At 49.9% G+C, this 243,793-nt stretch overlaps 5 protein-coding genes across 17 annotated transcripts in view; 4 read left to right on the forward strand and 1 right to left on the reverse strand.

Moving 5' to 3' along the window:
- Nucleotides 1-5,317, forward strand: part of LOC116951111 (uncharacterized) — a 20,710-nt gene extending 15,393 nt beyond the window's left edge. For 4 of the 5 annotated variants that reach the window (XM_076073546.1, XM_032969525.2, XM_076073544.1 and 1 more), the window contains 4 exons: nt 274-336; nt 963-1,037; nt 2,427-2,507; nt 3,099-5,317. In XM_076073546.1, the coding sequence (XP_075929661.1) occupies nt 274-336; nt 963-1,037; nt 2,427-2,507; nt 3,099-3,212 (333 nt within the window). In that variant the 3' untranslated portion in view covers nt 3,213-5,317. The remainder of the gene's footprint in view (nt 1-273; nt 337-962; nt 1,038-2,426; nt 2,508-3,098) is intronic. The other variant, XM_076073545.1, reaches the window with a different exon arrangement.
- Nucleotides 5,318-12,500: 7,183 nt separating this feature from the next.
- On the reverse strand, nt 12,501-37,453 carry XPOT (exportin for tRNA). 2 transcript variants are annotated; one of them, XM_032969757.2, is made up of 25 exons: nt 37,345-37,453; nt 36,751-36,865; nt 32,047-32,129; nt 31,682-31,738; nt 30,973-31,042; nt 29,677-29,895; nt 27,209-27,393; nt 25,550-25,718; nt 23,574-23,810; nt 23,122-23,160; nt 22,773-22,835; nt 21,386-21,510; nt 20,923-21,067; nt 20,281-20,400; nt 19,519-19,613; nt 18,883-18,952; nt 18,373-18,611; nt 17,866-18,151; nt 16,943-17,132; nt 16,261-16,377; nt 15,442-15,557; nt 15,149-15,196; nt 14,209-14,280; nt 13,536-13,592; nt 12,501-12,691 (listed from the first exon to the last, which is right to left on the reverse strand). In XM_032969757.2, exons 2-25 carry the CDS (start codon nt 36,823-36,825, stop codon nt 12,665-12,667), a joined length of 2,904 nt encoding a protein of 967 aa, XP_032825648.1. In that variant the 5' UTR covers nt 36,826-36,865; nt 37,345-37,453; the 3' UTR covers nt 12,501-12,664. The 2 variants fall into 2 exon arrangements, with proteins under 2 accessions (XP_032825648.1, XP_032825649.1); XM_032969758.2 differs by having other exon boundaries at nt 37,259-37,402.
- A 1,171-nt stretch (nt 37,454-38,624) lies between these two features.
- PRPF18 (pre-mRNA processing factor 18) lies at nt 38,625-55,318 on the forward strand. Of its 3 annotated transcripts, none has more exons than XM_032969833.2 (11): nt 38,625-38,781; nt 40,377-40,454; nt 41,309-41,332; nt 42,507-42,620; nt 45,640-45,753; nt 48,306-48,449; nt 49,696-49,764; nt 50,260-50,400; nt 51,608-51,679; nt 52,281-52,436; nt 54,415-55,318. In XM_032969833.2, the coding sequence occupies exons 1-11, from the start codon at nt 38,713-38,715 to the stop codon at nt 54,493-54,495; spliced, it is 1,062 nt and encodes a 353-aa protein (XP_032825724.1). In that variant the 5' UTR covers nt 38,625-38,712; the 3' UTR covers nt 54,496-55,318. The 3 variants fall into 3 exon arrangements, with proteins under 3 accessions (XP_032825724.1, XP_075929664.1, XP_032825725.1); XM_076073549.1 differs by lacking the exon at nt 54,415-55,318 and adding an exon at nt 54,206-54,229; XM_032969834.2 differs by lacking the exon at nt 41,309-41,332.
- A 12,735-nt stretch (nt 55,319-68,053) lies between these two features.
- Nucleotides 68,054-90,711, forward strand: FAM3C (FAM3 metabolism regulating signaling molecule C). Of its 3 annotated transcripts, none has more exons than XM_076073550.1 (11): nt 68,054-68,194; nt 71,920-72,020; nt 73,281-74,580; nt 78,814-78,930; nt 82,979-83,005; nt 84,096-84,219; nt 85,849-85,907; nt 86,511-86,561; nt 87,443-87,527; nt 88,741-88,867; nt 89,441-90,711. In XM_076073550.1, exons 3-11 carry the CDS (start codon nt 74,550-74,552, stop codon nt 89,624-89,626), a joined length of 807 nt encoding a protein of 268 aa, XP_075929665.1. In that variant the 5' UTR covers nt 68,054-68,194; nt 71,920-72,020; nt 73,281-74,549; the 3' UTR covers nt 89,627-90,711. The 3 variants fall into 3 exon arrangements, with proteins under 3 accessions (XP_075929665.1, XP_032825545.1, XP_032825544.2); XM_032969654.2 differs by having other exon boundaries at nt 74,520-74,580; XM_032969653.2 differs by lacking the exon at nt 73,281-74,580 and having other exon boundaries at nt 68,056-68,194.
- Nucleotides 90,712-104,871: 14,160 nt separating this feature from the next.
- LOC116951169 (inositol 1,4,5-trisphosphate-gated calcium channel ITPR1-like) lies at nt 104,872-240,281 on the forward strand. 4 transcript variants are annotated; one of them, XR_012946579.1, is made up of 59 exons: nt 104,872-105,884; nt 121,188-121,258; nt 132,777-132,886; nt 138,180-138,266; nt 139,451-139,609; nt 139,928-140,026; nt 141,833-141,916; nt 143,976-144,125; nt 145,094-145,189; nt 145,784-145,834; nt 147,236-147,396; nt 148,250-148,510; nt 149,262-149,403; nt 151,740-151,898; nt 152,691-152,863; nt 153,665-153,784; nt 154,231-154,383; nt 154,564-154,815; nt 155,392-155,536; nt 155,929-156,103; nt 156,356-156,555; nt 157,008-157,137; nt 158,009-158,060; nt 159,253-159,418; nt 159,648-159,833; nt 207,663-207,686; nt 208,274-208,357; nt 208,632-208,769; nt 208,882-209,007; nt 209,396-209,596; nt 209,968-210,219; nt 211,241-211,366; nt 211,735-211,863; nt 212,497-212,617; nt 213,577-213,767; nt 214,212-214,360; nt 214,604-214,724; nt 214,861-214,908; nt 215,169-215,232; nt 215,888-216,069; nt 217,063-217,300; nt 217,751-218,088; nt 218,783-218,983; nt 219,789-219,899; nt 220,931-221,026; nt 221,458-221,568; nt 222,177-222,287; nt 223,816-224,008; nt 225,160-225,279; nt 226,412-226,587; nt 227,324-227,488; nt 227,913-228,108; nt 228,961-229,071; nt 229,548-229,690; nt 232,716-232,881; nt 233,908-234,068; nt 235,842-236,003; nt 236,879-240,157; nt 240,195-240,281. XR_012946579.1 is itself a non-coding variant. In XM_076073551.1 (58 exons), the coding sequence occupies exons 1-58, from the start codon at nt 105,793-105,795 to the stop codon at nt 236,969-236,971; spliced, it is 8,322 nt and encodes a 2,773-aa protein (XP_075929666.1). In that variant the 5' UTR covers nt 104,872-105,792; the 3' UTR covers nt 236,972-240,281. The 4 variants fall into 4 exon arrangements, 1 of the variants encoding a protein (XP_075929666.1); XR_012946580.1 differs by having other exon boundaries at nt 236,879-239,584; nt 239,774-240,281; XR_012946581.1 differs by having other exon boundaries at nt 236,879-239,584.
- The last annotated feature ends 3,512 nt before the right edge of the window (nt 240,282-243,793 follow it).

Genomic DNA, 243,793 nt, shown 5'->3' on the forward strand with positions numbered 1-243,793 from the left:
CTATGAAGGCCCGAATGGCACACGAGGGGTGGGTGACCAGCACCGTGCCCGGCCAGCTTTGTCTCCCTAGCGGCGATGTTTTTACACATCCCACCAGGTACTCAATTGAGGCTGAGTCGAACTAGGGGGGGTCCAGGACCGGTTCAGATAAACGTTACTGTCGGCAAGAATTGAACTCGGGTCGCCGGGTTCGTAGCGCAGTGCGCCAACCGCTACACTACGCGCGTGTACACACACGTGTGTACTCACATGTATGTGTGTGGACGCACACAGCAGGAGCCGAAGTTGGACAAAACGGAAGATTGGATCACTGAGAAGATCCGACTGAAGCAAGAGGTTTGTTTTGTGTGTGTTTGTGTATTCGCAAAACGACTTGTACAGCATTTATTTTAAAAGTATACTCAAGTGTATTGTGTCTAACGTGCACGCCCTTATGTTACTGGGTGGAGTGGTGGCGCAGTGGTTAGCTCATTGCATTACAAACCCGGTGACTCGTGATATTCCTGGCGACTGCTAACAATCAGTGGTGCGTGATAAATGCTAGTACTGGGCCTCCTTTAGGTCGACTCGGCCTTCATTGGGTACCTGGTGTGGTGTGTAAACAGCACCGGGGAGACAAAGGTGGCCCCGCATGGTGCTGACTACACCCAACTCGCCTCTTGCATTGTGCCAGTCTTCATAGGTGCTCGCTCACAGTACTTGTGCGAGCTCTGACAGCCTGTGCACGGCTATGTACGGGGCAGTTTTTGTATTTTATGGGTGCATGTGGTGTGGTCACCCCTGACTCTCAGGAGAGGGTTACAATGTGGCCGTATCCACGCCACGTTGCGTCTCTTTCGCCTGCCGATAGTGGGGCACGTTTAAGGGCAGGGTTGGCTCCGGAGACGACACGGAACCCTTGGGCAAGCGCTCGTTGTCTCCGCGGTACCCTCCTCCGTCACCACCCCCGTCGTGTGCTGCAGCTGAACCGGATGACGCAGATGAAGCTTGAGAAAGAAGTGGAACTCGGAGAATGCAACAGACGTTACAAGAGACACGTGAGTGGGGTGGTGGGCGCATACAAGGCCGGTGTGTGGGGTAGCGCAGCGGTTGGCGCACTGCGCTACCAACCCAGCGACCCGAGTTGGACTCCCGCTCACGGGCAAACACGAGTGACAAATATGTGGGCCTCCTCAAGATTGGTTCGACCTCAAATGACTACCCGGTGCCGTGTGTAAACATCCGTCACTTGGGAGACAAAGGCATTCGGGTGTGGTGCTGGCTACCCACCCACTCGGGTGCTGTGCCGGCCTTCTTAGGTGCTCGCTAACAGAACTTACCCCAAAGAGTCTGTTAAGGCTATATATATATATGGGATCTTTAGTCTTTGTATGGCTATCGGACGTTGTCCTGTGAAGCCACACTCGGCTCTGTCATATTCAAAACCTCGGAGACGTCAATAGCGATGAGCACTGCCTCGCAAGTTCAGCACAAGAATGACAACATATAAAATGTATATAGCGTCGGACAGATGCTTTTTCAAAATGTAAAAATAAAACCTACTGGAAATTAGGATAGAAGGGGCAGAGAGCGGGAGTTAGGGCAGGTGGAGAGGGAGAGCGAAACACCGCAACACAGCCCACGATGTAGCCACCGGAGCCCAGCTCCTCCACCTGGCATCAGAAACCTCGCACAGAGCAAGCAAAACAACAGATCACGTCGCTCCTCAATCCAGACCTCCAATCCAACCCTCCGATGACCTCGGTTGGCTACGTACGATGCGAAAGAAGTTGTACATACGCACACACTCCTCGTCAAAGTGCCAACAAGCAAAAACGCACAACCTCGTGGTCGGACATAGCTTTCTCAATTGCAGCACCGCATCTTTGAACAACCTCCCCGGGGCAATCGGCTCCGTCGCTGCATACCAGTCGCTGCTCAAACACACGTCCCTGGACGCTTGCATACAACAACCAACTCGCAGCCGCGACTTGCTTTTTAATTATTATTTTAGCTGTATAGAATTGTTTATTTTATGTTTGTGTGTAATCATAATATTCTATTAATACTTAAACCTATACTTGAGGGTTCCGAGGAGCTATAAAGCTCTTTCTCACAGATGTCCAGCAATGATTTGATGATGGTGCTTTGGGGTTGGCAGATTTGTGCCAGGGAAAGGCGCCCCCCCACCCCCCGCCACGTTAACCAAAAATAAAAAATTGAGTGGACGGTCCATCGCCGCTCCCACCCCGGGTTGATAACCACGAGGTTACAACCTTGTGGGGTAAGCCAACAGTGGCGGTCCTACGGATGGACTCTCCTCCGCCATGAGGGTGTGGCGTTTCCGCCTCTGTTCTCGGGGGGGGGGGGGGGGGAGGGGCTTTGGGGATTCTCTTCCGACTTTCACTTGCCGTGGCGTGGGGCGCGATCCGTCCATCCCTGTGCAGCGCTACGTGCTGGAGGAGAATGAGAAGTTCGCCAACAGCGAGGTGGAGGAGCTGCAGTCCTTGATCGGCAGGGCAATGCAGGTGAGGCCCTGCCGTAACCACGGTGTGCACGGTGACCCCAAAGGGGGGAAGACGTGACCCACCCCCCCCCCCACCAGGGATAATAGGGTGGTGATAATTTTTTTTATCGCGTAATATACAAGAATCTTAACAACTTAAACCTGCTCCCGATGACGTACGTGTACATCATTTGAACGGAACCGGAAGAAAAACATAAAATAACGATCGGTAGCGAGGCTCCCACAAGGCCGCGTGGGAGGGCGTGGCACGGTTTGGCGCCAGCTATCGTAGAGTTGGGTCATGTCGCTACGGTTCTCTGCGCCGAGTACAACGTCTTTAAGAACGCCAGCGCTACGCCGATCTAAATAAAATTAGCGCCGCGCCTGTCGCGCAAACAAACATCGGCACCTTGGAGATGCAGGCGGGGCCGCCGTGCTTCTGCCCAGACCACCCCACGAGCACCAACGGTGCCCCATACCGTGGGTTCACGCTACCAGCACTTGTCTCACCCCCCAGTGGTCTAAGGGGCCTTGCAGATGTTTTTTTTCTTCTCTTTTTGTGTCCGTATGTGGGTGCGAATGCCCCGTGTGTAAACGCACGTGTTGGTCGCAGAAACTGCTGTCGGCTTCTGGTCATGCCCTGGGGTGCAAGGCCGTCGCGGACACCGTGGACCTCCTGAGCACAGCGCTGATAGAAAAAAGAAAGGACGAATGCGGCGACTTCTGAACACGTGTGGCTTTGTGGCGAGCGGCAGCGTAGCGGCTGGCGCACTGCGCCTCGAAACCGGTGACCCGAGGTTCGATTGCCGTTTCACGGCTTACATTGGTGACGAATATCTTAAACCGTCCTGGGCCTCCCCGAGCTCGACCCGTACTTAAATATAAGTACCCGGTGCGCTTTGTGTTTGTGTATACATCGGAGAGACGCAGGCAGCCGAGCGTAGTGCTGCCCTGCTGACATTCGCACGAGCTCGCTTAACAGAACTTGCTCCAAACGGCTGTTTTAAACGCTGGACGGTCATATTCGTGTTCCCTTGAAAGTGTAGAAAAAAACACAAGGTATTAGTGCAGCCCTGCAGTTACCAGCTCCTACCACTGCTTGTGGAAGGCCCTTAATTGCAGAGCGCTCCAGAAATTCCGCTCTTTCCAGAGGCTATTTTGGCCACATGGCAGCAGATCGATGAAGGGGCCCGTAAGACGTGGCTCACGGTGGCTGTATCGGTACCGTCAAAATCAAAAACTGGAATTTCGTTTTTCTCCTCCGTCGTAAATGACCTCGCCAGAGGCAATTTACATGCGGAGTGCCTCTCCATGACCTCGTGTCCAGGGAAAATCCACCGGTGTGCCACGGCAACGTTGTCAGCCCAGTCACCGTCAATAGCGCTCCAGAAAAAAAACATCACGTTGTCCAATGTTTGAGAGTTAAAAAATAAGAAATAAAAATGCCATTTCTATCTGGGGATTTTCAGGAGTGGGGGTCTTCATATTGGGGTGTTTGGCCAATGGACTTAAATTAGTCCGTGGACGAGGGCACTTGAGTTTCTTGTCCTTCCTCCGCACCTCCGATTAGCATGGTTGGCTACGTACGATACGAAATAAATTCAACATACACGCAAGTATCGATTGATATCTGAGCTGCGGGGTTTGCCAACTCCTTAAGACAGTAAGTTCTCATTTAACGCAGCAGATGCGTTCCTGAAAAAAGTGCCGCGTTCAGAGAACTATTTCCCCACATAATATAACGACAAATACGACGTACTACTACTACGCGCACGGTACAACAAGATGGCAGGACAAATAACTTGAGGGCGTACGCCGCCGCGCTACCGTATCGATTGCATCGCTCAGCCGCGCAGCTCAAGAAAGCAGTTCGTCATTGATCGCTCAAACCGTGCGATTTATAACGGAGCGCGCGCGTTCCGGGTTGAAACGGCGCACCGGCCGTGCGATAACGGCGTGAATTCCCGCGAAAAGTGTTCCCCAATGGTAGAGCTGCGTTGTTGTGGCAACGCGTTTCACACGCACGGTGGCATCCTTCCTCGCCTCGTGTACAGGTGTGCCAGCTTGCTGGTGTATATATTCATGTTTGCATCTTGCCTTTGTTCTAAAAGTGACTGTGGTTCATTCTATGACAGTCCATTATACACAAACCCAATATGTACAGCTGTAGTTGCAGTATTAAATGAACTATTTTTAGAGCTCTTGACTGCTGTGTGTGGCCCACCAACCAGTGGCTACGCTTCCGTGTCAACCAGTTGGATGTACATGAGATTAAGGGTCATGGTGTTGCCCGTTTCTAATCCACATTTGTCAATTTGTTGCGGCGACTGGCTTGGTTTTATCTACTTGTCGGGAGCGTCCTGCTTTCTTCCGCTAAGTATTTCAAACCAAAAGTGTCGACTTAATCCGGATGCAGTAAAAAAAATCATCTAATAAATGCGATTGCAAAACTTCTTGGATTCATGTTTTAAATCCGTTTCAAATAAATGTTGCTGAAATGTTAAATTGTTCTTCTGATGCTGGTAACATGCAAATTCATATTTTAACTCCGCCCACACAGCTTAATAGACGCGGTCCTTGCATGACAGCGTTCATTCAAGCTCTGTCTTCTGGACAGACCTGTCTCTTCACCTGAAGAAGGCCACTTGTGTTGTGGCCGAAACGTCGTGAGAATTTTATTGTCTTATGTTATTCCTATTCTACGCGACTTTACAGAAAAAACCAAGATGATGAATCCTTGCGTGCACGAAAGCTTTAAATCGAAATGTTAAATTGTTGTTTTTTGTCTAAATTACAGATTTTAACATCCAATAAATGCGACTGCAAAACTTATTGGATTAATGTTTTAAATCCGTTTCAAATGTTGCTGAATTGTTAAATTGTTTTTTTTGTCTAAATTACAGATTTGAACGTGGCAAAAAGAAAAATAATTGAAATATCACTGGTAAAATCTCTGGTATCACGGCCGATTGGGGCTCGTGTAGATTGTGACTGCCTCTGGAGTAGAGCGCCACTGTATTACCGGATTATCCTGACTATGAGATGCCTGTAAAGTAGGACGCACCCCAACCTTGTGCCCCAGTATCAATGAAGTAACGCAAATCTGGTCACACGCCTACCAGATAAGTATACGACTTTCCCCAAACTTTCACTTTTAATTGCAAGATAAATGTGTTATTATCCAGAGAATACGAAGGGATGCCACGGTGGCGAGACGTAGCTACCTCGTCTGGTGTACAGGAAGCCGTGGGTTCGATCCCGACCTTGAGCCTGTTTATTTGGAGTTTGCAGATTCTCTCTCCTTGTGGTCACTGCGTCCTCTAGGCTTTTCCCCTCCACCTTGAGAAACATGCATTTAGAGTACAGCATTTGGCTGCTCTACATTTCCACGTGATAAGCCACTTCGTTGAGCTATCATTTGTGGCCAGGTCGCTTCTAGTTTCATGTTAATGCATATCTACAACCGTCCCCCGACGAGACGAACAGAGGCTAACAAGTCCGGAACTGAAATGAAGACCAAATGACAACACTACTTTAATCCGTGCTGGCTTTGAATGTGTATTGAATGCTTGTGAGCGCCTAACCGATTATTACAACCGTGCATGTATATGAAAAATAATCGGATTTACCCCTGCTGGCAATAAAACAGGTGTTAAGATGTTCCAACAATGCATATTATATTATCAGTTTGTTTGCACGTGGTTACTGCAGACTTGATTCCTTACCAAAGGTATATATTTGGCGTTTGAACATCTTAACGCCCCCCCCTGTTTTATCGCCAGAAAGGGTAAACACCTTTACTTAGTTTCTATTCCTTGATACTTGCACAAAGAAATGGTCCGATGTGTGCACGTTTAGATTTGTCACTGGGATAGTTCTCCACATGTCACAGCAACTTGTGTGCGGGTGTAACTGTGTACGTGAACACGCATTGAGTGCTGGGTCCAACACTGGATGGCGAGCAGGCCGTTCCGGGCAATGACCCTTTCTTCACGGAGCACGCTGCTGCTGCTGGCAACCATGCACGGTGGCCTGCAATCCGGCCGCGGAGGCGAGGGTTGGTGGCTCACGGAAAACGTCGTGACGGTCCATTTGTGTGTGGGTGCCGAGGTTATCATACGCTGGCTTGCCACGTGGTACAGCAAAATGTGAACTACCACCCGTCCCTTCTCAACAGGATGGTGTTACCACCCCCTGACACGCGACGGGTTTCTCCACTTCTCCACGACATGTGGGCCGATAACACCAATATATAGAGGATTGCAGAGCCAAGGGGAGAATTCGGCACTGGAGCGACCGAATAGAACCGTGCGCAAGTTGACCTTACAAGTTGTATTCATTGCAGAGCGGTAGAGAGCAATGGGCGTTTTGTTTTACTCAGTCTCGCCCAGGGGTCTGCAACCCGTAAGCTACAACGACCGCTTCGTCACGTGACTGATCTAGGACTGAGTTATCAAGGACTACTGACTCGTATTCACCGCACGCATTGCGGCTCGTGAAAGTCTTTTTACATCTAATTTGGTCCCAAAAAATGCTGTTATGTTAGTTGCTGACCCCTGGTCTAGCTGTTATCGGGCACGTCTACAAAATAACGTATTCAGACGTTGGTTTGCAAGAGCCTGGATGGCGTGATGACGTCGGTTGGCAACATCGGTAGGCCACTTGGCATCAATGATGGTCAAGGTAGCGTGTGCTATTTTCCAGAAACGTTCTTTTTATTGGTTTCCATGATGCACAGTGAACATGGAATGCAAGCACGAGGTGTCCCCGTGGGTGGTGTCGTGTGGTTGTGCACGGGTCACCCGAATGCATCACGATCTTATCGGGGTCTACATGGGAGCAATATATCCAGATTCAAGGGGGGGATTTTTTTTTTTTAAACCACAAATTAAAAGGACCGTTTTCCTAGCTCGTCTAGCCTCAATATGCAGCTCGGTCTCATTCTGAGAAAAAGCAATGATCACTTAAAATACGGCGACTGTGAAGTGATGCACCAGGAGAGACCGCGCCGGTTTTAAGCATCCGTTCAAATTCCAGGGGGGTTGTGAACAAAAAAGCGTTGCATTGTGGATGCATTTTAGTTTTAATACCGACACGCGTACATTTAAAAACTAAATATATACCACTCGCTCAACCAAACACGCTCGCGTCTTTCTGTTAAGGCTTTTTTGCAGAGCGCATTTGGACAAATCCGCGAGTCGACCGCCAACTGTTTGCGGCAAGTCCGTCTACACGGGACGGACATCGGAGGCAGCGATACACAATCCACACGGTCGTGTCGCACAGCCTTGTTGCAGACGAGGGCCGCGACGCAATTCTCCCTCTGCCAGCTGATCTCTGGACTTGTACGCCCCGGTTTGTTTTACTCAACACCCGGGGAGTGGGGGAGACACCGGCTGGGAATTCCGAGTCGTTGGTTGTGCAGCGCACGGAACCAGGCCCGTGCTTAATTAAAACGCAATGCATCGCATTACTTGGACTTTGCTTTGCCTACAGGTGGCGGTAGCAAAAGGCGTGGGGCAACGCTTGAACTGTTGCCGATACTCCACTGTAGGCAGAGAGGGGCGTAAGGGCGGCTCGGACACCACTGACTGCCATGGACGAGAATGGAAGTCTTCGACAACAGCCCATCTCTTCCCCCCCTCCCCGGCACCCTCCCAACCAGTCCTTGCACGCCACTGCCATCTGAAATCGCTCGCTTTTGCCACGTTTTAAATTACATTAAGTGCCTTAATCATCAGGCGCTTATAAATAAGATAGCGGGGATGCGCTTGCTAACCTGTAGGTTTCCTGCGACCGTGCATAAACATTAAATTGACCGAGTCCCTTCTGCACAACAACCCAATCTGTACCACCGTGATTGCTGCAGTATTGCATTCACACTGCACACCACAACCCCACTGGGTGCTCGCATGTAAGTGGGGACTCGTCTGGGATATCACCACGAGGGGACAGCCCAACACATCTGCGGTGTCCCAGATCTCCACGTTAATGGGGAAACATTTGGGGTGGAAATATAGGAGACGTGCCGATCCTGTGTCGGCTAAGGTTAATAATTAGTGTCTTGCCTGGGGGAGGGGGTGAGTGGTTGGGTACGTGGGACAGCGCCACCCACAGACAGGAGTGGTAGTGCCATGCAAGCGGTTTCCAAGCTCTCCCCCCCCCCCTTCTCAACCTCCAAACATTTCGCGGCCCACCACACACTACGAGTTATTTGAAAATTGAATCATTTGGCGGGACCCCAGGGTCCCGCAAAAATCAGGTCAATAATTATTATTTTTCAGTCCGCCGGACTACGTGATCCCGACAGCAACGCGGCGCCCGCCCAGACTCGCACCAAGCGCCAGCGGGCGGCGATCAACACGATGGGCGCCACCCCACCGGCCAAACGCGAGCCCCGGGGGGAGTCCGCAGCAGACGCGCGCCGCGACAACGCCCTCCGGTCAGCCGTCGATCCTCAGCTTCTTTGCCAAGGCGAGCCCGCCACCGCAGTGAATTTAACGTGTTTATGTAGTTTTTCAACTTTCTACGAAACTTAGTGCCCCGAGTAGCTCTCGACGAGGCCAATCGATTGCCACTAGTTTTGTTGTCGGTAAGGCAAGACTCGTGTCGCTACGCGGGTTTTCCCACCCCGGGGCAGTGATGGGACCCCGGGGTCCCGCCAATTGCTTCAATTGTACATTTCCTTTGGCAAGGTTGTTATTATTTGTATTTCCTCGCAGATCCCCTGCAGACAGTAGTAGCCGCGTGGATCACCAAGGGTCTGCAGAGAACAGGCTGGGAACCCGCTGCTCTCCGCAATTTCGAGTTTAAACACCACGTTCCGCAACGGGCGCTCCTATGCATTTGTTGAATGCTCCCTTCTTCACGAAGCGTGTGCGATTGGTAGCAACGCTTGTGCCTTCAACCGCCTCCCCCCCCCCCCCTACACAGCCTCCGAGCTCCAACCTTGCTTCTTTCGAGCACATTTAAGAGCAGAGATGCTCATCGAGTCACGGCGAATCGCAGCGTCGCCCGTCATGGTGCTTGCTCGATAGTGTGGCGCGTACATTGTGCGCAGACCTCAGAAAGAACCATCACGAGGTTGGCTTTTGTTTGGACGTACAAGCCCAGCGTAAGGCGACCCTGGCGTTGTCACCGCGTGATGTTTGACCGAGTGAGTCCGAGGATTCTCCATCTGTGTGGTGACGCCGGGATGCAACTGCGAGCTGGGCAGACGCCGTCCATCGGCACAGGTGGGGCCAGAGCGGTGATAGCTAAAGCAGCAGAGACCGGTGACACTCGAACGTCCGCAAGAGGTTTTTTTGGGGTTAAATGGCATAAATGCAAGTCGTTAAACCCGCCACAGCCAATTAGAAAGGTTTGTCACGTAAACAAAATGTAACAATTGGTTACAAGTTCAGCACATCGGTGTGTTTGAAAACAGGAAACCCACAACATTTACAAACTCGAGTACGACGTTTCACCGTTAGATACAACCAGCTTCATCAGGCGATGGGCATAATTGATCGTGAAAGACAACGCGTTAAACTCCGACATCACTTGGATTGTCGCGACAAGGGATTTCTCGCATCGAGAGAGTCGATCTCGCAATGCCTGCAGGGTCTATGCCAGTAGTCGGCAACCAAAATGAGCGATTTTTTTATCCCCCCACCCCCCCCCCCGAATTCGGTTAAAAACGACAACTGAACCTTATGGCGGCACCCCGGGGTCCCATAAGCCCCCGGCTCTCGCATAAACTGCGTTGCAACGTAATTTTATATCTGTTGAAGGCAAACGATTCGGCAATCTATTCCTCTCGACGTGCTCTACACGATGCGCTAATCAAAGTGTTTTCTTCTGCCCATTCGTCCTCGCTGCACCTGGACGCCGTGACAACAGAGCGATCCGTGCCAGGTGGGTTGCGGCATTGATGTGCGCGGTGGGACGGAGTCGCCAAAAATAAATACATTATGATTTTGACTCCCGTTTATTCGGGACCCCGGGGTACCTCCGTAAGGTTCATATTTCAAGAGCCGCAATGCACGCCAAATACGGTTCGGTGGTCCTTAAAAGACGTCACGAAGCAGTCCCTTAAAAGAGCCACAGGTTGCTGACCCCTGGTCTATGCTCGACAACTTCACACCATTCACCTTCTAATTTAACCATCTCACTGGAGGACACATTTGCAGCCTCCTCTACGTCGAAACCCAGAACACCCGAGATAAATTGCCTTTGTCACGTGTATGTGGCACACACGACGTTGGGGTTTCTTTTCATTATTGAATTGCTGTGACCATCGAGTGTTAATCCGAGACACTGGTTGAAACTTTGACGTTATTGAAATACCTAGAGATTAGCAGTTTTTTGGGTGCTGGAGTGGTTGTTGTTACGAGCCCATGTATTATGCAACTCGATTTTGAGTTCGTGTCATGCTGGTGAGAACTATGAACTTTGCGACGAAATGTGGTCACTTTTAACACATCTTATGCCATACAGATGACATCACTTGCTACCGATGGGAATTGTAGCCTCGAATTGAACTTGGGTCACCTCACCAGGTTAACTTACTTGGTGGTTCCACCCCAGGTGGCTCATAAAGTGAATTGTGATAACCACTTGATGCAGGTGTTAAGATTATTCACTCGTTAGCCATGTGATTAAATCTGAACAAAAGGGTTTTGCTGCTACCTTAGGGGTGGTACCAATATGTGGCCCGACCAGTGGACCCACCCCTGCCCCACAATGGTTTTAGATTTTTATAAGGGGGGGGGGGGTGTATAAGGGTTATTCATTGCATGCCGCACCCCCTTCCAAATACATTTTTATATTTAGGGATAATTTGATGCAAGAGAAGTTTTTACATCGCGGTAAAAACGGTGACCACGAGTGGCTGCAATGATCACACGAGAACCCAATTTCCGAACGACCCGCAGATTTTAAATTCAATCTTGACTTAAAGCTTTCGTGACTGCAGGAATTCATATTCTTTGGGTCTTTTGGTAAAGTCACGTAGATAATTTATTGTTCTATCTACGTGATTTTACTGAAAGACCCAAAGAATATTTTAAATTAATTTATTTTAAAAAAAAATTTGTTGGGGACCTTGCCACCAAGAGTTTGTCAATAAACATTGCCAACAAAGCTTGCATCGGAAATCATAAGAATTCACGATGCCGTTTTTTTTTAATCGGTTCCGGGTGAGCCCTTGCAGCCACTGGAGGGCACGACCAATCACCCAGGCGGACAAAACCAAAAGAATGAATACACAAACGTACGCATGTAGAACGTCTTGCACACCGCACGTAGCCAACCGTGCTACTAAAAAAAAAAATCGGATAGCCAACCTGAAAAAAAAACTTGATAGAACCAAAATACATAAACTATATATTTGTATATATATTAAAGATAACCAAATGCTAACCTTATCGGAATGCATTTCAATACTATTGGTGCTAACTTCTGCACAACGGAGACCTTTCCTCCCGTGGGTTATCAAGTTTTCTGACTGCAACTGCTTGGCAACTCCTCACTGGACGCGCCACTCGTGTTGGTTGGTTGGGGGGGCCGGTGGCGGTGCCGGGGGAGGAATTTCGTCGGCAACCAACCGGGAGGAGTCTCTCGGCGAGCCTTCACAACCACCGGCTAATCGACACGAGTTCCCGTGAAGGCTTCGGCCTTTTGCCAAGTGAAGAGGAAACGCTAAATAAACCAGCAACGCAAGAGGGGGGGGGGGGGCAGGTTGACCTTCGAAATGAACGTCGCGGTTGAGAAAAGACCGCTTTGCCCGGCGCGAGCGCACAGAGCCATCCCCGATATTACAATCGATGCAGCCGCATCACCTTTTCCAGTACGACAGTTTGTACATTATTCAAACAATGAACACTAGGGTTTCGACCATTATAATCATTATTTACAAATATAGTCCGCAAGTAAAACGTTGCTATGCACTGACAAAAACTCTTCCTGCCAAGATCTTGAGATTTTGTTGTTTGTACTACCCCCTTGCACCCCCCCACCCGCCCCCCCCCCACCCGCCCCGCACCCGCCCCCCTTAATAACCCCAATCTCAATCTTTCAACCCTTCTGGCCGTCGTCAATATTCCAGGAAAAGTCCATCCGGTCGTTGACAATCGAGTTCAGCGAAGACTCCTCCGCTCAGCCCACGGCCACCCCCACCCCACCCTGAATCTTCAACTGTCATGACTTGGCACGTTGGAAGAAAGCCTGGAGAGAGCAGTGGGGTAACACGCACGCACACACACAGCACACACGCGCACACGCACAGCACACGCACAGCACACGCACAGCACACGCACAGCACACGCACAGCACATGCACAGCACACACACAGCACACACACAGCACACGCATACCACGGGTCGATCAGCTGTGACCGGAGATCATAAGATGCAGATTTGAGATTCACATTTTCCTTTGTGCGCTGGGTTAGGCCGCAGAATCGTCCCGACTGGAATTTATGTAGTTAGGAAACCCTTCACCACCACGCAAAAAGGTGAATTGTCGCCACGGTAAAAATGAGCAAATCGGAGAATAGTGGCTGCGAAAAGCCACGTGGGTAAGGATTTGAACGCCGCACAAAGGGTGCGTTTGCAAAAATGGAGGCGATTTTAGTGATCAGTCCTAAAAATACGTATTGGGGCGTCACTTTGAAATTATTCGTTAAATCGATCATCACCTGCCATCATCAATCCACTGCTGAAATCAAGGCCTCCCCCCAAGCAATGTCGGCCATGGGGGTTTGTCTGATGGCCATACTTCACCACGCCGGTCAGAGCAGGTTTTAAACCGAGGGGAAGGATCCCAGGGGACTGACCGGTTCAGATATCAACTGAGCCACCGATGTTATCCGTGGCTAGGAATCGAACTCGGGCCACCGGTGGTTCACGGCCGTGTGCACACAGAGTACCCAACTATGCCACCCGGCACCGACCAGCGTCGTGGAGCATGGTCAAACAACCCGCACGACTGACACGGGAATGGGGAGGGGGGCCTCCGTCCAGCAATGGATTAAACACAGGGGGTTTTAAAAAAACTATCACTTACTCACCTTGAGATAGTTTTTGAACACTTTAAGGTCTGCCTGCTCCAGTGCTTGGCAGAACTCCTGTGGGATGGGGGGGGGGGGAGAAGAGACAGCTGGTTAGAGAAGAAGCCTTCACAATTGCACTCCCCACGTGGGCTTTTCATACTCGGTCATCGTCTCAGCTGGAGAGGCCTCGTTGAGACAAGCTGCTCTTGGGACGACGACCGTCGGCAGTTACAGGACACTGCTATTACAGTTACATATATATCCAGAGTTACACAGATATCCATAGTTACATTATGATCCAGATTTACATAGGAGATCCATAGAATTGCATAGATGATCCAGTTACAGACTCATCGAGTTAAGAGATACATAGTTACATATACGTATATTTCCAGAGCTACAAAACCCTTCAATCTTCAAAAAATATTACTCTCATTAAAAGTGAAATTCTAAAATAATTCTGGTACATTAAATCAGAGAAGCAGGCAAGGTCTCCTCCACATATCCATCTCTCCACACAACCTATCGGCCCCACGGCCTTCTGGGAGTGCATTGTTTCAGCTACACTGATTCCGTGCGAGTAAAACTGAACCGGTTTCGACACACAGTGTCTCATCAGCAGTCATATACGAAATTAATTCCCCAGGAGACTCGGGGGGGGGGAAGGGAGGGCCCCGTCGGGTGCCGTTACCTCAGTGACCTCCGGAGCCATGGACAGGGTGGGGAGGTATTCGTGCTGCAGGAAGTGAGTCAACTCGGGGCCCTGCACAGAGGAGCAAAGACAACAGTCGCATGAGGAACTTCTTTCACGACCTACATAGCCAACCGTGATTAAATCGTAGATGGTTCGAATTCACTCTGCGGACGTGGGTCAACATTGTGTGCCACACGCGCTACTCGGCAAGGCAAGCCCGGCTCCCCGTGCGGTTTCACTTCGCGAGCCCCTTTTGAGCGCATCTACTCCTGCTGCCTGGAGCGAGAGAACCCGGTACCAGCGCGCACGTGCGGTGCGCGGATGGGTATGAGAATGGCGCACAGCAACTAAAAAATTTCGATTTAAAGCTTTCGTGACTGCAAGGATTCATCTTCTTTGGTTCTTTCGGTAAAGTCATGTAGAATGAGAATAAAATAATAAATTGATCAAATAACATAACACAAACGTCGTGAGAATATTATTGTGTTATTATAATTTATCAATTTATTATTTTATTCTCATTCTACATGACTTTACCGAAAGAACCAAAGAAGAGCAACTATAAACTAAACAATAAAGTTTTTATGTTACCAGGTAAGGACCACTGAGTTCTATAGCTCGTTTTCAGAAGCAACCTGGCCATAAATGATAGCTCACAGTGGCTTATCATATGGAGATTTATATCAGCAAAATACTCCATGCATATTGTTTCTAAATGTGGAGGGAAAAACCGGAGGACCCAGAGAAAAATCCACGCGACCACGGGGAGAACACGCAAGCTCCAAACATACGCGCGTCAAGGACGGGATCAAACCCACAACCTCCTGTGTACCAGGTGGGGTAGTTACATCTCGCCACCGTGGTGCCCATCAAGTGGCGAGACAGGCGATCCAGAACAAGCGCGCGTCAGTGTGGGAGATGCCTCGACTCCACTTACTCGTTTCTGAAGAATTATCTTCAGAGTGGAGGCGCACTCCGCAAGAGCCTGTGCACGGATAAAAACGGAAACAAATTCCAACGTTTAAACGCCAGCAACTGCACCCCGGATTTTACTCGCTATACGAGTTGGTTAGAGGCAAGGCGATTTTTCTTTTTGCCATAGGGCTAGGTGATTTGCTCTGTAGGGGGAGGTGATTTTGTCAATAGCAAGGCGATTTGGTAATAGCGTTAGGCGATCTGGAGGTTTGGTCATAAGCTCCGATGACGATGACCACCTCGGTGAAAGCGTACCAATATGGTCTGAGCGTCCATCAGATCGAAGGTGGGCTTGAGTGGTGCCATGAAGCACGCTGGGACGATGCTCTTGTACATGAAGTCCCCGAAGCCAGGCAAGCCGTCTTTGCCGCCTGCGTGACGTCAACGGGCAGACATCAACACGGAGACGCACCGGGAAGACGCACCGGGCAGACGCACCGGGCAGACGCACCGGGCAGACGCACCGGGCAGACGCACCGGGCAGACGCACCACGCAGACGCACCACGCAGACGCACCACGCAGACGCACCACGCAGACGCACCACGCAGACGCACCACGCAGACGCACCACGCCGCTGTTGCCATCTTCCACTCCACCGGACAAACAGGACGTGCGGGAATCTCGGCAGACAAACTGCCAGAAGTAACTTGTTCCGAAGCTCGCCACGTTTCCAATACCGCTTGCCACACAGCCCATTGCACAGCACAGCAGGCAGTTCACCACGCTACAACTAAACTTTTTTATTTTTACAGGTAAGGCCCACTGAGCTATATAGCTCTTTTTCAGAAGCTGCCTGGCCACAAATGATAGCTCTGCGAAGTGGCTCATCGTGTGGAAATTCACAGCAGCCAAATACTCTAAACGCACATCGATTCTAAATGAGGGGAAAACCGGAGGACCCGGAGACAAATCCACACGGGGAGAGAGAACACGCAAACTCCGAATATACAGCAGGCGTCAGGGTCGGGATCGAACCCACGCCCTCTTGTACAGCATGCGAGGTAGTTAACATCTCGCCACCGCAGCAGCACCACCGCACAAGCAGGCTGCTCACCGCACGCAAGGTAACTCACCCCACAGTTCAACGAGCTTGGAGAGGATGTTGAAGCAGATCTTTTGGGCGACGGGATCGGGAAATTCCACGGCGCCCTGGATCACCGTGACGAGCACCTGCTCCATCTGAGCTGATCCTGCGAGGGTGGACGGAGCGCAGAACGAAACCATGGCTCGCATCGCGGGGTCCAAGCGACGCGCTGCTCGACGGACGACGACGATGCCGAGATTGCGCAATGCGGGGTTCATTCTAAACGACTGCTACCGTCGACAACTGCAACCGATCCATTACCGCTTCAAAAGGGTTCAACCGTAGCATAGTCATCTGCCCATCGATGGCATAAACGATGACACCGAAGGTTGGGGTGGGATTGGCGACATTACCGTTGTTGTCCACGCTGGGCGAGTCAGAGCAGCGCTCCTCCCCACACCTCTAGCAAATTAATTATCACAGCTTGAAGATTCTGCGAAAAGCGATTGAAAAATCACCCACACCTGGAACTACCATGTTATCGGCAACCCGGCTAAAAGCGTCAACTCGCGACACCCGAGAACCCCGGTTTAATAACACCGCATTGAAAGCCAGCCTCTCGGCTCGGCGCCTCCGACCCCCCGGGCCACACGGCCAGCCCCGGTTGAACGGCTCGTGAGGCCTGCAGCAGCGGCAACCGCAGCGGCGTCAGCGCCGCGTGCTCGCCGCACCTTGGCTGGAGATGACGTCGGCGACGCCGCTGCTAACGATGCAGTAGATGAACTGGAAGTAGTTGCGGCGCAGCGCCTGCCGGTCGAGCGCCGCCGACTGGTCGTTCTCCTCGGCGGGCCGCGCCAGCACCTCGAACACCGTCGTCACAAGCGGCACAAACACCTGCTGCAGGAACGGAACTATCTGGGCCTGTGGGCGGAGAGGGGGTGGGGGCGGGGGGGGAGATATGTGGAGGTGCGTTTCAGTCCGTCTGTTGTAGGCTCGTTGGCCACACGTGGGGTTTAGCTGTACAGGGCAATGTTGTACTGTGCTATGCTCCCAACAGCTATGCTGCCCGCCTTCACCAACGCGTGATAACCAGCGTGACGCAGTACGGTCAAACAACTCGTTTCAAACACCGAGCAGTGAATTGGCCAAGGGCTGTGTGCAGGTTTTTTTGGGTTAGATCGCGTAAGTATAAATGTGTCGTTAAACCCGCCACCACCCGACACAGCCAATTAGTAAGGTTTGTCACGTAAACAGAACGCGCCAATTCGTCACTAGTACAGCACACCGGTGGTGTTGGAGAGCAAAGCCACAACATTTACAATCAGAGTACGGCGCGTCGCCAGTAATTACAACCAGCTTCATCAGGCGACAGCCAGATTTGTGTGCTTGTCCACTCCAGCACGGTGTGGAATAAGTCTATAAATTGCCTCGGCTAAGTCAACGGCCGCTGCTACCAATTCACCGCAAGCAGACTGAGCTTGCAGCGACGATCCGAATCGACGCAAGTCGAGCAGCGGGACGAGCTCCTCGACGTTGCATGCAACCCACTGCTGGATGAGGCAGCTGTATAACGTGGCCTTCACGAGAAAACTCTCCGCCGCCCTAGCCTGCCACAACACCCGCCCCACCGCCATCCGGCACAAACTCGCCGCACCTTGAACTTGCCGATGACCTGGTTGAGGAGCGGGATGAGCTCCTGGATGTCGCGCGGCTCGCAGTCGCGCAGCGAAGCCTGCAGGGCCTCGGGAAGGAAGGGCAGCACCTCCTCCTCCAGGCACACGACCATGCGGTGCAGGTAGGTGCGCACGGCGCCGCGCAGAGCCTCGCGCTGCACGGGGCAGCCGAGCGCCGGCAGGAAGAGCCGCAGGCACTGCAGGTAGACGTCGGCGCAGCCGCACTGGCGCACCGTCTGCTTGCTGCTGAACGCCTTGCTCGTGCGGCTGTGAGGACGAGGAAACGATGATGGGCGGGGGGTGGAGAAGGGCGGAGATCACGAGAGACAAGGGGGAGGTTCATTAAGGGAGATAAACAAATAAGTTTGGGGTTAAACAATCTCAAATAAATTACATAGCGCCTTCGCTCAAGGTACTTAACGTAAAAGTGACAATAGAATGATTTAATGGTAGGGGCGTGCAACGGTTGGTGGGGGGGGGGGCATCACCTGACAAAGCCGACCGCGTGGCTAAGGCAGTCGGCGATGGCGGCCTGGCGCTCCTGGTCGGGCTCGTGCAGCAGCTTGGCGAGCAGGCCCGGGAAGGCCTGGGTCAGCGGCAGCAGCAGGTTCCCCATGAGCAGCGCCTTGCGCTCGGCCGACGTCTCGCTGCTCACGATCAGAGCGCCCGCCATCTCGTAGATGAACAGCTGATCCTCGCTGCTCAGCAGCCCGTGCAGACCGTTCTCCTGGGTGGGCAGCGGGAGGGCGCGACAGACGGGCGGATACGGACACACGGGCCGGCAAGGGTGTCCCTTGAAAGAGACTTCCAGTATTGGTTGATAGTTCCAGGATGGCCTCCATAGGCCATGATGGAACTATGTATATTATTATTCCCTTGATCAAAGGAGGGATATGGATCGTTGTGAAGTTACCCCACCCCTAACTACTGACCCCACCCACCCGCTGCGGTGTCCCCGTTCTTAAAAAGGCGAAGCAGCAACGTGGAGGCGGACATACCCTTGGCGTGAGGGTGAGGAGGTCCTGCACACGAGTCAAGATCTCCTCCATGAATGGGAAGATCTGCTTGCTGCGAACACAAGGCATGGGGGACACAACCCAAATCGATAATCCTGCCAAAAACAACCATAAACGAGTAACGATAACCATGCGTACGCGTGGATTACGTAACGCTTTCCTCCCAAACGCGCCGCATTCGTCTTCCGGGTAGGGAATTCGTGATAAAGGCGTCGCGTTTAGAGCCGTACGACGGGATGACGTCGAGCGGCGCTTGGCGAGCGACGTTCGATTTCGTCACAAGTAACGGGCGACGGAGATAAACCGCTACAACGGTCCTCGCCTCGTTCATTTTACATTTAGGTACTGAGTAGTCAAAAACTAAAACTTTCTATTCGCGGCATTCCTACAGCACAAAAGGCAAAAAAATTGCCGTGGTTACAGCTTTAAAGAAACACTCCCGTCTCGGGTCGACGGAGCTCAGAACTCGCCGAGAGTCGAGAGACAAATCGCGGGGGCAGCAAGCGGCAACGAGGTCCACGCAGGCGGGGCCCGGACGCCGCAAACACGCGGGGGGGGGGAGGGCCGCAGCTTGGACGTCACTAACCAAGAATGCCGCGGTGGAACGCGTGGCCTCACCTGAGCACCTTAACGAAGCGGGAGAGCAGGTAGGAGCAGCGGCTGCGCACCTTCAGGCTGCCGTGCCGGAGACCCCGACCGTCAAGGAACGCCATCTGTGTGGGGGGTGGGGGAGGACGGCGGCGCCGTTTACGGACCGCGTGGAATCCCGAGCCGGCGACGTTGCGTCGTCGTCGTCGCTGTTTGTACGCATGTAGAACTTCTTTCGCACCGTACGTAGCCAATCGTGCTAAAAATCGGGAGGGTGCACTTTGCAGGGCAATGCGCACGCAACGTCGCGTTGACAAATCGCGCGCCCGCACTGTCGTCCTGACCGCGCTGCGTCGCGAGATCGCACTGCGGCACGGTATCGCGCAGCTCCCATCGGAGCATTTTGGCAGAGGACACGTCGCAAAGGCGAACCGAGCCTCGACAAATTCATGAAATAATTTCATTCATTTTCATTCAGTATTTTTCTTGAAAAATGGCATTCCGTCGGCGTCATATCCACGTCACGTCGTGCCACAGTCATTCAAAACTTTGGTGGCAGAGCAGTACCACGCCCGGCCGCCTTTGTCTCCTCAGCGGCAATCTTTACACACTGCACCAGGTACTCATTCGAGGCTGAATTGACCTAACGGAGGCCCAGGACCGGTTCAGAAAATCGTCACCGGCGTTGGCCGCGAGTGGGAATCAAACTCGTGTCACGGGGTCTGTAGCGCAACGCATTAACAAGTACGCTACCGCTCCCGCACGCACGCACACAACCGCACAGGTTCTCACCAGAACCTCGGGGATGTGCTGCGGCTCCAAGGAGAAGAACTTGTCGTAGCGGACCACCGTCTCGAAGAACTGCAGGGTGACGGCCGGGTGCGCATAGTGACTCACTCCCGACGTGACCATCTGCAAGGGGGGGGGGGGCACGCCGGCAAATCGTTTCCCGTCGGTCACCGGAACAGGACAACCCCCAAGACAGCAATCGATGCCTACCGGCTGTAGAGAACCGTTCTATCGTTGTCGCGTTGTTTTTATTTTGCCCGTTTGCCTCGGAAAGCCTCGCCGAGTCTCGAAACTCTTTTACACGAGGGGTCCCTGCCCAGGTTTTCGCAATAAGAGGTCGATGTTGTTGTTGCCGTGTGTAATCCCATTTCAGTAATTTGCAGGTATTTTTTTCTGTATTGGGATGTTAGGGCCAATATTCGCTACGGAAAAATTTTCGCTTTTTTTGGGGAGAACGTACAAACTCTAGGCAGAACGGTGCGCCCATGTCGGCAATCAAACCCAGGGCCCTTGTTGTAGAACACCGGTGCGACACACGTGTGTTTATACACGACCACTGCGCCAACCCTGCGGCCCTGCAGGGGGCTCTCGGGTTCGTTTTGGGATCGCGCGGTGGCCGCGAGCGCCAACGGTCAGGGGACGTACGATGCGCATCATCTCCTGCATGGCCGAGGCCTTGGCCGGGTCCCCCGAGAAGTGGACGCCCTGCGACACGGGGATCGCCTCGCCCAGCATGTAGAGCAGCCGCAGGGCCACTTCCACCTCCAGGAACTTGGCCTCCTTCCAGTTCCTGTCCACGCCAAAAAAACGAGACGAACGAGACATGAGGAGGGCACGAGCAAATCCCACCCCCACCACCCCCCCAACCCAGCGCAGCACACTCGACAGATACGCCATCCGGGGTACAGATGGCAGCCCATGGGTACAGAATCTGGTGGTTCAGACTGCGAGCAAGATCGCCGCTAGGAGACGGAACGACGAAAATCGGTTCACGAGCACAGGGGCCAAACGGATCGCCGCATCGCGAGACCGGCGGGAAGACACGGCTCGGGATGGCCTTTTTGTTCTTCCAGCAGCGGTTAAATCATGGCACGGCCGGTGCGCTTACTGCAGGGTGGCGGTGACCACGCGGTGAGCAGTGATCACCAGCAGCTCCGGTGCCACCTGCGCCAGCTTGTCCAGCAACAGCTTGAGCTGCTTGCGGTACTCCATGAACATGGCCTCCTCCTCTCCCTGCGCCACCACAGGTCACACACACACCATACTATACAGGAGGTCGTGGGTTCGCTCCCAACCCTGATGGCTGCTGTTTATTTGAAGTTTGCGTGTTCTCCCCGTGGTCGAGCGGATTTTTCTTACGGGGCCTCCGGTTTTTCCCCCCTCCACACTTAGAAACATGCGTTTAGAGTATTTGGTTGCTATAAATTTCCACGTGACAAACCACTTTGTTGCTATCATTTGTGGACAGGTTACTTCTGAAAAAAACCTATAGAGCTCAGCGGGCCTTACCTGATAAAATAAAAAGTTAGTTTAGTGAACCGTGCCAGCACCGAGGCCTCGAATTGACCACATTGTTTAATGGTGTTGCTGCTGCATTGGCAGTCGTGCACAACGCACAATTAACAAAGAAACCTGACATGTCAATAATACTGCCTTATTAAAGTGAAAAAATAAAATGTCTATATGCTTGCTTATGGCAATGTTCAGGAGTGAAATAAAAATGTCGAGGTCTGCTGGTCACAAGAGGCTTTCAAGAGAGTGTGCAGTTTTGCCGTTCCTACTCCTCCGTTGAAGGAGCGCTCAGACTACAGTGGGTTTTACTGTCTGGTCCATAGTTTGGGTTGCATGGCCACAAATCACACGAATGCGGCTTGCCTTTAATGTTCCATCTATGAAAAAGATGTGCGCATCAGCATGGTGATGCTCTGATGCCCCAGTGTCGTGGAATATCTACAAAGGGCCATTGCACGGAACGTCGCCTATTCTTCATTCTCATTTGAAGGCCACTGTGTTTTTTTACAAATGTGTTCCTCCAGGTGAGGGCCCACTGATACCACAGTTAGCAGGGAATGAAGAATGGAATGGAAGTTGCGCCCTAGTGCGTGGAGCAGTTCTTCATGGCAAAGCCCGCGGGCCACTGGCGGCCCCTGACGTGCGGCCCCCCACAAAACACAAAGAGTGAAAGCACCCCCCCCCCCCCATCATCGTGCTGCTGTCAAACCCCAATGGTTTCAAATGTGTGGCAGCCCTCGCACTGATGATATCTTATCGGCGAAAGTGTCCCCCCTCCTCCTCTGAAAATTAGTGAACACCGCTGTAGAGGCTCAATGCTCGTGCGGCATGGCCAACACAGACCCAGGCCCCGGTGCCGATTCCGAACCAGAACTGGGGCTGCCCCTGGGCCATGAATAACAAGCCATTAAGTCAACCTGGGTGTTCAACCGCTGCACTCTCTGGAGGTACCACAGATCAAACGCCCCCCCCCCCCCCCGTACCTCATTCTCAAAGTTGAACTCTTCGTCATATGCAAGCTTCTTTATGATGGCCATGAGGATTGCCTGCGGGAGGAAAAACAAAAGCTCAAAGCTTAGACACAGAACTGCCAGACCCAGGGTCAATTACATCTACAATTACAGCAAATTATTTGGCGAGGCTGCTGCTGTGTTGGCAGTTGGCGTACGACCACAGCTAACAAATAACTAGCACTCGCCAACAACACACTGTGGCCTTTTCATTCAATTCACACAACCGCAACTGTGATTGACCGAGGGTCCGAAATCCGATAACATGCAACAGTCCAGCCGACAATATGCAAAACCGTATTTAAAATGCACGCACACTTACCTCTACATTTGCCCTCTGCTGGTCTGACAATGACGGAAGCTGCAAATGCAAGTTACACGTAGAAGAAATTAGAAAGCACGCAGAATGTTGCACTATTTAACTTTAACATTCGTGGTGGCTGTAGGGTACCTACTCACTAACATGTTGGCAGAGGGGAAAGTACATGGTTTCAAGCGGCTTTAAAACAAGAGTTCCGCAGATACGCCAATCACCCCCCGCGATGCAGTCAATCCGCTGCTTGATAACACAAACGCCGTGCTGGTCATAGGATTTGTTTTACCGTACTTTACCACGCTACCCCAGTGTTGGCCGAATGCAGTGGGGGTGGCCGGATGGTCCGGTTACCGGGTGCAGAGTCTATCGCGTGTTAACCATTGCACAACTAGCTGCACGACTGCACCATTAACCACTGCACCCGTTCGTGCAACCAGTAGGTGGCAGTGTCGCTGCACCTGCTTGACAGCGTGCAGGTAGTCGTAGCAGAAGGTGGTGACGTTGAGAGAGATGTCGTCGTCTTCGTGCGCCAGCAGCTCCAGCACGACGGGCACCTTGCTCTCGGCGCCGCTCAGCGCCCGCTCAGAGTTGGCGACGTCGCCGCTCTTCGCCAGCTTGCCGGCGCTCTGCAGCAGGCTCTGCCCCATGCCATTGAGCAGCTTAGAGAAGCGCGCCAAGAAGTCCACGTCGTCGTCCTGCAAAGCCAAGCGGGGTGGCGGACAAGCGACCTGCTCGTGAGACGGACGGAAGAGATTATTTTTAAACTAGGTAAGGCCCACTGAGCTGTGTAGCTCTTTTTCAGAAGCGACCTGGCCACACATGATTGCTCAACAAAGTGGCTTATGATATGGACATTTAGAGCAGCAGCCAAATACTCTTAAACACACGTCAATTCTACATGCGAAAAGAAAAACTGGAGGAACCGGAAAAAAAATCTACGAGACCACGGAGAGAACATGCAAACTCCAAATATTCAGACGTTAGGGTTTTGGATCAAACCCACGACCTCCTGTATACCACGCAAGGCAGTTAAAATCTGGCCACCGCAGCCCCCAGATGAATGGGACTGCAGCGAGATGGACGGGACACTTCACGGGACTTGAAGAAACAGAGCATGAGATGAAGCAAATCGTTGTTCGAATGAAGAGCAGGCAAAGCCTGCACCAATACGGTCAATCTCAGAATTCCAAGTGCGCACTTTGTTTCCGGTCATGGTAAAGTTGATCACGTCGCTCCTCCTCCCTGCATGGTTGCTGGCAGACAGCTGCCTCAAACTGCCCAGTAGTCCTTCACAAGCCTCCTCCACAGAGGCCCATCTTGACACCACAAGAACTGGTCATTAGCAAGTTCAGATAACCAGGTCCTTCCCGCACCACATGAACCCATCTCCTCCTCTCCAACCCATGCCATGCTCATTTAGCGCCCTCTATACGGCCAAGCAGAACCTGCTTGTACACGCGGCGACTGGTCACAATACAGAGCCCTCCCGTCGTAGAGCCACAACAGACTTGGGGCCGGTGCTGTTAAACGAGCAGCACCGAGGAAGCCCAATGGGGCACACGAGGGGCTCGTGTGATCAACGCCACCCCCGGCCAAATTTGTCTCCCGAGTGGCTGACGTCACGACACACCGCACCAGGTACTTCTTTAAAAGGCCAAGCCGACACAGGGGATTGCCCAGAAGAAGTGAAAATAAGAAGTCAAACTCGCGACACCGGTTTCGTCACTCACAATGGCGCCACCTCACTCTGCGCAGGCACAAAGACAAGGGAACCCCCGTGTAGCCTTAACAGACTGTTGGAGAAAGCGCTATTAGCGACCGCCTATGAAGGCGAGCACGGCACACGAGGGGGTAGGTGGCCAACACCACGTCCGGCCGCCTTTGTCTCCCTAGTGATGTGTACGCATCGCACCAGGTACTCATTTGAGGCCGAGTCGACCTAGGGGAGGGCCCAGGACCGGTTCAGATAATAGTCACTGGTGTTGGCCATGAGCGGGAATCGAACTTGGTCCGCCGGGTTCATAGCGCAGTGCGCTAACCGCTACACTACTGCTCACCACAAAGATCCCCTGTATAGCCTGAACAGACTGCAGGGGCAAGTGCTGTTAACGAGCACCTATGAAGGCCGGAACGGTACACGAGGGGGTGGGTGGACAGCACCACGCCCGACCGCCTTAGTCTCCCCAGTGGCAATGTTTTTATCCACTGCACCAGGTACTCATTTGAGGCTGAGTCGACCTAGGGGAGGCCCAGGACCGGTTCAGATAATCGTCACTGGTGTTGGCCGTGAGCGGGAATCGAACCCGGGTCACCAGGTTCATAGCGCAGCGCGCTAACTGCTACACTACCGCTCCCCACTGCTCACCACACGCGCACACACACACACGTTGCCGACGCCGCCACTCAGGGTGCGGAGGGGTTGGGAGCCACGGACCTGCTTGAGGTTGAAGAAGCCGGCGGCCTGCAGCACCTGGCTGAGCAGCTCCACCAGCTTGGTCTTGTCCACGGGGTCCATGCCTTTGCCGACGATCTCGAAGAGGCAGTCGCACGCCGACTCGCGCAGCATGTCCACCGACAGGTGGCTCAGCAGCAGCCCCACGAACCTGCGACGGGCGGCCAACCCCGCGCAAGACAAAGATCCCCCCCGTGTAGCCTTAACAGACTGTTTGGGGTAAGTGCTGTTAGCGAGCAGCACCTATGAAGACCGACACGGCACACGAGGGGGTGGCTGGCCAGCACCACGGCCGGCCGCCTTTCTCTCCCGAGTGGCGATGTTTACACACCGCACCAGGTACTCATTTGAGGATGAGTCAACCTCGGGGATACCCAGGACCGGTTCAATTAATCGTCACTGGCATTGGCTTTGAGCGGGAATTGAACCCAGGTTGCCAGGTTCGTAGCGCAACACGCCAACTGGTACACTACGACGACGATTTGGTTTTATAAGTGAACTTTGTCAGATTTATTTGAATGTTTGCATGATTTGATTTGTTTTTTCTGTAAATATTGCTTTTGCACCGATTTCTATTTGCTCGTTTTTGCTGCGTTTTATTTAACTTCATTGTTCTACTGTGCTTTGACACTATTGGCTTCTGTCATTGTAGTGAACCAGGCCACTTGCAAATGAAACTCTCCCTTGTCGAGTTCTCACCTGGGTTTAAAAACAAAACAAAAGTAAAGTTTCGACCCACAAAATCCATTACAATTGTAAATGTGGAATGATGAATAAATAAAATACTGTAACTGGTATTAGCCAAATATGCCTATGGGGAAAATTACCTGCAAATTACTCAATTGGGATCACGCACAGCAGCAGCAACATCGTTACCCCAATGTGAAACCTAAGCAGGACCCTCCTAAAAATTAGCCTGGAGACTCGGAGGATCTTTTGGGTAAAAAAAAAGATTTTGCATTTATACACATGATTTGGGAATAATGCCTCGTTGGCAAGTGATGTACCAACAAAGAAAAGCAACGCGTCAATAACAGTGGCCTTAAAACGGAAAATATAAAGTATATTTATAGGATACAAATATAAATCACGGTGCTATTTAGAAGGGACATTGCCTAAAACATCACCGATTACATATTATCTCCATTTTAGGCGACACAATGTGTCTGACCATCGCATTGAGTTAATCTCAACCCCACAGACTTTCAACGACAATGCAATTAACGACGACAAAAACAATAAATGAACCACAATACCTTGCTGATCTCGTCAAGGAGCATAAACCATCACACGAATTCCGATCACCGCTCGCAGCAGCGGCTTTTCGGCTAACCATCGAACAAAAAGACAGTCACCGCATCGCGTGCTTTCAGATGTGCTTTCGCGGCCGTATGGAACGCTCTTCCTTCCGATATTAGAAAGCTGCTGGAGCTCTGCACTTTTTCAAATCTAAAATTAAAAACTAATTTCTTCAGAACTGCTTTTTGCGTTTAGTTTGTAGTCTTTCTCCCACACCTCCTCCGATTCGCACGTTCGGCCACGTACGGTGCGAAATAAGTTCCACATATAGATACAACGCAGAGGCCTAGCAGGTTAAGAGGCAGTACAGGCAGAGAGGCATGTGCGCACGTCCGAGCGCACCTGTCGTTGGCGATGAGGTTGATGTCGATCCACGAGACGTAGGCTCCGATGACGTCCAGGCACAGGCAGGTGAGCTCGGCGTTGCTGCACTGGTAGGTGTGCAGGATTTGGTACCACGACTCGACCAGGTCGGGCACGCAGTGCTCCCGCATGTGGTCCTTGATGAGGATGTTGCGTCGCGCCTCCTGCCGCCAACACGCGATTTAACACGACGCGTTACACGGCGAGGCACGCACACGCACGAAAAGCGAGGACCCACGTGTTTAATCACCAGCCAATTCCGCTAATTTCTGAATTGGAACCTCTGTAGAACTGCTTAGTGTTTCGTTTGTTCTCCTTCCCCCTCCCGCCCCCGCACCTCCGATAAGAACGGTTGGCTACGTAAGGTGCGAAAGAAGTTCAACATACACACAGAACACGCCCAGGTTTAATGGAATCATTAAAACCGTAAAGAAAAGTAACGACATAAAACAGTGACTTGTTAATTGGGCGATGTTTGGAGCAATGGCACTTCTTCATATCATTGCACATTGGTGCCACGACGACGGACTACGGGGAAAAGTCACTGGGCTTTGAGGGGATGATGGCCAATGGTCAAGAATAATAACGGGAGTGGTAGCCAAGGAACAACACGCGTCGGTGAGGTCGTCCACAGAAGGAGACGGAGCACTGGATCGAGTTGCCGTGTGTAGGTGCTGGGCGGATGGACGTATGTAGAACTTCTTTCGGACCGTGCGCAGCCAAACGTGAAAAATCGGAGGTGCAGGGGAAGGATAACAAACTAAACACAAAAATCTGGTTTAAAAGAAATACATTTTCAATCCAGATTTTTAAAGTCCATAGCTCCAGTGGCTTCCTAATAATGCTGACATTGCAGGACCGCGAGAAGTTGCAACACATTTGGAGTAGGCCTTTCATCCAACAGTGGATTGACCATGAGGGGGGATGATAACAGTTCAGGTTGCGGATTAACCGTGCTTCCAATAAACATGTTTCTAATAAACACATACGCATGCCATTATAAATTGCACATGTGGGCTGGTTTAATTGTTAGCAGCTTGTCACACTTAAAAGGTCAGGAACTCAAGGTCCTCATGATCACAAATACGCTGACAAGTGACCCGATTAAGAAGCAATAAGAACGTGTCACGAGCTTTCACGACCCATATTATGACTCTCAATTTGTTTATTTGGGGTTAGATCGTCGTGTAAGTAATAAGGTCCATGTGAGAGACACCCGATGACACTGGATATAACCTCCAGCGAATCACCGTGTAAAACGTTCAATGTTTTGTTGGCTCATGTCGACATTCCATCTGCGGTTTGCTGCAAGAAGCCAAACAAATCAATTGGCATATTATGGCATGCGACAACTTGATTTGATTGGCTGAGGCAGGTAGCGGAGAGTTATAGTTCAATAATTAAGTCAACCAACACTAATAGGTATGAATCGACAAATGATAAATATAAGTCTTCATCATAAATGTACATAGTATGCTTTGAGGCCAAATTTACATGTTTGCTTTAACATGGTTTTCTTTTCATTTCGGTCAGCCCCTCCCCACAGTCATTACCTAAAATAACTCAAAGGTGACTGTACAAACGAGTGAATTCTGAGAAACTTAATTCGTCTGTTGCGGAATAAGTCTGAGAGTCATACAATTTACTAGGAGCCCATCGAGTGCTCATTTTGACTGCAAGGAACCAGGTATTCTCTGATACTGGTTATGACCTATGACCTAGATTTTTTAAACGTCCCAGCCTGGTCATAACGGTCCATGGGAACAGTGGAGAGGTTTGTGGCAGTGCCGTTGTGAACCAGCTCCAGGTGAAAACTGCCATGGGCTGGAGGACTCATTGGCAAGGATGCTGCACGATGATTTCCGCACACGTCTTTAGCAAGAAAACCACGGGCAGGTCAGCTCGCTGGGTTAAGTGTGCAGTTTGGACCGAGCGAGGGTTATACATTCCATTTGGAACCTCTCCCAGCTAGCAATGCACCACCTTGTGCAACGGAATGGACCCGGCTGATGATCTCGCAGGACAACTCTCGAGCCACCTAAGTAACACCAAACACTTGTTTTCGCTCACTCTTATGGAGGAGTCCAATCCATCGCGAATGCACAGAAATCACAGATAGGGGACTCTTTGGAACTTCACCATTGCGCGTCCGTTGCAAAACTGGCTTAAACTCAAGGATGGATACTGGACATCTACCGCTGCCGGTGACCAGTCCTGGGCCTTCCCTAGGTCTGCTTGGCCTCAAACGATTACCTGGTGAGGCGTGTAAACATTGCCACTGGGGAGACAAAGGGCATGGTGCTGGCCACCCACCGTGCCGGCCTTCATGAGGTGCTCGCTAACAGCATGTGCTCCAAAAGTGTGTTAAGGCTACACGTTGTTGTTTTTTTGTTGGCGGTGATCGTGGTGCAGGCAGCAGGGACAATGATCACCCCCCACCCCCGCACCTCGGGCGTGTGCAGGATCTCGCGGTCCACCACCTCGACGTCGATGGCCACCAGGATTCGTAGGTAGAGGTCGACCCCGCCTGGTGCTGAGCCCACCACGGAGAGGACGTCAAAGAAGAACTTGGGCCAGGTGGTCGGATACTCGGAGATGAAGAGCAGCGAGAAGATCTGGGCCGCTTTGTTGCGGACAAACGGCTTCTCTGGCGTCTCGCGCACGGTCTGCGAGGAACAACAAATGCGCGGAGGCACCTTTAGGAGCACGTTGCTGGGACAAGGAATTTGATTAGAAAAAAAGGCCAGACAGCGAAATTGCTCGCTCACACAGCTGTTGGTGATAGGGCCTCCAGGACAGGGAACTCCTGGATAAATCACTCTTTCATTGCACTTAAGAATTCTGCCCAGATAGGAGCCTTGTTCAATTTAACGCGTAGGCTTTCACGACCAATATCATCCATAGAGGTTTTTGGGTTAGATCGCGTAAATATATAAATGTGTACAGCAGTTCTACTGCTGTATCTTTCTACCTGATGACGATTGCTTGTGTTGCGATCGAAACGTCGTGATTTATTATTTATTTTTCTACCTACGTGACTTTATCGAAAGAACCAAAAAGTATGGATTCCTGCAGTCACGATAACTTCAAATCAAGATTGTGTCATTAAAACCCACCACCACCCGACACAGCCAACTAGTAAGGGTTAACACGTGAACAGAACATGCCAATTCGTCACTAGTACAGCACATCGGTGTGTTGGAGAGTTGTGGCTTGGCTCTCCAACACACGATTGTGCTGTACTAGTGACGAATTGGCCACGTTCTGTTTACGTGGCAACCCTTGCACTAGTTGGCTGTGTTGGGTAGTGTCAAGTTTTAACGACAGCTTTGTTCAAGTTCGGCATATTTTGTGGTCGTTTCACGACAATAACCAACCAATATATATTTTTTAAATCGCTTTCTGTTCCTCCTTTAGAGGAGGAACAGAAAGTGGAACACATGTATTATAGAACATACAAAAGTGGACACAGGCAGAACATCAGAACTAGAAGGGATGAATGCCGGTGGTCAGGACTGACAGCGGAGCGGCAGCCAACGGTGGGATTACGCCTGCGAGCACGTGCACACCGCAGGGATTGAACGATGCAATGGGCTCGTGCGCAGGTGTTCGATGAACCGTTGCTATTGTATGAGAGACAGCGATAGCTTTGGGAGGCCTTGATCCAGCTGTGGATCAATCGTGGCAGAGGATGACGATGACGCGGATGTCTACAAATTGTGGTCACCCGCCAACGCACGCACCTGCGTCTGTAGCCAGGTCATCATGGTGTCCCGAATGAGCTGCCGCTGGGCGCAGAGCAGCACCGGATACCTGTGGTGGCAGACAAGACATCACGCACGGGAGGCTCTCGTTAAAAGGCTCTCCAAGATTACACTATGTAACACGATTTTTGTTCCTGGGTAGGAAGTGTTATTTTCGAATTGCTTATGCCTCAAAAGGATAGAAAATGGCTATTATTCTCCACAAACTTTCCATAACAGGTTTTTGGGTTAGATCGTGGAAATATAAATGTGTCCTTAAACCTGCCACCACCAGACAAAGCCAATAAGGTTTGTCACGTAAACAAGAACATGTAAATCCGTTACTAGGACAGCACAGTGTGTTGGAGAGTAAACCCACAACATTTACAATCAGAGTACGACGTTTCGCCAGTAATTACAACCAGCTTCATCAGGCGATAGCCAGCGTTGTGGCGAAATCCTCCTTTTTTGGTCTTATAGGGATAAATCTGATGTCACACAACGCATCACTACACCCCGTTATCGAAATAAGTCACATTACGAGGTTTATTTGGGATCATTTTCACCACCAATTTAAAACAAACTTTCAATATGCAACCAGCACACGAGCTGTAAAATGCAGGACACCTCATTTGAGAACTTGTAAAAGTGAAATGTCCGTTTGGTTGGGTGCTAATAAGTCTCGCAGACTTCGTGAGAAGTAATGCACCTGTGCTTGATGTGATGTTCCAATACTTGAAAACAGAAGAATTTGATGTGGTCATCACTGAGAGGAAACACACAAACACACACAGAGTTAGCCGAACCAAAATGTCCTTCATTGTGTCAAATCCTGAAGGAACATTCAAGGACGTGAGATTATTTTTGGTGGTACGCTTGCCTTGTTAACCGTGCCAGAAAATTGGCACCATAGAGATTCGGACAAACTGAGGCTTGTTGCTGTGTTAACAGATTTTGAACCACAGCCAAACTAGGCTGGGAGTGGGCATGAGCAGATGACATCATGGATGTGAACTCCACACAAGAGAACACTGCAGAGCTTTCCTCTCAGGATTACACGCCGCTTTTAATTACCTGTAGAAACCACGAATGAGGGCATCGGCGCACAGCTGCCAGCCATCTTCGGAGGCTTTCAGCTGTTCAAAGTATGCCAATGCCTACACAAACGCCACAGAAAAAGCCACCGTCATTAGACCCAGTGAGCGAATACAATTTAACAAAAATACATTTTACTTCTTCCTAGAATTATCCCCACCTCATGTGGAGTCTGCCTTCGTGCTACTCTCTCTCCACCCACTCCCGGCACGGGCCATCAATTGTCACCTCCACTCCACAGGGCCTACGTATCCTGGTTCACCATTTCGATTAACCTCTTTCTAGACCTGCCTCACGTTCTCCACCCTGGTGCTTCCATGCTCATCATCTTCGTTCCGGTGCAAGTACGTACGATATGCCACAAACCATCCAAGTTGACTTTTTTCTGTTACTGGTACCACCAACACCTGCCTACTTTCTCACCTGTCGTTTCTGGCCCGGCCTACTCTTGCAATCCCCGTGATCCATCTCACAATCCTCATGATGAGATAGAGCTTCATGAATCATCAGATTCCTCCAGAATATATATGTAAAACCTGATTTCTAAGGTGCACACCACGTGCTCCTCTGTAGTATTTATACTACCAACATTCAGACCCATATTTAAATATTTAAAAATGTTGTACGTAACAGTTTTAAATTAAATCAGCCTTTTTCATGGTTATTCAACGTCTCAAATTAATCTCACATAAGACAATATATTACAGGCATTGTGCAGGTGCCTTCAATTTATGCGAGCACTGTATCTCAATGACACAAAAAACAAAGATCCTCCTATTGCCTGAACAGACTGGTGGGGCGAGTGCTGTTAGCGAGCACCCATCAAGGTTGGCACGGTACACGAGGAGGTGGGTGGCCAACACCACGCCCGGCCGCCTTTGTCTTCCCAGTGGCTATGTTTACACACCTCACCAGGTACTAACTTGAGGCTGAGTCGACCTAGGGAAGGCACAGGACCGGATCAGATAATCGTCACTGGTGTTGGCCGTGAGCGGGAATCGAACTCGGGTGGCCCAGTTCGTAGCGCAGCGCGCTAACCGTTACACTACCGCTCTCAATGACACACCAAACACACACGCACACATCTGTAGGAACAAAACAAATTCCATCAGGCTGAAAACAGCTTTTACGCGGCTCAGTCTCTGCCTGTGCAAACAATAAATTGCACATGCAGCAATCGTACTCGTGGGGGGGGGGGCCCAAAACATATCAATGGGTCACTAACAATGTAAACTGCCAACAAGAGGTCTAAGCACAACGTAAGCATGGCTCCCAACGGATTTTCACGCAAACAAAAGGAGCCAAAAGCTTAATAAAAAAATATTCCGCGTGTGATATCGGCATGCCGCAAGATGAACAAACCATTCGGATCTCCCACAGCAGTGCAACCCTTAGTTTGAGAATGGCCCACGGACAGCACTATCACAGAGCGACCACTCAGAACTCAAGTGGACCTCTGGCCAACAAAGATGAGTACAGCACTATCACCCACTGTGCTACGAATAAAAGATGTTTTTATATTTTCAAGAGCTGGAATTTGTCCAAGCACAAAGAAATGTCATGCGATTGATGTGTTCCAGTCATTGGTGGAGTTGAGACCATCAACTTACGAGACTTGAAAACCCAAGTGTCAAAAACTAAATGGGTATTATACATTTTGTTGCGGCACACCATGAACATCTTGTTTGCAATACTGTACTTAGTAACTAACAAGTACTTATTTTCCTCAAACATGAAAAACACTTTGAAAACTCAAGACAAGCAAACAATGATATAGTTAAGTCATTACTTTACCTACATCCAGACGTTACAACCAACATAACATCTGTGAGTCATGGAATTCGTGCACAATCCATTACATTCCGAGTGTAATTTCAACATTCGATCATTCTTTCCAGGTTGTCAACATGGCACCAATTAAATAATAATAAAAATGCAAGTGCTCTTTTTAACAGTGTGTGGACTCTGACATACAACAAATCTAGGCTATTCAAACTATACCATGCCTATCTTGTATCTATCATAACGCAAACATATATTATAGCAGTCCGAGTAGTGACATTTAGGGTATACAGCAAGCATTTATTGACAAGCTAAACCTGTGAGCATGTGTTAAACAGTAAAATGAGCTAGGCATGTGAATATACAACCAGTTTACACGGAGCTTGTTCATGTTAAATCCATTTCCATTCACTTACTGTCCCCTAAATTTGCTATTTCTGCATTGTGTCCGCCACCTACCTTTGTTGAAAAACCAGTCCAATAAAGTGACCTTCCTAATACAAACACTGTTTCAATGGGGTCTTACCTGGTGTTAACCAAGGTTGTAACTAAAGTTCATACTTCATTACAATCATAATGATACTTTGTTTATCTATGAAGCTTCACCAAGTGTCAAGACTCTTATTTCAGAAAGAACCCACATTATTTGGATGTGTAGCCAATTACATTATTCATGAGATTGTGGCTTCATGTGGGCGGAAACCAGATTACCCGGAGCGGATAACCCCGCGAAGCTCCACACGAATGCATACGAAGCTGCTCAATGTACTACCGTTCATTGGCAACCTCGCAGCCAAGGGGTTTGGGAGTTTAACATATTTGTCTGATCCACAAAGCCTCACGTCAAAATAGCTAGATTAAAGTCAGCCATCATCAAAACAAGCATTAGTATAAAATATAGAAATGATCATTCGGTTATAGGAGGCCCCAGTAGTATATTGCATAGCCAGGAGGGAGTCCATGTCAAACGGCCAATGGGGGCCATGAAGCCTATTACCGTAAGGGCCCTCAGTATAGGCTTGCTCCTCTGTGCATGTTAGAGGGGTATCTCCCCCCCCCGCCACCATATCCATAACCAGCACGGTAGTTGCACAACATTTTTACACACTTTTGCTTGGATAAAAAAATATTCGGGGAATAAAAAACCACACCTCCCACTGCTTTGTCACGAAGCAAATATGTACATTCACATCCGTATTGGTAGTGCCCTGCAAGAGGGCCTCCCAACACTGTACAGGTTGTGGCAGGTATTTTGACCAAGCCAGCCTATTTTTTCTTACCAGGTAAGGTCCATCGAGCTATACAGCTCTTTTTCAGAAGCCACCTGGCTATCACAAACGCTAGCTCAACGAAGTGGCTTATCGCGTGGAAATTTATAGCAGCCAAATACTCCAAAACGCATGTGGATTCTAGATGTGGAGAAAAAAAACTGGAGGATCCGGAGAATATAATCCAAGCGACCACGGGGATAACATGCAAACTCCAAATGTACACACGTCAGGATTGAACCCACGACCTCCTGTACACCAGGCGAAGTAGTTAACACCTCGCCACCGTGGCACCCCAGTCAGTATGGGTTGGTGAAACCAGGCAGCACCAGCATGGGGAGGGAAAGAGCTACAGTATTGCCCACCACGTAGCCTCGCAAGCCCTATGACAACTGCATGGTGCTCACCCATACAAACACTATCCAGGCTTAACTCTGCTTAGCTTCCGCTATCTAACTAAATCAGGAGAAATATGGGTGGTTTGGTCATAGGCCAAGAATTGAACACCGTGTATTTATACAACAAGGGTGTTTTATAACGGCAAGAGCACATATGAGGTTGGCCACTTCTTGCAGCCATGTGCGAGTCTATTGCATCAGACGCAGGGTGGATGGGGGAATGCGTGATGAGCTCAGAGGCACGTTGCAACCAAATTGCAGTTCTTAGGGACGAACACACTCCAATTACAGTCACACGCAACGGCAACGCATCTCTTTCTGGTGTATGCTCTGCGCAAGCGTTGCATCATACTTGGCGTTACGTGCGAATCTGTTTTGACACGAGTTGCCAATGTTGCTGGGGAATTGTTGATGTTGCGATGCACGCGCTCACTGGGCCATCATACGAGACGGATCAGCCATCCGCACTTGATTAGAGGGCTCTGAAAAGATTTTCTTTACCTGCACAACAAACTATGGACCTCTCTAAAAAGGAGCGATGTCGTTTCACAAGGCATCCCCCGTGGAGATTTCGCGGCGAGAAAATCGACGTGTGCGTGTGTCGAAGACCGACGACGGATTGCTGCTGGATCGCGTGACCGGGAGACAGCACGGCTTGCGAGGTTTCCATACAAATCATGGCCGATTATCAATTTCTTACTTTAAAAAAAAATCATAAAAACGTGGTCTCATAACGAATTTAAAAAATATATAACGTTTTGTTTCTTTAACAGAACATGTGTACGTACATAACGGCGTGGGGGCGGCAAGTCGCGCAGCCACTGGCGCAATGCGCTCAAGAGGCCGGCAACCTTTCGAGTTACATTCCCGGTCACGAACAACATCAGTGGCGAGCTATAATATCGGAATCGAATCTGGGCCACCCTCCCCATCCGCTCCCCTGCCCACTTCACCAACTCTTGCCTGACCGACGCGAAGTATGGTCAGACGACCAACACGGCATAGGCCAGGCCGCCACCTAGATTGAAAACTAATTTCTTTACAACTACTTTCCCTTCAGTTTGGTTGTCCTTCCCGTAGCTACCGTACGTAGCACGGTTGACTACGTACGGTGCGCGCAAGAAGTTCTACATACATACATACACATCCAACAAAGGATCGATAAAAAGGTTGAAGTACATTATAAATTAGACGATAGAATTGTAAAAAAAAAGAGACGAGACGGCTTCGCTTACCCTGTGCTGCGCGCACGAATCTGCCACGGGCCCCAAACCCCGGAGCGCCAGCTCATCCATCGCAACACTGCCCATTTAACCGCGACGACGAGGTCGGTTGTCGTCTCCGCTGGTCCTGCGAAGCAAACAACACGCACCACAGCTGGGGAACTCACACAGCAGCGCAAATACACCGTGTGGGGTCGATTGTAAGTCTTGTTACTCAATTCGCTATTGTAATTTTAGCTACCAAAGCAGTCTCTCGAACTGTAATTAGCCCCAAGTAGTGATATTAAAAAAATATTTAAAAAGCAGTAACTGTGATCGCCCAGCTTTAAAGACGTTAAACCCTCAAAAAGCTGGACACCACCTCAAGCCGGTGACTTTCTCGGCCTCGCCTAGATTTCAAACCGCAGCCTGAGCGTAGGCCCCCCGCGTGACTGGGCAGACACCACCTAACCACGTTGCGTCGGGCGGCATTGACGCGTAAAAACTTCGCGCACGGTTTTTTTTTTAAATCACGGCTTACACGTCCACGCCAGCAGACGCCGCGCGCATTCTGTCCGCGGTGAACTTATCACGGGGAGACGAATGAGTCGGGGCGAGTTAACTCACTGCTCGCGTTAGCCACGCGTGGTGGCCGCCATGTTTTAACGCGTGGCCCCCCCCTCCTCCTCCCCCGGGCTCGTGCGCCACCGACGCTTTCCGAATCCGGCCACGCGATTGGTCGGGGTCGCGTATGCGCGCATCCCATTGGCGGGTTCCCCGGTCACGAGGCGCTTCTCCGTTGTGTGGGAATGTGACGTCCGCCATCAACTGGGCGGGGCTCTCGATGGGGGCGGGGGGGGGTCAGAGGTGGAATATTAATCGGTCGGTTAATGAGATGCGGTGATCCATAAAGAACGTTTTTTTGGGGTGGTTAGATCGCGTAAATATGAACGTGTCGTTAACCCAGTTGGTAAGGGTTGTCACGTCAATAGAACGTGCCAATTCGTTATTCGTTCAACGCACAGGTGTGTGTCTAAACGAGCGTTTAGAGGGCTTGGCTGCTGCTATTCATGTCCACGTGATGATGAGCCACTTTGTTGGGCTATCATTTGTCGCCCAGGTCGCTTCTGAAAAAGAGCTACATAGCTCAGTGGGCCTTACCTGGTAAACATTTTTTTTTAAATCGTTGAATAGTGTATTACGGATATTATCAGAGCATGTTTGTTTGTATGTTCACCACAGGTACGTGTGGTTAATGCAGACTTGATTCCTTGCAAAAGGGTTCTATTTGGCGTTTGAACATCTTAATGCCTATTTTATTTCCAGAAAGAGTTAACCCTAACCTATATTTTGTCATACTTTGATACTGGCAAAAAAGTCTCATTTTGTAGCTGTGTATTGTTGGGGGCCGCACTAAAGGCCACCGGGCGCCGCACTAAAGGCCACCGGGGTCCCCCACTAAAGGCCACTGGGGTCCCACACTAAAGGCCACCGGGCGCCGCACTAAAGGCCACTGGGGTCCCACACTAAAGGCCACCGGGGGCAGCACTAAAGGCCACTGGGGTCCCACACTAAAGGCCACTGGGGTCCCACACTAAAGGCCACCGGGGTCCCGCACTAAAGGCCACCGGGGGCCGCACTAAAGGCCACCGGGGGCCGCACTAAAGGCCACCGGGGGCCATACTAAAGGCCACCGGGGTCCCACACTAAAGGTCACCGGGGTCCCACACTAAAGGCCACTGGGGTCCCACACTAAAGGCCACCGTGGTCCCCCACTAAAGGCCACTGGGGTCCCCCACTAAAGGCCACCGGCAGCCGCCAGTGGCCCGAAGAACGCTGCAATGCCAGGCATGAGTTTTGCTCGACTGCCCTCTGCTGTTGGAGAGATTTGCAGCTCCCTCTGTGATTGGCTTGTGCCCCTCCTCCACCGACGTCCACGCAGACCCGGATGTGGCTGCCCCACGCACACGCACTGGCCGCTTCTGGAAGGCTCTCATGATGGACTTTCTGAAAGCGGAGATCGTGAGGAAAAGGAAACTTATAGAGGATAAAAATCTCGTGGAGGTAAACCGCCCCCCCTCCCCCCCCCGTGCGACTGTTAACAACAAACACCGAGTTCCACTTTAACACTGTTAAAGTGTTAATTAGTCGTACTATTAAAGACGGCCTACCGCAGGGGCCTAACGCCGCAGGCTTCTCTCATCGCGACAGCGAATTTTAAGTAGCGACCGATTATATTATTTTACCGCATTACGTAATTTAGCAACAACAAAATAACGCGCGCGTGTTATAAAGTTGTGTTCGTTTCAATCGAAACGAAAGCTACGTACGCGTTAACTGTATGCGTGTTGTACGGTACTGTACAGGATAGGAGTTATATTTATTAGTTAAGCCACTAAAATACTAAGCAGCAATCATTTGGCTCAACAACCTCGATGGGAAACGTGACTTTGATGTGTCTGATGTAAAATGTTTGAAGACGGAAGTTGAAAACGTGTTGCTTTAACCCTGTTATGCACGTCTCGCACGAATAACAACAACAGCGGTACTACATTTTGATTTAAAGCTTTCGTGACTGCAGAGATTCATATTCTTGGTGCTTTCGGTAAAGTCACGTTGAAGGGAAACAATAAAATAATATATAAAACAATAAAATTCTCACGACGTTTCGACTGTACCACAGTCATCATCAGATGTGAAAGCCAACGGCAAGAAAAATTTCAAACATTTCAAATGTTTCTTGCCGTTGGTTTTCACACCTGATAATGACTGTTACAGTCGAAACGTCGTGAGAATTTTATTGTTTTATATATTTTATTGTTTCCCTTCAACGTGACTTTACCGAAAGAACCAAGAATATGAAACAGCGGTACTGTTCAATATTCTTGTCGCCTGTTGAAAACAGAGCATGGTGCGATTACCATAGACATCACTGCGGTATAATATCTGTAGATTACACACACAAGCACTAATAATAGTCAATAATTGTCACAGACAACATAAGACAAATGGGCCGCCCCCTGGCCTCTTCTATGTGCTATGAAAGGAAAATTGCCCGATATGTTACCATCTGTCTCATAGTTTAGCGACGCAACGATCCATCTCGCTAGCTCGCACCAGCAACACCGGCAGATTTGATCCCTCAATCTCATCAGTGGACGATCTACGAGCCCATTGCGCAGCGTCTCCTTCACGAACGGGGAAATTAAAAGCCAGGCCCGCATTGCGACTGTGGCCATGCATCCAACACTATGGGCCACGTTTTAACCTGGGCTCCACTTCAATGGAAGGAAGAGTTAAAACCACACTAACTCCCTCGCCTGCAGCTACTCTCGTGGCTGGCAGGCCTAGACATTGGCATTGGGCTCCTGAACACGTGGCCAATGTGCAATAATAGAACAGGAGTGGACGTACTCTACACTGGCTTCCTCCTTTAGCTGCATTGCTGTTGCTTATCTCTACAAACTCTCATCCCATCTTGAGACCTGTCCAGCCCAAGCCCAATTCAAAACTGCTGTCCTCTAACTTGCATATTTTCCTTATTCTCTCAGTGTAAGTACAACTATTCACTGGTCCACGCTTCTTTGCGCACTTTTCAGATGTATATATTTGTTTACATTGTACGTAAACATCTCCTTGTGTGTTGTTTTGTTAACCAGGGTAACAAAAGGTACTTCAAGCGAGGTGACTTGGCAAAGAAAGAAGAGGAGGCATACTATGAGAGATGCGGCCTCAAGGTATGATGACCCTGAATATTCTTGATTCTTCAAATGCTTACAATTCTGCATCTTGTAAATTGGAGTACTGCGTGGGCTTATGTGAAAGAAAACAAGCTGACCGGACAGTCTATTAAGGGAGCCTCTATGTTGCTAGTGCATGGTTCTTCAACTAGTGGGGCTGTAAGCCTCATCTGGCCTGTGAATGCTCTTGGAGTGGCCCGCCAAGATATATGGTTCACTAAGACAGAGATACAGATTAGTGCAATGAGAGTTAGACTAAACAAAAAGATGAGAGGCCTGGAGACAAGGCGGTCACATGTATCTACGTTATGACATCATAACTCATATATTTCACACTATGATGTCAAGTGGCCCGCTAGCACATGCTAATTTTATCAATGTGGCCCACCAGAATATATAGTGAAATGACCCTATGTTAGAGGATTCCACTGTGCAAGGGAATGTGCCCACAGAAACCCACATTTAAATGTACACGTGTTTTCTAAACATCCCGATGTGCATTGAGAGTTATATTTGTTATTGAAATGCTGTATTGAAAGTATCTAATTGAGATTGTGGCCCAGAAACTATGCATATCCTGCTTATTGATATTGGTAAACTATGTGGCAAGCTTCATTTTTAATTTTGTTTGGGAAATGTACTTTAAGTGAAAATGTTTTTGAAGTGTCCTCAGATGGACGGACAGACCAGTGGACAATAATATTTCCACAACAGAAAAAATAAAGGCCACTGATCCCTTTCAGAATTTCAATATGTTATTATTGCATACTTTGCTTTTACTTGATACCTTTTGGTAGAGATGTGGAAGCAGCGACTTGTAACTGCCAAGTGTGTTGATGTTGTGCCAACAGAGGGCTTCTCACAAGGCGACCGAGGTATGGTAGCAGACCTCAGGCTGCTTATACAATTGGTTTTTATTTTATTCCTTTCCACTTGCTACAAATTCCTTTAACCAGTTACATGCCAATTTGTTCTGTAACCATAGCCTTTGGATGGTTTGATAGTGTTTTTTTGTAAAGGCATGAAACTGTTTGAAGTAATTTTGTAGTTGCTTGCAGGAAAACATTTGCGATATTTATGTGGCTGTTTTTGGTTTGCAAGCTGCGTTTCTCGTTTTTTATGTTTTATTTTCATGATATCACATCTATGCTTTACGTTTAAGGAATTAATCTTATTATTTCTAGATTTGGCTGGCAGTTTCTATTTTCTCTTGTTTTAAAAAGAGAGCAGGAACTTCCATTCAAATAACTTCTATCGCGCCATGTGAATCGCACGCATGGACCATACAATAAGATTCCGGTGCAGAGAAATAAGGAATGTTTAAGATGGGAATGTTGGTTGGCTTATTAAATATTTTTGAAATGTGAGTAAACTCCGTGTGCAAAGCTGCTCCACCAATTAATTGTAATATATAACTTATTTTCTGCTTGAAATCCATGTTTAGCATTAAACCATGTTCTTTCGCTACAATCGTTTATCTTGGGAACAATTTTAAATTACTCTCAAATAATTTGCTTTGCTCAAAGGCTCAAATGTTAATGGGCAGTTCCACAAAATGGGAAACCAACCTCAGTTATAATTTAACAATCATCTTATTTTTTAAGGTAATTATAGAAAATGTGGCTTAACTTAAGGAACAAAACAATTTCATACACATAATTGAATGCACCATCCAACCTCCTTTCTGTCTTGAGTGCATCTATCACCTTGATATTTTATGAGCATTTCTCCATTATCCAGAAAGGTGGATATTTCATTAAAAAAAATTGAATCGCAATCCTAAATTTTGGACATGGAATGCCACAGTAAAAGAGCCACTTTGTGATTATACTACTTAATACCCCTGTCTTGAAAGTGTCTGAAATGTCGGTCCAAAATTGTGGAACTGCCCTGCTGCCACCGCCAAATAAAACCACAAATCGTCATATCAGTAAGTTTCACAATCTAGTTGAGTCTTTCTCATGGCAAAATTTACCAAATAAAAGTTGAGGAGCTGATTACGAGAGAGTTTGTAAACTAAACTAATACCATGGGTGCAATGTGTAACAGAAACAACCCCAGATGATGGCCAATCAGCAGGAGGAGAAGGAGATTGCCACGAGCAGCATGATGGACATGGAGCTCATGGGGGAGAAGCTGCCTATGACGCTGAGCCGGCAGGAGGTGCGTATTGACAGCGTGATGGTAGATTTTTTGTCATCAGCCAGTAACATCCCGCTGCTGGCCAAAGGCTCTCCCCACTTCCATTCCTTCTTTGGTCACTCCTGTCCAGTAGTGGACTCTAAACTCTATGATGTCAACTCACCTTTTGTCTTACGCTGCCTTACTCTGCTTATTTTGCCATTCTGTCGGTCTCCATTCTGCAGTTACTCTTCTCCAGGTCGTGTCAGTTTTTTTCACGATGCGCGCTGCCCATTTCCATTTGCTTTATTTGCTTTGACAACAGCGTCGGTCACCTTTGTAAATTTTTTGTCATAATATACCTTTGTTTATAACCAGATAAAAAAAAAACATGGAAACCCAGCAGTCTCTCAACCATGATTCTCATAATCCCATCATGACAACAAATACAAATGTAAATAATCATTTCAAAATAATGTTTTAATCATAATGACTATGCATCTTAAACATGGCATGTATTCAATCTTGATTTGAAGCTTTCGTGACTGCAGGAATCCATACTCTCTGGTTCGTTCGGTAAAGTCACGTAGATAGAAAAGAAAAAACACGACGTTTCGGTCACAACACAAGCATCCATCTTCAGGTGAGAAAAAATGATCTGCTGTTGTGGCTTTATATAGGCACGGTAGTGGAGAGGAAAGGGGGGGGGGACGGAGTTTGGCTGTTGGAGTTCACAGAGGAGCGGGGGGAGGGTTTGTGGCGTGCAGGGACAGGAGGGGCCAGAGAAATTAGCAAATGGACTTGTAGTACAAGTAGTAATCGGACGACGACAACCGGGTGGGTGAGTGAGGACGACGACAACCGGGTGGGTGAGTGAAAATCATAGCAGTTAACTTGACGTGCTTTATCACATCCTTCCAACGATTGCTCAATCTGAATCCATCTTCTCGATTAAAGTTTTGTCTGTGTTTGTATATCTGGATGGCTTCATGAACAAATCTCTGAAGGTGGCCCGAGGGTTTGCAAAGCACCTTGGTCTCGGAGAAAACAATGTCATGTGTGCCCACAGCGTTGAAACAATGATCCGCCACCGCCGAGCAGTTGGTTCTGCCGTGTTTCAAATCCACTTTATGTTTGCGAACCCGGTCTAAGGCACGTCGCTTCGTTTTACCAATGTAACTGCTGCTGCAGACACAACTCGGCTTATAGACACCAGGACATTGCATGTCCGGAATCGCATCCTTCACCGATGGGATCAAATCACGTATTTTGTGTACTGTATTGAACAGAACTTGGATCTTGAGTTTGTTTAAAATTTTGGCAATCCTTTTGGTGACCCCTGCTATGTATGGTAAGGTGATGGTTTTGATTGGTTCCTCAGACGGTTCTCTACCCATGGTTGGGGATGCAGCTTTGCGGATTGTGCGGTCAGAATATCCATTCCTCCTGAGAGCCTGGCATACGTATTCAAGCTCACTGGCTAGGTGGTGCTGGTCGGAGATGCAACGGGCCCTATGGTGTAGTACTTTGATGAGGAATTCTTCTGGGCTGGATGGTGGTGGGAGTCAGGCTTTAGATAGGATCCGTGTGGGTGGCTTTCCTATAGACCAGGGGTCGGGAACCTTTTTGACTAAGAGAGCCATGAAAGCAAAAAAATTGGAAATTTATTTCAGTGAGAGCCATATAATATATTTTAAAAGTGAATTCAACTAAATGTCAATATAATAAGCCTCTGAATTTATTCTTTTAAATAATGTTGTTATAACACTCACCATTAATGCGACTTCTGGTGCTGCATGGATTTGCTGATGTCTTTGTAGTCGGGTTGGTACTTGGTGAGGTTAAGCTTCATGCAAGCATTGAGGCTTTCATCCGTTAAACGTGATCGTTGGTTGGACTTGATGTTTTTAAGATGTGAGAATGACTGCTCACATGCATACGTAGGCCAGTATCATCCAATAAAAATAATGGACAATTGCTCCTGCAGCCCTGAACAGGACATGCGCAGTGAAAAATTGATGGATGGATTAAAACAAGTGAGAATATTTTGTTTTATCTGCGAGCCATATGCAATCATCAAAAGAGCCACATCTGGCTCGCGAGCCATAGGTTCCCGACCCCTGCTATAGACAGTGTCCCAACGAGCCATCAGATCTCTTCTCGATCAAAACATCCAGGAATGGTAGCTTGCCATCATTTTCCACTCCCTGAAGACCGACGCTTGTGTTGCGACCGAAACGTCGTGTTTTATTTTATTTGATTATTTTTTCTATCTACGTGACTTTACCGAAAGAACCAGAGAGTATTGCATGTATTGTTTCTGCACTACAAAATACACAAAAAACCGTGCCCATCGCTGGATGCTGAGAACACGTGAACTGGGACCCGCGATGGACTGCGTCGGAGACAAGATGGGGAAAAGATGGCGCGTGTGTTCTTCCACGGCAGCATCATCACGAGCATTGCAGCCACGATGCGTAGAGAAATCTCGCGGTCAGCTGCTAATGATTGAGCCACTGGAGCACGATTGGCGACAATACTTCAATGAATTTTATGCGAATGGTCAAACCCGCGATGGGAAAACCCACGATAGGCAAGTTTTTGGCGTAATTCACTTAATTTTCTGGGAGCGGGAGGAGAGGGAAGCCTGGATAAAATTAATACAGGTATTGCAAAAGATATATATACGAATTAAGTGATAAAAACATGTTCGTTTTACCTACATAGAACAGGTGTGAAGACGTAGAGTGTGGTCATTATTCCACATGGAAATGCAGTGAACAAAGTACATGTAATTTTACCTGGGGAAAATGTAACAATTGTGAAAGTTATTCTTGTAATGCTAAAATCGCACGTTTCCATTTATTTGTCGACATTTGCAGCATTGGGTCAATGACCCGTGACGAGTGAAGAGCGGCTGACAGTGGAACCAGTGCCTCCTAATAATATTTATTCTTTTGTAATCCACCACCCGGATAATCGCGACCACAGGTAATCCGATAGCCAACAACTGTACGTGATTATTATTCTTGCGCGTGCTGTGTAAACACCCTCTCCGCAGGTTATCAAGCGACTGCGAGAGCGAGCAGAGCCAATTCGACTCTTCAGCGAGAGCGACTACGACGCGTTCCAGCGGCTGCGCAAGATCGAGATCCTCGCGCCCGAAGTTAACAAAGTACGTGAACCGGGGTTCTGTATAAGCTATACACTTTTTATTTTACCTGGTAAGGCCCACTGAGCTATATAGCACTTTTTCAGAAGCGACCTGGCTATCACAAATGATAGCTCAACGAAGTGGCTCATCACATGGGCATTTATTGCAGCCAAATACTCTAAACGCATGTTGATTCTAATTGTGGAGGGAAAAAATCAGAGGACCTGGTGAAAAATACGCACAATCACGGGGAGAACATGGAAACTTCAAAATATACAGGCGCCAGGGTCGGAATCGAACTCACGACCTCTTGTATAACAAGCGACGTAGTTAGCATCTCGCCACCCGTGGTTAAACTGGGTTCCCACTGGCGGTGGGTTAACAAAAACCCCATAGTTACATTGGGTTTCGTCACTTAATTTGGCTGAATTTCAGTTCTGAGAATTCAAATGTTCAATTGTATTGGCATTCTGTGATCACTTTCTGCAGGGTGTGTTATTCAAGGTGTGTGACAAAGTGCTTTTTTAAAATAATTTCATGAGTTGTTTGCAAAGTCATCTAATGGGGGCGTTCTCTGGCACAAGGTGATGCTCTGGTAGCTGCTGAGTTCTGATAGCGCAGCTTTACTGATGACATTGCTAGCACAATTGGAGGAGATTTGGGGGATAAAACTAAATAAAATCCAATTAAATATTTCTTGCAACTAATTTCCATTTAAATAGCATTGTACATTTACATACAATGAAATGTTTGCGCGTAGTGTTCACTTTTACTCAGTGACTTTAGTTATAGTTTTACTTTTGCCACTTCTGCAATTGTGCTCTTGGGTCTTTTGTTATGAGACAGTTTTAAGTTTTCACAGAGTGGTGTGTCGTCCCGTGCTAGAGAATGGACCGTGGAAACAGATTTCACAGAACTTCTTCTGACATCCCTACAAGTGACTTTTGATCTCAACTCAATTAAAATAATTATTATATCGTAAAGCGCTTTTCTCAATCCACTGCTGGTTGAAGGCCTCTCCACAACGTGCCGAGATGTTAACTACCTCGCTTTGGTATACTGGAGGTCGTGGGTTCGATCCCGACCCTGATGCCAGTATTTTTGGAGTTTCTGTGTTCTCGTGGTCGTTTGGATTTTTCTCCAGGTCTTTCGGTTTTTCCCTCTACATTTAGAAACATGCGTTTAGAATGTTTGGCTGCTTTAAATTTACACGTGATAAGCCACTTCATTTGGCTATCTTTTGTGGCCAGGTCTCTTCTGAAAAATAACTGTATAGCAGTGGGCCTTACCCTGGTAAAATAAAAAAAATGGTTTATAGTGATTTTTATATTGTCAGTTGTGAGGGTTGTTCGAGCATACTTATTTCTGGCCAATGCTGGGTTGGTGATAGGGCGGCCCAGGACCGGTGTAAATATAAATTGCCACCGATATTTAGCCATGGATTGGCATTTTTATAGCACACTGTTGTCAACTAACTACACCAACATTTTCTTGGCTTTACCGAAAGACCCATAGAATATGTATTCCTGCAGTCACGAAAGCTTTAAGTCAAGATTTATTTCACCCACCACTGACACTGCTGTACCTCATCATTACAGTAAGGGGGCGCCTGTCCCTCATGCGCAGGCCTTGTGGTGGGAAACGTTTGTCACGTGACCAACGAACCAGCCAGCCACTGCACTTTACGACTCTTTGCGGATACTTACATGGGCAGCCATTTTTGTTAATCCACTGCTGGATGAGGACTTCCCCGACACTGGGGATTGTGGGAGTTGTTCGACAGTGCTTGTACCACGCTGGTCGCTGTGGGTTGGTGAATGTTGGGTAGCATGCACGTGGACACGTAGAAGCGCAGTACCACAATGGATTTTGTTGCACTGCCTTCTGCCGCCCACCACCTAGTTTTTCAGCCTATAACACCTGTTACGCATGTCGGAACAATCATCCAGAGTATTATAAACTCTGCTTAGATTCGGAGAATTTGACTAAATTGAATGCATTCTGGGTACTTTACTCACAGAAGATGTTATTCATAAGCACATCTGGTGTTCACGGCATACTGATAGCTAAAAAGCCATCATGGAGGCGTGAGGGTAATAACTAATGCGTCAGAAATACACAAAGATCACTTGTTCACCAAATAATTAAAATAACGCTTTAGTCGCAGTCAGCCGAATTGCTACCTGTTTGAACTATCCTTATGTTGTTGCACATAGAAGAAGAACTGATAATGCAGGCAGTGATGAGAAGGAAACTGGCACCTATTTTGACACATGTAGGATTGACTGGGAAATTAAAAGTGATGTTGTGCCACCAAATGGAAGGAATCGGAAAGAGAGGAAGGCCTAAAAGCGAATGGTTTAATGACGACATGAAAGAGATTGGTGCCAGAAAGATGTGCGCTATTTGAGCATATTGGCACAAGATAGGAAAGTGTAAACAAATTACAAAATGTGCAGTAGACACCTACGGGCTATCTGTCCATGAATTGTGATGATATATATTTTCTGACATTCTCGTCAAGCCCACGGCCAGTCCAATCGCCCGGTATTCTTTCCACCTCTGCGGTGCAGGGTTTGAGGAACGACTTGAAGACAGCCATGGACAAGATCGACCTGCAGTACCTGAACGAGCTGGCGGCCGGGCAGGAGACGGAGGAGGAAGGTCAGAACGACCTCAAGGTGCAGGAGGAGAACACCACCATCGAAGAGCTGCAGGTGAGTGTCGAGGTGGCTGGTGGTGGATTACGTTTCACATGCCCCATCTTGGTTCTGAATATGTGATGGAGAACTTAATTTCATAAATTGGTATAGTTGCCAGCCACAGTGTACGCCCGTTTAAATCCGAGGCCATCTTAACAGCTTAACGACCTGATAATTTGGAGTTTATTGATGCACAGGTGTGATTGTGAGCGTGACATGACCTTGCTCATGTGACATGACCTTGCATTGAAAACAACCTTGCTCATGTGACATGACCTTGCATTGAAAACAACATAGCCGCGTTATTTTAGACAGCAAGACAATTGGAAAAATTTCGACAACTCTACAACTCATGCATGTTTTATTATCATGCTTGTTTATGTAGGAAAGCCCTACTGAGCCTCATGACTCTTTGACAGGAGGATCTTGCTAAGTTTTCGCAGTCGGGGTGGGGGGAATGGCGATGATTGTTCTGTATATTCCTCTTGAGTAATTTGCAGGAAGTTATCTATTTTGTGCAAATCTAGACGACAATGCCGGCACAGTGGCCCCTCGCCGTGCATGAACGTTGTCACGGCCTCAACAAATAAAACTTCACCTTAACGTCCGCTGTGAAGCAGATGGCACGTACTTGTACGGTTTGATGCACCCGCAATATTAATTACTCTTATTTGTTTCCAGCCCGCATGTGCTTTTCTGTCTGAGTTTCCCATAATTTCCAACAGCAAAAAATAGAATTGGTCTACGAGTTATCTTTGCTGGCACGAAATGTGTTATCAGCTGTTACGATTAATTTTGGATAGTAAATTATAAAAGGAACAGAGAAGGCTGTTTGACCATGTAAAAATTTAATTGCATTTTTTTCCCATCAGCCTGTGGAGCCTTATTAAAACCCAGTGTCCATAAACATTTGATTTGTAATGTTTTTTCATTTGCCAACATTGCAAAAAAATACAGTAGTCGGGAAGGCCAATAGACTGATGGACAAAAAAGTTTATTTTCATTTTAACATCAGAAAAGCCAAACTTATCTGTCTTGCTAATGTGAAGCAATGTCGTTCTAAAAATGCGCAAACTGTCTCTCAATTTCCTCTGGTTATACAACAACCCTCCACCATTGTTCACAAGAGAAAATGTCTTCATAACGACATTGTGGGTGAAGGTTTAAGAATGTGTCCATGTTTATAACACACGCTTTGCATGCATAGACTTGAGTTAAGGATGCTGACTGTGGTGCCACTTTCAATGTCGTTTCCTAACAGGAATTGGGGAAAACTCTGGGCACAGAAAACGACCACCAGGACATGGACCTGATTCTGAAAGTCTTAAAGGTATGTCATTGAGACAAAATGTTTGGGCACACCAACAGCCACACATCTCAAATTAGATATCCCTACACCACAATGGCAATGTTATATATATTTTTTTTCTCATGCATGAATATCAAACACAAGCGTGTAACTGTTCTGTTCTTCCCTCTAGCTGTTTGGTGAATTGTGAAGATATGGGACCATGAACAGCTTTAGGAACCAATTCTTATTTGTCTCGTTTATATCGTCTCATTTGTTCTGTCGGTATTTGCACTGTCCTGTTTGTTTTGTCTGTCCTGCACGTTCTGGTTATATTATATCTACCGTTTTGTTTAGTACTGTACCATAGAGCGATTAGCATGGGTGCTACGTACGGTTCGAAAGAAGTTCAACATGCATGCATATATACATAGATGCAATAGAATATGAGTACGGTAATGGGTGTCCGCCGCGCTGCGTTCTGCTGCCAACTGCCCCTTAACCCTCTCTGCCTGCCGGGCTGGGGGGGGGGGACAGTTCCTGCTGGGCAGCTGGGCTAAGGAGCTGAACAGCCGTGAGGAGCACGTGAAGAGAGGCGTGGCGGGGAAGCTGGCCAGCGCCACGCACAGCCAGACCGAGGCCTACCTGCAGCCGCTCTTTCGCAAGCTCCGCAAAAAGGTTTGCTGCTGCCCTGCAGCACTGGCCTCGCCTGAAGCGGCCAGGCCCACCCCCCGCCCCCCACCACACACTCGAGCGCGTGGCAGCGTGAATCAATGCCATTTTTATCTTCTCGGTTTTATTTGAAACCCCAAAATAAATCCTATGGCCAACATTACAAACCAGGGCAGGTAAAATGAGCAAATGAACCCCCAATTATTTCTTTAAGCAACCACCATTTGCTCTAGATATAGTTTTACAGTTTTTCATGCACGTTACATTTTTATAAGATCATTTATAAAACGGGTGCTGGGGGGGGGGGTTCATGTTAGCGGCATTTAATTCATTAATTCGGCAGCAATGGGTGTTTCATGTTCAATATAAAAAAGAGTGGGGGAATTTTTTTTTTACTTGGTACTCTTGACTGTGGTGGTTTGGGCATGTTAGAATTAACACCATCTCACAGAATTCCAGCAACAGCAATGATGACGATAGCTGATGGCAACATTTGTCAATTGCCTTGCGCAATGCTTCATACTGCTGCACTGCATTGCCCTTTTGGGTCTTCCCCTTGAGCGTGTTCTGTGTTCTGACAGCTAATGCCGTCACTGCTCTCGCCACGAGGTCATTGTTCCTATTAGCGACGTCTTTCCCCGAGTCGGTGTGCACGTTGTTGGTCACTGTAATGTGAGCTTCGCCGAGCTGCAAGGCCGGTCGCCTTTTGAATTATTAATGTGACGCACGCCTCTGTTGTGGTTTGTGTACGTGCGCCTGTGTGTGCTCGTGTGTATGGGGAGCGGTGGTGTTGCGGTTAGCGCGCTGCGCTCCGAACCCGGCCACCCGAGTTCGATCCCCACTCGTATCCAACGCCAGTGACGATTATCATAACCGGTCCTGGGCCTCCCTTAGGTCGACTCGGCCTCAAATTAGTACCTGGTGCAATGTGTAAACAGCAGCACTGCGGAGACGAAGGTGACTGGGCGTGGTTTGGCCCCCCACCCCGTCGTGAAGGCACTGGAGCTATACAGTTTTAAATTTAGATGGAAAATTAATTTCTGTATAACTGCTTTTTGTGTTTAGTATGTTGCCCTTCCCCCGCACTCCCCATTAGCACAGTTGGCTACGTACAGTGTGAAGGAAGTTCAACATATAGGTGCTTGCTAATGGCACTTGCCCCAAAATTATGTTCATGATTTAGGGGGGAATCTTTGTCCTTGTGTGTGTGAAGAATCTGTCATCGGACATCAAGGAGTACCTCACGGACATCACCAAGTTTGTGCTGCAGCGGGAGTACGTGAAGGTAATCCCGAGACACGGACCCCCACAGTTCTGTGCACCGTCTGAGGACAGGGAGTCTGCAGCACGAAGGGCTGGGAGAAAGGAGGAGAATGAGCGGCCTCCAACTGAGCGACGGTTAACCGGGGCATTTGATAGAAAGCCTTGGTTAATGGAGCTGAGAGTACGTGGAGGGGAGTAGAGTTCGATGAGAGGGGAGAGGTAGGAAAGTTGCGTGGTGGGGAGTAGATAGCGATGAGAAGGGAGAGGTCGCAGATTGCCTGGGGAAGAGTTAGAGAGGAGTAGAGTCAGGTTAGGATCTATTTATACCGGAGGTATCTGATGAGCTATAAAGTTATTTTGCACAGATGTCCAGTAGATGACCAGCTGAGAGGGGAGAGGTCGACAGGGGTGATTCCATGGAGGATCTTTAAAAAAAGTGAGTTAAATCTCAAAATGATCCGGGATAGGATTGAGAATCAGTGGAGGGATCAGAGCATCGGTGGGCTGTGATCTCCTGTTACAGGTGCCGCATTCTCATCGCCACACCCACCTCCGGCTGCGAACTTAAACCTCCCTGCACGCGTCCCCTGACATTGTTTTCTTCGGTGGGCGGGCCCTGGCAGGCCAACGATGTGTACCTGCAGATGGCCATTGGCAACGCCCCGTGGCCCATCGGGGTCACAATGGTGGGCATCCACGCCCGCACGGGTCGCGAGAAGATCTTCTCGAAGCACGTGGCGCACGTCCTCAACGACGAGACGCAGCGCAAATACATCCAGGTGAGCGCGCCGGCACCCAGGGTCGCACGTTCGCCTGTAGCCTGCTCGCGCGTAGCCCACGTCCACAACGGACGACAACGTCGTTGTGAATTCGGTTGATGATAAAGTTGGTCGTAACTCTGGCATTGGGTGCTGTAAAGTTACAAAAATGTTACGAGTCGCATTGACTATTTATAGACATCCCACTGATTCATAATGAATTATTGTGAAAGCGATGGCTCCAGATCTTAGAGGAGACTCAAATCTGTAAATGACGATAAAGCCCCATCATAGCAGAATTGCAGCGCAAGCCAGAAAACCATACGTTTCGAACAACACACACTGTCAAAAGTACAGTCTTTATGCATCATGATATGACCATCAGCACTGTGGGCCTCTTGTCTGTTCATAGTTAATCAGATTGTGAGTCGATGTGACCAACTGATAGCAGCAGTGAAGCCACGATAGATCACGGTGCACCAGTCGGTCACATTTGCTCAAATGTATTTATGACCTCAGATTAGGACCACAATGCACGTGTTCAGGAAATGCTCATCGTTTATTTTTTGCATAATGCACAGATGCTGTGTACTTTGTACACATTCTTGTGTGTTGCTTTAATCTTAGAGGACGGTTTTGAAAGATTTATCATATTTATTGAGACTCATGGGAGACATCAGAATCAGAACATTTATACTGGAGGAATCTAATGAGCTATAAAGCTCTTTTTCACAGATGTCCAGTAGGGGCAGGTCATAACGTTACAACAACAAATACTACAAAAACACGATAGGAGTGCAAAGTATAGAAAAGGTAAACAAATCACTTAAAGATATACACATAAAACTAAACTATGTTTTATCTTCCCAGGTAAAGCCCACTGACATGGAAAGGGTCCGAAATAAAATGTTGTTTTGCCATAATGCATCCCTATTATTTTAATGACTTAACTATAAATGAATCGCCCTGTATTCACACACACAATGCATGCATGCTCGCGTAAGCATCGCTTAATCACCATGTTTTATCACCAAGCAAGCGCCAAGATCCATGCCTTGCGAGACAGATCTGGGGCACAAATAAAGAAGGCAGGATGCACGTGACGCATTGCATAACGAGGAACATCTCAATCGTAAATAACCGACAAAAGTGAGATTAAAGCGCCATTATCGAAAAGCAATGAAACTAAGTACAAAGTAAACAACAATCTTATGGGCTTATTTGTTTAACGAATGAACCGCAACGGATCAGTGCAAGGTTCCAGCACCAGCCACCCACAACATTAAGTGAGCCATCGTTGCACAGTCTGTGGCACAAGGACCCTGGGAGATGGCGATGGCCTTTATCGCCACGGCAGGATGTCGTGGGTTATATTCCGACTCTGACACCTGTATATTTGGATTTTGCATCTCTCTCCCCGTGGTCACATGGATTTTTCTCCTGTGTCTTCCGGTTTTCCCTACAAATGTAGAAATGTACATTTAGAGAATTTAGCTGCTATAAAGTTCCACATTCCACTTCGTTGAGCTATCATTTGTGGCCGGTCTGCTTCTGAAAAAGAGCTATGTAGCTCAGTGGGCCTTACCTGCTAATTAAAAAAATGCTTAGCTTAATCCCGCACCACGTGGATTATGGCCGATGACAAAGAATGCATTCTTGCGACTGGTAACGGACGTTGCCTGCTTTCTGTCGGATTTTACGTCACACCTCGTGTGGGGCAAATTACTCGGTGTGTCTGCAGCTCTGACATCTGACATCATCGGGGGGGGGGGGGGGGTGCCCTGCCGTAGGGAGGGTAGATCCAGAAGAGGATGCCCGGAGAGGAGACGGAGCAAAGAAATGGGCTCGTGCGCACTCCGCTGGGTCGATTATCACATCCCAGGATCGCGAAAGATTGCAGAGACCTTCATCCGGCAGCGGATCGATCCTGGCCGATGATGACGGACTTTTTTTTGCGAGCAGCCGAGCGACGTCGTTGTGGTTTTCTCTCTTCCTCCAGGGGCTGAAGAGGCTGATGACTGTTTGCCAGAGGAATTTTCCCACCGACCCCTCCAAGTGTGTGGAGTACAAGGCCCTCTGAACAGATGCCAGCCTCTCCATCCAAATTTTCCACCCCCCCCCACCTTCCCTTGTAAATGTACCCGGACCGCATTACCGTATTTATTGTAATTGTATCCGACCGCATTACCGTATTTCTGTTGGATGGCGGCCACCCTCCCTCGAGAGCGCTACGGCGAGATGCCCACCACCCGGATTGGCTACGGGAGCTCGCGCTCGCGTGAATAAATTAAAACTCTCCGGGGGGGAGGGGGTTACCAAAGCTCGATCTATTTCTGGTCACTTCCCATTTTTTATTTGTTAAATAAAAAGGGGAATGAAGAGGTGGGCAAAGTGTGCATGGGAGAGAGATGGGATAAATGTAACGCGCGCTGATAAGGTAAGGAGTCTTAAAACATTTGTAGGATATGCTGTAGGTGTATTGTGCACGTACGAGGCGTGTCCGTGGTTCAAGCCCACTCGCTCACAGCGATTTGATGAATTGTCACGGTTTCGAGGTTGTGCTCGGTCGCATTTTATGTTTTTTTTCTTTGTCTTTGTGCCAGTCTCCCTCGCTGCATCAGCCTGCATGGAATGCGACGAGCAATTCATTTTATTAACGTTTCTCACCATTGTCATCAAAATATCTGCGAACCTTTTTGTATATGATTGTTAATAGTTTCACGCTCATCTGTGCACGTGCTGTGAGCGTAATATATTTTAGTCAATTGGCGAATCTTTCCACGTGTGACACGCGTGTGCGCATTACACGTACACACGCACACACTTGTAAAGTCGTGTTTTTCCAAGAAATAACTACTAGGATGTGACTGTACACGTCTTGAATAAAAACACTTGGCAAATTCGTCAGTGACACTGTGTGGCCTTAAACGGAAAAGTATGTAATAGGTGACGTTTCGGGTAATGATCCACCTTCATGGCACACGTCTTGAACAGACACCGGTGGCTATGGGCTTGAATCCTTCGATGTCTAACGTGTACCGATGCATTGCACGTCAACGCACACGCTGCAGTACGCTTCTCAACGCTTGGAAGTGTTGTGATAGGTGCTTGCTCAAACACGTCCAGAATTCACCTGGTGGGATAGATTTAAACAAAAACATCGTGAGTAAAAATATTTAACTTGCATTGATTTAGATTACAAACTAAATTAACCTTTTCACCAGTTATGCAACGAGCATTTGGCCCTCAAGGAAACAAATACTAGAATGTAAACTATTGGTATATTTTGGTATTTCGGCAAATGTAGTTAAACGTGTGTAATAAATGAAGAAACTTGGAGATATCGAGTACGTATTGTAAATACTGTGGCAAGTTAGGCATTTAACGTGTCCAATAAAACAAGAGGTTGCTTTGTGTTGTTCCAGGTTGGTGGTGATAACTTAGTAGTTTTTGTTCGTACACGCACGCTCGCTCGACACGAGGAGGCGAAATGCGTTGATTGTTTCTGTCGTGCGAGCGCGAGAAGAATGTCCGTGGCCGCACCTGTGGGCATTGTTTAGTGTGTGCGCGCGTACGCGCAGCATAATTCACCCACTCCACGATTTGAGGAATGTTACCATTGTCTCACCCCCTTCACCTCCGATTAGCATGGTTGGCTACATACGGTGTGAAAGAAGTTCAACATACGTGAGGAAGGGGGTGCCACGGTGGCGAGATGTTAACTACCTCGCCTGGTATACAGGATGTCGTAGGTTCGATCCCGACCCTGACGCATGCTGTATATTTGACATGTTCTCCCTGTTGCCGCGTGGATTTTTCCGCGGGCCCCTCTGGCTTTTCTCTCCACGTTTCGAAACACGCGTTTAAGAGTATTTGGCTGCTCTACATTTACACGTGATAAGCCACTTCCTTGAGCTATCATTGGTGGCCAGGTCGATTTTTAAAACGAGCTATAGAGCTCAGTGGGCCTTACCTGGTAACAAAAGTATATAGAGACTTGGGTGGGTTTGTTGCACTCATTCGCTAACTGGTCCTAGACCACCATCAACTCTGTCCGCACTTGAGAGCCTGTGTTGAAATCACGGGGCTTGAACTCGGCAACCTCGGCAGCCTCGGCGGGGACCGGGCTGGCCACTTCGCACTAGAGAGTGCGAAGAGAAAGTTTACTTTCTAACGAAACCAGCTGGTGACTAAAACCATTTCGGCAATTGTTGAAAATTGTAACCCACTTGGCAATGGCAGCTCGAGACATGTTTGGTCAATCGCGGATTCGTTACACCGATTTGCACGAAGGGTTTCCAGATCTCCGTGGGAGTGGTAAACGGCGAGTTGCGCTTCGGTTGCAATGTCATGTAGCACAGTGAACCCTACAAGGGAAGGGCTTTGTGGGAGTTTGTATACCCCAACGTGTCCTTGGATAGCAAAATGTGGGGCCAAATCTTAACAGTGAATTTGACCAATGTTATAACCAGGGGAGGGGGGATAGTTTTATTAACTTCCAGTATATGAAGCAATTGGTCATTTTTTAAAAATATATCTAAGTTATACAGAGTAAGAATGTTCTGTATAAATTATGGACACAGCTTCCTGACCGATGAGTACTGACTTGAGACCTGGTTAATGCAACACCGAAGCATTGCATTCTGCTCTCGAACTGGGTTTTTTTGCTGACGTTATAATTAAGTGGCGTTGACATTTTGAGCACCTCAGGCTCGCGCGTCATTGACATTGAAGTAATCGGATAGCTCAAGTGACACAGCAAATTATCCCATTTATATATTTTTGCAATTCACAGCCCTTTATCAATCCGCTGCTGGATGAATACCCTCCCCATGCCCCTTTGATCGTGGATGTTGTTTGACCATACCTCGCCACGAGTTGGCGATCGTTGGCGATGATCACCCGCCACTGATATTAGCCGCGTCCGGAGACGGGGAGGATCTCTGATCGCAAAGTGCCCAACCTACGATGCCGCCACTGCTTAACAGATCCATCCACATTTACGCCCACCCCACTATCCCACCACAAGTGCGCCACTGCGTTCTCGCAGACCTCGTCCAATTTCACCGTCTTTTATTTAACAAGCGAGCATTCGACACCTCCGATTAGCACGGGTGGCTACGTACGGCGCGAAAGAAGTTCAACATACAGTACAGCAAAGACGTTTGCGAATTTTTTTGCGTGTGCCGGTGCCAGAAAAACGTGTTTTCTGCTCATCGCTCCGGGCGGTTCAGGAGTCACAGAGAGGCGATCTTTCACAATCCCGTCGACCGTGTGCTCGAGCGGAGGAGGGGGGATGGTGTTCGTCTATTTAGCCTGTGGTGAAAATAGTGGCTTCCCCCTCCTTGCTGAGCCAAGCAAGCGTCTTTCATTAAGGTTACGACAACAATTATTGGAGCCGTGGGGGTGGTGCTGCTGCTGTTGCTAGGCACAGCAGCCCAAAGGGGGGAAAAACGTGGCCAGGTGGGGTAACGTGGCCAGGTGCGGTCACGTGGCCAGGTGGGATAACGTGGCCAGGTGCGGTAACGTGACTACAGGAATTCATATTCTTTGGGTCTTTCGGTAAAATCACGTAGATAGGTTAAAATAATAAGAAAATAAAAAAACTTCGACGTTTCGATCGCAACACAAGGCAGGGCAGGCAGGGCAGGCAGTGCAGGCAGGGCAGGGCAGGCAGGGCAGGGCAGGCAGGGCAGGGCAGGCAGGGCAGGGGTGGGGGTCGCGCGTGCATCGACACAACTATGGGCAGCGATGTTTTGGGGGCGGTTCACTGGCTCGCGTCAATGTTTCTACTCAACTCGTTGCCAACATTTTTGTGTTTCCTGCGAATCGCGTTTGTTTGCGTTGTTTGTCGCGTTGGTTTACTGGGTGCACAAAGACAAAGATCCCCCGTGTAGCCTGTAACAGACTGTAGGGGCAAGTGCTCATAATAAAGGTTTTTGGGTTAGATCGCGTTTATTTATAAATGTGTCGTAACCCTCCACCACCCGACACGGCCAATCAGCAAAAAAAGTGTCACGTTGACAAAAGACAAATAATTCACTACTTCAAACTGTAAATGTGGATTAACTCTTCAACACACCGGTGGGCTGAAGTAGTGAATTATTTGTCTTTTGTCAACGTGACACTTTTTTTGCTGATTGGCCGTGTCGGGTGGTGGAGGGTTACGACACATTTATAAATAAACGCGATCTAACCCAAAAACCTTTATTATGAATAATATTGGTCGCGAAAGCCTACGTGTTAAAAAGGGGCAAGTGCTGTTAGCGAGGAGCACCTATGAAGGCCGGAACGGCACACGAGGGGGTGGGTGGCCAGCACTACGCCCGGCCGCCTTTGTCTCCCCAGTAGCGATGTTTACACACTTCACCGGGTACTCATTTGAGGCTGAGTCGACCTCGGTAAGGTGACCCGGGACCGGTTCAGATAAACATCACTGGGGTTGTCGTGAGCGGGAATCGAACTCGAATTACATACATGCACACAAACACACATACACATACACACAAACACATACACACAAACACACATACACACACATACACACAAACACATACAAACACACACACATACACACACACATACACACAAACACATACACACAAACACATACACACAAACACACACACAAACACACACACACAAACACATACAAACACACATACATACACACATACACACAAACACACATACATACAAACACACATACACACAAATACACATACACACAAACACACATACACACAAACACACATATATACAACAACCGCCATTCGCCACGAAGTGGCGGTGACGTCACCACGACGCTTGTGCCAGGCCATGTGCACCTTGAGGCCACGTGAAATGTCGAACGCCCGCGGGCAAGAGGTCACGGGGCAGACCCAGGTGCCACGGGTCGACTGACTGAGATGACTGGCTGGTGCACCACCTGTGCCCCCTACTGTGCCAACCTGCTGTGCTTTAGCCACCCGGCGCTCCGCTCGTTGTGAGCGTCGCTCCTCCGCCCTCCGTTGTTGTTGGAGGACGACTGCCTTCAACTGCCCAGTAGCGTCCTTCACGAGCCTTCCCCACAGAGGCCGATCTTGACACTGCTGGTACCAGTCATCGGCAAGTCCACTCAGCTCCACGTCTTCCTGTACCACATCACTCCATCGCTCCTCTAGCCCGTGCCGCGCCCGTTTAGCCCCCTAGATCCGGCCGAACAAAAGCTGTTTCGGCATGCGGTGGCTGGGCATGCGGGCTACATGACCCAGCCAACGCAGCCTTGCCTGCCGGAGGAGCTCACCTATGGGACCTTGCCCAGATCTTTCAAAGATTTGTGAGCTCACACAATCCAGCCTGATTAAACCCAGGATGGATCGTAGGTAGGCCAGCCTAAATGTTTCTAACCGGCGAAGATGTTTCATTAAGGGGATCCACGTTTCGCAAGCGTAGAGAAGGGAGGGAATGACCGTGGCCGAGAATACCTGAAGCTTAGTGCGGAGCGACAGACCAGGTAGCTTCCACAGCGTTACGCAACCGAACACAAACACACATACACATACACACGATGATCGTGAAATTCCATTGACGGCTTTTAGCGTTGATATCAGACATTTGCGCTGTTTTTTTTCCCTGCACAATGATTCTCTCATTCGTGCTTTCCTGGCCTTGCTCGCCCGCTGGCTAATCTCACAGCTGTCAACCCAGACGATGTTTCACTGCGTATTCTTGTGCAGGGAAATTGAGTTTTCAGGTCCATCGGGCGTACAGCCGTTTCAATGCGGGCAAAAACAAATACAAATGTCTATTTAACGATTTAAAGCTTTCGTGACTGCAGAGATTCATCTTCTTGGTTCTTTCGGTAAAGTCACCACGTAGAAGGGAAATAATAAAAAAATAAAAAATATCTAATTTTTATAAAATAAACTAATTTACTAATGTTTTATTATTATTTCATTTCATTATTTCCCTTCTACGTGACTTTACCGAAAGAACCAAGAATATGTCTATGTGTTTGTGTTTCTCCCTTGTGATGGGACTTTGTAGGATGAACGTTAAGCTTTATGAGGGCACGGGTGATCAATAGTGTCTGAATTGGTCAGTAATTAGATAGGGCACTGATCAGGGGTTGACGGGTGTGAGATTCTCGTTACCAAGCGCCTGTTGGACCAAAGTAAACACACAGACACATTTATTGCCCTATGTTGCAGGCAAAGTAAATACAATAAAATAAGCAACGCCCGTGTAGGCTAGGCACCGTCACTCTTGGACTTTGCTTGACATTTACAAGAGGAATAACGCTAAGTTGTTAATTATTTGCAACCGTTACAAAGCGTTTCAATTGTACATTGTCACCAAAGCCTGCACAATAATATAAAGCGGTTTGAAATAGTTTTTTCCCGTCGTGCATTCAAGAGGTGACGCGAGTGTGAGACGTGATCACGGCACTTGTGCCGACAGTCGTCACCGCATAGAAACACGATCACAAGTTCGCTTCCTGAGTACTGCAAAACCCACCGAGCTCAAAGGTCTCAGGGGCAATGTTAAGAGCTAGGGAAACGGTTCCTATACAAAGTCTATGGGGCAATGTTAAGAGATGGGGAAACGGTTCCTATACAAAGTCTATGGGGCAATGTTAAGAGATGGGGAAACGGTTCCTATACAAAGTCTATGGGGCAATGTTAAGAGATAGGGAAACGGTTCCTATACAAAGTCTATGGGGCAATGTTAAGAGATAGGGAAACGGTTCCTGTACAAAGTCTATGGGGCAATGTTAAGAGATGGGGAAACGGTTCCTATACAAAGTCTATGGGGCAATGTTAAGAGATAGGGAAACGGTTCCTATACAAAGTCTATGGGGCAATGTTAAGATATAGGGAAACGGTTCCTATACAAAGTCTATGGGGCAATGTTAAGAGATAGGGAAACGGTTCCTATACAAAGGTCTCAGGGGCAATGTTAAGAGATAGGGAAACGGTTCCTATACAAAGTCTACGGGGCAATGTTAAGAGATAGGGAAACGGTTCCTATACAAAGTCTATGGGGCAATGTTAAGAGATGGGAAACGGTTCCTATACAAAGGTCTCAGGGGCAATGTTAAGAGATAGGGAAACGGTTCCTATACAAAGTCTACGGGGCAATGTTAAGAGATAGGGAAACGGTTCCTATACAAAGTCTATGGGGCAATGTTAAGAGCTAGGGAAACGGTTCCTATACAAAGTCTATGGGGCAATGTTAAGAGATGGGGAAACGGTTCCTATACACAGTCTATGGGGAAATGTTAAGAGATGGGGAAACGGTTCCTATACAAAGTCTATGGGGCAATGTTAAGAGATAGGGAAACGGTTCCTATACAAAGTCTATGGGGCAATGTTAAGAGATAGGGAAACGGTTCCTGTACAAAGTCTATGGGGCAATGTTAAGAGATAGGGAAACGGTTCCTGTACAAAGTCTATGGGGCAATGTTAAGAGATAGGGAAACGGTTCCTATACAAAGTCTATGGGGCAATGTTAAGAGATAGGGAAACGGTTCCTATACAAAGTCTATGGGGCAATGTTAAGAGATAGGGAAACGGTTCCTATACAAAGGTCTCAGGGGCAATGTTAAGAGATAGGGAAACGGTTCCTATACAAAGTCTACGGGGCAATGTTAAGAGATAGGGAAACGGTTCCTATACAAAGTCTATGGGGCAATGTTAAGAGCTAGGGAAACGGTTCCTATACAAGTCTATGGGGCAATGATAAGTGATGGGTAAACGGTTCCTATACACAGTCTATGGGGCAATGTTAAGAGATGGGGAAACGGTTCCTATACAAAGTCTATGGGGCAATGTTAAGAGATAGGGAAACGGTTCCTATACAAAGTCTATGGGGCAATGTTAAGAGATAGGGAAACGGTTCCTGTACAAAGTCTATGGGGCAATGTTAAGAGATAGGGAAACGGTTCCTATACAAAGGTCTCAGGGGCAATGTTAAGAGATAGGGAAACGGTTCCTATACAAAGTCTATGGGGCAATGTTAAGAGATAGGGAAACGGTTCCTATACAAAGTCTATGGGGCAATGTTAAGAGCTAGGGAAACGGTTCCTATACAAAGTCTATGGGGCAATGTTAAGAGATGGGGAAACGCTTCCTATACACAGTCTATGGGGCAATGTTAAGAGATGGGGAAACGGTTCCTATACAAAGTCTATGGGGCAATGTTAAGAGATAGGGAAACGGTTCCTATACAAAGTCTATGGGGCAATGTTAAGAGATAGGGAAACGGTTCCTATACAAAGTCTATGGGGCAATGTTAAGAGATAGGGAAACGGTTCCTATACAGAGTCTATGGGGCAATGTTAAGAGATAGGGAAACGGTTCCTATGCAAAGTCTATGGGGCAATGTTAAGAGATAGGGAAACGGTTCCTATACAAAGTCTATGGGGCAATGTTAAGAGATAGGGAAACGGTTCCTATACAAAGTCTATGGGGCAATGTTAAGAGATGGGGAAACAGTTCCTATACAATGGTCTCAGTGGCAATGTTAAGAGATAGGGAAACGGTTCCTATACAAAGTCTATGGGGCAATGTTAAGGGATAGGGAAACGGTTCCTATACAAGGTCTATGGGGAAATGTTAAGAGATAGGGAAACGGTTCCTATACAAAGTCTATGGGGCAATGTTAAGAGATAGGGAAACGGTTCCTATACAAAGGTCTCAGGGGCAATGTTAAGAGATAGGGAAACGGTTCCTATACAAAGTCTACGGGGCAATGTTAAGAGATAGGGAAACGGTTCCTATACAAAGTCTATAGGGTAATGTTAAGAGCTAGGGAAACGGTTCCTATACAAAGGTCTCAGGGGCAATGTTAAGAGATAGGGAAACGGTTCCTATACAAAGTCTACGGGGCAATGTTAAGAGATAGGGAAACGGTTCCTATACAAAGGTCTCAGGGGCAATGTTAAGAGATAGGGAAACGGTTCCTATACAAAGTCTACGGGGCAATGTTAAGAGATAGGGAAACGGTTCCTATACAAAGTCTATGGGGCAATGTTAAGAGCTAGGGAAACGGTTCCTATACAAAGGTCTCAGGGGCAATGTTAAGAGATAGGGAAACGGTTCCTATACAAAGTCTATGGGGCAATGTTAAGAGATAGGGAAACGGTTCCTATACAAAGGTCTCAGGGGCAATGTTAAGAGATAGGGAAACGGTTCCTATACAAAGTCTATGGGGCAATGTTAAGAGCTAGGGAAACGGTTCCTATACAAAGTCTATGGGGCAATGTTAAGAGATGGGGAAACGGTTCCTATACACAGTCTATGGGGCAATGTTAAGAGATGGGGAAACGGTTCCTATACAAAGTCTATGGGGCAATGTTAAGAGATAGGGAAACGGTTCCTATACAAAGTCTATGGGGCAATGTTAAGAGATAGGGAAACGGTTCCTGTACAAAGTCTATGGGGCAATGTTAAGAGATAGGGAAACGGTTCCTATACAAAGGTCTCAGGGGCAATGTTAAGAGATAGGGAAACGGTTCCTATACAAAGTCTATGGGGCAATGTTAAGAGATAGGGAAATGGTTCCTATACAAAGTCTATGGGGCAATGTTAAGAGCTAGGGAAACGGTTCCTATACAAAGTCTATGGGGCAATGTTAAGAGATGGGGAAACGCTTCCTATACACAGTCTATGGGGCAATGTTAAGAGATGGGGAAACGGTTCCTATACAAAGTCTATGGGGCAATGTTAAGAGATAGGGAAACGGTTCCTATACAAAGTCTATGGGGCAATGTTAAGAGATAGGGAAACGGTTCCTATACAAAGTCTATGGGGCAATGTTAAGAGATAGGGAAACGGTTCCTATACAAAGTCTATGGGGCAATGTTAAGAGATAGGGAAACGGTTCCTATACAAAGTCTATGGGGCAATGTTAAGAGATGGGGAAACAGTTCCTATACAATGGTCTCAGTGGCAATGTTAAGAGATAGGGAAACGGTTTCTATACAAAGTCTATGGGGCAATGTTAAAAGCTAGGGAAACGGTTCCTATACAAAGTCTATGGGGCAATGTTAAGAGATAGGGAAACGGTTCCTATACAAAGTCTATGGGGTAATGTTAAGAGATAGGGAAACGGTTCCTATACAAAGTCTATGGGGCAATGTTAAGAGATAGGGAAACGGTTCCTATACAAAGTCTATGGGGCAATGTTAAGAGATGGGGAAACAGTTCCTATACAATGGTCTCAGTGGCAATGTTAAGAGATAGGGAAACGGTTCCTATACAAAGTCTATGGGGCAATGTTAAGAGATAGGCAAACGGTTCCTATACAAGGTCTATGGGGAAATGTTAAGAGATAGGGAAACGGTTCCTATACAAAGTCTATGGGGCAATGTTAAGAGATAGGGAAACGGTTCCTATACAAAGTCTATGGGGCAATGTTAAGAGATGGAGAAACGGTTCCTATACAAAGTCTATGGGACAATGTTAAGAGATAGGGAAACGGTTCCTATACAAAGTCTATGGGGCAATGTTAAGAGATGGGGAAACGGTTCCAATACAAAGTTTATGGGGCAATGTTAAGAGATAGGGAAACGGTTCCTATACAAAGTCTATGGGGCAATGTTAAGAGATAGGGAAACGGTTCCTATACAAAGTCTATGGGGCAATGTTAAGAGATAGGGAAACGGTTCCTATGCAAAGTCTATGGGGCAATGTTAAGAGATAGGGAAACGGTTCCTATACAAAGTCTATGGGGCAATGTTAAGAGATAGGGAAACGGTTCCTATACAAAGTCTATGGGGCAATGTTAAGAGATGGGGAAACAGTTCCTATACAATGGTCTCAGTGGCAATGTTAAGAGATAGGGAAACGGTTCCTATACAAAGTCTATGGGGCAATGTTAAGAGATAGGGAAACGGTTCCTGTACAAAGTCTATGGGGCAATGTTAAGAGATGGGGAAACGGTTCCTATACAAAGTCTATGGGGCAATGTTAAGAGATAGGGAAACGGTTCCTATACAAAGTCTATGGGGCAATGTTAAGAGATAGGGAAACGGTTCCTATACAAAGGTCTCAGGGGCAATGTTAAGAGATAGGGAAACGGTTCCTATACAAAGTCTACGGGGCAATGTTAAGAGATAGGGAAACGGTTCCTATACAAAGTCTATGGGGCAATGTTAAGAGCTAGGGAAACGGTTCCTATACAAAGTCTATGGGGCAATGTTAAGAGTTGGGGAAACGGTTCCTATACACAGTCCATGGGGCAATGTTAAGAGATGGGGAAACGGTTCCTATACAAAGTCTATGGGGCAATGTTAAGAGATAGGGAAACGGTTCCTATACAAAGTCTATGGGGCAATGTTAAGCGATAGGGAAACGGTTCCTGTACAAAGTCTATGGGGCAATGTTAAGAGATAGGGAAACGGTTCCTATACAAAGGTCTCAGGGGCAATGTTAAGAGATAGGGAAACGGTTCCTATACAAAGTCTATGGGGCAATGTTAAGAGATAGAGAAACGGTTCCTATACAAAGTCTATGGGGCAATGTTAAGAGATGGGGAAACGCTTCCTATACACAGTCTATGGGGCAATGTTAAGAGATGGGGAAACAGTTCCTATACAAAGTCTATGGGGCAATGTTAAGAGATAGGGAAACGGTTCCTATACAAAGTCTATCGGGCAATGTTAAGAGATAGGGAAACGGTTCCTATGCAAAGTCTATGGGGCAATGTTAAGAGATAGGGAAACGGTTCCTATACAAAGTCTATGGGGCAATGTTAAGAGATAGGGAAACGGTTCCTATACAAAGTCTATGGGGCAATGTTAAGAGATGGGGAAACAGTTCCTATACAATGGTCTCAGTGGCAATGTTAAGAGATAGGGAAACGGTTCCTATGCAAAGTCTATGGGGCAATGTTAATAGATAGGGAAACGGTTCCTATACAAGGTCTATGGGGAAATGTTAAGAGATAGGGAAACGGTTCCTATACAAAGTCTATGGGGCAATGTTAAGAGATAGGGAAACGGTTCCTATACAATGGTCTCAGTGGCAATGTTAAGAGATAGGGAAACGGTTCCTATACAAAGTCTATGGGGCAATGTTAAGAGATAGGGAAACGGTTCCTATACAAAGTCTACGGGGCAATGTTAAGAGATAGGGAAACGGTTCCTATACAAAGTCTATGGGGCAATGTTAAGAGCTAGGGAAACGGTTCCTATACAAAGGTCTCAGGGGCAATGTTAAGAGATAGGGAAACGGTTCCTATACAAAGGTCTCAGGGGCAATGTTAAGAGATAGGGAAACGGTTCCTATACAAAGTCTATGGGGCAATGTTAAGAGATAGGGAAACGGTTCCTATACAAAGGTCTCAGGGGCAATGTTAAGAGATAGGGAAACGGTTCCTATACAAAGGTCTCAGGGGCAATGTTAAGAGATAGGGAAACGGTTCCTATACAAAGGTCTCAGGGGCAATGTTAAGAGATAGGGAAACGGTTCCTATACACAGTCTATGGGGCAATGTTAAGAGATGGGGAAACGGTTCCTATACAAAGGTCTCAGGGGCAATGTTAAGAGATAGGGAAACGGTTCCTATACAAAGTCTATGGGGCAATGTTAAGAGATAGGGAAACGGTTCCTGTACAACGTCTATGGGGCAATGTTAAGAGATAGGGAAACGGTTCCTATACAAAGGTCTCAGGGGCAATGTTAAGAGATAGGGAAACGGTTCCTATACAAAGTCTATGGGGCAATGTTAAGAGATAGGGAAACGGTTCCTATACAAAGTCTATGGGGCAATGTTAAGAGCTAGGGAAACGGTTCCTATACAAAGTCTATGGGGCAATGTTAAGAGATGGGGAAACGCTTCCTATACACAGTCTATGGGGCAATGTTAAGAGATGGGGAAACGGTTCCTATAAAAAGTCTATGGGGCAATGTTAAGAGATAGGGAAACGGTTCCTATACAAAGTCTATGGGGCAATGTTAAGAGATGGGGAAACGGTTCCTATACAAAGTCTATGGGGCAATGTTAACAGATGGAGAAACGGTTCCTATACAAAGTCTATGGGGCAATGTTAAGAGATAGGGAAACGGTTCCTATACAAAGTCTATGGGGCAATGTTAAGAGATAGGGAAACGGTTCCTATGCAAAGTCTATGGGGCAATGTTAAGAGATAGGGAAACGGTTCCTATACAAAGTCTATGGGGCAATGTTAAGAGATAGGGATACGGTTCCTATACAAAGTCTATGGGGCCATGTTAAGAGATAGGGAAACGGTTCCTATGCAAAGTCTATGGGGCAATGTTAAGAGATAGGGAAACGGTTCCTATACAAAGTCTATGGGGCAATGTTAAGAGATAGGGAAACGGTTCCTATACAAAGTCTATGGGGCAATGTTAAGAGATGGAGAAACGGTTCCTATACAAAGTCTATGGGGCAATGTTAAGAGATAGGGAAACGGTTCCTATATAATCAGAAGTGTATGTCCCAAGCTGGTAGAGTTAAGAATATCTTTCTTTCAAGAGCGACTCGGGCGGCATTCCCGAATCGAGACGCCAAGGCGTGGCGAGCAGTGGCGGTCGGGGCTTTCACGCAAAGACAAAGGTCCCCCGTGTAGCCTTGACAGACTGTTGGGGCAAGCGCTGTTAGCGTGTAAGCAACCCATGCTTACTCGCTAACAGCGATGGGTGGGGGGGGGGGCAACAACCACGCCCGCCTTTGTCTCCCCAGTGGCGAGTCGACCTAGGGGAGGCTCGGGACCGGTTCAGTTAATCGTCACCGGTGTTGGCCGTGAGCGGGAATCGAACCCGGGTTGCTGGGTTCGTAGCGCAGCGCGCTAACCACTACACCACCGCTCCCCACTGTCATACACACACACACACCGCTGTTATACTAACACACACACCACTGTTATACTAACACACAGCTGTTATACTAACACACATACACACCCCACTGTTATACTAACACACACACCGATGTTATACTAACACACACACACCGCTGTTATACTAACACACACACACCACTGTTATACTAACACACACACACCACTGTTATACTAACACACACACACCACTGTTATACTAACACACACAGCTGTTATACTAACACACACACCACTGTTATACTAACACACACACACCACTGTTATACTAACACACACACACCACTGTTATACTAACACACACACACCACTGTTATACTAACACACACACCACTGTTATACTAACACACACACCACTGTTATACTAACACACACACCACTGTTATACTAACACACACACCACTGTTATACTAACACACACACCACTGTTATACTAACACACACACTACTTATACTAACACACACACCACTGTTATACTAACACACACACCACTGTTATACTAACACACACACCACTGTTATACTAACACACACCACTGTTATACTAACACACACACCACTGTTATACTAACACACACACCACTGTTATACTAACACACACACTACTTATACTAACACACACACCACTGTTATACTAACACACACACCACTGTTATACTAACACACACACCACTGTTATACTAACACACACACACCACTGTTATACTAACACACACACCACTGTTATACTAACACACACACCACTGTTATACTAACACACACACCACTGTTATACTAACACACACCACTGTTATACTAACACACACACCACTGTTATACTAACACACACACCACTGTTATACTAACACACACACCACTGTTATACTAACACACACACCACTGTTATACTAACACACACACTACTTATACTAACACACACACCACTGTTATACTAACACACACACCACTGTTATACTAACACACACCACTGTTATACTAACACACACACTACTTATACTAACACACACACCACTGTTATACTAATACACACACACCACTGTAATACTAACACACACACAGCAGGGTTCGCGCGGGCTCGTAGAAGGGTGGTGTTGTTGGTGGTGGTGGGGGTGTTGGTGTTGTTGGTGGTGGTGGGGGTGTTGGTGGGGGTGGTGTTGGTGTTGGTGGGGGTGGTGGTGGTGGGGGTGGTGGTGGGGGTGTTGGTGTTGGTGGTGGGGGTGGTGGTGGGGGTGGTGGTGGTGTTGGTGGTGGGGGTGGGGGTGGTGTTGGTGGGGGTGGTGTTGGTGGTGGTGGGGGTGTTGGTGGGGGTGGTGGGGGTGGTGGTGGTGGGGGTAGGGGTGGTGGTGGTGTTGGTGTTGGTGGGGGTGGTGGTGGTGGGGGTGGTGGGGGTGGTGGTGGTGGGGGTGGTGTTGGTGGTGGTGGGGGTGGTGGGGGTGGTGTTGGTGGTGGTGGGGGTGGTGGTGGTGGGGGTGGTGGTGGTGTTGTTGGTGGTGGTGGGGGTGGTGGAGGTGGGGGTGGTGGGGGTGGTGGGGGTGGGGGTGGTGTTGGTGGTGGTGGGGGTGGTGGTGGTGGGGGTGGTGGTGGGGGTGTTGGTGGTGTTGGTGGGGGTGGTGTTGGTGTTGTTGGTGGTGGTGGGGGTGGTGGTGGTGGGGGTGGGGGTGGTGGGGGTGGTGTTGGTGGTGGTGGGGGTGGTGGGGGTGGTGGTGGTGGGGGTGGTGGGGGTGGTGTTGGTGGTGGTGGGGGTGGTGGGGGTGGTGTTGGTGGTGGTGGGGGTGTTGGTGGTGTTGGTGGTGGTGGTGTTGGTGGGGGTGGTGTTGGTGGGGGTGTTGGTGTTGGTGGGGGTGGGGGTGGGGGTGGTGGGGGTGGTGGTGGTGGGGGTGGGGGTGATGGTGGGGGTGGTGTTGGTGTTGGTGGGGGTGGTGGTGGTGGAGGTGGTGGTGGTGGGGGTGTTGGTGGGGGTGGTGGTTGTGGTGGTGGGGGTGGTGGTGGTGGGGGTTGGGGTGGTGGTGGTGGGGGTGGTGTTGGTGGGGGTTGTGGTGGTGGGGGTGTTGGTGTTGGTGGGGGTGGTGGTGGTGGTGGTGGTGGGGGTGGTGGTGGTGGGGGTTGGGGTGGTGGTGGTGGGGGTGGTGGTGGGGGATGTGGTGGTGGGAGTGGGGGTGGTGTTGGTGGGGGTTGTGGTGGTGGGGGTGTTGGTGTTGGTGGGGGTGGTGGTGGTGGTGGTGGGGGTGGTGGTGGTGGGGGTTGGGGTGGTGGTGGTGGGGGTGGTGGTGGGGGATGTGGTGGTGGGAGTGGGGGTGGTGGTGGTGGGGGTGGTGGTGGGAGTCTTATCGGTCGTGACGACGCCACCTGCCTTGTCTCAAACGCCCGCCAAGCGCTCGACGTCGATCGCACTCCCTGCGACTGACGTTGAGCAATTGTCTGAAGCTGAAAGTGCCGTACTTGCGAGGCGAGTTAAAAGCCGTCGGCACCGAGGGTCACCGCCAAGGGTCATCGTCGAGGGTCACCGCCAAGGGTCACCTCCAAGGGTCATCATCGAGGGTCACCGCCAAGGGTCATCGTCGAGGGTCACCGCCAAGGGTCACCGCCGAGGGTCACCACCGAGGGTCACCGCCAAGGGTCACCGCCGAGGGTCACCACCGAGGGTCACCGCCGAGGGTCACCGCCAAGGGTCATCACCGAGGGTCACCGCCGAGGGTCACTGCCGAGGGTTACCACCGAGGGTCACCACCGAGGGTCACCGCCAAGGGTCATCACCGAGGGTCACCGCCGAGGGTCACTGCCGAGGGTCACCACCGAGGGTCACCACCGAGGGTCACCGCCAAGGGTCATCACCGAGAGTCACCGCCGAGGGTCACCACCGAGGGTCACCGCCGAGGGTCATTGTCGAAGGTCACCACCGAGGGTCACCACCGAGGGTCATCACCGAGGGTCACCACCGAGGGTCATTGTCGAGGGTCACCACCGAGGGTCACCAACGAGGGTCACCACCGAGGGTCACCGTCGAGGGTCACCACCGAGGGTCACCGCCGAGGGTCACCGCCAAGGGTCATCACCGAGGGTCACCGCCGAGGGTCACTGCCGAGGGTTACCACCGAGGGTCACCACCGAGGGTCACCGCCAAGGGTCATCACCGAGGGTCACCGCCGAGGGTCACTGCCGAGGGTCACCACCGAGGGTCACCACCGAGGGTCACCGCCAAGGGTCATCACCGAGAGTCACCGCCGAGGGTCACCACCGAGGGTCACCGCCGAGGGTCATTGTCGAAGGTCACCACCGAGGGTCACCACCGAGGGTCATCACCGAGGGTCACCACCGAGGGTCATTGTCGAGGGTCACCACCGAGGGTCACCAACGAGGGTCACCACCGAGGGTCACCGTCGAGGGTCACCACCGAGGGTCACCACCGAGGGTCATCGCCGCCGCCGTCGTCGTCCGTGAAGTCGGAGTGGACCGCGCATCCGGCCTCCCGCCCCGACGAGAAATGTGCACGCGATGCATTTCACTTTTTTGTTGTCGCTGCTGCTGTTGTTAAAAAGAGCTCCGAGGCAAATATAAAGAAGAGAGAGAGAGAAGGAAAACCCCAACACGGGGGAGGGGGGGGGCGCAGCCAGAGAGAGGAATGCGCTGTCCCGCAAGCGTCGCGACTTTTTTTTTCAGGTCTCCTCCGAGGTGGAGGAGTTTTGGTGGCGGGGCTGTCCGGCACTGCTGCTGCTGCTGTTGCTCACTCGCTCGAGGCTGGCGGGGCATGAGGATACAGAGTGAGTCGGCCTGGGTAGTTGTGTGTCTACCCCCGCCACCACCCCCCACACACCAACAACCACCCCCCCCTCCACTTTCTTCGCCTTTCGCTTCTTTCCTTTGGTTTCGGGAAGACGCGAATCAAGAAAGGCGGCGACCTCCTCCGGCTTCGGATTCTTGTCGCCGATTTTGCTCGGCGCTCGCCAAGTTGGGACGCTTTCGCTGATCGCCTGGCGCTCCGTGACAGGGGAGGGAGACACGTTCCGCCTGCCTTTCCCACCGTGGCGTGCGAAGACTGGCTGATGTTAACTACATCGCCTGGTATGCAGGAGGTCGTGGGTTTGAGCCCGACCCTGATGCCTGCTGTATATTTGGAGTTTGCGTGTCTCTCTCTCCCCGTGGTGAGATGTTAACTACCTCGCCTGGTATACAGGGGATCGTGGGTTCGATCCCGACCCTGACACCTGCTGTATATTTGGAGTTTGCGTGTCTCTTTCTCCCCGTGGTGAGATGTTAACTGCCTCGCCTGATATACAGGGGGTCGTGGGTTCGATCCCGACCCTGACACCTGCTGTATATTTGGAGTTTGCGTGACTCTCTCTCCCCGTGGTGAGATGTTAACTACCTCGCCTGATATACAGGGGGTCGTGGGTTCGATCCCGACCCTAACACCTGCTGTATATTTGGAGTTTGCGTGTCTCTTTCTCCCCGTGGTGAGATGTTAACTACCTCGCCTGATATACAGGGGGTCGTGGGTTCGATCCCGACCCTGACACCTGCTGTATATTTGGAGTTTGCGTGTCTCTTTCTCCCCGTGGTGAGATGTTAACTACCTCGCCTGATATACAGGGGGTCGTGGGTTCGATCCCGACCCTGACACCTGCTGTATATTTGGAGTTTGCGTGTCTCTTTCTCCCCGTGGTGAGATGTTAACTACCTCGCCTGATATACAGGAGGTCGTGGGTTCGATTCCGACCCTGACGCCTGCTGCTGTATATTTGGAGTTTGCGTGTCTCTCTCTCCCCGTGGTCGAGTGGATTTTCTCCGGGTCCTTCGGGTTTTCCCTCCACATTCAGCATCGACGCGCGTTTAGAGCCTTTGGCTGCTTTAAATATCGCTTCTGAAAACGAGCTATCGAGCTCGGTGGGCCTCACGTGGTAAAATAAAACGTCGTTTTTAGCTTAATTTAGTGTAACACACCGCTTCTGTGTCGAGTCGCAAACAAACGTTCAGAGTTCTAATGGGCGTTGAGGCTTTGCTTGCTTATCTGGTGTTCACAGCCCTGAACCATGAGTGGAAATTCCTCATTCCTGTGCTGGCAACCTGCAGCTCCGGACCCGCGAGCGGCTTCTTCAGGACTGCTTCGTGACGGTTACTTATTGCTACTATTAGTATTACTATTAATACTATTACTAATACTATTACTACTATTATTACTACTATTAATACTACTATTACTACTATTACTACTAATACTATTATTACTATTAATACTATTACTACTACTATTATTACTACTATTATTATTAAGGACCACCGCCGTCTCGTAGTCACCACGTGCGTTGCCGGCTCTTTAAATATTGAGGAGGGGGGGATTTCCCCCCAGAATAAATATAAATGTCTCTTCTTGTTATTTTTGTTTGCCGACCCCTGCCATGGGACAGTCATTGCTGAGTTCGTGTCAGTACGACAGCGGTGTGTGTTCCGATTATAGATCTCGGAAGGGATGGACGATGGGCTGTGAACAGGTGCCGATGGGTTTCACACCGTGCTCTGTGCTGGGACACTGCTAATGCCTTGCTCGTGGAAAGCTGTTCTGACCAAACTTGATAACCCACGTGAATATTTGTTTTACTTATAGCCTTGAGAATACTTTGCAAATGTTCTCCCTATAGTTGTTTGTTGTTATTGTATCGCCAGATGAGCACAAAGTCAAATTAACACCGCTTCCATTCACGTCGTCTGCCACAAAGCGTGCTTTGGTGTGGGTGCTGAAGCTGCTTCCAGCGCACGCGTCCCATTGTGAAGCGTCACTGTCGTGATCCAGTACCGCACAATGGGACTTGCGCGTGTGTGTGTCTGCGTGTACGTCTTTGCATTGACATTTACTATTACGTGATCATTACCTGTGCCGTGTTTCTTCATAATTGTGTCTTTCGCAAATGGCTACACATTTTGATCATGCCGATGCAGCACGTGAACATTTGTAGCGTCGCCTCATTGTTAACGTCTGCTTCGCACTCCTCTGGTTTCACGCATTTCCAATTTATGCCCAAACTGTCCGGTGTTTTCGCGCCAAGAATAAAACCTTTCCCCACCGAGGCAAACAAAAAACACAACGGGGCTCTTTTCTGAAAAGCTACGCCCTGTAAGTTTCAGGAAAACAAAAATTCCTTTGTTCGTACTCGCACCGATTACAGTGCTGCGTTTAAAATTCGCCTGTCGGGAGGCACCTTTTGTTTAATAACACTGATTGGACGTTATTCTGATTGGCTGCTCTGGCATTATTTGGACTGGAGTCGGAGGTTTCCCAGCTGCGGCACAGAAGCATGGAGCAACTCTCCGTCTCCTCTTTGGTTGGTAAGGACCTCCTGTGTGTGGCCTGGCGGGGCCAACCGGCGCCTGGGTTCGTGACGATGTTTTGATGGGCCACTTTGTTGAGCTATCGATTGCGGTGGCCAGGTCGCTTCTGAATAATGAGTTAATACCTCAGTGGGCTTTGTTTAGTAGGATGGGGACGGTGTTTTTTTCGGTTCATTTGTTTGTGTTTAGGGTGATTTGTCTACCTTGTACTTTGAACCACTATCATGATTTTGTATCGTCTGTTGTAACGTTCTTAACCGCCCCCTACTAGGATATCTGTGCAAAAAGAGCTTTATAGCTCACCGGATTCCTCCAGTATGAATACATATCTCTAAAACCTGCAGCCGTTCGCCGAGGTGTAAACTTTCCTCCGTTGTGCCACGGTGGCTCTGATGAGACCCAGCGGGCTGAAGTCACGCAGCACCCTCTGCCCAGAACAAATGCTGCTTGAGAACATTCGACTGGGAAAGCCAACAGCCAGGCCCATAGGCTCAGCGTAACAAGTGTGTGTTTAGATTCAGAGAGACGCCCAATGAAGGACGTTCGGGTCGTCCCGCCCGTCGTTCGGCAGCGATGTCTCGGCGTTTCGCTCCACGTGCCAGGCAGCTTCTTCGGGAACCGGATTCAGAGTTCCGAGCGCGTGGAGCGCAGAAGCGTCGGACATCGTGCCGAACAACACGCGGTACAACCCGAAAACGCATCAGGGGGTGGGGTGGGGGGAGGGTTGTGATTTGAATAAAATAAATTGTAAAAAAATGTACGTTGTCTGACAGCAGTAAAAAAATACAGGTGCTGAATTTGACTTGGGACAGCTCTTCATGGATCCACCGCTGGATGATGCCGCGTTAGTCATGGTTGAGATGTAACCCGCCACTGGTGTTAGCTGTGACCGGGAATGGAACTCAGGTCGCCGAGCTCAGAGCACAGTGCGCTAAGCACTGCTCCACCGTGCACGTGAAGGCTCTATCGCAGGAATGTGGATAGAGCGACCGCATGTGGGCAAGACAAACAAGATGATATGCAACGTACCAAGACACGGCCAGGATTTCTCGAGCCATTCATTGGCCTCTGAGCCAGGAGTAGTGAGCGCCAGCGTAAACCATTGGACATTCTGGTGACTGGCAACGCAGTGCGCTAATCATTGTGTCACAACTCCACTTTTTAGGAGTAAAAATATACAGGTAAACACGCATCGGGGGGAGTGACGCGCGGATTGCCATTGTTTCGAGGGATTTAAATGAAACTCTGCCTCGCCTTTAAAGCGAGAGAGCTATTGAAGTGGCTTGGTATGGCGTGCCAACTTACAGCGAGAGGCACTTCCTGAAAGCCATGTGGAGCATTGCCACGACACCACGGAGTGCCACCACGCCGGAATTGTCCTCGCACCGGGCATGCGATTCCCATTGCGCAATCGGCGCACAACGAGCGACGGCTTGCGATGACCCGTTTAATAACACCGGCGTACGGCCAAAATGCTTCCGAAATAAATGTAGTCCAAATTTACTAATTCTGGGTCACTGAGAATGATGATTAAACTTGTTGATTGGCTCTAATTTACAAGATGTGCTGCTGGGGCAGTCTATACGACCCTCGACTTGGATAAGTGAGTTGGTATATGCGCCACTTCTCGGTGGCAGCCCCAACAGTCTGGAACGCCATCCCTTTGCACATTCGCAGCATCACCTCAATCGCCAGCTTCAAAAGACACTTAAAAACTCACCTCCATAACCATGTTTTCGAGCGACTCTGAGCTTGGCTCCGCGCCGCTGAGTTGCGGCCGTTACGTCCGCAAATTTGTGCGCGTTATAAATTGGATTATCATTATATTATTATGTAAAGGGAAGGGATCTCAATTTAAACCAGAAATGACTCAAATACATATTTGACTGGATCTATGAATAATTCTATGACTGGGTTTGGATGTTACTTGCTTTTTGAGCAAAACAATGAATGATGCAAACCTATTTATCATGCATCTTTTTTTTAGGTTGTTTTGTTTGGATCGTGTAAGTAAAATGCATTGCGTAAAAACACATTTCTATGATCTCCTAAAAGTCATTTTTCAGGTTTCTGTCACCTGCCTGTATGACGCTGCCTGTAGTGACCACTAAAGCGCCCCGCACCCACTGTGTGTGTGTGTATCGCTCTTCGGGAACAACGCTGGTGCTGATGGAACAGCTTTATTAATCGACCGTGCCGGGTGGAGGAGGGTGCACGACACAACATTTTACTTACGCGGCGATCTGACCCAAAGAAAAATGAAATTGTGAATCGTAACATTGGTCGCGAAAGCTTACTGCACGTGTTAAATTATTTGGTATTCGTCGTACGCACGCGGACTTTTTACACCCCCCCCCCCCCACCTGCGTAGGTTCGCCTGACGCACCCCCCCCCCCCGAATCCTATAGAACCATCAAGGACTAATAATATTCACGTGTTTAAACAAACAGATAGTCCACCGCCGGACTATCTGACTAATTTGAAGGCCAATGTAGACAGATTATTATCGAGGCTTCACCCCCCCCCCCTTTCCTATGCGTACACTGCCAGTAGACCCCCCCATGCGCAAGCGAACGCGTTTGGGTTAACCCCCCCTCCCCCTCCATGCGTACGGACGCAATGGATGGCCCCTAAGTCATTCTCTATCCGATGTTTGCTGAAGGTCGCTCCCCATTAAGTCACGCGTGGCTGAATTCGCGGTGATGAAAATTATTTTAAACCGCTTTGCTCACAAAATTCGCGGTCTAAGCCTCCTTGGCTCGTCCGAAGTCTTTTCTCTGTGCAATGTTTTTAATTTAAATGCAAAATACCTGTGTTGAAAAATGTTGTTCAATCACCACAAAGGTCATTCCTGCCGGCCTGCCTACCTGCATACCCACCTCGTCCACCGACCCTCCTTCTCTCTCCTCACCTACCTGTGCACCTACCTATCTGTGTACCTACCCAAGTACTTGCTCTCTGCCCTACCTGTTCACTCAGCTACATGACCACGTGCCTATCTCCAAACACGCCTACCCACATATGTGCGTAGTTATTCCCGATACATCGACAGCCGACTGTCATTCCGCTGCTGTACGAAGGCCTCCCCATGCCGTGTTGGTTGTGGTAGTGGTTTTAACCATACTTCACCACGCTGGTCAGTGCGGGTTGGTGAAGGGGCGTGGGGGGCCCAGGATTCGGTTCAGATGTCACTCGTCGCCGATGTTAGCGGGGATCTGGAGTTGAACTCAGACGCCGGGTTTGAAGCGCAGTGCGCTGACCACTGCACCACTGCTCTACCCCATGTCGACTTCATGGTAATGTAGATGGATAATATTACTTGTAAAATAAAATAAAAATTATTACCATTGACTGTTATGCACACAATTCAATGCATATATTTTGACTGCATAAATATATTTAAATGACGACACCGCATCTCTGCTACCTACCCACGTGACCCACCTCCTTTATCTACATACCAACTACCTCCCCAACCAACCTGTCTACCCACCAACCTACCACGCACAAATACACCGAGCTCACCCACCTACTTACCTACTTCTCACTCACCTATCAATTCACCTACCTACCCACTTGCACACTGCAACCCACCTATATACCAACATACCCACTCACCTACTCACTCTTCTATCGACCTGCTGACGCACCTACAAGCAGATGTTTCTAACAACCCACCCACTTGCAATCCCTCCGACCCACCCACCTACACATGAACCTACCTACTCACCACCTACATATCAACTTACTCACCTACCTACCCACCCACCTACACACGAACCAACGTACCTACCCACCCACCTACTCGCCCACCTCCTCACCCACCTACCAAACTGTGCACCTACCTACCCACCTAGCTATTTGTTATTAACCTACACACTCACAGGGTTGCAAACTCTGACTTAAGATATTCCAGGATAATTATTTATTTATGAATAATTTACTTTCTTACCATATCCTACACTGTCATTAAAATCTCCCCGATGGATTCCGATAGCCACCGGGACCCCGTCCGATGCCAATTTCTGGTCGAAACTGCCGGCCAATCCGTAACGAATGTTGGCAACCCCTATCCCACCACCCATTCACCCTGTAGCACCCACGCCACCACCACCACTGCCCACGCCGCCTCCACCACCACCACCCACGCCACCCGACGTCGGCTGCGCGTGACCCCCCCCCCCCCCCCCCCGTGCGCCTGGCCTCCCCCCACCCCCGCTGGGCTGCCAGGGCAGCTGCGGCACTTCCTGCTGGTGCTGTGCTCGCTCGGCATCGTCTACCTCGTCATCACCGACGTCTTCATCTCCAGCATGGAGAAGTCATCGCGGATTCACCGCTTGATGGCCGGTACGCGAGAGCGAGGCTGGGTGGGCCGACAATTGTCCGGCACGGCCCCCGAACGCGAATTTCCAGGAATAGTTTTTTTTGGGGGAAATCTGTGTATAGGGCTGAACGATTTGGGGAAAATATCAAATTGCGATTTTTCTGACAGATATTGCGATTGCGATGTTATTTTCGATTTTTTTTTTAAAAGTCAAGCTTCAAATTTTGATTTAAAGCTTTCGTGGCTGCAGGGATTCATATTCTTGGTTCTTTCGGTAAAGTCACGTAGAAGGGAAACAATAAAATAATTAAAAATATATGTATAAAAAACTATAAAATGTTTTTATTTTATTGTTTTATATTTGTATTCACTGTGTAATAGATTTGAAACATGTGATGGAGCATTACCACATGATACCTTCAAAATATGAACTGCTCTTTATATTCTGATGCAAGGATGAGAACTTAAAATATATGAATTGCTTCCAACATGTATTTAATAAAATGTTTTAATTGAAATAGAACAATCAAACATAGAACAAATGTTAAGTTAAATAAATAATTTTATCATAATAATAATAAAATATATAACAATTCCAATAAGAAAGTAATAGGACTTTTAAAATCGTAAAAAATCGCAGCTTTTGCGATTTGCCAATCGCATTTTTTCAAATTGAGATTTCGATTTGAAATCAATCAATCGTTCAGACCGAACGCCGCATGCTGGCGGCCAGTCGCCTCCCTATCACTCTTGTATCGTTACTGCTGTCACCTGACTTAGCTACTGCTGTGTCACCTGCCTTAGCTACTGCTGTGTCACCTGACATAGCTACTGCTGTGTCACCTGCCTTAGCTACTGCTGTGCCACCTGCTTTAGCTACTGCTGTGTCACCTGCCTTAGCTACTGCTGTGTCACCTGCCTTAGCTACTGCTGTCACCTGCCTTAGCTACTGCTGTGTCACCTGCCTTAGCTACTGCTGTGTCACCTGCCTTAGGTACTGCTGTGTCACCTGCCTTAGCTACAACTGTGTCACCTGCCTTAGCTACAGCTGTGTCACCTGCCTTAGCTACTGCTGTTTCACCTGCCTTAGCTACAGCTGTGTCACCTGCCTTAGCTACAGCTGTGTCACCTGCATTAGCTACTGCTGTGTCACCTGCCTTAGCTACAGCTGTGTCACCTGCCTTAGCTACAGCTGTCTCACCTGCCTTAGCTACTGATGTGTCACCTGCCTTAGCTACAGCTGTGTCACCTGCCTTAGCTACAGCTGTCTCACCTGCCTTAGCTACTGCTGTGTCACCTGCCTTAGCTACTGCTGTCTCACCTGCCTTAGCTACTGCTGTGTCACCTGCCTTAGCTACAGCTGTGTCACCTGCCTTAGCTACAGCTGTCTCACCTGCCTTAGCTACTGCTGTGTCACCTGCCTTAGCTACTGCTGTGTCACCTGCTTTAGCTACTGCTGTGTCACCTGCCTTAGCTACTGCTGTGTCACCTGCCTTAGCTACTGCTGTCTCACCTGCCTTAGCTACTGCTGTCTCACCTGCCTTAGCTACTGTTGTCTCACCTGCCTTAGCTACAGCTGTGTCACCTGCCTTAGCTACAACTGTGTCACCTGCCTTAGCTACTGCTGTGTCACCTGCCTTAGCTACAGCTGTGTCACCTGCCTTAGCTACTGCTGTGTCACCTGCCTTAGCTACTGCTGTGTCACCTGCTTTAGCTACTGCTGTCTCACCGGCCTTAGCTACAGCTGTGTCACCTGCCTTAGCTACAGCTGTGTCACCTGCCTTAGCTACTGCTGTGTCACCTGCCTTAGCTACTGCTGTGTCACCTGCCTTAGCTACTGCTGTGTCACCTGCTTTAGCTACTGCTGTCTCACCGGCCTTAGCTACAGCTGTGTCACCTGCCTTAGCTACAGCTGTGTCACCTGCCTTAGCTACTGCTGTGTCACCTGCTTTAGCTACTGCTGTCTCACCTGCCTTAGCTACTGTTGTGTCACCTGCCTTAGCTACAGCTGTGTCACCTGCCTTAGCTACTGCTGTGTCACCTGCCTTAGCTACTGCTGTCTCACCTGCCTTAGCTACTGCTGTGTCACCTGCCTTAGCTACTGCTGTGTCACCTGCCTTAGCTACTGCTGTGTCACCTGCCTTAGCTACTGCTGTGTCACCTGCTTTAGCTACTGCTGTCTCACCGGCCTTAGCTACAGCTGTGTCACCTGCCTTAGCTACAGCTGTGTCACCTGCCTTAGCTACTGCTGTGTCACCTGCTTTAGCTACTGCTGTCTCACCTGCCTTAGCTACTGTTGTGTCACCTGCCTTAGCTACAGCTGTGTCACCTGCCTTAGCTACTGCTGTGTCACCTGCCTTAGCTACTGCTGTCTCACCTGCCTTAGCTACTGCTGTGTCACCTGCCTTAGCTACTGCTGTGTCACCTGCCTTAGCTACTGCTGTGCCACCTGCCTTAGCTACAACTGTGTCACCTGCCTTAGCTACAGCTGTCTCACCTGCCTTAGCTACTGTTGTGTCACCTGCCTTAGCTACTGCTGTGTCACCTGCCTTAGCTACTGCTGTGTCACCTGCCTTAGCTACTGCTGTGTCACCTGCCTAAGCTACTGCTGTGTCACCTGCCTTAGCTACTGCTGTGTCACCTGCCTTAGCTACTGCTATCACCTGCCTTAGCTACTGGCCCCCCGCCAGAAACGGCACTGCTTCGTCTCATCCACCACCACCACCACGCTGTTCCCCACCACACCGGTTCATCAGCGTGAGATTTGGACCTTCTGATAAAAGACTGATTCACGTCATGAGGGGCCTAAGGCTAACAGGAGGGAAGGCCTGAAGCATGTACCGTGATCACACACTGTTCGGAATTCTGAAATCAAACATTTATTTACCTTCGTAAATTTTAGGTATTCATTTGACTGTAGGTATATTCGTCAAACATAAGTCACTCACTGTACTAATTTCTTCAATCGGAATAAAAATCCTATCTTTAGCTGCTGTGGTAAAGTCAGCAATGTTGCCACCGTAATTCAAAACATAATTTTTCTTCCGATGGCCACTGTTACTTTAACGTCGAACGGGGGGCCTAGAAAATATGAGGGCCTAAGGTTTTCTTCGCCACTGGCTTTTGATAAGATTGTCAAACTGACAACACCACCTCCAAAGTTCAAAAGTCCTTCATTGGCCCCTCGCTGAATGATGGCTCTTGTAGAGTAGCCACCCACGGTCGGGAACTTCGGGCCACTTGTGTTTGTCAGTCTTAAGCAATTGTGATACTCGTTCATCAAAAGATATGTAAGCGTTCGCAAGGCGTGAACCATTCTTCATTGTCAAAAAAATTAAAATAGGGTGACGTCATCGAGAAATACAAATCATGCTAAGATTCCCATTATCCTTTGCTGTTTAAAAACGACCTTTTTGTGTGTGTGTGTGTGCACATAGTGTAATAGCGTTTGTAAAACTGGCCTTACCTGAAAGCATCTGAATTTACAAACGATATCAAGCAATTGCATTTATCCAACCTACGGCTACTTTATTTTATTTGCCAGGTAAAGCCCACTGAGAAGCGCGATTAGTTCCAGAAGGGACCTGGCCACACGTGATGATAGCTCATCGGATAAATATCCACCACGGGGAGAATGTGTACATTCTTAATATACAACAGGCGCCTGGGGGTCAGGATCGAACCCACGACCTCCCTCGTACCGGACGAGGGAGATAACAAATCACCATCTTGTGAACGCAAATAGTCCACGAGCCCAGACCCGATGTTTCATTTGTCGCTACCACTTAAGGGGGCATTACAGCAGCTGTTCCAATTTCTTCATGTGACCAACAATAGTGAATAACGCGATGACCATTTAAAATGAGTGGGGTTATCAAGTAATTCACGAATTAGCCGTGTAAATAAATATGTACTACTAAAGGTATGCTACCTTTGGCGGTACCGATTTCTGCTTTGGACCGTGCACTAAAAGGTTACTTTGCACTTTGATTTGTGCCTGCACGAGTGTTAGCTGAGTGGACCGACCCAATGAAACTAATACCGCATTTGCGTTGCGTGTCTGTCTTGCAGAAGTGAAAAGGCAAATCAATCCAAAGCGTAAGTGCAGCACAAACATCCACATGCCTCGGGTCCCATTACTGCTGAGTCTGCCTCCCCAAATGAGTCTCTGGGTTTCTGTGTGATTCGATGGGTTTCTCTGTTTTCTATGGGTCTCTGTGTGAGTTTGTGGGGCTCTGTGTGAGTCTCTGGGTTTCTTATGAGTATTGGGTCTTGTGTGAGTCTATGCTTCCTGTGTGAGTCTATGGTCTCTGTTAGTCTATGGGTAGTGTGTGAGTCTCTGGTTCCTATGTGAGTCTATGGATGCTGTGTTAGTCTATGAATCCTGTATTAGTCTATGGATCCTGTGTGAGTCTATGGTTCCTGTGTGAGTCTATGTATCCTGTGTTAGTCTATGAATCCTGCGTGAGTCTATGGGTCCTGTGTGAGTCTATGGATCCTGTGTGAGTCCCAGGGATTCTAATCTCAATGGCTCTTCTCATACTATCTCCTTTGTCTCTTCTCCACGCATGCTCAAACGATCTTAAGACCACCTCCCTGACCTTCGAGCACATGTCTAACACCGGCTAAGGCTCAGAAACGTCATCTCTCTTGCATATCAAAACGCGATTGACTCTCCTCTGCTGCCCACGCGGAAGCCGCGGGGATCCAAGAAAGGTAACCCGGGCGGGAGCCATCGTGTCCCACTGCAGCCGGCGTCCCAGTGAGAAATGAGTCCCTGGGAATGGGCGTGCTGGCGTGCACTGCCCCCCAATGATTGCGCTGCCCCCCATGGTCGGGCGCCTCGGTGGTGAGATGTTAACTACCTCGCCTGGTGTACAGGAGCGCATGGGCTCGATCCCGACACTGATGCCTGCTGTATATTTGGAGTTTGCGTTTTCTCCCCGTGGTTGAGTAGATGCTTATCCACATTCTCCGGTGTGTCCCTCCACATTTATAATCACAACGTGCGTTTAGGGTATTTGGTTGCGAGACATTTCCACGTGATGATAAGCCACTTCGTTGAGCCATCATTTGTGGCCAGGTCGCTTCTGAAAAAGACAGCTCAATGAGCCTTACCTGGTAAAATAAAAACTAGCTTTTAGTTTAGATTGCGATGATTGTGCCACCCCTCCTCGCTGTCCCCCAGCGCCTGCCAAGAGAGGCAACGTGTGCGGCCTGCAGTCTCCGTGTCCCCCGCACCACTTCTCCTTCAGCATCGACTCCGGCGCCGGAAACTTCTTGGGGCCTACGTTGTGCTTTAACGACGAGATGTGAGCCGCTCCCTTCCCCCATCTCTGCCCGTTCCTACGACCCCCCGCCGTCTCCTCCTGTAGCGAACGGTTCCCGGCGGTTATCGGTAAAAACTCCGTCGCACGCCGCGGCGTTTCTCCGGGTGCTCCGGTTTCCCTCCCGCGTGTAAAAATACTCATTGGCTGAAAAAAAGAGATCGTAATATGTAGAGGACCGCAGAGCTTGGGAAGCAGTTGGCGCCGGCTCGCTGCCTGGCTGCTGCCTTGCCGCTTGGCTGTGAATGCTGTGCAATGCAGTGTCACCGGTCTGCCCCGGGCCCTCTCCTCCCGCCGTAATCCTTGCGAAGGGGAACAGGCCGGCTAAGTAGACAGCAGCAGCAGCAGCAACCATAAAAATAAAAACCTTCTTGGTTCTTTCGGTAAAGTCACCACGTAGAATGGAAATAAAATAATAAAAGTAAAACATAATAACATGAAATTCTCACGTCGTTTCGGCCACAACACAAGTAGCCTTCTTCAGGTGAAGGAACAGAACTGTCGGGAAGACAGCGCTTCAGTGAACGCTGCTACGCTTGGCAGCGTCTTTTAAGCTGGGTGGGAGGAGCAGAGCGCCTTGACAAAGGAGTTTATATATCATTCTACGTGGCGACTTTACCGAAAGAACCAAGAAGATGAATCCCTGCAGCCACGAAAGCTTTAAATCGAAAAATAAAAACGTTTGGGAGATGACGAGTAGAGACTCCGCGTTGTGCTTTGTCCTCCGGGGCGACTCCACAACGGCTGAGCACCGGGGTGGGGGGGGTCGCATAAATTGACAGCAGCAATGCCAACAATAAAAATAATGAAGCTTTGGAGACGATGAGTCGAGACTCCGCGTTGTGATCAGCGGGGCAACTCCACAGCAGCTGAACACCCGGGGGGGGGGGGGGTTGTGGAACGGCAAAACGTTATTGCAAAAGTCCTCTTCAGAAGGGCAAGTTGCGTGCCTGCAGTAGCGATCAGAAACACCCAAACCTGTCAACCCATCCTGTTTACCCGTATTCCTGTCCAGGGAAATATTGTTTTGTCTATTTGTTTGTGTTTCTCCCTTGTGATGGGACTTTGTAGGATGAACCTTTAGATGTATAAGGACACGGGGTGACCAATAGTGTCTGAATTGGTCTGTAACAAGGTAGGGCACTGATAAGGGGTTGACAGGTATGAACACCCTCCACGTCACAATACCGCAGCTGAATTTCTCAGCACGGAGTCCGGTCAAATATAAATTGGAGACATGCCTCTACTCTACTGTGCACGTGGGAGCTTGGGGTGCAATCTCTGATTACCATTTACCTTCTCTTAAATAATAATACAAACCCGTCAACCCCTCATCAGTGCTTTACTTATTACTGACCAATTCAGACCTTATTGGTCACCCCGTGTCCTTATACAACGTTCATCCTACAAAGTCCTATCACAAGTCAGAATTGATATCACCTTGTTGAAGGGAGAAAAACGGAGACTAAAAAAATACCATGAATTTTCACCAAAATGTTGTAGGTGTCTCTCGGCCATACATACATCTGTGAATGAATGTCGGGGGTGAATATATAACTGTGGATGCTAGCGAACGACGTTGTCTTGTGTGCGTGTGTGTTTTCTCACTCGCAGATTAATGAGCACCGTGCTGAATAACGTTGGCTTCGGGATAAATATCGCATTGGTAAATGGTAAGCCTTTCATCCTCAGCTCAGTCGCAAGCAACTCAACAGCGGGATCGGCCAAACGTCTCGATGTAGCAAGACCCTCCTGACAAAGAGTCCTGGGACTCGGTGTAGCTTTCCTGGGTAAACAAAGAACATTCTTGTAATACACAAATCTATCTGCCATTGTTCTAATTCGCAACCACAAGGTTACAAGTTCACATCCCTGTCGGGGGTTGACTCAGCCCATCATCCCCCTGGGGTCTAGAAAATGAGTAACACTTTTTGAAAGGTCAACAGAGAATGTTTTATGGAATAACTCATCCCTACCAGAGGAATATGGAATTTCCACCCCTGGCTCAGGGCTGTAAACAGGAAATGGTAAAAATGTTTGTACTTTGGTTGTACACCCAAGGGGACATCCAACGCAGAGATGGAGTGATGACATCAGCTCTTGTGCAGGTGTTGAGTGGATTATTTACATCGCAGGATCGTGGCAGATGGCGACAACTTGGGGAGGTCTTCATCCAGCAGTGGACTGAGCGTGGCTTTTTGATGACGATGGTGGTGATGGCGGCACCTGTGGAAATACTTACAATATTATTTTTGCACCTCTAATCCCTGTCGCAGGTACGAGTGGTAAAATGATAACGACGTCGTATTTCAACACGTTCAACGGAGGTGAGGACAGTAGCACTCACGGCGCACTGCGCCATCGCTCCGCACCGCATTCGGACAAATCCTGCTTGGGTGGTCGACTCTGCCCGTCATCCTCCTGGGTTCTGTAAAATGAGTACCACGGTCAAGAGAGTACCGTATGTTGTTTAATGTAAAGACTCGCCCCGCCATAGGAACGTGGAATTCCCCACCACTGGCTCGGGGCTGTATACGGGAGATGATCACCAGTACCTAGATGCTCGCTCGAGCAAGGGAATCACTTTGACGATCGCTGCACCCGCACGATAAAGAGACGACGTGAATCCAAACCGTGTTGATCCATGGCACTGCTTCGCTTCTTACTGTAGCAAGCGTCAAGACCACCTGTGTTGTGTATCAAGCCCCGTACTGCTTTTATATTGCAAACGTTTTCCTCGTGGTGTTCACTTGGTGCTCACGGTGTTTTAAAATTAAATAATAATAATAATAGCAGCCTGCTTGGGCACTGAAACAGTGTGCCCGAGAGTTTTAGGACCGTTGACGGAATCTTAAAATGTTTTAAAATGTTATTTTAATTATTTTAGTAGTACATATGTTCTTTGTATTTTTTTCGCACCTCCGATTAGCACGGTTGGCTACGTACGATGCGAAAGAGGTTCAACACACGTACATACAATTGTGATTCTTAAATATGTGATTGTTAGTTGTAATGGCGGGTCAGTAAGGCTGAGTCGGTGCTGCTCTCCAGTTTCCTGGGTCAAAAAGTGGGCTCGGCTTTGCCCAATCCAGGCCAGCTGGTTCAGCAAACCTAATAAATGAAATGAAATCCAACGTTGATCTGCGTTTGTCTCTCTCTCTCTCTCTATGACGCACGGTGGCGTGCCCGTGTGTGGCCGCGTGCGCAGACGACGCGGGAATGGTGAACTTCCTGCGGTCCGTGAGGCACGGCACCATCGTGATGCTCGCCAGCTTCCACGACCCGGCCACCAGGTACGCGGCAGCAGGCCGGTCCCGCCAAGCGAGCTCGGCTCCCGCGCCGTTCAAGGCACGGCGGCGATAGCGCCGCGCTCGCCGCCTGTTGCAGAGGTTCACTGTTTTCGAATGCGGCGGCCGCCCTGGTTAATACTGCGCGGTGTGCTACCCGTAGTAAACAATAATACTACACTCGCAGTGGAAGTTAAAGATCCCTTGACGTCATTCGCATGAGTTAGGCCACTGTGTGCTGGCGTCAAGTGTCCAACTTTCCCAAGTTCGGAAATCACACCGCTTATTACGCAATCGGGATTGCACATCGGAATCGTCGCCCCCGACTGGCAGCAGACCATTGCCCATTTGTAGGCCAGGTGCCGAGTCACCTGGCGCCCACAGGAACAGCTGCCACTGGAGGTACTCAATGAAATGCGTTGAGTTGAGATGTGAGATGTAAAATGGCCTGAGATGCCCCGGGGTATAGGATGGCGGCTCAATCAAAAACAAATCACGATGATGATTTATCATTATTGATATCAGAGACCATAGAGATCCAAGGTCAATACTTGATCTGGGTGACCCCGGAGTCAAGAGACACCGGGCTGACACTGCTGAGTCAGTGTTTCAACCGCTCGTGATTAGTGGGTGCCACGGTGGCGAGATGTTTACTACCTCGCCTGATATGCAGAGGGTCGTGAGTTTTATCCCGACCCTGACGCCTATATATTTGGAGTTTGCATGTCTCTCTCCCCGTGATCGCGTGGATTTTTCTCTACATCTGGAAAACATGCGTTTCGAGTATTTGGCTGCTATAAATTTCCACGTGATAAGCTATTTTGTCGAGCTATAATTTGTGGCCAGGTCGCTTCTGAAAAAGAGCTATATAGCTCAGTTAGCCTTACCTGGTAAAATAAAACATTGTTTAATAGTTTAAAAAATGTAACCATGCCCAACTGACCCACAGCCAGCAGGAAGCACTCCTCCCAAGTCAGAATGTAACCCGCGTCCTCCCAAACCCCTTGCCCACAGCTGCGTTCACACTCCCTTTGCTCCTCACCCATCGATCACAGTTTGTTTAAATTACAGTCACATTCTAAACAACACCCCAAACATATTATTATTATTCGTGCGATTTTAAAATCCAAGAAGCCACCGAAGTTTAGTGAAAGCGCCCGTGCGCCAAAGTGCGACTCGCACCGGCTCTGATTTTTGATCGCACCGTGGTTTCCCGCAGGCTCAACACCACCGCGCGGCAACTGCTGACTGAGCTGGGGAGCTCAGTGGCCCGGCTGCTGAAGAGGAGGGACAGCTGGGCTTTCGTCGGGGCCAAGGGCATCCGGGGGAAGAGCCCCTTTGAGATGGTACCTCCCCGTGAATAGATACTGGCCACGCGATCGCCAGTTGACCCAGGCGGGGCTTGATTTTTCACCCGATATTTTCAGGCTCCCTGATGAAGAACTGCAGGTGGCTCTGCAGAAGGCGGCAGGCACCAGTCTGAGTAGACGCAGCCACAGCGGGAAGCTTTTACCGACGAGTCCTGAGATTCAGCAATGCCTCTGTGGGCGAGCGAGTGAACGATTAAAGTAGAAAGGAGATGGGACGTCTCCCGATTAAACAAAGGATGCTGAATCCTGGGCACGGTGTTAGGGTTTTCAGTGGGTCAGCGGTCAGCGCACTGCGCTGCGAACCCGGCAGCCCGAGCTAGATTCCCGCTTGAGGACAATATAATCGACGATTATCTCAACAGGTCCTGGGCCTCCCCTAAGTTAACTCAGCCTAAAATGAGTATCTGGTGCAGTGTGTGAACATCACCGCTGGGGACCCAAAGGCAGCTGGGCGTAGTGCTGCCTTCACAGGTGCTCGTGAACGGCACTTGCCCCAAGCGGCCTGTCAAAACTATACGGGCGATCTTTGTTGTTTGTCTGCCTCCACAGCACTTGCGGAGTATCCCCAAGAAGAACCTGTATGAGAACTGGCCCGAGATGCTGCAGATGGAAGGCTGCATCCCCGAACGGACGTGGCCTGGGCACAAGAATGTCACCTCGCCACCGCACGCCGAGCCGGCCATGGGTGCCAAGCACAGGAGGAACGTGACGGCAAACGTGCCGGACGGGGCCTAGCATGGACCCTGAATGTTTTGCGAGCGTGGAGAGATGCCGTGGTGTTTACAGAAGTCGTGTTGGGGGGGGGGGGGGGGGTCTCGCAAAGTACTTTGTACGTTACTTCATTTTAGCCAGCCGGGGTCTGTATGGGACGATTACCCGGACAACATTTTCACTGCCGGCACACAACATCCGGTATGCCTCTCATCGTGATGGCTGTAGCTAATACTAGTCACGTAACCACCTACTCCGGTCTATCAATGACACCAAAAGATATTTCCACACCCGACAGACGATATCCAGTCTACCGCTCGCTATGACTGTTGTTACCAATCACGCTGTTTTACTAGAGTCTACTAGCGACCCAGAAGACATTCCGTGAGAAATGAGGCCCTGGCTAAGGAAGCTTTGTGAACACAATGAACTGGATGAGTTGCTGCAGTATTACATTCACACGCAACTGCAATGTGCTCTGTGTACAGTGTATATATGAATGTGTAGTAGTAGGGGTGAGTTTCGGTTATCGGATATTTGAATCTTTTGGCACAAGTACGGATTTAATTTCGTATTTTTGGATTTAAATGTAATACATTCTGATAACTTTCCTTGTCTCCGCACCGACTTTAATCCTTTGAATAATTTCTAATTTGACTAGATTTTTTTGCATTAAGTGCCATCGGTAAAACACGGGACGTGATCCACTAACTGTGGGAAAATGCTGCCCCTAAGTGTGCATCAGAAGTTACCGGACGGATCTCAGAAGGCGAGAATATGGAATGAATTTTCATCTCATGATATTTTATTGTTCTTGATTACATCGTTAAACTTGTTTGGTGAGGAAAGCCTCAGCGAGTCTCTCAAGACTATTTTTCTCAGGAGGGTGCTGCTATGTTTTTGCAGTCAGTGATGACAATGGCCGTGTTGCTGTCAAATAAAAGAAATTAAGTAAATTCAATTAAGTAATTTAACAACAGCACAGGTTGTCGAATTGGTAGAAATATATAATGTTTACACGACAGCGCTTTACAAAGAGTAGTCCTTGACATTGATGCCCTTGCTTGAATACTGTTTTTACGCCTCAGGAATAAAAACAATAACAATGATTTTCAATCTTTTGTCAATGCACTGCTGGATGAGGGCTTCGGCACATCATGTGGGTTTTGTGGGGTTATTTGACTGTACTTCAGCATATTCTACCAGTACATAAATGTATCTCTTGAAGACTCGTCATCAGGCGGGTGGATCGGGAGCCTTATTTTTTGTCAGATCGCTGAGCTAGCACTGCTGACACTCTGGGTTCAAATGCAGGTTTCAGCTATTGCAGATTAAAGGGAGTTATCAAGTGCAGTGCGTTGTTGGTCTACCTTGTGTCCAATGAATGCGCACAGACAAAATATTACATTTGGTATTTCACTTAATGTGGGCAATATCAGTCCTGAGGACCCAAACATGTTTGGTTTTATTTTCAAGTAGTCATAACTCGTGCAGATTTTTTGTTGGTGGTGCATACATTTTGTTGGTGGTGACAAATTCTGTTCTTGCGAATGATGTCAATATGTTCAAGAGCTAAATGCCAATGTCGAGGTTTGGTGGCCACAAGAGGGCTGCCAAAGAGTCCGTGTAGTTTTGCGATTCCTCCTCCGTTGAAAGAGCGCAGACTCGAGTGGGTCCACGATACTCTCCACAGTTCGGGTTGCATGGCCACAACCGCACCGCCTGCGATTGTGGCCTTTAATTATCCATCACGAAGGGGAGATGTGCGCATCGCCCTGTTGTTCATGTTGTAATTGAGTTGATGGTTACACCGCCAGTGTCTTCAAGGAGGAGGAATGTCAAAGCCAGAAGGTGTGAGGTGCAATGTATCTTTGTCAAATGGACCATGAAGATGGGCCATTTCTAAAAAAACGTCACCTGTATTATGTTTGTTTCCTTTCAGGGCCACGGTGTTATGGACGGAATGTGTTGAGATTTTTTTTAAATAACTGCCATACTTTTCGATTTAAAGCTTTCGTGACTGCAATGATTCATCTTCTTTGGTTCTTTCGGTAAAGTCACGTAGAATGAGAATAAAATAATAAATTGATAAAATAAAATAACACAATAATATTCTCACGACGTTTCGGCCACAACACAAGCGGCCTTCATCAGGTGAAGGGGCGAGACTGTCTGGTAGGACAGCGCTGTTCACCTGATGAAGGCCGCTTGTGTTGTGGCCGAAACGTCGTGAGAATATTATTGTGTTATTTTATTTTATCAATTTATTATTTTATTCTCATTCTACGTGACTTTACCGAAAGAACCAAAGAAAACTGCCATACTCTGTAGCAGAACATGCAAGATTGGGCTCCACATAGTGTGGGTAAGCGGTCTAATTTGTGGCAGTGCCTATTGATTAATATATTGAGAGATAAAATTAGACCTGAAAAATTAACAGGACATTGCCAAGTGAGAACTCCCACAAGCCAGTTCCATCCTGAATGTTTGTTCAATTTTCACAAACCACGTGGCTGGTGGTGCGTAAACCGGCTGTACCTAAATGTACACTGGATAGATAATAATAATAATCACACTTGTCCGATCATAAAACAAATGCATTCAGAAAAAAACACCCCACGGATACTTTGGTTTTAACTCGGCCATACTTAAAGCAGTGCCGTAGACTTAGACGAATACAGGAGGCTAAAGTTGTTCAATCAGGGTGGAAACTTGGTGATAGCATGCACATGTCATTTAAAGCCGTGGCAAAAAATAAAGTACAGAAATGTTTGAGATTGTCTTCATAGTTTAAGATGAGCTCTGCAAATTTCGAGCGACACGCAAATTAAGTGCTTGCTGTAAAATGAAAAAAAGTTCAACTTGTAACACACCGCAAGCGCACAGTATCCACTCGCTCTCGTAGAGAGAGCGAGGATGACTCGGAGGCTCGAGGAGCAACCACGGACAGGCAGGGAGGCATCCATTTGGTGAGCCGGCGCAGCGATTGTTCAAGCTCTCCGGTTCTCTATATATGTTACCGTGTTATCGGATAATTCATGAGTGCTTACACGTGTGGAGAAACCCGGTGCACCCGTAGAAAACCCCACACGTGCGAGGGGGAAACACTCCACACCGCACGGGTGAAACAGGTGGGCAGTCCACGTTTTTGCTGTACCGCCATCTACTGGCGAGCCACGGTACGGCACCTCGACCCCGACGGGAAGTGAGTTTCAGAGCACGTGCGTGGTGATCCACCAAACCACCCCGGTTGCCTCCACGGTGTCGAATTCCAGGCAAGGGCATTGTCGCCACCACCGCCCCCCCCCCCCCGATGCAGGCCGTGTCGGTCACGGGCGACTGTCGGTATATATGAACAAAAACAAATGTACAAGTTTACCGGACAAAAATAAATGATTGCTTATTATTGGATGGAGTGCTTTTGTAAAAAATAAATATAATTTGTCGATGAAGCAAACCCCAAAGAGCCAATGTAACTCAAGAAGTAGACTTAAGAAGAACACAGCACTACATGGGGTTTCTTCCTAAACGTTAGAACAATCTTAAATACCTGAGCCCAGAATGGCAATTACCTGACTAACCCCCCCCTCCCCAGCCTGCTCTGATGAGTCAGGTATGCCTGATACCGCCGATGCAACTGGTAATGCCGTAAAGAATGTCAGGATGTGAGGATGTGGAATAAAACATATTTATATAAAAAAGTATCAAGTTATTGATTGTGTTAAGCTTCCTTCACACCGTACGAGATTATTGAAAGGGTTTGTCCCGTTACCCAATGTTGCTAGGGGTAAGTAACTATTCCATCAGCCAATTTAAGAACTGGTCATCAGAGAACATGATTCCCATCGAGGCCTCGTGGTGTAAAGTGCAGTCTCCACCTCGTGTTGTTATCCACTCTATCCCTGGCCTGCGATAAAGACGGGTCAATGCCCAAAGCGTCGCCTATTTTATAAAGACGTTTTTGTCCTTTAAGGCCACAGTTTTTTTTGCCAAAAAAAGAGCAGAATTCAGTTAGTGCTTGTTATATTTGCTGTGACATAACGATCTAAAACTGTAATAAACGTATTGCAAAACTAAATGTACAGCGCTGTACATATGCAAGTTTGTGATTATTAACAGCAACGACCAAAGTTACGTGGACAAAATAATATGAACACAAAATAATGATGAACTTTAGCTAGAAAAAAAACCCTCGAGCCTGAAGACTTCTTTGGAAGGAGGGTCCTGCGTTGGAATGTTTGGCCGGTTACGTGAATGGGTGCCATTAATGTTGGGGATAACGTTCAAAGCTCCGCACAGATAGATTAAATAATCCATTGCTCCACTTCCATCACCTGGCTGCGGTGTTATGGGTGGGTAAGCGACCGTTACGCCACAACGTGCACACGGTTCGTCGGGTGGGGGGAGCGAGCAGCTGGGCCATGCTTTGCCGGCGAGCCAATGTCGTGAGAGCAAGGCAAGACGGCTGGAACTGCGTGCGGGTAGAGAGATCAGACGTGTCACCATCTAGAGTGTCGGTCTCCTCCAATTTTCAAAGGGGGGTGGGGGGGGGTGGCTACTTTCGCCGACAAGACATCATCAGTGCGAGGACCGCCTGCGAGACAAAATAATTCACGAGTGTTGTTGTGTTTGGGGCCGCCAGTTTGCCGCCAGCCCTGCTGCAGTGAAGAACGCTGCTGGGCTGTGTGGAGGGCAGCAGTGGGCAACATGCGGCTGTTTAATACGCCACAGGCTCACGACCTAGAAGGCACTCTCACGCCAGCTAAGAATAGTATTTCTCCAGTACTGTGCCGAAAACTGTCACTATATTCACACACATACATATATACACACATACACAACAACAACAACAACAACCGCCATTCGCCACTAAGTGGCGGTGACGTCACCACGACGCTTGTGCCAGGCTATGTGCACCCTGAGGCCACGTGAAGTGTCGAACGCCCGCTGGCAGGTGGTCACGGGGCAGACCCAGGTGCCACGGGTCGACTGACTGAGATGACTGGCTGATGCACCACCTGTGCCCCCTACTGTGCCAACCTGCTGTGCTTTAGCCACCCGGCGCTCCGCTCGCTGTTGTGAGCGTCGCTCCTCCGCCCTCCGTTGTTGTTGGAGGGCGACTGCCTCCAACTGCCCAGTAGCATCCTTCACGAGCCTCCTCCACAGAGGCCGATCTTGACACCGCTGGTACCAGTCATCGGCAAGTCCACTCAGCTCCACGTCCTCCTGTACCACATCACTCCATCTCTTCTCTAGCCCGTGCCGCGCCCGCTTAGCCCCCTCAATCCGGCCAAACAAAAGCTGTTTCGGCATGCGGTGGCTGGGCATGCGGGCTACATGACCCAGCCATCGCAGCCTTGCCTGCCGGAGGAGCTCACCGATGGGACCCTGCCCAGATCTTTCAAGGATTTGTGAGCTCCTCACACAATCCAGTCTGGTTAAACCCAGGATGGATCGTAGGCAGGCCAGCCTAAATGTTTCTAACCGGCGAAGATGTTCCACATATACACACATACATATATACACATATACAAAGATCCCCCGTATAGCCATTCGCCACTAAGTGGCGGTGACGTCACCACGACGCTTGTGCCAGGACATGTGCACCTTGAGGCCACGTGGAGTGTCGAACGCCCGCTGGCAGGAGGTCACGGGGCAGACCCAGGTGCCACGGGTCGACTGACTGAGATGACTGGCTGATGCACCACCTGTGCCCCCTACTGTGACAACCTGCTGCGCTTTAGCCACCCGGCGCTCCGCTCGTTGTTGTGAGCGTCGCTCCTCCGCCTTTCGTTGTTGTTGGAGGGCGACTGCCTCCAACTGCCCAGTAGCATCCTTCACGAGCCTCCTCCACAGAGGCCGATCTTGACACCGCTGGTACCGGTCATCGGCAAGTCCACTCAGCTACACGTCCTCCTGTACCACATCACTCCATCTCTTCTGTAGCCCGTGCCGCGCCCGTTTAGCCCCCTCGATCCGGCCGAACAAAAGCTGTTTCGGCATGCGGTGGCTGGGCATGCGGGCTACATGACCCAGCCAACGCAGCCTTGCCTGCCGGAGGAGCTCACTGATGGGACCTTGCCCAGATCTTTCAAGGATTTGTGAGCTCCTCACACAATCCAGTCTGGTTAAACCCAGGATGGATCGTAGGCAGGCCAGCCTAAATGTTTCTAACCGGCGAAGACGTTCCATTAAGGGGGTCCACGTTTCGCAAGCGTAGAGAAGGGAGGGAATGACCGTGGCCGAGAAGACCTGAAGCTTAGTGCGGAGCGACAGACCAGGTAGCTTCCACACAGCGTTACGCAACCGATGAAAAGATATTGCCGCTCGACTGATTCTTAGTGAGACCTCTGTTGTTAAACTGGAGTTTAAACACACATACACATATATGCACACATACACACACATATATACACACGCACTTGGCTCTTTGCAGAACTCACAGGCAAGGAATTTATTGGGGTCTTCGTCTGTTCTAGGTTGGCCATCCCTGCTAGAGAGAAGACCACTCACTCCACCAACAACCGCGCTTTGTTATGCACATCACGAATGAGAGAGAGAGAATGTACAACTTTCTTCGTTAGGCCATGCAGACGAAATATTATTTTGCTCGGAGTGTGGTGATGATGGTGGTGGTGGTGATGTGGAAGGCGAGACGCGGTTTCAAGGCGAGACCTGTCTGTCAGCAACAATTGGTGTCACGGTAATGCGAAGCAGATGGGGATCGCTAACTCGCAACAGATCATCTCGCAAGGCAAATAGAATCCCATTCTGCCAGGGGATGTTCGCGGTGCAAGCCGGGCTACGAGCGGGGCTCGTCCATTATGCAGCGTGTCGTGAGCCACGCGAACGGTTAAAGAGAAGCCAACCTCCGATTATCACGGTTGGCTACGTACGGTGCGAAAGAAGTTCAACATAGATACATAAACATACGTTTGGAGAAACGTACGGTGACATGTGAATCATTTGCCTCGCAAAGTTTCTCAATATAAAAACAAAATTGTTTCAGATCCTGGTCAAGCCACTGTTGGGTGAAGGCGATCTCCACACCATGCCGTGTCGGTCCATGTGAGTTGTATCACCATACTTCACCCCGCTGTTCTGTGGAAGCGGTGGCATGATCAGTGCGGGCTGAAGGGAGACCCAGAACTGGTCTCAGATGTCACTTGGCCACGGATGTTAGCCCGGGGGGGGGAATTAAACTCGGGTCGCCGAGTCCAGAGTGCAGCGTGCTAACCACAGTATCCCAGGACTTCTGCCAGTACCGATTATGCCGTGATCAAAGTTGAACTGTACAGGTATTGGCAACGAGGATCATATATAATTATGAACATCGTAATAAATACATATGTAAACAAAAAAATGGTTTCATGTTTTATGGCTTGCGAATGTTGTGTTGGGGAATGATTACCAGGGTTATTTTTTAATTTAAATATATACCCTAATGTCGTTGCTCAAACATCTCGCAGTTGTGCCTTTGCGTGTGATGTCACGGACCAAGAGAACGTTCCCACTCTGAAGCTCCTGCAGCGAGCAGTGCACCACCCCGGGTTACAGAACGTCCCCGGAAGCCGATGTCGCAGAACCGCTCCTGAAGTTGTTTCCACCGTCTACTGGATGATGCGCCTTTAAACAAGGCCCCGCAAAGAAATGTCGCACGCCAGTCACGCCGAACGATTTTCCTGCTTTAGAGCTGAAATAAACCAAACTGAGAAACGTAAACAATATTTGGTTTATATTCTTAGCTCTTTCGGTAAAGCCACGTTGAAGGGAAACAATAAAATAATAAAATATATAAAACAATAAAAATTCTCACGACGTTTCGACCATAACACAAACGGTCATCATCAGGTGTGTGTGATGATGACCGTTTGTGTTATGGTCGAAACGTCGTGATAATTTTTATTGTTTCATATCAATTTTATTATTTTATTGTTTCCCTTCAACGTGACTTTACCGAAAGAGCTAAGAATATGAATTACTGCAGTCACGAAAGCTTTAAATCAAAATTTAATATTTGGTTTAACACGGAGGCTTTCGCGACTAACATCATCAATAACACGGAGTTTTTTGGGTGAGATCGCGTAAATATAAAATATGTCGTTAAACACCCGACACAGCCAATTAGTAAAGTTTGTCACGTAAACAGAACGTGTCAATTCGTTACTAGTGCAGCACACCATCACGAACAGGAGGATTTCTCCACAAATCTGTCTGTCGCCTGATGAACATAGTTGTAATTACTGGCGAAACGTCGTACTCAGATTGTAGATGTTGTGGCTTGGCTCTCCAACACACCGGTGTGCTGTACTAGTGACGAATTAGCACGTTCTGTTTACGTGATAAACCTTACTAGTTGGCTGTGCCGGGTGGTGGCGGGTTTAACGACACAACATTTATATAATTACGCGATCTAACCCCAAAACAAACCACACAATATTTACATGCGGCCATTGGTGACCAGACTGAGCCAGTCTGAAAGCTGATATTTTTTGGCACAAATCGAGTCGAGTTTATTTATCACCTTTTTCTTCGAGGCCACAAGTCCCATCGCTGCAGGAGGTTGTATGCCCTGATTTCCTTTCTCCATGAGCCGTTGACAAAGAGCTTCTTAGCTCAACGGGCTTTAACCGGAATAAACTTCTGATTCTGATCTCGAGTCACAATTTCGCCAGCCTCATAACTGCATCCTTCCATCTCAATCTCGATCTGCCTGTACTCTTTCTGCCCTGCACTGGTAATAACAATGAGTACAGTACGGTACAGGATGGTCCACGTCTTATGATCCCTATTTAAATGGTCTAAAATGTAATAAAATAATTAAAATAAGGCTTATTTAAAACAGAAATGAATATGCAAAGGAAACAAATGTTAGGCGTTAATTAATTGGGGGTAAAAAAAACATCTATACTCCCCTGGATATGCTTATAAATGAGAAAATACAAACATGAATACCATATACGTTACGTAGTTTGGAACTCATAAATGTAGGCCCCACTACATTTTCAGACGAAAATGTTTGCTTTTTGACCCGAGTAACGTTTGTACCTACTGGGAGGTTATCAAATGGTCCAAAATCCTAACATGAAAGCAGATTTTAAGATCAGAAAACCAATTTGGGTCCTCTAAAACATTGGAGACAAAATATTTCGTATTAGTTTTTTTTAATCTATGTCTACTATTTTTTACTGGCGGATTTAACTGGCCACTTCATCCAAATACAAAGTCAGCTTTCCGATAACACATGTTTTTCAGTTGTCGTAAGCATGACACTCAAGCGACGAGAAATCGGATGAAGCCAGCTACAGATCTTATCAGTACAAGAACCCTACCGACATCAGCAGGCTGGCAATTTGTACTGATGCTGTAATTGAAAAGCAACAAAAAAATCACATCAAAGCCGAATATACCATACTCATCTTCGAACATCGCAACTGGGTAAAATGGCTTAGAAAATTAGCAGCTGAGAACTTAAGTCAGGAGGAGAGTTGGTAATGATGATGTATGTACAATGATGCATTGTTACAGCTTTGTGAAAAGCTGGCTTGTAGTCCAGTCACCATCACAGTAGGGGTATAAGGCAGTGGATGGAATCCGTGCCAGAAACAACAAAGCGGACTTCTCACGAAATGACACACAAGGGGGCAGTATGTGCCCTCGGAAGGATGAGCTCAAAAGCCCCAAGCGAAATGAAGAGTTCTTGCTTGACTGATGACCACTGTATGGCATTGTTTGTTTAATCTTTCCAGAGTGGGTGGGGCCCCGCAGTCGGATATTGCCAGGACGCGAGACTTTGAAAGGACATCGAATAATTTAAACCCTCGTGTGCCACGCGGTGGTCTTAATTGGGCCGCGAAGTTGCGATCAATTAGCTAAGGGCTGAAAAATCGTACAGATTGTGCAGCCTTTGAGTGACGTTGAAGCACTGTACTTCCTCATATTTCAAAGTTACGGTACAGTACAGCAAAGCCCTTTATTTTAAACCCGAGCACGTGTTTTGCATTTGTGTTTTAATTGTTAAAGTACGAATCTCATTGACCATTTTACGGCTCCAAAACAAGTGGTGGAAATTCCACGTTTCTATGGCAGGAGTTCTAACCGTCCACACATTTGTAAGCACGAGTGTTGTTTTAGTCAACAAGTCACAATGCACAGCAGGGTCCTGTGGACTATGTGACCATACTTCACCAGGCGACCTGCTGATCCACTCACTGGTAGTACTTCACGGTACTGGGTGGACTGAGATAGCTGGGGGGGGGGGGGGGGCTAGGGACTTGATCTATTGTACTGGGTGGACTGAGATAGCTGGGGGGGGGGGGGGGGGGCTAGGGAGTTGATCCATTGTACTGGGTGGACTGATAGAGCTGGGGAGGGGGGCTAGGGACTTGATCTGTGTACTGGGTGGATTGAGAGAGCTGGGGGGGAGGGGCTAGGGACTTGATCTATTGTACTGGGTGGACTGAGATAGCTGGGGGGGGGGGGGGCTAGGGACTTGATCCATTGTACTGGGTAGACTGATAGAGCTGGGGAGGGGGGCTAGGGACTTGATCTATTGTACTGGGTGGATTGAGAGAGCTGGGGGGGAGGGGCTAGGGACTTGATCTATTGTACTGGGTGGACTGATAGAGCTGGGGAGGGGGGCTAGGGACTTGATCCATTGTTCCAGCTGCTGCGCTGGCAGATCGAACTGGACATCTGTAGCTGGCAGGTTCACACATTGCGTTAGCCGTTAAAGCACGGCAAGCATGTACATGAATAACACCGCTGTCAATAATTGTTTTACATAAACTCCGGTGAACACTTCGTGAGCGAGCACACACAACAGTCCACGTGCAATTAACCTCCACGTAGTTGTGAACGGTGGTGGATGTGCTGCTGTAAATTAATGGTGTGAATGAACGATTGGTTAATAAAGTTAAAGAGTCAACTGACTGAAGTTTTCACGAATGAATCCCTGGTTGGGGTAATGACGCCTCGTGTCGCACTGACAGACTTACGAAGTGAGTATCTGGGAAGGCCGGAACGGCACAAGAGGGGGTGGGTGGCCAGCACCACGCCCGGCCGCCTTTGTCTCCCTGGTTGTTATATTTACACACCACACCAGGGTACACACTTGAGGCTGAGTGAACCTAGGAGAGGCCCAGGAACACACATATGAGTGTATATGTGCACTACGGTGAATCACTCATCTGGTATTCGTTAACACATTCGTTAATTAACATGAACGGTAGAATGCATGAATCATGAGAATGAATGAGCGAGAGAATGAATTCATACAACAAACCGAGTAAATATCCCTTTAATAAATATCCTCCACCAGAAGATTGCCGTTCAGACACAGACACAATTGCAATTGTGATTTGTAACTACGAACCTTACCCATGATGTGCTATCGATATTTAGTTTATCGATGCTCTGATACGCCCATTGTCTTTGTACCACTAAGAATGTCTCTGGTGGAGGCAGAAGGGCCGTCCATAAATGACGTCACGCGATTTTTGGACGACTTTTGACCCCACCCCCTTCGTCACACGGCGTAACAAAAAGTCAGACCCCCCCCCCTAAAATATGACGTCACAAAGCTCTGCCCCCCCCCCCCAAAAAAACATTTCCATTTTGAAAATAAAACATGCTTCAAATCGCTTTAAACTATTGTCATTGTAGTGCGTATTTAATGTGGCGCTGCACTCTGATGTTGTAGGAGTGTTGTTATAACAATATAACAATTAGTGTTGTTATAACAATTCTATATTTATTTAAAGTTGTGCATTTTGATGTGACGTCACATTTCTCAAACCCCCCCCCCCCTCGTCACAAATGTCAGACCCCCCCCCGGTGCGTGACGTCATTTATGGACGGTCCCTTAATGCAGACTTGATGCCTTGCAAAATGTTTCTATTTTGTGTTTGAACACCTTAACACCCCCTGCTTTATTGCCATGAAGGGAGAACACCTATTTGTATTGTTCGTACTTTGATACTTGCAAAAAGGGCTCCATGCTGTGCGTGGTCTTGCTGTGGTCTGGGATTGTTGTTTTGCTGTGCTCTGGGGGTTGTTGTTGTTTTGCTGTGGTCTGGGGGTTGTTGTTGTTTTGCTGTGGTCTGGGGGTTGTTGTTGTTGTTTTGCTGTGGTCTGGGGGTTGTCGTAGGTTGTTGTTTTGCTGTGGTCTGGGGGTTGTTGTTGTTGTTTTGCTGTGGTCTGGGGGTTGTTGTTGTTTTGCTGTGGTCTGGGGGTTGTTGTTGTTTTGCTGTGGTCTGGGAGTTGTTGTTGTTTTGCTGTGGTCTGGGGGTTGTTGTTGTTTTGCTGTGGTCTGGGGGTTGTTGTTGTTGTTGTTTTGCTGTGGTCTGGGGGTTGTTGTTGTTTTGCTGTGGTCTGGGGGTTGTTGTTGTTGTTTTGCTGTGGTCTGGGGGTTGTCGTAGGTTGTTGTTTTGCTGTGGTCTGGGGGTTGTTGTTGTTGTTTTGCTGTGGTATGGGGGTTGTTGTTGTTTTGCTGTGGTCTGGGGGTTGTTGTTGTTTTGCTGTGGTCTGGGAGTTGTTGTTGTTTTGCTGTGGTCTGGGGGTTGTTGTTGTTTTGCTGTGGTCTGGGGGTTGTTGTTGTTGTTTTGCTGTGGTCTGGGGGTTGTTGTTGTTTTGCTGTGGTCTGGGGGTTGTTGTTGTTGTTTTGCTGTGGTCTGGGGGTTGTCGTAGATTGTTGTTTTGCTGTGGTCTGGGGGTTGTTGTTGTTTTGCTGTGGTCTGGGGGTTGTTGTTGTTTTGCTGTGGTCTGGGGGTTGTTGTTGTTTTGCTGTGGTCTGGGAGTTGTTGTTGTTTTGCTGTGGTCTGGGGGTTGTTGTTGTTTTGCTGTGGTCTGGGGGTTGTTGTTGTTGTTGTTTTGCTGTGGTCTGGGGGTTGTTGTTGTTTTGCTGTGGTCTGGGGGTTGTTGTTGTTGTTTTGCTGTGGTCTGGGGGTTGTCGTAGGTTGTTGTTTTGCTGTGGTCTGGGGGTTGTTGTTGTTGTTTTGCTGTGGTCTGGGGGTTGTTGTTGTTTTGCTGTGGTCTGGGGGTTGTTGTTGTTTTGCTGTGGTCTGGGAGTTGTTGTTGTTTTGCTGTGGTCTGGGGGTTGTTGTTGTTTTGCTGTGGTCTGGGGGTTGTTGTTGTTGTTGTTTTGCTGTGGTCTGGGGGTTGTTGTTGTTTTGCTGTGGTCTGGGGGTTGTTGTTGTTGTTTTGCTGTGGTCTGGGGGTTGTCGTAGGTTGTTGTTTTGCTGTGGTCTGGGGGTTGTTGTTGTTGTTTTGCTGTGGTCTGGGGGTTGTTGTTGTTTTGCTGTGGTCTGGGGGTTGTTGTTGTTTTGCTGTGGTCTGGGAGTTGTTGTTGTTTTGCTGTGGTCTGGGGGTTGTTGTTGTTTTGCTGTGGTCTGGGGGTTGTCGTAGGTTGTTGTTTTGCTGTGGTCTGGGGGTTGTTGTTGTTGTTTTGCTGTGGTCTGGGGGTTGTTGTTGTTTTGCTGTGGTCTGGGGGTTGTTGTTATTTTGCTGTGGTCTGGGAGTTGTTGTTGTTTTGCTGTGGTCTGGGGGTTGTTGTTGTTTTGCTGTGGTCTGGGGATTGTTGTTGTTTTGCTGTGGTCTGGGGGTTGTTGTTGTTGTTTTGCTGTGGTCTGGGGGTTGTTGTTGTTGTTTTGCTGTGGTCTGGGGGTTGTTGTTGTTGTTTTGCTGTGGTCTGGGGGTTGTTGTTGTTGTTGTTTTGCTGTGGTCTGGGGGTTGTCGTTGTTTTGCTGTGGTCTGGGGGTTGTTGTTGTTGTTTTGCTGTGGTCTGGGGGTTGTTGTTGTTTTGCTGTGGTCTGGGGGTTGTTGTTGTTTTGCTGTGGTCTGGGGGTTGTTGTTGTTTTGCTGTGGTCTGGGGGTTGTTGTTGTTGTTTTGCTGTGGTCTGGGGGTTGTTGTTGTTTTGCTGTGGTCTGGGGGTTGTTGTTGTTGTTTTGCTGTGGTCTGGGGGTTGTTGTTGTTTTGCTGTGGTCTGGGGGTTGTTGTTGTTGTTTTGCTGTGGTCTGGGGGTTGTTGTTGTTTTGCTGTGGTCTGGGGGTTGTTGTTGTTGTTTTGCTGTGGTCTGGGGGTTGTCGTAGGTTGTTGTTTTGCTGTGGTCTGGGGGTTGTTGTTGTTGTTTTGCTGTGGTCTGGGGGTTGTTGTTGTTTTGCTGTGGTCTGGGGGTTGTTGTTGTTGTTGTTTTGCTGTGGTCTGGGGGTTGTTGTTGTTTTGCTGTGGTCTGGGGGTTGTTGTTGTTGTTTTGCTGTGGTCTGGGGGTTGTCGTAGGTTGTTGTTTTGCTGTGGTCTGGGGGTTGTTGTTGTTGTTTTGCTGTGGTCTGGGGGTTGTTGTTGTTTTGCTGTGGTCTGGGGGTTGTTGTTATTTTGCTGTGGTCTGGGAGTTGTTGTTGTTTTGCTGTGGTCTGGGGGTTGTTGTTGTTTTGCTGTGGTCTGGGGATTGTTGTTGTTTTGCTGTGGTCTGGGGGTTGTTGTTGTTGTTGTTTTGCTGTGGTCTGGGGGTTGTTGTTGTTGTTTTGCTGTGGTCTGGGGGTTGTTGTTGTTGTTTTGCTGTGGTCTGGGGGTTGTTGTTGTTGTTGTTTTGCTGTGGTCTGGGGGTTGTCGTTGTTTTGCTGTGGTCTGGGGGTTGTTGTTGTTGTTTTGCTGTGGTCTGGGGGTTGTTGTTGTTTTGCTGTGGTCTGGGGGTTGTTGTTGTTTTGCTGTGGTCTGGGGGTTGTTGTTGTTGTTTTGCTGTGGTCTGGGGGTTGTTGTTGTTGTTTTGCTGTGGTCTGGGGGTTGTTGTTGTTTTGCTGTGGTCTGGGGGTTGTTGTTGTTGTTTTGCTGTGGTCTGGGGGTTGTTGTTGTTTTGCTGTGGTCTGGGGGTTGTTGTTGTTGTTGTTGTTTTGCTGTGGTCTGGGGGGTGGGGTAGTTGTTGTTTTGCTGCCTTGCCGAAGCCTGCAACGTGGATTTTAAATATAAAGGTGCGAATTGCTCTTATTTATTAAAGTCGCGTCTCAACTGTTCTCTATCTCACCCCAGTATCCTTCTTTGTGATTTGTTGTCGTTACCTGCTGACAACCCGCTGCCCTTACTGCTGGGACATCTGTCAGGCATCTGTCAGACATCAGAATCCTCTTCCAGGATAGATTTCGAAAAGAACAAATATCATTCTGATGTCACGGCAATGTCCATCACGCGTGGCCCCTCGGTGACAATGTTTTTGTGATGTCCCACCTCTTTCTCTGCTTGCTCGGGGTAGCCAATTGCTTCGCACTGTTTGGTCGAGAGCCCTCCCTCTGGTGCTGCTACTGCTGCTACTCATGCTGCTGCTACATTCACGGAAGTGTGCGCGAGTGTGATGTTGTTGTTGTCGTCTTGTTGTTGTCTTGTTGTTGTGTGCGAGAGAGAGAGAGAAAGTGTTCACGCACACTCACATGAGCCATAGTGTTGAATTGTATAATACACAAGATTTTAATATACACCACACAGCACACAAAGACACGTTATACGTTCACTACAGTACTTAGTATAGACTGTGCCATACACATACTATCCTACACGCGCGCAGTAATCACACATCGTTGAATAGTTAACTACACTGTAGATGAAGTAGGCGGTGTGTGTAAAGTTGTCAAAGTTGGTGCGTTAGAAGTGTCGAACAGAGTAGGGTATGTGAGCGACTTCTCTTCCGTGTCTGCAACACACACGAAGACACACACATACAGATAGACACGATAACTTAAACACAGACATCCATACACACACATATACATCATACGTTAATACACACACAGACACGCCTACATAAAGTCGCATACGGACTCTGACACATGCATAATAGACAAATCGTAGGCACACACAAACTTACAAAGCCACTCTTAGACACACGCACACACAAACTTACAAAGACACTCTTAGACACACGCACACACAAACTTACAAAGACACTCTTAGACACACGCATACATAAACTTACAAAGACACTCTTAGACACACGCACACACAAACTTACAAAGACACGCTTAGACACACGCATACATAAACTTACAAAGACACTCTTAGACACACGCACACACAAACTTACAAAGACACTCTTAAGACACACGCATACATAAACTCAGACAAATGCATAAACAGTACAGGCTATAACACACACACACAGAGATATTCGCACACAACACAGAGACACGATTTATGCACCAAGAAGATGACGGACAAGATGTCCAGCTTCCTCCACGTGGGAGACATCGTCTCGCTGTACGCCGAGGGGACGGTGAACGGATTCATCAGTACCCTGGGGTAAGCTCCACTTGCCGGGGGCATTGACACCGCTGCTGTGCCTGAGACACGTGGGCGGTGGTTAACACGTGGTGACAGTGCCCAGCCACGTGTTATAGTCTGTAGTAACAGTGTGTTGTTATAGTCTGTAGTAACAGTGTTGTTATAGTCTGTAGTAACAGTGTTGGTATAGCCTGTAGTAACAGAGTTTTTATAGTCTGTAGTAACAGAGTGTTGTTATAGTCTGTAGTAACAGTGTTGTTATAGTCTGTAGTAACAGTGTTGTTATAGTCTGTAGTAACAGAGTGTTGTTATAGTCTGTAGTAACAGAGTGTTGTTATAGTCTGTAGTAACCGTGTTGTTATAGTCTGTAGTAACAGTGTTGTTATAGTCTGTAGTAACAGTGTTGTTATAGTCTGTAGTAACAGTGTGTTGTTATAGTCTGTAGTAACAGTGTTGTTATAGTCTGTAGTAACAGTGTGTTGTTATAGTCTGTAGTAACAGTGTTGTTATAGTCTGTGGTAACAGTGTGTTGTTATAGTCTGTAGTAACAGTGTTGGTATAGTCTGTGGTAACAGTGTGTTATAGTCTGTAGTAACAGTGTTGTTATAGTCTGTGGTAACAGTGTGTTGTTATAGTCTGTAGTAACAGTGTTGTTATAGTCTGTAGTAACAGAGTGTTGTTATAGTCTGTAGTAACAGTGTTGTTATAGTCTGTAGTAACAGTGTTGGTATAGCCTGTAGTAACAGAGTTTTTTATAGTCTGTAGTAACAGAGTGTTGTTATAGTCTGTAGTAACAGTGTTGTTATAGTCTGTAGTAACAGTGTTGTTATAGTCTGTAGTAACAGAGTGTTGTTATAGTCTGTAGTAACAGAGTGTTGTTATAGTCTGTAGTAACAGAGTGTTGTTATAGTCTGTAGTAACAGTGTTGTTATAGTCTGTAGTAACAGTGTTGTTATAGTCTGTAGTAACAGTGTTATAGTCTGTAGTAACAGAGTGTTGGTATAGCCTGTAGTAACAGAGTGTTGGTATAGCCTGTAGTAACAGTGTTGTTATAGTCTGTAGTAACAGAGTGTTGGTACAGTCTGTAATAACAGTGTTGTTATAGCCTGTAGTAACAGTGTTATAGTCTGTAGTAACAGTGTTATAGTCTGTAGTAACAGAGTTGTTATCGTCTGTAGTAAGTGTTGTTATAGTCTGTAGTAACAGAGTGTTATAGTCTGTAGTAACAAAGTGTTATAGTCTGTAGTAACAGTGTTGTTATAGCCTGTAGTAACAGTGTTGTTATAGTCTGTAGTAACAGTGTGTTGTTATAGTCTGTAGTAACAGTGTTGTTATAGTCTGTAGTAACAGAGTGTTGTTATAGTCTGTAGTAACAGTGTTGTTATAGTCTGTAGTAACAGTGTTGGTATAGCCTGTAGTAACAGAGTGTTTTTTATAGTCTGTAGTAACAGAGTGTTGTTATAGTCTGTAGTAACAGTGTTGTTATAGTCTGTAGTAACAGTGTTGGTATAGTCTGTAGTAACAGAGTGTTGGTGTAGTCTGTAGTAACAGAGTGTTGTTATAGCCTGTAGTAACAGTGTTGTTATAGTCTGTAGTAACAGTGTGTCGGTATAGTCTGTAGTAAGAGTGTTGTTATAGTCTGTAGTAACAGTGTTGTTATAGTCTGTAGTAACAGTGTGTTATAGTCTGTAGTAACAGAGTGTTATAGTCTGTAGTAACAGTGTTGTTATAGCCTGTAGTAACAGAGTTGTTATCGTCTGTAGTAACAGAGTTGTTATCGTCTGTAGTAAGTGTTGTTATAGTCTGTAGTAACAGAGTTGTTATCGTCTGTAGTAACAGTGTTGTTATAGCCTGTAGTAACAGTGTTATAGTCTGTAGTAACAGTGTTGTTATCGTCTGTAGTAAGTGTTGTTATGGTCTGTAGTAACAGAGTTGTTATCGTCTGTAGTAACAGTGTTGTTATAGTCTGTAGTTACAGTGTTATAGTCTGTAGTAACAGTGTTGTTATAGCCTGTACTAACAGTGGAAAAAAACAATTTTTTGCAAATTTTATCGGGTTATTGGTTTAATTTTTTTAAAAACCCGGTTTTGTCGAAAAAACCCATGGTTTTAATCCGGCAAGTCAAGTTGTCGTCAATCGGTGCCAGAGTCATCGGATTTGCTGTCCCCTTCGATCATCTCAACCGTGCCGTCGAAGAAGGCGTGAATGTTTCTCTCGACCTTTTCCAGCGACTTCACGCTCGGGCTGCTCCTCAGCTCGGAGTGAATGAAGGCCGTGTTGGAGAACTTCCTCTCGGATGCGGCGCTAGACGTGGCAATGCAGCTCAGGCCACTCACTGCCATCGGATAGCCAAGACTCCATCGGCGTCTTGCAACCTTTGACCATCATCTTGTAGCGGAACGTGTTGTTTGTCTTCTCTTTGGTGGGGGCTATAATTATAGGGGTTAACAGGCAATAAAACCGAATAAAACCGGATTTTTGGCCATCTGAGATGATCGGGTTTTATTAAAACCATGAAAAAGCCGATGAAAAAAAACCCGATGCTGCCAGCCTTGATCATGGGTCATGGATGACACCCTCTGTCCCCATGATGGGTCATGCATGATGCTCTCTGATCCGTATCATGGGTCAGGCATGAAGCCCTCTGTCCCTATGATGGGTCATGCATGATGCTCTCTGGTCCGTATCATGGGTCGTGGCATGAAGCCCTCTTGTCCTTATCATGGGTCGGGTGGTGATGCCAGAAAATGTAACACCAGGGAAAAATTCCGTATGTCACAAATGCTTCAGTATACATTCATGAACCTGGGACAGTTTGAAAAAAAAATAATGTATTGTCTGACAAACATATCAGTGCCGGGTTACCTAAAAAAATGTGGCTTTTACAAGAGTCCTGTGATTAAACTAAAAAAAATTTATCCCGTAATTTTTTTTACCCCGTTTATGATAGAAAATTCCTTGTAAGATTCTGACTTAAACTTGCCAGGTTCGGTGTTGTTAGTGTTACTCTACTGTTATTTATATCTTCTTGGTTCTTTCGGTAAAGTCACCACGTAGAATGGAAATAAAATAATAAAAATAAAACATAATCAAATTAAATTCACACGACGTTTTGGCCACAACACAAGTAGCCTTCTTCAGGTGAAGGAACAGAACTGTCGGGACGACAGCGCTTCAATGAACACTGGTAAGCTTGGCAGCGTCTTTTAAGCTGGGTGGGAGGAGCACAAGTAGCCTTGTGTTGTGGCCAAAACGTCGTGATAATTTTATTTAATTATGTTTTATTTTTATTATTTAATTTCCATTCTACGTGACTTTACCGAAAGAACCAAGAAGATGAATCCCTGCAGTCACGAAAGCTTTAAATCGAAATGTTATTTATATATTCATATTTACGACTTAAATTTGGATGGCCACTTGGGTGGTCCTAGCTGAAAGTCAACTTGGATGGCTCGGAGTGATGTCAGTTCGAATTCATGGAAAGTGGTATCCGTCTCGGACACGTGAAGAGAAAACTGACTCAGTAGGCGGTGCAGGACATATTCTTGGTTCTTTCGGTAAAGTCACGTAGAAGGGATATAATAGAATAAAACATAATAAAATTCTCACGACGTTTCGGCCACAATGCAAGCAGCCGTCCTCAGGTGAAGAAACAGAGCTGAGGACGGCTGCTTGCATTGTGGCCGAAACGTCGTGAGAATTTTATTGTTTTATATTTTGTATTATTTTATGATTTCCCTTCTACGTGACTTTACCGAAAGAACCAAGAAGATGAATCCCTGCAGTCACGAAAGCTTTAAATCGAGAGGCAGGACATGTCGTAAGAAGAGAATGAAACCGCATAAACCGAACAAACTTGATGCACACGAAAGCACCAGGACAGAGACTGAGGGGCATTCCCAGAAAGAGGTGGTTTCAAAGTGGTCCTGTTCTGGTGCATGCTGGCCAATGTGTTCACGAGCTATTTGATTAGGAAGCCACTGGAGCTATGCACTTTTAAATCTAGATAAAAAAAAAACGAATTTCTTTAGAATTTATTTTTGTGTTTAGTTTGTTGTCCTTCCACTGGACCTCTGAACGGCACTTTTGGCCACGTACGGTGCGAGAGAAGTTCAACACACATACATGAAAGAGTTAAATGTCAATGTCGAGTTGTTAGAACCATGAGGCGATTTCAGAATTTCGTTCCTGTCGTTTTGGTGTTCCTCCTCCGTTGAAGGAGCACAGGCTAGGGGTACACTGCGTTACGACTGTGTGCGGTCCACAGTGGCGTGTAGGTGCAGCTTTCTTGTACCAACAAACAAGCTACGTCGTAACCTGTGGGAGCAATAATTCTGACGCGTGTTTGACGTGTCTTAAATAAAAACTGTTTCTTATTGTCTTAGTATCTTCGCCTGTCCACGTACTTTATGTATCGCGTTGTCACACGGCGGTGGACAGAGACTGTGTCCACTCGCTCCTGCCTGGCTCTTCTCCTGGCTTCCCATTTATACTGTCAGACCGGAAGTGACGTCATGGGTTCAACCAACAGTTGGAATATTCCAAGTCAAGTATGCCCAGTCTGTCAACAAATGTATGAGAGATGTACATCAAATCTATACACACAATTAATAACATTCACTTTCTGTCTTATGGCTCTTATATTACCAAACCCTAATTGGCTAGCCAGGGAGCATACCAATTACTCTTGACGTTAACCTTAAGAGCCACAAAACTCTAAATAATGACCATTACTTATAACAATATTATTGTATTTCTGCCACTTATTGGCTCTTGAGCCTTCTCTTTATCTTATCAGTATACTCTCATGCTGCTTCTTGTAACCGACAGAGCTTTGGAATAGGTCGCTCTAGTGTGCTGAACTTCGTTTTAACATACACACACGCGCCGAACTGAACCGTTGGGGTCTGGCATGGTCTTGATAATTCTTCTGGCTGAAGCAGATTAGGTCGATCTCAGCCTGGGTCTGGTTTTCCACTGTAAGCAGTTCCTTTTCCAGTGTTGCTTTAAGTTTCTGCATGCACTGCTTGAGAAGTATCTTCTGCCTCTCGGGGTTACTTTCAGCCTGACTGATTGTAGCTCGATATTCTTTTCTATTATTCCTCAAGTGCAGCAGAATCTCTTTCAGTCGGAAAAACCATGCCACTGCTCTCTTCAGATGATGCCAACTTGAGTAGTGATTGATAAGTCTGCTCACCGTGTTAGAGTTATCTTCGGTACTGACGAGATTGACTGTTACCGACTGCTTGATCTCATCATCATCTGAATTGTGACTCATTTTAATTGGTCGTTCTGGCCATTCACTTGGAGCCTTCCACAGGAATTTGGGTCCCTGCATCCATTATTTACTTTTGATGAAGTTTTCAGCTTTCAAACCTCTTAAAGCATGATCCGCTGGGTTCAATGAGGTATTGATGTACATCCCATGAGTCGGTTCTGTGGCCTCACGGATTGTAGCGATCCTGTTTACCCCATAGTCTTGAAACGAGTGGCTTCATGCTGTATGTACTTCAGCACTGTACTGCTATCCGTCCAAAGAGTAGACTCTTCGAGCAGCACTTGAAGTTCTTTTACGAGCATCTTATCCACCTTTATGGCTCTTTCTTCTTATGTGATGGACGATATGACAACTCCGCTGTTGCTTACCCACTTTGTCAAGTGGAATCCCCCACTAGAACACAAAGTTCGGAGATCTCTTCACAGAGTGACAGCACGGTCTTCAGATGACATAGGCTTCAAGCAGTCGTCGACGTAGAAGTTTCTGCATACTGTGTCAACCGCCTCTGGTGTTGACTCGGTTCTTCCATCTTCAGTTGTTCTACTTAGTGCGTAGCATGCACAGCTGGGTGATGACGTGGCTCCAAACAGGTGCACAGTCATCCTGTACTCCTCTGTGGCTTGACTCAGGTCGCCATCTGGCCACCACGGGAAACGCTGTAGGTCAGCGTCATCCTCCGGCACTCTGACCTGATAAAACATTGATTCAATGTCCACCATCATAGCCACAAGTTTTTTCTCTAAATCTGGTCAACACACCAATGAGAGTGTTGGCGAGGTTGGGTCCTTGGAGTAACTGCTCATTCAATGGGGTTCCTTGGTATGTTGCAGTGCAGTCGAAGACTACACGGATCATCTTTTTTCTTCAGGTGGTCCACTCCATGGTGGGGAATATACCACACGTTTCCGTTTTCTCGTTCCAGCTGCTTTTTAGGCACTTTCACAGCAAAGTCCTTTGCCATGATGTCTCTCATGAAGCTGTTGTAGTCCTCATGGAAATCTGGGCTCTTGCTCAGCTTTCTCTTGAAACTGATGATGCGCTGCTTTGCAACGCATTTTCGTATTCTCACTTCTCATAGGCAAACCAATGGTATAGTGTCCATCGATCAGCTCTGCTGACCTTGCAAAGTGGTGGACTCGGATGCGAATGACTGTTGAGTTGGACATGGAGGTGATGGCCCCAGAACGGGAATGAGTGAACGAGAGAGGACCACAGAGGCAAGACTCCACATGAGTGGGAAAAATGCCAGGACCAAGATAATTATTTTGTTATCGTCATTGCTGCTGCCCAAAGTCCTCATCACCATCACTATCTGTCTCGTCTTTTAAAATATATATTTTTTTACAAGTCACAAAATATGTCTGCAATGTTCAGCTTCCAAAAACATGTTTGCGGCTGTGTTTGCCAAGAACCAGTGATGTGATTATTTGCAAGAGAGAAAAAATGGTATCGAGTTTAAAACCCATGACAAATGGTGATTACACTGTAAAATCAAATTCCCATGACAGAGGTCGACTGACAGATGTGAAACATATTGTACAGTAAAGTGGGGGAATTTGTTTACTTTCCACTTTAACAGACACGAGTTTCGACACTCGGTGGTCGTCAAGACTAATTACAGAGTCGCAGCCAAAGGAGGGAACACGCGCGATTGGACGTCCGGTGGAATTATCTCTTGTGCCGGTGCGAGGTCTATGGTTGCCGGTGAGAGACCATAGCAGATCGCAACAGATTAGGGGAGGCCTTCATTCAGCAGTGGTTGGGTCATAGCTGATAATGAAAAGTGGGGTAGAGACATGAAAACTATTTTGTTACATAATTGTCGGTATCAAAACCGACACATAAAATAACTGGATTTTGTTGCACTGCCATTGTCTGCCCACCACGTTTTCCCCGCAGCCTATAACACCTATGTCAGGTTTACCTACATGGAGGCTCTGTAGTTGCTCCACCTCAGCCAATCGCACACAACAAACGTCTTTTGTAACCAGTCTCTACGTGGGTTGCCCTGTGCATACTGGATTTAATAAAAGCCTACATAGGCTAATAGGCCCAGGTCGGAGCATGTGGCCTTTCAGGTTAGGGCAGCTATTGTCAGAGAGGCTTGACAGTGGGATAAATGCACTCTGAGTCTCAAGGCGAAGCAGACGATTATGCGAATGATGTGGCGGTGATAAGGAATACTTCCTCGAGGCTTTTGGACTGTTAATTTGCAAAACATGCCACCCTTGGAAACCAGAAGAGCAGATTCCTTGCCTGTCCTTAAAACCAAGCTCAGAACATAGAGGTGACTGGACCAGGTGGGTCAGAGATCAGAGACCCTGAGCCACCACCGCTGATATCCTGGGGTTAAAATTCCTGTTTCAAGTCTCCAAACCGTGAATAAATGGGGTTTCTCAAATGTGGTGACATGGAGGACGTCACTATGACTGAGAGTAGAGGCGGGGGGGGGGGAGCTAGGCTTGGGCAAATCCGTGGAGAATCTTGAAGACTGTGAGTGCTGGGGTCTTGAAATTCATCCAGGGTTGGATTGGGAGCCCGTGGAGAGATGCGAGTGTTGCAGTCTTGGGCTGACGTGGTGGTCTCTTTCATGGGTGTGGGAGGGAAGTCCAGCAGCAGCGTTGTGGATCATCTTGGGTTTAGAGACGAGAGATCTCGAGATGCCAAAAGGAGGAGAGAGTTTGCAGCAGTCAAGTCGGGATGCGATTCACAAATTGACGAGGGTCTCAGCGGCAACAAATGGGGGATGTGGGGGATGTGGGAGATGTTGCGCAGATGGAGGAGTGAGGTCCTTCAGAGTTTGAGAGAGAGAGGTGTGGGAAGAGAACGAGAGACTCGGGATTCGTGACCGACCGCTACAAGGTTTTTGCGTCATCTATGCCAGGGTCTCCTCACAGTTTTGGAGGTTGCCGGCTGAACTCCCCGGAGGCCCTCCTGAGTGTGGGCTCTTTGCCAATGAAGCAGAACTTCCGTTTTTCTCACACATAGCTGGAGGAAGTGAGAACCAGGCTGGAGGAAGACTGAGAAAATGTGGCCTGAAAGGGTGTCGATTTATTCCTTTTCAAAATCGATTCCTACATTGGCGTGAGACGATGCTGTCCACTGGCGATCCAAATAATCTTTATGATTAACGGTTACAGTTACATTCAAGGATCAGTTTGGGTTTTTTTTTGCATCGAGGTAAATGTAGAGGCTATTGTTGGCTTTGGGTGTCACATGGAACACATTACGTACAACAGCATACAACAGTTTAACATATAGGCTTTCGCGACCAATATTCATAATAAAGGTTTTTGGTTTAGATCGCTTAAGTATAAATGTGTCGTAACCCTCCACTACCCGACACAGCCAATCAGTAAGGGATTTGTCACGTAAACAAAACGCCAATTAGTTACTACTTCTAACCCAATAATCTTTATTATGAGGCATACTACAGATTACAACACCGATCCTCACGCAAGCGATCCAATGTATGTCTTGTGAGCTTAAGAAGCTATATAAATCTACGAGTATCATTACACCCCTAATGAAGTGTCATTATACTTTTGAAAATAATATTAGAAGTAAAAATAATACCTATTTTTCCAAGAAAGCCACACTGAACCTCAATAACTTTTTTTCAGGAGGGTCCTGTATTAGGATGTTTGGCCGATTCCATTCACGAGTATTTTGTGACACGGGAGGATACAAGAGTACCTGGAGAAAGCCCGGAACACACAAGGGAATATGACTCAGTAGTTCTGCACAGATGGATTCAATAATCTATTTGCTGTACTGCCATGTCTCAGTCACTGGTATTCCCAGTGCAGTCTCCTCACCCAAGTACCAACCAGACCCAGCCTTGCTTAGCTTCCCAGTAGCAGCCTTCTATTCTATGGCTGATGTAGATGCAGAGTAACAACCACAATTTCACATTCAGGTGATCAAGCCAGACAACCACCTCAGGAGTCAAGAACCGGTGAACCCTGGAGATTTTAGGGGGGATTATGGGTTTAGGCCAAGAGTTTGCACTGTGAGCAGGGGCTCGTGACCTGGGTCAGACCTCTTAATTACCAGACGAACTCAGCTGCCATCCACGAAAATGAGCTGTTTGCAAATTAACGGACTCATGCCGCAATACAAAAGGGAAAGATTGTGTCCCTGCAATTGCCTGCTCGTGCCGCTGCTGGTGGAAGGGCCTGCGGGACAGCTATAGAGAAGCCCTGTTGGCCAGACGAATTGAAAGAGGTTGGAGTACCCACGCGTTACCCCACCACTCGGGACCTGCCCATCAACTAGCTGTGGTTGCGCCCGTGTACGCGTACCCTGGTGGATCAAGCAGACTTGATCAGCTACCACCCCAGTTGCGATGGAATGGCTTGCAACATTCGGAATGCAATCGTGGCCTTGCTGATTTTTTCCAACTCCATACAAAATAAGGTGTAGAAGATGGCCGCTGTTTCTATTTATTTTCATGTTCCATAGCCACATTCGTTTTATTCCCCACAAAATGATATTCTCTGTTTATCGACATTCAGCTACCACGGTGACCGCTGTACATATTTGCGTGATCCAGAGAGATAAAACGCCGCGAAAGAATTTCACGGCTCTCGCCCGCCGTCTTGGGCGCTACCAATCGGCAATTTTGGAACAAATGTTTCGAAGCACCGAATAAAGAAAATTGGGACAATTCGGCAATCGTTGGAGGACTTCCCGTTGACCGTCGCTTCTCACCTCGCTTGAATTCATCGTTATATAATTATGTTTTTATTGTTGTCCCGCCTGCGGTGTGAGTGTTTTATTTTACGATGTGACACACGGAGCAGGAGGAGGAGGATGGGGGGGAAAATCAATTAGAACACAGCTGCTGGTTTAAAGGGCAGGGAGTAAATAGAGGGGGGGGGGGAGGGGGGGCGGCGGCGGTGATAACTGACCGCTGAACCGGACAAACGGACGGACAAGCAAACAAACCCGGACTGACGGACGCAGACAAACGCACGGACTGGAGAGGCTGCGGGGGGCTGACCGCGATGGGCAAGGTTTTTTTGCCCAAAGCGGATCCATTGAGCGCTGTTTTTTCACTCGCGTGTTTTTGGAGATGGACGGGCGGAGATGAAAAAGAATATCGGGGACGGACGAATGGACGGGCAAACTGAGTGACGGCGAACGGACGAACGGGTGCACAAGACGAGGCACTTCACGCGTGCGCGAGATTTGCCGAGCGGCTATTTACCGTGGCGTGTGGTTTTTTTTCCAGAGCAAATTGGCACCCGATTGAATTACCCCGGGGGCGCCAGGGTCTCGGGTTGCTCGGCGGCCGCTCTCCCCTGCGTCATTAATGGTCTAACCTGTGAACTCCTTCACACACCCCAGAGACTCGGGTTCTTCATTATCGTCTGCCGTGTCGATCCACTGCTGGACTAAGGCCCCCCCCCCCTTCACCGTCTCTCACGGCTCCTCGGGATGCGACAGTCCGTCCCGGCTCCTACACACGAGCTGATTTCATCGCTCCATCTTCTCGGCGGAAGAACGCTCAGGCCCGTTTTCTTATTTGGCTGTAACTTTGTTGTCCGTCGTGACTATCGGTTATTGTCTCCCTCCTAGCCACGATGTGCCCACTTCATTTTTTTCGCGGTCATTACGATGCTCGCTCGCCACATCTAAACTGCATCTAAATGCAGTGAGTGAATGCTACGTGATAATTATTACTATCATTGGGACACAACGATGCCAGTGCGGACGACTCAGCCGACCGCACCGGAGCTCCGCGCGTTGTCACCGACGGCGGTGGCAGCGGTGGCGCTGCCGCGACACCGGAGCCGACCTAGGGGCTCTACCACCACGTTGACGTAGTGCCGACCTAGGGGCACTACCACCACGTTGACGTAGTGCCGACCTAGGGGCACTACCACCACGTTGACGTAGTGCCGACCTAGGGGCACTACCACCACGTTGACGTAGTGCCGACCTAGGGGCACTACCACCACGGTTAATGTAGTGCCGACCTAGGGGCACTACCACCACGTTGACGTAGAGCCGACCTAGGGGCACTACCACCACGTTGAAGTAGTGCCGACCTAGGGGCGCTACCACCACGTTGAAGTAGTGCCGACCTAGGGGCACTACCACCACGTTGACGTAGAGCCGACCTAGGGGCACTACCACCACGTTGAAGTAGTGCCGACCTAGGGGCACTACCACCACGTTGACGTAGTGCCGACCTAGGGGCACTACCACCACGTTGAAGTAGTGCCGACCTAGGGGCACTACCACCACGTTGACGTAGTGCCGACCTAGGGGCACTACCACCACGTTGAAGTAGTGCCGACCTAGGGGCACTACCACCACGGTTGACATAGAGCCGACCTAGGGGTACTACCACCACGTTGAAGTAGTGCCGACCTAGGGGTACTACCACCACGGTTGACATAGAGCCGACCTAGGGGTACTACCACCACGGTTGACGTAGAGCCGACCTAGGGGTACTACCACCACGTTGACGTAGTGCCGACCTAGGGGCACTACCACCACGTTGACGTAGTGCCGACCTAGGGGCACTACCACCACGGTTGACGTAGTGCAGACCTAGGGGCACTACCACCACGTTGACGTAGAAGATGCGGCCAACGCTGAGGCCGAGGGATTGCGCTCGGCGTGGCATCGCGCTCGGGGCAGGAGGGTCGCCTGGCTCACGGCCACCACCGGTGACGATTATCTGAACAGGTCCCGGGCCTCCCCTATGCTGACTCGGCCTCAAATGAGTACCTGGTGCGATGTGTAAACATCACCACTGGGGAGACAAAGGCAGCCGGGTGCGGTGTTGGCAACCCCCTCGTGTGCCGTGCCGGCCTTCAAAGTTGCTCGCTAACAACACTTGCCCCAACAGTCTGTTAAAGGCTATAGGGGGGAATCTTTGTCTTTGCACGTGCACATACTCCGGCACACTCGGGCACACTCGTGCCCTTCTGTGTGCACGGTTAATTAGTTTTTTTTATGTAAGCGCGACAGACGCGAGGATTGCCATCTTCGGTCTTGGCTGCCCCGCACAGCGGCAGTGCAGCATGATAGACGGAGCTGGATAGGTGGCGTCGCGTGTCAATTTCATCCTCCTGTCAACGAGTCATCCACCGATGGCCGGTTTTTTCACCAAGATGCACTTTGGTGAATCGTCACAACTCCTATTACCCGAGCTTTCAGATGTGCTTCTGCGGCCATCCGGAACGCTGTTCCTTCCGCTATTAGGAAGCGACTGGAGCTATGCACTTTTAAATCTAGATTGAAAAGTCATTACTTCAGAACTGTTTTTTGCGGTTCGTATGTTGTCTTTCCCCCGCACCTCCGATTAGCACGGTTGGCCACGTACGGTACAAAAGAAGTTCAACATACCCGTGTATTTTTTAGCAGATGAGAGGAGCTAATCGGCAAGCAAAGAATTGATCGAATTAAAACCCGCCAAGAGCCAACGCATCGCCGCGTGACGAAACTTTTTCGCGACTCCTGGGTGCCTCTTGGGTGCCCGGGGTGGGGGCGTCCCACGCGCGAAACAATCCGCTTCCCGAGGCTACGACATTGTTGCGCTCAATTATCCAGATGCCTCGCCCGGCCACAGTCTCGCCCCGGGGGTCTTAAAGAGTCCCCCTGACGGGGACCTTCCTCTGACCCCAGCCAGGGGCCCGAGCCACGCCACCGCCGGCGATTGTCCCCACGACGTGGCGTCCCCACGGCTGATTCCCGCCATCGCGTACCGAGCGGCGTCTTTGGCGCGGTGCCCGACGCGGAATGAATTCCTGCGGAGCGGTGGCACGGCGGTTGGCACTGCGCTGCGTTACCGAATACGGAGCACGGCTAACGTCGGTGAGGATTGATCCGAACCGGTCCTGCGCCCTCCCCGAGGCCGACTCGGTGCGGTGTGTAAACAACAGCGTTTGGGAGGCATGCTCACACGGGCTGTGGTGTCGGTCACCACACCGCCTGTGCTGGCCTTGAGAGATGCTCTCTAACAGCACGTGTTCTCCCAATGGTCTAGTAGAGGCTGTTGTGGGTGTCGTTGCTGCTGTACCACTCCCAATGCAGTCTCCCGCCTTTTTGTTATTCTTACACATAGGTTGAACCCTGAGTCAGTTTCCTTTTCAATATGTTTTGACCGCTACTTGTTTGCAAACTTTGCGTGGGTGTGAGCTCCGGGACTTGCCGTCAAAGCGGCGGCCTGGTGATGTGTAGTGTTGCCACACCGCTCCCTCGTGTGCCCGTGCCGGCCCTAATAAGCCCTCGCCAACAGCACTTGACTCTGTTCTCCCTAGAGCCTGTACGGTTGAATAGGGAGCGCTGTCTTTGTGTGGGGAGCGGTGGTGGAGCGGTTAGCGTGATGCGCTGCGAACACTGGTGGTGACCCAAGTTCTGGCCACAGTTAACATGAGTTCAAAGGGATATTAGAACCAATATTGGGCCTCCCCTAGGTTAACCCGGCCTAAAATTAATGCCTTGTGTGGTGTGTAAACATCACCACTGTGGAGACAAAGGCAGCCGGTGTGGTGCTGCTCACCAGACTACCCCCTTCTGTGCCGTGCCGACCTTAATAGGTGCTCGCTAACAGCACTTGCCCCAACAGTCTGTTAAGGCTACACGGGGGGTCTTTGTCCTCGTCTCACTGGATCCTCGTTTGCCCCCCCCCCCCCACACTTCCCCATGGCACAAAAAAAGTCAGAAATTGTGACCCAAAATTGCTTCCCATTTTAAACGTCCCGGATTATTACCCCACATTGTGGCTGGATAACAAAGCCCACGATGAAAGGCGTACGTGGCAAAATGCATAAGCGGTGTCCCAAGATCGTCTGCCGGGCCTTTTCCCGGAACGTCGGACATCGCGCCGGACAACACGGGGGCACAGCCCGAAAGCACACACCCGGACAGCTGTCGTGTGCAGCGCGACCGCGGGGAACCGACGCAGCTGCTGCCGCTGCTTCTGATTCTGCTCCTTTGCAGCGTTGACTTCTGCATTCCGTAGCCCTGGCCACACGGTGCACAAAGTGAGCCTTCGCGACGGAGGGATCTGCGTCAAAGTGTGCCTTGTTACGGAGGGTGCTCCCTCGCTCGCTCCCTCGCTCGCTCCCTCGCTCCCTCGCTCGCTCCCTCGCTCGCTCCCTCGCTCCCTCGCTCGCTCCCTCGCTCGCGCTCTTTCTCTCCCCGTGCTTTTACTCTCTTCCCACCGCAGTTGCTAAGCGCCCTTTGGCTTGAGAAATAAAATTCCTGGCGTGGAGGGCCGGAGTACGCACAAACGTGTGGCATCCCCCCCCCCCCGTACACCACGCTTCATCCCCTGCGCTCCTCCTTGCCAGCGACTTGGCGTTCAATTTCGTTCCGCCTTGCTTCAATTAGCCGGCTCGGGTTTTGTCGCAGTTTAATTCCGGAGACCTGCTGCGCATTAGGACGATTTTTTTTCTTGGAAACAGTTATCGGGGGTTGGAGTTGGCGGTGCAATTTACAGGAAAAGGCCGCAGCAGACGCAACGCAACGACGCGGGTCTCTGTTCCTTCTCGCACATACGTCTTATTAGACGGTGACGATAATGAGACGCTGATGATGATGACTCCTATGACAACGCCGATGACGATGCTCATGATGAAGAAGACGATGATGCGGTGACGTGAGCGGCACGATTGGCCGACCCGATTGTGGCGCGGTGGATAGCGTGCCGCTTGATGCACCCGCAGACCCTGAGCACGGTTCCCGGCCACGGCTAACGTCGGTCGCGAGTGACATCTGGACCGGTCGTGCGGCTGAATACGCTTGCACCGCAAAATCACTCAATTTGGGATCGCGCCCACGGCACCGATCGTCGCCCCCCACTGACGGACTCGTACCCACCAGCGGCGGGGCGGTACCGAGTCACCTTGTGCCGCACGCGGACAGCTGCCACTGGGGGTGCCCCCTTCGAATTGTTGAGCAGAAATGTCGTAAGGCGCTTCGAGATGGTGAGGCATTTCATTAAGCTCCTCGTATATGCAGAGATTGCTATCATTGTTAAGGTGTGCGTGCGTGTGCGTCTGTCTTCCCCCTTGTTCAGGCTCGTAGACGATCGATGCGTCGTGCAACCTGCAGCCGGGGATCTTACTCGGCCTCCCAAGAAATTCAGAGGTGAGACCCCCTCCCCCGCTTCCCTCCACCCCCGTGGTGAGAAAGGGCCCTGGTACAAGGAAATAAATGGGGCCCCCTGTCCAATTTTACTCAGCAACTCACTCAACTATACAACCACTCTGCCACTTACCAAATCAACCACTCAAACACTCACTAGTTCACCCACTTAACCACTCAGCCAACCACTCACTCACCCACTCAATTACTCACTCAGCCACTCAATTACTCACTCAGCCTGTTACTCGCTCACTCAATCACTCACCCACTCACTTAACCTCTCACCGTCCCTTCCCACGTAACTCAATGTGTTCTGGGGACGGGGCGGGGGTGAGGAGGGCCTGCACAGGGTAGTCCACTGCTCACTGTTAAGAGTTCCGATGGGAAGACGCCGATAGCATTTGGATAGAAATTGGTAAAAAGAAAAAAATACGTGTGTGTGTGTGTATGTGCGTGTGTGTGTGCGTGTGTGTGCATGTGGGTGCATGTGTGTGTGTGCGTGTGTGTGTGCGTGTGTGTGTGTGTGCATATGTGTGTGCGTGCTTGGTGCGTGTGTGTGCGTGTGTGTGTGTGTAAAACTACGTGGTCGGGAGTCAGAGCCATTCCCTGTACACCTTGGGTGCGACAGGGATGTCATCTGGTTCCCACATATTTCGACCACATAGTTCATGAAGCCTTCAATAGCTGTACCAGAGGCATTTCCATCTCTTACAGATACAATGGGAGGCTAATCGATAGATGCTCGAGTGCGGTCAAGGGATGGCTCCATATTGCTCAACCACGTTATGTATGCCGATCTGGTAATTGTTGCTCACTCAGAGGAGGAGTTGGAGGTGCTGCTGCTGAACCTGGAGCTTGCCACTAAGAGGTGGGGCCTTACCATTAGTCCCATCAAAACTAAGCACCTGCCTGGGTATTTTGTACCATCGGACTCTCACTCCGAATCAGTCAAGCGGCATGATCTCTTAATCGGTTGCGTAAGGCTGTGTGGAAGCTACCTGGTCTGTCGCTCCGCACTTAGCTTCAGGTCTTCTCGGCCACGGTCATTCCCTCCCTTCTCTACGGTTGCGAAACGTGGACCCCTCTAATGGAACATCTTTGCCGGTTAGAAACATTTAGGCTAGCCTGCCTACGACCCATCCTGGGTTTAACCAGGCTGGATTGTGTGAGGAGCTCACAAATCCTTGAAAGCTCTGGGCAAGGTCCCATCGGTGAGCTCCTCCGGCAGGCAAGGCTGCGTTGGCTGGGTCATGTAGCCCGCATACCCAGCCACCGCATGCCGAAACAGCTTTTGTTCGGCCGGATCGAGAGGGCTAAACGGGCGCGGCACGGGCTAGAGAAGAGATGGAGTGATGTGGTACAGGAGGACGTGGAGCTGAGTGGACTTGCCGATGACTGGTACCAGCGGTGTCAAGATTGGCCTCTGTGGAGGAGGCTCGTGAAGGACGCTACTGGGCAGTTGGAGGCAGTCGCCCTCCAACAACAACGGAGGGCGGAAGAGCGACGCTCACAACAACGAGCGGAGCGCCGGGTGGCTAAAGCACAGCAGGTTGGCACAGTAGGGCGCACAGGTGGTGCATCAGCCAGTCATCTTAGTCATCTCATTCGACCCGTGGCACCTGGGTCTGCCCCGTGACCTTCTGCCAGCAGGCGTTCGACACTTCACGTGGCCTCAAGGTGCACATGGCCTGGCACAAGCGTCGTGGTGACGTCACCGCCACTTAGTGGCGAATGGCGGTTGTTGTTGTGTGTGCGTGCGTGTGTGTGTGTGTGCGTGTGTGTGTGTGCGTGCGTACTACGTACATACGAATGCTGTTAAGAAGCTAATGTAGGCAGTGCCGTCAAATTCCAAAGCATTGCGCAATAACCAGAACATCCGCTCGCCCTTGCATGCCCGCTGCACACAGGAGGTGAGAATACTGTAATACAAAATAAATAATACCAATTGAAATACTTTTTAAGTGTCAGGGTTCAATTTGACTTTGTTTAACCGGTGACCTCGTGGGGACATAAGTCCGCTGCCGGTAATGGGGGCGGTGATTGCTATGTAAACTAAACTATTTAAAAACTATAAACTATTTTTTATTTTACCGCGTCGGGCCCACTGAGCTATGCTGCTCTTTTTCAGCTCAACGACGTGGCTCATCGTCACGTGGACATTTTTAGCAGCCAAATTCTCTAAACGCGTGTTTCTGAAAAATGTGGATGGAAAAACCGGAGGACCCGGAGAAAAAATCCACGCGGCCACGGAGAGCCCACGCAAACTCCACATGTACAGCAGGCGTCAGTGTCGGGATCGAACCCACACCCTCCTGTATAGCAGGCGAGGTAGTTAACAGTTTGCCACTGTGGTGCCACATGGAATCCCAACCGAGTAGTATGTGGTGCCCCCTTTGTCAGTCCACTTCTGGACGTTGTTGTTCCCACGCCGTGTCGGGCTGTTTGACCGGACGACTTCACTGCGACGGTCGGTGCGTGCGGGTTTGCTGAAGTGGCCGTGGCATAGGATCGGTTCAGATGTCACTCGCCACTCGTGTGTTAGCCGTGGCCTGTGCATTAATAATCATTGTTAAGGGCTAAATTCGATTTGTAGCAATTATTCACCAGGGCACCATCGCTCCAAACCAGCGAGTAATATTACGCGGAATGCGCCTAATTTCTTAAGATTTTCTGAAGCTAAGCAGGTATTTAGCCTGGAAAGCACTTTAAAGGGTGTCCACATTGCACAAACATTGTTATAAGCTGCAGGGCTAGTTGGAGGGAGGTAAGCATAGTGGTTGGCGCACTGCACTGCTCTATCAACCCGGCGACCCGAGTTCGAATTCCGCTCACGGCCAGCACCAGTGACGACTATCTGAACCGGTCCTGGGCCTCCCCTAGGTCGACTCAGCCTCAAATGAGTACCTGGTGTGATGTGTGAGCATCGCCACGAGGGAGACAAAGGCGGTCGGGCGTGGTTCTTGCCACCCACCTTCTCGTGTGCCATTCCGGCCTGAATAGGTGCTCGTTAACAGCACTTGCCCCAACAGTCCCATGAGGCTATACAGGGGAACTTTGTCTTGAACAGCCTCACACCCAACGCTCGCCCCTGATGCTGAATTTCCCAACGAGTTGACGCCTCGCTGCATAGGCCAATGTGTGTGATCATTCGCATTGTGCATGTCGAGTGTTACGCACGTATCTCGGTCTGTAAGCACTGCGTGTAGGTAGCTACGTGGACAGGTAGGTCAGTCGGTAGGTACCCAGTAAATGTGGAACGTTGGGCCAAGGTTGGTCCGACGGTTCCAACCACATACCAACGTTGCCCCAACATTGCCCCAACATTGCACGGCTAGGTAGTGTAGGCACGCAGGTGAGTGGAGGGAAGGAGGGTTGGTAGATGAGGAGGGTTGGTAGATGAGGAGAGGGTATGCAGGTAGGCAGGCAAATATGAATAACCATCTTTGTACGTATCCGTGTTGAACGTCTTTCGCACCGCACGTAGCCAACCGTGCTCAGCGGAGGTGCGGTGGATGATCAACGTTATTCACCTTCGGTGTGGAAAAAAACACAAATTGTAACTAAGAGCATTAGCCAGTCTTCATCCATCCTGCAGCGGATTGCTAAATGGACTTTATATTATGATTCATCAGCAAATACTGCTCCATGCACCTCTCTCTCTCTCTCTGTCGTGTCCTTTCTCAAAGACATTGCCAATCATGACCTTCCTTCCATTTAGTTCTTTCCATAATATTTACTCAACAACTTCGCATTTACATCACTCCAAGTTGGATCCAGTTCGCATTGCTTACGCCGCTCAAATGTCTCTATCTTGCCCGGCTTCTTGTTGTACGCACCCACAAATGCATCGTAAAAACGCGGAAACTCGACGTTTTTTTTTACACATTTAGAAATAACAACGAGCGTGTACGCTTGTTACATTGGCCTCAGCAGCGTGCCAACGAAAGCGTCCAAGCGAGCACACACGAAACATTAAGGACGGCGCATGAGCAGCAGGGGAGTGCAGGCACGGAGGCTGCGGCGGTGCTGATGGCAGCGTTGCTGGACTCGGCTCTCATTCGGGGGAGCGCCAGATTAAAAGTGAAAACAAAGTCGGACTTTAAAAACAAGATAAACTGGTCGGGCGGAGACGGCGCGTCCTGGGCGCCCCGCCAGCGCAGCGTGCCTTCGTTTGTGGGTGCGATTTCATCGCGAGCGCTCGCCTGCGCTGTCATGGACAAAAGGTAAAGGGGCAACCCTGCAATTCCGCCACTGCTGATGGAAGCCCCCCCCCCCGCTCGAGGCCAGCTCTAGCGGGGAGGGCGGTTTGGCCGACTTTGCACACAATGGCGAAGTTGTCTCGGAAGAGGTGCGAGTTACCCGCACTTTACCCCACGGCGCGTGACTTGCTGATTTGTCTCAACTGGCCGCGCCTTGGGATGGAAATCAAACCGGCGCCCTGTGGACTGCGAGCCCAGTGCTTTACCCGTTACGCCGCTGTGGCAGCGTCGCGGAGGTAATATATTTAATGAGAAAATCGAGTTCGTAATTCTTTTTTTTCTTCCTGACATTATTTCCCCACCGTTGTGGGCTCTTGTCTTCCTGCGCGTCGCTCCCCGCTCACTCCGGTCCTGGGCCATCGTCTCCACTTCCACCGCCCGCAGGTCCTTCACATCCCCGGCTCGCCACCGCTGTCTGGCCCTGCCTCTCGGACTCCACCCCAGTGCTTCCACATTCATCGCCTTCCATATTCCTACGTGGTGTTCCCTCTCTGCTTATGATGACGTCCCAGCCATCTGGGTTGTACCCTCCCTGGGTTCTCCCACAATAAAACCAAATGCTCTTCATTTATGCAATTGGCCAAACATCCCAACGCAGGAACCCTCCTGAAAATTATTCTCGAGACTCCGTGTGGCTTTGCTGTGTTAAATATTGTGATTTTTTTCTATTTTATTTGGGGAAGAGTGGTTGCCGCAGTGTCCAGCGCACTGCGCTATGAACTTGAGCCACCCGAGTTAGATTCCCGACCGACGGCAAACATCGGTGGCAGAATGATAACCGAACTGGTATTGGACCCCCATCTCCTTCACCAGCCATCGCTGACCAGCTTGGTGAAGTATGGTCACGCAACCCCCCCCCTCCCCCCGCAAACGTCACGATACGAGGAGGCCTTCATCTGCCAGTTGATTTCACGAAGGGCTGTACTTGTCAAATATATGAATCGTAGTTTTATTCTTAATATTTACATTGTAGGGGTTTATTTTGGATTACGCTGGCAACTTCATATTTTTAAGGATTCTTGACAAATGCTCAAGGTTCTTGATAAATGAAATAAAATCAAACGTGACGTTTTTATTGCTTAAATGTCATGTCATGCGTGAATCACAAGGTTACTCTGATCTTGTTATGAATGTGGGGTCAACGGGTTTGCCTGAATCTTGATTCGCACTGAATCTGGTTTCATTTAAATGCTTTCCAACTGAGGTTAACAGCGTTAATGCCTTAGCTCTGTCTGTCTGTGCTTTTTTAAAGTGAGTTCTATATAAGTTAATGGGTCCGATGTGAGTCTATGGGTCATGTGTGAGTCTATGGGTCATGTGTGAGTCTGTGGTTCCTGTGCGAATCTGTGGTTCCTGTGTGAGTCTGTGGTTTCTGTGCGAGTCTATAGGTCCTGTGTGAGTCTATGGTACAGGCCGCACAAGTAAGGGTCCTACACTAGTCTGTGGAAACAAGGTCTACAGGCCCTATATAACTGTATTACCATCAGCAGCATCGGTCATGATCTACCGGATGAAGGCCCCCTCTCCAAAATTATCCCCGTCCTTCATGTTCTAGCAGTGCCATAGTCCAGCCTCACTCCTGCACAAGAACTGATCTCATCGCTCCGTCTGTATTACCATCTCACCCTCATGGGCGCGTTCCCCTCCCTTGGCTGCCGTTCCGTGCCCATTCGCACCGTTCTCTGCCACGTTCCCACGTCTGTGCTCCCCGCCACCGCCGTTCTCCACTGGCATTGCCAGCGACGATCCGTATGGTTCTGTTCGCCTGCGGACAGTAAGGCCCCGCGAGCCACTGGTGGCCCCTGGTGGCCTTTAGTGCGGCCCCTGACGTGCGGCCCCTGACAATACACAAATGTGAAAACGCCGCCATAATCGTGCTGTCAAACCCTAACTGGTTTCAGATGCGTGGCGGCCCTCACGCTGATGTCCTATCGACGAAAGTGGCCCCCCGTCTGAACACGAGTGAAGAGCGCTGGCCTGCGCCGTTGTTGTCGTATGTAATCGGTTCGTGTGACCCCTGCAGCCACTAGAGGCCGCTCATTTGCATCGCGGCCCCGAATCGCGACAATTCCGACGGAGTCGTCAGCTTCGTGTCGATGGGTTTGTCGCAAATTGTCACGTCCACGTTCGACAGCAAGTACGGACTCATTGCTATCTGTTCCAACTGCCTCCCCGTGGGCATTGAGGTGTCATACACTGGCTCTCCTGGAGAAGGCGGTCCCGCAAAGTGCAGACTAATATCTGTCCCTGCTGCATGAGATAAGAGCGTTGGCCGCTCGCACCCGTGGGGTTTCTGCGGGTGCTCGGGTTTCCTCCGATACGTACGTCGCGCTCGTCAATGCCAGAAAACACCTCGATATATAGAGGCCTGCAGGAGCTCGGGCAACAGTTGCTGACGCCGGCTCCCTTCCAAGCCCGTCTGTGGTTCCTCGGGAAATTGTGAGAGATGCGATTCGCCGAAGACGGCAGTACTCTGTCTAAAATGAACACTCCCCGCCTGAAAAGTAAATACGTCTCCCGTCTGGGGCAGCTACTCCTTTGTGCAAACATGGCGCCAGCAACATTTGCTAACTCCCACGACGACGTGTAAGCGTTACGTAACGAGAAACGAATCGTGTTATCTTTTTGCGACTTCGAGTCGGCTGGATGCTCTCCTTTCTCAATAATATCGCGAGCGTGTCACGCCAGTGTTTCGTTATTATGTTTAAAGATCCAGTTTCTGTTTAGGCCGACGCTCTGAAGATGGATGCTGGCAGTGTTGTTTTAACGCTCTCCCATGCTTTCTCTGGCCAAAGAAATGTTTTTTAATGAGCTTGGCCGTGACTATGTTGGTTTTATTTCATGTTAACGGGAGAAGGCTGGTTCCTGTGTACCACACGGCATTGGTGAGAAGCCTTGAAACATGCCGACATTGCTTCAACGTTTGCCCAACGTCGGCGAAGTTCAGTCGCACCGAGGAATGTGGCAGCTCCTTCATTTTTTAAACACTTACAGACAAAGAAATACACACACAGACACTGGCTGATACACAGCACAGACAAAGATCCCACGCCACTGCCTACCCTTTGTCTCGCCAGTGCTGATGTTTACACACCGTACCGAGTCATCATTTAAGGCCGAGTCGACCTAGGGGATGGCCAGGACCGGTTTAGATAATCGCCACTTATGTGAACCTTGGAAAACACTTACACACACACATACACTCCCACACTCTCAAAAGACAAACACAAAGATCCCTCCGAAAGACGGAACATAACTTAACTGAACTTGGATTGCTGGGTTCTTCGTGTATTGGGTGTCTTATCAGCCCTGCTCACGACGTATCCTGCCCAAGGCCACCTCTTCTCAACGATCAGCGTGACGTGCCCCTCACGTGGGCCTGTGCTCTTCCTTTTGCCCCTTTGTGCGATTCCAAGCATGGCATCTCTCTCGACGCCTCCTCGTGCCGCTGTCCTTAAACCATCACGCAAACTCTACTCATCCTCCAAGCGGCGTTTGGCTGCTGGCCACCGCATCATCGCGCGGCGCTTTCAGATGCGCTTCTGCGGCCGTCTGGAACGCTTTTCCTTCCGATATTAGAAAGCCACTTTAGCTATGCACTTTTAAATCATTTAGGTTGAAAAATAATGTATTTCTAACTGCTTTTTGTGTATAGTCTGTTGTCCTTCCGACGCACCTCCGTTTAGCACGGTTGGCTCCGTGCGCAACCCACGTCCGGAAAGACGTTCAACATGCATACAGTGTCCATTGCCCAGAACCAGCGTGTGCCGTGGCAAGTAATATGCGTAGATTTAAAACATTAAAAACTTACTCGTACGAAGATAAAACTGAAAAGGCGAACGCGCGCAAAAGTTTGCGTAAGGAAAACATGAACGCACGCGTGTGCACGCACGCACGCAAGCGAGCTTAATTGCATAAAAGCACGGCACGCATGCTTGCACGCGCGGCCACAACAAGCAGCTCCGTCAAGCAGCTCCGTGATTGAGAAACAGCATTTGGGTGGTTTCGTTTTCCTGCGATGGGTTGTGTCAGGACACGGAAGGAGCACGCTGGGGAACAGGGGGCCGTAACGAGTGCGTGGGAAGGGAGACGTGGGGCTGCGGTGCTTGGGTTTTCTGGGGGGGGGGGGGGGGAAGCGGGGGTGTGGTAGCCCGGTGTTGTAGGCAGCATCGTGGCCCAAACGGCAAGGCTGTGCGGCGTGTTCCGGCGGCGTGCGGTGGCGTCGTTGGCCACCCGACGCTTGGAGCAATCTCCGAGCGAGGGTGCTGGGGGAACGCGCGGTGCTTTAGCGTCGTGTTGGTGGGGGGGCAGCCCATGGACCACGGGGCCACGGGGCAGCCCATGGATCACGAGGCCACGGGGCAGCCCATGGATCACGAGGCCACAGGGGCAGCCCATGGACCACGGGGCCACGGGGCAGCCCATGGACCACGGGGCCACGGGGCAGCCCATGGATCACGAGGCCACAGGGGCAACCCATGGATCACGAGGCCACGGGGCAGCCCATGGACCACGGGGCCACGGGGCAGCCCATGGATCACGATGCCACGGGGGAGCCCATGGATCACGGGGCCACAGGGGCAGCCCATGGATCACGGGGCCACGGGGCAGCCCACAACCACGCGAGTCCTGCCCATTAACAACGGCCCACAAGACGACACTTGTTCGTCACTGCTTGCGTCTTGGCCGCACTGATCAGGTTCTAGTGGGGGGCGGGGGTGGGGGGGTGGTTTCTGCCGACCTGGTAACATCACCGCGTTTATAATTTTAGCGCCGTAATCAAGGCACTGCTGTCACCGCAAGGCCCTCTCCTTTAAGGGTTGACTTGCCACTATTTTATGCGTTTTCATCGGAGATAACGCCGGCGGCGGGATTATGCTAATGTGTGGCTCCGCCAAAAGATGTTTGAGGATCCTATTTGGCCTTTGGCAAGGAAAAGGTTTCCCCGTCCCCTGATTAATGTGTGCGAACGGCGACACTCAAAGTGGCTATGGCGCTGAACTCTGAACCCAGGGACCTGAGTTCGATTCCTGGTCACGGCTAACAGGAGTGGCGAGTCACGTATGTCCAGGGCCTGGCCTTCCCAATCGCGATTCGACTCCTCCATAAATGTTTACCTGGCATTGTGTGTATGTACAGTGAGGGAAAAAAGTATTTATTCCCCTGCTGATTTTGTACGTTTGCCCACTGACAAAGCAATGATCGGTCTATAATTTTAATGGTAGGTTTATTTGAACAGTGAGAGACAGAATAACAAGAAAATCCAGAAAAACGCATGTCAAAAATGTTATAAATGGATTTGCATTTTAATGAGGGAAATAAGTATTTGACCCCCTCTCAATCAGAAAGATTTCTGGCTCCCAGGTGTCTTTTATACAGGTAACGAGCTGAGATTAGGAGCACACTCTTAAAGGGAGTGCTCCTAATTTCAGCTTGTTACCTGTATAAAAGACACCTGTCCACAGAAGCAATCAATCAATCAATCAGATTCCAAACTCTCCACCATGGCCAACACCAAAGAGCTCTCCAAAGATGTCAGAGACAAGATTGTAGACCTACACAAGGCTGGATTGGGTTACAAACCCATTGCCAAGCAGCTTGGTGAGAAGATGACAACAGTTGGTGCGATTATTCGCAAATGGAAGAAACACAAAAGAACTGTCAATCTCCCTCGGCCTGGGGCTCCATGCAAGATCTCACCTCGTGGAGTTGCAATGATCATGAGAACGGTGAGGAATCAGCCCAGAACTACACGGGAGGATCTTGTCAATGATCTCAAGGCAGCTGGGACCATAGGCACCAAGAAAAGAATTGGTAACACACTACTCCGTGAAGGACTGAAATCCTGCAGCGCCCACAAGGTCCCCCTGCTCAAGAAAGCACATATACATGCCCGTCTGAAGTTTGCCAATGAACATCTGAATGATTCAGAGGACAACTGGGTGAAAGTGTTGTGGTCAGATGAGACCAAAATGGAGCTCTTTGGCATCAACTCAACTCGCCGTGTTTGGAGGAGGAGGAATGCTGCCTATGACCCCAAGAACACCATCCCCACCGTCAAACATGGAGGTGGAAACATGCTTTGGGGGTGTTTTTCTGCTAAGGGGACAGGACAACTTCACCGCATCAAAGGGACGATGGATGGGGCCATGTACCGTCAAATCTTGGGTGAGAACCTCCTTCCCTCAGCCAGGGCATTGAAAATGGGTCGTGGATGGGTATTCCAGCATGACAATGACCCAAAACACACGGCCAAGGCAGCAAAGGAGTGGCTCAAGAAGAAGCACATTAAGGTCCTGGAGTGGCCTAACCAGTCTCCAGACCTTAATCCCATAGAAAATCTGTGGAGGGAGCTGAAGGTTCGCGTTGCCAAACGTCAGCCTCGAAACTTTAATGACTTGGAGAAGATCTGCAAAGAGGAGTGGTGGCCAACTACAAGAAACGTCTGACCTCTGTGATTGCCAACAAGGGTTTTGCCACCAAGTACTAAGTCATGTTTTGCAGAGGGGTCAAATACTTATTTCCCTCATTAAAATGCAAATCAATTCATAACATTTTTGACATGCGTTTTTCTGGATTTTGTTGTTATTCTGTCTCTCACTGTTCAAATAAACCTACCATTAAAATTATAGACTGATCATTTCTTTGTCAGTGGGCAAACGTACAAAATCAGCAGGGGATCAAATACTTTTTTCCCTCACTGTAGCTGCCTGGGGGTGATGCTGTGCTGTCCACGCCATGGCCTCAATCGGTGCTCAGTAACATTATTTGCCCAATCCAGCGGTCTGCATCGACTACACAGGAGTGTGGGGGTCCTGTGCGTTTTGCCGCGTTGGTTAAGACACTGCGCAATGAACCCGGGGACCTGAGTTCGCTTGCTGATCGTGGCTATCGTGAGTGGCGAGTGCGATCTAAACCAGACCTTACATTGTCTGCTGCGGTGTATAAACGTTCGTGTTGGCCTTCGTAGGTACTTGCGAACACCACCTGCCCCAACGCCGCAGTCTGTACAAGGGTCTGTGTGTGTGTGTGTGCGCGCGAGAGAGCCTATGTACTGAATCTCGACTCGGCTATCATTGCGGCCTCCTCCTAGGCCTGGTTCAGTTTAAACTGAGTACCTGGTCCGATGTGCGTTCACTGAATCGTGGCCAGACAGATGTTTTATTATTTGTATCACTGCTACGGGCTTACGGTTGATAACACCATCTTGCGGTTGTGTCCCTCCACCCCCCCTGTTGCTACACCCTGGTCTCCCGCCTCAGACTGCCTCTTCAAGATATGCCCGATGAATCGCTACTCCGCGCAGAAGCAGTTTTGGAACGCGGCCAAGGCCGGGGCCAACACCGACCCGGCTCTTCTCAAGAAGCTCCACGTGAGTGATCCGCATGATCGCCCTTCCACCGCCACTGAAGTTGCCTCTCTTCCACCATCGCATCCGTGCCATGCCAGATGTGGATGGTTTTCCACCGGCGCATCTGAGCCATGCCAGGTGCGGGTGGTTTTCCACCAGCACATCTGAGCCGTGCCAGGTCTGGGTGGTTTTCCATCGGCGCATCTGAGCCATGTCAGGTCCGGGTGGTTTTGCACCGGCGCATCTTAGCTGTGCCAGGTCCAGGTGATTTTCCATCAGCGCATTTGAGCCATGCCAGGTGCGGGTGGTTTTCCACCAGCACATCCGAGCCGTGCCAGGTCCAGGTGATTTTCCACCGGCACATCCGAGCCATGCCAGGTCCGGGTGATTTTCCACCGGCGCATCTGAGCCGTGCCAGGTCTGGGTGGTTTTCCACTGGCACATTCGAGCCGGGGGCAGGGGTGGGGGGCGAGTCTCTCTGTAGGACAACCGCTGTTGACTTCTCCGCTCAAAGTGGCACTCGTTTTACCAACCCTAGGACCGGAGGGATGATGGGCTGAGTCAACCCCCAATCAGGATGTGAACTTAGAACTTTCCAAATGGGAAGCCGCTCACTCTGACCTTATCTGGGGAGCGGGGATGCAGCCCATACGGTACCGGACTTCACGTCAGAGCGCTCCCTGCTGGCTGGCCGTCATGTCTGGATGAATGACCAAGCGAATTCTATAATTATATACGTCAGGCATGTTTGTTGTGGTGGCGGCGGTGGTGGGAGCGAGCACCTATGAAGGCCGGCACGGCACACGAGGGGGTGGGTGGCCGGCACCACACCCGGCCGCCTTTGTCTCCCCAGTGGCGATGTTTACACACCGCACCAGGTACTCATTTGAGGCTCGCTAACAGCACTTCACCCCAACAGTCTGTGAAGGCTATACAGGGGATCTTTGTCTTTGGTGGTGGGGGCACATTTTTGTACCCGAGGCATGGTAATGATTTACCACCGCCAACCTCTCCTCCCATTTGCTGAGCAAATTCGAGGAATTCTCAAGGGTGTCCTGGAAACAAAAACCTGATATCCCACGAAATCACTCTTGCACGTCCAGTTTCACGTTTATAAAGCTTAAGCAGCTGAGAATTCGGGAGAGTTACCTGGGGGGGGGAGGGAGTGAGTCTGCTGCCGGTAGGGGGCCCGGTAGTGATTGCCGCCGCCGCTGCTGTGTGTGTGTTTGTATGTGTTTGTATGTGTGTTTGTGTGTGTGTTTGTGTGTGTGTTTGTGTGTTTGTATGTGTGTTTGTGTGTGTGTGTTTGTGTGTGTGTGTTTGTGTGTGTGTGTGTATGTGTGTGTGTGTTTGTGTGTGTGTGTGTGTGTTTGTATGTGTGTTTGTATGTGTGTTTGTATGTGTGTTTGTGTGTTTGTATGTGTGTTTGTGTGTGTTTGTGTGTGTTTGTGTCTGTGTGTGTGTGTGTTTGTGTGTGTATGTGTATGTGTGTGCGTATGTGTGTGTGTATGTGTGTGTGTTTGTGTGTGTGTGTATGTGTGTGTGTTTGTGTGTGTGTGTGTGTATGTGTGTGTGTGTTTGTGTGTTTGTGTGTATGTGTGTGTATGTGTGTGTGTATGTGTGTGTATGTGTGTGTGTATGTGTGTGTGTGTATTTGTGTGTGTGTATGTGTGTGTGTGTATGTGTGTGTATGTATGTGTGTGTATGTATGTGTGTGTATGTGTGTGTGTGTATGTGTGTGTGTATGTGTGTGTATGTATTTGTGTGTGGAATCTCGCTCGAGTGATTTGCGGTGTCGTTCTCGAATGTGACGAATTTGGACACCGGTGGCAGACTGCGGCCGACTCTTTGATAATGACATCACGGGATCTTTAACGTCCACTGTGAGTGGAGCAGACGGCACATAGTAGTAGTATTATTATTCTTAGGGTTAACGGATGTGTAGCAGTAACCGGGAACGTTTTCAGAATTAAAGGATTGACACATCTTTAGCCTTTCTAAACATTATTTTAGTTTTTTTACTCAAACAAATTCAAAACACATAAGCGAATCGTAAAAATACTTTTACCACAGTTGCTGGGCACCTCAAATACCCGACAAAAGGGGCCCAGAACGCCAAACGGCCAGCGACATACAGCACTGTTGAAGATGCAACAGATAACTGTTGAGCTGAAGGACGACAAACCTTCGCCCCGGGCTTAGCTTCGCCCACCGTCCAAGTTGTTGCCAACTCGGCAGCTTCAAAGAAAACCCCACCCACCCATACCATCTCTGGGCAGCAGTTTAACACGTAGGAGTAGGCTTTTGCAACCAATATTATCCATAATAGAGGTTTTTTTTGGGTGAGATTGCATCAATATAAATGTGTGTGTCATTAAACACGCCGTCACCCGACACATCCAATTTAGCGAGGTTTGTCACGTAAACAAAAGACGTGCCAATTAGCTACAAGCTCAGCACGCCGGTGGGTTGGAGAGTAAAGCCTCCCCACGGCGGCGGCGGCGGGGCAAATGGCCGGCACGCTGCTGGACTTGCAATGCGTACGGGGGCGCCGGTTCGATCCGGTCTCTCGGCGCGGCAGCTGAAAGAATCCGGCCGAGTTTATTCAAATCCCCTGCCTCAACCACCACCAGGCACCACCGCCAGCCACCACCACCACTGTCCACCCAGCAGTGTACCGGACATGGGTTCACCGTCGCGGTTATCGGTGTGGCGGTTTGCGTGTGGTGGTGTAAAGTGTGGGTACTCCCACGCTTACAATACGTGGATGCGTTCCTCTCGCCGATATTGGTTTTGAAAAAAAGAAATAATTTATTATTTAGTTGGACTTGGAGTCAGGCCGTGGCAAGTGTTGGATTCCGCCGGGTTTAGCGGTAGCGCTGCGACAGAATGAAGTAGCTTTGGGATCCCGTCAGGGCTCGTGAATGCTAGGAGCCTGCGAGAGTTTCAGGAGGGGTCGGCGTAGGTTGCTTAGATTTTCTGAATGAAATCGATCGTTCGACCCCATTGGGGCTAAGTGAAAAAATCTCACCGTCGCGCCAATTGCAATGGCGAGGCTGGGGGGGGGGGGGGAGGGTAACGCCATTCATGCGGTTTGCGTGTCAGAATGATTTATTATTAATATAAAGCGTAATTTAGCAGCTACGGGGGCAGTCGGCATGCCCGGGCACGCGTGCGCACGCACGCACTCATCGTGTACGCACGCTCACCGCTCGCACGCACTCGCACTCGCACACGTACACACGCTCATGTACACACGCTCATGTGTGCACGCTCATGTGCGCACGCTTTAGAACCCACGCGCGCATGCTTCTGAGCAGAAGCCACGCCGTTGACCGCGGCGCTATCGGGCCTCCCCACACTTCCTCCTCCTCCCCCCCGGCTGACTAACCCGACGGCATGCGCACGGTCAGAACCGTCGCACGCGCGTCGTTTCCCTTCTGCCGTGCCGTGCCACTGCTACTCGCGTGCAAGTAGCACGTGCGTGCGAAGCGCGTGCGTGGGTCTGCACACGTGGGACGGAACTGTGGAATGGTAGACGACGTCCTCTTAGGCATGTCCCCTCCTGCGGCATGCCACCACGCGTAGCAGGAGGTGACAGGAACGGACTCGGGCATGCAAAGGTCCCCCGTATAGCCTTGTAAACGGACTGTCAGGGATGTTGGCGAGCACCTATTAAGGTCGGCGCGGCACACGAGCGGGTGGTGTGGCGAGAACCGGACCTGGCGGCCCCCTTTCCCTCCCTGTGATACTGATGTTTACACACTGCACCAGATACTTATTTGAGGCTGAGTCGACCTAGGGGAGGCCCAGGACCGGTTTAGATAACCGTTGCTGGTGTTAGCCGTGAGCGGGAATTGAATTCGGGTTACCGAGTTCGTAGCACAGCGCACTAACTCCTACACTACGACTCCCTGCACACACATACACAAAGACTCCCTGTATAGCCTTAACAGACTGGTGGGGTTAGCAAGCACCTGTGAAGGCTGGCATGCTGCACGAGGGGGTGGGTGGCCAGCACCACACCCAGCCGCCTTTGTCTCCCCAGTAGCGATGTTTACACACCCCACCAAGTACTCATTTGAGGAGGCTGAGTCAACCTAGGAGAGGCCCAGCACCGGTTCAGATAACTGTCGCTGGTGTTGGCCGTGAACGGGAATCGAACTCGGGTCACACTACCACTCCCTACACACACGCACACACAAGCACACATTCACACCCGGTTAAAAATGGCTTTTAACAAACGGACGACAAAAGAAACGGGAGAGAGGGGGGTCGTTTCTGACGACTTTGCAGCCTGCGGTGAAAAGCATTTGCACCGCCCCGAGTTAAATATTTGCCGCGTCGTGCGTCTGGCTAAAGTTGTGCTTCCGAGCCCGCTACTCAGCTTTGGCCTTGATTTAATTATTTTCTTGTGATGCAAGGGTCACAGTGTAAACATTCGGTGGCACTAAAAATTCCACAGGAGGACCGGGGGCAAAGCCGGCTCAAATGCCCCCCAAAAAAAACCCGACACGGCTCTCGTCCCTCTGCACGACTCCCTGACGAGTGAACGGCTCCCAACGTAGCCCCATTGGGAGCCGTTCACCCCTCGTAGTCCTCCTCACAGAAGTTCTCAAGCCTTTGGCGCGATTCGATTTGTTCATCTCGAGGTTGGACGCGAAGATGCATCAACTCTGTCCGTCTGTCTGTTTGTCCGTTAAGGGGGTTGGGGGGTTGGTGCTAGAAATATTGATGTAACTTTAGTATAATGACGTGTCGCTATTATGGAATTGCCCGATGAAAAATTGGCCATGTTGATCAAAGGGTTGCCCACCTGGCCACAAATGATAACTCAACAAAGTGGGATATCGTGTGGAAATTTATAGCAGCCAAATCCTCTGAACGCACTTTGATTCTAAATGCGGAGGGTAAAACCGGAGGACCCGGAGAAAAATCCACACGACCACTGGGAGAGAAAGACACGCAAACTCCAAATATACAGCAGCAGGTGTCAGGATAGGGATCGAACCCACGACCTCCTGCATACCAGGCGAGGTCGTTAACATCTTGCCACCGTGGCGCCCACTGCGCACGCTGCTCCTGCTGCTGATGACGTCATCTCTCGCGTGGAGCGAACGTCGCGGTGTCCCGTACGGTACGGACGGCCTGCGGGCCGGAGCGGTTCCTTCGTGTGCACCACCTCGACCGAGCGCTGCCGATCGTCGTGGTCGTCATCGCGAACGATAACGCTGGCGAGCGCGGGCGGGCCTCTTTTTGTCGGAGCGATCGCGCGAGTTCACGCGCGGCGGTGACGTTTCTTGTCTCGTTGCAGCACGCCGCGGAACTTGAAAAGAAGCAAAACGACACGGAGAACAAAAAGCTGCTGGGGAACGTTGTTCAGTACGGAAACGTGGTTCAGGTACTTGCCGCGTGATCGTCGCCATCGTTGTCGTCGGCCATGATCGAGCCGCTGCGGGATGAAGGCCTCCCTGAGTCATCGTCGTCTCTCACGGTCCCGCGATTCGCTTACTTCCAATTAACCATCACAGCGCCGACAACGGCGCGGGGAGGCCTTCATCCAGCAGTGGATGTACTGACGGGCAGTTTTTTTAAATTTCTACGTTAACCCAGCGGTGGGGAATCTACGAGCCAGACACGGTCTCACGTGGACCGTGGCCACCGCAAGGCCTGCCGCTCTGAAACGGCCTGCGAACGATTTTTATCGGTCGCTGCCAACGTCTTAGCCACACTCATCGGGTACCAGAGGGGAGAACGATTTCCATCTGGCAACGGCGCCGCATTTCTTATTTTTATTACACGGATTACTGGAGCGTGCGGGTGTTTGCGCACTAAGTGGACTTGCCGATGACTGGTACCAGCGGTGTCAAGATCGGCCTCTGTGGAGGAGGCTCGTGAAGGATGCTACTGGGCAGTTGGAGGCAGTCGCCCTCCAACAACAACGGAGGGCGGAGGAGCGACGCTCACAACAACGAGCGGAGCTCCGGGTGGCTAAAACACAGCAGGTTGGCATAGTAGGGGGCACAGGTGGTGCATCAGCCAGTCATCTCAGTCGACCCGTGGCACCTGGGTCTACCCCGTGACCTCCTGCCAGCAGGCGTTCGACACTTCACGTGGCCTCAACGTGCACGTAGCCTGGCACAAGCGTCGTGGTGACGTCACCGCCACTTAGTGGCGAATGCGTCCGTCGAGCGGTAGCGAAGCGGTTAGCGCGCTGCGCTGCAAACCCGGCGACCCGACTTCAACTTCCGCTCACGGCAGCCAACACCCGTGACGATATTCTGAACCGGTCCCGGGTCTCCCCGAGGTCAACTCGGCTTTAAATGAGCACCGGGTGCAATGTGTAAACATCGCCACCAAGAGGGGCAAAAGTGGCCGGGTGTGGTTCTGGCCACCCACCCCATTGTGTACCGTGCCGGCCTTCCTAGGTGCTGCTCGTATGCATGTACGTACGTTGAACTTCTTTCGCACCGTACGTAGCCAACCGTGCTAATCGGCGGTGCGTGGGGGGACGGACAATAGCACTCGCCCCAGCTTCTTGTTCAAGACTGTACGGGGGTTGGGGGGTCTTTGCGCGTGCGCCAGCTGCTGCACATGAAGAGCAACAAATACATGACGGTGAACAAGCGTCTGCCGGCGCTGCTGGAGAAGAAGGCGATGCGTGTGATGCTGGACCCCTCCGGCAATGAGGGCTCGTGGTTCTACATCCAGCCCTTCTACAAGCTGCGCGTGCCCGGCGACAACGTGAGTCCGCGGCACGGGCGGGCCGCGCGCACGCGGGGGATGCAGCGCGAGCGGCAGGCAACGTCTCGCCCAGCGTCAAAGCCTGGACGTCCCTCGTCTTGAGTGTCGTCGTCTCGCCGTGCGCCCGTCCCTGCCCGGTTGCGTCCGTGCAGTTGTGGCTGGTTGTGTTCGTCCGGGCCCGGTTATGTCCCGGCTGTACCCGCTTGTGTCCACTTGTGGCCTGGTTGTGCCTGGTCGTGTAAGTCCATGTCCGATTGTGACCGGTTGTGCCCGGTTGTGACCGGTTGTGCCCGGTTGTGACCGGCTGTGCCGCCCCAGGTGGTTGTGGGAGACAAGGTGGTGCTGAACCCTGTGAACGCCGGGCAGCCGCTGCACGCGAGCACTTTCGAGCTCGTGGACAATCCCGGCAGCAACGAGGTGCGCGCTCGCTCGGAACGTCAAACAAACACAGCCAGCCCGAATCCACGCCTCGGCATGGCAATCGCAGCCAGGAGGAGGGCGGACGCACGACGCGGAGTCAATTGTTGCGTTGTTGAAGTCGCCGGGTGGCTCGGGCGTTGGAGCAGTCACCCGGCACTGCTGAGATCCTGGGTTCTAACCCGGGATTCGGCCAGCTGTGCGCAAACCTGGGCCCCGTCACCAGCGGCTTGGTTAGAGACTGACAGACTCACGTAGAGACCCATAGACTAGCTTAGAGACCCATAGACTAGCTTAGAGACCCACAGACTCACAGAGACCCACAGACTCGCGTAGAGACCCATAGACTCACAGACACCCATAGACTCAGAGACCCATAGACTCACAGAGACCCATAGACTCACAGAGACCCATAGACTAGCTTAGAGACCCACAGACTCACAGAGACCCACAGACTCGCGTAGAGACCCATAGACTCACAGACACCCATAGACTCAGAGACCCATAGACTCACAGAGACCCATAGACTCACAGAGACCCACAGACTCACGTAGAGACCCACAGACTCGCGTAGAGACCTATAGACTAGCTTAGAGACCCATAGACTCGTAGAGACCCACAGACTCGCGTAGAGACCCACAGACTCGCATAGAGACCCACAGACTCGCGTAGAGACCCACAGACTCGCATAGACACCCACAGACTCGCGTAGAGACCCATAGACTCGTGTAGAGACCCACAGACTCGCGTAGAGACCCATAGACTCGCGTAGAGACCCAAAGACTCACAGAGACCCATAGACTCGCGTAGAGACCCAAAGACTCACAGAGACCCATAGACTCACAGAGACCCATAGACTCACAGAGACCCATAGACTCAGAGAACCCATAGACTAGCGTAGAGATCCACAGACTCGCGTAGAGACCCATAGACTCGCGTAGAGACCCATAGACTCGTGTAGAGACCCACAGACTCGCGTAGAGACCCATAGACTCACAGAGACCCATAGACTCACAGAGACCCATAGACTCACAGAGACCCATAGACTCACAGAGACCCATAGACTCGCTTAGAGACCCATAGACTAGCTTAGAGACCCATAGACTCGCGTAGAGACCCATAGACTCGCATAGAGACCCATAGACTCGCATAGAGACCCACAGACTCGCATAGAGACCCATAGACTCGGGTAGAGACCCATAGACTCGCGTAGAGACCCATAGACTTGCGTAGAGACCCACAGACTCACAGAGACCCATAGACTCACAGAGACCCATAGACTTGCGTAGAGACCCATAGACTCGCATAGAGACCCATAGACTCATAGAGACCCATAGACTCGCGTAGAGACCCACAGACTCGCGTAGAGACCCAGAGAATCACAAGACTATGTTGTGCTCACACTGGGTTCCCAGGTGCAAGTGGGTCGATGGTCTCAGCCCGGTCACCGATGACCGCACAAAACAACGCATCACATTCAATTGAGTTCTGCGCTCCGAGAGTAACGAACATCAGTTTGATTTCGTGCAATGAGAATGACTCTTTGAGCAAGTGGGTCAGGTGGGAGCGGGCTACCGCCTACTGCGTGGATTAGAAGTCGCTTGAAGGGATCTTCAGAGGTAGCTCTCTGGTAGCCGCTTCCGTGGGTCGTTCTCCGACGCTAAGGATCGCCCTGCCGTACGGGAGATCCGAACGGGCACTTTTGCCTCTTGACACGGCACCGGTGAGACGCGATCAGGCTAAAGTTGGCGGTCGGAATCGTCGTTTCCAGATCCGTTACGTCCGTTTGCGGTGCGTGTTGCGCAGGTGAATTCGGTGCAGTGTGACACGAGCTGGAAGATCACGCTCTTCATGAAGTACAGCGACAACCAGGAGGACATCCTCAAAGGGGTTTGTGTTCCTGCACTCATTCATGCACTCATTCACGTACTCGTTCATTCACTCGTTAATAAATTTCACGCAATCATTAATTCACTCATTCATTTACTAAATCACTTACTTCACTTACTCGTGAAACCATGAATTTACTCACTCGTTCGTCCGTTATTAAAGTGAGCCGTCGAGCTGCTTACCTACCGCATTGCCCGGGGAATTTTACGTCCGTCCATCAAGAGGGCACTTGGCCAGTTTCCAGACAGAGGGCATAATAGTGATGATGGTGATGATGATGGTGATGATTGTGATGTTGATGATGGTGATGTTGATGATGGTGATGTAGTGGTTAGCGTGCTGTACTATGAGCCATGCGGCCCAAGTTCGATTCCCGCTAACAGCCAACACCGGTGACGATTATCTGAACCGGTTCTGGGCCTCCCTTAGGTCGACTCAGCCTCAAATGAGTATCCGGTGTGGTGCGTAAACATCGCCACTGGGGAGACAAAGGCGCGTCGGGTGTGGTGCTGGCCACCCACCCCTCGTGTGCCATTACCAGCCTTCATAGGTGCTCGTTAACAGCACTTTCCCCAACAGTCTCTTTGGTGGTGGTCATAGTGCTGCTGCTGCTGTCATGTTGACGATCGTGGTGGGTGTGTTACGCCCAATTGCAGGCCGGTGCTGCAGTCACCTTGCCCCCCTGGGCTCGAGTGCCCCCTGTGTCTGCATGCGATGTACTGCGCTGGAGGAGGCGCCACCGTCTAAACATGACCTGGTGTTGGTCATGATTATCCCGATGCCGACCGTGATGTTAACGTTCACGATGATGATATCGACGATGTGTCTTGTTAATTCGACACATATGGGGCTGTGGCCTTGCCGAATTATCCAATATTCCAAATGATGTACAATGGTACTCCCCAGTGCCTCCTGCCACAATTAGAAAAATAATCCAAATTAGTTTGCCAATCTTTTCACACCCCATACGCATTGACACACACCCTGCATCAATTATATCCAAAATTTTGTATTTGTCTCACAGACCCAGGGTTTTATACTTCAGTCCCTTTCTGTTACTTCTTGATGGAGGTGGAGACAGCATTTCTGAGAGGGTTGGCGTTAACAGTGCACACACACAAGGGAAAGTCCAAAACGACGGGTCGGCACTAACACTCGCCACCCTCGCCACGCTCGCCGCGCTCACCACACTCACCACACTCACCACACTCGCCACCCTCACCACACTCACCACACTCGCCACACTCACCACACTCGCCACTCACCACACTCGCCACACTCACCACACTCGCCACACTCGCCGCGCTCGCCACGCTCACCGCGCTCGCCACGCTCACCATGCTCGCCGCCACTAGACCGAGTCGTTGTTTTGGTTGTGGTGTGTGACGTCGCCCCACGTGCTATGCTGAAATTGGACCATTCGGCTTGTGGCGAATTACTAATACGCCTTATAGATGCCAAAGCTCAGCCATGTCGAATTATCCCCAATTAATAATGATCAGATACTGAAATAACGAGGTTTTACTGTATGTTAAACTTATTTTGCCCTGTACGTAGCCAACCATGCTAATCGGAGATGCGGGTTAGATCTCGTAAATGTGTCGTGCAGCCACCGCCGCGTGACACAGCCACTTAGTAAGGTTTGTCATGTGATCAGAACGTGCCAATTAGTTTGTACTACAGCACCATGTTGGAGAGCAAACCCACAACAACATTTCCAATTTGAGTTAACGACGTTTCGCTGGCGATTACAACAACCAGCATCATCAGGCGACTGCCAGAATTTGTGATGAAGTCTTCTGGTTTCCGGTATTAAATCGAGCATGAGGCGATGTCATCACTGTGCGCCTTCAAGTGCAAAGAAGCACCCAGGAGGGTGATTGCATTCACATACATTACTAATTGGACGTATCAGGCGGATGTGGACATACGACATACTTCCCGCGATCTCCGACCTAAAAAAAAAAAACACCTCATCGTGAATAATATCGGTCGCGAAAGCCCACGTGTTAAATGAACGATGCGGACGTTCCTGACCATGCCGACGTTTGCTCCGCAGGGGGACGTCGTGCGTCTCTTCCACGCGGAGCAGGAGAAGTTCCTGACGTGCGACGTCTACAAGGAGAAGAAGGAGTACGTGTTCCTGCGCACGACACTCCGCGAGTCCGCCACCTCCGCCACCAGCCCCAAGGCGCTCTGGGAAGTCGAGGTGCGTGCGCCCCGAGCGAAGGCGTCAACGTGGGAGTGTCTGCCGCTCGCCTGGCGTTCGAACGCGTTTTGCTTTCCAGGGCGCTCGATTCGGTGGAGCGTCGTTCACGTGTAGCCTTCGTCATCCGCTCGGTGCTACCTCCGATTGGCACGGTTGCCGACGTACGGTGGGAAAGAAGTTAAACAAACATGCATGTGTATGTACCCAGCAAGCTGCTCGCAATCGGAAGGTTGCGAGTTCAAATCCTGGTCGGGTGTTGACTCGCCCCATCATCCCTCTGGGTTTTAAGCTGCCACTTTGTGGGAAGGTGTTGTCCTATGGAGAGACATGCCCCCACTATAAGAATGTGGAATTTGCACCACTGTCTCAGGCCTGCAGACAGGAGGTTGAGCACCAATGCCTCATTGGTGCTCATTTGAGCAGAACATCACTCTGACTTTATTATCATCACTTGCCATGATCAATCCACTGCTGGATGAAGGCCTCCCCAAGCTGTCGCTGGTCTGATTTGTTGCGTTTCTGCCCGGCGACGCGGGGAGACACGAGGAGACACGATGAGACACGATGAGACACGATGAGACGCGATGAGACACGATGAGACACGATGAGACACGATGAGACGCGATGAGACGCGAGGAGACACGATGAGACACGATGAGACACGATGAGACACGAGGAGACACGATGAGACACGATGAGACGCGATGAGACGCGATGAGACGCGAGGAGACGCGATGAGACGCGATGAGACGCGAGGAGACGCGAGGAGACGCGAGGAGACACGATGAGACACGAGGAGACACGATGAGACACGATTAGACTCTATGAGACACGAGGAGACACGATGAGACACGATGAGACACGATGAGACACGATTAGACTCTAGGAGACACGAGGAGACACGAGTAAGAAACCCCCCAGCCCACCGCCGCGACCGCTGACGCCATTGCCGTCGCTGTCGCCATCAGGTGGTGCAGCACTGCCCGTGCCGTGGTGGCGCCGGACACTGGAACACGCTCTTCCGCTTCAAGCACCTGGCTACGGAGAAGTACCTCGCGGCAGAGGTGAGCTCTGCTCGGCCCACCGAGCGTCCCCGGCGTGGCCACGACGTCACCCCCCCCTCCCCCCCCCTGTTTGTGAACACGTTTCTGGCCTGGCGCTCGACTCGCGATGGTTTCGCACGGCCAGTGAAGAGCAGCAGCTGTTTGAGAGATTCCGTTGCAGGTGACTTAGACATCGCGTTGCTTTGTCTGAGATTTGGCGAAAACGTCGGATTCGCCGCCTTCAACTCTATACAGCGTTCGGTTGGGGCAGTGCGAAGTGATACGGTCCGCGGTTTGGTGTTGGAGAGTCGTGCACGAGGTATCGGCATCTTCCGTGATGCCAATCCGGTTAAGGGTCAATCTCGACTCACGATGTGGGCAGAGGGCGGGGCTACCTGAGTCGTGGGTGGGGCTACCCATAATTGGGCGGGGCTACCGGAGTAGTGGGCGGGGCTATGCAAAATGGGTGTGGGTACGTGCGCATTCGTGCGCCTTAACGCACGCGGCTGAGTGTGCATTCTTTGTTGTAAATAAAGGCCGTCATCGTTGTCATTATCGCTTGGTTGTGAATGAAGCGCTAATGAGTTTATTTTAATATGTTTTATATTGTCCTAGATAAACCCCGATTACCAGGATGCAGGGAGTGTGGCTTCCCCGCAAACCCCCGTGAGTACCGAATTGTACGCGGCCGCGACCGTTGGCAACGATGTGCCGGACGGAGGAGGTGGAGGCGAGAACGATGAAGACCGCTGCAACGCACTCACTCGCTCGCGAAGGCCGCCAGGTCACGCGTTGCAGAGGCGGGCCGAGTGGCTTGGGGGTCAGGGGTCAGAGCGCTGAGCTGGCACTGTTCGGTTCCAATCCGGTTTCCGGCCGCTGTCTGTGATTAAACCGTGTTCTCAAGCGCAGTGAGTTAATGGTCTCTGCCTGGCAGTGGCGGGCCGGGTATTTTACACCTAGGCCTTCAGTGCGATCCTCCCGCAATTAAACCGCCTTGAATAACCTCACCGTGACACGAGGGCTCTCGGCTGTTGTCATTCGACGTAACCACCCCATATACACAGTGACAGTGACCTTTATCGAGTGGAATAAAGTGATTTAACACGAGGCTCAACACCTATGAAAGTTACAATGCACTAATTGCAGAGACATGAATACACGGTGACTGAAACCATCAAGGATGTACCACTATTGCGTAGTATGACAGGATGCTGCATCACAAATAGACATCACATAGCCCAAATCAATGTCATTACCAAAGAAACACGAACAAACTCACAACAACCAGTTGCATTGACTCATTCGACCACCAAGCAAGCAAAAACGCAAATAACACAATCAGGATTCAACAGGCTTCTCCACAGAAAAAAAAATATAAAGCACTACATCTAAAAATATAAACGTCAGGAAAGAAAGTTTAAATAAATCTTAGATGATGCTACGTTACGTGCTAGCGAGTTTTACTTCAGTTAGCTAACTGGCCCTCCGATCACGCCACACGAACAAGGCTGACGTAGGCAGCTAGGCCAGCTAGAAGGCTCCGGCGTGTCAAAGGACACGCCCACCATGGCAAACTCGACATCTGATTGGTTAAAGAAAATGACAATCAACTACATCGTCCCAATTTGCTTCAACAGCAGAGGGGATTCACTCAACATTCTGAAGGCCTCAGGGTAGATTTTTCACCCGGAGAGGCGGGGACAGCGCAGGTGGAAAATCTGATAGGATAAAAGCTCTCATTTATTAGCTGCACTGGAAGCAGCGCAACTGAGGGAGAGAAACCATCAAGCCAAATTTGGTTTGGCTAAATTCCAGCTCTGAGAATGAACCACGCAGGTTTTGGGGGCCATACCACAAACGTTACTCTTGTTGGCAGAGTGGTCGACTGAGTCGACCGAGGGGAGGCCCGGGACCGGTTCAGATAATCGTCACCGGTGTTGGCCGTGAGTGGGAATCGAACCTGGTTCGCCAGGTTCGTAGCTCAGCGTAGTGCTAACCGCTGCACCACCGCTCCCCACCGCTACACACACAGACGTGCAACCTGGCTGGTCGGTCCTCGCCGTGCAGGTGGAGACGGAGTTTCCACCGGAGGGCCCGCGAACGCGCGCCCGCCGGCGCCAGGAGAACATCCACTTCACGCTCATCTCGGTGCCGCATGGCGACGACATCGCCTCCATCTTCGAGCTGGATCCCACGACGCTGCAGCGCGGGGACTCACTTGTGCCACGGTGAGGGGCGACGCCCGCATTATAACGGAGGTCAACAAACTAAAAGCTGTTAACAAAAACATTTTTTTTATTTTACTAGGTGAGGCTCCACGGGGGCTATGTAGCTGACTTTTCAGAAGCGACCTGGCCGCAAATGATAGCTCAATAAAGTGGCTCATCAATGTGGAGACGTATAGCGGCCAAATACTCTAGACGCGTGTTTATTAATGTGGAGGGAAAAACCGGAGGACCTGGAGAAAAATCCACGTGACCGCGGGGAGAGAGACACGCAAACTCCAAACATACAGGCATCAAGGTCGGCATTGCACCCACGACCTCCTGTATACCAGGTGAGGTAATTAACATCTTGCCACCGTGGCAACCCAAGCCGCGCAGACGATGACAGCAGCAAACAACAACAACAATCACGACGATAATTACTATGATGCAATTTGCAATGCACGCGGCGTTTTGCGGATATGAATGAGCGTGACTCTGAGGCGCCGAGCCAAAATTTCCGTCGCTCGAAAGCCAAGCGAGAGAGGGTGGGGCCTTGAATAAAGAGGTGGTGGCCTTTTGTCTCTAAGAAGTCTGTGCGTAGGTTGAACGCTGCTGCTGCTGCTGCGAACCACGTAGCCCGGCAGCAGCCCATAGCACCTGTCGCGTGCAGGGTGGATGCCCGTTCCCGGCACTGTCCAGGCTCAAACCTGCTTAGCTTCGAGGGCACGCCGCACGCTCAGCGTTTACGCGCACAACCCCCCGCAGGCGACCGCAGCCGGTCCACCCAGAGGGCTCGACGCGTACGCACGTCCACGCAGCGGGTAACTCCTCCCCCTCCCTCCCTCCCTCCCTCCTCTCCGTCGCTGTCCCGCAGCAACTCGTTTGTGCGCCTGCGCCACCTGTGCACCAACACGTGGGTGCACAGCACGTTCATCCCCATCGACGCGTCCGAGGAGCGCCCCGTCATGCTCAAGATCGGCACGTCGCCGCTCAAGGAGGACAAGGAGGCGTTCGCCATCGTGCCCGTGTCGCCCGCGGAGGTGCGCGACCTCGACTTCGCCAACGACGCGTGCAAGGTGCTCGCGCTCGTCTCCGACAGCATGGAGAAGGCCGACCTCTCGCACAACGAGCGCAAGTGAGCACGGTTTGGGGGGTGGTGGGGGCTGGGCGGGGGGCCGGAGGGCTGGGGTCGCGCGACGGCCGGCGGGGACCGCTCCGAAATCCGCCGGCCCCGCGGGGGCGGCGGGAGCGAGGGCCGGGTGGGCCGGGTGGGCCGGGTGGGCCGGGTGGGCCGGGTGGGCCGCGCGAGCGAGGGCCGGGTGGGCCGGGTGGGCCGCGCGAGCGAGAGCCGGGTGGGCCGGGAGGGCCGGGTGGGCCGGGTGGGCCGGGTGGGCCGGGTGGGCCGGGTGGGCCGTGCGAGCGAGGGCCGGGTGGGCCGGGTGGGCCGCGCGAGCGAGAGCCGGGTGGGCCGGGTGGGCCGGGTGGGCCGCGCGAGCGAGGGCCGGGTGGGCCGGGTGGGCCGTGCGAGCGAGGGCCGGGTGGGCCGCGCGAGCGTCGCGCGTCGCGGAAGGCGCCGCTGGCACACGCGTGGGGGATGTTGTCCGGGTGCTCCGGCCGTCTCCTCCCGCAACGTGCGGACAACCCGTCGCTAGTTGGCTGAAGACGCCGCGATCGAAGTGCGCCTCCCGCGGATGGCGCGGCATTGGGAGATTCTCGTCATCGTCATCATCGTTATTGTTGGTGGGCGGGGCTTGTGAGAAAGGTGGGCGGGGCAGGAGAGGTGATTGGCGGCTGCCCCCGTGAGGGCTCGTGCCGACGCTGCGGTTCGTTGACCGACGGATTCCGTGCCGGGGTACGCGGCGGCTTGGTGACCGCCCCTCCGCCAGGTTCGTCACGAAGCTGTTGGAGGACCTGATCTTCTTCATCGCCGACATCCCCAACAACGGGCAGGAGCCCCTCAAGGTGGCCATCTCCAAGCCCAATCGCGAGCGGCAGAAGCTGACGCGTGAGCAGAACATCCTCAAGCAGGTGCGTCGCCCCCCTACCTCGCCGTTGTTGTCGCTGTCGTGACGTGCGGATCGTTCGCCTGCTCGCAAATTACCACTCTGCCAACCGCCACGTCACGCCCGTCTGCTCGCGTACGCGCGCTCGCTAAACCTGCGCGTTTACTCGCGTGCTCGCTCCGCTTACTCGCTCACCTGTTAATTTACCCGCGCGCCCGCACACTCATCGACACGCTCATTTCCTTACTCACCCGTTTACTCGCGTGCTCGCTCCGCTTACTCGCTCACCTGTTAATTTACCCACGCGCCCGCACACTCATCGACACGCTCATTTCCTTACTCACCCGTTTACTCACGTGCTCATTCACTTGTTCACGGACAGATTGAACAATCGTCCACGCGCACGCACGCTCACTCCCCTCGGCCACCCACTCACACACCCACCCACACATCATCCACTTCACCCGCATCTCTGCCCACCCATGCCATGTGGGCCCTCCTCTGTAACTAGCTAGCCTGCCCATATTGGACATTTGTGAAAAGAGCTTCATAGCTCATTGGATTCCTCATCCAGTCTATGTACAGGGACTCCTCGACTTACAAACGAGTTAGGTTCCAGAGGTCTGTTCGTAAGTTCAACTTTACTCCTATCGATTTCAAACGTGTTGGACGGCATGTAGATGTAGATGCCACTGGTTCTTCACGTTCTGTAGATGTAGATGCCACTGGTTCTTCACGTTCTGCAGATGTAGATGCCACTGGTTCTTCACGTTCTGCAGATGTAGATGCCACTGGTTCTTCACGTTCTACAGCTGTAGATGCCACTGGTTCTTCACGTTCTGTAAATGTAGATGCCACTGGTTCTTCACGTTCTGCAGATGTAGATGCCACTGGTTCTTCACATTCTGCAGATGTAGATGCCACTGGTTCTTCACGTTCTGCAGATGTAGATGCCACTGGTTCTTCACGTTCTACAGCTGTAGATGCCACTGGTCCTTCACGTTCTGCAGATGTAGATGCCACTGGTTCTTCACGTTCTGCAGATGTAGATGCCACTGGTTCTTCACATTCTGCAGATGTAGATGCCACTGGTTGTTCACATTCTGCAGATATTGATGCCACTGGTTCTTCACGTTCTGCAGATGTAGATGCCACTGGTTCTTCACGTTCTACAGATGTAGATGCCACTGGTTCTTCACGTTCTGCAGATGTAGATGCCACTGGTTCTTCACGTTCTGCAGATGTAGATGCCACTGGTTCTTCACGTTCTGCAGATGTAGATGCCACTGGTTCTTCACGTTCTGCAGATGTAGATGCCACTGGTTCTTCACGTTCTGCAGATGTAGATGCCACTGGTTCTTCACGTTCTGCAGATGTAGATGCCACTGGTTCTTCACGTTCTGCAGATGTAGATGCCACTGGTTCTTCACGTTCTGTAGATGTAGATGCCACTGGTTCTTCACGTTCTGTAGATGTAGATGCCACTGGTTCTTCACGTTCTGCAGATGTAGATGCCACTGGTTCTTCACGTTCTGCAGATGTAGATGCCACTGGTTCTTCACGTTCTACAGCTGTAGATGCCACTGGTTTTTCACGTTCTGTAGATGTAGATGCCACTGGTTCTTCACGTTCTGCAGATGTAGATGCCACTGGTTCTTCACATTCTGCAGATGTAGATGCCACTGGTTCTTCACTTTCTGCAGATGTAGATGCCACTGGTTCTTCACGTGCTACAGCTGTAGATGCCACTGGTTCTTCATGTTCTGCAGATGTAGATGCCACTGGTTCTTCACGTTCTGCAGATGTAGATGCCACTGGTTCTTCACATTCTGCAGATGTAGATGCCACTGGTTGTTCACATTCTGCAGATATTGATGCCACTGGTTCTTCACGTTCTGCAGATGTAGATGCCACTGGTTCTTCACGTTCTACAGATGTAGATGCCACTGGTTCTTCACGTTCTGCAGATGTAGATGCCACTGGTTCTTCACGTTCTGCAGATGTAGATGCCACTGGTTCTTCACGTTCTGCAGATGTAGATGCCACTGGTTCTTCACGTTCTGCAGATGTAGATGCCACTGGTTCTTCACGTTCTGCAGATGTAGATGCCACTGGTTCTTCACGTTCTGCAGATGTAGAGATGCCACCACCGCCATCTATTGCGTGGCGGTTGAACTTACGACTCTCGGTCCGAACAGGCCACTGGACATACGGGCAGGTTTGTTCGTATCTCTGAAAGTCCGTAAGTCGAATGTGTTCATAAGTAGAGGAGTCCCTGTACAGATTCCCATTAAGATTTTCACCGTTGAGGTTGCGTTCCGTGTTGGTTTTTTTAGTTCTTATTTTTATTTTGGCGCGCAGATCTTCCGGCTGCTGCAGGCTCCCTTCTCGGGGAACGGGCGAGAGTCGCTGCTGCGGCTGGAGGAGCTCTCCGACCAGAAGCATGCGCCCTACAAGTACATCTGCCAGCTGTGTTACCGCGTGCTGCGCCACTCGCAGCAGGACTACCGCAAGAACCAGGTGGCCAAACGCCTCTCCTCTCTCAGCCAGTGCCGTGATAGAATAACGAATACAGTAAAACCTTGGATTGCGAGCATAATTCGTTCCGGAAACGTGTTTGTAATCCAAAGCACTCGTATGTCAGTTGTGATCACGTGACGCTCGGCAGCACAAAGCTTGTATACGTACTGCTCCTATTGCAAGACCTCGCTCGTTTATCAAATTAATATTTAGTTAAAATGTTTGCTCGTCTTGCAAAAACACTCGCAGGCCAAGTTACTCGCAATCCAAGGTTTTACTGTATTATATTTGTTATTGCTGCTATTATTGCTGCGCACAGTACAACATGCGGACAACTACATTCTTGTTATGGGTAAAACGCAAACGGCAATTAAAAGCCAATCATCTTAGTGACAATGATTATACTCACAGTACATACTGCAAGAGCTTAGTGACAATGATTATACTACAGTACATACTGCAAGAGCTTAGTGACAATGATTATACTCACAGTACATCCTGCAAGAGCTTAGTGACAATGATTATACTCACAGTACATGCTACAAGAGCTTAGTGACAATGATTATACTCACAGTACATACTACAGTACATACTACAAGAGCTTAGTGACAATGATTATACTACAGTACATACTACAAGAGCTTAGTTACAATGATTATACTCACAGTACATGCTACAAGACAAGCCAATGGTAATATTTACACTCACTGCACAGGAAAGGGAGCTTCCAATCACCAAGCCATCCTCACCATGTGCCCCCCCCCCCACCACCGCCACCCCCCCTCCCCACAGGAGTACATCGCCAAGCAGTTCGGCTTCATGCAGAAGCAGATTGGCTACGACGTGCTGGCGGAGGACACCATCACCGCGCTGCTGCACAACAACCGCAAGCTGCTCGAGAAGCACATCACGGCCGTGGAGGTGGACACCTTCGTGAGCCTCCTGCGCAAGAACCGCGAGCCCAGGTGCCGGCCGCGGCCGCGACGACAAAGACACAAAGGTCCCCCGTCCCGTGTGGCCTGAACGGACCGCCGGGGCGAGCGCTGTCGGCCAGCGGCGGCCGTGCAGGCCGGCACGGAGCACGAGGCGGGGGGTGGCCAGTGATTGGCCGCCTTTGTCTCCCCCCCCCCCCCCCCCCCCCGGTGGGCGATGTTTACGCATCTCGTCGGGTATTCATTTGAGGCCGAGTCGAGCGAGGGGAGGCGCCGAATGGGTTTAGATAATCGTCACGGGTGTTTTGTGGTGATGAGCAGGGACCGAACTCGGGTGGCCGGGTCCGTAGTGCAGCGCACAAACACTGGGCTGCTGCTCCCCACATATACATGGTGTCTGAATGTAACCCGCATACTTCCATGATGTAATGGTCAGCAAAACTGGACTTTAGAGGTCGCTGGTTTGGTCTCCATACTCACTCGCCTATTCAATCACCCACTCATACATTCTGTCACCCACCCACACTTCCCCCCATCCCTCCCCACCACCCCCCACCCACCCACCCACCCCACCCACTCTGTGATCGGTGGCGTAGCGCGGTTGGCCTGGTCCCTGGTGGCGAGGAACAAAAATGAGGCCTCCCCCTATCCATGTGTCCCCCCCCCTCTTCGTGGCCCGGTGCCTGGCCCCGGGTGGCCCATGGGCTCCCCAGGTGCAGTTGCACCGCCTGCGCACGCTCGCTCACTCACTACGCCGCTGGCGAAGGCGGTGCGGGTTCGTTCCCGGTGACTGGTTCACGGCGGTTAACGAGGGTCGCTGCATTCGCCCTGCAGGTTCCTGGAGTACCTGGCCGACCTGTGTGTCTCCAACCACACGGCCATCGCCGTCACGCAGGAGCTCATCTGCAAGTCGGTGCTCAACCCCACCAACTCGGACATCCTGCTGGAGACCAAGTGAGGGCCCACCCATCACCAACTCACCCACCCACCAACTCACCAACTCACCCACCCACCAACTCACCCACCCACCAACTCACCAACTCACCCACCCACCAACTCACCAACTCACCCACCCACCAACTCACCCACCCACCAACTCACCTACCCACCAACTCACCCACCAACTCACCAACTCACCCACCCACCAACTGGCCAACTCGCTTACCTCCTCACCCACAAACTCAATAAATCTCTTCCTTTCTCACTGTGACCCACCAACTCACCCACCCTCTCCCCCGCCCCCCTTACTGACCCACCCGCTCATTCAGCCTCTCGCCCACTCGACGCCCCTCACCCACTCGCGCGCCCATCTGCGACAACCCCGTTGCCGTACGACCCTCCGCGTTGAACGCCGCTCGATCCCCGCGCCCGCGCGTCGTCCGTGTGCGTGCGCCCGCCAGGCTGTGCCAGATGACGGCCACGAACCAGTACTGCGAGGTGTGGCTGTACTGGCGCGACTCGGACAAGATGCCGCACAGCAAGTCGGTGCGCGCGCTGGCCGAGAGCTCGCGCACCTTCAACGCCGACGACGAGGAGATCCTCGTCTACTACAGGTCCGCCCCCGGCCGCAACTCCCGACGCTTCGCGGGGAATCGCGATTTAAATTGGCGCCGCGCTCTCCGTCGCGCTCCTCCGTGTAACGCACGTCTACGTGTCCACCACCCCCTCCGCCGCCCCGCCACCTCCCCCCCTCGCCTCCCCCCACCCTCCGCGCGCCCTCCCCCCCCGCGCAGGTACCAGCTGAACCTCTTCTCGAGGATGTGCCTGGACCGGCAGTACCTCGCCATCGACCGCCTGTCCTCGGAGCTGAGCGTCGAGCTGATCCTGCACTGCATGGCGGACGAGGGGCTGCCCTACGACCTGCGCGCCTCCTTCTCGCGCCTCATGCTGCACCTGCACGTGGACCGCGACCCCCAGGAGCCCGTGACCCCGGTGCGATACGCGCGCCTCTGGTACAAGGTGCCGACGCGCATCACCATCAACGAGTAAGTCCGCGGCGGGGAGGTACGGGGGGGAGACTAGCGCTCGCGTGTGTGTGTGTGTTTGTACGTGCGATGCATGCACGTACTAACAGCGTGCATGCAACACACACGTATGTACTGACACGGCGGATGCTAACACCGGCCTTCATAGGCGCTCGCTAACAGCACTTGCCCCACCAGCCTGGGGGATCTTTGCGTTTGTGACAAAGACAAAGGTCCCTCGTATAGCCTTGGAAGACTGTTGGGGCCAGTGCTGTTAGCAAGTAGCACCTATGAAGGCCGGCACAGCACACAAGGGCGTGGGTGGCCAGCACTATGCCCGGCCGCCTTCGTCTCCCTAGTGGCGAAGTTTACACCGCCGCATTTCGTTCACATTTGAGGCCGAGTCGACCTCGGGGAGGTCCGGGTCCGATTCAGATAATCGTCACCGGCGTTGGTGGCGAGCGGGAATCGAACTCGGGGGTCCCCGGGTTCGTAGCGCGGCGTGCTGACCGCCACGCTCTGTGTCTGGCGTTTGTGACACCAGATGCGTGCGCCGCACATCCCTGCGCCCGCTCCCACACGCGTGTCCGTGCGCAGCTACGACGCGTGTAACGGGACGTCGACTGCGGAGAGTCAGTCTCGCTTCAAGGAGACGATCGCCTTCGTGGAGGACTACCTGCGCACCGTCGTCGACCAGAGCAACCCCTTCTCCGACGGCGACAAGAACAAGTTGACCTACGAGGCGAGGCTGCCCCCACTCCGCCCCCACTCCGCCCCCACTCCGCCCCCCTCGCCCCTAACCTCGCGTGGCTCGAGAAGAGACGCTGAGCCGACACCGTTGAGAATGATGGGCTTGAATTCTGGGTTTCAGCCGCTCTCTGATTAAACCTGGGTTGTCGAGCGTAGTGCGGTGATGGACTCAGCCCAGCCACCAACAACAACCACCAAGACCAATAGGCTCACATATAGACCCCGAAACCCATAGACTTGCATAGAGACCCATAGACTTACATAGAGACCCATAGACTTACATAGAGACTCATAGACTTGTATAGAGACCCGTGTGACTCACAAACCCAGTTGTGATTTAAACCGGGTTTCTAAAGTCTGCTGTCGCTCCTCCGTCCCTGCTAGGTGGTGAACCTGGCCAGGAACCTCATCTACTTCGGCTTCTACACGTTCAGCAACCTCCTGTGTCTCACCAAGACGCTGCTCGCCTTCCTCGACTGCGTGGAGACCTTCCCGGCCTTCGCCGGCGATCGCCTGGGCAAGCACGGCGGCGGCGGCGGCGGCGGCGACGTTCCCAGCGGTGAGGCCCCGTGACGCCGCTCCTCCTCCTCCCCCTCCTGCCGTCCCCGCTCCTCGCCACGCGACGAAGCGCTTTACGTCGCACCTCATCGACGCGCTTTAAAGGGCACCTCCAGCGAGCGGCAGCTTGCCCGCTCAGCGCGCGAGGTGACTTTACGCAGCAGCCGGCCTCCCAGTAGGCGGCTGCCGCTAATCCCTCGGCAACTTCACCGCCCTTCCCCTCTCTCGTCTCCTGCCGCCGCTGTCGCCCCAGCGAGCCGCGTGATGCGCTCGATCCACGGCGTGGGGGAGATGATGACGCAGATGGTGCTAAGGGGCGGCACCATGACCGCGGCGGGGCCGGGCGGCCACGGCGTTGACGTGGTGCGACGCAAGCCGGTGGGCAACGGCAACGGGGAGGACGAGGACATCACCGTGATGGACACCAAGCTGAAGATCATCGAGATCCTGCAGGTGCCCGCACACGAGCGCACGCGGGACCGATCGCCCAGTCGCGCCTTGTTCAAGTGCGTGCGTGCGCCTGGCAGCGGTGACGTCACCGCCACTTAGTGGCGGACGGCGGTTGTTGTTGTTATTGTTGTCTGTGGGGAGCGGTAGTGTCGTGGTTTGATTCCCACTCACGGCCGCCAACACCATTGATGATCATTTGAACCTCGGGCCCCCACTAGGTGGACTCAGTCTCAAATGAGTACCTGATACGATGTGTAAACATCGTCACTCGGGAGACAAAGGCGGCAGGGCGTGGTGCTGGACACCCACCCCTTCGTGCGCAGTGCTGGCCTTCATAGATGCTACTCGCCGACAGCACTTGGCCCTACAGCCTGTTGAAGCCTGCACCGGGGGGATCTTTGTCTTTCTTTGCCACCGCCTTGCCCAACCCCCCCCCCCCCCCACGATGATTGCAGTTCATCCTCAACGTCCGCCTGGACTACCGCATCTCGTGCCTTCTCTCCATCTTCAAGCACCAGTTCGAGGAGAACAGCAGCCCCGTGGTGGAGGAGAGCATGACCGAGCTGACCTTCCGCGAGCCCTCCGGTATGGCGCTCGCACCGCGGCCTCTCGCGACGCCGCCGCGGTGCGGTGTGCGTCTCTCGTACGGCTTTTGAACGGCCTAAACGGTGCCAAGAATTGCGAGGACTCCGGTGAGGCTTTTCCGGGATAAACAAAGTGGCGTACTGTAGCAAGACAGTAGTGGCATTGTCTTTGTGCTGTTCGCCTGTTGGCGTTCTCTGGTCTGACACTGTTGAGACGAGGCCCTAAAGAAGGCTGTCTCTGGTGTAGGCCAATCAGTTTCAAAGACAATGCGTATATTATTAGAGCGTGTGTGTTTGCATGTTCACCACAAGTACTATGTGTGGTTAATGCAGTACTTGATTCCTTGCAAAATGTTTCTATTTGGTGTTTGAACATCTTAACTCCTGTTTCATTGCCAGAAATTGTAAAGCCTATTCTTATTTTTTCATACGTTGATACTGGCAAAAAAGGTTCCATTTTGTACTGTTCTTTGCTGTAAGTTGTTTTGAATATGTGTGTATCCTCGTCTGTTTACAAAATGAGTGCCAATAATAGTCCTAAATATACGTTGCTGTTTCTGCAAGTTAATTTGACTGCAAATTTTTGTTAAAAGGTTATTTGTCCACGCAAATATTTGTTCCTGGAAACTAATTTATGGAATATCGATTCGTGTTTCTGCACTGTTTTCGATTATTTTTTCTTTCTCTAATGCAGTTGCTTTTGCCCGATTTCTGTTCGTTGCCCTTGCTGTGCTGTGCTTGCTTTTTCATCTCTTTGGCTTTTGTCATTTTGGCGACCCAGGTCCCGAATGAGACTCCTCCACCCCTGGCTCGACAACAACGGGAACCCTGGACTAGAAACTTGACATGGTTTTCATTTTCACCATTTTTAGGTCTTGACCTCAAGAGGATTGGAGAACAGGCAGAAGCAATATTTCACGGAAGGTAAAGCTCGCCGCTCGTCAATGAATGAACTGATGAGTCGCCGTACAAATAAATCGGTAATTAACTATTATGTGCCAAACTCAGGACCTGACCGTCCGTGACCTTTGAACTTCGTGAGGTGAGTCTGGGTGTGAACTCCTGGCAGGCAGGTTCCTTGGCATGCTGTGATGTTTTCCCGGCCGTCGAATGTTTCTTCATCTCATTACAATAATCTGACAGCGTGAATTGTGTTTGGTGCCGTGTAATAACCATTACGCTAATAATATGGTTTTTCCCCTTTTTTTTGGCAACAAAACTGAAACCTTTTTACAAGGATTCATGTCTGCATTAACCACAATACCTGCAGGCAAAATGCAAACAAAAAACATACTATGATAATTTATGCATTGTCCTTGAAACTGATTGGTCCACACCAAGAAAGCCGTCCCTTGTATTTGAAACTGATTGGTCCACACCAAGAAAGCCATCCCTTGGTGTGGACCAATCAGTTTCAAGGACAATGCATATATTATCATAGTATGTTTTTTGTTTGCATTTTGACTGCAGGTATTGTGGTTAATGCAGACATGAATCCTTGTAAAAAGGTTTCAGTTTTGTTGCCAGAAAAAGGGGAAAAACCCTATTATTACATTTTGGTACTGGCAAAGGAGGTCTAATGATGTAGATGCTCAACCATTACGCTGTCTGCATTGGGGGGCAGTGCTGCGGCCCAACGGTAGTTCCGCTCGCTGTAGGGATTCACGGTTCAGATCCAGCAGGCCGCCCTGGTCATTACTGCCGGTGTATTAACTATAAATACTACGCAGTGAACGTGAAACATCCCCTGACGTCATTCTAAAGGAGGAGGCTGTTGTGTGCCAGCGTCACGATCCAAATGTTTTCAAATTTGAAAAATTACACCGCGGATAACTCAACTGGGATTGTACAAAAACGGCAACACCGCCCCAGAACCGTAAAACTACCGCACAGACTATTTCTGTGAACGCACAGCGCCTTCGCGACAGCCTTGCTCTGCAAGAATGGCGCAAATACCAAATGTATGAAATATTAACCATTGTTATTATACCACGGCAGCATCCCCCCCAACTGCGTATGAACACGAAGCGGGCGATCTCTGTCTGTGCGTGCGCTCGATCGCTGGCTCCATGGCTGGCTCCCATCGCTGGCTCGCCGCGCTCGCCGGTGAGAGCAGCGATGAGAACGCTCTGCTCGACCTGGACGGCCACGGGGGGAAGCTGTTCCTGCGTGCGCTGCTCCACCTCACTATGCACGACTACCCCCCGCTGGTGTCTGGAGCCCTGCAACTCCTCTTCAAACACTTCAGCCAGCGCCACGAAGTTCTCGAGGCCTTCAAGCAGGTACGTGCACGCGCGTCCGCGCGCCCGCGCCGTGACGGCGTTCACAGGTGCTCGCTTAACTGCGCTTGCCCCGACAGTCTGGTCAAGGCTACAGGGGGGATCTTCGATGCGCAATATCCAATCGCTGGATCGGTGTCGACATCTCGCTCCGCGTCTTCGAGGTGTGGACTCTGTGTGCGTGCCGGCGGAGTGAATGTCACCGGCGGCCCCCGCTCGCGCGCGCGCGCAGGTGCAGCTGCTGGTGACGACGCAGGAAGTGGAGAGCTACAAGCAGATCAAGACCGACCTGGACCAGCTGCGTCTCATGGTGGAGAAGTCGGAGCTGTGGGTTTACAAGGGCCGCCAGCACGCCAAGCTGTCGGAGATGCGCAGCAGCGAGGACCACAAAGAGGACTCCAAGGACACCATCAAGAAGGTCGGCATTTTGAGGGGGGGGGGGGGCGGGGCGGTGGGGGCGGAGGGGGGCGCTCGTGCCGGGGTTGGCGGAGACGCCGAGAGTCGGGGTTCGAACCGCAGGCGTCGGCCGCCGGTGATTCAGCCCGGAGTGCAGCGAGTTGATTGATGGTTTCTGCCCCGTCACCGTAGACTCACATACAGACCCATTGACCCACATAGATACCGATATATACCCGCATTGAAACCCACAGACTCGCATAGAAACCAACAGACTCGCATAGAAAAACCCACACTGGCATAGAGACCCATAGACTCGCATAGAGATCCATAGATTCACATAGAGACCCATAGACTCGCATAGGGATTCCTGGACTCGCATAGAGACCCATAGACTCACATAGATACCCATAGACTAGCATAGAGATTCCTAGACTCGCATAGAGATCCATAGATTCACATAGAGACCCATAGACTCGCATAGAGATTCCTAGACTCGCATAGAGACCCATAGACTCGCATCAACTGAGTTGTAATTACACTTGGTTCTCAAGCGCAGAGAGTTGGTGGTGACAGTCTGGTCACCAATCGGTTTTTCCACTTAATTTGGCTCGGTCCCAGCTCTCAGAACGAATAATGCGACGACAAACGCACACAACACACATTACATAAACAACACACATTACACAACACACATTACACAACACACATTACACAAACAACACACATTACACAACACACATTACACAACACACATTACACAACACACATTACACAACACACATTACACAACACACATTACACAACACACTTTACACAACACACATTACACAAACAACACACATTACACAACACACATTACACAACACACATTACACAACACACATTACACAAACAACACACATTAACAACACACATTAACAACACACATTAAACAACACACATTACACAACACACATTACACAACACACATTACACAACACACATTACACAAAAAACACACATTACACAACACACATTACACAACACACATTACACAACACACATTACACAACACACATTACACAGCACACATTACACAGCACACATTACACAACACAAATTACACAACACACATTACACAAACAACACACATTACACAAACAACACACATTAAATAAACAACACACATTACATTAACAACACACACTACACAACACACATTACACAACACACATTACACAAACAACACACATTACATTAACAACACACACTATGCAACACACATTACACAACACACATTACACAACACACATTACACAAACAACACACATTACACAACACACACTACACAACACACATTACACAACACACATTACACAAACAACACACATTACATTAACAACACACATTACATTAACAACACACACTACACAACACACATTACACAACACACATTACACAACACACATTACACAACACACATTGCACAACACACATTACACAAACAACACACATTACACAAACAACACACATTACACAACACACATTACACAACACACATTACACAACACACATTACACAACACACATTACACAAAAACACACATTACACAACACACTTTACACAACACACATTACACAAACAACACACATTACACAACATACATTACACAACACACATTACACAAACAACACACATTACACACACAACACACATTAACAACACACATTACACAACACACATTACATAAACAACACACATTACACAACACACATTACACAACACACATTACACAACACACATTACACAACACACATTACACAACACACATTACACAACACACATTACACAACACACATTACATAAACAACACACATTACACAGCACACATTACACAACACAAATTACACAACACACATTACACAAACAACACACATTACACAAACAACACACATTAAATAAACAACACACATTACATTAACAACACACACTACACAACACACATTACACAACACACATTACACAAACAACACACATTACATTAACAACACACACTATGCAACACACATTACACAACATACATTACACAACACACATTACACAAACAACACACATTACACAACACACACTACACAACACACATTACACAACACACATTACACAAACAACACACATTACATTAACAACACACATTACATTAACAACACACACTACACAACACACATTACACAACACACATTACACAAACAACACACATTACATTAACAACACACACTACACAACACACATTACACAACACACATTACACAACACACATTACACAAACAACACACATTACACAACACACATTACACAACACACATTACACAACACACATTACACAACACACATTACACAAAAACACACATTACACAACACACTTTACACAACACACATTACACAAACAACACACATTACACAACATACATTACACAACACACATTACACAAACAACACACATTACACACACAACACACATTAACAACACACATTACACAACACACATTACACAACACACATTACACAACACACATTACACAACACACATTACACAACACACATTACACAACACACATTACACAACACACATTACACAACACACATTACACAACACACATTACATAAACAACACACATTACACAGCACACATTACACAACACAAATTACACAACACACATTACACAAACAACACACATTACACAAACAACACACATTAAATAAACAACACACATTACATTAACAACACACACTACACAACACACATTACACAACACACATTACACAAACAACACACATTACATTAACAACACACACTATGCAACACACATTACACAACACACATTACACAACACACATTACACAAACAACACACATTACACAACACACACTACACAACACACATTACACAACACACATTACACAAACAACACACATTACATTAACAACACACATTACATTAACAACACACACTACACAACACACATTACACAACACACATTACACAAACAACACACATTACATTAACAACACACATTACATTAACAACACACATTACATTAACAACACACACTACACAACACACATTACACAACACACATTACACAACACACATTACACAACACACATTGCACAACACACATTACACAAACAACACACATTACACAAACAACACACATTACATTAACAACAACAACACAACAACAACCGCCATTCGCCACTAAGTGGCGGTGACGTCACCACGACGCTTGTGCCAGGCTATGTGCACCGTGAGGCCACGTGAAGTGTCGAACGCCCGCTGGCAGGAGGTCACTGGGCAGACCCAGGTGCCATGGGTCGACTGACTGAGATGACTGGCTGATGCACCACCTGTGCCCCCTACTGTGCCAACCTGCTGTGCTTTAGCCACCCGGCGCTCCGCTCGTTGTTGTGAGCGTCGCTCCTCCGCCCTCCGTTGTTGTTGGAGGGCGACTGCCTCCAACTGCCCAGTAGCATCCTTCACGAGCCTCCTCCACAGAGGCCGATCTTGACACCGCTGGTACCAGTCATCGGCAAGTCCACTCAGCTCCACGTCCTCCTGTACCACATCACTCCATCTCTTCTCTAGCCCGTGCCGCGACCGCTTAGCCCCCTCAATCCGGCAAAACAAAAGCTGTTTCGGCATGCGGTGGCTGGGCATGCGGGCTACATGACCCAGCCATCGCAGCCTTGCCTGCCGGAGGAGCTCACCGATGGGACCCTGCCCAGATCTTTCAAGGATTTGTGAGCTCCTCACACAATCCAGTCTGGTTAAACCCAGGATGGATCGTAGGCAGGCCAGCCTAAATGTTTCTAACCGGCGAAGATGTTCCATTAGGGGGATCCACGTTTCGCAAGCGTAGAGAAGGGAGGGAATGACCGTGGCCGAGAAGACCTGAAGCTTAGTGCGGAGCGACAGACCAGGTAGCTTCCACACAGCGTTACGCAACCGATGAAAAGATATTGCCGCTCGACTGATTCGGAGTGAGACCTCTGCTGTTAAACTGGAGCCAGTCATAAGCACACTGCCCGGGTATGGGAAACTCTCCACTCTCTCCACAACTGCCCCATCACCGATTGGGAGTTTTGGGGGTGGAGTGTCCGATGGTACAAAATACCCAGGCAGGTGCTTAGTTTTGGTGGGGCTGATGGTAAGGCCCCACCTCTTAGTGGCACGCTCCAGTCTCAGCAGCAGCGTCTCCAACTCCTCCTCTGACTGAGCAGCTACATTAACAACACACACTACAAAACACACATTACACATAACACATTACACAACACACATTACATAAACAACACACATTACACACACAACACACATTACATAAACAACACACATTACACAACACACATTACACAAACAACACACATTACACACACAACACACATTACACACACATTACACAACACACATTACACAAACAACACACATTACACACACATTACATAAACAACACACATTACACAAACAACACACATTACACAAACAGCACACATTACACACACAACACACATTACATAAACACACACTACATAAACAACACACATTGCACACACAACACACATTACACAACACACATTACATAACACATTACACAAACAACACACATCACACACACAACACACATTACATAAACACACACTACATAAACAACACACACTACACAACACACATTACACAACACACATTACACAAACAACACACATTACACACACAACACATCACATAAACAACACACATTACACAACACACATTACACAAACAACACACATTACACACACAACACACATTACACAACACACATTACACAAACAACACACATTACACACACAACACACATTACATAAACAACACACATTACACAAACAACACACATTACACAAACAACACACATTACACACACAACACACATTACATAAACACACACTACATAAACAACACACATTACACACACAACACAGATTACACAACACACATTACACAACACATTACACAAACAACACACATTACACTCACAACACACATTACATAAACACACACTACATAAACAACACACACTACACACACAACACACATTACACAACACACATTACACAACATACATTACACAACACACTTTACACAACACACATTACACAACACACATTAAACAACACACATTACACAACACACATTACACAACACACATTACACAACACACATTACATAAACAACACACATTACACAGCACACATTACACAACACACATTACACAACACACATTACACAACACACATTACACAAACAACACACATTACACAAACAACACACATTACATACACAACACACATTACACAAACAACACACATTACACAAACAACACACATTACATAAACAACACACATTACATTAACAACACACACTACACAACACACATTACACAACACACATTACACAAACAACACACATTACATTAACAACACACATTACATTAACAACACACACTACACAGCACACATTACACAACACACATTACACAAACAACACACATTACATTAACAACACACATTACATTAACAACACACATTACATTAACAACACACACTACACAACACACATTACACAACACACATTACACAACACACATTACACACACATTACACAACACACATTACACAAACAACACACATTACACAAACAACACACATTACATTAACAACAACAACAACACAACAACAACCGCCAATCGCCACTAAGTGGCGGTGACGTCACCACGACGCTTGTGCCAGGCTATGTGCACCGTGAGGCCACGTGAAGTGTCGAATGCCCGCTGGCAGGAGGTCACTGGGCAGACCCAGGTGCCACGGGTCGACTGACTGAGATGACTGGCTGATGCACCACCTGTGCCCCCTACTGTGCCAACCTGCTGTGCTTTAGCCACCCGGCGCTCCGCTCGTTGTTGTGAGCGTCGCTCCTCCGCCCTCCGTTGTTGTTGGAGGGCGACTGCCTCCAACTGCCCAGTAGCATCCTTCACGAGCCTCCTCCACAGAGGCCGATCTTGACACCGCTGGTACCAGTCATCGGCAAGTCCACTCAGCTCCACGTCCTCCTGTACCACATCACTCCATCTCTTCTCTAGCCCGTGCCGTGCCCGCTTAGCCCCCTCAATCCGGCCAAACAAAAACTGTTTCGGCATGCGGTGGCTGGGCATGCGGGCTACATGACCCAGCCATCGCAGCCTTGCCTGCCGGAGGAGCTCACCGATGGGACCCTGCCCAGATCTTTCAAGGATTTGTGAGCTCCTCACACAATCCAGTCTGGTTAAACCCAGGATGGATCGTAGGCAGGCCAGCCTAAATGTTTCTAACCGGCGAAGATGTTCCATTAGGGGGGTCCACGTTTCGCAAGCGTAGAGAAGGGAGGGAATGACCGTGGCCGAGAAGACCTGAAGCTTAGTGCGGAGCGACAGACCAGGTAGCTTCCACACAGCGTTATGCAACCGATGAAAAAATATTGCCGCTCGACTGATTCGGAGTGAGACCTCTGCTGTTAAACTGGAGCCAGTCATAAGCACACTGCCCGGGTATGGGAAACTCTCCACTCTCTCCACAACTGCCCCATCACCGATTGGGAGTTTTGGGGGTGGAGTGTCCGATGGTACAAAATACCCAGGCAGGTGCTTAGTTTTGGTGGGGCTGATGGTAAGGCCCCACCTCTTAGTGGCACGCTCCAGTCTCAGCAGCAGCGTCTCCAACTCCTCCTCTGACTGAGCAGCTACATTAACAACACACACTACAAAACACACATTACACATAACACATTACACAACACACATTACATAAACAACACACATTACACACACAACACACATTACATAAACAACACACATTACACAACACACATTACACAAACAACACACATTACACACACAACACACATTACACACACATTACACAACACACATTACACAAACAACACACATTACACACACAACACACATTACACACACATTACACAACACACATTACACAAACAACACACATTACACACACAACACATCACATAAACAACACACATTACACAACACACATTACACAAACAACACACATTACACACACAACACACATTACACAACACACATTACACAAACAACACACATTACACACACAACACACATTACATAAACAACACACATTACACAAACAACACACATTACACAAACAACACACATTACACACACAACACACATTACATAAACACACACTACATAAACAACACACATTACACACACAACACAGATTACACAACACACATTACACAACACATTACACAAACAACACACATTACACTCACAACACACATTACATAAACACACACTACATAAACAACACACACTACACACACAACACACATTACACAACACACATTACACAACATACATTGCACAACACACTTTACACAACACACATTACACAACACACATTACACAACACACATTAAACAACACACATTACACAACACACATTACACAACACACATTACACAACACACATTACATAAACAACACACATTACACAGCACACATTACACAACACACATTACACAACACACATTACACAACACACATTACACAAACAACACACATTACACAAACAACACACATTACATAAACAACACACATTACATTAACAACACACACTACACAACACACATTACACAACACACATTACACAAACAACACACATTACATTAACAACACACATTACATTAACAACACACACTACACAACACACATTACACAACACACATTACACAAACAACACACATTACATTAACAACACACATTACATTAACAACACACATTACATTAACAACACACACTACACAACACACATTACACAACACACATTACACAACACACATTACACACACATTACACAACACACATTACACAAACAACACACATTACACAAACAACACACATTACATTAACAACAACAACAACACAACAACAACCGCCAATCGCCACTAAGTGGCGGTGACGTCACCACGACGCTTGTGCCAGGCTATGTGCACCGTGAGGCCACGTGAAGTGTCGAATGCCCGCTGGCAGGAGGTCACTGGGCAGACCCAGGTGCCACGGGTCGACTGACTGAGATGACTGGCTGATGCACCACCTGTGCCCCCTACTGTGCCAACCTGCTGTGCTTTAGCCACCCGGCGCTCCGCTCGTTGTTGTGAGCGTCGCTCCTCCGCCCTCCGTTGTTGTTGGAGGGCGACTGCCTCCAACTGCCCAGTAGCATCCTTCACGAGCCTCCTCCACAGAGGCCGATCTTGACACCGCTGGTACCAGTCATCGGCAAGTCCACTCAGCTCCACGTCCTCCTGTACCACATCACTCCATCTCTTCTCTAGCCCGTGCCGTGCCCGCTTAGCCCCCTCAATCCGGCCAAACAAAAACTGTTTCGGCATGCGGTGGCTGGGCATGCGGGCTACATGACCCAGCCATCGCAGCCTTGCCTGCCGGAGGAGCTCCCCGATGGGACCATGCCCAGATCTTTCAAGGATTTGTGAGCTCCTCACACAATCCAGTCTGGTTAAACCCAGGATGGATCGTAGGCAGGCCAGCCTAAATGTTTCTAACCGGCGAAGATGTTCCATTAGGGGGGTCCACGTTTCGCAAGCGTAGAGAAGGGAGGGAATGACCGTGGCCGAGAAGACCTGAAGCTTAGTGCGGAGCGACAGACCAGGTAGCTTCCACACAGCGTTACGCAACCGATGAAAAAATATTGCCGCTCGACTGATTCGGAGTGAGACCTCTGCTGTTAAACTGGAGCCAGTCATAAGCACACTGCCCGGGTATGGGAAACTCTCCACTCTCTCCACAACTGCCCCATCACCGATTGGGAGTTTTGGGGGTGGAGTGTCCGATGGTACAAAATACCCAGGCAGGTGCTTAGTTTTGGTGGGGCTGATGGTAAGGCCCCACCTCTTAGTTGCACGCTCCAGTCTCAGCAGCAGCGTCTCCAACTCCTCCTCTGACTGAGCAGCTACATTAACAACACACACTACAAAACACACATTACACATAACACATTACACAACACACATTACATAAACAACACACATTACACACACAACACACATTACATAAACAACACACATTACACAACACACATTACACAAACAACACACATTACACACACAACACACATTACACACACATTACACAACACACATTACACAAACAACACACATTCATCTACACAACACACATTACACACCACACACATTACACAACAAACACACCACACACAGCACACACACACAACACATACTAAACACACACATAACACACCACATTACACAACACCACATAACAAACACACATACACAACAACACACATTACACACACAACACACATTACATAAACACACACTACATAAACAACACACACTACACAACACACATTACACAACACACATTACACAAACAACACACATTACACACACAACACATCACATAAACAACACACATTACACAACACACATTACACAAACAACACACATTACACACACAGCACACATTACACAACACACATTACACAAACAACACACATTACACACACAACACACATTACATAAACAACACACATTACACAAACAACACACATTACACAAACAACACACATTACACACACAACACACATTACATAAACACACACTACATAAACAACACACATTACACACACAACACAGATTACACAACACACATTACACAACACATTACACAAACAACACACATTACACTCACAACACACATTACATAAACACACACTACATAAACAACACACACTACACACACAACACACATTACACAACACACATTACACAACATACATTACACAACACACTTTACACAACACACATTACACAACACACATTACACAACACACATTAAACAACACACATTACACAACACACATTACACAACACACATTACACAACACACATTACATAAACAACACACATTACATAAACAACACACATTACACAGCACACATTACACAACACACATTACACAAACAACACACATTACACAAACAACACACATTACACAAACAACACACATTACATAAACAACACACATTACATTAACAACACACACTACACAACACACATTACACAACACACATTACACAAACAACACACATTACATTAACAACACACATTACATTAACAACACACACTACACAACACACATTACACAACACACATTACACAAACAACACACATTACATTAACAACACACATTACATTAACAACACACATTACATTAACAACACACACTACACAACACACATTACACAACACACATTACACAACACACATTACACACACATTACACAACACACATTACACAAACAACACACATTACACAAACAACACACATTACATTAACAACAACACAACAACAACAACCGCCAATCGCCACTAAGTGGCGGTGACGTCACCACGACGCTTGTGCCAGGCTATGTGCACCGTGAGGCCACGTGAAGTGTCGAATGCCCGCTGGCAGGAGGTCACTGGGCAGACCCAGGTGCCACGGGTCGACTGACTGAGATGACTGGCTGATGCACCACCTGTGCCCCCTACTGTGCCAACCTGCTGTGCTTTAGCCACCCGGCGCTCCGCTCGTTGTTGTGAGCGTCGCTCCTCCGCCCTCCGTTGTTGTTGGAGGGCGACTGCCTCCAACTGCCCAGTAGCATCCTTCACGAGCCTCCTCCACAGAGGCCGATCTTGACACCGCTGGTACCAGTCATCGGCAAGTCCACTCAGCTCCACGTCCTCCTGTACCACATCACTCCATCTCTTCTCTAGCCCGTGCCGTGCCCGCTTAGCCCCCTCAATCCGGCCAAACAAAAACTGTTTCGGCATGCGGTGGCTGGGCATGCGGGCTACATGACCCAGCCATCGCAGCCTTGCCTGCCGGAGGAGCTCACCGATGGGACCCTGCCCAGATCTTTCAAGGATTTGTGAGCTCCTCACACAATCCAGTCTGGTTAAACCCAGGATGGATCGTAGGCAGGCCAGCCTAAATGTTTCTAACCGGCGAAGATGTTCTATTAGGGGGGTCCACGTTTCGCAAGCGTAGAGAAGGGAGGGAATGACCGTGGCCGAGAAGACCTGAAGCTTAGTGCGGAGCGACAGACCAGGTAGCTTCCACACAGCGTTACGCAACCGATGAAAAGATATTGCCGCTCGACTGATTCGGAGTGAGACCTCTGCTGTTAAACTGGAGCCAGTCATAAGCACACTGCCCAGGTATGGGAAACTCTCCACTCTCTCCACAACTGCCCCATCACCGATTGGGAGTTTTGGGGGTGGAGTGTCCGATGGTACAAAATACCCAGGCAGGTGCTTAGTTTTGGTGGGGCTGATGGTAAGGCCCCACCTCTTAGTGGCACACTCCAGTCTCAGCAGCAGCGTCTCCAACTCCTCCTCTGACTGAGCAGCTACATTAACAACACACACTACAAAACACACATTACACAACACATTACACAACACACATTACATAAACAACACACATTACACACACAACACACATTACATAAACAACACATATTACACAACACACATTACACAAACAACACACATTACACACACAACACACATTACACACACAACACACATTACACAACACACATTACACAAACAACACACATTACACACACAACACACATTACACAAACAACACACATTACACAAACAGCACACATTACACACACAACACACATTACATAAACACACACTACATAAACAACACACATTACACAACACACATTACACAACACATTACACAAACAACACACATTACACACACAACACACATTACATAAACACACACTACATAAACAACACACACTACACAACACACATTACACAACACACAACACACATTACACAAACAACACACATTACACACACAACACATCACATAAACAACACACATTACACAACACACATTACACAAACAACACACATTACACACACAACACACATTACACAACACACATTACACAAACAACACACATTACACACACAACACACATTACATAAACAACACACATTACACAAACAACACACATTACACAAACAACACACATTACACACACAACACACATTACATAAACACACACTACATAAACAACACACATTACACACACAACACAGATTACACAACACACATTACACAACACATTACACAAACAACACACATTACACTCACAACACACATTACATAAACACACACTACATAAACAACACACACTACACACACAACACACATTACACAACACACATTACACAACATACATTACACAACACACTTTACACAACACACATTACACAACACACATTACACAACACACATTACACAACACACATTACACTCACAACACGCATTACACAACACACATTACACAACACACATTACACAACACACATTACACAACACACATTACACAAACAACACACATTACACAACACACATTACACAACACACATTACACAACACACATTACATAAACAACACACATTACACAGCACACATTACATAACACACATTACACAACACACATTACACAAACAACACACATTACACAAACAACACACATTACATAAACAACACACATTACATTAACAACACACATTACACAACACACATTACACAAACAACACACATTACATTAACAACACACATTACATTAACAACACACACTACACAACACACATTACACAACACACATTACACAAACAACACACATTACATTAACAACACACATTACATTAACATCACACATTACATTAACAACACACACTACACAACACACATTACACAACGCACATTACACAACACACATTACACAACACACATTACACAACACACATTACACAAACAACACACATTACACAAACAACACACATTACATTAACAACACACTACACAACACACATTACACATAACACATTACACAACACACATTACATAAACAACACACATTGCACACACAACACATTACATAAACAACACACATTACACAACACACATTACACAAACAACACACATTACACACACAACACACATCACACATTACACAACACACATTACACAAACAACACACATTACACACACAACACACATTACATAAACAACACACATTACACAAACAACACACATTACACAAACAACACACATTACACACACAACACACATTACATAAACACACACTACATAAACAACACACACTACACAACACACATCACACAACACACATTACACAGCACACATTACACAAACAACACACATTACACACACAGCACATCACATAAACAACACACATTACACAACACACATTACACAAACAATAAACATTACACACACAACACACATTACACAACACACATTACACAAACAACACACATTACATTAACAACACACACTATGCAACACACATTACACAACACACATTACACAACACACATTACACAAACAACACACATTACACAACACACACTACACAACACACATTACACAACACACATTACACAAACAACACACATTACATTAACAACACACGTTACATTAACAACACACACTACACAACACACATTAAACAACACACATTACACAAACAACACACATTACATAAACAACACACATTACACAGCACACGTTACACAACACACATTACACAACACACATTACACAAACAACACACATTACAAAACAACACACATTACATTAACAACACACACTACACAACACACATTACACAACGCACATTACACAAACAACACACATTACATTAACAACACACATTACATTAACAACACACACTACACAACACACATTACACAACACACATTACACAAACAACACACGTTACATTAACAACACACATTACATTAACAACACACATTACATTAACAACACACACTACACAACACACATTACACACCACACATTACACAACTCACATTACACAACACACATTACACAACGCACATTACACAACACACATTACACAAACAACACACATTACACAAACAACACACATTACATTAACAACAACAACACAACAACAACCGCCATTCGCCACTAAGTGGTGGTGACGTCACCACGACGCTTGTGCCAGGCTATGTGCACCGTGAGGCCACGTAAAGTGTCGAACGCCCGCTGTCAGGAGGTCACTGGGCAGGCCCAGGTGCCACGGGTCGACTGACTGGGATGACTGGCTGATGCACCACCTGCGCCCCCTACTGTGCCAACCTGCTGTGCTTTAGCCACCCGGCGCTCCGCTCGTTGTTGTGAGCGTCGCTCCTCCGCCCTCCGTTGTTGTTGGAGGGCGACTGCCTCCAACTGCCCAGTAGCATCCTTCACGAGCCTCCTCCACAGAGGCCGATCTTGACACCGCTGGTACCAGTCATCGGCAAGTCCACTCAGCTCCACGTCCTCCTGTACCACATCACTCCATCTCTTCTCTAGCCCGTGCCGCGCCCGCTTAGCCCCCTCAATCCGGCCAAACAAAAGCTGTTTCGGCATGCGGTGGCTGGGCATGCGGGCTACATGACCCAGCCATCGCAGCCTTGCCTGCCGGAGGAGCTCCCCGATGGGACCATGCCCAGATCTTTCAAGGATTTGTGAGCTCCTCACACAATCCAGTCTGGTTAAACCCAGGATGGATCGTAGGCAGGCCAGCCTAAATGTTTCTAACCGGCGAAGATGTTCCATTAGGGGGGTCCACGTTTCGCAAGCGTAGAGAAGGGAGGGAATGACCGTGGCCGAGAAGAACTGAAGCTTAGTGCGGAGCGACAGACCAGGTAGCTTCCACACAGCGTTACGCAACCGATGAAAAGATATTGCCGCTCGACTGATTCGGAGTGAGACCTCTGCTGTTAAACTGGAGCCAGTCATAAGCACACTGCCCGGGTATGGGAAACTCTCCACTCTCTCCACAACTGCCCCATCACCGATTTGGAGTTTTGGGGGTGGAGTGTCCGATTGTACAAAATACCCAGGCAGGTGCTTAGTTTTGGTGGGGCTGATGGTAAGGCCCCACCTCTTAGTGGCACGCTCCAGTCTCAGCAGCAGCGTCTCCAACTCCTCCTCTGACTGAGCAGCTACATTAACAACACACACTACAAAACACACATTACACATAACACATTACACAACACACACATTACATTAACAACACACATTACATTAACAACACACATTACATTAACAACACACACTACACAACACACATTACACAACACACATTACACAACACACATTACACAACACACATTACACAAACAACACACATTACATTAACAACACACATTACATTAACAACACACATTACATTAACAACACACACTACACAACACACATTACACAACACACATTACACAACACACATTACACAAACAACACACATTACACACACAACACACATTACATAAACAACACACATTACACAACACACATTACACAAACAACACACATTACACACACAACACACATTACACACACAACACACATTACACAAACAACACACATTACACACACAACACACATTAAATAAACAACACACATTACACAAACAACACACATTACACAAACAACACACATTACACACACAACACACATTACATAAACACACACTACATAAACAACACACATTACACACACAACACACATTACACAACACACATTAGACAACACACATTACACAAACAACACACATTACACACACAACACACATTACATAAACACACACTACATACACAACACACAACACACAACACATTACACAACACACATTACACAAACAACACACATTACACAAACAACGCACATTACACACACATCACATAAACAACACACATTACACAACACACATTACACAAACAACACACATTACACACACCACACATTACACACACAACACACATTACACAACACACATTACACAAACAACACACACTACATAAACAACACACATTACACACACAACACACATTACACAACACACACTACACAACATACATTACACAACACACATTACACAACACACATTACACAACACACATTACACACACAACACACATTACATTAACAACACACATTACATTAACAACACACACTTTGCAACACACATTACACAACACACATTACACAACACACATTACACAAACAACACACATTACACAACACACTTTACACAACACACACTACACAAACAACACACATTACACAACACACATTACACAACACACATTACACAACACACATTACACAACACACATTACACAAGCAACACACATTACACAAACAACACACATTACACAACACATTACACAACACATTACATAAACAACACACATTACACAGCACACGTTACACAACACACATTACACAACACACATTACACAAACAACACACATTACAAAACAACACACATTACATTAACAACACACACTACACAACACACATTACACAACACACATTACACAAACAACACACATTACATTAACAACACACATTACATTAACAACACACACTACACAACACACATTACACAACACACATTACACAAACAACACACGTTACATTAACAACACACATTACATTAACAACACACATTACATTAACAACACACACTACACAACACACATTACACAACACACATTACACAACACACATTACACAACACACATTACACAACACATTACACAAACAACACACATTACACAAACAACACACATTACATTAACAACAACAACAACAACAACAACCGCCATTCGCCACTAAGTGGTGGTGACGTCACCACGACACTTGTGCCAGGCTATGTGCACCGTGAGGCCACGTAAAGTGTCGAACGCCCGCTGGCAGGAGGTCACTGGGCAGGCCCAGGTGCCACGGGTCGACTGACTGAGATGACTGGCTGATGCACCACCTGTGCCCCCTACTGTTCCAACCTGCTGTGCTTTAGCCACCCGGCGCTCCGCTCGTTGTTGTGAGCGTCGCTCCTCCGCCCTCCGTTGTTGTTGGGGGGCGACTGCCTCCAACTGCCCAGTAGCATCCTTCACGAGCCTCCTCCACAGAGGCCGATCTTGACACCGCTGGTACCAGTCATCGGCAAGTCCACTCAGCTCCACGTCCTCCTGTACCACATCACTCCATCTCTTCTCTAGCCCGTGCCGCGCCCGCTTAGCCCCCTCAATCCGGCCAAACAAAAGCTGTTTCGGCATGCGGTGGCTGGGCATGCGGGCTACATGACCCAGCCATCGCAGCCTTGCCTGCCGGAGGAGCTCCCCGATGGGACCATGCCCAGATCTTTCAAGGATTTGTGAGCTCCTCACACAATCCAGTCTGGTTAAACCCAGGATGGATCGTAGGCAGGCCAGCCTAAATGTTTCTAACCGGCGAAGATGTTCCATTAGGGGGGTCCACGTTTCGCAAGCGTAGAGAAGGGAGGGAATGACCGTGGCCGAGAAGACCTGAAGCTTAGTGCGGAGCGACAGACCAGGTAGCTTCCACACAGCGTTACGCAACCGATGAAAAGATATTGCCGCTCGACTGATTCGGAGTGAGACCTCTGCTGTTAAACTGGAGCCAGTCATAAGCACACTGCCCGGGTATGGGAAACTCTCCACTCTCTCCACAACTGCCCCATCACCGATTGGGAGTTTTGGGGGTGGAGTGTCCGATTGTACAAAATACCCAGGCAGGTGCTTAGTTTTGGTGGGGCTGATGGTAAGGCCCCACCTCTTAGTGGCACACTCCAGTCTCAGCAGCAGCGTCTCCAACTCCTCCTCTGACTGAGCAGCTACATTAACAACACACACTACAAAACACACATTACACATAACACATTACACAACACACATTACATAAACAACACACATTACATTAACAACACACACTACACAACACACATTACACAACACACATTACACAAACAACACACATTACATTAACAACACACATTACATTAACAACACACATTACATTAACAACACACACTACACAACACACATTACACAACACACATTACACAACACACATTACACAACGCACATTACACAAACAACACACATTACACACACAACACACATTACATAAACAACACACATTACACAACACACATTACACAAACAACACACATTACACACACAACACACATTACACACACAACACACATTACACAACACACATTACACAAACAACACACATTACACACACAACACACATTACATAAACAACACACATTACACAAACAACACACATTATACACACAACACACATTACATAAACACACACTACATAAACAACACACATTACACACACAACACACATTACACAACACACATTACACAAACAACACACATTACACACACAACACACATTACATAAACACACACTACATACACAACACACAACACACATCACACAACACATTACACAACACACATTACACAAACAACACACATTACACAAACAACACACATTACACACACATCACATAAACAACACACATTACACAACACACATTACACAAACAACACACATTACACACACAACACACATTACATAAACAACACACATTACACAACACACATTACACAAACAACACACATTACACACACAACACACATTACATAAACACACACTACATAAACAACACACATTACACACACAACACACATTACACAACACACACTACACAACATACATTACACAACACACATTACACAACACACATTACACAACACACATTACACACACAACACACATTACATTAACAACACACATTACATTAACAACACACACTTTGCAACACACATTACACAACACACATTACACAACACACATTACACAAACAACACACATTACACACCACACATTACACAACACACATTACACAACACACATTACACAACACACATTACACAAACAACACACATTACACAAACAACACACATTACACAACACATTACACAACACACATTACATAAACAACACACATTACACAGCACACGTTACACAACACACATTACACAACACACATTACACAAACAACACACATTACAAAACAACACACATTACATTAACAACACACACTACACAACACACATTACACAACACACATTACACAAACAACACACGTTACATTAACAACACACATTACATTAACAACACACATTACATTAACAACACACACTACACAACACACATTACACAACACACATTACACAACACACATTACACAACACACATTACACAAACAACACACATTACACAAACAACACACATTACATTAACAACAACAACAACAACACAACAACAACAACAACCGCCATTCGCCACTAAGTGGTGGTGACGTCACCACGACGCTTGTGCCAGGCTATGTGCACCGTGAGGCCACGTAAAGTGTCGAACGCCCGCTGGCAGGAGGTCACTGGGCAGGCCCAGGTGCCACGGGTCGACTGACTGAGATGACTGGCTGATGCACCACCTGTGCCCCCTACTGTGCCAACCTGCTGTGCTTTAGCCACCCGGCGCTCCGCTCGTTGTTGTGAGCGTCGCTCCTCCGCCCTCCGTTGTTGTTGGGGGGCGACTGCCTCCAACTGCCCAGTAGCATCCTTCACGAGCCTCCTCCACAGAGGCCGATCTTGACACCGCTGGTACCAGTCATCGGCAAGTCCACTCAGCTCCACGTCCTCCTGTACCACATCACTCCATCTCTTCTCTAGCCCGTGCCGCGCCCGCTTAGCCCCCTCAATCCGGCCAAACAAAAGCTGTTTCGGCATGCGGTGGCTGGGCATGCGGGCTACATGACCCAGCCATCGCAGCCTTGCCTGCCGGAGGAGCTCCCCGATGGGACCATGCCCAGATCTTTCAAGGATTTGTGAGCTCCTCACACAATCCAGTCTGGTTAAACCCAGGATGGATCGTAGGCAGGCCAGCCTAAATGTTTCTAACCGGCGAAGATGTTCCATTAGGGGGGTCCACGTTTCGCAAGCGTAGAGAAGGGAGGGAATGACCGTGGCCGAGAAGACCTGAAGCTTAGTGCGGAGCGACAGACCAGGTAGCTTCCACACAGCGTTACGCAACCGATGAAAAGATATTGCCGCTCGACTGATTCGGAGTGAGACCTCTGCTGTTAAACTGGAGCCAGTCATAAGCACACTGCCCGGGTATGGGAAACTCTCCACTCTCTCCACAACTGCCCCATCACCGATTGGGAGTTTTGGGGGTGGAGTGTCCGATTGTACAAAATACCCAGGCAGGTGCTTAGTTTTGGTGGGGCTGATGGTAAGGCCCCACCTCTTAGTGGCACGCTCCAGTCTCAGCAGCAGCGTCTCCAACTCCTCCTCTGACTGAGCAGCTACATTAACAACACACACTACAAAACACACATTACACATAACACATTACACAACACACATTACATAAACAACACACATTACATTAACAACACACACTACACAACACACATTACACAACACACATTACACAAACAACACACATTACACAAACAACACACATTACATTAACAACACACATTACATTAACAACACACACTACACAACACACATTACACAACACACATTACACAAACAACACACGTTACATTAACAACACACATTACATTAACAACACACATTACATTAACAACACACACTACACAACACACATTACACAACACACATTACACAACACACATTACACAACACACATTACACAAACAACACACATTACACAAACAACACACATTACATTAACAACAACAACAACACAACAACAACAACAACCGCCATTCGCCACTAAGTGGTGGTGACGTCACCACGACGCTTGTGCCAGGCTATGTGCACCGTGAGGCCACGTAAAGTGTCGAACGCCCGCTGGCAGGAGGTCACTGGGCAGGCCCAGGTGCCACGGGTCGACTGACTGAGATGACTGGCTGATGCACCACCTGTGCCCCCTACTGTGCCAACCTGCTGTGCTTTAGCCACCCGGCGCTCCGCTCGTTGTTGTGAGCGTCGCTCCTCCGCCCTCCGTTGTTGTTGGGGGGCGACTGCCTCCAACTGCCCAGTAGCATCCTTCACGAGCCTCCTCCACAGAGGCCGATCTTGACACCGCTGGTACCAGTCATCGGCAAGTCCACTCAGCTCCACGTCCTCCTGTACCACATCACTCCATCTCTTCTCTAGCCCGTGCCGCGCCCGCTTAGCCCCCTCAATCCGGCCAAACAAAAGCTGTTTCGGCATGCGGTGGCTGGGCATGCGGGCTACATGACCCAGCCATCGCAGCCTTGCCTGCCGGAGGAGCTCCCCGATGGGACCATGCCCAGATCTTTCAAGGATTTGTGAGCTCCTCACACAATCCAGTCTGGTTAAACCCAGGATGGATCGTAGGCAGGCCAGCCTAAATGTTTCTAACCGGCGAAGATGTTCCATTAGGGGGGTCCACGTTTCGCAAGCGTAGAGAAGGGAGGGAATGACCGTGGCCGAGAAGACCTGAAGCTTAGTGCGGAGCGACAGACCAGGTAGCTTCCACACAGCGTTACGCAACCGATGAAAAGATATTGCCGCTCGACTGATTCGGAGTGAGACCTCTGCTGTTAAACTGGAGCCAGTCATAAGCACACTGCCCGGGTATGGGAAACTCTCCACTCTCTCCACAACTGCCCCATCACCGATTGGGAGTTTTGGGGGTGGAGTGTCCGATTGTACAAAATACCCAGGCAGGTGCTTAGTTTTGGTGGGGCTGATGGTAAGGCCCCACCTCTTAGTGGCACGCTCCAGTCTCAGCAGCAGCGTCTCCAACTCCTCCTCTGACTGAGCAGCTACATTAACAACACACACTACAAAACACACATTACACATAACACATTACACAACACACATTACATAAACAACACACATTACATTAACAACACACACTACACAACACACATTACACAACACACATTACACAAACAACACACATTACATTAACAACACACATTACATTAACAACACACACTACACAACACACATTACACAACACACATTACACAACACACATTACACAACACACATTACAAAAACAACACACATTACACACACAACACACATTACATAAACAACACACATTACACAACACACATTACACAAACAACACACATTACACACACAACACACATTACACACACAACACACATTACACAACACACATTACACAAACAACACACATTACACACACAACACACATTACATAAACAACACACATTACACAAACAACACACATTATACACACAACACACATTACATAAACACACACTACATAAACAACACACATTACACACACAACACACATTACACAACACACATTACACAACACACATTACACAAACAACACACATTACACACACAACACACATTACATAAACACACACTACATACACAACACACAACACACATCACACAACACATTACACAACACACATTACACAAACAACACACATTACACAAACAACGCACATTACACACACATCACATAAACAACACACATTACACAACACACATTACACAAACAACACACATTACACACACAACACACATTACATAAACAACACACATTACACAACACACATTACACAAACAACACACATTACACACACAACACACATTACATAAACACACACTACATAAACAACACACATTACACACACAACACACATTACACAACACACACTACACAACATACATTACACAACACACATTACACAACACACATTACACAACACACATTACACACACAACACACATTACATTAACAACACACATTACATTAACAACACACACTTTGCAACACACATTACACAACACACATTACACAACACACATTACACAAACAACACACATTACACACCACACATTACACAACACACATTACACAACACACATTACACAACACACATTACACAAACAACACACATTACACAAACAACACACATTACACAACACATTACACAACACACATTACATAAACAACACATTACACAGCACACGTTACACAACACACATTACACAACACACATTACACAAACAACACACATTACAAAACAACACACATTACATTAACAACACACACTACACAACACACATTACACAACACACATTACACAAACAACACACGTTACATTAACAACACACATTACATTAACAACACACATTACATTAACAACACACACTACACAACACACATTACACAACACACATTACACAACACACATTACACAACACACATTACACAACACACATTACACAAACAACACACATTACACAAACAACACACATTACATTAACAACAACAACAACACAACAACAACAACAACCGCCATTCGCCACTAAGTGGTGGTGACGTCACCACGACGCTTGTGCCAGGCTATGTGCACCGTGAGGCCACGTAAAGTGTCGAACGCCCGCTGGCAGGAGGTCACTGGGCAGGCCCAGGTGCCACGGGTCGACTGACTGAGATGACTGGCTGATGCACCACCTGTGCCCCCTACTGTGCCAACCTGCTGTGCTTTAGCCACCCGGCGCTCCGCTCGTTGTTGTGAGCGTCGCTCCTCCGCCCTCCGTTGTTGTTGGGGGGCGACTGCCTCCAACTGCCCAGTAGCATCCTTCACGAGCCTCCTCCACAGAGGCCGATCTTGACACCGCTGGTACCAGTCATCGGCAAGTCCACTCAGCTCCACGTCCTCCTGTACCACATCACTCCATCTCTTCTCTAGCCCGTGCCGCGCCCGCTTAGCCCCCTCAATCCGGCCAAACAAAAGCTGTTTCGGCATGCGGTGGCTGGGCATGCGGGCTACATGACCCAGCCATCGCAGCCTTGCCTGCCGGAGGAGCTCCCCGATGGGACCATGCCCAGATCTTTCAAGGATTTGTGAGCTCCTCACACAATCCAGTCTGGTTAAACCCAGGATGGATCGTAGGCAGGCCAGCCTAAATGTTTCTAACCGGCGAAGATGTTCCATTAGGGGGGTCCACGTTTCGCAAGCGTAGAGAAGGGAGGGAATGACCGTGGCCGAGAAGACCTGAAGCTTAGTGCGGAGCGACAGACCAGGTAGCTTCCACACAGCGTTACGCAACCGATGAAAAGATATTGCCGCTCGACTGATTCGGAGTGAGACCTCTGCTGTTAAACTGGAGCCAGTCATAAGCACACTGCCCGGGTATGGGAAACTCTCCACTCTCTCCACAACTGCCCCATCACCGATTGGGAGTTTTGGGGGTGGAGTGTCCGATTGTACAAAATACCCAGGCAGGTGCTTAGTTTTGGTGGGGCTGATGGTAAGGCCCCACCTCTTAGTGGCACGCTCCAGTCTCAGCAGCAGCGTCTCCAACTCCTCCTCTGACTGAGCAGCTACATTAACAACACACACTACAAAACACACATTACACATAACACATTACACAACACACATTACATAAACAACACACATTACACACACAACACACATTACATAAACAACACACATTACACAACACACATTACACAAACAACACACATTACACACACAACACACATTACACACACAACACACATTACACAACACACATTACACAAACAACACACATTACACACACAACACACATTACATAAACAACACACATTACACAAACAACACACATTACACAAACAACACACATTACACACACAACACACATTACATAAACACACACTACATAAACAACACACATTACACACACAACACACATTACACAACACACATTACACAACACACTACATAAACAACACACACTACACAACCCACATTACACAACACACATTACACAAACAACACACATTACACACACAGCACACATTACATAAACAACACACATTACACAACACATTACACAAACAACACACATTACACACAACACACATTACATAAACACACACTACATAAACAACACACATTACACACACAACACACATTACACAACACACACTACACAACATACATTACACAACACACATTACACAACACACATTACACAAACAACACACGTTACATTAACAACACACATTACAGTAACAACACACATTACATTAACAACACACACTATGCAACACACATTACACAACACACATTACACAACACACATTACACAACACACATTACACAACACACTTTACACAACACACATTACACAAACAACACACATTACACAACATACATTACACAACACACATTACACAACACACATTACACAAACAACACACATTACACAAACAACACACATTACACAACACACATTACACAACACACATTACACAACACACATTACACAACACACATTACACAACACGCATTACACAAACAACACACATTACACAAACAACACACATTATACACACAACACACATTACATAAACACACACTACATAAACAACACACATTACATACACAACACACATTACACAACACACATAACACAACACACATTACACAAACAACACACATTACACACACAACACACATTACATAAACACACACTACATACACAACACACAACACACATCACACAACACATTACACAACACACATTACACAAACAACACACATTACACAAACAACACACATTACACACACATCGCATAAACAACACACATTACACAACACACATTACACAACCAACACACATTACACACAACACACATTACATAAACAACACACATTACACAACACACATTACACAAACAACACACATTACACACACAACACACATTACATAAACACACACTACATAAACAACACACATTACACACACAACACACATTACACAACACACACTACACAACATACATTACACAACACACATTACACAACACACATTACACAACACACATTACACACACAACACACATTACATTAACAACACACATTACATTAACAACAACAACAACAACAACAACCGCCATTCGCCACTAAGTGGCGGTGACGTCACCACGACGCTTGTGCCAGGCTATGTGCACCCTGAGGCCACGTGAAGTGTCGAACGCCCGCTGGCAGGAGGTCACGGGGCAGACCCAGGTGCCACGGGTCGACTGACTGAGATGACTGGCTGATGCACCACCTGTGCCCCCTACTGTGCCAACCTGCTGTGCTTTAGCCACCCGGCGCTCCGCTCGCTGTTGTGAGCGTCGCTCCTCCGCCCTCCGTTGTTGTTGGAGGGCGACTGCCTCCAACTGCCCAGTAGCATCCTTCACGAGCCTCCTCCACAGAGGCCGATCTTGACACCGCTGGTACCAGTCATCGGCAAGTCCACTCAGCTCCACGTCCTCCTGTACCACATCACTCCATCTCTTCTCTAGCCCGTGCCGCGCCCGCTTAGCCCCCTCAATCCGGCCAAACAAAAGCTGTTTCGGCATGCGGTGGCTGGGCATGCGGGCTACATGACCCAGCCATCGCAGCCTTGCCTGCCGGAGGAGCTCACCGATGGGACCCTGCCCAGATCTTTCAAGGATTTGTGAGCTCCTCACACAATCCAGTCTGGTTAAACCCAGGATGGATCGTAGGCAGGTCAGCCTAAATGTTTCTAACCGGCGAAGATGTTCCATTTGGGGGGTCCACGTTTCGCAAGCGTAGAGAAGGGAGGGAATGACCGTGGCCGAGAAGACCTGAAGCTTAGTGCGGAGCGACAGACCAGGTAGCTTCCACACAGCGTTACGCAACCGATGAAAAGATATTGCCGCTCGACTGATTCGGAGTGAGACCTCTGCTGTTAAACTGGAGCCAGTCATAAGCACACTGCCCAGGTATGGGAAACTCTCCACTCTCTCCACAACTGCCCCATCACCGATTGGGAGTTGTGGGGGTGGAGTGTCCGATGGTACAAAACACCCAGGCAGGTGCTTAGTTTTGGTGGGGCTGATGGTAAGGCCCCACCTCTTAGTGGCACGCTCCAGTCTCAGCAGCAGCGTCTCCAACTCCTCCTCTGACTGAGCAGCTATTACCAAGTCATCAGCATACATAACGTGGTTGAGCAATAGGGAGCCATCCCTTGACCGCACCCGGGCATCGATTAGCCTCCCATTATATCTGTACCATATGGAGATTCCCCCGGTACAGCAATTGAAGGCTTCACGAACTACGTGGTCAAAATAGATGTTAAATAATGTGGGAGCCAGAGGACATCCCTGTCGCACCCCAAGGTGTACAGGGAATGGCTCTGACTCCCGGCCACGTAGTTTTACCCGGGCCCGCTCACCATCATGAAGGTCCTTAATGATCGTGAGCAGAGGGTCAGGTACTCCAAAAGCACGAAGAACGACCCAGAGCCCAGGCCTACTGATGGTATCATAGGCCTTGACCAGGTCAATAAAGCAGAGATGTAGGTCTTGTTGGAATTCCCTACACCTCTGCTGTAGGAGACGGACAGAAAATATGGCATCTGTGCAGGACCGCCCTTTCCTGAAACCGCATTGGGGCTCCGCAAGCCTCTCCTCAGCGTGCCTGGCAAGGCGATGCTGAATAATCCTTGCCAGGACCTTTCCCGGCACACTGAGGAGTGAGATGCCCCTGTAGTTGTTACAGTCTGTGCGGTCCCCCTTCTTAAAAAGGGGGACCACCAGGGCATCCTTCCAATCCTGCGGAACCCGTCCAGTGGTCCAGACTGTTGTTATGATGTCATATAGGGCAGTCTGTGCACAAACGCCACCCTCCCTCAGCATTTCGCTTGGGAGATCATCTCTGCCCGCTGCCTTTCCTGGTCTCAGACTCCGGATCGCCTTCAATACTTCCTCAGCAGATGGCACCTCAGCCAGCCACTCACAGGGGGTGACTTCATCCAATATTTGAGGCACCGCAGCCTCAGCAGGGTCATCCTCACTTTGTGCCACGATGTTTTCCTGGCTGAGGGATTTTCCCTCCCCCAGGACCTCACAGAAATGCTCAGCAAATCTGCGAACCTGTTCCTGGGGGTCGGAAATTGGATCACCGTTTTTTCCCCTAATGATGGTAATAGGTGTGGCGCTGCAGGTTACTTTTTTGATGGAGTTAAATAGCGATTTGTGATCACGGGCCACTGAGGCAGACTCCATCTCCTCAGCAACCCGCGACCACCACCCATCCTTGCAGCGCCTCACGGCTCTCCGAACCTCCGAGCGAAGGCTGCGGTAAGCCTCCTCATTCTCTGACGTGGGATTCTGTAGCCGATGACAGTGGGCCTGTCGCTTTTTCTCAACCATCCTGAACAACTCCTCTGTCATCCAGGGTGTCTGGGGAGGTCTGGACCGCGTACCCAAAGCAGCCATTGCAGCTGCATGAGTCACAGTCCTAAACCTCGCCCATTTACCCTCGACATCAGGAGGAGTCGGGGACGATGCCAATCCCAGCCGCAAGCGATGATGAAATTCTCGCTTGCAACTTTCATCAGATAACTGAGACCAGGCCACTTTAGGTTGGAATGGGGTCCTGGGTGTACACCCACCACCGGAGTGGAAGAATGGCAGGCGCATCTTACAGATGACTAGTCGATGGTCAGAGGGCAGATCAGCTCCACGGTAGGTCCTGGTGTCAAGGACATGGGCTCGCATTCGCTGGTCCGTCACTATGTAGTCCAGCAGATGTTCTTGCTTGGACCCGGCATGCATCCATGATGTTGTGTGGATGCGCCGATGCCGGAACAGCGTGTTGGTAATTACAAGCCCATGGGCTGCACAAAAATCTAGCAGCCTCCTACCGTTGTTATTGAGCTGATCTGGCCCATGCCCTCCAATCACTCCAGACCAGGTGCCAGTATCATGACCAACTCGGGCATTGAAGTCACCCAACATGATGACTCTATCCCGAGGGGCCACTTTAGCCAGCACCTGTGACAGGAGGTCATAGAAGGCATCTGACTCATCGGCTTTGCCTGCATCCCTCCACGGATGTTCATCTTCGGTGGGGGCATAAGTAACCACGACCACCATTCCTCGCCTCCGGTTGATGGGAAGGCGAGCCCAAAGTAGCCTGGGGCTTACAGCTTCCCACACCTCACCGCCACGCTCCCACGCCCCCTTCATTCTTTTGTTCAAAAGAAGACCCACACCCTGTTGTTTGGCAGTCTGCTGCCCCGAGTAGAGGACTGTCCACCCCTCATGGTGGCAGGAGCCAGAGCCGGTCCACCGGACCTCCTGAATGCCGCATAGATCCAGGCGGTACCGGTCCAGCTCCCGACAGAGGAGTGGCAGCCTCTCCTCTGCAGTGAGCGTTCGAACATTCCACGTGGCCACCCGTAGTGGCTTTTCGTTGTTTCTGGAGTAGCCCCGAGGGTAGGTATTCAATCTCCTGGCTCCGCCAATTGGGGTTTGGCCAGGAGACGTCATAGACGCCTGGCCCCCCGGGGCCTCCGGCACAAGCTTAGTTGTTACATATTTCACTTTAATTCGTGGTTTTGTGGTAATTAATTGAAGGTGGAGGGGTTACCAGCCCCTCGCACCCGTCCAGAGCCCCCGTTTAGCCCCTGTGGTGGACACATATGCCATGAGGGGAGGAGCCAATCAAAATTGGAACTCCCCCCACAGCACTGTCCACGACAGAGTTGCCCGTCCGGCACCGCGAGGAGGTAGGGGGTTGTTTTGCCGGACACATTAACAACACACACTTTGCAACACACATTACACAACACACATTACACAACACACATTACACAAACAACACACATTACACAACACACTTTACACAACACACACTACACAAACAACACACATTACACAACACACATTACACAACACACATTACACAACACACATTACACAACACACATTACACAACACACATTACACAAACAACACACATTACACAACACATTACACAACACACATTACATAAACAACACACATTACACAGCACACGTTACACAACACACATTACACAACACACATTACACAAACAACACACATTACATTAACAACACACACTACACAACACACATTACACAACACACATTACACAAACAACACACATTACACAAACAACACACATTACATTAACAACACACATTACATTAACAACACACACTACACAACACACATTACACAACACACATTACACAAACAACACACGTTACATTAACAACACACATTACATTAACAACACACATTACATTAACAACACACACTACACAACACACATTACACAACACACATTACACAACACACATTACACAACACACATTACACAACACACATTACACAAACAACACACATTACATTAACAACAACAACAACACAACAACAACAACCGCCATTCGCCACTAAGTGGTGGTGACGTCACCACGACGCTTGTGCCAGGCTATGTGCACCGTGAGGCCACGTAAAGTGTCGAACGCCCGCTGGCAGGAGGTCACTGGGCAGGCCCAGGTGCCACGGGTCGACTGACTGAGATGACTGGCTGATGCACCACCTGTGCCCCCTACTGTGCCAACCTGCTGTGCTTTAGCCACCCGGCGCTCCGCTCGTTGTTGTGAGCGTCGCTCCTCCGCCCTCCGTTGTTGTTGGGGGGCGACTGCCTCCAACTGCCCAGTAGCATCCTTCACGAGCCTCCTCCACAGAGGCCGATCTTGACACCGCTGGTACCAGTCATCGGCAAGTCCACTCAGCTCCACGTCCTCCTGTACCACATCACTCCATCTCTTCTCTAGCCCGTGCCGCGCCCGCTTAGCCCCCTCAATCCGGCCAAACAAAAGCTGTTTCGGCATGCGGTGGCTGGGCATGCGGGCTACATGACCCAGCCATCGCAGCCTTGCCTGCCGGAGGAGCTCCCCGATGGGACCATGCCCAGATCTTTCAAGGATTTGTGAGCTCCTCACACAATCCAGTCTGGTTAAACCCAGGATGGATCGTAGGCAGGCCAGCCTAAATGTTTCTAACCGGCGAAGATGTTCCATTAGGGGGGTCCACGTTTCGCAAGCGTAGAGAAGGGAGGGAATGACCGTGGCCGAGAAGACCTGAAGCTTAGTGCGGAGCGACAGACCAGGTAGCTTCCACACAGCGTTACGCAACCGATGAAAAGATATTGCCGCTCGACTGATTCGGAGTGAGACCTCTGCTGTTAAACTGGAGCCAGTCATAAGCACACTGCCCGGGTATGGGAAACTCTCCACTCTCTCCACAACTGCCCCATCACCGATTGGGAGTTTTGGGGGTGGAGTGTCCGATTGTACAAAATACCCAGGCAGGTGCTTAGTTTTGGTGGGGCTGATGGTAAGGCCCCACCTCTTAGTGGCACGCTCCAGTCTCAGCAGCAGCGTCTCCAACTCCTCCTCTGACTGAGCAGCTACATTAACAACACACACTACAAAACACACATTACACATAACACATTACACAACACACATTACATAAACAACACACATTACACACACAACACACATTACATAAACAGCACACATTACACAACACACATTACACAAACAACACACATTACACACACAACACACATTACACACACAACACACATTACACAACACACATTACACAAACAACACACATTACACACACAACACACATTACATAAACAACACACATTACACAAACAACACACATTACACAAACAACACACATTACACACACAACACACATTACATAAACACACACTACATAAACAACACACATTACACACACAACACACATTACACAACACACATTACACAACACACTACATAAACAACACACACTACACAACACACATTACACAACACACATTACACAAACAACACACATTACACACACAACACACATTACATAAACAACACACATTACACAACACATTACACAAACAACACACATTACACACAACACACATTACATAAACACACACTACATAAACAACACACATTACACACACAACACACATTACACAACACACACTACACAACATACATTACACAACACACATTACACAACACACATTACACAAACAACACACATTACATTAACAACACACATTACAGTAACAACACACATTACATTAACAACACACACTATGCAACACACATTACACAACACACATTACACAACACACATTACACAACACACATTAAACAACACACTTTACACAACACACATTACACAAACAACACACATTACACAACATACATTACACAACACACATTACACAACACGCATTACACAAACAACACACATTACACAACACACATTACACAACACACATTACACAACACACATTACACAACACACATTACACAAACAACACACATTACACAACACACACATTACATAAACAATACACATTACACAACACACATTACACAACACACGTTACACAAACAACACACATTACACAAACAACACACATTACATAAACAACACACATTACATTAACAACACACACTACACAACACACATTACACAACACACATTACACAAACAACACACATTACATTAACAACACACATTACATTAACAACACACACTACACAACACACATTACACAAACAACACACATTACATTAACAACACACATTACATTAACAACACACATTACATTAACAACACACACTACAAAACACACATTACACAACACACATTACACAACACACATTACACAACACACATTACACAAACAACACACATTACATTAACAACACACACTACACAACACACATTACACATAACACATTACACAACACACATTACATAAACAACACACATTACACACACAACACACATTACATAAACAACACACATTACACAACACACATTACACAAACAACACACATTACACAAACAACACACATTACACACACAACACACATTACACAACACACATTACACAAACAACACACATTACACACACAACACACATTACATAAACAACACACATTACACAAACAACACACATTACACAAACAACACACATTACACACACAACACACATTACATAAACACACGCTACATAAACAACACACATTACACACACAACACACATTACACAACACACATTACACAACACATTACACAAACAACACACATTATACACACAACACATCACATAAACAACACACATTACACAACACACATTACACAAACAACACACATTACACAACACACATTACACAACACACATTACACAACACACATTACACAAACAACACACATTACACAACACACACATTACATAAACAATACACATTACACAACACACATTACACAACACACTTTACACAAATAACACACATTACACAAACAACACACATTACATAAACAACACACATTACATTAACAACACACACTACACAACACACATTACACAACACACATTACACAAACAACACACATTACATTAACAACACACATTACATTAACAACACATACTACACAACACACATTACACAACACACATTACACAAACAACACACATTACATTAACAACACACATTACATTAACAACACACATTACATTAACAACACACACTACACAACACACATTACACAACACACATTACACAACACATTACACAAACAACACACATTACACACACAACACATCACATAAACAACACACATTACACAACACACATTACACAAACAACACACATTACACAACACACATTACACAACACACATTACACAACACACATTACACAAACAACACACATTACACAACACACACATTACATAAACAATACACATTACACAACACACATTACACAACACACTTTACACAAATAACACACATTACACAAACAACACACATTACATAAACAACACACATTACATTAACAACACACACTACACAACACACATTACACAACACACATTACACAAACAACACACATTACATTAACAACACACATTACATTAACAACACATACTACACAACACACATTACACAACACACATTACACAAACAACACACATTACATTAACAACACACATTACATTAACAACACACATTACATTAACAACACACACTACACAACACACATTACACAACACACATTACACAACACACATTACACAACACACATTACACAACACACATTACATTAACAACACACACTACACAACACACATTACACATAGCACATTACACAACACACATTACATAAACAACACACATTACACACACAACACACATTACATAAACAACACACATTACACAACACACATTACACAAACAACACACATTACACAAACAACACACATTACACACAACACACATTACACAACACACATTACACAAACAACACACATTACACACACAACACACATTACATAAACAACACACATTACACAAACAACACACATTACACAAACAACACACATTACACACACAACACCCATTACATAAACACACGCTACATAAACAACACACATTACACACACAACACACATTACACAACACACATTACACAACACATTACACAAACAACACACATTACACACACAACACATCACATAAACAACACACATTACACAACACACATTACACAAACAACACATTACACACACAACACACATTACATAAACAACACACATTACACACACAACACATCACATAAACAACACACATTACACAACACACATTACACAAACAACACACATTACACACACAACACACATTACACACACAACACACATTACATAAACAACACACATTACACAACACACATTACACAAACAACACACATTACACACACAACACACATTACATAAACACACACTACATAAACAACACACATTACACACACAACACACATTACACAACACACACTACACAACATACATTACACAACACACATTACACAACACACATTACACACACAACACACATTACATTAACAACACACATTACATTAACAACACACACTTTGCAACACACATTACACAACGCACATTACACAACACACATTACACAAACAACACACATTACACAACACACTTTACACAACACACACTACACAAACAACACACATTACACAACACACATTACACAACACACATTACACAACACACATTACACAACACACATTACACAAACAACACACATTACACAAACAACACACATTACACAACACATTACACAACACACATTACATAAACAACAAACATTACACAGCACACGTTACACAACACACATTACACAACACACATTACACAAACAACACACATTACAAAACAACACACATTACATTAACAACACACACTACACAACACACATTACACAACACACATTACACAAACAACACACATTACATTAACAACACACATTACATTAACAACACACACTACACAACACACATTACACAACACACATTACACAAACAACACACGTTACATTAACAACACACATTACATTAACAACACACATTACATTAACAACACACACTACACAACACACATTACACAACACACATTACACAACACACATTCCACAAACAACACACATTACACAAACAACACACATTACATTAACAACAACAACAACACAACAACAACCGCCATTCGCCACTAAGTGGTGGTGACGTCACCACGACGCTTGTGCCAGGCTATGTGCACCGTGAGGCCACGTAAAGTGTCGAACGCCCGCTGGCAGGAGGTCACTGGGCAGGCCCAGGTGCCACGGGTCGACTGACTGAGATGACTGGCTGATGCACCACCTGTGCCCCCTACTGTGCCAACCTGCTGTGCTTTAGCCACCCGGCGCTCCGCTCGTTGTTGTGAGCGTCGCTCCTCCGCCCTCCGTTGTTGTTGGGGGGCGACTGCCTCCAACTGCCCAGTAGCATCCTTCACGAGCCTCCTCCACAGAGGCCGATCTTGACACCGCTGGTACCAGTCATCGGCAAGTCCACTCAGCTCCACGTCCTCCTGTACCACATCACTCCATCTCTTCTCTAGCCCGTGCCGCGCCCGCTTAGCCCCCTCAATCCGGCCAAACAAAAGCTGTTTCGGCATGCGGTGGCTGGGCATGCGGGCTACATGACCCAGCCATCGCAGCCTTGCCTGCCGGAGGAGCTCCCCGATGGGACCATGCCCAGATCTTTCAAGGATTTGTGAGCTCCTCACACAATCCAGTCTGGTTAAACCCAGGATGGATCGTAGGCAGGCCAGCCTAAATGTTTCTAACCGGCGAAGATGTTCCATTAGGGGGGTCCACGTTTCGCAAGCGTAGAGAAGGGAGGGAATGACCGTGGCCGAGAAGACCTGAAGCTTAGTGCGGAGCGACAGACCAGGTAGCTTCCACACAGCGTTACGCAACCGATGAAAAGATATTGCCGCTCGACTGATTCGGAGTGAGACCTCTGCTGTTAAACTGGAGCCAGTCATAAGCACACTGCCCGGGTATGGGAAACTCTCCACTCTCTCCACAACTGCCCCATCACCGATTGGGAGTTTTGGGGGTGGAGTGTCCGATTGTACAAAATACCCAGGCAGGTGCTTAGTTTTGGTGGGGCTGATGGTAAGGCCCCACCTCTTAGTGGCACGCTCCAGTCTCAGCAGCAGCGTCTCCAACTCCTCCTCTGACTGAGCAGCTACATTAACAACACACACTACAAAACACACATTACACATAACACATTACACAACACACATTACATAAACAACACACATTACACACACAACACACATTACATAAACAGCACACATTACACAACACACATTACACAAACAACACACATTACACACACAACACACATTACACACACAACACACATTACACAACACACATTACACAAACAACACACATTACACACACAACACACATTACATAAACAACACACATTACACAAACAACACACATTACACAAACAACACACATTACACACACAACACACATTACATAAACACACACTACATAAACAACACACATTACACACACAACACACATTACACAACACACATTACACAACACACTACATAAACAACACACACTACACAACACACATTACACAACACACATTACACAAACAACACACATTACACACACAACACACATTACATAAACAACACACATTACACAACACATTACACAAACAACACACATTACACACAACACACATTACATAAACACACACTACATAAACAACACACATTACACACACAACACACATTACACAACACACACACTACACAACATACATTACACAACACACATTACACAACACACATTACACAAACAACACACATTACATTAACAACACACATTACAGTAACAACACACATTACATTAACAACACACACTATGCAACACACATTACACAACACACATTACACAACACACATTACACAACACACATTAAACAACACACTTTACACAACACACATTACACAAACAACACACATTACACAACATACATTACACAACACACATTACACAACACGCATTACACAAACAACACACATTACACAACACACATTACACAACACACATTACACAACACACATTACACAACACACATTACACAAACAACACACATTACACAACACACACATTACATAAACAATACACATTACACAACACACATTACACAACACACGTTACACAAACAACACACATTACACAAACAACACACATTACATAAACAACACACATTACATTAACAACACACACTACACAACACACATTACACAACACACATTACACAAACAACACACATTACATTAACAACACACATTGCATTAACAACACACACTACACAACACACATTACACAAACAACACACATTACATTAACAACACACATTACATTAACAACACACATTACATTAACAACACACACTACAAAACACACATTACACAACACACATTACACAACACACATTACACAACACACATTACACAAACAACACACATTACATTAACAACACACACTACACAACACACATTACACAACACATTACACAACACACATTACATAAACAACACACATTACACACACAACACACATTACATAAACAACACACATTACACAACACACATTACACAAACAACACACATTACACAAACAACACACATTACACACACAACACACATTACACAACACACATTACACAAACAACACACATTACACACACAACACACATTACATAAACAACACACATTACACAAACAACACACATTACACAAACAACACACATTACACACACAACACACATTACATAAACACACGCTACATAAACAACACACATTACACACACAACACACATTACACAACACACATTACACAACACATTACACAAACAACACACATTATACACACAACACATCACATAAACAACACACATTACACAACACACATTACACAAACAACACACATTACACAACACACATTACACAACACACATTACACAACACACATTACACAAACAACACACATTACACAACACACACATTACATAAACAATACACATTACACAACACACATTACACAACACACTTTACACAAATAACACACATTACACAAACAACACACATTACATAAACAACACACATTACATTAACAACACACACTACACAACACACATTACACAACACACATTACACAAACAACACACATTACATTAACAACACACATTACATTAACAACACATACTACACAACACACATTACACAACACACATTACACAAACAACACACATTACATTAACAACACACATTACATTAACAACACACATTACATTAACAACACACACTACACAACACACATTACACAACACACATTACACAACACATTACACAAACAACACACATTACACACACAACACATCACATAAACAACACACATTACACAACACACATTACACAAACAACACACATTACACAACACACATTACACAACACACATTACACAACACACATTACACAAACAACACACATTACACAACACACACATTACATAAACAATACACATTACACAACACACATTACACAACACACTTTACACAAATAACACACATTACACAAACAACACACATTACATAAACAACACACATTACATTAACAACACACACTACACAACACACATTACACAACACACATTACACAAACAACACACATTACATTAACAACACACATTACATTAACAACACATACTACACAACACACATTACACAACACACATTACACAAACAACACACATTACATTAACAACACACATTACATTAACAACACACATTACATTAACAACACACACTACACAACACACATTACACAACACACATTACACAACACACATTACACAACACACATTACACAACACACATTACATTAACAACACACACTACACAACACACATTACACATAACACATTACACAACACACATTACATAAACAACACACATTACACACACAACACACATTACATAAACAACACACATTACACAACACACATTACACAAACAACACACATTACACAAACAACACACATTACACACAACACACATTACACAACACACATTACACAAACAACACACATTACACACACAACACACATTACATAAACAACACACATTACACAAACAACACACATTACACAAACAACACACATTACACACACAACACCCATTACATAAACACACGCTACATAAACAACACACATTACACACACAACACACATTACACAACACACATTACACAACACATTACACAAACAACACACATTACACACACAACACATCACATAAACAACACACATTACACAACACACATTACACAAACAACACATTACACACACAACACACATTACATAAACAACACACATTACACACACATCACATAAACAACACACATTACACAACACACATTACACAAACAACACACATTACACACACAACACACATTACACACACAACACACATTACATAAACAACACACATTACACAACACACATTACACAAACAACACACATTACACACACAACACACATTACATAAACACACACTACATAAACAACACACATTACACACACAACACACATTACACAACACACACTACACAACATACATTACACAACACACATTACACAACACACATTACACACACAACACACATTACATTAACAACACACATTACATTAACAACACACACTTTGCAACACACATTACACAACGCACATTACACAACACACATTACACAAACAACACACATTACACAACACACTTTACACAACACACACTACACAAACAACACACATTACACAACACACATTACACAACACACATTACACAACACACATTACACAACACACATTACACAAACAACACACATTACACAAACAACACACATTACACAACACATTACACAACACACATTACATAAACAACAAACATTACACAGCACACGTTACACAACACACATTACACAACACACATTACACAAACAACACACATTACAAAACAACACACATTACATTAACAACACACACTACACAACACACATTACACAACACACATTACACAAACAACACACATTACATTAACAACACACATTACATTAACAACACACACTACACAACACACATTACACAACACACATTACACAAACAACACACGTTACATTAACAACACACATTACATTAACAACACACATTACATTAACAACACACACTACACAACACACATTACACAACACACATTACACAACACACATTCCACAAACAACACACATTACACAAACAACACACATTACATTAACAACAACAACAACACAACAACAACCGCCATTCGCCACTAAGTGGTGGTGACGTCACCACGACGCTTGTGCCAGGCTATGTGCACCGTGAGGCCACGTAAAGTGTCGAACGCCCGCTGGCAGGAGGTCACTGGGCAGGCCCAGGTGCCACGGGTCGACTGACTGAGATGACTGGCTGATGCACCACCTGTGCCCCCTACTGTGCCAACCTGCTGTGCTTTAGCCACCCGGCGCTCCGCTCGTTGTTGTGAGCGTCGCTCCTCCGCCCTCCGTTGTTGTTGGAGGGCGACTGCCTCCAACTGCCCAGTAGCATCCTTCACGAGCCTCCTCCACAGAGGCCGATCTTGACACCGCTGGTACCAGTCATCGGCAAGTCCACTCAGCTCCACGTCCTCCTGTACCACATCACTCCATCTCTTCTCTAGCCCGTGCCGCGCCCGCTTAGCCCCCTCAATCCGGCCAAACAAAAGCTGTTTCGGCATGCGGTGGCTGGGCATGCGGGCTACATGACCCAGCCATCGCAGCCTTGCCTGCCGGAGGAGCTTCCCGATGGGACCATGCCCAGATCTTTCAAGGATTTGTGAGCTCCTCACACAATCCAGTCTGGTTAAACCCAGGATGGATCGTAGGCAGGCCAGCCTAAATGTTTCTAACCGGCGAAGATGTTCCATTAGGGGGGTCCACGTTTCGCAAGCGTAGAGAAGGGAGGGAATGACCGTGGCCGAGAAGACCTGAAGCTTAGTGCGGAGCGACAGACCAGGTAGCTTCCACACAGCGTTACGCAACCGATGAAAAGATATTGCCGCTCGACTGATTCGGAGTGAGACCTCTGCTGTTAAACTGGAGCCAGTCATAAGCACACTGCCCGGGTATGGGAAACTCTCCACTCTCTCCACAACTGCCCCATCACCGATTGGGAGTTTTGGGGGTGGAGTGTCCGATTGTACAAAATACCCAGGCAGGTGCTTAGTTTTGGTGGGGCTGATGGTAAGGCCCCACCTCTTAGTGGCACGCTCCAGTCTCAGCAGCAGCGTCTCCAACTCCTCCTCTGACTGAGCAGCTACATTAACAACACACACTACAAAACACACATTACACATAACACATTACACAACACACATTACATAAACAACACACATTACACACACAACACACATTACATAAACAACACACATTACACAACACACATTACACAAACAACACACATTACACACACAACACACATTACATAAACACACACTACATAAACAACACACATTACATACACAACACACATTACACAACACACACTACGCAGCATACATTACACAACACACATTACACAACACATTACACAAACAACGCACATTACATTAACAACACACATTACATTAACAACACACATTACATTAACAACACACACAATGCAACACACATTACACACCACACATTACACAACACACATTACACAACACACATTACACAACATACATTACACAACACACATTACACAACACACATTACACAACACACATTACACAACACACATTACACAACACACATTACACAACACACATTACATAAACAATACACATTACATAAACAATACACATTACACAGCACACATCACACAACACACATTACACAACACACATTACACAAACAACACACATTACATAAACAACACACATTACACAAACAACACACATTACATTAACAACACACATTACATTAACAACACACATTACATTAACAACACACATTACATTAACAACACACACTACACAACACACATTACACAACACACATTACACAACACACATTACACAACACACATTACACAAACAACACACATTACACAAACAACACACATTATATTAACAACACACACTACACAACACACATTACACATAACACATTACACAACACACATTACATAAACAACACACATTACACACACAACACACATTACATAAACAACACACATTACACAACACACATTACACACACACAACACACATTACACACATTACACAACACACATTACACAAACAACACACATTACACACACAACACACATTACACAAACAACACACATTACACAAACAACACACATTACATTAACAACACACATTAGATTAACAACACACATTACATTAACAACACACACTACACAACACACATTACACAACACACATTACACAACACACATTACACAACACACATTACACAAACAACACACATTACACAAACAACACACATTACATTAACAACACACACTACACAACACACATTACACATAACACATTACACAACACACATTACATAAACAACACACATTACACACACAACACACATTACATAAACAACACACATTACACAACACACATTACACACACACAACACACATTACACACATTACACAACACACATTACACAAACAACACACATTACACACACAACACACATTACACAAACAACGCACATTACACAAACAACACACATTACACAAACAACACACATTACACACACAACACACATTACATAAACACACGCTACATAAACAACACACATTACACACACAACACACATTACACAACACACATTACACAACACATTACACAAACAACACACATTACACACACACACCACACATTACATAAAACACACATTACACAACACATTACACAAACAACACACATTACACAAACAACACACATTACATTAACAACACACATTACATTAACAACACACATTACATTAACAACACACATTACATTAACAACACACACTACACAACACACATTACACAACACACATTACACAACACACATTACACAAACAACACACATTACACAAACAACACACATTACATTAACAACACACATTACACATAACACATTACACACAACACACATTACACAACACACATTACACAACACATTACACAAACAACACACATTACACAACACATATTACACACAACACACATTACACAACACACATTACACAACACATTACACAAACAACACACATTACACAACACACATTACACAACACATTACACAAACAACACACATTACACAAACAACACACATTACATTAACAACACACATTACATTAACAACACACATTACATTAACAACACACACTACACAACACACATTACACAACACACATTACACAACATGCATTACACAACACACATTACACAAACAACACACATTACACAAACAACACACATTACATTAACAACACACACTACACAACACACATTACACATAACACATTACACAACACACATTACATAAACAACACACATTACACACACAACACACATTACATAAACAACACACATTACACAACACACATTACACACACACAACACACATTACACACATTACACAACACACATTACACAAACAACACACATTACACACACAACACACATTACACAAACAACGCACATTACACAAACAACACACATTACACAAACAACACACATTACACACACAACACACATTACATAAACACACGCTACATAAACAACACACATTACACACACAACACACATTACACAACACACATTACACAACACATTACACAAACAACACACATTACACACACACCACACATTACATAAAACACACTACATAAACAACACACACTACACAACACACATTACACAAACAACACACATTACACAAACAACACACATTACACACACAACACATCACATAAACAACACACATTACACAACACACATTACACAAACAACACACATTACACACACAACACACATTACACAACACACATTACACAAACAACACACATTACACACACAACACACATTACATAAACAACACACATTACACAACACACATTACACAAACAACACACATTACACACACAACGCACATTACATAAACACACACTACATAAACAACACACATTACACACACAACACAGATTATACAACACACATTACACAACACATTACACTCACAACACACATTACATAAACACACACTGCATAAACAACACACACTACACAACACACATTACACAACACACATTACACAAACAACACACATTACACACGCAACACACATTACATAAACAACACACATTACACAACACACATTACACAAACAACACACATTACATTAACAACACACATTACATTAACAACACACATTACATTAACAACACACACTATGCAACACACATTACACAACACACATTACACAACACACTTTACACAACACACTTTACACAACACACATTACACAACACACATTACACAAACAACACACACTACACAACACACATTACACAAACAACACACACTACACAACACACATTACACAACACACATTACATAAACAACACATTACACAGCACACGTTACACAACGCACATTACACAACACACATTACACAAACAACACACATTACACAAACAACACACATTACATAAACAACACACATTACATTAACAACCACACTACACAACACACATTACACAACACACATTACACAAACAACACATTACATTAACAACACACATTACATTAACAACACACACTACACAACACACACTACACAACACACATTACACAAACAACACACATTACACAAACAACACACATTACACAAACAACACACATTACATAAACAACACACATTACATTAACAACCACACTACACAACACACATTACACAACACACATTACACAAACAACACATTACATTAACAACACACATTACATTAACAACACACACTACACAACACACACTACACAACACACATTACACAAACAACACACATTACATTAACAACACACATTACATTAACAACACACACTACACAACACACATTACACAACACACATTACACAACACACATTACACAACACACATTACACAACACACATTACACAAACAACACACATTACACAAACAACACACATTACATTAACAACAACAACAACACAACAACAACCGCCATTCGCCACTAAGTGGCGGTGACGTCACCACGACGCTTGTGCCAGGCTATGTGCACCGTGAGGCCACGTAAAGTGTCGAACGCCCGCTGTCAGGAGGTCACTGGGCAGGCCTAGGTGCCACGGGTCGACTGACTGAGATGACTGGCTGATGCACCACCTGTGCCCCCTACTGTGCCAACCTGCTGTGCTTTAGCCACCCGGAACTGCGCTCGTTGTTGTGAGCGTCGCTCCTCCGCCCTCCGTTGTTGTTGGAGGGCGACTGCCTCCAACTGCCCAGTAGCATCCTTCACGAGCCTCCTCCACAGAGGCCGATCTTGACACCGCTAAGTCCACTCAGCTCCACGTCCTCCTGTACCACATCACTCCATCTCTTCTCTAGCCCGTGCCGCGCCCGCTTAGCCCCCTCAATCCGGCCAAACAAAAGCTGTTTCGGCATGCGGTGGCTGGGCATGCGGGCTACATGACCCAGCCATCGCAGCCTTGCCTGCCGGAGGAGCTCCCCGATGGGACCCTGCCCAGATCTTTCAAGGATTTGTGAGCTCCTCACACAATCCAGTCTGGTTAAACCCAGGATGGATCGTAGGCAGGCCAGCCTAAATGTTTCTAACCGGCGAAGATGTTCCATTAGGGGGGTCCACGTTTCGCAAGCGTAGAGAAGGGAGGGAATGACCGTGGCCGAGAAGACCTGAAGCTTAGTGCGGAGCGACAGACCAGGTAGCTTCCACACAGCGTTACGCAACCGATGAAAAGATATTGCCGCTCGACTGATTCGGAGTGAGACCTCTGCTGTTAAACTGGAGCCAGTCATAAGCACACTGCCCGGGTATGGGAAACTCTCCACTCTCTCCACAACTGCCCCATCACCGATTGGGAGTTTTGGGGGTGGAGTGTCCGATGGTACAAAATACCCAGGCAGGTGCTTAGTTTTGGTGGGGCTGATGGTAAGGCCCCACCTCTTAGTGGCATGCTCCAGTCTCAGCAGCAGCGTCTCCAACTCATCCTCTGACTGAGCAGCTACATTAACAACACACACTACAAAACACACATTACACATAACACATTACACAACACACATTACATAAACAACACACATTACACACACAACACACATTACATAAACAACACACATTGCACAACACACATTACACAAACAACACACATTACACACACAACACACATTACACACACAACACACATTACACAACACACATTACACAAACAACACACATTACACACACAACACACATTACATAAACAACACACATTACACACACAACACACATTACACAAACAACACACATTACACACATTACATAAACACACACTACATAAACAACACACATTACACACACAACACACATTACACAACACACATTACACAACACACTACATAAACAACATACACTACACAACACCCATTACACAACACACATTACACAAACAACACACATTACACACACAACACACATTACATAAACACACACTACATAAACAACACACATTACACACACAACACACATTACACAACACATTACACAAACAACACACATTACACACACAACACACATTACATAAACACACACTACATAAACAACACACACTACACAACACACATCACACAACACACATTACACAACACACATTACACAAACAACACACATTACACACACAACACACATTACATAAACAACACACATTACACAACACACATTACACAAACAACACACATTACACACACAGCACACATTACATAAACACACACTACATAAACAACACACATTACACACACAACACACATTACACAACACACACTACACAACATATATTACACAACACACATTACACAACACACATTACACAACACACAACACACATTACACAACACACATGACAGAGCATATGGAAGATGCGTCACCATGGTGTGCAGAATTGAGTTGAGGTGGCCTCAGAATTTGCTGGTGTGGTGAAGGATCGTCAAAGGACCCCATATGACTGACACAGCGGAGGGCTGTACATCACCTTCATCGTCATTATCATCATTATCGTTTTTTATCATTATAACTACTGCACTGTTTTTTTTATTGTCTAGAGCCCAAGACGTCAACCATTAAAGGTATGCACTCTGAAAGCAACCCTTGCTGTCAAGGATATCTAGACATTGGAATTCTCTTGCAATTCTTAAAACAGGCAATTTAATTTGCATGTTATTTTGAAGGACACGCTGCTGTTCCTCAATGCTGTTGCTGTTTCTCTTGACTTTGCTGCTACTACTGCTTTGTGTGACTACTGCTCCTGCTGGTTTATCTGCTGCTGCTTCCATTGCTGCTACTGCTGCTTATACTGCTGCTTGTGCTGCCGTTGCTGCTTCTGCTACCGCTGCTTCATCTCTACTCCTGCTGCTGCCTATACCACCCCCGCTGACGTTGCTGTCGCTGTTACTGATGCTGCTGCTGCTGATGCTGCTGCTGCTGATGCTGCTGCTGCTGCTGATGCTGCTGCTGCTGATGCTGCTGCTGATGATGCTGCTGCTGCTGATGCTGCTGATGTTACTGCTGCTGATGCTACTGCTGCTGCTGCTGATGCTGCTGCTGCTGATGCTGCTGATGCTGCTGATGTTACTGCTGCTGATGTTACTGCTGCTGATGCTACTGCTGCTGCTGCTGATGCTGCTGCTGATGCTGCTCGTGTGCGGCGTGGCAGTGCGGAGCGAGCAGCGTCACGGAGGACGCGGAGGGAGGAGCGGCGCTGACGCCCGGCACCGACAACTACGAGGCCATCAAGACGGTGAGCGAGCGCCGGCCGGCCGCCCTCTCTCCGCCGGTCGTACCGCCCCCCCCTCGATCCTTTATTTAACCCTCTCGGCTAACCACACTCGCGCCAAAAGTCTGTTACGGCTATGCGGGGAGAGATCTTTTTCTCGACGAGCGTCCTTACGTAACCCAGCCGCGTGTCTCCCCGCGCGTCCGTGGATACCTCCACGCGTCCGCTCGTCCCCTTATATCCCCACCGCCCCCCCCCCCCCCACCTCACCCCGCCGTGCGTGTTTCTCCATCGCCAGATCCTGGTGCGGCTCAGCCTGCTGTGCTTGCAGGAAAAGGGCTCCGTGCGGCGCAACCGCAAGCAGCAGCAGCGGCTGCTGCGCAACATGGGGGCCCACTCGGTGGTGCTCGACCTGCTCAAGATCCCCTACGAGAAGGTGCGGCGTCGACGGCCGGTGCCGCCCGGAGCGATCGGTCCCCCCTCTCGCCGTCTGTTCTCCCCCTAACCGCCCCCCCCCCCCGCCGCTTCCCTGCCTTGCGTGGTCTCAGAACGAGGACGGCAAGATGCAGGAGCTGATGAAGCTGGCGCACCGCTTCCTGCAGAACTTCTGTGCCGGGAACCAGCAGAACCAGAGTCTGCTCTACAAGGACATGAGCCTCTTCCTCACTCCTGGGGTTCGACAGATGCATGCACACATACGTATATACACACACCTCACAAAGGCACGTGTCCCCCGTATAGCCTCAACATACCTTTGGGGCAAGTGCTTTTGGCGAGTGCCACCTATGAAGGCCGGCACGGCGCGATGAGAGTAGGATGGCCAGCAACACGCACCGCGCCCGGCCGCCTTTGTCTCCCTTCGTGGCAATGTTTGAACGCTGCACCAGGTACTCATTTGAGGCTGAGTCGACCGAGGGGAGGCTCGGGACCTGGTTCAGATATTCGTCAGTGACGTTGACCGGAGTTCGTAGCGCAGCGCGCTGACCGCTCCGCCACCGCTCGTTCGCTCACGCCCCCCCCCCCCCAACCCCTCTCACTGTCTCCCTGTGCGCGTCGCCACAGCTGCTGGAGGCGGAGACGATGCGCCACATCTTCATGGACAACATCCAGCTGTGCAACGAGGTGACGGAACGCGTGGTGCAGCACTTCATCCACTGCATCGAGACGCACGGCCGCCACGTGCAGTACCTGCGCTTCCTGCAGACCATCGTGCGCGCCGAGGGCAAGCACATCAAGAAGAGCCAGGACATGGTCATGGCCGAGGTGGGACGATCGCCGCCGCCGTCGCCGCCACCACAACAATCCCGCGTCACGTCCAATAAACAAACGTTCTGTGGAATCTGTTGACTTGTTTTACTTACCGGGCTAAGGCCGCTAGCTCTTGTTCAGAGGCGACCTGGCCACACGTGATGATAGCTCATCATGGAAGTGGCTGATATCATCATCATCATCATCCTACGTGGGAATTCATAGCAGCGGCCACATAGTCTGAATTCGTGTTTTTATTCTAAATGTGGAGGGTGGGTGGGGCAAAAACTGAGGGATCCTCGGGACCCAGGGTACAGGCGCTGACCTCCAACGGTTCCTGCATCACAGGCGCGATGTTGTCTCCCACCTTCCACCCCGGCGCGCAGCTGGTCAACGCCGGCGACGAAGTGCTGGTGTTCTACAACGACCGGGCGTCGTTCGGCACGCTGGTGCAGGCCATGCGCCTGGCGGGCGACCACGTGGAAGACCACGACGGCCTCAGCTACCACATCGCGCTCGTCGAGCTGCTGGCCGCCTGCACCGAGGGCAAGAACGTCTACACGGAGATCAAGTGCAACTCGCTGCTGCCGCTGGAGGACATCGTCCACGTGGTCACGCACGAGGCGTGCGTCACAGAGGTGCGTCGGCATCGCCGCCGCTGCTCGCCGCTTGCCGCTCGCGACTTTGAACCGGCCTCGAAAGAAGATGACTTTTTATATATATAAAAAGATATATACAGAGACTCCCCTACTTACGAATGAGTTGGGTTCCAGAGGTTTGTTTGTAAGTCGATTTGTTCGTAAGTCAAACTTTGCTCCTTTCGATTCCAAACATGAGATATGGCATGTACATTAAACAATCTCCTGTAGATGTAGATGCCACTGGTTCTTCATGTTCTGAAGATGCCACCACCGCCATCTATTTCTTGGCGGTTGAACTTACGGCTCTCGGGCCGAACAGGCAACTGGACATACGAACACATTTGTTCGTATCTCTGAAAGTGCGGACGTGGAATGTTCTTAAGTAGAGGAGTCCCTAGAAGTTCTTTTTTTTACGGATGGCCGCTTTTATGAATTGCAGTTGTGCAAAGAGGCACTGTTTGCCGCTGCCACGTTCGCCAATCCACAACATCGTTGTAAGAAAAAAAATTAAAAAGTAGATAATTCGCTGTAATTCTGATGTGCAGTTGTGCACGCGCCATCGTTTCTGCATCTGGCAGCAAGCGGAAAAGTCAGGGAGGTGTGTTCTATAATGCCGATATATTTATACACCCCGAGGTCGCAAAGTGCTGTAGGCAGCAGCTGAAAATAGAAGATAACGCTGATTAAAAAAACAGCGTTGGCTAATTGTTAGCCGAGAAGAGAACAGCTCACACGCTCTTCTAATGTGCGGCTGTGCAAGGACGCCGCCACGTCCGCCGTCTCGCGGTCGTGATGCCCGCGTCGCCGAGCCGCGTATTCCCTCTTATTGCGCGCTCGCAAGACGAAAACTAGCCGTGGCTCGCTGCTCTCGCGACGCGCCGTTGGCAATGAAACGACTCGTCGCGTTCCACCGACGGTTTCGGTCGGCGAGTTACGCCCGCAGTTTTGAGCCGCGTTGTTTACAATTACTGTTTCAACAATTGAAGCTTCCGTTGCTGTGCGTTGCGCAACCGCGTAGGTCAAGATCGCGTACGTGAACTTCCTGAACCACTGCTACGTGGACACGGAGGTGGAGATGAAGGAGATCTACAGCAGCAATCACATGTGGACCGTGTTCGAGAACTTCCTCGGCGACATGGACAAGGTGCAAGCCGCCCGTCGTTTCGCACCCCCTACGCTCCGCTATAGTCGGACGTTCTTCGCCGGAAATTGTCGCAGGCCATGCGGGCGTCTCGGTACCGGCAGTGGCTGGGGAGCTGGGACGGGGGATTGCGGGGGGCAGGGGAAGCTACACCCCGCAACTTCGTTCCACGCGGCCACAAGAGGCCTACCTAACAGTAAAGTCACGGAGGTATAAAATAAAATAAATCACAAGCGTCCATAAGCCACTTGGGTGAGCTATCATTTGTGGCCAGGTTGCTTCCGGCAAAGAGCTCCACAGCTGCGTGGGCCTCCCCTGGTGAACAAAAGGATCGTTCTTGTCGCGACGTTTTGCGCGTGCGTCTTTTCCAGGTGTGCAACATGGTGCCGGACAGGCGGCACGCCAACACGGCCCTGGAGAAGTACGTCATCGACGTCATCATGAACATCGTCACCGCCTTCTTCAGCTCGCCCTTCTCCGTGCAGGCGACGAGGATACAGGTGGGGGGGGGGGGGGGCGACGTGGGAGCCGTCGCACCACGGCCGTGAACACAAACGGCGGTCCGATTGAAACAGAATCAGAATCTTTATTTACCCTGGAGGAATCCGATGAGCTATAAAGTTCTTTTTCACAGACGTCCAGATTGAGATGGCACCGTACCCGTCCGGTTTTTGTGCCACGGGCAAAGCGATCTCCTCCCCATGTAACTCGCTGAGCTGCCCCGGCTGGACAACGGTGAACAAGAGCTTCGTAGCTCATCGGATTCTTTCAGGATAAATAAAGATTCCGGTTGGGTTCTAACCTCGCTCGCCATCCACAGCCTAACACTAACCCTACCTGTACCCTCACTATCTGACCAGACACAACACGAGCCATACTTCTAATCATGAATCACCCAACGTTCACCCTCACTAAACCCTACCTCTATCCTATCTAGCCAACCTGACCCTAACACTATCTCTACCTCTGCCTACCGGTGGCATTGTCCGATTGTGTAACATACAAACAAGCTGGCGCACCAGTCCAGTGAGGGAGCCTCCGTTCAATTGGGGATTTAGAGTCGGCACCACCGTCACTACCGCCTTAATCTCCATCGCTCTCACCCCCCCCCCCCACCAACGTGCGCGATGCAGACGCGGCAGCCCATGTTCGTGCAGCTGCTGCAGAAGTCGTTCCGCGTGTTCAGCTGCCCCTGGCTGACGTCACAGCAGAAGCCCGCCGTGGAGGCCTGCATCCGAACGCTCTCCGTCGTCGGTACGGAACCACCCCCCCCCCCCGCACGCGACGGGGGCCGCTGCTGTGCCACCCGGTATTTAAGTACAAGTGCCGCGTCCCCCCCTTGCCCAACCTGAGTATTTGCCCCCTTTACCAAACACGTGCAACCGCCCACTACGAAACCAAAGTGCCGCCCCGTTGCGCAACCCAAGGGCTGTCCCCTGTTAACTTTTTTAGTGCCCCTCCCTAAGAAACCCGAAGACTGCCTTCCTACGAAACGTAGGTGCCGCCACCCCCCCATGAATCCTCATTGCCCCCCACTTGCTCAACTTAAGTACCGCCCCTCCTACGAAGCGCCCAAGTGCTGCCCCTCTGAGCAGGTGGTGACAGACGGGCTGACGATGGCGAGATGCTGCCGCGGGTCATTGTGATGTCACTCGTGGCTCGTGTCGGTTCAGTGAACGGGGTGCCCACGTCGGCGAGATGTTAACTACCTCGCCTGATATACAGGAGGTCGTGAGTTCGATCCCAACCCCCTGACGCCTGTTGATTTTTTGGCCTGTTGTATATTTGGCGTTCTTCTCTCTGCCCGTGGTCGCGTGGATTTTTCTCCGGGTTTTTCCCTCTACATTTAAAATAGATGTGCGTTCAGAGTCTTTGGCTGCTATAAAACATTCCACGTGGTGAGCCACTTTGCTGAGCTATCCATTAGTGGCCAGGTCACTTCTGAATCTCTATAGCTCAGTGGGGGCCTTACCTGGTAAAATAAAAATAGTTTAATAGTTTTTTATAGTTTATGAGCTCCGTCACGATCCACAGCGCCATCGCCACGGTTGCCGGCCCCGGTTTTTTTGCGAACCGGGCAAATTGGGCTCAAGTTCCGATTCCCTCCGTTGAAGCCCCGTACCTTTTTTTCTTACCGTGTTTTTATCGGGGTCGCGTGTGCCGTGTGCAAACGTCACGCCAACGTTGCGCCAACGTCGCCGTCGTCGCCGCAGCCAAGAATCGCTCCATCGCCATCCCCGTGGACTTGGAGGCGCAGATCGCCCAGGTGGTGCATCCCAACCCGCAGGCGCTGGTGCACAAGACGGCCATGAGCTGGCGCAACAGCGCGCGGACGGGCACCCGCAAGGAGTCTCTGCTCTCCACCTCCAACCGTGACTACCGGCAGGTCATCGAGCGCTTACAGGTGCGGACGGGCGCGGGAGGACCGGTTGGCGAGTCGTCCGTGCACTCCGTGTGTCCGCGTGTGTCTGTGGGGTCGACCGTGAACCCGTGCCACCTGCCGGGCCTGTCCCGTGACCTCCTGTCGGCGAGCCTTCGGCACTTCGCGCGACAGCCTCAAAGCGCACCTGGCCTGGCGTGAGCGCCTCGCGGTGAATGTTGGCTGCCGTGTGGACCGATCTGCTTCATGTTTATGGGACCTGTGTTTTTGTTGTGATTGCCACACGGAAAAGAGATACCAAAGGGAATACTTTTTCAATCAAGGAATCCTCACACACTCGCACGCGCACCGCCGGTTAGCACATTCATCTCTCGGCTGCCTCTCGTCGTCTCTCGCCAACGCCTCCCCCCCCCACCCCCGCCACCTCTCCCGTCACCCCCGCTCCCTTTCCGCTGTCGCCGTGAGCAGGACATCGTGCAGTCGCTGCAGAGCCGCATGCGCTCGCTGATCCAGGCGGAGACGTCGGTGCTGGTGGACGTGCTGCACCAGCCGGAGCTGCTCTTCCCCGAGGGCTCCGAAGCTTTCCAGCGAATCGGCAACGGCGGCTTCATCTGCAAGTACGGGGCGGTCGTCAGCTGCGTCGTCGTCGTCGTCGTCACCGTTTATCACCGGGAGAGTCGACGACAGTCTTCGGCGACGTCATCATCATCTGTGTCATCCTTGCCACCATCGTTTTCAGTGTCATCATCATCATCATAACAAGCGTCGTCATTGTTATCAGCATCACAGTTGTCATCATCTTAATCTTCCTTCTCATTGTCGGTGTCATCAACATCCCTCCCTCCTCCCCTCCCTTCCAGGCTCATTAGACACACGAAGCAGCTGCACCGCGAGAATGAAGATCTGTGCATCAAGATCTTGCACACGCTGCAGGACATGATGCCCAGCGGAGGCGCCGACGCCTGCGCCGCCGCTGCCCAGGTGAGCCGGCGCCCTCCGTGCCAGCGGGCCGCACGCCGTGGCGGGGGTCAGGGGGTCAGGGGGCGTGGCTAAGGCTCTACGGGGATCCTCGTCTTTTGTCGCTTTTAATCCTCTTCGTCTGTTTGTGGACCATCAGGAAGCTTACTGCAGCTTGAGCCGCAAGCACCAGGAGGACCAGAAACGGGTGAGTGCCGAGGCGCCGCAAGACCCACCGCCTCATCGCTCCCGCCACGTCCCCCTTGCCGTCCCCTGACGAGCCGCCACCGCCTCTCGGCAAACGCCGGCGCCGTCCAAACGCCGGCGCCCCCGGCCTTCCTGCCGCCCCCTTGGAGCGTGCGGCGCCCGGGGCCCCTCCGGTCCGCCGTGGGCTCCGGTGCAGTTGCACCGCCTGCGCGCGCCCGTGGTGATCGCGCCGTTTGTTTGCGACTGACTGCGTGTGAGCAGGGAGAGGAGCTGAGAGAGGGGCTGCTCGCTTGCTACTACGGGGAGAAGATGGGCAGTCAAGCAGGTGGGTTTGCCCTCTGCTGCCCCCTAATAATTTTAATCGTAATAAAATGATTACCGGTGATAGTAATGTGCATTTCATTCATTGAAACATTTGAAGGCTTCTCCATGATTTTCAGCCGTGGGGGTAGTTTGACATTGCTTTCCCCACGCTGGTCATTGCGCGCTGGTCAGTGGGGCGCACGGGACCGGTTTCAGATGTCACCGGCCGCCGACGTTAGCCGTGGCCGGCTCGAACGGCACGGCGTCGTGAGCAGCGGCCTGCCCTACGACGGTGACAACGTGGACGCTGTCGAAATGAAACGCTGAGCTGAACGGTGCTCGGGTGATGTGCACGTATGTACAAATGTTGAACTTCTTTCGCACTGTACGTAGCGCACCGTGCTCATCGGAGCTGCGGGAACGCTGGTGGAGCTGCTTTTTGTGTTTGGTTTTTTGCCCTTCCCCCCGCACCTCCGATGAGCAAGGTTGGCTACGTACAGGGTGCGAAAGAAGTTCAACATACATGCGGTAGTGATGCAGGAGGAGGGGGGCGTACATGTAGAGGGGGAGCATGAGTAGGAGGTGGATGTGGTGGTCGTGGAGGAGGAGGGGGACGTGTGTGTGAGAGGGCGAAGCGGGAGGGGGCATCACACCGTGCACGATCCCCCCGTGTGCAGGCCCCACGGTGCCACAGGTGAGGGCCCACAAGACCTTGGCCAAGGTGCAGGTTCACCTGGACAAGCAGGGCGCCTCCGACCTCGTCATCGACCTCATCATGAGCACCAAGAGCCAGCGCATCTTCCAAGAGAGCATCCTCCTGGGCATCGCTCTGCTCGAGGGTGGCAACACCGTGCTGCAGGTGAGGGGCGCGACGGCATCACCGCAGTCACCAGCGGCATCACCGCAGTCACCAGCGGCATCACCGCAGTCACCAGCGGCATCACCGCAGTCACCAGCGGCATCACCGCAGTCACCAGCGGCATCACCGCAGTCACCAACGGCATCACCGCAGTCACCAGCGGCATCACCGCAATCACCAGCGGCATCGCCGCAGTCACCAGCGGCATCACCGCAGTCACCAGCGGCATCACCGCAGTCACCAGCGGCATCACCTGAGTCACCAGCGGCATCACCGCAGTCACCAGCGGCATCGTCGCACTCATCATCGTCAAACTCACCAGCGGCATCACCACAGTCACCGTTGTGACCATCATCGTCAACAGCAGCACCATCATCTACACCGTTAGGCGTTGCCCTTCGGTTATCGGTGTCATCGCCCCCTCCTGGCAGATCCACGTCCCATCTGCAGCACCGTGCTGCATACTCCACCTCGCACAGGCATACGAGTGCCATGTGGTGCAAGTTTATCCATCACAGCGGTCGTCGTGGTGATCGTTGTCATCGGCAGAAATTGTCGTCGTCGTTGGTTTTATTGTCTTTATCATCAGCAAACGTCATTGTCATCGTCAGTCATCATCGTCTTTTTCATCATCATCATCATCGTCGTCGTCGTCGTCATCAGGATTCCATCCAATCACAGACAGTCCTGCGCGACCGCAAAAACAATGCTTAAATCGCAGCACACGACACGAGTTGGAGAAATAGAATTTCGCGTTTGGAAACGGCAACAATAATTCAGCTACCATACGACGTCAAGCAGGGCAGTTTATATCCGAACGATCCGAATCATTCCTCCCCTTCCTCAACGGACACGTTGGTGCGGGAGTTCCACTCGGCCGAGGCTACGCGGCAGTGGCGGCTGCGGTCCCGTCACCGATTTAACGTTCCATTCCATCGTTTCCCAACTCCTTCCGCTCCTCTCCCCCTTCGTGGTTTTCGTGCTCGCGAGCAGCTCTCCTTCTACTGCCTGCTGACGCAGCAGAACCGCTCGGAGAAATTCTTCCAGCGCTTCCACGAGCACATGCGCGCCGCGCAGCTGGAGATCAAGGTGCTCGTCACCATGAACACGTCAGAGCTGGGCCAGAGGACCGACGAGGAAGGCGGCGGCGGCGGCGGCGGCGGCGGTGGCGCCAGTAGCATTGGTGGTGGCAATGTGACCCAGATCACGCCCGCTCGCAGCAGGGCTCGAGGTGAGGACGGCCTACACCGGTTCCTCCCATCCCCCACGCTCCCCCCCACCCCCCGCCTTCTCCCCGCCATGTCTGGCACCCACAGTCTAATGGGATTCGCATTAAATTTCGCCCATTGGCCATAGACCGAGATGGCCAATTGATCATTCTGTGGTGCCCACGGATTAGGTTCTCAACGCTGCTTCGCTTCCTCGACCCGCTGTGACCCGGAACGTTCACCGTTGACCGAGCACATTCGCGGTCGTGTGATTTATCGCACACCAATTGATTTAGCTCCGTAGCCAACAGCTGAGATCGGTGATCCACCGTGCCTCCCAGTTGCCCTTGTGTGCGCGCCGGCCCGCGGCCGACACCGGTCCCTGCGGTGACTGTGTATCGTCGCCCGACAGCCGAGGCTGCCGGTTCACACGACGTCTCCCCGTCCCGCTCTCTCTCTCTCCGCCCCACCAGTGCGGGGGCAGCACAAGTCCCAGATGTCCGACCGTGCCCGCAATCAGCTGGAAGAGGCAGCCGTGGCCACGCGCGGCGCCTTCCAAGCCGTGCGCCGTGCCGACGCGGAGGAGGCGGCCGCCGTCGCCGCCACCGGGATCAGCGGCAGCACCAACAGCAGCACCGACGCCGGGCCGGGCGAGGCAGGGGGCGGCGGCGGCGGCGGCGGCGGCGACGGAGGGGGCGGCGGAGGCGGCGGAGTGGGAGGAGAGGCGGAGATGAGTGCGGCCATCGCCATCATGCGGCCCATCCTGCGTCTGCTGCAGCTGCTGTGCGAGAATCACAACCACGAGCTGCAGGTGACGGGCGGACGAGAGGCGGTGCGTCCCCGTGCCTCGGGAGACTGCAGACGCCAGGCCCGGCGCGGCCCGAGATCCTGCGGCCCCACGGTCGAACCTAGGTTTCGGCGACCTGTGCTGTGCTTTAAACCGAAGTTCTCTCGCGTAGGGGAGTCGGTGGTAGCACCGGCTTACCGGTGACTGAATGATTACGAGCTCGTCGGTCAATTAGCCGCTGCTCCTCACTTGTCGACGGTCCACGACTCACGTGGCCGCGAACACGAATTCTACGACTGTGCCTCCATTCTGCACAGGTAGCCGAGTGCAGTGGATGAACCGACGCGCGTGCGTATCGTTTGGGGCAGTGACGCGGCCCGTCAGCAGAGGTTCGTGGTTCGAATATCGCTGCGGTTGCGTTAACTCTAAAATACTTTAACTCTCCGCCCGCTTCACGACGAACGATTAAAAGATCCACGATGTCAGTTGCAAGAGTCGGCCAATTGGGATTACGGACACACACATTGCAGAAACATCGCCCTCCCTACTGTGAAACTACTGTGGCCCGTGTCTGCGGAACACCAGGGGAGCGCCTTTCTCCGCGATAAGCCTTGCGCTCCAAGAACGGTAGCGCGAATACCGAACGCGTCAAACGATTAGAGCGCTCATCGTTGTTATTCCCGCGTCCTGCGTGGCGGCGGCACTTTCTCCCTCGCAGAACTTCTTGCGGCACCAGAGCAACAAGACCAACTACAACCTGGTGTGCGAGACGCTGCAGTTCCTCGACTGCATCTGCGGCAGCACCACGGGCGGCCTGGGCCTGCTGGGCCTCTACATCAACGAGCGCAACGTGGCCCTCATCAACCAGACGCTGCAGAGCCTCACCGAGTACTGCCAGGGGCCCTGCCACGACAACCAGGTGCGCCCCGCGCCGCGATCCGATACCGTCGTGGGCTGTGCTCTATCCACTGCTGGATGGAAGCTCGCGTGAGCCATCGCCATTCTTCACGGTTTCGCGCGATGCAACAATCCATCTCGCTCCTCCTACACCCGAGTGTGACATTGTGACGATGATGATGATTTTATCGTCTGTAAAACTGCCCCGACTCATCCTTCACTCACTCCACCCCCTTCCCGACGATCTTCCCATGCCCTCCCTAACCTATCCTGTCTGAGCCACCCCTTCCCAGTCAACCTTAGTTTCCTAATTGAGCAAATTATCTGGTGATACTGCAGCGCATCACTACCAACACAACAGCAAGCACTGATACACAAAAATAAGCCTCCGATAACTCTCATGCAGATGATCCAAAACAAACGCAACTTTAGCGTTGCCATTCAGGACTGGAGAAAATCAGCAACATTGATCAAAGTGGGGGATGACAAATATTTGGGGACACAAACCAAAGCAAAAAAAATAACTATTTGTAATCATGCAAAGGATTTTTTTCCCTGACAGCTATCCCTGTCAGCTTGCGTACCGCAAAATATTGATTTTATTTGATGTTGTTTGTGTCTTGTTTGTTGTTGCTACTTGTTGACCCGCCCCCTACTGGACATCTGTGAAAAGAGCTTCAGAGCTCATCGGATTCCTTCTCCTGCAGTCTCAAAATTCAGATTCTGATTCGGATACATCTGAGGACAAGCGCGCGTTGGACAGCTTTCACCCGCGTGTCCTCCCGTGCGTGACTTTTAATTTCTTTTTGAATTCCTTCCGTGCGCAGAACGCCATCGCCACGCACGAGTCCAACGGAATCGACATCATCACGGCGCTCATCCTCAACGACATCAACCCGCTGGGCACCAAGCAGATGGACCTGGTGCTGGAGCTCAAGGTCAGGAGAGGCCTGCGCAACGCAAGAGTCGCTACATTCTGGGGACACTCGTCGGCCGCGGGTGGGACGGGGAGACGAAGGTCGCCGGGCGTGCGTCGTGCTGTCCGGCCCGACCTCCTTGACCTCCCGCTCATGTTGCTCCGCTGGCCTTAGTGGCCGTTCGCCAAATGTCGCTTGCTCCAAAGGTTTCGGCTTTCGGTCGCCCGCAATAAAAAAATGGAGTTGCCAAGCATAGCAGCTTGGTGGTTGTGGCTCGTTCAGCGACAAATCTGCACGCAAACTCAAGCTGAATTTTATATATATGTCTATTTTTTTTTTACTCGAGCGGTGTCGCGTTGTCCCCCGTGTTGTCGACAGAAGGAACGGAGCTCACGCTGTGGCCCTTTTAACCGTCAGGAAAGATAATTTTAAAAATGTACCACTGGGCTGGGTGTCTCGGAGGTCCGAGCGCCGAGCCGGCACCTCCTGAGGTCCTGGGTTTGAGTCTGGGTTCCAGCCACCGCTTGCGAGTCAACCACGTTTAGGATTACCAAATGGCGTGATGCTTACACGATCAGGATAAGAGCGCCGGAAAGTTTTTGTCGCATTTATTTATATATTTCCCAGACTTTCTGCTCTCTAACGCTCTCTCTCCCGGGCATTGCACTGCGGAACACAGTGTCTGGAGGTGCACCGTGTGGGAGGAGTGCGGTGTAAATATTAAAACTATTGAAACTATCCAACTATATTTTTTTAATAGGTAAGGCCCACCGAGCTATGGAGCTCTTATTCAGAAGCGACCTGGACAAAGCTCAAAGAAGTGGCTTCTCATCACGTGGACAATTATGGCAGCCAAATCGTCTAAACGTTACCATGTGGAGAGAGACTCCAAATATACAGGTGTCTGGGTCGGGGTCGTGATCGAACCCACGTCCTCCTGCTTACCAGGCGAGGGAGTTAACATCTCACCACTGTGGCGCCCCTATTATAATTATTGTGGTGGTGGTGGCGATGCCGACATGAACGTCTGGCGAAATCATGTGCGTGTGCAGAACAATGCGTCCAAGCTGCTGCTCGCCATCATGGAGAGCAGACGTGACAGCGAGAACGCCGAGCGGATCCTCTACAACATGCGGCCCAAGGAGCTGGTGAGCCGGGGTTAAAGGGCATCGGGGGGGCAGGGGGGCGTCCAGGGGGCGGAGGCCAGGTGGGCAGCACTTGGGCGCTTCGTAGGAGGGGCGGTACTTAAGTTGAGCAAGTGGGGGGCAATGAGGTTTCATGGGGGGGTGGCGGCACCTACGTTTCGTAGGAAGGCAGTCCTCGGGTTTCTTAGGGAGGGGCACTAAAAGTTAACAAGGGACAGCCCTTGGGTTGCGCAACGGGGCGGCACTTTGGTTTCGTAGTGGGCGGCGCACGTGTTGGGCAAGGGGAGGCGGCACGTATATTTAAATGTCGGGATGGCACGTGGCTTTTGTAAAGGGGGCGGGGGGGGGGTCGCACTTGAGACAAGCATAGGGGCGGCACTTACATTGGGTGTCGGCGTGAAGGGCGACGCTAAACTTGAACGCCCCGGCCGCAGGTGGACGTGATCCGGAATGCGTTCAACCAGGAGGAGGAGATCTACCCGGGCCAGGAAGACACGGTGTCCCCCAAGGAGGTCGGCCACAACATCTACATCCTGGCTCACCAGGTGAGCGCGGAGGCCCCCACTTGGAGCCCAGCACCACCCACCGCATTGTTTCGGTTCGACGATGTGGGGAGGAGAAGGTGGAGAGGGAGTGAGGTGGGTGGGGGGGGGGGAGCTGCCCAAGGGGAAGGGGACGACCGCCGTGGAGATGGAGGGATGGAATCGGCTTGTGTGCCAGGCGGATTGTTATGTAGCAGGACGGTGAGAGAGAGCAACGGCCTAAGGATTTCATCCGGCAGGGAATACATCATGAACGATGGTTATTTAAATTTCGATTTAAAGCTTTCGTTACTGCAGGGAATCATCTTCTTGGTTCTTTCGGTAAAGTCACGTAGAATGGAAATAAAATAATAAAAATAAAACCTAATAATAAATAAAATATTAAATAAAATAAAATATTTCCATTCTACGTGACTTTACCGAAAGAACCAATAAGATGGTTATTTAGTAACAGATCTTAACGCCTCGTTGGAATCCGTGGACTCCGGCAGCGCCACACCCGGCCGCCTTTGTCTCCCTCGTGGCGATGTTTACCACACACCGCACCTCATCTGAGGCCGAGTCGACCGTGGCCACCGCCGCCGCTTTGACCCCACCTTGCGTCCCGGCAGCTGGCGCGGCACAACAAGGAGCTGCAGGCCATGCTGAAGGCCCCGGTGGACGGCGCCGCCGGAGAGGACGACCCCCTCTCGTACTACGCCACCAACACCGCCCAGATCGAGGTGCCCACCGCTCCGACGACGGTGCAGCCGGTGCACAGGGAGACCCTCGCCAGGGCTACTACCCGCACACTCCCCGCACACTCTCCGCACACTCATCGCACTCCCCGCACACTCACCGCACACTCCCCGCACACTCCCCGCACACTCTCCGCACACTCATCGCACTCCCCGCACACTCACCGCACACTCACCACACACTCCCCGCACACTCCACCGCACACTCACCGCACACTCACCACACACTCCCCGCACACTCCACCGCACACTCCCCGCACACTCCACCGCACACTCAACGCACACTCACCGCACACTCGCCGCACACTCGCCGCACACTCGCCGCACACTCGCCGCACACTCACCGCACACTCATGGCATTCACCGCACTCACCGCACACTCCCCGCACACTCACGGCAAACAATTGCCACGGCTTTGGAACCCTGTCGTCACAATCGGGCTGCAGCACCCAGCTTCTGCTTCGCTACGTCACTGGGGAGAATGAACGGTCTAGCAGTCGTCGGGGTGTTTGATGATCCAGCACGCAGTGAGTCACTCTCCAGTCACTCGCTCACTCACCCACGGTCGGTCGGTCGCCTACTCACAACTCACTACCATGGCCGCTGTTCCCGTGAACTTCACTCGTTTATTCCTCCACCCGTGTTGAGGACTCGGTCTGTACCAGGCACTCGCTGCTTCGTGTAATCACAACACTGCAGGTCACAACAACACACTCACCCACTCACCACACTGCAGGTCACAACAACACTCACTCACCCACTCACCACACTTCAGGTCACAACAACACACTCACCTACTCACCACACTGCAGGTCACAACAACACTCACTCACCCAATCACCATACTGCAGGTCACAACAACACACTCACCTACTCACCACACTGCAGGTCACAACTACACACTCACCCACTCACCACACTGCAGGTCACAACAACACACTCACCCACTCACCACACTGCAGGTCACAACTACACACTCACCCACTCACTACACTGGAGGTCACAACAACACACTCACCCACTCACCACACTGCAGGTCACAACAACACACTCACCCACTCACCACACTGCAGGTCACAACTACACACTCACCCACTCACCACACTGTAGGTCACAACTACACACTCACCCACTCACCACACTGCAGGTCACCTCACTTATCTTTCTGCTCCTTCCCTCGCACTACTCCACTCTGGAATTCCCTCCCATCGTAACTTCTTATAATTCGCGCTGTTATTATTTTGCAAGGCCATCACGGAGGGAGGCGCTATGATTCACACGCCCTGCAGTAGTCTCACGGTGGAGGGGGCGGAGCGACGTTGCTGTCGATACAGTAACACACAACCGCAGTAATAACCAGGGCGGCCTGCCAAATTTGAACCGCGAACCTTTGCAACAAGCGGCTTGCGCGGTACCACGGCGCCCCGCCTCCCCCCCCCGCCCAACGCCCCCACCACGGCGTGCTCGCTTGACGTTTGCCGGACGTTGTGCCGCCGTCGCCGCCGCGCGACAGATCGTGCGCCAGGACCGCACGATGGAGCAGATCGTGTTCCCCGTGCCGGGGATCTGCCACTACCTAACGCGGGAGTCGAAGGCGCGCGTGTACAGCTCGACGGAGCGCGACGAGCAGGGCAGCAAGATCAACGGCTTCTTCCAGGTGTGGGAGGAGCTCTACCGCGAGATGGAGTGGCAGAAGAAGCTGGAAGGCAAGGCCGATTCTTCCTTTGTTTTTTAATCGTTAACAAATAAACGCAAGCAGGTTTTGCGGCGCGGGTTTCCGTTAGGTACGCGTGTGCGTTGAACTCGTTTCTTTCGCACCGTACGTTGCCGACCGTGCCAATCGGAGGGTGCGCGGGAAGGACAACAAACGAAACACAAAAAGCATTTCTAAAGATTCGGAGGCGCGGTAAACCGCAGGCGAGCGACAGGCAGAGCCGGCGCTTGCCAACGCCTTGCCCCAAGCTCTGTGGCTCCTACGTTGGGACGTTTGCCGCAACTCCATTGACGAGCTTTTTATACCCAGTTAGAAGGAGCACGAGGAGAAAAGCCCACACTCGCGATGGGTGGTAGCCCTCACGTGAACCCACTTGCTGTACTCGCAGGAGATGGCGTCCCCTGCAGCCCGCAGGGTTTGATTGTAAGCGTCACGGCATTTGTGGGTGATCCATCGACACCCTCCCCTCTACGTCGCCGGATTATCGGAATCTGGATCTTTATGTATAGCGGAGGAATCCCAAGAGCTGTAAAGCTCTTTGTCGCAGATGCCCGTTAGGGGCGGGATTAGAGGCGGGCTGCGCCGCCAGTGCCCGCGGTGTGGCAATACTGCGGTATTAAAAAGGCGATGATCGTGTCGCGTCCGTGGTGTTACCGTCGCATCGTCGTCATCGTCGTCGTCGAGCATTTTACTTTAGAACAAAAGTATTTTTATTTGTCGCTGAAGTTTTTAGTTTTTACGCAACAAAATAAGGTAATTATTAAGGTACCAAATACATTCTTGTAAAAACATAAACAGTAACAATTGTAAATGGAGATATGAAGGTCAGAGAGAGTCGAATAACGCTGATAAAGCTTCGGTGCTTTAAAAATAAACGTCGGAGTAATTGACATCACCGTTTCCAGAGCTCATTAACGATTTAATTGGTTTTTGTGCAACTGAGCGTGTGCATTGATAACCATCGCCGATTGTAACGTTGCAATGATGAGAAGGCCTGTGACAGCCTTTAAAATATAATCTCTTAGCACCGGGCAATTACGGCAAAGCACAAAAACCCCCCCCAAAAAACGTGAAACTCGATCACCCAGTGACGGTAAAAAACGTGACGTGGCGACCGTTGTCATCACATCGTCATCTCCACAGCCAAGAAGTACCTGTCATGGATCTCCAAGAACATGACACTGTGGAGCAGCATCTCCTTCAACCTCGCCGTCCTCATCAACCTCCTCGTCGCCTTCTTCTTCCCCTTCGACGGCAGCAAATGTGAGAGCTGGCCGCGGTGCGACGTCGGGGTGTGTGACGTCGGGGTGTGACGTCGGGGTGTGTGACGTCGGGGTGTGACGACAGGGTGTGTGACGTCGGGGTGTGCGACGTCGGGGTGTGTGACGTCGGGGTGTGTGACGTCGGGGTGCGTGACGTCGGGGTGTGCGACGTCGGGGTGTGACGACAGGGTGTGTGACGTCGGGGTGTGCGACGTCGGGGTGTGTGACGTCGGGGTGTGTGACGTCGCGGTGTGTGACGTCGGGGTGCGTGACGTCGGGGTGTGCGACGTCGGGGTGTGACGACAGGGTGTGTGACGTCGGGGTGTGCGACGTCGGGGTGTGTGACGTCGGGGTGCGTGACGTCGCGGTGTGTGACGTCGGGGTGCGTGACGTCGGGGTGTGCGACGTCGGGGTGTGACGACAGGGTGTGTGACGTCGGGGTGTGCGACGTCGGGGTGTGTGACGTCGGGGTGTGTGACGTCGCGGTGTGTGACGTCGGGGTGCGTGACGTCGGGGTGTGCGACGTCGGGGTGTGACGACAGGGTGTGTGACGTCGGGGTGTGTGACGTCGGGGTGCGTGACGTCGGGGTGTGCGACGTCGGGGTGCGTGACGTCGGGGTGTGCGACGTCGGGGTGTGCGACGTCGCGTTGTGATGTCGGGGTGTGCGACCTCGGGGTGTGTGACGTCGCGTTGTGTGACGTCGGGGTGTGACGTCGGGGTGTGACGTCGGGGTGTGACGTTGGGGTGTGACGTCGCGTTGTGACGTCACAGCCGGCGCTGATGACTACTATGATGATGGCGACGACGATGACGGTGGGGTTCGCGTAAACCACTAAACCGACAGTGATGATGCTGACGATTGTGATGATGATGTCGGTGACAGTGATGATGATGTTGTTGTCGTTGATGATGATGTTGTTGTCGTTGATGATGATGATGTCGTCGGTGATGATGATGTCGTCGGTGATGATGATGTCGTCGGTGATGGTGATGATGATGATGATGTCGTCGGTGATGATGATGTCATCGGCGATGGTGATGATGATGATGATGTCGTCGGTGATGATGATGTCATCGGCGATGGTGATGATGTCATCGGCGATGGTGATGATGTCGACGACAATGTCGCCAGGGACGCTGGAGTCATGGCCCGTCCCCCTCCTCGCCGTCACCGCCGCGGCGCTCGTCGTCGGCGTCGCGGCCTTCCCCTCCCGCAAGGCGCTGCGGCTGCTCAGCGTGCCGACCATCGCCTTCTTCATCTGCACACTCGGCCTCGAGGCCACGGTCATCCTCCTGGGCTCGGCCAACGTGAGTCCCCCCCCGCCCCCCGCCCCCCGCCCAACCCCAACCTCCGACACGACGAGTCCGTCGCGAACGGGCGCCGGCCGCCGCCGTGCGGCCCGTAACGGCGAGGGGCTCGGCTGGCGGGAAAACGGGAGGGCGGACTCGCCGTCAAACCCGCCTCCGGCTGGCCGTCCTCGACCCCGTCACGCCGTCGGCGGTCGGCGGGCCCTGCTGGCCGACCTCCGCCGTCGGGGCCTTCGCGACGGCGCGCGCCACGGCGGTGCCGCGCGCCGTTCGCGACCGTCCGCCGATGACCGTCGGATTGAGAGGGCGCTCTGGGAAAACCGACTGGCACGTGGCCGCCGCGGACGCTACCGGCTCGGCGGTCACGCACGGCGGCGAGCGGATGACCGCGGGGGCGGCGTGGGTTGGCGGATCACGCACGGTCGCGAAACTCTCCCACGTGGGTACACGCGCTTGGGGTGGCGGGGGGACGGCACTCGACGCGCTTGTGGTGGTTGTTGTTGTTGTTGTTGCCCCGTGCCAGCCCGGCTCGTCTCTGTGTCACGTACCGATGTACGTTGAGATTCTTTCTCACCGTACGTAGGCAACCGTGCTAATCGAAGGTGTGGGGGAAGGACAACAATAAACTCAAACTGGTCTGAGCGGTTGTTGTTGTTATTGTTGTTGTTATCCCATGCCGGCATGGCTAGTCTGACCGGTGGTAGTCGTCGTTGTTGTTGTTGTGTCGGCACGACAGGTGTGCAACAAGTTGGTGTTCCTCGCCAGCTTCGTGGGCAACAGGGGCCGGTTCGCGGGCGGTTACCGTGCCGTCATGCTGGACGTGGAGCTGCTCTACCACGTCGCCTACCTCCTCATCTGCGTGCTCGGCCTGCTCGCCCACCCCTTCTTCTTCAGCCTGCTGGTGCGCACGCAACGGCCACGGCGATCGCCCGTAGGGCTGTCAACGCGCTGTTAGCGAGCGCCTGTTAAGAGGAATGCGCCCGTTGAAGGGGATGGGTGGACAGCGCCGTGCCCGGCCGCTTTTGTCTCCCCGGCGCTGATGTCGACGCACCGTTACCGGGGTACTCATTAAGGCTGAGTCGACCTGGGGGAGGCTCGGAACCGGTTCGGATAATCGTCTCCGGATGTCGGCCGTGAGCGGGAATGGAACTCGCGGTTTTCTGTTTTGTAGCACGAGGCTCAAACGGCTGCGCACCGCCACGCACGAACACAGCGGTGTCGGCCATCTTTGCCGGGAACCGAACTCAGGTGGCCCCATTCTCCCGCCCCTCCCCTGCCCCTCCTCCTCCTACCCACTGCTGCCGCCCCCGTGGTCTCACCGGCAGCTGTTTGACGTGGTGTACCGCGAGGAGACGCTGCTGAACGTGATCAAGAGCGTGACGCGCAACGGCCGCTCCATCGTGCTCACCGCCGTGCTCGGCCTCATCCTCATCTACCTCTTCTCCATCGTCGGGTTCCAGTTCCTCAAGGACGACTTCATCCTGGACGTGGATAAGCTGGCGGAGGCCAAGCCACCAGCCGGTCAGTCCGCCCACCCCCCCCCATCTCGCTCCGTCCTCCGCCGCCCGGAGGGAGACATTGAGCAGAAAATCGTCGTCCCCTTTTCTCCCCCAAGTTCCATTCCATTTCTGCCGGTGTTGGAACCCGGTGGGTGTGGGTGGGGGGGCGGTCGTGGTGATTGCCCCCCCACCGCACCCCCCTTTCCCCCACCTTTAAGATCTCGAAAAAATGTATTTTGTTGATATTTACCAGAGAAAAGCTTCACATTTCAAGAGACCATTCTGCCCCGGGTTGCGCCGCCGATGGCGTGCCGGGGGAAGACAACGAATGTCAGCGGTCGATCCGGCCCATCATCATCACCATCATCATCATCACCATCATCATCACCATCATCATCACCATCATCACCATCATCATCACCATCATCATCACCATCATCACCATCATCATCACCACCATCATCACCACCATCATCATCACCATCATCATCACCGTCATCATCATCACCATCATCATCACCAACATCATCATCACCGTCATCATCACCATCATCACCATCAACATCACCATCATCATCACCACCATCATCATCACCATCAACATCGCCATCATCATCCTCGGGAGGGAGGGGTGGTCTATTAAACTGGCACAGCTTTGCGAGGTCAGCAGTGGTTTTTCCCACGTGTGTTCCGCGTGTGTCCTGCATGTGTTCCCGTGTGTGGTGTAGCGGTTAGCGCGCTGCGCTACTCGCTAACAGCACTTGCCCCAACAGTCTGTTCAGGCTATACGGGGGATCTTTATCTCATTGTCCCCGCGTGTGTCCCCGCGTGCGTGTTCCACGTTCGTGTCCCGCGTGTGTCCCGTCCATCCTAGGAGACTCGTCATCGAGATTCATGTCCGAGTTCTGTGACGCGACGGACGAGTCCTGTGTGGTGGCCGGCGCCCAACAGCGAGAAGGAGGAGCAGGAGGCCGTCTCTTTGAAGGTGCTTGTGCGGCTCACGGGTCGAGAGACCATTTCTGAGCGCTTCCCGGCTGCTGTGGGAGAGAAGCGTCCGTGCGTCTGGCTCCGTCTATCCGTCCGTAACAGGGGAGGGGGGGGGGGGGTGTGGGTGGCTGACGGCGGTAAGGTCGTTCCGAAGTGAACGGGAAGTTGTGCCGCCGAAAGAAGACCGGCGCTACGTCGATAAATCCAGGAGGAAAAACTCGTCGCTGAAAAAAGGATTCGTTTAACGACGCCGATTTTTACGTCGCAGGACCGTGAGACATGGCGACGGCTTTGGGGGAGGCCTTCATCCAGCAGTGGATAGATCGTGGCCTACGACGACGACGATACTGTATGTAGAGATGTGGGATTCGCGCGGGTACAGTTCCGCCGAGAAGCCAGTCTACCACCGCTCTCGCGTTTAACTTGAACCACACTGCTGCCCCTCCCCCCCCACCGCCATTCCCCGTTGGTCAGCACGAGTTGGCGGTACCGAGGAGGAGGAGGGGGAGACGGAGAAGTCGTGCGAGACTCTCATCATGTGCATCGTCACGGTGCTCAACCACGGCCTGCGCAACGGCGGCGGCGTCGGGGACGTCCTCCGCAAGCCCTCCAAGGAGGCACGGCCTCACCACGGCCTCACCACGGCTTCACCACGGCCTCACCACGGCCTCACCACGGCCTCACCACGGCTTCACCACGGCCTCACCACGGCCTCACCACGGCCTCACCACGGCCTCACCACGGCCTCACCACAGCTTCACCACGGCTTCACCACGGCTTCACCATGACCTCATCACATCCTCATCACAGCTTCACCACGGCCTCACCACAGCCTCACCACAGCTTCATCACGGCCTCACCACGGCCTCACCACAGCTTCACCACAGCTTCACCACGGCTTCACCACGGCTTCACCATGACCTCATCACATCCTCATCACAGCTTCACCACGGCTTCACCACGGCTTCACCATGACCTCATCACGGCTTCACCACGGCCTCACCACAGCTTCACCACAGCCTCACCACAGCTTCACCACAGCTTCACCACGGCTTCACCACGGCCTCACCACGGCTTCACCAGTTTCACCATGGCTTCACCATGACCTCATCACGGCTTCACCACGGCCTCACCACGGCTTCACCACGGCCTCACCACAGCCTCACCACAGCCTCACCACGGCTTCACCACAGCTTCACCACGGCTTCACCACAGCTTCACCACGGCTTCACCACAGCCTCACCACGGCTTCATCACGGCTTCATCACGGCTTCACCACAGCTTCACCACGGCTTCACCACAGCCTCACCACGGCTTCATCACGGCTTCATCACGGCTTCACCACAGCCTCACCACGGCTTCACCACGGCTTCACCACGGCCTCACCACAGCCTCACCACGGCTTCATCACGGCTTCATCACGGCTTCACCACGGCCTCACCACGGCTTCACCACGGTTTCACCACGGTTTCACCATGACCTCATCACATCCTCATCACGGCCTCACCACGGCGTTGCAGCCCTCAACATGTCGACGACGAGCTGACCACCATCACTCTGCAGCGTGTTGGGGAAAGTCCCATTTAAGAGACGCTGCATACATCAATACCGCATTGTACGGACTCGCTTAGAGACGCCACAGACCCACACAGAGACGCCAGAGACTCGCACAGAGACGCCAGAGACCCACACAGAGACGCAGAGACTCGCACAGAGACGCCAGAGACTCGCACAGAGACGCCAGAGACTCGCACAGAGACGCAGAGACTCGCACAGAGACGCCAGAGACTCGCACAGAGACGCAGAGACTCGCACAGAGACGCCAGAGACTCGCACAGAGACGCCAGAGACTCGCACAGAGACGCAGAGACTCGCACAGAGACGCCAGAGACTCGCACAGAGACGCCAGAGACTCGCACAGAGACGCCACAGACTCGCACAGAGACGCCAGAGACTCGCACAGAGACGCCAGAGACCCACACAGAGACGCAAGAGACTCGCACAGACACGCCAGAGACTCGCTTAGAGACGCCAGAGACTCGCACAGAGGCGCCAGAGACTCGCTTAGAGACTCCAGAGACTCGCACAGAGACGCCAGAGACCCGCACAGAGACGCCTGAGACCCGCACAGAGACGCCAGAGACTCGCACAGAGACGCCAGAGACTCGCACAGAGACGCCAGAGACTCGCACAGAGACGTCAGAGACTCGCACAGAGACGCCAGAGACTCGCACAGAGACGCCAGAGACTCGCACAGAGACGCCAGAGACTCGCACAGAGACGCCACAGACTCGCACAGAGACGCAGAGACTCGCACAGAGACGCCAGAGACTCGCACAGAGACGCCAGAGACTCGCACAGAGACGCCAGAGACTCGCACACAGACGCCACAGACTCGCACAGAGACGCAGAGACTCGCACAGAGACGCCAGAGACTCGCACAGAGACGCCAGAGACTCGCACAGAAACGCCAGAGACCCACACAGAGACGCAGAGACTCGCACAGAGACGCCAGAGACTCACGCAGAGACTCGCACAGAGACGCCGAGACTCGCACAGAGACGCCAGAGACTCGCACAGAGACGCCAGAGACTCGCACAGAGACGCCAGAGACTCGCACAGAGACGCCAGAGACTCGCACAGAGACGCCAGAGACTCGCACAGAGACGTCAGAGACTCGCACAGAGACGCCAGAGACTCGCACAGAGACGCCAGAGACTCGCACAGAGACGCCAGAGACTCGCACAGAGATGCCACAGACTCGCACAGAGACGCAGAGACTCGCACAGAGACGCCAGAGACTCGCACAGAGACGCCAGAGACTCGCACAGAGACGCCAGAGACTCGCACACAGACGCTACAGACTCGCACAGAGACGCAGAGACTCGCACAGAGACGCCAGAGACTCGCACAGAGACGCCAGAGACTCGCACAGAGACGCCAGAGACCCACACAGAGACGCAGAGACTCGCACAGAGACGCCAGAGACTCGCACAGAGACGCAGAGGCTCACACAGAGACGCCGAGACTCGCACAGAGATGCCAGAGACTCGCACAGAGACGTCAGAGACTCGCACAGAGACGCCACAGACTCGCACAGAGACGCCAGAGACTCGCACAGAGACGCCAGAGACCCACACAGAGACGCAAGAAACTCGCACAGACACGCCAGAGACTCGCTTAGAGACGCCAGAGACTCGCACAGAGACGCCAGAGACTCGCTTAGAGACGCCAGAGACTCGCTTAGAGACGCCAGAGACTCGCACAGAGACGCCAGAGACCCACACAGAGACGCCAGAGACCCACACAGAGACGCCAGAGACTCGCACAGAGACGCCAGAGACTCGCACAGAGACGCCAGAGACTCGCACAGAGACGCCAGAGACTCACACAGAGACGCCAGAGACTCGCACAGACACGCCAGAGACATGCTGATTGACCTGCAGAGTCACACAGACACGCGCAGAGTCACACAGAGACGCGCAAAGTTGCATACAAATCCACATGGTCACACAGGGACCTTTGCGTGACTTAATAAATACATCCACTGTTTCTGTCCAGCGTCTTGCGAGTCTGTCACAGTACAGACTCCAGAGTGTGTACTGTGATTGCACTGACCGCCCCTCCCCTCCCCTCCCCCAGGAGCCCCTGTTCGCCGCCAGAATTATCTACGACCTCCTCTTCTACTTCGTCGTCATCATCATCGTCCTCAACCTCATCTTCGGTGTCATCATCGACACGTTCGCCGACCTCCGCAGCGAGAAGCAGAACAAGGAGGAGGTGCTCAAGAACAGCTGCTTCATCTGCGGTGAGAGTCGGCGACGCCCCTCCCCCCCCCCTCCCGAGCGCCCTCGCCCGCTCTGTGCGCTTCTTTTCGCCGTCGACGGAGCTCCCGACGCGGCGAGCCGCTGGCCGAGACCGGCGGCTCGGCGCACGCCACGACGAGGCGGCGCGATGGCGGGCGGCGGCCGCAACTTGGAGTCGGTTCCCACGATCTCGGCGCCGCCGGCCCTCTGGAACGCCCGGCCACTTGTGACCTCACAAGCTCAATTGTCACATCACGACCCGGCCTCCAGGAGGAGGGTAGGGCCACGTCTGCTGGTGTCACCGGTCCGAATTTTCCTAAATTTGATAAACTACTAAAGTGGGAAGGCCGCACGTAGCGGCGTCTTGCACCGCAGCGCCCCCACTGCTGTCAGACCGACGCCAACTTGCTCCGGACGCCGCTGCTGTGTTCCGCGCAGGGACAGCTGCCACTGGGGAGGTGGGGGGGGGCCCTGCTGGGTGCCGCGAGGCGCGCCGCTGGCGCGGTATCGATGTCGAGCGGCGACGATGAAGACGATGATGATGATTAAGGAAACAGTAGGTGGGCCTGGGCAAGACGACGTCGCTCGGAGGAACGATCGTCGTAGGGAAGGAATTGATTCAGCGTGGCGGCCAACGGAACGGAACGCAGCCGAGTGTACGTCCAATGAGGAGAGATGGAGCGATTTAAATCGGCTCGTGTGCAGTCGATTATTACTTCGCAGGACAGTGAGAGATGGTGGCGGTTCGGGGACGCCTTCATCCAGCAGTGGACTGAACACAGCCGATGATGATACTAATATGATAAACAGTCCTGCTTTGTTCATAATAATCAATAACAATTACGTATTTCTTTCTGGGCAGCCTCTGGAATATTGAGGACCTGATCACCAAACGTGTCCCGTTTGTTCACCGGTCATCCTCAGTCCGGACTGTGCCACCCTCCTCTCGGCGTCCGCTCACCGCCACCTCTCCCCGCCGCGCCCCCCTCCCTCCCTGCCTGCCTCCACACGACTTTGTGGCGGAGCAGGACTGGAGCGGGACAAGTTCGACAACAAGACGGTGTCGTTCGAGGAGCACGTGAAGGTGGAGCACAACATGTGGCACTACCTCTACTTCATCGTGCTGGCGCGCGTCAAGGACCCCACCGAGTACACGGGCCCCGAGAGCTACGTCGCCGACATGATCGCGGTGAGGAGCGCCGGGCGGGCCGGCGGGCCGGCGGCCGCTGGTGCGGGCGGCCGCTGGTGCGGGCGTCGGCGCCGGTGGGCGGAATGCCGGGAAGTGCGATGCCGGATGACGGACGATTTGCACCGGGGGGGGGGGGTGGGGGCGAGCCGGTGATGACGTGGGTCAAAGTTCAGGGAGAGGCTCCCGAGTTAGAGAGGCAGTGCAGTGTCACTGCCTCGTTGCAAGAATGAGGAGGGGGGGCGGGTGGCACCGGCTGAGGTTCTGGTGTGGGTCGCGTGATTCTTGGTAATGAGTTTCTCTCGGGCTACGTCGTCCGTGTAGGTTTGCGACGACAGTTTTGAACTGTGACCCTCCACAACTCTGTTGGCGAGGTGGCATGGACCGGTCTGTCGCATGGTGGACGGCCATTGTTAAACAATCGACGTTATACCGACACGAGGGATCTCACTAATTATGAATCGTAATCTTGGTGGTGAATGCTTCCGCATGAAGTCAACCGACGCTGGGTCTAAGTTTGTTGCTTCGTCTCTTGTTGGTGCACACGTTGGCGGTGTCGGAGCCACGGAGGTGGCATGGATCCGATTCTGCGATTGAGCAGCCGTAGGACGACTGCGCTTTGGTCTCGTGAGATTAAATTGCAGGTGAAATATTTCACTCAAAATTAAGTAAATATCTCTATCGTAATAGCTAATGAACACAGAGCCTGTTAGACCAGAAGTTCTGAGGTTGAACCCCAGGGCTGTGATTCTCCCTGTCCCTCGTGCGGTTCAGAATGGCCATGTCGGAGATTCTGTATACAGAGGGTTGAGATTTTGAGTGGCGGCGGTGGTGGCTGTGGTTGTGGAAGCGATGGTGGAGGTGGTGGTGGCGGCGGTGGTGGCAGTGGTGGTGGCGGTGGCCGAGGTAGTGGCAGTGGTGGCGGTGGCGGTGGTGGTGGTAGTGACGGTGGTGGTGGTGGTGCGGAGGTCCGCCGGGATTACAACCGTGGCGCGGGACATTGGAGAGGCCGTTGTTGGGGCTTTTGTGGCGGGCGGCGTGCCTCACCGCCGCTGACACCAATACCATCACTCGGCCATTCCCGTGAGATTACGCGTAATAGGATTGGTGCGCGGGGCACGGTGAGTGGCCTCGTGTGTTCGCCATCGCCGCCACGTGGGTGCGTGTGCATGCGTGCGCGTGTGTGTACGTCTGCCGGTAATCTCGGTCAGTTAACTCGTAACACCTGCGTGTGTCCCGTGACCTCCTGCCAGCGGCGAGCTTTCAACGCCTCACGTGGCCTCAGCTTGTGCGTGCGTGCGCGTGTTTGTGTGTGCGTGCGTGTGCTTGTGCGTGTGTTTGTGCGTGCGTGTGTTTGTGCGTGTGTTTGTGCGTGTGTTTGTGCGTGCGTGTGTTTGTGCGTGCGTTTGTGCGTGCATGGTGAGCGGTGGCCCCAGTTGGAATCTCGCTCGAAGTCAACATCGGTGACGAATATCTGAACTGGTCATGGGCCTCCCCTAGGTCGACTTAGCCTTAAATAAGTACTTGGTGTGATGTAATAAACATTGCCACGAGGGAGACAAAGACGGCTGTGCGTGGTTCTGGGTACCCACCCCCTCGTGTGTTATGCCGGCTTTCATAGGTGCTGCGTGCTAAGCGCACTTGCCCCAAATGTCCGCTGAGACTACACGGGGGTCTGTCTCTATGAGTCCGTGTCTTTTTTGTGCGCATTTGTATGCTCATGCGTCTGTAATGTCCACGCGTGCGTGCGTGCGTGCGCGCGCGTGCACCCCACAGGAGAAAAACCTGGACTGGTTCCCGCGGATGCGTGCCATGTCGCTGGTGAGCAGCGACGGTGAGGGTGAGCAGAATGAGCTGCGTGGCCTGCAGGACAAACTCGACTGCACCATGAAGCTCGTCTCCTACCTCTCCAGCCAGCTGTCTGAGCTCAAGGAGCAGGTGAGCGGCAGCGGGGGTGGGGGGCGCGGACGGTGGCGTTGGCAGGAGGTGTGTGGGTGGGTGGGTGGTGTGTGTGTGGGTGGGTATTGGGTGCGCGTGTGCGTGTGTGTGTCTGGGAAATGGTCGTTCGGCGGTTAGCCTGCCGCTCTACGAACCCGGCGACCCGAGTTCAATTTCCGCTCGCATCTAACACCGGTGACGATTATCTGAACCGGTCCTGAGCCTACCCTAGGTCCACTCAGCATCAACTCAAAATAAGTAGCTGGTGCGGTGTGTAAACATTGTCACTAGGGGGACGAAAGTGGCCGGGCGTGGTGCTGACCCCCCACCCCATTGTGTGCCGTGCCGGCCTTCATAGGTGCTCGCGAACAGCACTCGCCCCAACTGTCTGGTGAAGGCTATACGGGGGATTTTTGGCTTTGGGGTAGGTATTTAGGGTGTGTGTGTGTGGGAAGGTATAGGGTGGGTAAATGTGTTGGTAGAGGGTTGGGTGTTTAGCTGAGTGGGTGTGTGGTTGCGTTGTGTCGGTGCTGGTAGGGGACGAGGCGTTGGTGGTGTCCGTGCGTTTAAATCGCTCAGTCGAGCTTCGAGACACCGAGGTTAAAGCCTCAAGACAGCAGTCGGTGGTGGCCACCACATTTACTGAATGATGATGATGATGGTGTTGCTGCTGATGATGACGATGACAGTGCTGCTGCTGATGACAGTGCTCACGGTGATGATGGTGCCGCTGGCGATGGTGGTGCTGGCGGTGATGGTGCTGCTGCGTGAGAGCGTGCCTTTTGGAGATGACGCAAACATAGGTGCCGCTCGCGAAGAGCACTCACCCCAAAAGGTCTGTTAAGGCTATACGGGGGATCTTTGTCTCTGTGCAGATGACGGAGCAGAGAAAGCACAAGCAGAGGATCGGCTTCATCACGAACAGCCCCCACATGAACCCCGGCGAGAGCGCGCAGATGGCGGCGTGAGATCTCAGCCGGTGCCGGCACCACCAGGGCAGCGCCGTTGTCGGCGGCGGCAGCACTAGCCACCGGCGCTATATAGGAACCACTGCCAACGTGCCACCACGACCAGCACTGGCACCATCAACACCATCGTCAGCACCAGCACGACCATCACCAACAACAACCATCGGCAACCACACCAACAACCACAACAACCGCTACCGCCGACACGAAGGCCACTACCACCGCTACCATGAGCACCATCGCCAGCAGCAGCGGCGGCGGCACCACAACCGCAAACACTCGCACACACTCACAAACACTCACAAACACTCGCACACACTCGCACACACTCACAAACACTCGTACACACTCCCACCCACTCGCAAACACTCGCACACACTCGCACACACTCACAAACACTCGCACACACTCGCACACACTCGCACACACTCGCACACACTCACAAACACTCGCAAACACTCGTACACACTCCCACCCACTCGCAAACACTCGCACACACTCCCACACACTCGCAAACACTCGCACACACTCACAAACACTCGCACACACTCGCAAACACTCGCACACACTCCCACACACTCGCAAACACTCGCACACACTCGTACACACTCGCACACACTCGCAAACACTCGCACACACTCGTACACACTCGCAAACACTCGCACACACTCGCAAACACTCGCACACACTCGCAAACACTCGCACACTCTCGCACACACTCGTACACACTCCCACACACTCGCACACACTCCCACACACTCGCACACACTCCCACACACTCGCACACACTCCCACACACTCGCACACACTCGCACACAAATAAGGGGGCAGCCTCAAGGGGGGGTCTCTGAGCGGACGATTCGGCTCCATCGAGCGGCACCGTGCCCGGCACTGCCACGACGCTGTGCCGGGGCACGGTGGGGGCACGGTGGGGGGGGGGAGGCGGGGGGGGGTTCCCGTCTGGGAGTCGTGGCGTGACGGCGATAGAGCAGCAAAGTTGAGGCGTCTCCTAAACCGCGAATAAAAAATCCTCAAGGCGTGCATCATCGCCGGTGCCATGGCCACGACATTCCCTCGTGTCCACATCACGCCATCTGGCCACCGTCGGCGCATTTCCGAGTTCACGCCGTGCGTGCGTGCGTGCGGCGGCGGCTGCTGCGCGTGTTTGTGTGCGCGTGACAGCGTTCTTGCGGGTGCGTATCGTGTTTTTGCCGACCGGTGGGTTTTGTGGCCGAGATCGCGGTTTGCCGATGCGGCCGTAGCGCCGGTTGTGGCGGTGATGGCACCGCCAGAGAGAGGCTCGGCAAGAGCTCAGGGGGGCCCAAGCGGCTCGATGGGCACCCAAGTTCATGAAAATCAAAAGGGGTGAAACCAAACATCAGCTCAAATTCAAAAGTGAATGAACGTAACGTGCCAATGAGTATAACAGGCTCACTGATCTGTCTCGTCTGTCTCGATCTTCTCAAAACTCATTCCGCCACAATTATCTTCAGTCCACGCTTCTCTCGTCTCTCTGCACCTCCGTCTCTTGTCTTCGTCGCTTCCGTCATCTCTCGTTCGTATTTTACGAGTCGGAATGCAAAGGGAAGGCATCCCACTATATCAACAAAAATTCAGCTCCAGGCCTCCGATTGGATGAGCGCTCGCATCAGGGGGCGGCGGTTGTTGGCGGTCGGCGCACCGCACCGGCGCACCGCCCCGGCTCGCCCCGGCCAAGATGAGCGGCGAGCGCCGTCTCCGGGCCACGTCCGCTCGCGAGCATCACCGGCGCCCGCGTCGGCCGCGTGCCACCGCGTCGCCTGTGCCTAAAACCGAACTCCCTCCCTTTGCCCTCCCCACCGCTCCACTCCTCCTCCACCACCCTCCGTATCACCCGACCGCACCTTTTAACTTGTCACGAAGCGATTTTGGGTGCAGATAAAAAGCAAACGGTGCTGATGAATCGTCGAAAGGCCCCGCCCCCCCCCCCCAAGCCTCGGGGGCCCCCTCGACCAAAACGGATCGCGTGCCAGAATCCCCAGCCCCGTTGTGGCGGCGTCACCGTCGGCGTGAATTCCCCGGCTGTCGGACCTCAGGAATGTTTGCAACGTCCGGTAGGACGAGGAGGATGATGATTGATGTAACTTCTGAGATCTTGTACAGCTGCCAGTACCCTCCTCTGGTGCGTGCATGCATGCGCGTACGTGGGTGGTGTGAGCGCGTGCGCGTGTTTTGGGGAATCGTGCGTCACCTCCCGTCAGATGACCCGCAACGCCGTGGGTCTGTGCCGTAACCTCCTGCCAGCAGCGAGCCAACGACACCTCACGTGACCTCAAGAGTGCAACTAGCCTGGCACGAGCGCTGTGGTGAATTCGCCGTCGCTTGCTCACGTGGGCTGCTGTCGTGAACTCGTTTGAGCGCTGTGCTGCAAAGTCAGCGGCCAACACCGGTGGAAGTGAAAGTCGGATCCGGTCTCCGGCCTCTTTGGTGTCCACTCAGCCTGGGGTGCTGTGTGAACGTGGACACCGGGGAGACAAATGCCGTCTTGTGTGGTGCTGACTTCGATAGTAGGCGCTCGCTGTGCCATGGCTTGCCGTGAGAGTCTGCAGGGCTATACGGCGTGTCTTTGTGAATGTGCAGGGCTATACGGTTGTCTTGGTGAAGATGCAGGGCTATACGACGTGTCTTGGTGAAGGTGCAGGGCTATACGGCGTGTCTTTGTAAAGGTGCAGGGCTATACGGCGTGTCTTTGTCTTTGTAAAGGTGCAGGGCTATACGGCGTGTCTTTGTGAAGGTGCAGGGCTATACGGCGTCTTTGTGAAGGTGCAGGGCTATACGGCGTGTCTTTGTGAAGATGCAGGGCTATACGGCGTGTCTTTGTGAAGGTGCAGGGCTATACGGCGTGTCTTAGTGAAGGTGCAGGGCTATACGGCGTGTCTTTGTGAAGATGCAGGGCTATACGGCGTGTCTTTGTGAAGGTGCAGGGCTATACGGCGTGTCTTAGTGAAGGTGCAGGGCTATAAGGCGTGTCTTTGTGAAGGTGCAGGGCTATACGGCGTGTCTTTGTCTTTGTGAATGTGCAGGGCTATAAGGCGTGTCTTTGTGAAGATGCAGGGCTATAAGGCGTGTCTTTGTGAAGGTGCAGGGCTATAAGGCGTGTCTTTGTCTTGGTGAATGTGCAGGGCTATACGGCGTGTCTTTGTGAAGGTGCAGGGCTATAAGGCGTGTCTTTGTCTTGGTGAAGGTGCAGGGCTATACGGCGTGTCTTTGTCTTGCGTGCGCATGCTTCCGCCGAGCGTCGCGATTTTTGTTTTAAAGAAGGAAAACCTCACTCTGCTGATTTGTAATTCTTTATTTGTGTTTTTTTTTAGTCTCGACAAAAGCGGTGTGGCTTTGTGGCTCCAGGTTCAGGGAAAATTACAAACCCGCAGCCCGGGTTTCCCCGCTGTGAGGCGACTCGTACAGGTGCGCCAATCGATAAATGGGCAGCCGAGAGAGAGAGGGGTAGGGAGAGAAAGGGGTTCGTGATGAATGATCAACACCGTTGAGTGCCTCCCCCTCGTATCCAGCGCCACGGCTGCTGTTGTTCCCCCCGGCTCCTCGGCGTTCCCTCGCCGCGCGGAGCCAAACGCCCCTTGCTGGAATCGGCCCAAACCTCCTCCGTGTTGCAGACCCCCCCCCCCCCTCTTGAAGAGCGAGCCTTGGGACCTGGCGAGGCTCTCCCACAGGTTATCCCCCGGGGCTGACGACAAACCCGAGCGTTGTGCCCCCCCCCCCCCACACTGCCACCACAACTGCCACGGTCGCTGTGCCGGATCTCTCTTGGGGGGGGGGGGGCTCTCTGTAAACGCTAAAGTTTGCTCGCTTGTTGTTTCCCGTGTTAAACTTTGTTTGCGCGCCGCTGTTGTGATGGTTTGCAATGGGGGGTGGGGGGTGCCCTGTATCATTCCGCAAGCACGTGCCGCGTACGGACGTTTGAGCGACGGCCACGTGTGGCTGTTTCTTGAGCGGTGGCTCGCCGGCTTTTGAGCGCGTTCAAAGCCGAAGCGAAGTGGCATCGTTGACCCGTCCAGCGGCACACGTGCGAACGTGACGCACGCAGAGGCGATGAAACCGATTTGTGAATTGGACCGTAATCCCTCCCCAAAATCGTGGGGGGTGGCGTGAATCGTCACGCGCGCATTGCACGCCACCCGGCGACACGCGAGCAACGCAGCGCTCAAGGGCAACGTTGGAGTGGGTGGTTTGGTGGGGGGTGTGAGTAGGGTGGGGGGTGTGGGTGGTGTGGGTGGGATTGATTCTTCGCCTCGTTGTTGTCGGTGAGTTCCTTAGAACCGACACCCTCCCCGTGAGTGGCCCCGTGCGCCATCGTGAGAAACGTGGCCGGGAGCGGAGGCCAAAGTAAAATCCTCCTCCACCGCCGTCACCGCCGCCGCCGGGAATGGCGAGGGTCGTGAGGGACGCACCGAGTTGGCGTGCAGGGGGTGAAGCCCGCGCGGGAGACACCCCGCGGGTTGGTTCCTTGGCTGGCAGTCGCCGGGAAACGCCACCCACGAGGCGTCGGGACTTTTTTTTGTCAACTTCGCGCTCACCCCGGAGAGGCCAATGGTAGTGGTGGTGGTGGGGGGGCTGAACGAAGTGGACACTGACTCGACTTGAGAGAGGCGAAGAGGCGCCACCCACAGCAGGGAGTGGAGGAGGAGGGGGTACAGCTCGGCCATGCGTGTCCGGGTCGTGCCGCGCGGTCGTTCGGTACCCGTTGCCCGACGTTTCGCTGCACGTGCGCTGGGAGCTTCTCCCGGCACAGCTCCTTGTCGCTGATTGTCTCCGGCTATCGCGGTTTGGGACCGTCCAGTGTGCCCATGTTTTGTGATTGCGGAGGGCACCGGGGTTACCCGGAGGGAGCCGCGGTTCCCCCACCCCTCCCCCCCCGTTAAACGTCGGACAACTTGCCAACGTGCATGGCACCACTCGAGAACTCGCCGGACCACCGCACCGCTGCACAGCGCGACCGCCAACATCTCCACAGCTGCTGGGGGCTTCATTTCAACCGGGGGCCTCTCCGGGTCTGCGACCCAGAGAATGTCTCCACACCGGGCGCCCTGCTTCCAGAATAACTGCGGCTGCTTCCAGCCACGCGCCGCCTGAATCCAGCCACGCGCCTCCTGCTTCCAGCCACGCGCCAGCGACGCGAGGGATGTTCGGTGAGGAGCGAACGAGGCCCTGCCCGTTCGCCAGTTCGCCGGTGGGTTGGAGCGATCCGCCGGGCAATCGAGAAGCGCCAAACATCTCGCAGATGTTTGGCAGAAAAACGACGACGACTATGTTTGGCTCATCCCCCCCACCGCCCCCCAAACAAATATTCCGCAGTCAGCGCGGTCTCTCCGTCCATACAAGAACGTGACCTCGGGCACGTGGTTCTGCGTGAGAATTCCCCGCCGTCATCTCCCAGTGGCCACGCGTGCGGGGGAGTTTTAAAAGCCCCGGGGTGGAGCTGGCCTCGAGCCAGCCGGCTCTTGTAATCACTGACATTTGTAAGGCGCGTTTCATCCGTAGGTCATTGGTGGTGGGGGAGGGCAGGCTGACATATCTATTTTGATAACGAGATTTTTTTTGGGTGAAAAAAATGTCTAAAAAATAAGAGGTCACCAAGGCTGGCCGCTGGCAGAGCGACTGGGAAACGGCCGCGCCCAAGGGGCACGGGGATGGGGGGGGGGGGTCAGCGATGATCGCGTGACTCCTCCACGTGCTCCGCCCGCGATGGGTGTCGAACCTTGCGCTGTCTTGTCCTTGTGGACATTACATTTTATAATAATAAGAATGTTCATAATAATTCAAACAAAATGAGATTGCACTCGGGGGGGGGGGGGGTGGGGGGGCTTCACCGATGGTTGATAGCTGCCGCTCCACGTGCACCGCCAGCGCGCGGTGTCGAACCTTGGGGCGCTGTCGTCCAAGAAGACTGCCGAGTCTTGCCTCCTACCGATGAAAGGACCTCGTGGTTTAAAGGACGCAGGCTCGGGTGAAGTAGGTTAGCCCGGTCGGGGGGGGGGGGGCTTGGGGAGGGCTGATTGCGCGCCGCGTTAGCCCCCCCCTGGTTAACCGACGCCAATGTCAGAGCCCAATTACAGTGGATGGGTGGGTGACAATGCGACTGCTGATGAATCACAATGGGGGGGGGATGTGGTTGGGTGTAAAATAATGACGTGAATTCGCAGTAATTGCGCGACGCGGGGAGGGTGATTTTGCCACGCGCGCTGTAACGCCTCTCTTGTTTTGCTGTAATCGTTTTGTCGGAGTTGTGTGTGTGTGTATATGGGTTCGGAGTGGTCCGCTGTAGTTTTTAACACGAAAAAATAATCCGCGTTTCGCATTTTAACGGTCGGGAAGGGGACTGGTGTAGGGTGGATGTTATGCAAACTGGAATTTTTCTAAGAAATCTGTAGGACCAAACATTTGACGATAATGATGGTCTCCGATGTGTGTTTTTTTTGTTGTTGCGGGGTTTGTACTGCCGAGCGCGCGTGGTGTGTTGTTCTTTGAGACTCTCCTCTTGAAACTCGGGTCACTCGAGAAGCTCCGCTCACGGCACGCGGAGCGAAACGTCGGACAACGAAGCGCGCGTGGCACGACCTCGGAAAAAAACGCGTCGGAACAAGCCGTGCGGCAGCAGCAGCCGCGTGCACGCCTCGTGGCACGGTGGGATTTGAGAATAATGCCAAACTTTTATTTTACTCTCAACATCGCCACCACATTTGTTTTGTTTTTCTTAAGACTGGAATTTGTACTTCGCGTGTGTATGTGCGTTTTGTTTTTGGCGTTCGGAAGTTCATTTGATGTGTG

The sequence above is a fragment of the Petromyzon marinus genome, chromosome 42, assembly GCF_048934315.1.
Source record: "Petromyzon marinus isolate PM22_M1 ecotype Great Lakes invasive population chromosome 42, UKy_Petmar_22M1.pri1.0, whole genome shotgun sequence".
In the NCBI taxonomy this organism is placed as follows: Eukaryota; Metazoa; Chordata; class Hyperoartia; order Petromyzontiformes; family Petromyzontidae; genus Petromyzon; species Petromyzon marinus.

Coding starts and splice junctions, on each gene's coding strand:
- PRPF18 (XM_032969833.2), top strand. CDS start 38,713: ATGATGGACTTTCTGAAAGCGGAGATCGTGAGGAAAAGGAAACTTATA. Junction 42,621..45,639: donor TGACGCTGAGCCGGCAGGAG/GTGCGTATTGAC, acceptor CCCTCTCCGCAG/GTTATCAAGCGACTGCGAGA. Junction 49,765..50,259: donor TGATTCTGAAAGTCTTAAAG/GTATGTCATTGA, acceptor GGGGGGGGACAG/TTCCTGCTGGGCAGCTGGGC.
- XPOT (XM_032969757.2), bottom strand. CDS start 36,825: ATGGGCAGTGTTGCGATGGATGAGCTGGCGCTCCGGGGTTTGGGGCCC. Junction 31,739..32,046: donor CTCATTCGTGGTTTCTACAG/GTAATTAAAAGC, acceptor GTTTCCTCTCAG/TGATGACCACATCAAATTCT. Junction 17,133..17,865: donor AGGTCATCGGCAAGTTCAAG/GTGCGGCGAGTT, acceptor CTCCGCCCACAG/GCCCAGATAGTTCCGTTCCT.
- LOC116951169 (XM_076073551.1), top strand. CDS start 105,793: ATGACGGACAAGATGTCCAGCTTCCTCCACGTGGGAGACATCGTCTCG. Junction 208,770..208,881: donor TCAAGATCCCCTACGAGAAG/GTGCGGCGTCGA, acceptor GCGTGGTCTCAG/AACGAGGACGGCAAGATGCA. Junction 226,588..227,323: donor TCCTCCTGGGCTCGGCCAAC/GTGAGTCCCCCC, acceptor TCGGCACGACAG/GTGTGCAACAAGTTGGTGTT.
- FAM3C (XM_076073550.1), top strand. CDS start 74,550: ATGGAGCAACTCTCCGTCTCCTCTTTGGTTG. Junction 74,581..78,813: donor CTCCGTCTCCTCTTTGGTTG/GTAAGGACCTCC, acceptor CTGGGCTGCCAG/GGCAGCTGCGGCACTTCCTG. Junction 83,006..84,095: donor AAGGCAAATCAATCCAAAGC/GTAAGTGCAGCA, acceptor GCTGTCCCCCAG/CGCCTGCCAAGAGAGGCAAC.